We start from the raw sequence: 288,358 nt of genomic DNA on the forward strand, positions 1-288,358 counted from the left end.
TTGAATAAATTGTTTTGAATAGATTTTGTCTTTACACTTAGCATGACAGTATCACATTATTCCTCCTCCATTTATGGGGTTGAGATCATTTATTTTCCTCTCTCTCTGGCTTGCCAGTTGAGGTTGAGATCGGATGAGTACTCATTAGCGAGCTAGCCACCTCCCTCATTGATTTCGATTAATGGGGTTGTAGATTGCTTTGTCGTGGTGTACAACACGGCATTGATCGGAAATTTTGTGTCATGATTTAAGTTGTGTATGATTTTGGCAACACTGTGTTTATGAAATTATTAAACTAAATTGTGTTATTATGAGCTCTGATAGTTTGCGAAATGTGATTGAGAAATATTTAAACTGTGTTTTGATAATGAATGATTTATGTATTGCATTTCAAATTTTTATTGTGCACCACTGAGTATTTTTATACTCAGCGATAGCTATATTTGCTGTCGCAGATAAGAGTAAGGAGAAAGCAGCAGAGTGAGCTGCTATTGAATTGAGAATTACACCGGTCTTTTTGTACGGGTATTATTTTATACCTTTGTAGTTAATTTTGATGTAAATACAGTAATGTTATATGTATCAATGTAAAGTTGAGCAGTTGTAAATAAATTGTAATAATATTATTTTTGGATTTCCTTCTGTAAATTAATATTTGTACCTGTGAATTTCATATTTTATACCTTGTGAATGAAGTATTAAATATTTTGAGAAGATAAATTTTGATTTGGATTGTAGAATTTTTTGAAGTGAATTGAGTTGAGTTGATTTGAGATTTATTGGAGGTTGGGAGTTGAGAAAACTGTTGGAAGTGTTTTTTTTCAGGTATTTGAAGAACTGTTTTCTCCAAATACAAACGGAACTATGTCAAAATTTTTATAAAATTTGCAGCAAAATTAAAATGCATAAAAATTTTTACTAGTATTTAAACTTTGAATAAATGGTTTTTAATTCCTACCAAAATGCTCACCACTCCCAAAATGTAAGAAAATTGTTTTAAAATCCCTTGTAGGGTACTTAATGAGTTATCAGTAGGTGAAGTTCGGTAGTTCATTAAGTATTCTACGGGATCATATTATGCCTTACAGAGGGGTAAGGTGTGACATGTTTTAGTGGTATCAGAGCATGGTTTTACAATAAATTTTGAATATGTGTGTGAATATTTCTTTGAAAAGTACAACTGCTCAAGTGTCTTTAATTGATACATATGACGTATTTACATCATGAATATGCACTAAAAGAGGTCAACCTCCTTGTGTTTGGTCTCAAGAAGTAGAAATTTTGGGAAAAAGGAATAGAAGGAGGAGATCATTCCGAAGAACAATCTGGTGAGGCTGAGGTTCAAGGGGAAGCCCCAGCACTCCAGAACGTGAGTGGGTCAGCCACTCCAGCTCCTACTCCAGCACCGCAGTTCCCTGCTCAGTTTGTACAGCAGATGGCTGCATTTTTCCAGCAAATGGCGGGTAATGTGCCACCCCAAGCTCAAATGCAAGCACCTGTAGCACAACCACAGCCCTCAGCTCGGCAATATGAAAAATTGATGAAATTTGGGGCCACCGAGTTTAAAGGCACTGTAGATCCACTGGAGGCAGAACAGTGGTTGGAAAGAATGGAACGGGTTTTTAAAAAGCTGCAGTGTACGGAAGAAATAAAATTTGAGTATTCAGTATCTCTTCTCCAAGGGGATGCATATGAATGGTGGAAGACCATCCCCCACAGCCTGGTTGAGCCACCTGTGCTGACATGGACAGACTTCCTGAGGGAATTCAGGCAGAAATGGGTTCCTGATGCGTATGTAGATATGAAATTACAAGAATTTCTGAGTTTAAAACAAGGGGACAGAACCATAGCAGAGTATGAGAGAGACTTTTCAAGGCTAAGCCACTATGCTGGAAGCTTAGTCTCCACCCCCAGAGATAGATGTAAGAGGTTTGAGTCCGGATTAAGGCCGAATCTGAGGATGCAAATCGTGGGTTTCAGACATCAGAATTTCGCTGAATTGATCTCACAGGCCCTAGAACTGGAAAGGATAGAATCAGAAGGGGCAATGAAGAAGGGTACACAAGATAAAGAAAAGACTGAAAAGACTACGGGACAAGCATCTGAGAGTAGTTCTGGAAAGAGGAAATAGTTTGGGGGATCCAGCTCCCGTAGATCTGGCAGAGGCAGATTTTCTAGCCAAAGACCACCCCGGTCTGGTCAGCAGACCCAGCAGGCACCCCGAGGAGCTCTATCAGTACGACAGTGTGAAACTTGTGGGAGAACTCATGGTGGGGTTTGTTTCAAGGCCACCGGTGCATGTTTTAACTGTGGAGGGAGCGGACATTTCGCTAAAGATTGTACTAGTCTGCGCCGGTCTGGACCTTCTGCTACATCTGAAGGATCAGCCCAAGTCTCTGCACCTAGAGGGTCACAGTTAGCTGCTAGAGGTAGAGGCAGAGGTAGGGGTCCTGGTAACACTCCTGGAAGTCAAAGCACTATTAACCAGCCAGTACCCAGTGGCGCACCAATCAGAGTGTATACTATGCGTCAGAGGGAGGAGGCTGAAACATCAGACATTGTAGCTGGTAATTTTTTCATCCTTGACCAAGATGTACATGTGTTATTTGATCCTGGCTCCACACATACGTATGTTAGTGCCAGTGTGATGTGTTCTACTGCTATTCAGTGTGTACCAATAGACTATAATGTGCTAGTAACTAGTCCATTAGGCCAGGAGGTCAGGGTAAATAGGTTATATAGGGATTGTCCTTTGGTGATCCAAGGATACACTTTTCTGTCTGATTTAATTGAAATGCCCTTCAGAGATTATGACATTATCTTGGGCATGGATTGGTTAGCCAGGCATCACGCCATGATTGACTGTAGATTGAAGACAGTCACTTTTGGTCTTCCTCAGTATGGTGATGTAGTAATTCATGGGGAGAGGCAGCTATTGCCTTCAAACATCATTTCAGCTGCACTGGCCAGAAAAATGATTAGAAAAGGGTATGAGGTGTACTTGACACATGTGATAGACACCCAAGTGGGGAGTCCAGCATTGGAGGACATTCCTACTGTATGTGACTTTCCGGATGTATTTCCTGATGAATTACCAAGATTACCTCCAGAAAGAGAAGTGCAGTTTGAAATTGATGTTATGCCTGGCGTGGACCCAATCTCCATAACACCATACAGAATGGCACCAGCAGAACTAAAAGAATTGAAAGTACAGTTGCAAGAGCTGCTTGACAAAGGCTTCATCTGCCCTAGTGTGTCACCTTGGGGAGCGCCAGTGTTGTTTGTTAAGAAGAAAAATGGCACTCTCCGGTTATGCATTGACTATCGGCAGTTGAATAAGGTGACAATAAAGAATAGATACCCATTGCCCCTCATTGATGACTTATTTGATCAGTTGAGAGGTGCAGCTGTGTTCTCCAAAATTGACCTGAGATCAAGTTATTATCAATTGAGAGTACAAGAGCAGAGTATTCCTAAAACTACTTTCAGAACCCGCTATGGCCATTATGAGTTCTTGGTCATGCCATTCGGGTTAACTAATGCTCCGGCTGCTTTTATGGATCTGATGAACACTATCTTCATACCACACCTCGACCAGTTTGTTGTGATATTTATCGATGATATATTGGTCTATTCGAGGAATGCAGAAGAGCATGATAGACATCAGCGGATTGTACTATAGACTTTGAGGGAGAAACAGCTATATGCCAAATTATCGAAATGTGAATTTTGGCTGAAGGAGATATCTTTTTTGGGGCACATAGTATCAGCAAAGGGTATTAAGGTAGATCCTAGCAAGATTGAAGCCGCTTACTGGAAGCCACCTAAATGTCATAGAGATTCGCATTTTAAGTTAATGGATACTACCGTTGATTTGTGAAGGGATTCTCCATGTTGGCATCTCCATTAACCAAGCTACTTAGAAAGGATGTGAAATTTCAGTGGACGGACAAATGCCAGCAAAGTTTTGATGAATTGAAGAGATGTTTGACAGAGGCTCCAGTCCTGACTTTACCTATACTGGGTAAAGAATATACAGTTTACAGCGATGCTTCTCACAATGGGTTAGGCTGTGTATTGATGCAAGATCGAAATGTCATTGCCTATGCATCACGCCAGCTAAACCACATGAGAGGAATTATCCGACACATGACTTGGAGCTTGCAGCTATTGTGTTTGCTCTTAAGATCTGGAGACATTATTTGTATGGGGAGAAGTGCTACATCTACACAGATCATAAGAGTTTGAAGTATTTGGGCACCCAAAAAGAGTTGAATTTGAGACAGAGGAGATGGTTAGAGTTGATAAAAGACTATGATTGTCTGATAGACTATCAGCCAGGGAAAGCTAATGTTGTAGCTGACGCCCTAAGTCGCAAGACTATGGCAAGTCTAAGGGTTACTCCTTTGTCTTTGGTACATGAGTTGAGATCATTACATGCCAGTTTAGAGATTAATGATGAGGGCAGCGGTTGCATGGCATGTACAGCCGGTGTTGATTGATCATATCGAATGGTCGCCGTAATGATGAAATGTATCGTGTCGTTGGAAGAAGTCTGGCAGGGCAAGAAACCAGAGTTCTCAATTAGAGATGATGGTTTACTGCTACACCAGGGCAGAATGTGTGTTCCTAATGATGTTGATTTGAGGCAGATTATTTTGAAGGAAGCACATAAGTCTCCTTTTTTCATGCACCCTGGTGGTACAAAAATGTATAGAGGGCTAAAGGAGCATTACTGGTGGATGGGTATGAAGAGAGATGTGGCAGAGTTTGTATCCAAATGCCTAACTTGTCTGCAAGTAAAGGCAGAGCATCAAGTACCCATTGGGTTGTTACATCCACTACCAGTGCCAGAATGGAAATGGGAAAGAATAACGATGGATTTTGTAATGGGACTTCCGAGGACACAGAAGAGTCATGATGCAGTATGGGTCATTGTTGACAGACTGACTAAGTCTGCTCATTTTCTGCCAGTCCGAATGGACTACAGTTTAGACAGATTGGCCAGGTTGTACATCGATGAGATTGTGAGACTTCATGGAGTGCCAGTATCCATTGTATCAGACAGAGATCCTAGGTTCACTTCTAGATTCTGGGGTAGTCTTCAGAGAGCCCTAGGAACTAGATTGAACTTCAGTACTGCATTCCACCCACAGACAGATGGCCAGTCTGAGAGGGTAATTCAGATCTTGGAGGACATGCTACGGGCTTGTGTGATTGAGTTTGAGGGTAGTTGGGATACACACTTGCCTTTGATTGAGTTTGCTTATAACAACAGCTACCAATCAAGCATTGGGATGCCTCCATATGAAGCTTTGTATGGCAGACAATGTAGAACCCCGTTGCGTTGGGATGATGTGGGTGAAAGAAAAATGATTGGACTCAAAATTGTTCAACAGACTGAAGAGAAAATCATGGTGATCAGAGATTGACTTAAAACTGCATCAGACCGTCAGAAGTCCTATATTGATTTGAAAAGAAGGGATATTGAGTATGTAGTGGGTGAAAAAGTTTTCCTCAAGGTTTCTCCTTGGAAGAGGATTATGAGATTCGATAGAAAGGGGAAACTAAGTCCTCGTTTTATCGGGCCATATGAGGTTCTGGAAAAAGTGGGTCCTTTGGCATATCGGTTGGCACTACTTTCAGAGTTGGAGAAGATACATAATGTCTTTCATGTGTCCATGTTGAGGAGGTATCGATCAGACCCATCTCATGTACTATCAGTAGAGGAAATTGAAGTGAATCCAGACCTCACATACGAGGAAGAACCCATAAAGATTCTGGCTTATGAGGTGAAGCAGCTACGGAACAAGCAGATACCATTAGTAAAAGTGCTGTGGAACCATCATTCGGGCCAAGAAGCTACTTGGGAACGAGAGGAGGACATGAGGAGACAGCACCCACAGCTATTCAGAGATTGATACCAGGTAAAATTTCGAGATGAAATTTATTTTAAGGGGGGGAGAATTGTAACACCCCTATTTGTATAGCCTGGTATATATCATCGCTCTGACTGTCACCCGCATAATTAAGGGGATTAGAACCACACTTAAGACAACTAGAGAAGCCATAAACACAAATAATTAGTAATGTTCAATTAGTTAAGTATAAATAAGAAAAATGGAATATAAGAAGTTAAATGAGCCGAGAGTCACAACGATGGGTGACCTTCTCGGGAAGGACTGCGAAGTCATTTTAAACTCAAATTTTGAATCGTAAAATGTGACGCTGCAGTCCTTAGGACCCTCATGAACACAGTGGAAAAGAGAAAATCACGAAAAAGAACTGTTAAGTCAGTCAAATAATTAGGTCAGGGAGCAGAAAGAAATATTGAATTATTTGCAAACCGGGATGAACCGGCGAGGAGCAATTTGGTCAATTGACCCCGAGAGCTGACTTTTGACCTAACTGTCAAATAAAATCAGAGAAAAAAAAATTTCGGAATCGAGAATTAAATTAAAGAGTGAATAGAAAAAAAAAAGAGAAAAAAAAAGTGTAGGGAGATGACATCATGCATGATGTCATAAAAGTAATAATTAATATAGTTAATTAATAAGATTTTTTTTAGGTCTTCCATAAGTAAATTAAAGAAAAGAAAAAAAAAATTAAAAGTTATCTTCTTCTCCATATTGCCGTCCAAGTCTCTCTCCTTTCTTTCTCATTTACTCCACCATTTTTAAGTAAGAAAAGCTTGGGATTCTTTGGTTCCTTTCCATAAATCCTCTAAATCCCAACATTAAATCTTATCCTTAGACCTAGATAAACACTTTGAGAGCAAGAAGGAAAAGAAAACTTGAAGAATTGAAGAATTAGGAAATCTATAAATTGAGGTAAGTGCAATTTCAAGTTTGGATTCTTATGGAATTCATGAATTCAAGTTTATGTGTGATGAGATTGCATTAGAAAAAAAGGAAATTATGCTTAAATAAGGGAAGAAAGAATGTGGCAGCCATAGAAACCTAATGTTTTAATGGTATTTAGTTAGGGTAAACATGAAATATTGGTGAATAGATGTTATATATGTGAATTATATAATTAGATTACATGAATTGTGAAGATTGGACAAACTTAGGGTTTTGAATATTAGGATTTATGAACCAAAAATGTAAGAAATGAGTAAATGGTGTCTTTGACCTATTGTGAAGTGAAAAATGGTCATTTATGACCAAATGAGTTGTGTTGGAATGATTGGAATTAAAACTAAATTCGGAGGGAGTGTGGTCATGTTGCTAGCAGCATGACCAAGTCAACTTTGAAGGACCAAAAATGAAATTTTACAAGTCCAATTGATATGGGACCAATTGGGGATGAAAATAGACATAAAATGACACAATTTTCATTTAGGAACCATGCCCAAAAAGTGACCAAAACTTAGTGAACAAATTGACCAAAGTTGGATAAGTGCAGGCTGTCCTGTACAAACTGACCAAATGAACAGTGTTTGTTCATTTGGTCATAACTAGAGCTAGGAAGGTCCAAATGACCTGAAATTTTACCAGTGGTTAGATGAGATATAGACCTAAAACTTTCATGAAAAACACAAATCCAAATTTTTCCAGAAACCAAGTCATTTGGCCACCCCAAGTTGGTGACCCAAAACTGCCAGCACCAAAATTGCCCAGAAAATCTGGGTTGTTTCCAATCCGGCAGCCATGGTTCAAATGGCCATAACTTGAGCTACAAAACTCCAATTTGGGTGATTCAAAAATGAGAATAAACTTAAGACAATAAGGAACATTTTCTATGAAGGAAGTTTTGCCAAATTCAAACAGTAAAATTACCAATGGAACAGTGCAACTAGGAGCACCAAAACTGAAAATTTGACAATTTTGCCAAAAGGACTTAAGCTTTGAGAAAATGACCAAAACCAACAAATTTAATGACTAAAATGTGGTATGTGGGTGAAGTTGGAGTTCCCATACCGATTAAGCCTTAAAAAGTCAACAATTTGACTTGAATAGTATAGTGAATAGTAACCCGAAACACAAAAATTTCAAGAACGTCGAGTTTAGCACAATAAAGTTAGATAAAAGTGAAGTTAAATTAATTTTTGGATTTATGCTAAGATATGGTACTGAAACACTATGAAACTGTGTGTTTCAGCTGAAAAAGACTTGGAAGCTCGGAGAGATTGAGTCAAGGCCTAGAGGCGACTCACGTCAGGCCTGTGCACAGTAATTTTTGTTTAAATATATGATTCTTGAAAATTTGATTTTTTTTTAGTTAAATATGAATTGTGTTGCCATTTATGATTGTGGATATGACTTTGAAAAATTTACTAGATTTCCAATTAATTATTTGAATAAATTGTTTTGAAGATTTTGTGTTTACACTTAGCATGACAGTATCACATTATTCCTCCTCCATTTATGGGGTTGAGATCGTTTATTTTCCTCCCTCTCTGGCTTGCCAGTTGAGGTTGAGATCGGATGAGTACTCATTAGCTAGCTAGCCACCTCCCTCATTGATTTCGATTAATGGGGTTGTAGATTGCTTTGTCGTGGTGTACAACACGGCATTGATTGGAAATTTTGTGTCATGGCTTAAGTTGTGTATGATTTTGGCAACACTGTGTTTATGAAATTATTTGACTAAATTGTGTTATTATGAGCTCTGATAGTTTGCGAAATGTGATTGAGAAATATTTAAACTGTGTTTTGATAATGAATGATTTATGTATTGCATTTCAAATTTTTATTGTGCACCACTGAGTATTTTTATACTCAGCAATAGCTTATTTTGCTGTCGCAGATAAGAGTAAGGAGAAAGCAGCAGAGTGAGCTGCTATTGAATTGAGAATTACACCGGTCTTTTTGTACGGGTATTATTTTATACCTTTGTAGTTAATTTTGATGTAAATATAGTAATGTTGTATGTATCAATGTAAAGTTGAGCAATTGTAAATAAATTGTAATAATATTATTTTTGGATTTCCTTATATAAATTAATATTTGTACCTGTGAATTTCATATTTTATGCCTTGTGAATGAAGTATTAAATATTTTGAGAAGATAAATTTTGATTTGGATTGTAGAATTATTTTGAAGTGAATTGAATTGAGTTGATTTGAGATTTATTAGAGGTTGGGAGTTGAGAAAACTATTGAAAGTGTTTTTTTTCAGGTATTTGAAGAACTATTTTCTCCAAATACAAACGGAACTTTGTCAAAATTTTTATAAAATTTGCTGCAAAATTAAAATGCACAAAATTTTTTACTAGTATTTAAACTTTGAATAAATGGTTTTTAATTCCTACCAAAATACTCACCACTCCCAAAATGTAAGAAATTTGTTTTAGAATCCCTTGTAGGGTACTTAATGAGTTATCGGTAGGTGAAGTTCGGTAGTTCATTAAGTATTCTACGGGATCATGTTATGCCTTACAGAAGGGTAAGGTATGACACAAGTAGTAAGAATAGCATCTCCCCAAAAACAAAGAGGAACATTATGGTGAATGAGTAAAGTGCGGGCAGTTTCAACTAGATGATAATTTTTTCGTTCGGCAACCCCATTTTATTGAGGGGTATAAGCACATGAAGTTTGGTGAGTAATACCCTGAGAAGATAAGAAATGAGTAAAGGGAGTAGACAAATATTCTTTGGCATTGTCACCACAAAGTATTTTAATAGAAACACCGAATTGATTACGTATTTTAGTAGAGAAATTTTGAAATATAGAGAATAATTCAAAACGAGTCTTCATTAAAAATAACCAAGTGCAACGAGAATAATCATCAACAAAAGTAACAAAATAATGAAACTCTAAAGTTGTACTGACATGACTTGGAACCCAAATGTCTAAATGGATAATGTCAAACATGGACTTAGCCCTATTATTGACTCGCTTAGGAAAGGAAACACGACGTTGTTTCCCAAGTTGATATGACTCACATTCAAAAGAAGATAAACTAGAAAGACTAGGAACTAATTTTTGCAATTTGGCAAGACTTGGATGACCCAGACGATTGTGAAGAAGATCAGCGGAAGTGGTAGAGGCAAGAGCAACTAGAGAATTTGAAGTAGAAAGATGATACAACCCTTGTGACTCACGTCCTACTCCAATCATCTTCCTTGTACTTCTGTCCTGCACAACAATAGAATCAGTTGTAAAGGTGACTGAACAATTGAGATTTTTAGTCAATTTACTAATAGAGATTAAATTATATGGGCATTCTGGAGTGAACAAAATTGTGGTTAAAGGAATAGATGGAATGATTTTTACTTCTCCTATGCCCTTAACTAAAGTTTGTGAACCATTAGCTAAAGTAACTTTAGACAAAACTAGAGGAGAAACTAGAGATGAGAAAAGACTTTTGTTACCAAATATATGATTAGAAGTACCAGAGTCTAGGATCCATGGACCAGTGAGTGAAGACTGTTTTAGACAAGCAAAGGAATTACCAGAATGAGCATTGCTAAAAGATTGTTGTTTGGCTGTTTGATATTGCAAATACTCCTTGTAATTAGCTCCAGTTAATAGGATATAATCTGACACCTGATCCTTTCCATCAGGTAATGGAAGAATACCATTTTCACTGAATTGAGCCATATGAGCAGTTGATCGGCCCACATTATTTGACTGAATGGGGCGTGGTGGTCGACCATGAAGGGCCTAACAAGTGTCTCGAGTGTGATTACTCTTATCACAATAAGTGTAATGGAGCCTTTTACCCTTGCCTCTCTGATAAGTACCCTGTCTCGATTGGTTTCCACTTTATGCAGCTAAAACTGAAGATTCAATTCCAGAGAAATTATTCTTATTGAGTGAGATGAGTAGAAGCTTGGCAGACACATCCTCTAGAGTGGAAACAACCGGACTAGTTAATATCTGGTCTCTAACAGAATCAAGGTCAGGTTTTAGCCCAATCAATGCTAAAACCATGAAGAACCTGTCTCGTTGTTGCTCAGAAACATTATCAGTACACAGCATGATAAAATTAAATTCATCTTTCAGTGATTCTACATGTTCCAAATAACTAGACATATCTTGTTGATTTTGTTGCAGATAAACCATATCTGATACTACCTTATAAATACGTTGCACATCATTTGTATATAAGGTTTTCGCCTTAGTCCATACTTTGTAACAGGTTTTACAAGACTGAAAAATATTAAGTAATTTTGGGTCTAGAGAATACCATAAGAGACTACATAATTGAGCATCAATCTTAGTCCAATTAGCTCTATTTGTTAAAGCTATATCTATGGCATTTTTAACCAAGTGGTCATCATACCCCTGCCCCATAAACCATAATTCCACTGATGCAGCCCAAGACATATAATTTTGACTTCCTACTAACTTAATAGTAGTAATAACTGGTAAATTACCAATGAAAGAAAATATGGGTTTGAGAATCTCAGAACCTATGTTGGAGGTTGTATTGGAGGACTCCTTAATCTTAGACATGTTGGCAAGAGAAGCACAATGAAATTTTGCTCAGAAATACGTCAGAAAAGCCTACTATATGAAGAGACAGTGACAAGAAAGTGAGAAACAAGTGATGGGACCAGCATGGTTGAGGTCGCCTGAAGCCGGCGAGTTGACGAGAAGAAGCGTCGGTGAGAGACGGTCGCTGGAGAGGGTTCACGTGCTGGTGCATGTGACGGAGGGTTGACAGCCCGTGTACTGGAGTTTTTCATCGGCCGTCAGTGGAGAGGCCGATCCTGGGCTCGGTAATCCACTGGGCTAGGCTGTGATAGCCACGGACTCCCAAAAAGTGATCGGAAAAAGAAGGAAAGTTCCTCCCTGTGAGGACTTTGTTTCAGATTTCAAATTAGACCTACTGAGGGCTCTGATACCCTATGAAAAACAAAACAAAAGAAGAATATTGAAAATGATTGAAGAGCTTGATTATTCCTTCAAGCCAATGGTGTTAATTTATAATATGTACAGGATAGCTAAATAGGAATTACAATCCTAATTAAATACGTAATTATAGCCATGATTCTAGCACCTAAATATATTCATACAATCACTACAGATACACATATCCTAACTTTTTATAGTACATATCTTAACATCTTCAAACAAGTTTGAATTGTTGCCCATGAAAATGAGATCATCCACATATAGACAAACAATTAAAATATCACCATTAGCATAAAGCTTCACATAAAGAGCATATTCACGAAGACAACGTACAAATCCATTATCTTGAAAGTACTTGTCAATCCAGCTATTCCATGCTCTCGATGCTTGTTTTAGGCCATACAAAGCTTTTTTTAATCTCAACATTTTATCTTTATGCCCTTCAACCATGAAACCCAATGGTTGTTCTACATAAACCTCCTCTTCAAGATAGCCATTGAGAAAAGCCAACTTCATATCAAGTTGAAAGATTTTCCACTTCATTTGTGCTGAAATAGCTATGAGCAAACGAATAGTCTCTATGCGTGTAACTGGTGCAAACACCTCTTCATAATCAACTCCATGCTTTTGCTTGTATACTTTAGTGACAAGCTTTGCCTTGTATCTTTCCACCTCTCCTTGAGAATTCTTCTTTGTCTTGTACACCCATTTGACGCCAATAGCTTCATGTCCTTTAGGAAGAGTTGTTAGCTCCCACATGTTGTTTTTCTTTATGGAATTGATCTCTTCTTCCATGGCTTGTCTCCATCTTATATCTCTCATGGCTTCATCGAAATTCATAGGTTCACCATGAAGGAAAAAACAAACCAAATCATTTATATCAAAGTTAATGATCTCCTCGGTTTCGTCATAAAGTTCTTGAATGCTCTTCATCTTTTGCGGCCTTTCACTTGAACTTTCTTGAGAGGTACGTGATGTAACATGATTTGGAGAAGGAGGTGGAGTTGTCTCTTGCAAAGGCACCATGGTCTCTTGATCTTTCTCTCCAAAGTATGGAAAGAAATCATAGACACCTTCTTGTTGCTCCCATTTCCAAGCCACTTCTTCATCAAACTCTACATCTCTACTCATTACAATCTTGCCATTACTTGAGTTGTACAATTTGTAGCCTTTTGAATTTGCATCATAGCCAATGAAGACATGCTTGACACTTCGATCATTAAGCTTGGATCTCTCTTGTTGTGGAACATGAGCATATGCAATACTTCCAAAAACTCACAAATGATTGACGCAAGGCTTCTTTTTGCTCCATACTTCTTGGGGAGTCTTGTCTTTCACACTTCTTGTTAGAGATTTGTTAGACAAATATACTGCTCAAGAGATAACTTCGGCCCAAAATTCCTTGGGCATACATTTGGCTTTTAACATACATCTAGCCATGTTAAGAATTGTTATATTTTTCCTCTCCGCAACACCATTTTGTTGTGGTGATCTTGGAATTGTTAAAGGACGACGAATTCCATGAGATTCACAAAAATTATGGAATTCTTTAGAAGTGAATTTGCCTCCTCTATCGGTTCTCAAAGATTGAATCTCATAGCCACTATCTTTTTCTACAAGTGCCTTAAAAATTTTAAAAGTAACAAATGCATCCGACTTTTGCTTCAGAAAATAAACCCAAGTCTTCCTACTATAATCATCAATAAAAAGTAGGAAATATTTGTTTTTACCAAATGAAGGTGGATTGATTGGCCCACAAACATCGGCATGCACAAGTTGGAGCGGCTTGGAAGCTCTTGTAGTGGCTTCTTTTAGAAAACTCCTTCTTGAATGCTTCCCAAGTAGACATACTTCACACAGTTGATTTGGATGGTTGATCAAAGGCATCCCCTTCATAATCTTTTCTTTTCCCATCACCTTGAGTGCAACAAAGTTTAAATGGCCAAATCTCAAATGCCAACGCCATGCTTCATCTTCTACACTAGCTTTTATGCATCTTCCTTCAATAATCTTGAGATTCAACACAAACATTCTATTCTTTGACATATGCACCTTAGCAATCAAATTAGCACTTTGATCTCTAAGCCAAAGACAACAATGTTTCATATGAATCTTATACTCTTTTTCAAGAAGTGGACCCAAACTCAAAATATTACTCTTCAATTTTAGCGCATAATAAACATTGGTAATAAGTACATGCCCACCATCCTTTGAAGAAATTAGAATTGTACCTCTCCCTTGAATTTGTACTTTTGAAGAGTCTCCAAAAGAAACATTTCCATTGATCTTCTCATCAACTTCCATAAATTTTTCCTTATAGCCACACATGTGATTGCTTGCTCCATTATCCAAGTACCACAAACAATGGTCATCATGATCTCCATCTTTGAGTGCTAGCAACAAGCTTGGTTCCTCTCCATCTTATTTATCATTAACAAGATTGACTTTCTCCTCCCTATCATTTGAAGTGCCACGACATTCTCAAGAATAATGACCATAATTGTGACAATTGTAACATTCAATGTTAGACTTTTCAAACCTTCTTTCATTTGATCTATAATAGTTGCCTCTTCCTCTTCCTCTTCCACGACCTCTGCTTGATTGTTGGCTTTTACCTTCATTGTTGGCATGGTCTTGATTGCTTCTTCTTTTAGGTACTTGACCACGACCTCTTCCTCGTCCTCTACCTCTTCCTCGTCCTCTTTGGCTTCCATCATCATTCAAAGAAACCTTGGTTTTGAGGATTTGCTCTGAAGGCTCTTATTGTCTTCTCTTCATTTTGTCTTCATGAGCTTGCAAAGATTCCTCTAACTCCTCAATTGTCATGGAGTCTAAATCTTTTGATTCTTCAATGGCACATGCCACATAATCAAATTTTGGTGTCAAAGATCAAAGAATTTTCTCTACCACACGAATATCTTCTACCTTCTCACCAAATCTCTTCAATTGGCTCACTATAGACTTCACCCTTGTGCAAAAATCTGAAATGGATTCAACATCCTTCATTCGCAAAGCTTCAAATTCACCTCTTAACGTTTGGAGTCGCACCTTCTTCACTCTGTCAACTCCTTGGAGGGAATTTTTCAAAATCTCCCAAGCTTGCTTCGCATTAGTAGCATCGGCCACCTTCAAGAACATAGATTCATCCAAACCTTGATGGATGAGAGCAAGGGCTTGTTGATCCTTCTTCCTTGCTTTTGCTAAAGCATCCTTCTCATTTTGAGATAACGATGCTTCATCTTCGGTGGAGTAAAGCCTTTATCAACAATATCCCACGCATCTTGTGAGCCAAGTAAGGCTTTCATACGAATACACTAACTCTCATAATTTTCTTTTGTAAGGCGAGGGAATTGAAAAGAAAGAAGACCACTGCTAGCCATTTCTCAAATTGTTGAAGATTAAAGAAAGATGCTCTGACACCACTTTGTTGGAAAAGAAAGAGGAGAGAAAACACTATTATGTATTACACACATATTAATTTTCAAGTACAAGGAATATATATAGGAGTTTAGGCAACCCCTCAAGTTCTAATTACATAAACCTAAATTAATATCCATTCATGAACCATCCAAGAAACCAAAAAAGACACATACTTTGAACTATTACATTAATAATATTTAATCACCAAGAAAAAACAAAAATACAAATGAACTAGACATATATAGGAAATTGCAAATTATTTTTTCAACAGAGCATTTATAGTACAACAGCAACGTATGTAAAGGTTAAAATGGCTGTCCTGTCACTGAGGATTGATACATGAACACAAACACAAACACTTCAATTCAGCGTCCCTTTGGCCTTCAGATACTCCACAGTTTGGTCATAGATCTCTTCAATCCCATACTTGAAACTGAACCCCTCACTGATTAGCTTCTCTGATGAGATGATTAACTTGGCCTTGGAAGGGAAATCTCCAAACCTGTAATTGTTAATCAAAAGGAATAAAGAAACATTCACGTTTGTATTAGCACAGAAGATTTGAGTGTTTTGAGCACTCAATGTAATGAGTTGACTTACTCAGTTGGGACTTCGTACTGAGGATATCTGTCCTTGAGGAATTTGGCAAGCTCAGGAACACTGGTATTCACGCAGGAACATATATATCGACCAGAAGATGATTCTTTCTCAGCTAAAAATATATGGGCGCGACAGACATCCTCCACATGCGTTATTGATACTGAGCCTGACAGCATTTGCATGCCTTTCAAAGCATTTATGAGGAACTCATTTCCTGCAAATTGTCGATACATATAATTCAACTCAGTGGACTGTCCAAAATGGCAACCCTACATGTATATCTTCCATGGGTTTGTTCAGAGGTAATACTTGAAGTTAGGATTCCTCATTAAATGGCACATATTTTAGAATTCTGGTTGAATTAACACCTGTGATCAGTGATGTGGCCAGGTTTACACTGCTGGGAATATCCAATGTCAGAGAAGGACCAGTCATGAGTGTAGGGATAACAGAAATGAGATCAATGTTATTTTCTTGAGCAAACTTCCAAGCTGCCTTCTCAGCTAAAGTCTTGGAAAGAGGGTACCCCTGCATATTGAAACATAGGACTGAGCCTAAGATATGTTGTGCTCAAGAAATTAATAATAAAAGATTAAAACTATTTAAGTATATTGTTAATTACCCAAGTGGGTGGCTTCTCAGAAGTCAAGAACTCGGTATCAGTCCAGTTTTTCTCATCCATGACTAAACCTGTACCACTGAGCTTATTTATTGTTACAGCAGCAGCAGAGGATGTCAGGATGACCCTTTTCACTGTTTTCGCTTTCGCACAAGCTTTCAAAACATTATGAACTCCTTGGACTGCTGGCTTGATCATGTCATTCTATATATCCCCATTCCAAAAACAGAAAATGAAAAAATGAAATTAATTAGCAGTGAAAAAAAATCAGCATTAAACTAATTAATGGGTTTTAAATCAGTAATACTATATATAATGCTGCGAGAGTGAGAATTTAAAGTCAAAGATAAATCCAAAAAAAAAAACAAATCCAGCATTAAGTTTGATTGCCAATGTGAGCTCTTGAGTGATAAGAATATGTACCTCTGGATCTTGAGAAGCAAAATTCACAGGGGTTGCAACATGGAAGACAAAGTCACAACCTGCTACGGCAGCATCAAAACTTTCTTCATTGGTCAAATCAGCTCCAAATATGTTTAGCTCCCCCAATTTTTTCAGTGCTAGGAGATGAGAGGTCTTCTTCTGATTACCTGCACATAAGAAAAATAAATTAGACGACCTACCTATTAGTGGTAATATAGTATTTCCAATAATGGAGGAACTAAAGAATGAAGAAAAAAAATGGGAAAAGACGAGAAAAGAAACCAACCTGGGTCCCTGACTGTAGTATTCACAGCATAACCCTTCTCAAGCAACAACTTCACCAGCAATGAAGCAACAAAACCAGTGCCACCGATCACACAAGCTGTCTTTTTCTGGCTCAATTGGGTAGCCATGGTTGAGTCTTAAGGATTTCTGTGACAGATTAGATTTTTTGCAATTTTCAATCAGAAGAAAATTATACGAGGATCTTGACTTTCATCTGCAGGGTTTTGTGCCCTTATATGGAGGTTCCAATTTTTTCATCTAATTCACACGCGAGGAAGAAGGTAAGCACGTGACCCTTGCATGCGCACCACCAATGATTCAAAACCATTACCAATAGCTAGGGAGCATTTAATCGGTTCGGTTCCGAGCCGAATCGAACTTCAAAAATTGAAAATCGAATCACTTAAAAAAATAAATCAAACTAAATTGATTATTTAAGGATAATCAAACCAACCAAATTGAAAAATAATAATTCGATTCGATCCGTTATATTAAATCGAAAATATTTTAGGTTAATTTTTATTCTCTGAGTTGAGCTTGAATAGATAATTAGACTGGATAAGAGTCTTGAGAATTATACATTTTGGGTTGAAAAATTACTTGGGTTATTTTACTATTTGATTTAATAGATTTTATCAATTTTAACAGATAAAAAATCGAACCGAACTGAAAATCGAATATACTAATTGTTTCAAACCGAACTGCATTGATAGAATTAAAAAATCAAACCGATGAAATCAAAATGGCTTGATTGAATTTGGTTTTTCAGTTCACACATAAAACTGCTCTAGCCTACCCATAGCTGGGATATTATTCTGCTCAACATCACCTAAAACTATTGATTTTTTTTATACTCCAGACATTATATTTTATAGCTCTCAGATAACTCAAACATTACTGACAGGGGTGAAATTAGAAATTCACCTTTTAGAGAGGTTAAAAATAAATATTAAAAAATTAAATAAAATTTTATTAAAAATATAAAAAATAAATTAAAATATAAAATATTAAGGGATTAAAATTAAATAATATAAAAATATAAATAAAATTTCCGAAGGAAGTAGATTGACACGAGTCAAGAAAGGTAGATAATAATTGATGAAAGGGAAAATGATAAAAAAAAAAGTTGAATTTTTAAAAAATTTGCAATTTCAACCTTAATTAAAAAGAAAATTTCAATTCAACTCCAAATTATTAAAGATTGAGCAATTACACCTTACCATCAGGTTGCTTATAGGGTGTAATTACACAATTCTCAGTAGTTTTGAGTTCGATTAGCAATTTCTTTTTATTTCAGAGTGAAATTGTAAATTTTATAAAATTGGGTTTTTTTTTTTAATTAAAATGGCAAAGTACTTATTGGCTTAAAAAAAATTGTAATAAAGATAAGATTATGTTTAAATGTGCACAGACTCTGTTCAGAATTGTATTTTTAATATTTTTTGTTAGAGAATTATTTTAAAAAATTATTTAATTATTTTTTTAACATTTAACATTTTTTATTTTTTAATTTTTTATCAAACAAAGGAGCATATTATATCTACCCTTCTAAGTACCAGACAATTAGATGGACATATAAATGCAAGTTCCGTTGGGCCTGTGCATTGCATGCCAATCTCAACTAATCAATATAATTAATTAAAAATTTTATTATTAGTAAAATTTTATAATAAAATTTTAAAAAATATAAAATATTAAAATATTTTATTAAAATAAAATAATAAATAATTCACATAATCACACCAACAGAATGAATAATTGAAATATAATCAATAAAAAAAAATCTGAAACAACAACAATAATGACATATTTTTTTTTGGAGTGACCACATTGCTCATAAATAGGATGAGGGATGTTGAAATCATGTTTAATTAGTACTGCAAGAAGTGCCCAAGCTGAGACTAAGCCCAGGTAACATTGATTTTTTTTTTTTTTTTGGCATCAACATCTAAAATTTATAAATTTTTTAATATTATTTTCTCCACTTAAAGCTGTATAAACTTTAAAATTTTGTATAATAAAATTCTTCTAATATTAAATAGCCAATTTATAAATAACACGCTAATGTAAACAATCCAAAATGAAGATAACGTAGACAATCATTGTTATTTTTTAGAGATAAAATTTTGTACAACTGAAATTTTTTTATGGTTGATCTGTGAAAAAAATTATAGTCGATTTTGCTACTATCATAAAGAGAAGAGAGAATTGTCTATATCATTATCACTTTGGATTATATAAATTACTGTGTAAAATTTTAAATGTTAAAGGATTTGGTATTATATTTTTAAGTTCAAATACAGGTTAGAACCCTAGAATTAAGGAACAGCTATTTAAATTTATCCCTCTTTGGCTCATCATACTTTCATATTAGAGCATTAATTTAATTCTATGAGTTATATATGATCAAATCATTTTTAACGATCCTTTCTCATTTTATTTCCAATACGTGCTACATCTATCATAACATCTAAAATTAAAATTAATTACTTAAATTTTTAACTAATTAGAGTCCTTTGTACTGATTTTTTTTTTTTTTATCATTCAGCTCAGTTAGAAACTATATACGCTACATGCATCAGGACCAGTAAATAGATTATGACAATAAAAAAATAAAAAAAAGTGAAAATTGGCCTTACTGACATTCATTTCAGGGTTAGCAAATTACTACAAAACAAGGGAGGAGAGCTTTGGGATTTAATAGATACAGCTCCTCAATATTGGAATGCTGACCAACTTTCCCAGCCAATGAGTCAAAGCCTGATTGGCCTGCCATTTCTTGAAAATTCTCCAGAGGTTTATGGACCCTTCCTGCAATAACTCTGCATACCAACAAAGCCATTCTTGCAGAATGGTTGTCTTGGCTAAGTTCAATAGACTCTAAGGCTCTTCCACTAGTAGAAGCAGTGAATATACCAAAACCACCTTTAAGGTCTTTCTTAGAGAACCCATGTCTCAAAATTTGGCAAACACCACATTTCTCCAATGTACAAAGGCTAGAAGAGCCATTCGAGCCAAGAGAACAAGCAATGGTTGTGCCATGGAACCTTAAGAGCTCATTTCCATCAGCAAGGCAACGTGGGTGTCTTGTGGGTAGTTTACTAGCTTTAATCTTCACCATTTCTCTATGTTCTTCAAATTGAGCAACGGTGATTTGGATGTTATGGACCTTAAGAACCCTTTGCATGTGGATACTATTGGCCTCAGATTTTAGCCATCTTGCTCTGCAGATTATTTCTACTATCCTCCTAGATGAGTCGCCTTCTACCAGTTCAGTAACTGTGCAAGGAGAGTGACATGTGAGTAACCTCTGACCAATGTAGACTATGAAATTAAATAAAATGAACTGTTGCTTACAATTGGGAAAAAAATTTTGAATAAAAAACATTTTTAATGAACAATAAATTAAAGGAAACGACAACCCAACTGCAAAAAAATTATAACAATAGCAGTGACAATTCATAAAACAGAAATATCATGGATATAACGTACATTTTTTGGTATGAAATTTTGGCATCAAATAGCCATAAAGAAGAAATCAAAACCATTTTTTGAATCTCAAGAATTCAACCAAGTATTAGAAGACAATAAAGATGATTGAATTCGTATGTTAATTAGCATAATGACTCATGTTAATCAATTATTTACTCGTTTTTCAAATTTTCTCATTCAGTTAGATAGTGGGTTTCTGCATACAGAATACAAATGCAGGAGGGAAGTTCATGGCATTCAATCAAATTCATATCTGAAAACAGACTAATTCTTGGCTATACAAAATGAAATTAGATGAGGCATTGGATTTATGCATTTTACCAGCATGTTTGGAGAGATGATGTGCTTCAACAGTCTCCAATGTCTTTAACTTCTCACCACATTTTTTGCAAATTATTGTTGAAGAATCAGAAGATTCTGCATCAACAGAACTCCTAGGCTTCGAAGATGTACCACTGCCAGTGCCACAGCCAAAAACAGGAGAATCACCATGCATAGTCTTTCTAGAAAGGCTATTTGACCTTGTGGTGTTATAATGGGGCACCATTTCATGGCCTCCAGGGACAGGTGTACCTGGCTTAAGGGTACCCACGAAAGTTGAAGAGACACCCTTAACACCACTATTGCCTCCAAACCCAGTAATCTTTAGTTCACATGTGGAGTCACTGAGGATTACTTCATGGGTTATGGGGTTGAGGAAGTCACTGCTCTCTAGAGATCTTGGACTGCAACTTGGTGGCTTCTCTATGTGTCTCTTGCTCCCATGAATGACATCTCTTAGATTTGACATGGATCTTGAGCATCCAAACCCGCATGGCTTTCTTGTCTGAACGTTGGTCAGATTGCTCCTGGCCTTTGGATCATGCACATCAGATGGCTGTGATTTGCACTTCAATGATCTCTTCAGAGAAAACCAAAATGCAGGCATTATTTCTACTTTATTCTCTTTCGGCTCCCTTTGGTCTCTGATCTTTATATATAATACAAGAAAAGCTCTGAATGGAGCCCTGAAATTGCCCAGACAAGAAGGCTGTCAAGGAAAGCAACCATTTCTACTATCCTCAACTTCTTGTTTCTCTTTTGGTGCTCTACTCACCATTTCTGTAGCTTATTTCCTGTGTTGAACCAGCCATGATAATAGTAATAGTGGCGAGTCAAGACGAATAAATATATGTTTTTTGGGGGCCCATAACATATATGTTACTTCATGTTCATTATCATCCAATACTTGATTAAAAAGTCAAAGATTCAAACCCTGATCACCAATCTCTTTAGCAATGATTTGAGCAAGGACACAAAGGCCTTGAGATCGCCCTCCCTGGGATGATCAGAGCTTGGGTGAAAAAGAACAGGACTTGACCACAATATTAAGAGAGATTTAGATTTTCACTCTTTTAATTCTTCAACAGATGTTTATTATGTTTTTGACTATGTCACAATAATAATTATGATCTCCTGTTATTGTTTTTCTTCTTGTTGTCTTGCGTAGAGAAACTAGAATTGCTGTTTGCCAAAGCGTGACAAGCGGCACCAGTCAAGACATTGCTTACTACTTTAAGCTTTAATTTAAGTCACGTCCAAAGACATGTTCATTTCACATTCCACAATAATGTAGGATCCCACCTGCAGCAGATGTTCATTATTTACATACCCACTGAATTCCAGCAACACCCACTTGATCACGTTCCAGCAGGGATTATGCACATGCTCATGACTCTGAGAATGTGTTTAGATGTATAAGATATTCTTCTGTTGATTTGCCTGTTCCTTAATTCGAATTAAGATTTCTCAGCTCTAAAAGACGACTCTAATACTACTACTAGTATACATAGTAAGATAGATGTGCGGTACAAAAGCTGCTGCCTCGATGTATTCCTAGGAGCTTCAATCTGAAAAGGAATTGCTATTACTTAGTTGCTTGGTAATGTCCTCATTTGCAGAAATAAAACATCTACCATTCTCAGTATAAACATCACAAAATTACAAAGGCCTCACAGCCAGTTGACTTCCAGCGAGGAATAAGTATCATCACTACAAATCAACACTCCAGAACTGAGAACATGGGGGGTACATTAAGCATTATTTAATACAAACATCACGAGATTACAACAACAGTGTAACCAGTTGACTTCTGATGAGGCATAGGTATCACCACTAAACAACAATTCAGGACAGAAAATAATATGGTGAACTACGGAAAGAAGCATTATTTTTACCCAAGTTATGTCCCCGAAGGCACTCTAGACCAATTACTTGAGAATGATCCACGAAGAGATTCACCTGGGAAAACAGGCCATTAACAATGATGTGAGATGTCATATGAATGCATAGGGCAATATTACACTAATGTTAGAGCAGCGGACCTTAGGACCATAGCATTTGACAAACCACTCTGCAGTTCTAGCACTGGAAGCTTCAAACATGGTTTTCTCAAGGCCTAGTCGTCCGATCACCTTTGCAATTATGTCTGCCCTCAGAGATTCAGCATCTTTGCAGACATCATCGGCATCAATCATTATCATGTCAGCCCCAGCCTCCAAGCATCTCTCAGCCCTTCTAATCAAGAGATCTACATCTTCAATGAGTTCTATGGAACAGAGAGAAAAAGCTCCTTGTCATAAGGGCAGATGCAAATTGCAATCATCCTCCCTCACTTATATCACTACTAAGCAGTGGTAAGCTCTCAACCATGGTCAAAAGACTCATAAAATGAAGTTGACAACATAGCCATCAATTTACCAGGATATCTGCCAGCATTTCCACAAAACAGGGTTCGCTGTATGTATCATAATTTGACTTTTGGTGCTTATAGTTCATTTGCAAGGATCAGGGCAAAGTTCAAATTTTAAACTGAAATCCACTATAAATTGGAAAAACTAAACAGTTATAGCAGCAAAAGGAGCCTTTGAAAGATAGAAAAGGGGTTTCACCAACTTTAACGTAGTTATCCATTCAAATTACTGAAGGTTTAACATTCGAAGTATTAAAAACCCCCATGTAAACTAATGTTCTTTTTATGATGTATTTTCTTATTATTGAAGATCACAAAGTTTATAATAATTATCACAGAGCAAATGAGGGAATTAACACTCAAAAAATTTGAAGGGGAAAAAAATAAACTATGAATTGTGCTCCTCCACCAAACCCCCACACCAACCCAACACACACCACCAACCACCCTTCACCCCCCCGCCCCCCCCCAAAACCACCACCACCACAATCATTTCCATCAATTCCATGGTGATCTAACATAAGATAAGCTATAACTCAAATTTTGACAATTCAGGCTTACAAATTGATCAATGGTTTGCAAATTGAGGATGATCCCATAAGTGACTAAGGAATGCAGGATACTAAATGTGGCCTTGGTTACAAATTTAGTTTCAGAAGGTTACTGCATTTGAAATTGTCAACCCAATAAAAGAATAGTCTTGACACATCTTGAACTACACAGCATTTATACGTCTGATATATCAAAGTTCAAGGAAACAATGCATATGGTTTTTAATTAAGCTAATATACAGGCCAATTTCAAAATATATTATCAAGTGAACACCTAAAAAGCTGTTGAATTATCAAGAGGAATCATGCCACATATATTCCATAAGAAAGGGATGCATCATCATACTGAATTCATCAGTCCTTGTGCCTGGCTCATATTTCTATCTCTTCAACATCAGATTATCTTAGGAAACAGACACTAGCACAGTAAATATCTCAGCAGGAATAATTTTGTAAATAACTATATTCTAATAAGGCTTTAATTCTGATTCCTTACCAGAGCTTTGAGGTTTTGGAGGCAGATAAGCGCCAAATGCTCTATCGCCACCCATGGGAATATCAGATTTATTAATCTTGACTGCAAATTGAGGCTTTGCTTTCAAACCACCACTCTTAATTAAGCGCACATATCTCAAAAGTGTCTCTTCTGGAACTCCAAGTGACCCCACATTGAGCTCGATTGTGTCAAACCCCATGCTTTTACATTCCTAACAAGTACCATTACATCAAAACTAAATTAGCATCTGTACAAGACATGCTAAAACTATAGCACAAAATCTGCGTCACATTCCACACCTCAACATATTCTTTGAAACCTGATGGACCTTTATGAAGCAAGTGTTCAGCCCAGTCACCTGTACTGACATATACATCATGTTGGTGGGCCATGTCAATCACCTCTTTGATAAAAGACTTGGGCATAAGACTGTGGGAACCTCCAGAGAACTTCAGCCCATCAACAAATTGCCCCATGGACTCAAAAATATCCTGCCAAATATTATAATAGTAAGCTCATAAACTAAAAAAGATCAGGATGAATCATCTTACCCTCATAGTATATAGATTCTGATTCAATTACCTTTGTTACATAAAACTCATGTCTTCATTAAATTATAGCAAACAACTCGAACAAGTTTGCCTTACCTGCCGCAAAATCCCAATCCAGGATTGAAGAGTATTACATAGTACATACTTCAGGTGTAAATTCAGTTAGACCTCATGGGCATACAAAGAAAAATCATATTCATATAAATTTATGAATGGAAATATAAGAAATTCAAAACTACTTTCCATTCAAGTATTGAACAAATTTAAAGCTCCCACTTTTCAATATCCTAAAAACAGTTTATTCCTCATTTTCCTCATCATTGCACCCTTTTGCTAACAATTCTACTTGGGATTCATTTAAAATGCATAAATTTTAATTTACCACCTCAAATATCACAAAATATTAACTTAATTAGCACAGTTGGAGAATTTCCCAGAAGTATATTCCTATCCTATCTTTAGGAAGCAGGACATTACATGAATCAGACGGTTATTGACACTAGCAAAATAAATAAATTAAAAAAAAAAAAGAATGCTATTCCAGTAGAACATTCAAATTGCTATAAAATTTTAAATGCTCGAAAAACACACAGCGTTTCATTAACTTAATCACTCGATTATAACTAATTAGCAACATGATAAATGATAAATAATACACCTGAAGCATGTTGTGACTCAAGAGAGAATACTGTGGACCTCGCATCTCGGTGACTCCATATCGGCGAGGTTTCTCTGGTCGATCTTCGTCTTCGTCGAAGGTCTTCCAACGATAATACACCGACATCCTTTTTCCCTTTACTTTTCTGCTCTTTTTTCCTTTTCCTTTCCTCTCGGCGTGCGAAGGAAAATGTAATTCCTTCGGCTATGAGAATGATCTGTTTGTTTCTGGATGGTGCTTACAGAGGAATAGAAGAATTGAGCTGCTTCTGGAAATTCGCGATCATCTTGTTTAATCAAAATTTACATGTCCTTATGGAAGGACACGTGGAGCTGCGCATTTTAAAACCCAAAAATCTCATTTCTTAGCTCTAAAGATTAATTGGACCTCTAAAATTAGCAGTAGCTTTTAATTATATAAAAAGTTTTTTTTGAGTTAATTGGAAGAAATTTAGTAAATTAGATTTATTTAGTATAAATTTAAACCCCATTTGATTTTAAAAAAATATTTTTCATATTTTATAGTATTTAAAATATTCATAAACTAATGTCTGATAAAAAAAATTAAGTCATAATTTTCAATTTTCAAAAAAAAATTATTTTTCAAATTTTGATAATTATATTAAAATTTAAAAACTTATACATTTACCATTAATTTAAAATTACAGTCTAATAATTAAAAATATTTTTATAAAAATTATTTTTTAAAAAAATATTTTTCATTAAAAAAATTTTTATATATAAATTATTTTCTATAAAATAAATAAAAATAAATTATTGTATAAAAATCAAATAAAATATTATTGTATTTTATAATTTATTTCAAAATTTATAATAAAAATTATAATTTAATTATTCTGTTTCTATACTTTTTCTCCCCCCATAATTTTTCTTTTATCCTTTCATCTGTATGCTTTTTTAAATTTTTTATATATATAACAATAAAAAGAAATTTAATTAAAAATTAAAATAAAAATATGATTGATTTATTTTTACTCTATCATCATCTTAAAATTAAAAATCAAAATTAATAAATTGAATAAATATTCAACCATTTTAATACAAAAAGTATTTTTAAAAATTTTTTTATTAAAAATTCTTTAAAATATAAAAATTTACTTATTATTTTTACAAAAATTAAAATATAATTTATCTAAAATTATCACTCCTACTTTTCTATCCATATTTTTAATTTTGAGTCCAATTGATAATTTATCAAATTTATTGTATAATTGATTCAAAAAATACATTTTATATTTAATTAAGCCTACGTATTAGAGATAAATTGATCTTATTTTTTTTCTTTATTGTGCTTTCGTATTTATAAAATAATTGATTTTTTTCATATCTTAGTATGTGCTTTCTTTCTTTTCTTTTTAATGGCATCTTTATCTTCTTCTTTCTCCTTTTCTTTTATCTTTCTCTCTCTTATTTCTTTAATTTTCATATGAATTTTACCAATTTTAGTCAGGGTTTTGTGCATTTTTTTTTATTAGCTCCCTTTAGTCTACCTAGGGAGTTTTTTATGCTTGGTAAGAGAAAAAATGTCACATCAAATGGTGTATTGGACCGACCTACTCAATATCTAATCTACTCTCATGATGACCAACATTTTTTTGACATTAAAGTAGTTTAGATCACTAGTTTGTAAACGTTCTCAAAAGATCGATTCGGTCTCTTGGAAATTAACAAAGTTTCTATATGTCCCATCTCCTTTCATGACTCATAGGTGGCCTTAATCTGTGTTCCCACCTAATTTTAGGCAACTCTCTAGTCATGTAATAACAAAAAAAAAAAGAGGGGGGGAGGGGGGGATGTAACATGACAGTGGCGTGTAGCAGTGAGTTACATCCACTGTCTGCTACTGCTGCAGCAAATAAAAAAAAAAATTCTTTTTCTCTGTCATGACCCAACCTATGGGCCGGACCGGCACTAGGATCTGTGCCAGCCTAAAGCCCCCAAGGCCCGTAGTAAGTCTAACTATTTCTCAACCCAACTCTAAGGCCCGTTTGTGCCCAATTTCAAAAATTCAACCGGACAGAGTCCGGCCATAAAGTGAACCATTTAAAGGGGAGTTTTTGACTCGCCCGACCTGTAAACACAATATATGATAAACTGGGGAGCTCAGCTCACCCTCCACATAATAAAAAGGTGATAACTCAAATGGGAGCTCAGCTCCCTCATCTAATCCCATCATGCATACAATTAATAATCTTACAGGTCCAACATAACTTTTATAATACAGGCCCAAAATAAAATAAGTGCTTCTAACACATGCAGAGTCTAAAAATTTAACTCAATTATACAGAATACATTAATTACTATCAATGGACCTGCGAAGAAGAAGAGTAGGTTAGCCGCAACAAATAATCCTCCTGGAGCCTGGAAAAATAGATGAACAGGAGTGAGCATTTGACTCAGAGAGTAAAATATCAATTTTAATCATAATCTCTATAACTATCTAAAGCTAATGCACCCTGTGGAGTGAAATGCAACATCGTCATAATTTTCATATCATAACAGCAAAAATGCAATTTGGAGCACTTACACACCCAACACTGTCAAGCAATACATATATGGGAGCTGATCCCCTATACAGCCCTCTTAATCCAACCTTTGCCAGCGAGTATCTCTCAAGCCGGACTTTCGCTTAATAAACCAAATGCGGGGTTCTAGCAAATGTCTCTCAAGCCGTGTTTACCCCGACTTATCCAGAAAGGACCGGGTCCCAGCGAGTGTCTCACAAGCCGTGTCTACCCGTCCTGTCCATATCCAATATCATACCACATGCACGCCAACGCACGCACACTGCTCCAAATTACCACAAACAACATTCATGGCAATTCATCAATTAAGAATGCAATATAAAACGTGCTTAGTGTTTAACTACATAGATACATATTTATAAGTGATGCATGGGCATGCCTGAACATATAATAATATTGAAATTATAATTAAAATTAATATTTTCTCACAGACTTAACCGAAGTCACTGTGGCTGCTGGGCGGAGGAGGAAGGCTGTCCCGGCTCACCTGACAATTTTATTATAATTATTTAATACATTTGACTCAATACAAACTAAGAAAAGATCAAAGATGTCCTAAGTTGTGCCAAAATTCTGACAGAGTCTCCCATATACCTATGACCTACCCAATCTGCAAAAGGGCTTAAAACGCACATCTATATCCACAAACCACACACCCACAAATCAATCACATCACATAGCCCCTCCTGGGCCCATCCAAATAGTCAACAATTACAATATGAAAAATTATAGTTTAGTCCTTATAATTAACCCATTTGCAAAAACTACCAAAATGAGCTCTAAAAATTCTAAAACTTTGCCCTGCGGTCCTTAGCATTATTACTAAGCTAATGCAAAAGGAATTATAATTTTCTAAGCTACCACGAATATTTTATGGATTTTTAATCCAATTCAAGCACTAGATAATTAAGAAAAAGTAAGGTTCGGGTTTACCTATACCGATTCCAACCCCGGGAATGTGCTCGGGACGTCTGACAACGGTGGGGTAGCCAAAATCTCGACCCAATTCTAAGACTTTTTTGGTAGCTTGTCTGCCCGACCCGAAATTTATAAACCCGGGCAACCGTTGAATTTCCTTGAATTGAAGGTACCTACACAAAGCTCACAACATGGAGGTTATTATATAACTTTTACGAAATTTTCTAAGCTCATTTAGTGCTCGAAAAAATACTACGAAGTTTTGTGGGACCCACTGAAAAATGGTGTCGAAAAATTTTGAAATTGGCATTGCCGTGAAGCTCTCGACGAGTGGAGCACTCCGGTACTCTCGGTTTTCTCGTGGGGTTCACGGTTTGCGAAAAATTTAGCCCAAAAATCAAAATGGGCTAAAACTTCCCGGACAAAAATTGAGCAAACCGCTTAATAGATTTTAGTGTTCTTGGTTTCTATGGAAAGCTCTTGAGGTGTAGATGAGGTTTGACATAAGACTCGGTCCGATTGGTGGCCCGATCGGCCGAATTTTGGCCGAGAAGGTGAAACGGTGCACTGTGGAAAGGGGAGGTTTCGCGTGACTTTTTTGGCTGCCTGGAGCATCGGCCGGCGACAGGGAGGGGCTGGGGTGGCACGCCGGCGAGCTGGGAAGGCTAGGGTAGCGGCGGCGCGGCGAGAGGAGGAGAGAGGAGAGAGAAAATTGGAGAGAAAGAGGGAGTGTCATGCGCACGCACGGAGGAAGAAGAAAAGGGAAATGGCCAGTCCGATTCGACCGGTCCTATCCGATTAGGTTCGATTCGGCCGGTCCGATTTAGAATACAAAATTTTGAATTTTTACTCTGCCTTGGGACCGAAAACGAGGCCCAAAAATTTCGAAAAAATTCTAGAAAACTTAGAAAAATTCATAGAGTTCAAATATATTTTTAGTTTTGCCATGTGGTCTTTAAATTAATTTTTAAAAATCATCAAAGTTTTTTATTTTTGAAAAATCGAACCCGATTTCTAAAATTCGAAAAATTTCAAATAATTTCCTAAAATTTAAATAAAATAAAATATTTATATTTACCCACAAAATAATAAATTTAAAAATTAGGGGTATTACATTCTTCCCCCCTTACAGAAAATTCGTCCTTGAATTTTACACAAGGTAGAATAAAGTACAGAATTACACATTGAATAGATAAGGGTACTTGCTACGCATGTCCCGCTCTGACTCCCAGATGCACTCTTCCACTGACTGGCTCCTCCACAAAACCTTAACCATAGGGATCTGTTTTGATCTTAGCTGCCTCACTTGGTAGTCCACTATGGCTACACGTTGCTCCTCAAACGTCAGGTCTTCTTTCAGCTCTACTACATCCCGCTGTAGCACATCAGAAGGATCAGGTATGTATTTCCTGAGCATGGACATGTGAAATACAAGATGAACATGAGAAAGGTTGGGTGGTAACTCCAACTGATAGGCAACTGCTCCAACTCTATCAGTAACCTCAAAAGGTCTAATATATCGAGGTGCCAACTTGCCATTCTTTCCAAATCTCATGACTCTCTTCATCGGAGAAACCTTCAGGAATACGTAATCGCCTACTGCAAACTCTACATCCCTCTGTCGGGGATCTGCATAACTCTTCTACCTACTGAAAGCTATTTTTAATCGTTCCCTGATTAAATGAACTATCTCTGAAGTGTACTGCACTAGGTTTATATCATGCACCTTCGCTTCTCCAATTTTCATCCAACACAGAGGAGACCTACACTTTCTGCCATATAGTGCCTCATATGGTGCCATCCCTATGCTGGAATGATAACTGTTGTTGTAGGCAAACTCCAGCAAGGGTAGCTGATCATCCCATTGACCTCCAAAATCCAAAATACACATGCGAAGCATGTTTTCTAGTGTTTGGATTGTCCTTTCGGACTGCCCATCTGTCTGAGGGTGGAAAGCGGTACTAAAGTTCAACTGTGTGCCAAGTGCCTCCTGCAACTTCCTCTAAAACTGAGAAGTGAACTGGGGCCCTCTGTCAGATATTATGGAAGCAAGAACTCCATGCAATCTGACTATTTCTCGAATATAGAGATAGGCGTACTGTGCAACAGAATATATGGTTTTTACAGGCAAGAAATGAGTTGATTTAGTTAGATGGTTTATAATTACCCATATCGAATCATATCTCCGCGTGGTACGAGGCAACCCAGTCACAAAATCCATAATAATCATTTCCCATTCCATTCTGGGATAGGGAGCTCTTGCAGCTTCCCTGATGGCCTCTGGTGTTCAAACTTCACCTTCTAACAAGTCAAGCACTTGGACACAAAGTCTGCTATGTCTCTCTTCATGCCATTCCACCAGTAGCTATCTTTCACATCATGGTACATCTTGGTGGAGCCCGTGTGGACATTGTATAGTGTATAGTGTGCCTCTCGCATGATTTCATTTCTGAGATTGTCCACATTGGGCACACAAATCCTGAAACCTTGCATAAGGGCGCCATCATTAGCAAATCCAAACTCACCACCTTCACCCTGCTGTACTCTTTCTATTATCTTCATCAATTGCTGGTCTCTGTGCTGGGAAACTCTGACTCTATCTCGCAGGTCTGGTCTCACTGAAAAATGGGCCAACAATACCCCCTCATCAGAAAGATCTAAAATCAGACCTTGATCCATCAACTCATGTACTTCCTGAATCAATGGTCTCTTCTCCGTTGATATGTGCGCCAAGCTGCCAGAAGATTTTTTGCTCAAGGCATCTGCTACTACATTGGCCTTCCCAGGGTAGTACTGGATGGTACAATCATAGTCCTTCAGAAGCTCCATCCATCTCCTCTGTCTCAAATTTAAATCCCTCTGTTGGAAGATGTACTTCAAACTCTTGTGGTCGGTGTATATCTCGAACACTTCACCATATAGGTAGTGTCTCCAGATCTTTAGTGCAAAGACTACAGCTGCCATTTCCAAATCATAGGTGGGGTAGTTCTGCTCATGCCTCTTTAGCTTCCTTGAAGCATAAGCTACTACTTTTCCATTCTGCATCAAAACACACCCTATGCCAACTCTCAAGGCATCACAGTACATGGTATATCCTTCACCACTCATCAGTAATGTCAACACAGGTGCAGTGGTTAGACACTCCTTAAGCTTCTGGAAACTCTCCTCACAATCATCTGTCCAAATGAATGGAACATTCTTCCGAGTTAACTTAGTTAGGGGACCTGCTATCTTGGAAAAATCCTGCACAAAACGCCTATAGTAGCCAGCTAGGCCCAGAAAACTTCGCACCTCCATGACTATTGTAGGCCAATCAGTTACAGCCTCAATTTTCTTGGATTCACTTGAATGCCTGAACACCTCCATGACTAATGTGTCCCAAGAATGAGATGCTTTCTAGCCAAAATTCACACTTTGAAAATTTGACATATAGCTGGTGCTCCCTCAAAGTCTGCAACACCATCCTTAAATGCCACACATGTTCTTCCTCGGTCTGAGAGTATACCAAAATATCATCTATGAATACGATGACAAAATGGTCTAGGAATGGCCTGAACACCCTGTTCATCAAGTCCATAAAGGCCGCTGGTGCATTAGTGAGTCCAAAAGACATCACCAAGAACTCATAATGACCATATCTTGTCCTGAATGCTGTTTTGGACACATTCTCATTCCTGATTCTCAACTGATGATAGCCTGATCATAGGTCTATCTTGGAAAAGAATCTAGCCCCTTAGAGCTAATCAAATAGATCATCGATCTGAGGAAGTGGATACTTGTTCTTCACAGTCACCTTGTTCAGCTGTCTATAATCAATACACAACCCCAGGGTGAAGTGCTTGGACCTATGAAACCCTTGTCCAAAAGGTCCTGTAATTGCTCCTTTAGCTCTTTCAATTCTGCTGGTGCCATCCTGTAAGGAGGCATTGATATGGGGTTTGTACCCGGCATTACATCAATGCAGAACTATATTTCCCTTCCTGGTAGCAACCCTAAAAGCTCCTCAGGGAAGACATCCATGAATTCTCTAACAATAGGGACATTTTCCATGTTAACACCTTCTACAGATGTATCTCTCACCAATGCCAAATACCCTTGACATCCACGCCTCAACATTTTTCTAGCACTAATTGCTGACACCAAATTATATGGAGCCACGCTCCTATCACCATCAAAGCTAAACTCTTCCACACCAGGTATGTGGAAATACACCTTTTTGTTCCTGCAGTCTAAAGTGGCATAATGAGTTGCCAACCAATCCATTCCCAAAATTACATCGAAATCCATTACTGGTAGAGGAACCAAGTCTGCTGGGAGGATTCTTCCATCCACTACTACTGGACTACCCGGAAAAACCATATCTACATCTATGTTGTCACTAAGCGGGGTAGCTACAGACAAAGGGCATTCTAAAGTTGTAGGGTTCCTACCCAATCTCATGGCAAACACTGGGGAGACAAATGAGTGCGTAGCACCCGGATCTATCAAAACACGAGCCTCATAGGAACAGACTAGAAGAATACCTGCCACAACTGCATTGGAAGCCTGAGCATCCTGGTGGGTCAGGGTGAAAACCCGAGCTTGACCCCTACCCTGCATTGCAGAACCCTGATATTGACTTCTACCTCCTGATCTGCCTCCAAATCCACGTCCTCCTTGTCCTCGGCCCTGTTGGCCACTGAACTGACTGCCTGCCATGCTGGAAGCACTAGGATATTTACAACAGAACCCTGTGACCCCATCTGTGGCTCGCTGAACACTGGACATTCTCTAGCAAAGTGACCCTGTTGGCCACATCGGAAACATACTCTTGAACCCATCATACAAGCTCCTGAATGTCCTTTTCCACACTGTGTGTAAGGTGCAAAGGAGGATCCTGAACTGCACCAATCGCTATAGCTCGAATCGTGACCACCGCCGATTCGTACTCGTGCGAATCCTCGAGATTTGTGTTTAAAACCACCCTTCTTGTTGCTTCTACCTCTTCCTCTGTAGTGACTTTGGCCGCCACTATCCGTGGTACCTGTGTAGGGAACACCTGAAGAACCTTCTGCTCTATTCTTCTTTGCTCTTCCATTGTCATCTCCTGTATGGCTAATCTTAATCTGTCGGGCTCGATCAACTACCATATCAAAAGACTGATCAGACATCATGACCAGGTTTGCATATCTCCTGTCCAGCCCCTTTAGGAACCTTTTTACCTTCATACTTTCTGTAGCCACTGCTGTAGGGGCATACCTGCTCAGTTCCAGAAATTCTGTAGCATATTCATCTACAGATCTGCCATTCTGCCTTAAGGCCTCAAAGGCCCACTACTTTTAATCTCTGAAACTTTATGGCACAAACCTGTTGATAAACAATTCCACAAATTGGGTCCAAGATAATCCCTTAATACGAGGTAGTATGTAGTCTGTCATCCACTGTCTTGGCACTGGCCCCAATACATGTTGCACACACTCTATAAGCCTCCTATCAGTCAACTACAACTCCATCCCTGCCTGTTTGTAGGAATCCAAAAATCAATAGGCATCGTCTGACACATCATAAGTACCAGGCACTAACTTCTTGAAATTAATTATTTGTTTGTAAGGTTCCCCTCTTGGTGCGGTGGGCTGCTGTTGTTGGGGAGGATGGACCATATACTGTGCCATCATATCGATGGTTCTCTATAATCCGGCTAAGGTGGCTGCCATTGGGTCCATGTGACCCTGCGCCATAAAATACTGATCCTGAACTGGTGGCAGCTGCTCTTCTACTTGAACAGCTCTAGGCCTCCTACCCCACCTCCTCAGGGCAGGCGCCTCATCCTGTGCCGACACCTTGTCAGGCACATCCGGTTCTGGTGCAGTGGCAGCTCTTCTACTTCTACACATTTTCTTGAAATTCAGTAGCATTTGCCCACAAAATTTCAAAACGGCATGTTACACAACTCTATAGACTTATATTTACACACAATTATATAAAGCAAAAACTAGAAGCAAAGATGATAATGCAAGACGAATGTGGACCCTATTCTTTGCATGTGACTCCTATTAGACTCTTCCAAACACTTTAGACAAATATTCCTTATGAATCTGGAGCCTAAGCTCTGATACCACATTTGTCACGACCCAACCTATGGTCCAGACCGACACTAGGACCTGGGCCAGCCTAAAGCCCCCGAGGCCCGTAGTAAGCCTAACTATTCCTCAACCCAACTCTAAGGCCCGTTTGGGCCCAATTTCAAGAATTTAATCGGACAGAGTCCAGCCATAAAGTGGACCATTTAACGAGGAGTTTTTGACTCTCCCGACCTGTAAACACAATATATGATAAATTGGGGAGCTCAGCTCACCCTCCATATAATAAAAAGGTCATAACTCAAATGGGAGCTCAGCTCCCTCATCCAATCCCATCATGCATACAGTTAATAATCTTACAGGTCCAACATAACTTTTATAATACATGCCCAAAATAAAATAAGTGCTTCTAACACATGCGGAGTCTAAAAATTTAACTCAATTATACATAGTACATTAATTACTATCAATGGACCTGCGAAGAAGAAGAGTAGGTTAGCCACAACAAATAATCCTCCTATAGCCTAGAAAAATATATGAACAGGAGTGAGCATTCGACTCAGAGAGTAAAATATCAATTTTAATCATAATCTCTATAACTATCTAAAGCTAATGCACCCTGTGAAGTGAAATGTAATATTGTCATAATTTTTATATCGTCATAATTTTTATATCATAATAGCAAAAAGGCAATTTGGAGCACTCACACACCCAACACTGTCAAGCAATACATATATGGGAGCTGATCCCCTATACAGCCCTCTTAATCTAACCTCTGCCAGCGAGTGTCTCTCAAGCCGGACTTTCGCTTAATAAACCAAATGTGGGGTCCCAGCGAGTGTCTCTCAAGCTGTGTCTACCCCGACTTATCCATAAAGGACCGGGTCCCAACGAGTGTCTCTCAAGCCTTGTCTACCCGTCCTGTCCATATCCAATACCATACCACTTGCACGCCAACGCATGCACACTACTCCAAATTACCACAAACAACATTCATAGCAATTCATCAATTAAGAATGCAATATAAAACATGCCTAGTGTTTAACTACATAGATTCATATTTATAAGTGATGCATGGGCGTGCCTGAACATATAATAATATTGAAATTATAATTAAAATTAATATTTTACTCACAGACTTAACCGAAATCACTGTGGTGGCTGGGCGGAGGAGGAAGGTTGTCCTAGCTCACCTGATAATTTTATTACAATTATTTAATACATTTGACTCAATACAAACTAAGAAAAGACCAAAGATGTCCTAAGTTGTGCCAAAAATCTGACAGAGTCTCCCTTATACCTAGGACCTACCCAACATGCAAAAGGGCTTAAAACTCACTTCTATATCCACAAACCACACTCCCACAACTTAATCACATCACATAGCCCCTCCTGGGCCCATCCAAGCAGTCAACAATCACAATATAAAAAATTACAGTTTAGTCCTTATAATTAACCCTTTTGCAAAAACTACCCAAATGAGCTTTAAAAATTCTAAAACTTTGCCCCGCGGTCCTTAGCATTATTACTAAGCTAATGCAAAAGGAATTATAATTTTTTAAGCTACCACGAATATTTTATGAATTTTTAATCCAATTCAAGCACTAGATAATTAAGAAAAAGTAAGGTTCGGGTTTACCTATGCCGATTCTGACCCCAGAAGCGCGCTCGGGACGTCTGACAACGGTGGGGTAGCCAAAATCTCGACCCAATTCCAAGACTTTTCCGGTAGCCTGTCTGCCCGGTCTGAAATTTACAGACCCGGGCAACCATTGAATTTCCGTGAATTGAAGGTACCTACACGAAGCCCACAACATGGGGGTTTGTATATAATTTTTACGAAATTTTCTAAGCTCATTTAGTGCTCGAAAAAATACTACGAAGTTTCATGGGACCCACCCAAAAACGGTGTTTGAAAATTTTGAAATTGGTATTGCCGCGAAGCTCTCGATGAGTGGAGCACTCCAGTACTCTCGGTTTTCTCATGGGGTTCACGGTTTGAGAGAAATTTAGCCCAAAATTTGAAATGGGCTAAAACTTCCCGAATAAAAATTAGGCAAACCGCTCTATAGATTTTGGTGTTCTTGGTGTCTATGGAAAGCTCTCGAGGTGTAGATGAGGTTTAACACAAGACCCGGTCCGATTGGTGGCCAGATCAGCCGGATTTTGGCCGGGAAGGCGAAACAGTGTGCTATGCGAAGGGGAGGTTTCGTGCGACTTTTTCGACGGCCTGGAGCGTCGGCCGGAGGCAGGGAGGGGCTGGGATGGCCCGTCGACGAGCTGGGAAGGCTGGGGTGGCGGCGGCGGCGCGGCTAGAGTAGGAGAGAGGAGAGAGAAAATGGGAGAGAAAGAGGGAGTGCCAGGAGCCCGTGCGGAGGAAGAAGAAAAGGGAAATGGCTGGTCTGATTCGATCGGTCCGATCTGGTCCGGTTTGATTCGGCCAGTCCGATTCAGGATACAAAATTTTGAATTTTTACTCTGCCTTGGGATCAAAAATGAGGCCCAAAAATTCCGAAAAAATTTTAGAAAACTCAGAAAAATTCGTAGAGTCCAAATATATTTTTAATTTTATCACTTGGTCTTTAAATTAATTTTTAAAAATCATCAAAGTTTTATATTTTTGGAAAATCGAAACTGATTTCTAAAATCCGAAAAATTTCGAATAATTTCCTAAAATTTAAATAAAATAAAATATTAATATTTACCCACAAAATAATAAATTTAAAAATTAGGGGTGTTACATTCTCTCTCTCTCTTTCTCCCCCACCTTCTTCCTCTCCCTCCTGTCACTCTCCCTCTCGCTCCCTTTTTCTTCCGACCGACTAGCCTCCAGCCACCATGACCGGCCGGCAAGGGGTCTCCTGACCCTGGGCGATGCCGGCAGCTGCCCAAATGGAGGAGTTTTCCCTTCAACGCGGGCACAATGGGCAACAACTTTTCGACACGATTCTGGCTTCATCCGACATTCGATCAAGGCGATTCAGGTGGCGTTGGAAGGCTTATTCCAAGAGCTTTCCATTGATACCAATTTTGCGGCATTTGGTGGTCCGAGGAGTGAGATATGAAGGAGAGAAGTTTCGGGTTTTTCAAGCTTTTTTATCAGATCTAGGACGATCCAACCGAGACCACCCATGAACTCAAGAGGAGGAGAGGAACATTTTGATATGATATGATCGATTCAGATATTGCCGTGACGGCCAACCACCGTGTATGCGGTGGTTCGTGATAACTCGGTGAGCTTTTGGGAAGATTCAACTTCTAGAGGCTTCCTCATAAATTTTTGAAATTTTTGAGACACAGATAAACTTTGGGTAAGATTATTTTCATTATTTCTCAGTCTGTGGTGCTTAAATACAGTGTTTCTTAAACAAGAAAAATTAGAGAAAAATTCTAAGAAAAATATATGATGATAGTAAAATTATTTGGAGATGTTTTGTGGTATTTGTTGAATTTTTAAGTGCTTGTGGAATATTTTTGAAAAATATATGTGGGTTTTAGTTTGATTTTTAGGATCTCAGCATATAAGATCATCCGAATTTATGGTATTTAAATTTTATATGATTGGTTGAAGCTTGAGAATTAAGAGTTAAATATATGAATGTTGAATTGGGCTAAATTAGGAACATGTTAGCTGTTAGAAACCTATAGAATTGAGTAATATTCTTGAATAAAAAATTTATAAAATATTCATGAGTGATTAGAAAATTACAATTCCTTTTGGGGTAGCTTTATAACCTTATTAAGGACCACGGGACAAAATTTTAGAATTTTTAGAGCTTGTTTGAGTAGATTTTTATAAATTGTCAATTATAGGGACTTAAATATAATTTTTCAAGTTTATGACTATTATCTGATTTGGAGGGCCCAAGAGGGGCTATATGATATTGATGAGATGTGATTATGGAAATTGGTGAATTAGAAGCATTATTTGGATCTTTTTGTAGGTTGGGTAGGTCCTACGTATAGGAAAAACTCTGTCGAATTTTTGACATAAATTAGTACGTGTTTACCTCTTTAAATTTATTTTTAGTTGAATTAGCACTAATAAATTCACAATAAAATTATGTAGGTGATCAGGGTCAACCATCTTCCTTCACCCAACCTCTACAGTAGTCTCTGGTGTATTGTGAGTAAAATATTGATTTTACCTATAATTTCAATATTATTATATATATTCAGGTATGCCCATGCATTACTTATAAATATATATTTATGTAGTTAAATACTAGGCATGTTTTATATTGCATCTTTATTTGATAAAATGTTATGGATGTTATTTTATAGTAATTTGGAGCAGCGTGCGTGTGTTGGCATGCATGTGGTGTGTGATATTGGTTATGAATAGAATGGGTAGACGCAGCTGGAGCTTGACTCGCTGGGACCCGATCCTTTATGGATAAGTCGGGGTAAGCACTGCTTGAGATGATTTCTCTGGCCCCCGCATTTGGTCTATTAAAAGAAAGTCCGACTTGAGATGTACTCGCTGGCAGAGGTTGAATTTAAGAGAGCTGTACAGGGGATCAGCTCCCATATATATATATATATATATATTGTCTGAACAGTATATGGGTGTGTGAGTGCCCCAAATTACTTTTTGTTATTTATGATGTGATTTGTATGAAAACTATGAAGGTGTTGCATTCTACTTTTTATGATACATTAGCTTTAGATAGCTATAGAAATTGTATTTAAAATCAGTATTTCACTCTATGAGTCGAACGCTTACTCCTGTTCACCATATTTTTTCAGGCTACAGGAGGAGACTTTTTTCAGAATAGCCTGCTTTTTTCCTCACAAGTTATCAATAATTACTTAATTATATTATTATTCTCTAAATTTGTAATTTAGAACTCCGCACGTACTAACAGTAGCATTAATCTTATCAGGGACTGTATGAATTTAAGTTTTTGTATTAATAAGTGAAAATTTTTTATGATTTTTAAATAGTTTATAAATGATGTAACAGGATAGAGCTGGGCTCTCCTAATTTTAGTTTCTGATAATTATTGGGTTAAGTTGGCCTAAAATAAAATTATAATAGTTTAATTTAAATTATTTTATTTGCATGTTGGGCCTAAATTGTGGGCTTGGTCATGGGTTTGGGAACAGTAAGGCTTACTACGGGCCTCGGGGGCTTTAGACTGGCACAAGTCCTAGTGCTGGTCTGACCAATAGGTTAGGTCGTGACAAATGTGGTATCAGAGCTTAGGCTTTAGGTTCATGGGAAAGTTTGTACCTAGAGTTGTCACATGTGGAGTATAGGATTCTGTTTCATCTGTAATTCTTTGTTTCTAGATTTTGCGTTATTCCTTGAGCAATGTAAAAGTGCTTTAGATTGGTGTCTTATTTTTCGTACAGTACATGGTGATGTAAACTAGAGTTAGCATATGTGTTGATGTCTACCATGGGTATATGTATTCCATGAAGTTCTGTGTTTTTGTCAGTATAGGGCTAATTGGCATGCCTATTTAGTGCAAGGCAAGAGGACATAAAGGTGAGTTATGGCAATATAGTTGCCCTAGATGAGGACAAAGGTATCACTGCTGGCAGATGTCAGTGGATATCACAGTCAAAATAAGTTTACGAGATTGGTGGATTCGAGGGAGATGAGAGATTGAAAAACCTAGTTTGTTTAGACATACCGTAGTAACTACGCAATGTTCTTGATATTTGTATTGTAAGCTGCAGATCACAGTACCAACATGGGATTATTGTGTAGAGCTACGTACTCCCCCGTGGTGCACCAGGACGAGGATGTTTACAGACAGTCTCTATTTTGGTACAGTTATGCCAGAATAGGGCTCTATTACTGTAAAGGAGTTTGGAAATCCTAGATAGAGATTTAAAACCCTAGAGCTAGAATATCAAAGGGTCACAGTTGTAAGGTAGCTAGACTTAGTGACTCAGTTACCCTAGCATGAGCTACGGTTACATCAGGAATTACTAAAAGACTAGAGGTTTCAGTATAGTCATAAATTAAAGGTAACACCTATAGGTTGAGGCCATTTGGTCCTTGATATGGGGTCTTAGATGGTTTTGGCATTCCAATGGGCCTTTTGCCTAAAGTTTAGTGAAAAACAATATCTTCCTTGTGTAGCAGCAGGGCACAGGGTACGATTTTTCTCCCCTAAAGGAGATAGGATGCTATGGATGATGTTCATAGCCTGTGAAACAATGCTTTAAGGGGTTTGCAATATGATAAGAAAGTAGATAGCCTGACATGGTTGTGGCAAGGTGGTAGATGTAGTACCTTTTTCACAGTCAGTTATGATATAAAGTTTTTAACTTGAATTACGGGTTTGGGTGCCCAGTATCTTAAGTTTTGGCTAATTGAGTAAACATGGAAAACATAAAATTGCTACAGAATCAGTTCTCGAGGTAGTAAGGGTATTATGTAGGCTAAAGGATAAGAATAGAGATCACACAATAAATGTACGACTGCAATTTTCTGAGTTCCTTTCTAACCTCATATTGTTCAAAACAATAGTATAATCTAATTATAATAATGTTAAGAGTTATAAATTAGCGAAGATAAATCACAGAAGGCCAGTAGATAGAGAAAGTGCAGAATGAAAATTTGGATAATTGATTGCAGATGCAACATAATCTAAATGCTAGTGGAAGTACTAGCTAGAGTGGTCAAAGGACCAAATCTGAGTAGCACAGATATGTGATAACCTGGTAGAGATTCTGAAAGATGCAGTTAGCAAGAACAGTTGTCATGTTAGGAAGAAGAATGGAACTAGGGATAAAATAGTTAAGTTCTATTTTGGGTAAGACAAAGGAATAAATGAAAGGACAACCTGAAGGGCACAGAATAAAAGGAACAAAGTTAAGATATAGGGTAGGCTAAGTGTTCTTCTTGGCAAGGTGAATGATAAGGATGGAGAACCCAAAATGGGACCACATTAGTGAGAATAGTGATGGAGGTATGGAATCTAGTAATGTGACACTCATAGCATGATGTAGTTGAGGTAGTGCCAGGGGCTAGAATATAGAGCCTAGAGTTGCATGATTGGATCATATTCTATCTATTCCCTATTCCTAAAGTGAAGTGGATAGCAATGGGGCAAGATTCCTTTAACTTGTTAACAGTATCAAGAAGATTAGAAGAGGAATACAATAATAATGAGCAAAAGCTAGAAGGTGTGCAATGGTATTATGAACTGTCTTATCAAGCGAAGGAGTGAATTAATAAGTAGTAAGTTAAATCAAAGTAAACCTAATAGTTCAAATAGCCATAACGAGTAAAAGGGATGGTGGAAAATGGCATATAGGCTTAGGTCACAAATAGAGATGGTGAGATAAAAATTATAAGGTCTGTGATTAAGGGTTAAATGAACATTTTTAGTATGACCAATAGTGTGATACCCATTATCCGTCTACAGTGTAGCCGAGCAAGGTATGCCACATTCGGTACCGAAGTACCCTATCCTGTCTTGTCATGTACAATATTAACTTAATTATATTATCTTACGTGCAGAAATATTTTTTTTTTGTTTTTTTTATCACATCTTATTTTTTTGGAGACGCAGACAGAGTCTCCTTTGTTTTTATTAGCGTATGGCGGATTCCATTATTTACCTATTAAAAATAATTTCATATCATATATTACACTATCCATCTCATTCTTTGCATATGTCATGTCATATCATTTCATTATTCATAAAATTTTCAAGAAAGTAAATTTCATTTCATTCATATAAAATTTACATACAGTAATATACAAATTATATACAATCCTAAAAATTTAATTACATGTCTCAAAATAATTTACATCATTTACTTATATACAAGAATTAAAATGCAAAATCTAAATATACATGAGCCCTACCCAAAATCTTTTACATGTTTATAGAACTTTTGAAGCAATTAAGTTAATCAAGATCTTTTCTATTCATTTATTCCATATTCAGTCTTATTACTCATACCTGAAATCTCTTCGTGTACTTATTTAAATTTAAGGCTTATTACTCTTATCTATGCCCAAGTAATCTATAACAAACTATAAAGACTGGATACACAGGAGTATACTAGTTAAACATCCGTATGTCTAACATGTATACATGTGTCATGTCAGGCACAAAGCCAGCGGGCAGGCATAAAGCCAAAAATAAAATCAGGCACAATGGCCAACAGGCAGGCACAAAGCCTGTAGAACAATCATATCTGACATATATTGTCTATTAATGATCATTCCTGTGGGCATTAATGCAATCTGTAATCCCTAATTGGTATGCCAATCGATCCATGCTATATATATAAGTCTAGGTATACTTTGGGCAAATTAGTATTATTAAGTACTTGTAGTTTCATTATTTCATGTTATGTAGTAATTGTGTTTCATAACATTTTCATGTCACTTGTAATGGGAAACATAAGTCCCACATATATATTCATATCATTTTGATTAATTTCATATCATATGATAAATTATTTTATGAACCTTTCTCAAGGTCTAGATTTGGTGTCTTTACTTCACCTAGCAAATTGTTCTAGATGTGGCCACTGTTTGGCCACACTTCCTTCATGGAAGTTGTTCCCCTATGTCCTATCTTTGTTTTCCTTTTTGAATTATTTTATTTGGAGTTTTAGAACTCAAGTTATGGTCAAATTACCATAGCTGATTCATTGCCTTATTCTAGTTCCAGAACCAGACAGATTCTGGAGTCTAATTTTTTCTAATTATTTGGACATGTTACAACCTCTTTTAGGTCTAATGTTCTTCACATGAATTGTTACCTTATGTCTTAGGATCACCTAGATTTAAGAATTACAATTTTTTAAGTTTTATAGAATTAATTATAGCAAATTAACTGGCCTAGACTCAGTTGCTCTGTACCTTCAAGATTCCAGGTTTAGGTCAGTAGCTTTGTCTCTCATTTTAGGGTTCTTACACTCAAATTTGAGAAAAGTTTCTAAATCAAAGTTGGAGCCCTGTCTCTTAGGTTTCCATAACAGTTTGGCTCATCCCATTTGGGATTTTCTAGTGGGAGATATGATATAAAAACTGTTCTGGGATCAAATGGCTATTTGGTTCAATTTCAAGTATTAGCATGCTAAATTAACCTAGCCAATTGACCAAGTTCCATTTGATTCTGGGTTTTGGTCAAAATACCAAAATTGTATTTCTAAGTCTTATAGAAGTTTTAGCTTTGGTTTCACTGCATTTGCAGTTTTTTAGATCAAGTTATGGCATTTTTGCCAAACTAGTTGTATAGGTTTAAGTCCAAAATTTCTGGTCAGTTTGGTTCTGGACAGATTTAGTGATGTAACTCATGCTAGCAATTTGGTTAGGTTAGGGGCAAAATTAGGCTTTGTGTTCTTCATGAAAAATGTACTCCTATGTCTAACTTTCCTATGGTTCAAAAATCAGGTCATTCTGACTTCTCTAGAGTAAGTTATGGCCATTTGAACATTTACTATTCATTTGGTCATTTTTCTGGATCCAGATTAAGGTTACCCAGATTCAAGTAGATTTTAGGTCAAAGTAGGGACAATTTTTGGGTATGGTCTCTTCATGAAAAATTGAGCATTATGACCCTAGTTTCATCTCCAATTGGCCTCATAACAATTAGAGTAACACAACTTTACTTATAGTCTGAAAATCAGACTGGACTCATAGGTTCAAAATCCTGCAAGAAAATTCAGCGCTCCCAAATTTCAATTCCTCCAACTCCCAAACTTCAATTGGCATTCATAGCACTTCTAATATGCAACAAGTCATCTCAACATTCTCGATTTCAAGCCATAACATAAAAACTCCAATTTTGGGTCAAAACCCTAACTTTAATTTTTATAATTCATGTAAACTCAATCCATACAACTTCTAATGCATATAACCTCATCAAGCATCATCACTAAACTAATTTATATTAATTAAAAATATCAAACTCCAACTTATCCCATGGTTGCCGAAAATTGGGTCTTCCATACATACATCAACTTTATCATTTTTCATGTAATTCCATTTCAATACCACTTGAATTCAAGGGAATTACAAGAATTTGAGTTAGATATTGCACATACCTCTCTTAGCAATTTTTCTAGCTTCACAAATCCTCAATTTCTTCCTTTCTTTTTGCTACTACTAGCTTCTCCTAGGTGAGAGATGAAGATTTAATGTTAGTAAGTTATGGAAATATGGTGAGATTGGCTAGAGAAATCATGCTTGAAGCTTGAAAAATGAGGGAAGAAACTCCCATGGTGATTCGGCCATAAGAGAGAACAAGGAGGAAGAAGATAACTTTTTTTTTAATGTTAATTTGTCATCTTATGCTTATATATATCCCATGGTAAATTTATATAAAATTTTAATGATGTAATATTAGCATCATGCTTAGGTTAGCATGAGGTCATGCTTACATCATGATTAAATTTCCTTTTTCTTTTCTTTCCTTTTTCTTTCATTTCTCATTTCCATTGCATATTTCATGATTTTAATTCATTTGTGTCATGACCCAGGGATGGGGTTGGGACATGCTTGTTCAACCAGCTACGCACTGGGGTGGAAACTTCGTGTCCCACATCGGAAACGGGAAGAAAAGATTTGGGCCATATATGTGGGAGTCTTCCTCACTTGGTCAGCGCTTTTTTTTAAAAAAAAACCTCCCAAGGACAAATCAAGGCCCCCCCCCAGGCCAAAACAACAATACTAAGATGAGATGATCAATATTATTTTTTTTGGTGGACTCTCGACTCTCCTCTCTGTGTTGGTGGCGCGGGTGGGCGGCGGCGGGGCTGGGGGTGGGCTTGGGGGGGGGGGGGGGGGGGGGGATGGGTTTGTTCAACCATTCACCGCCTTGGTGGAAACTGTGTCCCACAAAAAGAAAAAAGAAAAAAAGATTTGAGTCTTCCTCACTTGGTCAATGAAACCTCCCAAGGGACAAATCAGAGGAGGCCCATGGGCCAACACATACAATACTGGAGAAGGATCCATTTTGTGTGTTTTAATCTTTCTCATTTTAATTGACATTTAGGTCAAAATTCAACATTGAGGGTGAAATGAACAAAATGCCCTCCGTTATATCTTTCGGGTTATACTTGTCTGTACCGATTGACTTAATTTTCTTTAATTTTCTTATATTTTCTTATATTTTCTTTGTCATTTAATCCTCATAAAACCTTCAATTTAATCCCAAATATTTATTTCACTGGGTTCCTCGTGAGTCTGGGGTCGGAAACTGTATTCACAGTCACTTTCCATTAAGGTCACCCATCACCGTGATCTCCTGCTCATTTAACTCATTTGCAATTTATTTCCTTTATTTTTCCTTAATTTTTCTTGATCTTTATTTAACCATCTTATGACTCCTCACTCTAGTTCAAGTGTAGCTCCAAACATCCTGGCTGTCCGAACAGACGTTAGTCGTCGAAACAGTAGAATGTACGGACTACCTAAAGTGAGGGCATTACAAATAGGGTCCTTTCATAAGGAAACATGAATGAAAATAAGTGACAGAATGACAGTAAGAGATAGAGCGGGAAGAGTATGTAAGAGTGACAGTCACAAGTCACTGAGAAGTATAAAGATGAGAGTTATGATAGTAAGCATGATTGGAATCCATTTTGAAAGAATCTATTAGTGACAGGCATCTTCTTGAATACTGTAAAACATAGGGATGCAAAAGAGTTAAGGTAGGCATAAAAAGGTGGAAATGGAATACAAGTGGAGATAAAAAAAAAAAAAAAATCTTAAGATGATATGTTAGGCAGATCAGTGGTACAACAGAAGGATTGCTGTAATTAATATCTTATAGAAAGAGATGATGAAATTTCAGGAAGAAGACCATGAGATATAAATAGTGTGCTGATATATGTAGGAGAAGATTTCTCTTTCTCTTCAAGTTTATATCGTACTTTTGGCTCTGAAAGTCTACATAAGTAAAGGAAATAATGTTAAGATGACCTAGTATTTAAGAACCTGATAGGCACCAGTCTGTACACATTCTTCTTAAAAGAAAACAACAATAAGTATGTACCTAATGTTAAGTATGAAAGGATGACCAGAGAGGTGACAGGAGTTAAATCGAGTTAGTTACCAAGGCTTACAACCCTTTTGAACTATAAGCTGGAGGAAACACTATTTGCTAATGAGTTACAGTGAATGAAATTGTTACTGATGGGAAAATTTGAGGCTGAGGTTTGGAGAGCTAGAGGCAGTATATGTGGTTATGTTGAGGAGAATGGACATGTGAAGTATCTTGTATGAAATTATGGTATAGCATACATTTCCCACAGTCATGTTAGTTCAGGTGGAACTTATAGTTTCAAGGGCTCCTATCTAACTATGATGAACGATTTCCTATAAAAGGTCGTAGGGAATGATAATATTCTAAGTTAAGTTGGGAAAGGTGACACAAAAAGAATTTTCCAGGGTCAATTATAAGTGTTACATAATGTGCAAGATGTGCTGGTAGGAGCCAATCGTAAGGTTATAATTCCAGAAGTAATGGAACTAATAATCAAGATAGGACTAAGAAATAAAAAGAAGGTTAAAGTTGATGATAGGATGAAAATCCTTGAAGGAAAAGGTATAAGGGTGAGAGAGAACAAAGGTTAAAAAATAAGTACAGTAGGTTGGAAAGATGTTAACAATAGCAAAACAGGAAAAGGAAGTGGATAAGATTCAAAAGACAGGAGAAAAGCTTGGTAAAGTTAGTTACAATGATGAGAATAAGAAGGAACAAGTATGCTAGGAACACGCTAAAAGATGTTTAAAACAAGTTATGATGAGATGATAAACTAAATAAATAATAGTGCCTCGATTTAAGTACCAATGTGTCCGAAAGCACATCAGATAGTAAGAAGTTTCAAGTAGAAGTCAAGGAACTCTTTGGTGACACACAGTAAGTTACAAGCTTGCAGTATCATGGAATTAGGAAGGTAAAAATGTTTTTAGTATGGGAGGATCTAGCTAAAGCTTCAATGGCCAATAGAATTAGCAATAATCTTGGGTAAGGTACATGCAAAAGTAGTTGTTTTAGAAGGGTGTTTCATGAGACGTTCTAAAACAAACAATATGAGTCACATCCTTACACCACAGAGATTGGTAATAAAGGGGAACAAAGGCTAGTGCTGCAGGATACCATATCAGAGTGCAGAAGAAGCATAGCTGGTGTAGGTACACTTGGCATTTCAATGTAACTCTACATGACTAGTGCATGAGATGGACAGGAGTTGGTCTAAAGACCGTAGCAATGACACAAAGGAGATTGGAAATTCGAAGTATCATGGGAGTGAGAAGATGCATAGGTATTAACCATTGAGGTCATGGAACAAGTAGAAATTTTGAATGAGATGCCTATGACATGTGCTACAGGAAAGCATCTCATAGGATACTATAGGATAAGGAACATAAGTTACATCTTTGGGGAGCAGAGATTGTTGAAACAGAGGAATAGGAACTGAAGTCACTAAGAGACGCGTTGGGGCACAATGGAAGAGTGGTAAGAACTAAAGTTGATTGAAGTTATAAGATATCAAGTTAAGCACGGTGGAGGTATAGTGAATACTTGAGATGTCATAAAAATAGTCAATAAATAGTTACGAGATAAGAGTTTCTCTAGGAAAGAATGACGATAGCTACGACACTACAGCAGAGTCAGAATGCAGTAGAATGCGATCTATGGTATATGAAGTGCTGAAAAATAAAGTGTTTTAACTATCTTTGTATAACTGGAGGAATAAATGTCCGCACTTATCCCAATAACCCTTTTTCTTTATCTTTTATTGTTTGTTCGAAAATTCAGGGACGAATTTTTTTTAAGGGGAGAAGATTGTAATAATCAAAGAAAAAACAAATAAAAATGGGGGAGTGATAGTGGCGTGTAGCAATGGGCTACACCCACTGTCAGCTACTGCTATAGCAAATAGAAAAAAAAAATTCTTTTTCTCTCTCTCCCTTTCTCCCTCACCTTCTTCCTCTCCCTCCCGTCACTCTCCCTCTCCCTCCCTTTTTCTTCCGACCGACGAGCCTCGAGCCACGATGACCGGCCGGCGAGGGGTCTCCCCACCCTAGGCGACACTAGAAAGCTGCCAGCTGGCTGGAGCAGCGCTGGTAGCGGCGCAAATGGAGGAGTTTTCCCCTTCAACACGTGCACAGTGGGCAGCAACTTTCCAATGCGATTTCGGCTTCATTTAACGTCTGATCAAGGCGATTCAGGTGGCATTGGAAAGGTAATTTCGAGAGCTTTCCATTGATACCAATTTTGCAATACTTGGTGATTGGATGAGTGAGATATGGAGGAGAGAAGTTTTGGATTTTTTAAGTTTTTTTGTTAGATCTAGGACGATCTGACCGTTTGATCGACAATCCGAGACCACCCATGAACTCAAGAGGAGGAGAGGAACATTTTGATATAACCAGTTTCGACAGATGTTGCCGGTGACCAGCGGCCGACCACCGTGCGCGGTGGTTCCGACGATGACTCCGGTGAGCTTTGGGGATGATTCAACTTCAAGAGACTTCCTCATAAATTTTTAGAATTTTTGAGACACAAATAAGCTTTGGGTAAGATTATTTTCATTATTTCTCAGTCTATGGTGCTTAAATGCAGTGTTTCTTAAACAGAAAAAATTGGAGAAAATTCTAAGAAAAATATATGATGAAAGCAAAATTATTTGGAGATGTTTAGGTATTTGTTGAATTTTTAAGTGATTGTGAAATATTTTTGAAAAATAAATGTGGGTTTTAGTTAGATTTTTAGCATTTGAGTATATAAGATCATCTGAATTTATGGTATTTAAATTTTATATGATTGGTTGAAACTTGAGAATTGAGAATTAAATATGTGAATATTGAATTGAGTTGAATTAGAAACATGTTAGCTGTTGAAAATTTATGGAATTGAGTAATATTTTTAAATAAATAATTCACAAAATATTCATGGGTGATTAGAAAATTACAATTCCTTTTGAGATAGCCTTACAACCTTATTAAGGACTGCGGGGCAAAATTTTAGAATTTTTAGAATTTGTTTGAGTGGATTTTTACAAAATATCAATTATATGGACTAAAACGTAATTTTTCAAGTTTATGACTATTGTCTGATTTGGAGGGCCCAGGAGGGGCCATATGATGTTGATAAGATGTGATTATGAAAATTGGTGAATTAGAAGCATTATTTGAATCTTTTTGCAGGTTGGGTAGGTTCTAGGTATAGAGAAAACTCTGCTAAATTTTTAGCATAAATTAGGATATTTTTGCCTCTTTAATTTTTTTTTTTTTTGAATTAGCACTAATAAATTCATAATAAAATTATGTAGGTGATCAGGGTCAACCATCTTCCTTCACCCAACCTCTACGGTAGTCTCTGGTGTACTGTGAGTAAAATATTGATTTTACCTATAATCTCAATATTATTATATATGTTCAGGCATGTCCATGCATCACTTATAAATATATATTTATGTAGTTAAACAGTAGGCATGTTTTATATTGCATCTTTATTTGATGAAATGTTATGGATGTTATTTTATAGTAATTTGGAGCAGCATGCGTGTGGTGTGCGATATTGGTTATGGATAGGACGGGTAGAAGCGGCTGGGGCTTGACTTGCTGGGATCCGATCATTTATGGATAAGTCTAGGTAGGCACTGCTCGAGATGATCTCACTGACCCCCACATTCGGTCTATTAAGAGAAAGTCTGGCTTGAGATGTACTCGCTGGCACAGGTTGGATTTAAGAGAGTTGTATAGGGGATCAGCTCTCATATATATATATTGTCTGAACACTATATGGGTGTATGAGCGCTCTAAATTACTTTTTGTTATTTATGATGTGATTTATATGAAAACTATAAAGGTGTTGCATTCCACTTTTTATTATACATTAGTTTTAGATAGCTATAGAAATTGTACTTAAAATCAGTATTTTACTCTATGAGTCGAACGCTCACTCTTGTTCACCATATTTTTTCAGGCTATAAGAGGAGACCTTTTTCAGAATAACCTGCTTCTTTCCTCACAGGTTATCAATAATTACTTAATTATATTATTATTCTCTAAATTTGTAATTTAGAACTCCGCACGTACTAACAGTAGCATTAATCTTGTCAAATACTGTATGAATTTAAGTTTTTGTATTAATAAGTGAAAATTTTTTTATGATTTTTAAATAGTTTGTAAATGATATAACAGAGTAGAGCTGGGCTCCCCTAATTTTAGTTTCTAATAATTATTGGGTTAAGTTGGCCTAATATAAAATTATAATAATTTAATTTAAATTATTTTATATGCATATTGGGCCTAAATTGTGGGCCTGATCATAGGTTTGAGAACAGTAAGGCTTACAACGGGTCTCGGGAGCTTTAGGCTGGCCCAGGTCCTAGTGCCGGTCTTGCCCATAGGTTGGGTCGTGACAAGTCATTAGTCTAATTTCTTTTTCTTTTTCAAGCTATGTAAACATTGAGTGTATTAAGAGTTAGGAATAACAACGGGTAGGATATCTGTGAAAATTACTATATCTAAACTTGTATCCGTTTAATTTTGTCAATATCCGAACCCGTTCTAAAACCGATTAAAATTTATCATCAACTATCCGAGTCATCCCAAAACCGATTATTACTACCAAAAAGATACTAGAACCCATATAATGTTATATATTTTCATTAATAATCTACATAAAAATATTTTTTATTAATAATTTGTATTTTAAAAATTTAATAATTATAATAAATATTTAAATTCTATTTATTTAAAATATAATATATAAAATTTATAAATATTATTATAAAAATATATTTTTTATATTTAATTAATATTATTATTTTTATTGGCATTTGCATGTTAGAAATTTAAATTTTTTTTTATTCTAGTAAAATAACATAAAAATATCTTAATTTTAAGTGTAAGAATTGAAATTCAAATTAAAATTGAAATCAAAATGTAATTTAAATTGAAATCAAAATTATACTTGTAACACCCCAAAATTTTAAATTTTATTATTTTATGAGCATTTTTGATATTCTAATTTTATTTAAATTTTAAGAAATTATTTGAGATTTTTCGGATTTTAAAAATCGGGTTCGATTTTCCGAAAATATAAACTTTGATGATTTTTAAAAATTAATTTAAAGACCACGTGGCAAAACTAAAAATATATTTGGAGTCTACAAATTTTTCTGAGTTTTCTGAAATTTTTTCGGAATTTTTGGACCTCGTTTTCAGTCCCGAGACAGAGTAAAAATTCAAAATTTTGTATGCTGAATCGAACCGGTCGAATCGAACCGGATCGGACCGGTCGAATCGGACCGGCCTTCTTCTTCCTTTTGCTTCCTCTCCCGCGCGCGTTTCTCCTCTTCCCTTTCTCTCTCCTCCCTCCTCCCCTTGCCGCTGCCACCTCCCCTGCCACACTCACGGCGCGCCTCACCCCTCCCCACGGCCACGCCACGGAATGCCTGAAACGGCTCTGGCGACGCGCACGCGAGCGCGACTCTTCGACTTCCCGGCCAAAATTCTGTCGATCCGGCCACCAATCGGACCGGGTCTTGTGTCTAAACTCATCTACTCATCGAGAGCTTTCCATAGACACCAAGAACACCGAAATCCATCGAGCGGTTTGTCCAATTTTTGCCCGAGAAATTTTAGCCCATTTTGACTTTTGGGCTAGATTTCTCACAAACCGTGAACCCCAAGAGAAAACCGAGAGTACCAGCGTGCTCCACTCGTCGAGAGCTTCGCGGTGACATAAATTTTGAATTTTTCCGACACCGTTTTTCGGTGGGTCTCACGGAACTTCACTGTGTTTTTCCGAGCAGTAAATGGGCTTAGAAAATTCTGAAAAATATATGTACTAACCCCCTTGTTATGGGCTTCGTGTAGGTATTTTCAATTCGTGAAAATTCGACAGTTGTCCGGGTCTGTGAATTTCCAGCCAGACAGACCCGTTACCGGAAAAGTCTCCAAATTGGATCGAGGTTTTGGCTACCTCACCATTTTCAGACATCCCGAGCGCGTTCCCGAAGTCGAAATCGGCAAAGGTAAACCCGAACCTTGCTTTTTCGTAATTTCCTAGTGTTTAAATAGGATTAAAAATCCATAAAATATTCGTGATAGCTCAAAAAATTATGATTCTTTTTGCAATAGTCTAGTAATATTGCTAGGGACCGCGGGGCAAATTTTTAGAATTTTTGGAGCTTGTTTGGGTAGTTATTGAAAAAATGATCAATTATAAGGATTAAATTGAAATTTTACATATTGTGATGGATGATTGATTTGATGGGCCCAGGAGGGGCTGTGTGATGTGATTGAGTTGTGGATATATGGGTTGCGAATATAGAAGTGTGTTTTGAGCCCTTTTGCAGGTTGGGTAGGTCCTAGGTATAGGGGAGACTCTGCCGGATTTTCGGCACGACTTAGGACGTATTTGGTCTTTTCTTGATTTGTATTGAGTCATTTGTAATAAATAATTGTAATGTAATTGTCAGGTGAGCCGACCTTCTTCCTCTCACCCGCCACAAAGGACGTTGTCAAGTCTGTGAGTAAAATATTAATTTTAATTGTAATTTCGATATTATTATATATTCAAGCATGCCCATGAATCACTTATATGCATATAATTATGTAGTTAAATTCTAGGCACGATTTATGTTGCATTCATAACTGTTAAAGTGCCATGGATGTTGTTGTGGTAATTTGGAGCAGTGTGCGTGCGTTGGCGTGCGTGTGATGTGGTGTGGACTATGGATAGGACGGGTAGTCACGGCTTGAGTTCTTCGCTGGGACCCGATCCTTCGGGGTAGTCACGGCTTGAGTTCTTCGCTGGGAGCCCCGATTTGGTTTATTAAGCGAAAGTCCGGCTTGAGTTCTTCGCTAGCACCAAAGTTGGATTTAAGAGAGTCAGATAGGATCAGCTCCCATATAGTATGATTGATATTACTGGGTGTGTGAGTGCTCCAAATTACCTTTTTGATGTTATGATGTGAAAATATTGTTGATGTTGCATTTCACTCTACAGGGTGCATTAGTTTTAGATAGTTATAGAGATTATGGTTAAAATTGATATTTTACTCTCTGAGTCGAACGCTCACTCCTGTTCAATATTTTTCCAGGCCACAGGAGGATAATTTTTGAGGTTAACCTGCTTTTCTCCCTCGCAGGTCATCTATTTATGTTTGTGTAATTCTATAAACTTCTAGAATTTTCGCATGTGATAGAAATATTATTTGAATTGGGTCTGTAAACTAAATTGTTATTTTGGACCTGTAAACTTAATATTCTATGCATGTTTGATGGATTGGATGAGGGAGCTGAGCTCCCATTTATTTTTATGCTGATATGAGTATGTGGAGGGTGAGCTGAGCTCCCCAATTGAGTATTTATTTTGTTTACAGGTCGGGTGAGTCAAAAACTCCCCGTTGGAAGGTCCATTTTATGGCCGGACTCTGTCCGGTTGTTTTCTTGAAATTGGGCCCAAATGGGCCTTAGAGTTGGGTTAAGGAATAGTTAGGCTTACTACGGGCCTCGGGGGCTTTAGGCTGGCCCAGGTCCTAGTGCCGGTCCGGCCCATAGGTTGGGTCGTGACAATACTGAAATGGTTTACAATCAAATCAGAATCCAAATCAAAATTTAATTTCAATTATGATCCTTAAAAATAAAAAATTCAAACGTTGAGTTCCAATTCCAGTTCTTAAGAAAAATCAGACTCAAAATCGGAATTTTAACTCCCCAACTTTCTAAGTATGACAATAGCATTGGCTAAGAAAAATCACATGGCATTGCCTTCTCCGAATCCTTTTACCTTGCTTAGCTAGAATCTAACACTTCTTTTAGCAAAGTATTATTAATTTACATTTTTTTTTAATTCAAGATTCATGTGGTTTTGATGACCAAAAATTTAGGTTAATTTCACTAATAATCGCTCAACTTAAGTGGTTATATCAATATCGTCCCTCAACTTCAATTTGTATTATAAAAATTTCTGAACTTCAATTTAAGTATCACTAAAATCCCTGTAAATCTGATATTACAGGTTTTCAGGTTAATTTACAGCTAAGTCTTACTAATCATCTTTCAATTTAAATAGGTTATCATAGTCGTCCCCTAACTTTATAGTCATTTTAAAATTTTAAATCTTTATTTATTTTCGATTTATTTAAAATAAAATCATACTTTTATAAATAGTTTAATATTTTTATAAATATTTATAGTTAATTAATTATTTAATTTATCATATAAAAATATTATTTTTACATATATTATTTTTTAATTTATTTTAGATTAATATCTAAAAGATTTATGTCTAATTTATCTAAATTTCTTTAGTTTTATTTTAATGTAAAGAAAAAAAATAGTAACATATAATTATTTTAATTTATTTTGAAAATATTTAAACCCTAATTAAGTATTAACGATTTTTTCTACACATAGGTTGATATTGTATATATTTTTATATTTATTTCTTAAATTAGCAAAACAATATATCAATCTTAATTATTATTTAGTACATTATGTATTAAAATTATTTATATACTGTAGGCCCCGTAAGCTATAATGAGCTTGGTTTTGATAATAACAAAACTTAATGAAATATACATTAACCCTTTGTGCATAAGTATTTGAAGTGATTTTATAGGTCATGATATGCAAAGACATTGATAGAAGGATTATTCTATTGAAATGGCTGATATAAAATAAGATTATTATCTTGTATAATACAAGACGAATCAAAGTCCATGAAGAATTAGAATAGAAATTAAGCTCTTAGGTCCATTATACAAGATTGGAGAGATTATGCCATTTACGACCTAAAATCAATTTTTTTTTTTTTTATATTCAAGAGTTTAAAAAGTGTTTTTACATCATTTTTAAGGTTTTTGAATAGTCAAAATAATTTTTACAACTTTCTTTCAAAAACTCAAAGTTTCAAAATTTAAGTCAGACAGTAGCGAAATTAATTAACCCATTGCGAAAATTAGTTAACTAGTTTTATTGTCTAAAATTTTCTATCTTACGAAACTAGTTAACCAGTGAAAATTTTAGTTAACTATTTTTATACTCTGACCTGACACAACTCTGCTACACGACTTTCAAAGAAGTAATGTCTAGTTTGTTGAAAATTAAAGAGTCGTTAGACACACTCTCCAACATACGTTTTTAGCAATGAAAAGCACCTATAAAAGGCATCATTTACTACAATTTTACCTAATGAAAGTGCTCCTATTCATTGAGAATTTATTGTGCTATTTTTAAAGCTTTCATTCAAATACTCTTGAGCTTGAGTGGCAAATCTTCTCTCTTAATATTTTAGCATTAAATTCTGTATCTGAGAGTTATTGAGAGTGATTTCTTCTACACCAAAACCTATTTAAGGTTGTGTAAGTGTGAGGATACACTTGTGGAAGGTTTTCAAGCACCTTGTGAAGCTTGTGGAAGGTTTTCAAACACCTTATGAAGCTTGTGGTCTTTTGTGGAAAGTAAAGGCATTGTAAAGGTTCTCAAGCACCTGGGAAGCTTGCTGAGATTATAAAGGCTTTGAATCTTACCTGTTGAAAATATCAAATGGTGGAGTGAATCTCAAAGTGGGACTTTGGGAAGAGTGGATGTAGGCTAAGAGAGTCGAACCACTATAAACATTGTGTTTAATTCTCTTCTTCCCTTAACTTTTTAATTTTCAGCACTTTGATTCTCTGTTTATATATTGAATGTGTTGAGAATTTGTTTTATTGAGTTAATACTAAGCTTGAATAATTAAACCTGCAAACTCTTATTTTTATGTGAAAAGATACACTTGATATTAAATAATTATTTTGTGTATGAGCTGCTATTTGTGCATAATTTGTTTGATTACTTGAATTACATCTTAGAAACAGAGTTATACACTTACATAGAAGTGTAAAGCCATAATTTTTCATTAAGTCTTGAGCAAGGACTGAAAAATTGCCTAAAGTGTCCAATTTACCCCCCCCCCCCCCCTCTTTGTCACTTTCTTTGGGACAACAAATGGTATCAGAGCTTGTCTCTCTTGCTTGAGGTTTAAACACCTTAGAGAGATCCTACAATGGCTGGCACATCTAACACAGTTGGTATCCCTGCACCTTTAGCTTAAGGACACTCTATCACTAGACCACCTTTTTTTAATGGTTCTAATTATTCTTTCTAGAAAGTTAGGATGAGAAACTTTATTCAATCTATTGATATTGAAGCTTGGCAAAGAATTGTTAAAGGTCCTGAAATTCCATTAGAATTGCATGCTAATGGTTATAGAGAAAAACTAGAAGATGAATATAATGAACTTGATTAGAAGAAAGTTTCTTCAAATGCTAAAGCTTTAAACATTCTTCATTGTGCACTTGATGCAACTGAGTATAATTGTATTTTAGGTTGTACATCTGCAAAAGAAGTGTGGGATAAACTTGAAGTCACATATGAAGGGACTAATCAAGTGAAGGAATCAAAAGCCAATAGGCTTGTTCGGGAATATGAACTATTTGAGATGAAACCTGGAGAAACCATTTCAGAAATGAGCACAAGGTTTACTGATCTGGTGAATGTTCTCAAAGCTCTTGAAAAGAATTCACGAAAGAAGAGTTAGTCAAGAAAGTCTTGAGGTCACTACCTAAATCATGAGAAACAAAAGTGACAGTGATCTTTGACACCAAAGACTTCTCCAAATTCACTTATGATGAGCTAATTGGTTCTCTTATTTCTCATGAAATACTTTATGACAAGAGCAAGAGCAATGTAGATGATGAAAAGAAAAAAAGAGAAATTGCCTTGAAGTCAAGCCAAGAGGATGAATTAAGGAAAACTATTGCTTTTAAGGCTGCCTCAAGTGACAGCTCCAATAGTTCAAGTGATGAAGATGATCTTGCCATGATTATAAGAAGATTCAAGAAAGCATTCAAAAAGGGAGGTTCGAAATATAAGAAATTCCTAAAGAAGTATTCTCTCAAAGGTGAAACAAGCAAGGATCAAAGTGAGATTAAATGCTTTGAATGCAACAAACTTGGCCATATCAAGCCAAATTGTTCTAAACTAAAAAAGAAGAATTCAAAGGACAAGAGCAAGAAAGCTCCAGTTGCTGGCTGGATGGATAGTGATGACTCCTCAAGTGATAACTCTAGTGACAAGGAGGTTGCACACATTTGTCTCATGGCTCTAGAAGAGGATAAACCAGAAAGCTCTCAACAAAGAGAAATCAACACTGAGGTAAATAATTCTGACTCTCTTAGTGTTGAAGATTATGAAGATGCATTTGCCAAATTGTATGAAGAATACAAAGTTTATAAGAAAAAAATGTTCTGTTTTAAACAAAGAAATTGCTTCCTTAAGATCAGAAAATAATTCTATGAGTATTATTGTGCAAGAAAATAAGTTTTATAAAAATCAAATGCTCTTGTTTAATGAGTTAAATAAGGAGTTGGAAGATTCAAAAACTGCTTGTGAAAAACTCATTTAGAAAAATAGGATTCTAGAAACTAAGGTGGAATCTTTGACAAATGATTTAGCTAAATTTACCAATGGCACACAAATTCTTGATACTTTACTTGGTTCTCAAAGATTGTCAAATTAAAAATCTGGTCTTGGTTATGATGGATTCATGCACTATGGAAAATACAAAAATTTCTTTGTGAAAGCTTCCTCTTATTCATTATCAAATGTTATTTGCTTCTATTGTAACCAAAATGGTCATATGGTTAGTCATTGTCCTATAAGGAAAGGTTCCTCAAAGGTAAAAAAGATTTGGGTACCTAAAGGAACAATTCCTCATGTCTCTAACCCCCAAGGACCCAAATTTTCTTGGGTACCTAAGAGATAGTCAATTAATTTTAGGTATGTCTTAGAACTAAGCAAGAATGTGAACAATGGTGTGTTGATAGTGCTTGCTCAAGACACATGATTGGAGACAAAGAAAAATTCTCAAACCTTACCTTGAAAAGTGGTGGACATGTGAGATTTGGTGACAAAGGCAAAGCATACATCATTGGAAGTGGCTCTGTTGGGAAAAATCCCAGCATAAAGGATGTTGCATTAGTTGAAGGTTTGAAATTTAATCTTCTTAGTGTAACTCAACTATGTGATAAAGGTTATAAAGTTATTTTTAATTCTACACATTGTGAGATTAGAAGTTTGCATGATGATCATACATTATTCATTACACCTAAAAGTGAAAATGTATATTTGCTTAATTTGAATGTTATTGAAAATGGAAATGAAAAATGTCTTGTATCTCTTAAAGAAGATAGTTGGTTGTGGCATAGAAGACTTGGTCATACTAGTATGCATGTAATTTCAAAACTTTTAAGATATGACCTTGTTAAATGTTTGCCAAAAATTAACTTTGAAAAAGATCATGTTTGCAAGCCTTGTTCTCTTGGGAAATAAACCAAGTTTCTTTCAAATCAAAAAATGTGGTTTCAACATCTAGACCTCTTAAGTTATTACATCTTGATTTGTTTGGTCCTATTACACCTATAAGTTTTGGAGGTAAAGCATATACTTTGGTCATAGTAGATGATTACACTAGGTATACATGGACATATTTTCTCGCACATAAGGATGAAACTTTTAGTGTATTTACATCTTTTAGTAAGAAAGTACAAAGTGAAAAAGGCTTGCCCATTTCCTTCATTAGAAGGGATAATGGGAGAGAGTTTGAAAACCAATCTTTTGATGAATTTTGTTCAAATAATGGCATTTTTCATAACTTTTCAACTCTTAGAACCCCACAATAAAATGGAGTTATAGAGAGGAAAAATAAAACTTTACAAGAAATGGCAAGAACAATACTTAGTGAACATAATCTTCCAAAATATTTTTGGGCAGAAGCCATAAATACTGCTTGCTATACCTTGAATAGAGCAATGATTAGGCCAATCTTAAAGAAAACCTCTTATGAGTTGTAGAAAGGGAGAAAGCCTAACATTTCTTACTTTCGTGCATTTGGTTGTAAGTGTTACATTTTGAATAACAAGAAGGATAACCTCAAAAAGTTTCATGTAAAATCAGATGAAGGTATTTTTCTAGCATATTCAATGCATAGCAAAGCTTATAAAGTCTTTAATAGGAGAACTTTGTTAGTTGAGGAAACCATTCATGTTGTATTTGATGAAATTAACAACTTCTTAGAAAGAAAGATTGTTTGTGATGATGATGAACTAGGTAAATTTTTTTGAAGAAAAAGGGATGAGACTCAAAAGCAACAAAGCCAACCTATTGAGCCCCAAAGTGTAATTGGGAATGATGTTGTCAATGAAAATGCTAATGAGAAAGATAAAGAAGGTGATCAAGAAGTATTACCCAATATTGAAGAACTCCAAATTGATGAACCACATCATAATGACCTACCTCAAGAATGGAGATATCATAGAGATCATCTAAAGGAGGACATAATTGATAGCCCTTCACAAAAAATGATGACAAGAGCTCAACTATGAAAATACTTTGGTAAGGTTGCATTTGTTTCTCAACTTGAACCAAAGTTTTATGATGAAGCTCAAAGTGATAAGAGTTGGATTCTTGCTATGCAAGAAGAACTCAATCAATTTGAGAGAAATAAAGTATAGAAACTTGTTCCTAGGCCTAAAAATCATTCTATCATTGGTACTAAGTGGGTTTTTAGGAACAAAATGGATGATAAAGGGCATGTTATTAGAAATAAGGCTAGATTAGTAGCTCAAGGATATAATCAAGAAGAAGGTATTGATTTTCATGAGACTTTTGCTCTGGTTACTGGAATTGAAGCTATTAGAATGTTGTGTGCATTTGCATGCTATAAAAATTTTATTTTATTTCAAATGGATGTTAAGAGTGCATTCTTGAATGGTTATATTGATGAAGAAGTTTATGTTGAACAACCACCAGGTTTTGAAAACTATGAATTTCCTAATCATGTTTATAAACTCACTAAGGCCTTATATGGATTGAAGCAAGCCCCTAGAGCTTAGTGTGTCTTTGTGTGCTCGGTTTCAATCATGTCCTAAGGAATCTCATATAACTGCTGTAAAAAGGATTTTCAAATACCTCATTGGCACACATTCAATTAGTTTATGGTATCCTAAATGCGACACATTTGATCTAGTTGGATATAGTGATTCTGACTTTGCTAAAAGTAGATTGGATAGAAAGAGTACTTCGAGTACTTGCCAATTCCTAGGTCATGCCTTAGTGTCTTGGCATAGTAAGAAATAAACTTCTATAGCTCTTTCTACTACTGAAGCAGAATACATTGCTGCAGGAAGTTGTGTTGCTCAAATTCTATGGATGAAGCAACAATTAGAGGATTTTGGTATAAAGGTTGATCATGTTTCTATAAGGTGTGATAACACTAGTGCCATCAACCTAACTAAAAATCCAGTCCAACACTCTAGATCAAAGCACATAGAAATTAAACATCACTTTATTAGAGATCATGTTCAAAACGGTGACATTGAGTTAGAGTTTGTTCCTACAGAACAACAACTTGCAGACATTTTTACAAACTGCTAAATGAGGAAAACTTTTGTAGGATTAGAAGGGAACTTGGCATGAGTGAAGCTATTGAATGATATTTGTTGCATTTGATATGAATTTGGTGCATAATTTGTTTAAATATGTTACTAGTGCTATATTCTGCGTATATGTGTTTTTAGTTAACTGCTTTCTCGCTGCAGTTGTCTAGTTTTATACCTGTATAATATTTAGCCGACTGGGTTTCAAAATTAGTTAACTAATTTTGCTTCTGTGTACATTTGAGAAAACACACCTGTTTTAAAATTACTTTCTTTCTAATGGGTATTTTCGCTCTCTTTACAATTTATTTTGACAAATATACCCCTTAGCACAGTTAAGCACTTTTTATGCCTTTAAAGGGTAAAATTGGGTTTTGGAAAAAAGGAATTCCCAGTTCTCTATGAAAAACTATACACAGTTTCAAAATTTGAAATTTTTTTTAGCAACTGCTACATATCATTTCAATCAATCTCTCAAAAACTCCCTTATTTCTCTGCTGCAAGTTGATTCTCCACTCTCTTAGAAACCTAAACTTCTCTCAAAAACAAAAACCCCCAATTCTTCTTCTCAAAATCCCTAAATGGGAAAATCCCATTCTTCCTTAAGCTGCTACCCCTCTCTCTGAATTTTTCCAAGAATCGATGGCAAGGGTAAAACAAGTGGCTACCAAACCTCGAAAATTTATGGGCGATGTTATGAAAGCCGCTGGCAGATCCGAAAAGAAAAGAGAAGAAGAAACTAAAGTTGAGAACAGTGATAAAGAAACAGAGACAGTGGCAGAACGAGCAAGAAAAAGAAAAGAAAAGGGTATTGTTGGGTCAGAGCCTTCCGAGAAAAAGAAGAAAATGGAGAAGGCCCCTACTTCGAAACCCTTTGTGCAACAGAATATTTTCGAGCCAAGGTATATTAAATGGGATTCATTTTCTGATTTGCCTTATGAATTTGAAGATTTATTTACTTTTCAAGGCTGGATGGAATTTTCTGAGTTGAATGAATATTATTATCCTTATTTAATTAAAGAATTTTATGGAAGTATGAAAGAAGTTGTTAAAGGAGAAAGTTTTAGTGTGAAAGTTAAGAGGAAAAGTTAGATTGTTAATGTTGATTTCTTAGCCTCTGTTTTGAACCTACCGAATGATGGAAATAGGATTGGAACCTTCAAAGATACTAGGAAGCTTGAAGGATATAATGAGAAGACATTTCAATTGTCAATTTTTCCAGAGGGTACACCCGAAAATGAAATGACCAATATCAGTTTAGTGCCTCAAAATTTTAGGATTCTATAATCCTTCATTCGATATTTGCTCAATCCTAGAAGTGGTAGTTATTCATATGCAAATAGCCTTGATTTATGCATTATATGGCACTTGGTTAATAAAATCATATTCAATTTGCCATTTTTTATTTTCAAAGTGATTGCTAAGTCTAATAAGCATAGAAGATTGCTATATGCTATGCCTTTGACTCTTGCATTTCAAGCTATGGGAGTTGATCTAACCAAAGAAAAGAAGTTTAGCAATCCTATCCCCATTAAGGAGATATTCAAGGCTGATGATGGTAGGAAAAGGAGTAAGAAAGAAGAGAAAAGGTAAGAAAAAGAGACTGAGATTGAGATTGAATCTAAATCAGAATCAAATTCTGAAACAAAATCAGACATCCCAATAAGCAAGTTGAAAGAGAGAAGTTCTAAGATAAATGAAGGGGAAGGCTCTAAAAAGAAAGAGAAAATGAAGCTAAAAATGTCAGATTTTGTGAAAATAAGTAAAGCAAATCTGGAAATGATGAAGGAAATCAAGGAAATGAGTGGACTGAGCTTGAGCATTTTAGAAAAATCTCATGAATTGCAGAAAGGAATTATGGCTGATCAAAATGCCAAGATGGATATGTTGATTAATAGATTGGATAGACAGGAATGGTTTATGAAAAAGATGGCTCAAATGTTGTTTGGTGAATCTTTTAGGAAGTTTGGAGATTTTGGAAGCTACCCACATAATACTGATGGTCCTAGCAATGCAAAGGCTGCTGGACCAAGTGGAGTAAAAATTTCTAAAGTGGAAGAAGAAGAAGAAAAGGAGCATGTGGAAACTGCTGAAAAGGAAAAAGAAAAAAGTAAGCTAGCTGAGGTTGAAGAAGTAGAGAAAAATGATGAGTACAAAGAAACTGTAGAAGAGAAATCAGAAGCAGAATAAGGAAAGGAAAAAAGAAAAATCAAGAGAATCCTCCTCATCTCATACTAAAAGCAACAGCAGCAGTGAGAATGGGAAAAGTGGAAGTAGAAATGGTTCACGACAAGAAGAGGAGAAGGAAGATGCTGGCAATAAGGAAGAAGAGCAGTCACAAGACCCATCCTGTAATCAACCAAACCTTACTCCTACTACCTCTCAACCAGTACCTGAATCATCCATCTCTTTACCCATGCAATATGGCCCTAGAAGAACCAAAGCACAAGCCAGAAAATCAGTTCTACCCATTCCTCCAAAAATCCAAGTAATCATATCTGAAAAAGAACCCCCGAAGAAGAAGAAACAAGCCAAAGTTGTTGATCCTACTAACCTTAGGAGAAGTGGCAGGATCCTTGGCAGCAAAGCTAAACCTTGAGATTTTTGAAATATGCTTTATGACTTTCAAAGTTGTGTCTTTTTGTTTTTATTTCAAAAAGGGGAGAAAATAGGAGAAAGTATATCTTTTTGTTGATGTCAAAAAGGGGGAGAAATTAGGAGAAGATAAGAAAATATTTTCACTGACAGAATGTTTTTAGTTAACTGGGTACATTTTTAGTTAACTAATTTTGTTCAGTGGTTGTATGGTTCATTTTCTGATATCAATATTTTGGACTTATTTTGAAAAGTTATCAAAGATATGATGATGATCAAGATATGATGGTGATCTTTTATGATTGTCTTATGGTTGATATATCTTATATATGATGATTGAATTGATCTTGGATGAATTGATCTTGGAAATTGTTTAACATGTTACTTATATTGTTATCTTCAAAATGCTTTGAATATCAGATTTAGGGGGAGCTATTTTGTAGCTTCTCAACTTTATTACATTTTGAATGATCATGTGCATACATATAGGGGGAGCTTATCTCAAAGCAAGTTCTTACATACATGACATATGTAAATAGTTATTCAATTGAATTTTTATGATCTTCATAGATTCATTAAGTTTTGACATCATCAAAAAGGGAGAGATTGTAGGCCCCGCAAGCTATAATGAGCTTGGTTTTCATGATAATAAAACTTAATGAAATATACATTAACCCTTTGTGCATAAGTATTTGAAGTGATTTTATAGGTCATGATATGCAAAGACATTGATGGAAGGACTATTCTATTGAAATGGCTGATATAAAAATGAGATTATTATCTTGTATAACACAAAACGAATCAAAGTCCATGAAGAATTAGAATAGAAATTAAGCTCTTAGGTCCATTGTATAAGATTGGAGAGATTATGTTATTTAAGACCTAAAATCAATTTTGTTTTTAGATTCAAGAGTTTAAAAAGTGTTTTTACATCATTTCTAAGGTTTTTGAATTGTCAAAATAATTTTTACAATTTTCCTTCAAAAATTCAAATTTTCAAAATTTAAGTTAGATAGTAGCGAAATTAATTAACCCGTTGTGAAAATTAGTTAACTATTTTTGTTTTATAAAATTTTCTGTCTTACGAAACTAGTTAACCAATGAAAATTTTAGTTAACTATTATCATACTCTGACCTGACACAACTCTGCTGCACGACTTTCAAAGAAGTAACGGCTAGTTTTTTGAAAATTAAAGAGCCATTAAACACACTCTCCAGCAGACGTTTTCAGCAATGAAAAGCACCTATAAAAGGCATCATTTACTACGATTTTAACTAATGAAAGTGTTCCTATTCATTGAGAATTTATTGAGCTATTTTTAAAGCTTTCATTCAAATACTCTTGAGCTTAAGTGGCAAATCTTCTCTCTCAATCTTTTAGCATTAAATTATGTATCTGAGAGTTATTGAGAGTGATTTCTTCTACACCAAAACCTATTTAAGGTTGTGTAAGTGTGAGGACACACTTGTGAAAGGTTTTCAAGCACCTTGTGAAGTTTGTGGAAGGTTTTCAAGCACCTTGTGAAGCTTGTGGTCTTTTGTGGAAAGCAAAAACATTGTAAAGGTTCTCAAGCACCTGGAAAGCTTACTGAGATTGTAAAGACTTTGAATCTTGCCTATTGAAAAGATCAAATAGTGGAGTGACTCTCAAAATGAGACTTTGGGAAGAGTGGATAGAGGCTAAGAGAGCTGAACCACTATAAACATTGTGTTTGATTCTCTTCTTCCCTTAACTCTTTAATTTTCAGCACTTTCATTCTCTGATTATATATTGAATGTGTTGAGAATTTGTTTTATTAAGTTAATACTGAGCTTGAATAATTAAACCTACAAACTCTGATTTTTATGTGAAAAGATACACTTGATATTAAGTAATTATTTTGTGTATGAGCTGCTATTTGTGCATAATTTGTTTGATCACTTGAATTACATCTTAGAAACAGAGTTGTACACTTACATAGAAGTGCAAAGCCACAATTTTTCATTAAGTCTTGAGCAAAGACTGAAAATTTTCCTAAAGTGTCCAATTCAACCCCCCTCTTGATCACTTTCTTTGGGACAACATTTACCAATTAAAGTTTAAAGATTTTTGTGAGATAAATTGAAAATGAGGGATGTGTGTAGTATGTTTATTGAAATTGAGAGATGATGAGTGAAATTTAGTTAATAGTAGGTAACAAGGAGTTTAGTGTTACTCATATTGAAGGTCAAGGATACAAATTAAAGTTGAAAGACATTACTAATACAACCAACTAAATTAAGGTGCTACTAATAAAATTAAACCCAAAAACTTAGTATGTAAATTTGGAAAATAATATATGAATATTTAGCTTGTGGAGGAATAATTCAAATATGAACTTTGCTTCGGTGTCCAATTACATCACTGTATCTATCGTGCTAGTGAGACTCTACTTTTCTTGTATCCCATGAAAGGAATCCGAATTTTGAAAGGAAAGAAGTATAAAAGAAAGAATAAAGGAAATTGCAAGAAGAAAGAAGCTTTTTACTCGTAATTCACAGCTAATCCTTCTCATAACCAGTAATAATCTGCATGCCATGTTCCACTTTATTCGTATTCTCCTCCTAACGCGATCATAAAGCTTCTCTAGTTAAAAAGTGAAGTTCCCCATAAGACTTCCTCTGCCTTCTCCTTCTCCTCCAGTCTTTTCTAGCACTGTACCTGCCCTCTGCATTCAGATAACCAAAAGAATGGCAAAAAACACTGGGGTTTTGATTTGTCTGTTGATAATGGCCATGGACATTGTAGCTGGCATACTTGGCATTGAAGCTGAAATAGCCCAGAACAAGGTAAGTTAAGAGTTGAACTAAAATTGCGTATTGCTACAGATTTGCGTTGATGATGTTGGTCTTTGATGAACAGGTGAAGCATTTAAAGATGTGGATTTTTGACTGTAGAGACCCAAGCTATCAAGCTTTCAAGCTTGCGTTGTCAGCAGCAATCCTTATGGCCCTTGCTCAGGTTATTGCTAATTTGTTTGGCAGGTGCATTTGCATGTGGTCTAGGGAAGATTTTGCCAAGGCATCTGCTAACAAGCAATTAGCCGCAGCCTCCCACATCTTCTCATGGTAAATATGGAATCCCCACCTCTCTTGCATATCAGAACCCATCATGTGCTTCCACTGCCAGTATGATGAAAAAAAAAAATGAAAATTATTTTCAGAAACCACCTTAGTGAATAATGATTTCAGTTTCCAGGATGGCATCATAAATTTATAATCAACCTGAAAATGATATTTTTCATGTTTAGCACCTTCAAGGCATATAGATGCTGTAGGGAATACATTCTGATGTATATTGTGGCAACTCAGGATTATATTGGCAGTTGGATTCTCCATGTTGATTATAGGGGCAATGTCAAACTCAAAATCCAGGAAGTCTTGCGGGTTATCCCACCATCGAGTGCTCTCTATAGGAGGTATTCTATGTTTCATTCATGGACTTTTCATAGTTGCCTATCATGTATCTGCCACTGCTGCAGCCAAAGAAGAAAGGACACCTCCGCAAGGATCTAATGCTTAAGCAAGTTCTAATTCATTTCCCCCATTTCTTTTCCATTTGTTCTGATGTTGCCAGATTTGTTTTGTAACACTAAAATCATTGTGTAGAAAGGCAGTATGCCTCAGACACATTTGCTAATTAAATCAGCCAGTAGAGTATTTTATGAAAGATAAAAACATGGCACGGGCAAATGTGAATGAAATCCCTATTCATTTCTGAATTTGTCGAAGAACATCAAATCAGGAAACGGTGAGCACTAAAAAATGGGTTCTGAAAAAACTAATACAAAGAGGAAAAGAGTAACCAGAAACCTACTATTTGCTAAAGGTATGAGACTGCTTCTTCAAAGAGAAAAAAAGGGTACATGAAAATCTTTAGTTGTCATCATCAGCAGGGCCGTTGGGGGCCAGGACCAGTTCTCTTAGGCAATAACATGTTGTGAATGTTAGGCAACACACCGCCATTAGCAATGGTAACAGAACCAAGCAGCTTGCTCACTTCTTCATCATTCCTAATCGCCAACTGAATATGTCTCGGCACAACTCGGTTCTTTTTGTTGTCCCTTGCTGCGTTCCCAGCCAACTCCAACACCTGCACCCGCCAATTAATTCCGAATTCACAATACCATATATCAGTACAACAGTGCCCAAAAGAAAACCCTAATCCCTGCTAATCTTCATACAAGATGTGAGGTGAAATACAAATTGATACATGATCTCAAAATCCTGAAACCAGAAATCAAGAGAACTTCTTATTGATGGTAATTTAATCCAATCAAGAGAGCTGGAAAAAAAAAAACGTAAGGTTAAGAATATACCTCAGCAGCGAGATACTCGAGCACAGCGGCCAGATACACAGGGGCTCCAGCTCCGACACGCTCGGCGTACTTGCCAGCTTTCAAGAACCGAGCAATACGACCAACGGGAAACTGCAGACCGGCCTTGCTGCTCCTCGATGCGCTCTTCTTGGCCGCCGCAGAACCCAACGATTTCCCCCTTCCGGCCATCTTCAACGGAGATAGAGAAAAAGACGGTGGAACTTTCGAGAGAATTCTGAAAGAATTTGAGAAGGGACGAAGTGCCTTGTCACTGCGTTGAACAGTTGTTTTCTGAGACACGAGACCGCGACGGCGATCTATGACGGCATATTATGTCGGCTGAGAGCCATTTTTTTTTTCTTATTTTTTTTAAGTTGATTAACAGCTGATTATTGTGAACCAATCAGTGGGGATCACACGGATCGAGATCTCTAGCCGTTAATTTGTCTGTTCTTGAACGGTCGGATGTCAATGTAGCATATGGTTCCTCTCTTTTAGCTGACCAGCGGCGGAAAATTTGGAATATTATTGGATCAATCATTCATAGTCTATCAATTTATATGATTGCATGGTATCTCAATTTTAGTTTATATTATAAAAATTTTAAATTTTAATTTAAATATCATTAAAATAAAATTTTTGTGATCTATTATTACAAAATTTTAAATTAACTTATCTATTATTACAAAATTTTAAATTAACTTCTAATTAAATATATTTTATTGTCTCTCAATTAAAATAAATTTATTATAATTATCTTTCAATTTTATAATTCATTTAAAATTTTATTTTCAATTTATTTAAAATAAAATTATAGAAATAGTCTAATATTTTTATAAATATTTATAATCAATTAATTATTTAATTTATCAATAAAAATATTAATTTACATATATTATTTTTTAATATAAGTTTAGGTTAATATCTAAAAGATTGTGTCCAATTTCTTTTAATTCCTTTAATTTTATTTTAATGTAAGAAAAATTAATATTATATAATTATTTTATTTTATTTTGAAAATATTTAAATCCTAATTAAGTATAAGTGGTTTTTTTTAATAAGTCAATATTGTATATAGTTTTTGTCTTTATTTCTTAAATTAGTAAAATAATAAAATAAAATTTTTGTGATCTATTATTACAAAATTTTAAATTAACTTATCTATTATTACAAAATTTTAAATTAACTTCTAATTAAATATATTTTATTGTCTCTCAATTAAAATAAATTTATCATAATTATCTTTCAATTTTATAATTCATTTAAAATTTTATTTTCAATTTATTTAAAATAAAATTATAGAAATAGTCTGATATTTTTATAAATATTTATAATCAATTAATTATTTAATTTATCAATAAAAATATTAATTTACATATATTATTTTTTAATATAAGTTTAGGTTAATATCTAAAAGAGTTATGTCTAATTTCTTTTAATTCCTTTAATTTTTTTAATGTAAGAAAAATTAATATTATATAATTATTTTATTTTATTTTGAAAATATTTAAATCCTAATTAAGTACAAGTGGTTTTTTTTACCAAGTCGATATTGTATATAGTTTTTGTCTTTATTTCTTAAATTAGTAAAATAATAAATTCAATCTTAATTATTATTTAATATATTTTGTACTAAAATTATTTATATATTAAATTAAAGTTTAAAATTTTTTGATTTAAATTAAAATTGAGGGATGTTTATCAAAGTTAAGGAACGATAAATGAAATTTAACTATAAGTTGACTTGAAAATTTGTAATAACATATCATAAGTATTTCAATGATATTTAAATTAAAGTTCAAAGAATTTTATGATATAAATTAAAGTTAAGAGATATTATTGATATAATTATAAGTAAAATTAATCCAACTTTTTAGCAAATAAAATGATGAAACTCTCTTTTGAAAAATTTTGGTTTTAAGTTCTTATGCACTTTTTCTTTTTAAAAGAAAAACTTATACACTTATTTTTTTAATAAGTAATAATTAAATCAGGAGAACGAATCCATTTTTCATAGCTTAGGTTTGTGTCCCTTTGCTCTTCGTTTTTGGGAGGCAACAAAGGTTGGGTTCATATTGGGCATGCATCATCGATCATCTTTTATTGAATGGACAAAAGCTTCTTGTTGGACGAACATCATTGTTGAATCTGACTCCCTTTTAGTTGTTTCTGCTGTGCAAAAAGGAATTGTTTGATCTTCTCCTTTTGATGTTGTTATTGCATATTGTTTTTCTCTTTCTTGCATCAAAGATTGATTTACAGATTGTTTGGATATAATAATTTTGATGGTAAAATAAAATAAAGTAAAATTTTAAGAGATTTTTAGACTATTTGAAATGAAAGTATGTAAAAATGATGATTTTTTTTAGTGGTTATTTGGGGTTGAAAGTCCTCCAAATCTTTTAACTTTATTTCTTAAGCCTGCGAACATGGTTATCCATTTATTGGCTAGAGAAATTCGTTCCTATAGGATATATTAGGAGCTGGGGTGCTCTCCTCCTTTGTTCTTAGAATTTTTATTTAATGCAATTGTTATTAATTATAATTATTGATAATAATAAAATTTACGTTAGACTCATCATAATCATAGTTATAATAAAATTATTGTACATATATTAGTTTCATTGTATAATTTTCGTCCTCTTATTATAGATTTTTTTTTTTTTTAATGTGTGGCAATAGTTTGTGGTTTCCTTAAAAAAAAAGTAATAGTTAAAATTCAATTAAATGGAGAATTTAAGAAGTAATTTTCAGAAAATTTTTATAAGAGAATTATAAAATAAAAGTATCATGTTTACGTGTACTAATTTTTTAAATAAAAAATTAAAAAAATTAAATTTTCAATTTTTAAAAATTTAATTAAAATTTAAAAAACGTTTTTAATTGTTTAAACAAAGTTTTTGTTTTCTAACCATTTTCTTAAAAACAATGGCTTTTTTCATAATAAAAATTATACTATTTTTTATAATGTTTAAAAAAATTATACTATCTTTTATAATGTTTAAAAAAACTATTTACAATGATAAAAAAAATAATTATATTATTATAAAATAAATAAATAACATATATTATAAATTTTAAAAGTAAAATAAAATTTTAAACATATTTTATAATAATTTATTTTTAAATTATGAAAGATATGAATATTTTTCTTTAATTTTTTTGAATTAGGAAACTATTTTTTATTATTGACATGGAAATGCGTTTTCTATGTTTTTCATTATTTTTTATGAAAAATAAAAATTATAATTTTTGAAAAAATAAAAAATAAAAACTATAGAACTATTTTTGTCAAGACCCAAATTCTGGGCCGGACCAGCACTAGGACTTGGGTCAGTCTAAGGCTCCCAAAATCCGTAGTAAGCCTAATTATTCTCTAGCCCAACCTTGAAGCCCATTTTCAAGAAATCAACCAGAAAAAGTCTAGCTATAAAGTGGACTATCCAACGGAGAGTTTTTTTTAACTTGCCCAACCTGTGATCACAATATATATATATATATATATATGAAGGAACGGAAGCGTGAAAAACACAAGTTTATACCATTGAATTCAAAAATTTTCACCTAGGGTCACATGCATCATGCAAGATTTATTTTTATCTATTTGATTTCAATGATAAACAACATATTAAAACTCTTTTAATATGTTTATTGGATCTATATTTGCCATTTAAGATTTTATAATTAATCAAATTAATTTTAGAACCCTAGATTAAATCAAGAACGATTACACTAACCTCTTGATGGGACACGGATGTTGTCCCTCTAACTTGTCCACACCAAGAACACCTATGGCAGCCCTTGAACAGCTTCTAAAGCCTTTTCTATTAATTAGAAATTCAAGTTCTGCCTTTTAAGAGATTAGTGATGTAAACAGGACACTAGAAACAATTTCTAGTGTTCTTAATCCAAGAGATTGATGGCTAATCTCTTTGAATTGATGAGAGATGAAGAAGAATAGAGGGAGGGCTGCAAAATGGCGTGACCAAGGAGTGTGGCTGCTGGTTGTATTTTATTTTCTCATAACAACACTTAAATAGCTAGGTTAACACATTAAACCCTTGCCACATGTCACCCTTTGATTAGCTCTAGGTTTAAGTGACTCAATCACATTGTGCCAAGTGTCAAACCTATATGTAATCTTGATTTTAATCATCTTACATGATTAAAAAACATTTGGCAAGCTTATGTGTTATGCCATGTGTCACCATCTCATGGTGCCACGTGTCAAATGACCAAAATGCCCTGTGTCTTAATTTTGAGTTCTCAACCCAAAATAATTATTTTTCTTCTTCTAATCAATTTATATCAAATATAAATTAATTAATTAATCTCTATTAATTAATTTCTCATTAATTAAATTCATATTTAAACACTTTAAATATAAATTTAACTTATATTATACATCCAATAATCTAGATTTGGTTTCAAGTCATGCTAGGGACTTTGCAAACTAATTGCAAACCAAACATATTTAATTAATCAATTAAACTCTTTAATTAATTAATTAAATCATATTTAATTAGGTGATAACTTGTGTATGTGTGTGACTTACTAGGCTCATCACTAATTGACAATGAGACATGATATCAACTCTTAATATCATCAAAACTCTTTTATCCATTAATGATTTCTCTAAATCATTTTATAAACCTCATAGACCATGGTTAACACCTAGCATAGCATGTCATGGCCACCCAATTAGTAATAAGGTTTACCTTAAATGAACCTATAATCATATGTTACCATGCACTAGAATCTCTAAAATCCCAACTCGAGTCATGGTTTATGTCAAACTCCATTTGCTATGAATATTATGTTCTCTTTTAATTCCAGTTCTTGATTAAAAGATTTTCTCATCGAAACTCTTTTAATAAATCTATCAAAACATCAAGACCAATTAAATGAACATAGGATTTTATCTCTATTTACTTAGAGGAACAGATTCCATCTTGATCAATACCTACCTCCATATATAACTAGTAGGAGCCAATACATACCCATATACCCATACACAAGTATGAAAGCAGATCAAACTCAAACTACCTATATACAAGATAAATCTCGTGTCTAAAGATTATATGCATCGATATGATTTATGACAAAACATTGATAAGAGTAAACTCCATGTGCTTGTCATAAGTGTCACCTACTTATCATTTATAAGTGCCTATCATGTTTGTTATATGGCATGAGACTCACCGTTCCATCTTATTTATATCTCATATAAATAACTTGGGAACAAACATGAATACAATCTTTCTGGATAAGTCATGTCCTTATTATGAAGTATCCTCGATTGTGAACCTATTTATGATACTGTCACTCATATTGAAATACTGTCACTCATATTCTTAACAACTTAAGAATATAATTTCTAACAAAATATCAATGGACCTTTTCTATTACACATAAATATATTATGTAAACGAAAAAGTGGAAATGCCTTTTATTAATAAAAATATGTACAAGATACATACTAAATGATATGCTATAGGGCATACTACTAACAATATATATATATATATGGAAGCTCAGTTCACCCTCACAACCCACAATTAATCAGTTTAATCAAATGAGAGTTCAACCCCCTCATCCAAAATATATGTCCATCCCATTCAACCATACATGCATAATATTAAGTTTACAACCTCATTAAGAATCTTTTACAGCCCCAAATCAATAAAATATTTATAGCACACGTAGAGTTTCTAGAATTTAAATCAATAACATAGCATAAATATAAATACAGCGACTAGTAGACCTACGAGGAAGAAAGCAGGTAAGTTATAAAGAAAAGCCCTCCTGTAGCCTAAAAAAATGATAAACAAGAGTAAGTGTTCAACTCATAAAGTAAAATATTGATTTTACATACAACTTCTATAATTATCTAGGTCTAGTCCATCCCTAAAAATGAAATGCAACATCTTTATACAAGTTCAAACAAGTCAAGTCATAATCATACCAAAGGCAATTTGGAGCACTCACACTCGTATGTCAAATCCATACTCACACACATATATATGGGAGCTAATCCCCTATACATCTCTTTTAGTTTCAACCTCTGTTAGCGAGATCAATTCAAAGCCAGACTTTCTCTTAATATTCAAATGCGATGGCCAAGGAGATCAACTCAAGCCGTACCTACCCTGATTTATCCGTAATAAGGATTGGGTCCCAGTGAGTCAAGCTCCAGTCGCGTCTACCTATCCTACTCATATACATATACACATCACATGCACACCAACTCACACATGCGGCTCCATATCGCCATAAAGCAATAACTACAGTAATGTCATCAAATATAAATGCAATATAAGGCATGCCTAGCGAACAACTATGTACATATATCTATAAGTGATGCATGAGCATGCCTTGAATATATAATAATATTGAAATTATAAGTAAAATCAATATTTACTCACAGTACTTCACAAGTTACTGCGACGGCTGGACTGAGGAGAAAGGCTGGCCCGGCTTACCTAAACAATTACATTACAAATTGATCAATATTTACTTAAAATAAAACTTTAAAAGAGTCAAAAACAGCCTAGATTTTGCCGAAAATTCGACAGAGTTTTCTCTGTAACTAGGACCTACCCAACTTGCAAAATGGCTCAAATAATACTTCTAAATCATACATCTCAATCCATATTCCATCAACATCATATGGGCCTATTGGGCCCTCCAAAATAGGCAATACTCACAAAATTAAATAATTACGTTTTAGTCTCTAAAACTAATATTTTATAAAAATCATTCAAACAAGCTCTAAAATTTCTAAAATTTTGTCTCGCTGTCCTTAACAATATTATAAAGCTAATGAAAAAGTAATTATAATTTTCTAGCTACCCATAAATATTTTTATGGATTTTTATTCTAAACTCGGCACTAGTTAAATGAAGAAACATAAGGTTCGGGTTTACCTACCCCAATTCCAATGCTTGGAACGCGTCTGGGGGGTCTACAAATGGTGGGGAGGACTACAATTCCAATTCGATTCTGAAACTGTCTAGCAGCCTATCAGTCCGATCCGAAATTGTAGATCCGAGCGCCAGTCGAATTTCTACAAAACAAAGGTACCTATGCAAAGCCCATACTACCAGGGGTTAGAATATAATTTTTACAAAATTAAATAAACTCGTTTAAAGCCCGAAAAAATACTGCGAAGTTCATGGGGCCCATTAAATTTTCGATGTAGGAAAATTTTGAAATTTATATTACCGTGAAGCTCTCGTCGAGTGGAGCACATCGGTACTCTCGAAATTTTCGTGGGGTCCCTGGTTTGGGAGAAATTTAGCCAAAAGTCAAAATAGGCTAAAACTTCCAAAGCTAAAATTGGACAATCCGCTTGATGAAAATTTGTGATCTTGGTGTCTATGGAAGCTCTCAAGGAGTAAAAGGTATTTGGGACAAGAATCGATCTAATTGGTGGCCGGATCAACCGAATTTAGCCTGGGAAGTTGAAGCATCGCGTGGTGAAGGGGGAGGATTTTGGCGAGTTTTCCAGTGATCTGGAGGGTGGCCGGCGGCGAGGAAGGAGGTTGGGAGGTCGCCGGCGGGCTGGGGAGGGGAGGGTAGGCGGTGGCCGGCAAGGAGGAGGGAGGAGGAGAGAGAGCGGAGGGACGTCGGGAGTGGGGGAGAAGGAGGAAGAAAAAGAAGAGGAACAGGTATGATTCGATCGGTCTGATTCGATTTGGCCAGTTCTATTCAAAATACCTAAAATTAAATTTTTTTTACTCTGCCCTATGACCAAAAAAGATATCTAAAAATTCTGAAAAAATTACAGAAAATTCAGAAAAATTTATAGAGTTCAAATATATTTTTTAAATTTGCTACGTGATCTTTAAATTAATTTCTAAAAAATTAATGAAATTTATTATTTTAAGAAAATCAAATCTGATTTTTAAAATTCAGAAAATTTCATAATATTTAATATAATAAAATATTAATATTTATATATAAAATAATTATTTAAAAATTAAGAGTATTACAATTTTCTGAAAGTAAATAAAACATGTTTAATTGACAATATTTAAAGGCTAAAACCTATTTAACTATTAGGCAAATTTTAAAGACTAATTAAGGTCTTAGAATAAAAAGTTTAGAATGGAAATTCTTGAAGTTGGATCCTACATTTAGATTGAGTCATGGGCCAATTTTTAGAATTAAAATCAAACTAGTCATTTTATCTACTCGCTGCGCTATTTATTTATTTTCTAATTTAGTAACATAATTAATATGTATTTCTTTTTTATATTTTTTATCTTCATAATCATATTATAAAACTTTTAATTAATTTTAATTTTATTTCAATAGTTACTAAACAAAAATAAATGGATTAATAATTATTATTTTTTAAACTATTATATATATATATATATAAACATAATTAATTATTTTTTTAGTATGATTGAAATTTATAAAAATATATAAAAACAATTATTATTATATTATTTTGCGAAATAAGATTTCAAAATTGCAATTTGAAAGTATTTGAATAAAATATTATATTTAATATGATAAGATAATTTTTTATATAATAAATCATAAAAAATAAAATATGATATAAATTATGCTAAGCACTCTTTTAAATCAGGTGATACACTTTCATAAAGTCATATATATATATATATATATATATATATATATATATATTGAAATCAAAACATGATGAAAATTAGTATTACGTTGGAATAAAATGGGCTAATTTGGTTTTGGACCGTATCAATATTTTCATTTAAAAAAAAATTGGTCCATCACTAAATTTGATCAAAATTTGAACGAAACTAAATTAAAATCAAAACTAAAACTGAAATCCAATTAAAACCAAATAAACCCTTAAAAATCAATTTCAATTTCCCAAAATTTTAAATCGAAACTAAAGTTTAAGTATGACATATAAATGTATTTATTATATAAATTAATTTATTAAAGAGTAAATTTACACTTAAATTTCAAAAAATAATAATGCACATAATATAATTTTAAGTATAATAAATTAAAGAACTATATTTATTTAGAGGGACATAATAAATTATTTATTTTGAAAAAAAAAATACATCTACTTTCTAAAAATTTAGTTTAATAATACAAACCTCTCAAGATAATCTTTTAAACTTTATACATAGTTTTACTTTTTCAGTTTATGTCACGACTCGAAAGTTGGATTGGCACTAGAATTTGGGTTAGCATAAAGCCTCTGAAATCTGTAGTAAGCCTAATCATTCTAACCCAATCATAAAGCCCATTAAGGTAGCCCAATTTTCAAGAAAACAAACGAACAGAGTCCGACCATAAATTAGACTATCCAACGAGGAGCATTAACTCACTCGATCTGTAAACAAATAAAAATAATAATATGGGAAGCTAAGTTCACCCTCACAATCTTCAAATCATATATAGCAACACTGGAAGCTCAGCTCCCTCCATCATCAATAATAAACACTCACATGATTAGTTTTACAACTCCAGAATTAAGTTATTACAATTTAAATAAAATAAAAATATAACTATTGGTCCATGCAAAGTTCTAAATTTAAATAAAAAATAATAAAGGTCAAATAAAATATTTTCTGCTTAAACCTGCGGAGAAAAAAAGCAAGTTAATTTCAATAAAGCTACCTGTCACTTGAGAAAAAATAGTTAAATAGGGGTGAGCGTTCAACTCAGAGAATAAGATATTGATTTTAAATATAATTTCTATAATTATCTAAAACTAATGTATTCTTATGTATAAAATGCAACACATTCACATAGTTCAAAAAAAATCAATCAATATTCGCACAAAAGATAATTTGGGGCACGCATACACCTATATGTTACATTAATACATATATGAAACCGGATCCTCTATACAGCTCTCTTAATCCAATCCTTGTCAGTGGGGTCAACTCAAGCCGAACTTTCACTTAATGATCCAAATATGGAGGCCAGTGAGATCAACTCAAAGTCGTACTGATCCCGACTTATCCATATGTAAAGATCAAGTCCCAGCAAGGCAAGTTTCATCTGCGACTACCTATCCTACCCATATCCATATCCACACCATACTCACGTCAATACACATATACACAGAGCTCCAAGTTATCTTAAGGCGACATCCAAACACAATTTCAATAACAATTGCAGCAAAAGAGCGTGCCTAGTATTTAATTAATTATATACATACATATAAGTAAATGCATGAACATGCCTTGAGTATAAATTAATAATATTAGAATTATAAATAAAATCAATATCAAACTCATAGATTATCCAAATGTCACTAGGGTGGCTAAGAATATGAAGAAGGTTGACTTTGATCACCTAAATAATCATATTCAAGAAATTTATCAATATTAACTTCAATTAAAGAATTAAAGAGTCTAAGACACCCTAGTTTTATGTTAGAAATCTGGTAGAGTTTTTTCTGTATCTAGGACCTGCCCAACCTACAAAACAACTCAACAAATACTCCTCAATCCAAAAGTCCTTAGGCTCACAACATATCAATAACATAATGCCTCTCCTGGACCTGCCAAACCAGTCAAATCTCACATAACTACATAGTTCAACTATTTAGCTTAAAACTAACATTTTGCAAAAACTATCCAAATTAACCCTAAAAATGCTATAATTATTTTCTGCAATCCTTAACAATATCATTCTACTATTGCAATTGGAATTATAATTTTTTTACTATCTACGAATATTTTATGAATTTTTATTTTAAAATTAACATTAAGTAAAAAAGAGAATTTAGAGTTCGAGTTTACCTACACTAATTCTGACACCTGGAACGCATCTGGGGCATCTGAAAATAATGAGAAGTATTATAATATTGACCCAATTCCAAGTGAGTCCGGCAGCTCACGTGCTTGGCCTGAAATTGTAGTCTCAGTCACTGGTAGAATTTCTTTCAAACGAAAACACTTACATAAAACCCACAACACCAAGAGTTAGAATATAATTTTTATTTAATTAAAAAGACTCATTAAAGACCTAAAAAATAGCTGGCAAGCTCATGGGAATCATTAAATTTTATGTGTTGAAAAAATTCAAAATTGGTGTCATTACAAAGCTCTCGATGTGTAGGACACGCTAGTAGTCTCAGATTTTTGGTAGGATTTACAGTTTAGGAGAAATCTAGCCTAAAAGTCAAAAAGGTTAAAACTTCTCAAGCTCAATTCGCACAAACTGCCTAATGAAAATCCATGAAATTGGTGTTCATAGAAAGCTTACGAGGTGTAGAACAAAAATGGGATAAGACCAGATCCTATTGGTGGCCGAAATCGCCAGAAACGGCAAGGGAAGGTGAAACAGCATGCGTGAAAAAGAGGGGAAGTTGGGGCTCATTTTCTGACCAGAAAAAGGGGCGGCAGCGGCGAGGGAAAGGCGTCGGTTATGCACTAGTGAGGGAGGAAGGCGGGCGAGACGGTGGCCGATGGTGGGGGAAAGGGAGGAGAGAGAAAAGGAAGAGAGAAGGAGGGGTGGTTGGGCGCGCGAAAAAGAGGGAAGAAAGAAAAAGAAAAAGCTGGTTCAATTTGACAGGTCTGATCCGAATCGATTTGATTCAGCCAATTCGATTTAAAACACGTAAAATTTAATTTTTGCTTTGCTTTGGGACCCAAAACGAGGTTCGAAAATTTCAAAAAAATTACAAAAACTCAGAAAAATTTATAAAATCCAAAAATATTTTTAAACTAGCCATGTGGTCTATTAATTTTTAAAAATTATTTAAATTAATTACTTTGAAAAATAAAAACCTAATTTTAAAACTAAAAAAGTTCAAATTAATATACCACAATATTTAATATATTAAAATATCAAGATTTACACATAAAATAATTATTTAAAAAAATTAAAGTATTACATTATTTACCTCCAATCAATCAACTTTTACATTTTATCCTAGGTAAAATTTGGCTTTTAAAATACGAGCAAATATTTATATAAATCTTTAAAATGTTTTGACTCCAAATAAGTTGTTTAAATTTAAAAATAAATCAAACTTTGTACTTTTGAAAATAAATCAAATATTTTTTTTTTAGTATTTAGAAGCAAATAAGTCCTTAAAAAGATTAAATTATGATTTAATTCTAAAATAAATTTAGTTAATGTTATGCACAAAAATTTTCTAGTGGACGGGATTCTTATTAGCAATTTTGCATATCTAATGTATAACATTCATGTAAATATACCGCAAATTGATAAGTTATTTCTTTAGTGAATTCAAATTAAATAAGTTGGGAACAAATAATCACTTCAACTTTTAAAAATTGGTGAAAAAAATTTTATTTGATCTATTTTCAACTTATTGAATACCAAAATCTTTAAAGAACTTATAGGGCTAAAATATGCCATTTACCTTTATTCTATTTTTATCCATGTTTGGTTGATTCAGAAAATGTTTAAAAGAATATAAATGTAGTCAATGTTTGATTGTTTTAAAAAATTCATTAACGAATGCAGTTTAGTAAAATTTTAATTTTTTATTACTTCCCATATTTAAATAACTTCAACATATATTTCTAAATTTAATATTTAGAATTATCATTTTTTATGTAGAAAATATTTAAAATTATCATTAAATAAGAGTATATGGTAAAATGGAACAAAAAGACATCAAAAGAATCCTTGGCTTCTTCATGATTTCATTTAGGGCTGTGCAAAATTTAATTAATTGACTATAATTAAATATTTAAATTTTTTTATATTATCCACAATTTAGACAGTACATCAGACACAATATATAAAATAATAATAATTTGTCCAATAAGCCATAATTGTAATAAACCTTTTAAATTAGATTGCAATTGCCAAAAATATTAAACAATCCTCAAAACATCAAACACAAATTGCTCCAACCAGGCTGATATCACTCCATCATTAGCCACTTAAAGCCAGAACAGCTCTGGGTCTAAAATTTAACTGGGGCAATTCATTTAGCATTGCAAAGGGGCCAATCTTAATACTAATGACAACTGTTATCTTAAAAGAAACCCAAGTAAAGATCGAACTCTTTCCAAGAGACCAAACATACAAGCAAGCAGGAACCATGAGGAGAGGTTCATGGGGCCTGTAATCCAAGCACTATAAAAACCTAGAAAGTAAACTGATGAGCTTCATATCTCCAGTTTTTATGAACTCAGTTCCACAGTGATACATTTACTCATCTTGCCATTAGAACCGCCTTCTTTTGAATAAAGTTAACATTACAAAAGCTTCTAACATGAACAGGTGTCTGTACAACAAACAGGGTTTATTCGAGCTGCTGTTAAAAAAATACCATTTTAAAAATGTTGATTAAAGACCTTAAAATTTTGGCTATAATTTAAATTTAATATATTTTAGCTATAAAAACTTCAAAACAATAAATCATCTTTTTCAAACTGCTTTTTTTCAACATCTAAAACCAATATGACACAATCAACACAAACAATCAAGTCACAGCAAACAATTATGGCTCAAAGCAATCGAACAAATATTCACCACCTCAAGGTAATACATGGCCAAACACATTGCTATCTTCAAACAATTGATGACACAAATGCTAAAGTCCAAAGAAAAAACAAATAATAGGAGATAAGAAATTCTCAAATCTGGAAAGACCATCTAAGGTAATTTAAAACAAGGATTAAAATAAATTCCTCCAACCTATAATGGCAAAATCCTGAGTTTGGTGTTATGCAAACATTTAGAATGGAGAGAGAAGGAAAGTAAATAGTTCATAACATAGTTTAGCTAACTCTAGAGCACATAACCTTTTAAGATGTGGCCACCTTGTCACCTAACTAACTTAGCAACCTATACAAAATTATAAGTTCCATTACATATGGTAAAAGATATGGCAGCTATCAATTCTCTAATATATATGAAAATAGCTTGGATACAATAAAACTCTTTATTTCATTAGATATGACAACTTAAACACATGAGTTTTTAATTCAGAAATACACTTGAAGCAAAGATTGACAAGAAACAAAGTATTCCACTTCGTTAAGATCTATGCCACATAAATACTCAAATTGCCATAAACAGAACATTGCAATAGAAAATACTCTCCAGCATAAGATTGCTGAAGATGTAGAATCAGCTGATATTAAAAGTTTCAGAGTCACCAAATCATAAAAACAGAAATAAATAATAACCTAGCAAAAACCTAGCTACTATGATATAAACCCGACCAAGAAAGCCACAATTTATACCTTCACAAAGCCTAATCCTACTCAGTTTTATATGCCGCCAACATCAGCTTTGCCTGCTCCCTTATCAACTCATTCCTCTTCAGAAACAGCTCCAACTCAGCAACATGCAACTCCCTCCATTTCTCTTCCATCTCAGCCTTTTTAGCACCCTCCAACATATCCAGTCCCCTCTTTACCACATACTCCTGCATTCCTCCTACACTCACGCTCTTATCAAACTGTACAATCTGTTTCAGACCAGAATGGCCATCCAACTCAACCTCCATCTTATCAACCTTCTCAGTCTCCTTCTCCACATCCACACCTAGTTCTGCCTTCAATGTAGCCAAACTCTTACCTCTCAGACTATTAATGGCACTTTTCTTTGCTTTGCCATTCGACTTAACACCCAAATCCACTCCTCCCCCGCTAGTTGCTTCACTACCCCATATCTTTTTTGACAAATCGAAGGATTTCTGGTCATGAGCTTTCGAAAATGTCTTATCTTCACCCTTTTTCCCTTTGCTCACATGGTTCTCAAACTTCTTCTTTAACCTCCAAACCTTATCCTTTAACTGGTTTAAAGAGACATCAAAGTGAAGCGATTTCTTAATGAAATCATAAAACGAGGCCATATCCTTTGCAGGGTCAACTCCTTTCTTTTCCGTGAAATCCATGATGCCTTTTAACACAGCGATCTCGTCATCCTCGCTCCAAAGCCGTTGGAACAGCTGTTTCTTTGTATCCTCAGACTTTTCAACAACTCCATCGGATTCCGAATCTTTATTCTTGCCTCGCTTTGAGTCTTTCGGGTCGCGATCTGTTTCACTGGCCCTCTTCACAGCTGCCGCAGATTTCATAGTAGCTGGAGAGGATGCCGAGGGTTTGGATCTAGGCTTCGTGGTTTTGGGAGGAGTCTCCTCCATGGGCTTAGAAGCGATGGGCTTGACAGTGGCATCACGGGAATGATTAGGTCGATCATCATCGGAGTCGGATTCAGAGTCAGACTCATCAGAGTCAGACTCGGACCCAGCTTGCTTAGTGGTGGAATCAGGCTTCTTGGAGACTGATTTAACAGTTTGAGTCTGTGGCGGTGGTTTAGAAGATGGATTTCGTGGGTTCCCCTGAGTTTGTTCTTCTTCAGATGAAGATCCCTCTTCCTCTTCTCCATCTTCTTCCTCCCCACTGGAGCTTTCCTCTTCTTGAGAAGACGAAGCCGCCGGTGGATCTTCCAAGGGAGTTGATCGTTTAGGTCCCATTGATTTCAACGGAGTCGGATAAAGCTAGGGTTTTAAGGGAATTAGGGTCGGAACAAGAACAATAACTCGAGTAAGACGATGAATAGAGAGAGGGAGAGTGAAAAAAGAGCAAGAAAATCGTCCGGATTCTAAAAAGTAAGAAAACGGCCAAAATCTGTAGGGCTTTCTAACCGTTGGATTCGTAAGTGCTGTGGGATCTAGCTTTTCGATTTGAACAACAAACCCTATATAATTTTTAGGTAATTTTTATAGGCCGTCAAAAATATTATATCATGTTTTATTTTTATTTTTTAATTTTAATTTATTACAAAAAAATTTTAAATTTTAATTTTATTAAAAAAAAATAATTTGCATTAACAGTTTTTTAAATTAAAAAATCCTTGTGATGTCTATAAATATAAATTTAGTGTTTTCTGATAAATGATAAATTTATCTCTATTGTTGAATGTATAGCATTGATATTTTGTGTGATATATGTTTATATAGTAATTAAAATTATTAATTTTTTAATATGAGATGAAATAAAATAATAAGGTAATTTAATATTTTTTTTAACTTTAAAACCTATTATAAGAAAATTTTTGTGAAATAAAATTAAAATTTATAAATTTTTAATAATAAATAAAAAGTAAAAAAATAAAAATAAAATATAAGATAAACTATAAAAATGAGCTTTAGTTTCTATATTGCGCCACTTCGGTTAAGTTAAAATTTTGATATAACTTTAGTTTTAGTTTGGTTTTTTAATATTTTAATTTAATTTTTAATAATTTAACTATTTAATTTTAATTTTTATATTTAAAAATAATTATATATAATTAATATGCGAAAGCTAATGTATTTAAAATAATATATATTTTTAATTATATAATTTTTTATAACAAGATATATATATATATAAAATTAAATATTAGATATATTATATAATATATTAATATACATATAATTAAAAATTGTTCAGTAATTTAACATATTTATTATTAAAATTATTTAAAAAATAAAGTAATAAAATGATGCAGTATAAAAAAATTTTAAAACATATGTCTAAACTTAATTAATTTATTTATTTTCAGTTCAATTTTTATTGAATAATCAAAATCAATAGAAAAATAAATTTAAGTGTTGGTTTATTTTATCTTTGAATTTTGACAATCACATAAAAAAAATTTTCTAACTTTTGATTCCTTCTATTAAGGAGTTCCTTCGTCTAAATATAAATATTTTTTACTGTTGATCCTCTCTCTCTCTCTCTCTCTCTCTCTCTCTCTTCCTTGCTGAAAGCACAAGAGAGATATGATTGGAATAGATGAACATGGCTTGGAAGTGGCATGGGAATTGCAAAGGATTAGATTCAATTTCTTTTGAAAGTGTATCCATATCTTCAAATGGGAGCGGAAGAGAGAGAAAAGGAATGAGAACTAAAAGGAAGGATAGAATGAGTTAAAGAGCGAGGATGACGTGTTTCAATCCAGATTTTGTGGTATGCAGCGATGAGGGAGAGTGATGAGGGAGAGGGAGATGAATAGAAACAGAGATGAGGAAGGAGAGAGATGGTAGAAGCATGAGAGAGGAGAAGAGAAAATTTAAAATTAGTAATTTAGTTTTTTTATAATGAACTACCTATAAAAATTTTTAAATTTTGATGGAATAATTACTTAATAGATAAAAGTAAAAGATGGAAAATGGTGAATAAGTAATTCACCCAATAAAAAAAAAATCAATGGAACAGCTCCAAAGAGAACCCTAGCCCTACAATCGACTTGCAAAGGAAAACCTAAACAGAGGCGAAGGCTAAAAGTAGAAGAGACACTGCTGTCCGAACTCCCACGAGTAAAGCCAACTAAGGAAATTTCCCATAAAGTGAAACATAAAGGAACCAGAATTCGCCATAGCCTATCAAAAAGAAGTTACCCCATTAACGTATTCCTCAGTTGTTAAGCTAACCCGTAAGAACCATGAACAAAGAAGAAAACTCAGCACCATGGAAAAATAGAGTCACGTCGAAGAGCAATGGTAGCTAAGGGGTGAGAGGTGATCCACTCTTTAGCATCTCTCTTGGCCTTTAGGTTGGGTTGATTTCTCAAATCTTATGAGTTGCCACCCCCCAAGCAAATCTCTTCAACCTCCTAGAAGTGTCAGGGACCCAAGCATAAAACCAACCAGAAACCACCAAGCCGCTATAGATTAGTATGCCTACAGGCCTTGGAACCTTAGGCAAACGGGACGAAAGAGAGGAAATTTCTCTCTATCGCTAGAGAGAGATATGCAACTGTAATACAGTGAATACAACATCATAATAATCATAAAAAGTAAATAAATAAATGTAAAAAATAAATAAATCGTTAAAAAGATCATTACAGTTGATGGATTAAAAAATATAACTATAAAAATTTATAAATTGAATACATAAATGGAGTATATGAAAATCATGGTTCTGGTCAGAGCTCTTGCACAATACTATACCTGTTGAGGTTCACGTCTTATGCTAAGTTGGACACATCTAAAAGTGAGATATAACAAATTAAGCATTCCTTCCATTTCTATGGACCTGTAATAAAGTTTATTACTCACACCACAATGTCACAATATCACAATAATTTCTTGATTATAATATCATAATATCACACAATAACATTCGTGTATAATGTTTATGTTTAATGTTCCCATATTATTGACCATTCCTAGTGTTATAATTGGGTTATATAATTTTGATAATATGTTTAGATATCTAATCAATATAATCATTAAGATTTTATGTAACGTGAAATTTTAGGCTTTTACCTTTAACGTGAAACCGGGGAAAATCACCCACCAGGTACCAATCCCCTGCAACCAAGATAAAAAGTGCTGTCATATGATTCCACCCAGCTTGATAACTCTTAGCAGTATGCTACCAGAATAGGTCTGCAGGACCATTGATGCAGCTGCTAAAGGCAGAGCAGCTCTTAAGGAACTAGCTTCTTGCATCTTTTTCTTCTTTCCGCTTAGGCCTTAGCATAAACACAATTTCTTCCGCCTGACTTGAGATGGCCTTGGAATAACATTTTAGTCTATTGGCTTTGTTTATTTATTTTTAAAATTTTAATTATGTAATGTGAAGACTTCTCTAAGTTCAGAATAGCAGTTGAATTCTGGATTAAGTGCTTGTGGTTGCGCTGGTGCCAAGTTTAGTTGTCAATATGTTCTATGTTTGGATGACTGAACTTGTGAAAGAAAACATCCCCAGGAATTAATTACCCTTGTAATTCTTCCCCCGGAATTGGGATTCTGTGCAGAATTTTCATATTTATATACTATAGAAATGCATTTTTGTTGAATTCTGGCTACCATTACTGATTATCATAATGATACAGACCCTAAATTCTTGCGGGAAATTAAACTTCTTCAGTAACAATTGTTTTGAAGGAAGAATGGACCATTGATTTTGAGAATTATGAGCAAGATCAATTTTGGATGTTCAATCTCCAGGCTTTCTCTGCTTAGACTAGCTTAAATTATGGACCTCTCAGGTCAATATTCACCAACAGAAATGTCTTAATGGTTAATTATTTCAATAAATTTATTTTTCTTACTTTGGCAATTAAATTATCCTAATTAATTAGTATGCACAATCTGCTGAATAGAAACAAAAGCAAGAAGTCAATTATTTTCTCCTCCAACTACACTCCTTTCAAATAGCATTCAAAAGAAAGTGATTGACAAAGCTTGCAATAAAATACATGAATTCACTTAGCCAAGCTTAGCAAGAACATCATTCAGAGTAGATAAAGTCTGGGCATAGTACTTCTCTGCCTCTGGAGTGCTCTTAATCTTGGCTGCATGGTCCAGCTGAACGGTAAAAACAGGGGGAAAAAATCCATAAGGAGCACATTCTTTACACAATCAAAGTATATATTTAACAGAAAAATGAAGGAAAACAGTTTCGAATGTTACGTCGCTGATGGATTGAAAGAGCTTTCCAGTGAGTTCCTTGAGAAATTTCTTCTCCTCTTTGGATTTAGCAGAGATAACAGTGTTGAGGTCATAGCGGAGCAATTCAGCCTTAAGGCGAAGATCATTCTGGACATAGGGCCAAGCCTTCTTGTCTATGAGAGGCTTCACACTCACAATGTCCTTAGCTGATTCCTTGGCCCTTGCTGCTGCCTGAGCTGGTTCAAGTGGTTGAATGAAAAATCTCTCCTTCAGTGGAAGATCCAAGTCTCTTGGCTGATCAGAATTTAGAGTCCCAGCTGCCAATGCACAAATTCAAATCTTGGCCATTATAGTTGGAAATGTCACATACCAGTTACTGGAAATTAATGCAAAACGAGGAAAGAATGATGAACTTACGCAGTCCACCGGAGGGAGGGGGAGGTGGGCCCACCTTAATAGGCAGGACTTCAGCAAGCACAGCTTGAACGAAAGACCCAGAAGCCAAACCAGCGGCAACAAGACCCAGTACGGCCCTGCGGCTAGGTTCAGGCTCAGCAGAAGAAGGTACCTGTTGGTGGGCTCTAATAGTGAGACCGGGCCTGGAAATAGCTACCCGTGCGTTGTTGCTAGGCACGTTCAAGCGGGTTGAGCCACTGAATTGGAGACTGCCTTCAAGAACAGCCATGGAAGCCATTGCTTGAGCCATTTTCCTGCACCGAGTTTCAGATTTCTTGTTTAGTATTCAAGTGGTGGAATAAAGGAGATTATGTGGAATTATATTTTTGGGATTGGATTGTTGTTTTGACAAGTTGGCTTTGCGTTTTTGTGATTTAGATTGGCTCAGGGCAAGCACCTTATCTGCCATTTTCTCCCTGGATAAGCTGGATATGATTTTTGCCAATCTTAGTTTAACACGTGTTCATCCATTTGACATGTTGGCTTGTGCTCTTCCATGGCCTTTTAGAATCATGACACGTGGACCTCATGAAGATTGGTGAATGGGCCCTGCCCACATCAGTTTTCAGCAAAACAAATTATACAAATATTATTTTAACTATATATATATTAATTAATTTTATATAAATTTTAATATAAATAATAATTTTATTATTACATAAGATAAAATTTATACTAATTGAACCTTATATATTAAAAAAAATAAATAAATTTTACAGTTACTATATTTCCTTGATATATTCAGAAATTCTTTTTTGCTTTATAAAAATATATGGAATTTGCAAATAAAATTTTATGATTCAATTTTGAGCACCTGAAAAATAATAATTGGCTTTTGACGCTCATTTTGTCTAAGTTAATCTAGAAAAAAAAGGCATCAATTAACAATAAGCCAGTAATTTCGATGGGTAACTTTTATTAGTGGTCCATCAAGTTTAAGAATTATTTTACTTCTTTTTCTTAATTTTAGTTTATTATTTAAAAAATTTGTCTATTTTAATTTTATTTAAAAAAAATTAATTTCATTTACAATAAAAAAAAAATTACCTTTTTATTCTGTTCTCTCTTTTCTTTTTTCTCTTGTTTCTTCTTCTTTTATCCTTCTTTCTCGGATAAATTGCTAAGCCTATTATTTAACTTATATTATTATTTCATTTTAACAACTCAATTTTAATTTATTAAAATAAACTTTTTAATTTAAATTTTATTAAAAAAAAATCTTCTTCACATGCAATAATTAGTTTCTAAATTAAAAAAAATAAAATTATCTTTTTTACTATTATTTTCTTTCTTCTACTCTTTCTCGTCTTTATAATTAAATTAATTATTAATAATTATTATCAATAAAATTATTTTATTTTAACTAAAATTATTAATAAAATTATTAATTATATATAAATTATTATTATTGATTAAAATTTAATTTTTAACAACGGTAAAAAATAATATAATAATCAAATTTAATTTTAAAATAATATTTTATTAATATATTATATTTTATTAATATTTTAGTTTTTATATAAAAATAAAAAAATAATAATTATAAATTTAATTTAATTAAATATTAATTTTATTTTATTATAAAAAAAATCTGAAAACCTTCCATTCTAAGTAAGTATTTTTTTTAAATAAAATTAAAATTGCCAGATTTTATTTTAATATATTCAAGTTAAAATGAAATAATTATTATTTTATCTTTATATGATTTTTCAATTAAATTTACCAATAAAATATTTGTTAGTTTTTATTTTACATGGGACTACAGTTCACACAATCAACACCCCTTTGGTTGTTCGAGATGTGGATGCGGGCAGGGGGATTCAACATATAATTTTAGTGGGGGCAAATATGCACATCATACGATAAAAAAAAATATATATATATATATATATATATATTGGGATAGTGGGACAAGATTGCCCTTTTTATAGAGACTCTAATAAAAATAAGATATATATTTATTCAATTTTTTGTGGGGCAGTGAAGGCTAGTGCCCCCATTGCCCCCAATGTACGTGTGCCCCTGAATGCGAGTACACTGTGGAGGATGGTCGGTGTGAGCATACACCGGCGTGGGGCAACGCAAGATGAGAGACTTTTGGGAGTTGATCTGTCCTAGGCATTCAACTAATATCTCCTACGGTAATCTGAAGGAAATGAAGCATTGATTTAAGTGCGTTAAAGTATTGAATTTTAAAATTTTTTATAGAGTAACATGTAATATTCAAATGAGCTATAAACCTATATAACTTCTAATGCCTTCTAACATATTAAAACACACTTTTAACATACATTAGGAGTTCATTTTTCATTTCAGATTGAAAATTAATAATTAATTTATTAAATCATAGCTAATAGAATAAATTAATTTAACTAACCTCTAAGACACTGAATCAAACTTTCTTATTTCCTTTGAGTACTTTAGAACTCCAAATATTATCCCTCTAGCTTGTCCACTACAAGCACACCAATGATAGTCCCAAAATTGATTTTAAAATCTTGCCAACAACTTAAACTTTCTAACAATTTTTCATTCAAAGGAAATCATGATTTTTCCTGTTGAATTAATTGAGAAAAGAAGAGGGGAGAAAAAAAGCCATTGTTGCCGCCCAAATGGAAGAGGAGGGAGAAGATGCAATTTCTTCTTCTTTCTTCATTTATATACATAAGATAAAATTTACTTACTTGCTTGCCACATGTCATGCTAGGATTGAATATTACTTTTAGAAGACTTAATCATATTAAGCTACTTGTCAAGGGCTAGATTTAATCTTCATTTTATCATCTTTCATGAATGAAAGACAAATGGTAAATTTGTATGGTGCCAGGTGTCACCATGTGAAAATACCAATTTGCCCTTATACATATCATTGAGTTCTCAACCCAAAATTATTATTTATCTTCTTCAAATTAATTCATATTATATATAAATTAATTAATTAATCTCTATTAATTGATTTTACAATTAATTTTATATTTAAATATTTTAAATATAAATTTAATTATATTATACATCCAATGACCTAGATTTGGTTTCAAATTATACTAGGGACTTTGTAATCTTATTATAAACCAACCCTAATTAATTAATTAATTAATTAAACTATTTAATTAATCAATTAAATCATAATACAATTGGTGAATTGCTTGTGTAAATGTGTGACTTACTAGGTTCATTACTTATTGACAATAATAAATGATATTAACTCTTTATATCATTAGAACTCTTTTTTACAATAAATAATTTTTCTAAATCATTATAAGTATCTCATAGTCTATAGTTGACATCTAACATAGCATACAATGGTCAACCAATCAGTAATAAGGAATACCTTAAATGAACCTTTTAATCATATGTTACCATGCACTAAAAACTCTCCGTTCTAAAATTTCAGTTTTAGCTGGAGTCATGGTTAATGTCAAACTTTATATGCTATGAATATTATGTTCTTTTTTATTTATAATTATTGATTAATCATACTTTATTGTCAAAAACTCTTTTCCGACTAAGTTCATCTGTCATGGCCAGGAACTTGAATCATCAAGAATAATTAAATGAAAATAGGATTTTATCCATATTTACTTAGGGTAACGGATCCCATCTTGATCAACACCTATCTACATATATAATTAGTACGAGCCAACACATACTCATATATCCACACATAGTATGAGTATGAAAGCAGTATAAAACTCAAACCGCTTATATACAAGATAACTATGTTATCTGAGGTCCAAAGATTATATGCACTGATATGATATATGACAATGCACTAATAAGAGTAAACTCCACGTGATTGTTATAAGTGTCACTGGTTCGGCATACTTATCATATATAAGCGTCTATCATGTTTGTTATGTGGCATGAGACTCACCACTTCAACTTATTAATATCTCATTTTAATACTTTGGAAACAAACATGATTATAATATTTATAGATAAGTCATATCTTTTGTGAAGTATCTTCGATTGTGAATCAATTTATGATAATTTATACTAGAAATACTGTCACTCATATTTTTAATAACTTAATAATAGAATTTTTAATAAATTAATAATAGAATTTTTAATAAAATATTAATGAACCTTTTCAATTACATATAAATAAATTATTTAAATAAAAAAAGTATAATTATTTTTTATTAATAAAAATATTTACAAAATATATATAAAATAATATATTTTAGGACATACTATTAACATAATCAACAACTGAAATCTATTGTACTAGCTCTTGGTGAGTTTCATCGTCTCAACTCGCAGTACTTGTTACCTTTCTCCAAGCCACAATCAATGTTGACGGCTTCAAGTTGATTGGCTTGAAGCCTCTGCCTAGGTGGGGGAGGAGGCTCACCGACTTTGATTTGGGTTGTTAATAGAAAAGAAAGGAACGAGGGGAGAAGTTAAGGTGGTGGGTTGTCGGTGAAGAAAGGGAAGAAAGGAAGGGTTTGATGGGGAAGGAGAATGACTGGAGACGAGAAAGACGAACTTAGACGCTGGTGGAACTCTGCGTCGTTCTTCAAGGATTCCTATCAAGAATAGGAAGTATATGAACTAAGTCTTGCTCTTGGACCAAGTCTTGTCATTCTTTGTCATAAACTTATTTTTTTTTGTTGAACTTATTTTTATTTGTTCTTTTTTATTTGAATATGTCAAATGTCTTTGTTAAGATTTATCAAAACAAATATTTCCTATTTTTGCTCATTGTGCCGTTTGTGGCCTTAAGTGTAGGATTTGTCAGTTGTTCCTTCTGCTATTTATTCATTTGTATTGGCAGCAGTAAGGAGAAGAAAAAAAATACACCAAAATTCTCATTTTGAGAACCAAATTCTTTAAAGCTTTGACTGGGACCCATCAGTGGTATCAGAGCTTGCAATCCTAATTCTTTTTTTCCTCTTTTCATGGCAACAAACAAAGAGCGAATTGAAAATTTGGAGGTTGGCCTTGGCCAGCTCCAAGAGGATCTATCAAAGATGGAACGGGGACTTAGCGATGAACTGCAACAAATCAAGGCAGCCATCACTAAATTCTCTGAACTTTCACTTACAAGCAAAGATGCATCTAGCAGCATAAGCAATCGAATCAGTCAAAATCTCACCAACCAAGAAGAATCCAGAGATGGAGGAAGGCCGCTGGTTTCTGCGAAATTGGCAAAATTGGATTTTCCAAAATACTCCGGTGATGATCCAACGAATGGTTCACAAGGGTGGATCAGTTCTTTGAATACCAGGGAACCCCAGAATCAGAAAAGGTGTCTTTGGCCTCTTATCATCTTCGGGGAGAGGCAAACGAATGGTGGCAGTGGCTTCGCAGGACTCACACCGAAGTAGGGACGGCAGTAACATGGGCAATCTTCTCTGAGGAATTATGGTCCCGATTTGGGCCTACTGACTGTGAAGATTTCGATGAGTCCTTATCAAAAATTCGCCAAACTGGACTCTTGCGAGATTATCAACGGGAGTTCGAAAGATTGGGTAACAGGGTAAAAGGGTGGACACAAAAGGCACTTGTTGGGACGTTTATGGGAGGTCTTAAACCAGAGATTGCTGAGGGAATCAGAATGTTTAAACCGAAAACTCTGAAAGAAGCCATCAGCCTAGCTCGAATGAGGGATGAGCGATTCTTTGCGACAAAAGAAGGCAATTCGTCCGTCTTATCAGACGAGTTTTTTGTCCCCGACAACGAGCAAAACATCTACACCAATAAAACGACTTTTGTGGGAAGAGATGCAAAATCGGCGGGCGAAAGGACTGTGCTTTAATTGTGATGAGAAGTTTGTTCCTGGACACAGGTGTACTAAACCCCAACTTCTTCTTCTTGATGGCGGATTTGACATTGACGACGATGATGAAGATGGTGAACCTGAAATTTCTCTACACGCACTTACTGGGTGGTCTTCATCAGGTACCATGCGGGTTGTTATTCAAATCAAATCCTTAGAACTGATTTGCGTCATTAATAGTGGGTCCACGCACAATTTCATCAACGAAAAAGTGGCCGGATCACTCAAATTGTTGGTCGAACCAACCAGACCCTTCAACGTGAAAGTAGCAAATGGGGATCCTCTTCAATGCAGTGGAAAATTCAGAAATACTCCAGCTCTCTTGCAAGGTATACCCTTCTCAATTACGTTTTATTCCTTGCCAATCATGGGTTTGGATGTGGTATTAGGGGTACAGTGGCTGCGGCAATTGGGGACAGTCCAATGCAATTGGGACAGGTTGACTATGGATTTTATTTGGAATGGGGAGCAGCGACACCTGCAAGGTTTAACAGAACAGCAAATTAAATCTTCCTCCTTGAAGGCGATGGCTAAAGAGCTGCGACACCATAGCTCATTTTTTGCCATTTGCGTTGAAACTTCATCAATAGATTTACCCGAAGGAATTCATCCAGAGATGCGGAAATTGCTGGATAAATTTTCAGATGTTTATCATCGGCCAAATCAGCTCCCTCCTGAGCGCACTATCAGCCACCATATCAACCTCAAGGAAGGAACGAATCCAGTTAATCTCCGACCATACAGGTACGCCTACTTCCAGAAGGCGGAAATTGAAAAGCAAGTCCAAGATATGCTGAATTCTGGGTTAATTCAGGCCAGTACCAGTCCCTTTTCTTCCCCTGTTCTGCTAGTTAAGAAAAAGGATGGTTCTTGGTGTTTTTGTACAGATTACAGAGCCCTCAACGCAGTGACAATCCGGGATAGATTTCCAATTCCAACCGTTGAAGATATGTTGGACGAACTTCATGGAGCTGCCTACTTTACAAAACTGGATTTCATCGCAGGATTCCATCAAGTTCGAGTTCACCCCGCTGATGTCCACAAAACAGCCTTTCGCACACATAATGGCCACTACGAATATTTGGTAATGCCCTTCGGCTTGTGTAATGCTCCCTCAACTTTCCAAGCTTTGATGAACACAATTTTTCGTCCATATTTACGAAAATTTATGTTAGTTTTCTTTGATGATGTCTTAATCTATAGTCTGAATTGGGGTGTGCATCTGCAACATGTACAATTGGCTCTTGAGTTGTTGCGACAACATAAATTTTACATCAAGCTTAGCAAATGTGCTTTTGGTCAGCAACAAATAGAATATTTGGGGCATATTGTCTCTTGTGATGGTGTACAGGTGGACCAAGGAAAGATTAAAGTTATACTTGAATGGCCTAAACCCACTAACGTGTCTGAATTACGTGGTTTTTTAGGCTTAACAGGTTATTACAGGAAGTTCGTGCAAGATTATGGAGTCATAGCTCGACCTATAACTAATTTGTTGAAGAAAGGACAATTTTCTTGGAATGAAGAAGCAGCTAAAGCCTTTACAGACTTGAAAAAGGCTATGGCAGCTACTCCAACACTTGCCATGCCTAATTTTGACGAGCCTTTTGTCGTCACCACCGATGCCTCCAATAACGGCATAGGCGCTGTGTTATCCCAGAATGACAAACCAATTACTTTCATGAGTCGAGCATTGGGAGCCTCCAAACAGTCCTGGTCCACATATGCCAAGGAAATGCTAGCTATTCTACAAGCTATTCGGACATGGCGTCCATACTTACTTGGCCGCAAGTTCTTCATTCAAAGCACCAACGAAGCCTCAAATATTTGGTGGAGCAGAATTGTCACTCTGAGCAGAAATGGGTTTCTAAGCTACCGGGCTTCGACTACGAAATCATTTATAAACCAGTGCAAAAACACGGTTCTTGATGCCTTATCACGGTTAGAGGTAGTCCAAGTTTAAATGCATTTTTTCTCGCCTCATACTTCACTTTGGGATCGATTCGGCTTCAATCACCACTCATCCTTACATGATTAATATCGATAAATTGGCTTCCAACAATCAGGCTCTCCTTACTTTTGGCGAAATGGGTTGATATTTTATAAAAATCGGGTTGTGGTTCCCCAAATTACGATTTAACTTGTCGATTCTCTGAGAATTCCATGATTCCCTAGTGGTGGACACTCAGCGTTTACGCACCTACAAAAGAATTGCTCCTCAATTTCTTGGCCCTTTATGCAAAAGCAGATCCAGAATATGTTCTGCTCATTACATTTGTCGGAAAAATAAAGTCTCCACCTCTTCTCACGTGGGCTTCTTCAACCACTATCCATTCCACATCAAGTTTGGGATGACATTGCAATGGATTTTGTTGTGAGCTCCCAACTTCAGTGGAAAGAATTCAATTTTGGTGGTTGTCGAGACTTAGTAAATATGCACACTTCTTGCCCCTAGCTCACCCTTACTCTGCTAAAGTAATTGCTGAAAAATTCGTGGATGGGATTGTCAAATACCATGGAATGCCTAAGTCCATAATCAGTGACAGAGATCCAATCTTTATAAGCAATTTTTGGCGTGAATTTTTCAAGCTGTCCGGAACTAAGCTGAATATGAGTTCCTCATATCATCCTGAAACCGATGGCCAATCGGTCACAAATCAATGTCCGGAGCAAGACTTCGCCGCCGCTGCGTCTCAACAGCCACGCAAATGGTGCTCATTCCTACCATGGGCAGAATATTGGTATAACACTTCCTTTCACCGAACGATTGGTATGACTCCTTTCTTTGCTTTATATGGTAGACATCCACCGGGGGTGCCTCGGTATGAAGGCGGACATTCTCCTATTCATGAAGTCGATCAGACCTTGCAGACAAGAGATGAAATCTTGCGGGAACTGAAATCTCATTTGTCGCGTGCTGCTAATCAAATGAAGCAATATGTCGATTTGAAGCGCAGAGATGTTGAATTTCAAGTCGGAGATCATGTCTACCTTAAGCTACAGCCTTACCGCCAACAATCGGTGTCAAAGAGGGCTTCTCAAAAACTTGTAAGTCGTTATTTTGGGCCCTATCGAGTGTTGGAACGTGTTGGAAAATTGGCTTATAAATTGGAGCTCCCTGCTGGTTCTAAGGTCCATCCAGTGTTTCATGTCTCACTTCTTAAACAACATATTGGTGACACTTTTCCTGTCTCTGATGTTTTGCCCCTACTGTCGGATGATGGTGAAGCCATTTTGGAACCAGCAACAATATTGGATACAAGGTGGATTCGTAGAGGGTCTAGAACCATTCAAGAAAGTCTGGTTTTATGGAAACATTTGCCACAGGAGGATGCTACCTGGGAAAATTCAGTTGAATTACAGTCCGATTAGAATCAACCTTGAGGACAAGGTTCCTTTTAAAGGGGGGAGTAATGATGGAACTCTGCGTCATTCTTCAAGGATTCCTATCAAGAATAGGAAGTATATGAACTAAGTCTTGCTCTTGGACCAAGTCTTCTTTATTCTTTGTCATAAACTTATTTTTATTTGTTGCACTTATTTTTAATTTTTCATTTTTATTTGAATAAGTCAAATGTGCTGTTAAGATTTACTGCAGCAAATATTTTCTATTTTTGCTCATTGTGCCGTTTGTGGCCTTAAGTGTGGGATTTGTCAGTTGTTCCTTCTGCTATTTATTCATTTGTTTTGGCAGCAGTAAGGAGAAGAAAAAAAATACACCAAAATTCTCATTTTGAGAATCAAATTCTTTAAAGCTTTGATAGGGACCCATCAGACGCATTTGTTTTTAGGTTCATTTATTTCTTTTAATTAATGTTAAAATTATAAAATTTAAAAAATTATTATAAATAAAAATAAAATATTAATAAAACTAAAATATACTAATAAAATAATATTTTATAATAATATTAATTTTATTAATAAATAATTATTAATTAATTTAATTATAAAGATAAAAGAAATAAAGAGAACAAAGAGAGAATAAAATGGAGAAATGAATAATAGAGTAAGTTAATTATTCTTAATCCAGAAAATAATTAAAGATTTTTTTTAAAATAAAATTAAAATTTTTTTACAATAAATTAAAGAGGGGAGATGAAAGTGAAAATGCCCTTAACTTATCCTTGTTTCCATGGCCATTACAATATTAGAACTTTTGCCAAAGGTGAGATATTCCTACATTGTTTTTCTTCTACAAGCATCACTTTGAAAGAATAATTGTTTCTAAGTTTGAAAAAAATAATTATTAATCCGTTTGATATCAATTTTATTTTATGTTCTTTTTTATATTATTTAATTTTAAAATTTAAACTTTAAAAAAATAAAGTTGATGTAGTAATTTTTTAAAAATATGTTTTCTGTATTATAATTTCATTCCTTTTTTTTTAATTAACGTTGAAATAATAAATATTTAATTTATTATTATAAATATAAAAATAATTATCCATAATTAAATTAAATATTTACATATAAATTTATATATTCTATAGATAAATTTTAATTAATTATATCTATATATATTTTAATATAAAAATTTAATTTAATAATTATTAAATTCATTTTTATATGAATTTGAGTTTATATTAAATTTATCCTACAAATAAAAATAAAATATTATAAACTAAGTTAGATTAATAAAATAATATTTTAAATTTAAATTTTGAGTTGTTATATATATTAATAATATTTAATAATAAAAAATATAAATAATTAATAAATAAGTAAAATGATTTTATTAATAAATAATTAACAATTAATTAAAATCAAAATGAGATAAAAAGTTAATTTTATTTTTAGACAAAAAGCCAAAAATATAATTGAAAAATTTATTATAATATGTTAAAGAAATTTTTTAAAATAAAATTAAAGTTAAAAAAATTAATAATAAATTAAAGATGAAGTGCGAAAATGACACATACCTATTTTGTTTTTCTTTTTACAAGCATCACTTTTAAAGGATAATTTTTTTTTTATTATGAAAGAATAATTGTTTGTAAGGTTAAAAAACTAATTATTAAGGCGTTTGATATCAATTTTATTTTATGTTTTTGTTTTGTATTATTTACTTTTAAAATAATTTTTTGAAAAAATAAATTGATAAAATAATTTTTTTAAATATTTTTCAATATTATAATAATGAAATTTTTTTAAGTGATTCAGAGCACATACTCATTCTTACATAATGAGATAAATTTATATCTTATAATTTATGAGATAATTAAATTTTTATAAGTATATGGTGCACTAAAAATTAATACACCAAGAATATCTTATAATTTTTTGTATTTTTCTTATTGTACACTAAAATATATTTATTTTAATTAATTTTATTTTATAATAGGTAGCATCAAAATTAAAAACAAAAAACATAATGTATATAAGAGGTCTTTTTGTAATTATTTCATTTTTCAATATTTTATTTTTATCATATTATTTTATTTTCCGGATATAGCGGTTGAATTTATTGATTTTTTTAAGAAAAAAATGATTTTCTCTCTAAATTGGATGATAAATTCCAATCCAATTTAAGATTGATTTTAATTAATAAAGGTTTGATGTTTTGATTTGATTTTTAATTCTGGATTGTATTAATTTAGTTTCCATTTTGAACAAAATCATGACTACTTTTAGACAATTTTTTTAGGAAAATTTTTTTAAATATTAAAAATGATTTTAAGAAAATATTTAACTATATAAAATTTTTATAATTAAAAATATATTAAAATAATTTTCAATTAATATATATATATATATATATATATATATATATATATATATATATATATATATATATATATATATATATATATATATATATATCAATTCTTCTCGGCCTCTAGAATTGGGCTGAATCGGTTCAAAGTTTGAATTTATAACCCGATCCACTTGGGCCCAGCGTTGGTGTAACGTTCACATAATTTGAGGGGCCCAAATTGAAAAATACTAGCGCCGGATCTACTCATTTCAAATCCATTCAAATTTCACTCGCCGCCCAAAGCAGCGCTCCCCCCCTCCCCTCTCCCTCTCTCTCTGCCTCCAGATTCCTACTCTACTGATTTCGAACTCTTCCTTTCATCAGGGAAATCAACGGCTCCAATTGAATCTTGACCTCCTTGAATGCACCACATAGGAATCTGTTGAAACCTTCTGCTTTGAGTTCGGCTTAGTTTTCTTAGAGTTCAGAAAAAATACACCAAAATTCTCATTTTGAGAACCAAATTCTTTAAAGCTTTGATAGGGACCCATCAGACGCATTTGTTTTTAGGTTCATTTATTTCTTTTAATTAATGTTAAAATTATAAAATTTAAATAATTATTATAAATAAAAATAAAATATTAATAAAACTAAAATATACTAATAAAATAATATTTTATAATAATATTAATTTTATTAATAAATAATTATTAATTAATTTAATTATAAAGATAAAAGAAATAAAGAGAACAAAGAGAGAATAAAATGGAGAAATGAATAATAGAGTAAGTTAATTATTCTTAATCCAGAAAATAATTAAAGATTTTTTTTAAAATAAAATTAAAATTTTTTTACAATAAATTAAAGAGGGGAGATGAAAGTGAAAATGCCCTTAACTTATCCTTGTTTCCATGGCCATTACAATATTAGAACTTTTGCCAAAGGTGAGATATTCCTACATTGTTTTTCTTCTACAAGCATCACTTTGAAAGAATAATTGTTTCTAAGTTTGAAAAAAATAATTATTAATCCGTTTGATATCAATTTTGTTTTATGTTCTTTTTTATATTATTTTATTTTAAAATTTAAACTTTAAAAAAATAAAGTTGATGTAGTAATTTTTAAAAAATATGTTTTCTGTATTATAACAATGGGATTTCCTGGGGAAGAAGAATGATAGCAAGAGGAGACACGTTTGCATTTAATTTCATTCCTTTTTTTTATTAATGTTGAAATAATAAATATTTAATTTGTTATTATAAATATAAAAATAATTATCCATAATTAAATTAAATATCAACATATAAATTTATATATTCTATAGATAAATTTTAATTAATTATATCTATATATATATTTTAATATAAATATTTAATTTAATAATTATTAAATTCATTTTTATATGAATTTGAATTTATATTAAATTTATCCTACAAATAAAAATAAAATATTATAAACTAAGTTAGATTAATAAAATAATATTTTAAATTTAAATTTTGAGTTGTTATAAATATTAATAATATTAAATAATAAAAAATATAAATAATTAATAAATAAGTAAAATGATTTTATTAATAAATAATTAATAATTAATTAAAATCAAAATGAGATGAAAAGTTAATTTTATTTTTAGACAAAAAGCCAAAAATATAATTGAAAAATTTATTATAATATGTTAAAGAAATTTTTTAAAAATAAAATTAAAGTTAAAAAAATTAATAATAAATTAAAGATGAAGCGCGAAAATGACACATACCTATTTTGTTTTTCTTTTTACAAGCATCACTTTTAAAGGATAATTTTTTTTTTTATTATGAAAGAATAATTGTTTGTAAGGTTAAAAAACTAATTATTAAGGCGTTTGATATCAATTTCATTTTATGTTTTTGTTTTGTATTATTTATTTTTAAAATAATTTTTTAAAAAATAAATAATTTTTTAAAAATTAAATTAATAAAATAATTTTTTTAAATATTTTTCAATATTATAACAATGAAATTTTATTAAGTGATTTAGAGCACATACTCATTCTTACATAATGAGATAAATTTATATCTTATAATTTATGAGATAATTAAATTTTTATAAGTATATGGTGCACTAAAAATTAATACACCAAGAATATCTTATAATTTTTTGTATTTTTCTTATTGTACACTAAAATATATTTATTTTAATTAATTTTATTTTATAATAGGTAGCATCAAAATTAAAAATAAAAAACATAATGTATATGAGGGGTCTTTTTGTAATTATTATTTTTCAATATTTTATTTTTATTATATTATTTTATTTTCTGGATATAGCAGTTGAATTTATTGATTTTTTTAAGAAAAAAATGATTTTCTCTCTAAATTGGATGATAAATTCCAATCCAATTTAAGATTGATTTTAATTAATTAAGGTTTGATGTTTTGATTTGATTTTTAATTCTGGATTGTATTAATTTAGTTTCCATTTTGAACAAAATCATGACTACTTTTAGACAATTTTTTTAGGAAAAATTTTTTAAATATTAAAAATGATTTTAAGAAAATATTTAACTATATATTAAAATATATTAAAATAATTTTCAATTAATATATATATATATATATATATATATATATATATATATATATATATATATATATATATATATATATATATATATATATATATATATATATCAATTCTTCTCGGCCTCTAGAATTGGGCTGAATCGGTTCAAAGTTTGAATTTATAACCCGATCCACTTGGGCCCAGCGTTGGTGTAACGTTCACATAATTTGAGGGGCCCAAATTGAAAAATACTAGCGCCGGATCTACTCATTTCAAATCCATTCAAATTTCACTCGCCGCCCAAAGCAGCGCTCCCCCCCTCCCCTCTCCCTCTCTCTCTGCCTCCAGATTTCTACTCTACTGATTTCGAACTCTTCCTTTCATCAGGGAAATCAACGGCTCCAATTGAATCTTGACCTCCTTGAATGCACCACATAGGAATCTGTTGAAACCTTCTGCTTTGAGTTCGGCTTAGTTTTCTTAGAGTTCAGATTATGGCTTCTCGGAACCAGAACAGACCTCCTCGAAGCCCTTCAGCTGTAAGCCCTAATTTTATTTATTTATTTTTTTTTATGTTCATTTCTTTCATTTGTAGAGTTGTTTGGTTGCTGAGAAAAGAAAATAAATGTAGAATAAGGTTTTAGATCTGAAAAGTTGTTTTTGAACAGTTGGTATTTTGGTTTGATTTGTTCACTGCTTTGGCATTTGCTTATTCTATGAATTTTCGGTTTGTAGAAGGATGGTGTTGGCGGTGGAGGAGGTGGTGGTGGTGTCCCATTAGACAAGCGTAGGAGGATTGGTGCAGGAAGAATTGGGGGACCAACCAGTACTGACCGCAAGCCGTTTGGGTCAGTTAACAAAAGGCAGGATGTTACTGCATCTGGTGATGTAGGCAGCACTGAGGGTTCGGAGAGTGAGAACATCGAGTTCACAAAAGAAGAAGTTGAAGCATTGGTGAATGAGAAGCCCAAAATGAAGAAGTTTGATCACAAGGTTCTGCTCACAATCTTTATACTGCAATCTGGCTTAATCAAAATTGTTTGTTTGGTCAACTTTTAAGAATTTTGGTACTCTTTTGGTGTTTTTATTTGGCAGGGCAACTTGGAACTAGTGAATGAGCTTAATAACAGGCTCAAGCTTTGCATCAAATGGTTCCAGAAAAGAGATGAAGCCCACGTTGATGAGCAGGGGAAGCTTCGAAATGCTTTGCAGTCTTCCGAGAAAAGATGTGCTGATTCGGGTAATACTGCATATCTGAAATAATGATCTTCACTAAGATATAGATTCAAAATTGAGAAATTCATACATTGTTGTGGTCATGGAGAACGATAATTAAGACTACCACACTGATTCATAATTGATTTTGCCCTTTTTTCTTGCGGAGTTTCTGTTTAAATAAATATGTTTTTCCCCTTTGCCACTACATTGTCATGATTTTCCTCCATTTGGATTGCTACACAGTTTATTATTTGCCAGAGATAGAATCTTGTAAAAATGAATAAATAATATTGATTTATTTATTTATTTATTGCTAAAGTATTAATTTAGACTCATATATGCGATTTTAGAGGTTGAGATGAAAAACAAGGAAGAGAACTTTAATGAAGTTATTTCCCAATTAAGGAAGGATAATACTTCTTTACAGGAGAAACTCACAAAAGAAGAATCAGAAAAATTGGTAAGGATGAATTCAATGCATTGTGTTATCCAATGTAATTCTTCTTCTTCTTTTTTTTTTTCAAAGGAATTCTTCTGTTTTTGCTCCCTTTTGATTTTTATTTTGTGATTTGACAACTAGGATGCAATTGATTGTCATACAAGAGAAAAAGAAGCTCGGATTGCTGTAGAAACTTTGCAGGCTTCTCTCTCAAAAGAGCTTGAAAAAGCTCAGCAAGATATATTGGCAGCTAATCAGAGGGTAACATATAATTTGTTCCTAATCTAGGTTGTTTGAATCTTCATTTTGAGTTGCCACTCCTATCTACTTGGGCGAATTTTCCCATGACTTTGGTGGATTCCATGCGCCCTGCTTAGCGAATTTACTTTTCTCTAGTTGACTGTACTGTACTTTGCATGTTTCTCCACTTTATGACCCGTAAATTTGGTAAAATCTGCAGGCTACATCACTTGATGATATGTATAAGCGATTGCAAGAGTACAACCTAAGTCTACAGCAGTACAATAGCAAACTGCATGCTGAACTTGAAACTGCTCGCGAGTCTCTCAAACGAGTGGAAAAAGAGAAAGCAACTATAGTGGAGAACCTTAGTACTTTAAGGGGTCACTACAGTTCATTACAAGATCAATTAACTTTATCCAGAGTAAGTTTCTTTGATTAGGTATTCAGCTAGTAGCTGCATTTATGCTTGTTTGGCACTTGAGGCGTTTTAACTGGTTTCTTTCTCCTCATTATTGCTTTTCAGGCTTCCCAAGATGAGGCTATGAATCAGAAAGAATCATTAGTTAATGAAGTCAAATGCCTTCGAGGGGAACTGCAGCAAGTCAGAGATGATCGTGATCGCCAAACAGCACAGGTGCAAGCTTTAACAGCTGAAGTTTTGAAGTATAAAGAAAGCACAGGCAAATCTTTTGCCGAGATAGATAATTTGATGGCAAAAACAAAATCCTTGGAGGTTTGCTCAGACCACTTCCTAAGTTCTACACATACAGATTCCCAATTTCTGAGACTAGGTTTTCTGGTGCAGGAGACATGTTCTACTCAAAGAGAGCGTATACATTTATTAGAGCACCAGTTAACTGCTGCTAATGAGAAGTTAAAGGTAATTTTTAATTTAATAGTTCAAGTTAAAGATGTAATTAATTTCCCTCTCACGTCACTATCCCAAGGTGCATCATCTAAAGTTTCTTGAATTGTGCGGTTAAGTTTCTGAGTTTTGCTAATAAATCATTAGTGACTATTTGTTTTCTTTAGATGGCTGATCTATCAACAGAAGAAGCAAGGACAGAATTTGAAGAACAAAGAAGAACTACACGAGACCTGCAAGAGCGCCTTATGGAAGCAGAACATCAATTAATCGAAGGAGAAAAATTAAGGAAAAAGCTGCATAACACTATCTTGGTAACACTCCTTTTCCTTATTATTTATGAACTTCATGAAATTCCCTGGATGGTTGTAAACATTAGGCCGTAATGCACTCCTTTTCCTTATTATTTATGAACTTCATGAAATTCCCTGGATGGTTGTAAACATTAGGCCGTAATGGGTAATGAAATGTCTTGTATCACAGGAATTAAAGGGGAATATTCGAGTGTTCTGTAGAGTGCGACCTTCGTTACCAGATGATAGTGTTGGAACAGAAGCGCCTGTTATTTCTTATCCTACGTCAGTAGAAACTCTTGGTCGGGGAATTGACTTGATACAAAGTGGTATGAACAGTTTTTTTTCTGTGACTAATTTTTGATCAGTTAATAATTGCATTGGCAGATTTAAGTTTGTTGCAAAAGTTTATCATTTGCTAATCAAATGCTATTTTTTTTTTGTAAGCAGGGCAGAAATATCCTTTCACATTTGACAAGGTGTTTAGTCATGATGCTTCTCAGCAAGATGTTTTTGTAGAAATATCTCAACTGATACAGAGTGCGCTTGATGGTTACAAGGTAAGTCCATGTTACGTGCAGCTCATCCTTTCTTCTTAGTTGATTTGACTCTATATAATATAAATTCAAGTTTACTTGATTACTTTTTTTAGAACTTCTACCTCATCCAATCTAGCTGTTGTCTTTGTAAAGGCGCTATTTGTGTTCCCTAGCAATAACTTTAATCAGAAAATGTACTGATAGAAATGTGATGTATTATTGTCCAGATTATCAAATGTGTATATGTTAAAATAATAGTTTGGTTCAGTTGTTTTGTACTTAAAGCGTCATGGTCTCTTGGCTTTTTGGCAAAAGTGCATGTTGATGGTGCTCATTATGTTTGCCTTAGTAGCTTTGTGTATTTATGGGTGCTATTTTGCTGCCTTCTGTAGGTATGCATTTTTGCTTACGGTCAAACTGGTTCTGGAAAAACTTATACAATGATGGGTAAGACAGAGGCTCCAGATCAAAAAGGGCTGATACCTCGATCTCTAGAACAAATATTTCAAGCTAGCCAGTCCCTTTTAGCACAGGGTTGGAAGTACAAAATGCAGGTAATCCAAAGAACATTTGATTTTTTTAACATATTAACTTGACTGAAAATTCTAATAATTATACTTTTCAAATGGTCATAGGCTTCAATGTTGGAGATATACAACGAAAACATTCGTGATTTATTGACAAATAGATCAAGTGCTACAGAAAATACTGGGAAGCAGTATACTATAAAACATGATGCAAATGGCAACACACAAGTCACTGACCTCACCATTGTTGATGTTTGTAGTATCCAGGAGATTTCCTCTCTTCTACGGCAAGCTGCCCAAAGCAGGTAATACCATACTGCATTGCTCATTGTGTGTGTTGCGTTTTATAGCCGACTGCATGTAGTTTTACATTATAAATGTATTTTTTTCATTATTTTTTTGTATTTGATAAATTTCTGAGATGAAAAATGTCAGTGTTGTTGCATTTATAATGAAAAGTATGTTGAACATATACAATGTTGTGAATCTAGTTCAGCTGTTCATATATTGGGATTAATTAGTTCAGTTATGTATTAATTGGTGCTATGATTTTCTAGATCTGTAGGAAAGACACAAATGAATGAGCAGTCATCAAGAAGCCATTTTGTGTTCACATTAAGAATATCTGGGGTGAATGAGGTCCGTAATCTCCTAAATGATACTTGTGTTTTTTCTATTATTTCTCTATTTATTTGGTTTTCTTTCTTACAATGCTAGAACACTGAACAACAAGTACAAGGTGTATTAAACCTCATTGACCTTGCTGGAAGCGAGCGACTCTCAAGGAGCGGGGCAACTGGGGATAGGTTGAAGGAAACTCAGGTATTTTCTTTTCAAGTTCTTTAGTAAGTTTGTTTCATTTTTTTCCTTGATCCAGTTGTCCTAACTTCCCATATAAAACAGGCCATCAATAAAAGTTTGTCATGTTTAAGTGACGTAATATTTGCCCTTGCAAAGAAGGAAGATCATGTTCCTTTCAGGAATTCAAAATTGACATATCTTCTCCAGGTAAAGCCATTTCTTGCAACTATATTCCTTCAACAAGAACTATCAAGGAAAAGAAAACAAGAGCAGCTTCTTTGCCCTTTTTAACCAGGCCGGTTTACTTTAGATTATCAAATTTCTAATTTTGATTGATTCTGTCAACAGCCTTGTCTAGGTGGGGATTCAAAAACCTTGATGTTTGTCAATATTTCACCAGAGCCCACTTCAGTTGGTGAATCACTGTGTTCTCTTCGATTTGCTGCTAGAGTTAATGCTTGTGAAATTGGAATTCCTCGACGTCAGACAACTGTACGACCTGTTGATTCACGCTTGAGCTATGGCTGACTCTGATTTATTTTGTCGTGCATCTTGACATAAATAATTTGTTTCAGAGTAACTGATATCTATAAGAAGGGTCGTTATGCCTCGAGTTTGTATGATGAACACTTGTTTGTAGATGTATTATCTGAACAACTAATTTGTATTCTTGGAATGCTTAGTTTAGGATCATGTTTTTCGCTCCACATGGGACGAGAGTTCACATTGTTGGCTTAGCAACGTGACCCCTGAATGTTAAAAATACCAAAAAGAGCTGTGCTGTTCTATTAGCTTGACTTCATAATCTGTGGGTGTAATTTCACATCGGCAATTGATTTATATATGAGATTTGGAAGCAAAAAGTATTGGAAGTGCTTTGATTAAGTTCATTCTCATGCTATTCAGCCTATTGATTATGCTTACTTTTCTAACCCTCCTAAATCCACTGTCTAGTGCCCATTGTTTTCATCTGGACTAACCCATGGAAGTAAAGGAAGAAAGGGATAATGATAAATATGTTTTTTTGCTTGAGGAAATATGATAATTGCTAGTTTGATAGACAATTTGAGTATTTTTTGCAGTGTTATTAAACTCGGTTCAGAGGTTGACTTAATATAGAGATTGAGTAAATGATAAGTGATTCAACTAGTGAATCAATGATTTAATCAGCGAGTTATTAAAAATTAATTAAATATATAAATTAATTAAATATAATACTTATTAATATAAATAAATATTAAATTAAATTTTAATTATTTAAAATAAAAATTTAACATTTATTAACTTATATTTAATAAATTTTAATAGTATTTTAAAATTTTACATAAAAGTATTCAAGTAATACAATACATAATTTCTCTAAATATATATTTTTTTAATATTTATGAAATATTAAGTATATATTAAAAAATAAATATATTAAAATGAAAAACACATTTTTTAATATTTATGAAATATTAAGTATATATTAAAAAATAAATATATTAAAATGAAAAACACATTGCTACCAAGCTAATTCAATTAATTTTAATTTTAAAAACTTTTTTATGAAGTTTTAAATTTAATTTTCTATGCCAAAAATAAAAAAAGATTTTATTAAATAATTCAATTGCTCGGGTTAATTAGGTCACACCAATTTATCAATTCAATCGCAGAGTCTACCGGGTCACGTCGGATTACTTCTTTGTCTGGTTCAATTATAAATTTAGATCAGTTTGAGAACCAATTCATCGATTCATTGATTAAATCAATTGGTTCGATTTAAATTTAATAACTATGATTTTTTTGAGTATTTGATTTGCTTGACTTCTTTTGAGATGAGCTTATTAAGTACTCCAATAATTGAATTTGATATGTATTCAAATTTAAGAAATAATACTTAGTGAGTTTGAATTTTACATTAATTAAATATAGAATATATTTTTTACAACAAATTTTATAAATAAAATTTAAATATTTTAGAGAATTATTAAAATTATAAAATATAAATTATTAATTAGAATATATAAAGTTAGAGAAATTATTGTCTAGACTAAAAATTATGTATTTAATAGATGAAACTCATCATGTATTTTACATTTTAAATTTATAATTGATATAAAATTAATTTATATGAAATTCATCTAATTATAATTAGATTTAAAATAAAAAAATAATTTAAAATAAATTTTCATTAAATTTCAAAAGGATTTAAATATTAAAATTATTATTTAAATTTAAAAAACTTATATTATATATACACGCGAGAAATAGGAGAGTTGAATCTAAAGACTTCTACAGTCAACATATATACCGCTACTATCGGCTATATCTGCCACTGCTAACGGCTACATCTACCACTGCTAAATTCAAATATTTTAATTCAAATAATTTTTATGAATATTGTAACTCAGTCGATCAAGTTGTTAATTATTTTAATAATATTTATAAAATATTTATATTTTTATTCCTTTGAAAAAAATAGATAAATATTTTTATTATTCTTGTTTCTTAGCGGACCATCTGAGCTCTAGAATGTTCAGATTGTTCAAGATAATGACCAATCCACTCCTGCAATAAAATGAAAACCCGCAACTTTCCGTTCTCAGCATCGGTCGCCGTCACATCATATTTTGAACATCAGGCCTAACTTTTTTTTTTTTTTTATGAAGATTGTTAATCTGTTGGCTTTTACATATACTGCCTTGTGAATTGTGATGCGTGCTGATGCTCCTTCCATTTTAAGAAATTTTAATATATTTAAAAAATATATCTGTATTCCTTATTCCTCCAATTAAGGGGACCCTACCCTTGATACCAATGGCAATTCTATCTATGGAGAAAAGGTGGGTCATGGGTTCATGGGTCTTGGCACAGAGAAGCAACGCTGGCCTCAGGGTGCTGTGTAGTGGGGTACCTCTTCTTGTTCTAAAGTTTTTACCTTGACAAGTGACAAATTGGCTGTACTCGCCAATAAGGCTTAGATAGATTAGAGGATATAAGTGGGTCCCAACAGGGAACCTTTCATATTTTGCTAATCTGGTAGCAATGGAAGCATGAAAGAAATGGTAGTGTCTACTCTAGTCTAGAACAAGAATCAAAAGCTCCAGGGAAGGAGGTAAAGAAGAGAAACCAAGACAAGAAGAAGAAGAAGAAGAAAGGAGACGAGATGGAGACCCAAGAGCAGCAAGCTAAGTCACGAGTTGTGAAGGTGGATTCGGTGGAGTCTTGGGATTTCTATGTTACCCAAGCCAATAATCAAGGCTGCCCTGTAAGTTATTTTTCTGTGTTTCTACAATTTTCGTACTGGGAATCTTGTGTTAGCCCCTTCTTCCCATCTTTTATTTTTAGAAAGAATTAAATTTCAATCACCCAAAAAATTCGGGGCATTGAATATTGATAGCCATCTCAACCTGGAAGTTGTCTGTAATGTAACATAGTTGATTCTTGCTATATGGTTCCTATTTAAAATCTTCTTTAATTTAGCCTAAAGCCTCAGACCACCGCCTTTGATTCCATGAAGTGGCAATCTAATATGTGTCTTCCATAATCCATACACATTAATTGATTACCAATCAAAAGGTTTGTTTGATTTTGGAGATGAGTTGGAGGATTTGTAATAAAGAAATCTCTTTTGGCAAATCATTTGGTTCATTGATGTTCATTTTTTAGTTTGACTTGTTGTAGATTGTTGTACACTTTACTGCTTCATGGTGTATCCCCTCTGTGGCCATGAACCCTTTTTTCGAGGAATTAGCCTCGGCTTATCCAGATGTCCTGTTTCTAGCTGTTGATGTCGATGAAGTCAAGGTAATATATTAATTTTTCAGTGAACACCTGTCTGTATACTTAAATTTCTTGTTTCTGCATTCTGACAAGCTGCGGAATAATTGATATATTGATGGAATACAACAGAAACAGCAGTATTAGAATCCTTGACTTCAATATCGAATGCATTAGAGGTTGAATCTTGTGATATTGTTTGTTTTCAACTTCTTGTGGTGGATATTTCTAAGAAATATCTTTACAAGGGTATGAATTAGCTTGTCCTTCACGTATTTGCCAACTAGATTACCTTTTATGAGGTCAGGGATGTATTGTATATGTATTTTGGTTGTTATGTCATATAGAAGCTCATCAATGGATTATGATTTATAACACCAGGAATATTATACTAGGTAATTTTTTATCAATTTTCATATGATTCTGGGTATTAGTATTTTAATATCATGTACTCTGTTTGTATGTTTTAGTCTTTTGATGTGTAGAAATTTCAAAAGATGCTCTGGTGTTTGATAAGGTTCAAACTAACTGTTATTTTCTTCTTACAAAATCACAGATATTGATTAATGTATTGCATTATATTAAGCTTACTGTTGGAGTTGATGAGATTTAGTATATACAAGTAAAGAAAAAGTCATATCCAAGCATGGTGCAAGTATGGGCTATGTTGACTAAAGAAGCAATCTTTCCCTATAAAAGGAAGAGGTTACTGCTACTGGATATAGATAGAATTGCTACTGGAAAGAGAGAGAGCAGAGAGAATTTGAGAGAGCTGGAAAGAGAGTTTGAGAGAGTTAAGAAAATGAGGAAGAAAAGGAAGGAAAAATATCTTTGAATTTGTATATGTAAATCCTCTGTTTTAGTAATGAATTTATGGTTTTCTTTCTCCTACTTGTTCTAGCATAAACCTCTCTTAAATTTCTTAGTTTTTTCTTCCTTTAAACCCAACACTTACATCTCATGAACACTCAGCAGCTACAGCTACAAGGGTTGTGAATGGACTTATGTTCATTTGATGATCATCCCAATTTTGGCATCTTATTTGTCAAAGGTGATGATGATTGAATGATCATTTGTTGAGCAAACAGTTTAGGAAGGTGTTCAAGCTAAACTATAGCTTTTTCCATCAAACCTGTAACTGACACTACAAGAGTAGTGGCCATCTTGTGGAAACTTCTCAGTTGAGCAATTAACTTCAGGTTCTGCAGTGGGATGTTCCAGTGTCCACTTCTGATGAATTTTTGGTGTCTTGGGTGTTTTAGTTCACTAACCTTTGTTCTTCTAGATGTGTGACTTTTGCAGTGCTTGCATGGTTTCTTAATATTCTTATGTTCTGGTAGAATGATTAGCAGATTTTTTGCAACATATATTTCAACATATACATCATTTCAAATGTTTTCACGGACATGGTTGTTATGAATTAGCTAATTTGCATTCATTGGGATAGTTATACCTTATACCAATGACAATCTTTTTGTTTAAGATCAGGAGATAAACAACTATGAGTTTAATGTTTATTTAATCAAGATAATTAATTAGGCAATTAGAAATGTCTAATGGCTGCTCTTCTATGATATTTTTGTGAGCGTTCATGTGCATATAGATAATCATCTCACTATCAAAATGACAAGCTAATTTAAAAGCCGTGTTTCAATAGATTGTCATAATCACTTGATGAAGACAAGGCTTGCAGATTGATATTGGATAAATTTTGACAACTGTCCTTGAACTTATCTAGTTGTAATATTACAGTCCTTCAACTTAAAAATGTAATATAAAACCCCATCAACTTTCAAATTTTGCATAGTAAAATTTCTCTAACCTCCAATTACCAGTTTTTCAGTTAGACGCTGACCTGAACAGTTTCAGCATGGAGTATAGTTAGTATTTCTTTTTTCTCTCTTAAGCTATGTGTAAATTGAATCATTTTTCTCTCTATAGACAGAATAATTTTACACTTTGCACAAGAGAGGAGAGAGAAATGTTGACTAAGCACCATGCGGGAGTTATTCACATCAGTTTCTAACTAAAAAATCAGTAATTGAAAGTTATAGAGATTTTATTGTGTAAAATTTGAAAGTTTTAGGAGGTTTTATGTTACATTTTAAAGTTAAAGAACTGTAGTCTTATAACTATATAAATTCAGGGACACTTGTTGAAATTTATCCGATTGATATTTCTCGTGTTAAGCTTGGTTGGATTATGATATGCTTACAAATGCATTTTTGTGTGTGTGGTTTGGCTAGGAGGTGGCTTCTAAACTGGAGGTAAAGGCCATGCCTACATTTGTGCTGATGAAGGATGGTGCACAAATTGACAGGCTGGTGGGTGCCAATCCAGAGGAGATAAGGAAAAGGATTGGTGGGTTTGCTCAGTCCATTCGTGTGGCTGTAGCCTAGTTACTGTGTGTGTGTGTGTGTGGCGTTGTGTGAGAGTGGAGAGAGATCTTGTATATTATGAACAGGTAAAATATGTGGTTATGGTGGACGGTGGAGCAGCACTTTAAACAGAAACGATGTTGATGATTGTGGTTTGTATATGTTGATTACTGTCGCAAATCATGTAGTTAGAAAGTGTTTTACTTTGTGGCCTTACCATTTAACTCCATTGGCTTTTGGGTCCCATATTTGTCATTTGCCTGATTGGCTTTAGACTTAAAAGTGGAAAATTTCAAGAATATTTATTGATTTTTTTTTTAATTTTGATTTTTAATTTTATAGTGAGATTGATTGAGAGAATAAAAAATGAATTGGGAATTAGAGAGTAAAAAAAAATGAATAAATGGTATTTTTTTTACTTTAATTTTCAATTAAAATTTATTTTTTCATTATTTTTATAATTTTTTAGAAAAATTTATAATTTAATCTTTAAGTTTTGTTACTAATTACTATTTGATCTTTATATTTTAAAAATAATAATTTAATCCTTTTATTTTGCTTTCATCAAATCGAAATCTTCGTCTATTTTAATTCAAGTTGTTTAATATTGAGTAAAGTGATAAAAATACCCTTCATTAAAATAAGATTCTAATTAATTTGTTGAATTAACAAAAAAAAAAAAAAAAAGCACTACACAAATTCTCTCTCCCAATTTTCTATTAAACATTAGACCTATCATTCTCATAATTTTTCTCTCATCAAGTTCCCAATCCATTTTCCACTCTAATCTCACACAACCCAAAAACCCATCTCGTTACCCATCACCATTGGTGACTAAGAAAGAAGGAGGGACCATCGAAATTGATGGTAAGGGAATAGAGGAAAGGCAGCGCGCAGGAGAAAAGAAGATCGATGGCAAGGAGGAGAAGGAAAGGAGAATGATTATGGATGTCGTTTACACTGATATTTTGATGGGTTTTGCAGTCTCTTTTTCTCCTTCACCGCAACCCCACAAGAGTTCATTTCTTGTAATCATTCTTGGTGGATTATAGTTTAGGTTTGTAGTTTTGGAAATCAAGTCAAGGGATACAATTAGATGGATTTTGTTGAGATTGCTTGACTTTTTATAAATGGAGTGTATTTGGGACTTGAGATTTAAGCATATTTGACTTTTACAAAGTAATTCCAATGATTTTTGTTGTGGGTTTTGGTGATCTTAGTCACTTATTGTCTTCCTCTGCTTTCTTGGTTTGGACTTTGGATGAGGTCGAGGGTCACTGGGTAAGGGAAATAAACTTCATTGTTGGAGAAATCTTGCTGGAATTCAATAGTAAATTGTTGTACCATTGATGATTATCTGTTTATCATAATTTTCCTTTGCATTTTAAATCAGTAAATGATGAAATTGTAATTGTATAATTGATGAATTGGATAATTGTGGTTGTTGACAGGAATTAGAGAAGTAAGAAATTGCCAAAAATGGGGTGGCATTTTCATTTTCAACAGGTTGTTTAATTGCTATAGGATGTAGTTGTAGTGGCAAGAGTGGTGGAGATAGTGATAATGGAGTTTCCAGTGGCTATAACCAAACGGCCATGACAAAGATATACGAGGGAGGTGAGTTTGAGTGTGTATGTGAATAAAGGGATGAATGTTGTGGATTCCAAGTGAAAAAAGCAATTTGCAATCCCAATTGTTTGAGGAGGATTTGAGAACAGTGAGCTTTTATAGTTACAAGTTTGATTTGATTCAATAAAAATGTTTTTATGGGTCAAGTTCTGATAGGGAGAAATAGGGGGAGAGGAGATATAAGGATGAGGCATCGAAAAGCAGGAGAGGAGAAGAGAGAGAGAGAGAGAGAGAATCTACATGGAGAGAGGAAAAAAAAAAGAGATAATAGAGAGGTTAATATAGTCATTTTAAATTTTTCTCTCTCTTAAAATAATTAAAATTAGAAAGACTCATGGTAAAATGGATGGAGGGAGACTCGTAGTAAAATGAATGGAAGGACTTGCATTTTTTAACCAAAGCAGAAATTAGAGACTAAAATGTTTAATTTTTAAAATTCAAGGATCAAATCATTATTAGTGATAAAATTCAAAGCCAAATTATAAATTTCTCAATTTGTTAAGAGAAAAAGCATGAAAATAGATAGGTTAAGGGAGAAAGAATTAAAAGATAAAGAGTACAAAAACTAGAAAGAATACTAAATTTAAAAATAAATTTTGATTGAGTTTAAACGTTGATTATAAAAAATATTTTAATTGGACTTTAAAATAATAGAGACTGAGTAATTACAAGGACTTTAATAATAAGTTACCCTTGTTCTTAAGCTCATCTTGAACGGACCAGGACAGTTGAAGGCTGGTTGGAACTTGGAAAGTCCAAAGGTTCAACCTGAAGGCCGAAAAGCCCAATTATAAATTCTGCAGTTTCTCTCCAGTTTTCCTTTTCGTTTTGTTATGCCTTTTCTTGTTTGTGGTGGTGGAGGAATGCGATGAGAGTCTCCTATTTGTTCTCAAATCCCTTTTCTTTCTGTGCTTTTTTCCCATTCATATCTTAACCAACCTAACCTATATCATTGGCTTCGCTGTCGTCGTTTTCGCACCTGGCGAGAGAAACAAGTCGGAAGTCTTGAAATTCCAGAGAACAAACGGAGGAGATGGGGTCACCAAATGATAATGCCAATTGGGTATTTGATTATGGATTGATATAGGATATTACTGTCCCTGGAGGTGACCTCGTGTCTATTGACCCCTCCGGAGGACTCCGGTCTTCTCCTTCCTTCATTGATAATGCCTCTTTAAGGTGTTTACACGTTTTCTTTTTTCTAGCTCCTTTAATTGCCAACATTCGGTTCTACAATGTTGGTGGGAGTTGTATTTGTTGTAATGCAATGCTTTTGTGAAGTTTCATTGATATTATTTGATGGGTTGTAGGCAACTTGATACATTATTGGTTCTAGGAATTGTTACCATGCTTTATTGTTTTCACAATATTTATTTCACTTTTTTTCCTCTGTTTATCGAATCTGAAATGGTATACTATATAAAGACACTTGAATGTTGGTTAGGAACCATCTGACTGCATGCCCGTATGGTCAAATGGTTCACTCAAATATTCCTTCTTGAACTGAGAGATGCTAAATTGCTAATTCAATCCTCTGTAGTTGACTAAAAATGGACATTGAAATATCTAGCTAGTAAGGTCTTTAAGCAATATAATTGTACTCCAGCAATATGGGTCATGTTTTCTTTGAGATTGTGAAACACTCCAATCATTGGACCATTTCTGTCAAGTTTGACAGACATGCTTATTCCTGTTTACTTTATATATATATTTTTAGCATGAAGTTTGATGGCTTGTTTGGGAACTCTGATGGTCTTAAGGAAAGTAGATCTCGAAAAAGTACTAGTCAGTATTATCCTTCTGCACTTGGCAGATGAAAACAATAGCTTTTATTTATTTTCTTTGAGTTCATGTTTTCGAGGGTTACTTAATTTTCTTGTCACACTAATTTTGCATCATAGGGTGAGGCCTCGATCTAGCTGTGCAATTGGTTCGAAAGCATGTAGAGAGAAAATGCGGAGGGATAGGCTGAATGACAGGCATGCTCAAGTGCTTTAATTCTATCTCTCTCTCTCTCTCTCTCTCTCTCATGTTGAGTTTGACATTGTCTCCAGGTTTATGGAATTGGGTGCTCTTCTGGATTCTGGGAGGCCTCCTACAATGGAGAAATCTGCCATGTTGACTGATGCTTTGAAAGTGGTGAATCAGCTACAGGATGAAGCTCAGAAGCTGATGGATTCAAATGATTCTGCAGGATAAGATCAATGAATTAAAGGTATCTCTGGGAGTAAAGTTATGTATATAAAAAAAAAAACTGAAGAATTTCATAATATATTTTAGATCATATTTAATCTGTGAATTTTGCCGATTATTCTGAGGAAATTGGGCCAAAGTGCTTGTCAGTATGTTGAGTAGCTTTGCATGTGTAGGCTAAGAAGAGTGAACTTCGTGATGAGAAGCACAGGCTAAAGACAGAGAAAGAGAACCTTGAGCAGCAAGTAAAAACCTTTGAGTTCTGGAGCAAGATTTTTTGCTCATCCTCCTGCCATCCCATCTCCATTTTCTTCCCCCCGTCAAGTTGTTGGTAGCAAGTTGTTACCTTTTGTTGGCTATCCTGGAGCTCTGATGTGGCGGCTTATGCCTCCTGCTAGTGTTGATACCTCAAAGGATCCTGTTTTACGCTCTCCAGCTGCTTAAGTGGCATGAGTTTTGGTTCTGCATTCCTTCAACAGGCGGAAGAATTTTTGGCCTACGTTGATATTAATTCCTATCAGTTGTCATGTATTGTAGTGGTTCCATTTTTTCTTCTTTTAGTCTTATGTTGAGGTTTATTTTTGTTTCTCTCCTTTTTCGTTTATTTTAGTATATCTTTTGTTCAATTTCAAGTCCTAAGATCTTTATAATTGCATGAATATTAGATTGTTCAAGTAAAATGAAACTTAGATAATTATTTGTTGTATGTTTACGTTCACTGAAGTGCAAAACTTGCAAAACATCTTTAAAATCAGTTATGATATCTCTGCCTACCTGAAATTATACTTCTTATATATCCCCTAGCCATTTCCCTTTGTCAAATAGATCTGTGGAAAAACAGCTGACTGGAGAAACTCGACATTGCATATTAGAACTCAAATCAAAAGCCTAAATTACATCATTATGCTTGATAAAGGGAATAAGGGAAGTTCCAACAGCTAAGTGTCTGCTTTTATCTATTATCTACTATTTTCGTATAGAGCTAGCCACTCAAAAACGTAGTTCTTTCCATTTTTTCAACAGGGGAATTTGAAGCCCATGTTGTTGCCAGATTATATACCGCTTCAAATATGAGAGGTAATTCTACTATTTTCATATAGAGCTAGCCACTCAAAAACTTAGTTCTTTCCTTTTTTTTTAACAGGGGAATTTGAAGCCCATGTTGTTGCCAGATTTATAATCTCTCAACACATCAATAGCTCCAAAGCTGGTTATTAGAATTGTACTCAATGCCATCACAATACCAACTGAGAAGACAATTATAGAAGCCCTGCCATATTCTTGTATGGTTCTTTGTACTACCAGCAATCCAAGGAGTGAAGCAACGAAACATATAGCTGCGAAGATAAGGGCGGTGTCTGTGTGCTCCATTCCGAATAATAGGTACTGAAACGAAGACATGGTAGATGAAAAGAAGACCATAAAGGAACAAGTTGCTGCAGTTACCTGGAAAATGAGGTAAAGTAATTGTTTAGAACTATATGGTGACTAACAAATCTTAGAACCTGTTTATTATTGCCGTTGAAACTGCTGTTGAAAAATATTTTTTTAATATGTTAGTTAGAGGATATTAAAAATTAATTTAAAATTAAATTTGATATGTTGTAGTTATAAGAACTTTAAAATAACAAAAAATTTTTTTCCACATTGCTTTCTTCAGCAGCATGTAAAATGGTATTTTTTTAAAAAGCATTTATTTATATAGAATCTCAATGCCAAATGGGGCCTTAATTGAGAAATAGTAGTGTAGTACCATAACTCACCTCTGGTGGTATTCCTACGTGAAGAAGAAGTGGACTGATAAGCATTCCACCTCCAATACCAAAAACTCCACCCAGTATTCCTGCAAGTAGTGCCATTATTGGGAAAACGAACCTGTTTGGCATTCTGTTTCTTGTTGAGTCTTCCATGTCCTTAAAGCAAGAATTTGAAGTTTGAGAAAAATCTTAGTGTCCATTAAACACAATTAACTAATTAATTATGCATATATCTTAGACTAAAATGGTAAGTAGAGGAGGCTAATTTTCTTCAATTGGTTACGTTGGGCACCTGTTGGTTTGCAGTTTGATTTTGCCAGTTCTGTTTTCTCAATAGGATCCATGCTGTGAAAATTATTGCCAGAGGAATTTGAAGTGATGAAATAATCCAATATTTTACTCCACATGGCTTCATTCGTGCAATGCCCTGCGCATAGTTTGAGATGTGAATGAAAATGACCAGGTGAGTTCTATTTCTTCATTTTTTTTTTCTTTTTGGAACCTGAAATTTTTTCGTTATATTGCTAAGCATTGTGAATGAAAATGACAGTAATAAATAAATTAAAAAAAAAGAAAATGACTAATAAAATGTATTGATAAGACCGATTTTATTTGTCTGTTATGATTGATACTCTAGCATTTTGCAAGAACCATATATGTGCTTCACCTATGCCTTTGAGAAGTCCAAATCCAAGTATATTTCATTTATTCCAATTTTGCATAGAGAGGGACATTTGTCACTTTGATTTTTCCTGGACTTATCTAGACCCCAGCATCAAGGTCCTCAGTTCCTTGCATAATGAATAATAACAGGAGCCTGACAACAAATGGATGGACTACCACCTGGTATATGCAAAGTTCTTTGAACTATCTTACAAAAGTTGGAATCTTTAAGTAGTGGCTGCAGAATATGGCCAAATGCCGTCTGCTTTACCATTTTTCTTACCCACAACTCTTTCTTGGTGCTACCAGTGGTCCTAAACAGGGGCAAGTAGACACATCACAATAAAGAGGGACCATATCTGGTAGATATTCTCTGGCTAGAGGACTGAGGTTAGGAATTCCACAACTAAAACTCTATACCATGGTTGCTTACGTTTAAGTTTTTCTAATCTTGAGCTTTCCTACTGGTATGAGAACATGACAGCTTTATTATTTGCAGTAATTAACCAAAAGACCTTCTTGTTAACAACATCTCGGTCATAAATCTGAACGAGGCGTAACAATCTAAATCACTGATCTCAACATTTTTAATTTAAAAAGAGGAATAGCATTTAATGAGGAGAATTCTAGAAGGAATAAATCAGTGCATACCTCTCCATAACGATTGCCACGAAGAAGATAAAGGAAAAAGAAAGAGAACCAGACCAACAGTAAGAGCCCCAATTTCTGCCATGGAAAACCCAACTTGTTTTCCATTTCTATACCCACAAGAGGCTTTTTGTTGCTCTTGATCACTTCACTTGTAAAACTAAACCCATCTTTAACCAACAAACTTTCCAAATTTTCATTACCATTTCTCATCATCTCTTCTGATTCCATTCTCCAGTGCAGAACCCCATTCTTGCAAGTCTTGCAAGTAGACCAAACAAGGAAAATAACAAACAAAATTGTGATAAGCCACTCTGGGAAAATTAAATTACAAATTACCCCAACACTAACTCCTAGCAACATGCAGGGCTCTGATAAAAGTGCAATATCGTAGTCAATCAAAGCTTTACCACCAAATTTGGGACTACAGAGGTTACACATGACATTAGCAATAGACCCTCCAGTAACCATAAAAGCTGAGAAGCTTGAAGCTGTTTTGAGGTCTAGACCTGCCACTATAATCAGTATGGGAATAAACAAACCTCCACCCCCAATGCCACCTGCACTAGATATAGAAGCAGCTATGAAGCATAAAATTCCTGCTAGCAGTGTAGGGGGTGCTAGTTTCAGTGTTGGTTCTTGGGGTTGAATCTGCTGATGAACCCAGTGAGCAACTTTGTTAAGAAACTGGTCAGTTTTGAGAACAGTGGAAAGCGGTTGTCTTTGTTCTGCATTAGATTGGCAAAAAGTGATTAAAATGGCAAGGGAGAGAGTGAGACCTGCTAAGGTATTGATAGTCTTCATTTGGTTAAAGCTTTTGGTGGTGTGTTGTGGTGTGTCAACAATGAGTTGCAAAGGTGTCTTTATATGAGGAAGAAGGATCTGGTGTTGCGTGGCATTAGTGAAGAAAAGACAAGAGAAGGCTACAACAATATGATAAAAAAAATTATTTTAAACAAACTTTTGTGCTGCTACCTTCTTCCACCGGGCACTAATCTAGTGGTAACATACTTACTGCTGCAATTTACAATGTAGCTTATTTGGAAGCTAGGATCAGAAACCAGTGGATGAGCACCATTCATGGATGTGGACGTTAAATTATTTTTAATATGTTTAAGACAAATAAAAGGGCCTTTTCTTAATAATAATAATTATTATTTTGAAAAAATATTGAAAGATACTCATAATACTGATTAAAATACCTGCTTCAGATAGATTAAAATATATCAAACAGAAGATTTCTTTTATTTCTTTTGGTTTTAAATAATATAATTACACATAACAAATTAACAAGTACATGAACTCTGCTTTCAGACAAGTGACAAATACATCCTCAAAACATTTAAATAATTAGTGAATATTTTTTTTTTCTTACATATAAACTCTGCTTGCCAGAATGCATCCATGTCTGATTATACAAAGAATAATCTGTTTTAATGTCTCAAATATGTCATCTTGTCCCTTGAGCTGTACGCAAGAATGGATCATGTCTAGTAGTTTTGTTATGGATATCCAGATTAGGGTAGAGCTGAAGGAGCTAGCCTTTTAATTAATTAGTCACCTTTAGCCACTCTTTGGTCTTTCTTTCTTTTCTTTTTCTTTTTATCCCCTTAATTTTTTTTTCTTGGAAATTTGAATTTCAGCAAATGACCAAATTGGCAAGTCAGACATCGTTCCTTCAAGATCAGAAATCTCATTGGAGGATCTCATTTAACCATATATACATAGTTGTTAAAGGCTCAAGGCGCACTAAAGCGCCAAGGAGTCCTAGAGCCTAGCGCCAGGGTGCAAGCTCAGCGCCGCACGCCCCGAGCGAGCGTAAAAAAAAAAAAAAAAAAAAAAAAAAAAAAAAAAAAAAAAAATGTTTTTTATTTTTTTTTTTTTTTATATATATATATTGGGTTTGCTTTGTTTGAGTTGTGTTGTTTTTTTTTTCCTTGAAAATGCTCAATAAAAAAGAAAAAAAAAAAAATAAAGCTTAGAATCTTGTTAGAATCTTGAACAACACACACAACACAACGCTAGGCTTAGGGGCGAGAGGGTTGAGCCCCTGAGAGAGAGAGAGAGCGAGGGCGCGCTAATAACTATGCATATATACCATCTCATCTAGGTCTGTTCCATCGTAACTTCAAGACACAATATGTATGATAAAATCGATATGTAAAATAAATGAGACATGGATTTGTGTTTTGAATTTATCATGAATCCAAATCTTGATAAGTTTTTCTTGTCATTCCATCACTTCGCCTTGAAGCACAACACTTATATTGCTCTCCTATAATCCCATTTTCACAATTTAGGCTGCTCTCATTTTGCTTGCCACCACTATGAGAATTGTTTTTGCTTTCTTTTTCTCTGATTATTAAGATGTTTCAGTTCGATAGGTGTTCTATTGCCTGCTCATGGATTCAGCAACAATTTGAAAGGTTAACTTATCAGAAATTTTCGGATATACTCTTATTTTCAACTTCTCAAAGCATTTCATTACTTATTACGCCCTTCCTCGTCTGTGGGTGCTTTGGTATCCATTGTAAGCCTTTCCTCCTTTGGATCTCACCCTTAACTTTAAGGCTATGTCATCTTAAGTTTGAGTGCCCATCTTATAAACTATAGCACTCCATTTTATTTTATGAAGCTAGAAATAATTACATCTTTAATCTCAAACTGTTTAGAATCGATTATATTGATTTTTTTTGACATTCAACTCTATTAAATATTAAGTTAGAAAGATATTACATATATATAAAATCAGGAGTCCCATTTGAACCATGTTCAAATAATTTTCTTTCTGTTAAAAGGACAAGCTTATATGCACGTGACATGAAGGTGCAGGGTCTGTCTCATTCGTATCTTACCAATGGGAAGAGAATATGGTATACTCACCTGGTACATAACAAAATCCATGGTATTTGGGAAACCAAAAGAAACAGGAAACTCTCTGGAAGTTTCATTTCTGAACAATCTGTTGGAGAAAAGGAAAGAAAAGGAGGACAAAGACAACTGAAGTGGGGTTGGTTCTCTCTGTATACAGTGAAACACTAGACATGTAATTTCCATCAAAATTATAATGCTGCCTCCACCGCACAAAACAGCTAATATCCTCTTGGTTTATTATTATTATTATTATTATTTTTACCTGCATTTCGGTTGGGTACGGCTACCCACTTCCTTTCTTTTAACAAATAAGGTTTCTCAAAGTATTTTGTGTTCAATCGCAATTCAATAATAGACAACTTCAATAATTTTTTTTTATGGGAATTTGTTGGCCTACAAAATTGACTCCAGGTATACTACTTGGTTTAAAGTTATATTTGTGGTTTACAACGGAGGACTATAGATGACAATAATTAGGGTACATTGAAAATCACTGTATTCGGATTTGAATTTGATAAGTATTTTTAATATTTAAATTGTGTCACGTTGATCGTATCGCCAATTTTGTTTCACTGCGGAAAAAAGTTTCAAAGTTGTCTGATAAAATGGAGAATTAGTTACCGTTTGATGTTGAGATTGAAAAATTCAAAAAAAAAAATGCTTTTTAGAAAATTAATCATAAAAGAATTAATCTTATGTGAATTGTACGGCACATAAAATAATACCTAATAATTATTTCTATACCTAATTCAATCCAACTCTAATATTATGTGATGTGGGGATGGGAAAATATATCAACTCTTGAATAACAATAATATATTATTTATTTTTTATTAAAAAATAATTTATTTTTATATATTTATGTATTTAAATATTATAATTTTAAAAAATAAATATATTATTAAAATTATATTTAAAATTTATATTTTTAATTTAAATAAAAAATTTAAAAAAAAACATAAAAGAAAAAAGTTTTCATAAAGAAATCCGCCCTCCCTTGACCTCGAACTTTTATAGGCGGGGAAGAGAGTCATCCCTTTCCCCAACTCGCCCGCTTACATTTTTAAATACTCTAATAAATTTAAAAAATAAAAAAATTAATTCAAAATATTTTAAATATCAACATTTTCACTCCTTTAATCATCTATTTAAAAAAAAATGATGAATATTAAAAAGCAATAGAAATAATATCAATCAGATTATGAATTGTAAAAGATTGATCAATGTGATCTTGACATAGTTGTTTTTTTACCTTTAAATATAATTCTAAAGCATCCCATCATTATTTGTAAGCAAGTGGGGAAAAATATAAAAGTAGGTCTTGAAAGCAAGATCCACAAAATCGCAGTACTCAGATAATAAATGACTTAATTTCAATATCATTGTCACACACGTAATCAATTTAATTTTTGATAAGAAGTGTGATCTCCCACTCACTTGATTTATGTCAATTTTATAAATTGATTTAAAATTCCTTTCTTTTTTTCACTGAGTAATTTTTATTCCATCTAAATTTAATTATTGTTGCCAAAATTATAAATTTTTTATTCAATTTTTTTTAAAAAAATTATAACAACACAGAAAAATTAGATCCCAAAAGTAGCAGGCCTGTTGCGTACTTGTAATTATTTTATATTTATATGCGTGGCCCATCCTCAGGCTAATAATTTTCATCGACATCCATCAACTAAAAGAAGATTGGTTTGGATGAAAGGCAAGAGTTGCATCCTTGTCACAACCCATGAACATTCACTTTTCAATCTAACTTATCTTCATCATTCCTTCCCCTACTCTTTGTTTTCATTTTTTTTTATCAACTTATATCATGGTTTTCAAACTTGATTTAGTCTAAAAATCAGTGAACATAGATGATTAATGATTTAAGGTTCAATTGACATTAAACCAGAGTTGAATCGGACTATAACATAAAATTTTATATAATAATATTATCAATTTAACACAAAATCAATATATTTAGTGTAAATGTTCATAAGTCGTGTTTTACATTATAATTAATTAAAAAAAATAAATACAACGTAATTATCTGTATAAATTATATAAAAATTATTTATTTTCTTTTTTATTCTATCAGTAAACAATAATTCTATTAATGAATAATCCCAACCAATTTTTTTATATATGTCAAGCAAAAATCCCAACTATTTTTTTTTGTTTTTTTTTAAATTCATTTTTAATAAGTGATTATATAGGATAAGTGTATATATAGACCCAAAAACATATTCTTTACCGTTTAAGATTCAAGCCACGATTGTTATAATTTTTTTTTAAATCAGCCCAAATTCAATTATATAACCCTAAATTCCCTAAAATAAATTAATTTTTATCAAATCAAGTAAATAAAAAATATTAACAAAGACTAGCTCGAACCATTAAACTCGTAACATGTCGAATGGGTGATTTGAGTATCTGGCCGGGTGGTTGGGTGTTTACCAGTTTTGATGTCACACAAGTTTTAAGGGTGAATTAAACTCTTTAAATGTCTGGTTCATAGATTTTACGGCATGACTAACCGAGTCGGACCAGATTTCAAAACCGTGACTTATATAAAAAAAAAAAAAAATTTAAAGGGAATTATAAAAAAAAAAAAAAAGAAATAGAACACTTGATTTTGGAAAAGGCCTTAAATCACTATGGGCCATCAAAGTGTCTTTGTGATCTTGCTGGCTCTTAATAGCCCATTCTCTACTGTTATGGGCAGTTGGTCTAGTAAAGTAATGACTTTGCAACTACAACTTTTTTTTTTTTTCTTAAATTATATTCTTCTAGTTGGTCGCATTCAAGAAAAAAAAAATTGAGATGATTACTTGGGAATTATAATATAGCAAGATGAGTTGCAACTTGAAATAAAAGCTCATAATAATAAAATTATTATTAGACCATAGGTTAGCGAATCTTATATTACACTTTAATTTTTGAGTTTTAGGAAATTAATTATTTAGCCTTTGAGTTTTATATTATATATATTTTAGTTTTTAAATTTTGATAAATAAATTATTTAATTTTTTAATTTTAATATATTGAATGATTTAGTTTATGTAATTTTAATATTTACAATAATAAGTATTAAATTTTTTTATATATTAAAATTATAGAATTAAAATATAATATAATATAAAATTTAGAGATTAAATAATTTATTTTTTAAAATTTAAAAGTTAAAGTATATATAGTGAAAAATTTAAAAATTAAATAATTAATATTATATTTAAGTGGAACTACATGAATTTCAACATTATATTTAATATTTAAATGATTGATTTGGCACATCAACACTTTTTATTGTATTTATTTTGATAATATGAGATAAATTTGGTACACTAATATAAAATCAATAATTGATTCTCTGTACTTGCACTTATCCATAACTTGGGTAACTGGGGCATTTAACTAAAAGCAACTAGTTTCAAGTGGAGTCATCATTTGATTTCCTAACCCATTTGAGAAACATAACTTGAGGAGTTGGTTTCAATTAACTACAATTTTACCTTCCTATTGCTTAGCATATCCTTCCAATGGCATGACTAAGACAAGGTAGATTAATTTTGTTGACTTCAATTTTATAGTGCTCATATATATTCATCCTAGGAATAATTGCAATCCCAGCATAGCAAGTTGACTTTACCATACAAAAGGCAAAATGCCAGGATTTGATAGTTTTTTTTTTAATGATGAAACTAAAGCACTTGCTTCATTCATGACCTCTGTATTTTTCCTTTTTCCTTGGATTCAAAGAGAAATGGAGATTTTCATTTTGTTATCTACCTTGCTGTTGTTATCCAGACCTTCTCTTGCTGATACTAATGAGATTCTTGGTTTGCAATGTTCAGGCTCTGATAATGCTACCCTGGAGAATCAATACCAAATCAATCTCAACAATCTCCAGGATTCACTTGCAGCAAATGGGCCTGTTCACAATGGATTCTACACTGCCACAGCCGGGAAAGATGCCTACATGATTTTTGGCCTTACCCAATGTAGAGGCGATATTTCTCCCACAGACTGTGCAACTTGCATCAGGAACTCTACCATGGTGCGTGGCTGCTCAACTAGTAAGAACGTTACTATATGGCTTAAATGGTGTCTTCTTCGGTATTCAAACATTAGCTTTTTTGGTGTATGGGATCAATCTGCAATGGCTTTAACCAACGATACTAATTTCGAAGATTCAAACGTGGTTTCTAAAGGGCTTAACTTCATGAATGAGCTTGCTGCTACTGCTCCAGAGCCACCTTTGATGTTCCAGACTGCGGTATTGGATGTGGGACCAAGTGGGAAGAGGTATGGGATGGCTCAGTGCAGCAGAGATATCAGCAGGAGTGACTGTGGCAAGTGCTTTAGTTACCTGTTGGTGACTTTTAGAACCACAATTGGGAACAAAAGAGGATGGGAGATTTATGGGGCTAGTTGTAGCATGTGGTATCATGATTACCAATTCTATTTCAACTTCTCAATCCCCGTAAATGAAGGTTAGTTATCTGAATTCCCTGAACTATATTGCTTTTCTTTGTCAAGCAAATTTTGGGTTAATTCCATTGATTCAATATCAGAATGCCTAGTCCATAATATGGGAGATCAGAACTTCAAATCCTGATATTCCTTTCCTCATCCTTCAATTTGAAACGAGGAAAAATAAAAAAGAATCTTGGGCTAATTGCTGGTTTGTGCTTGGCAATACAGGAGCTGTGCAAATCTCAAATGAACGAGTTGCAATTGGATTGATGATCCCAGTTCTAGTGTTCCTGTTATCTAGCCTTTGAATGGTTTTCTTTTGGTCAGCGAAAAGACGAGGGCTGCAGTCAGCCGCACGTAAAGGAAATTTTTTTTTTACAGGTTTCTTGCATTTTCCATTAGGATATTTACAATTTGTTCTTTAAATTTTACCCTATATTACACTTTAGTCCTTGAATTATAGGAAATTAATTATTTAATTCTTAAATTTTATACTATATTACACTTTAATCTCTAATTTTTTAAAAATTATTTATTTAGTTTCTGAGTTTTATACTATATCACACTTTAGTCCCTATAATTTTAATATATAGAATAATTTATTTTTTTTTGTCAATAGAAGAAATTATTATAAACATTAAAATTATAGGGGCTAAATTATTTTATATATTAAAATTAAATAGATTAAATAATTATTTTTTAAAATTCAGATATTGAAATGTAATATAGTGTAAGATTCAGAAATTAAATAATTAATTTTTTAAAATTTAAAAATTAAAATATAATATAAGGCAAAATATAAATTTTCATTTTTCCTTTTCCATTTTTGTTTGTAGAAGGGAAGTTATGGGCTATAACTTGTAGAGGATGGGAGATGAGATTGTAGCTTAATTAATTTTGTTAGTTGGGAATTTGTTGAAATTGTTGCTGAGTTGACCTTGGGAGGATGGAAGTTAAAAACTTAAATTGATGTGAAATTGAAATCAAACTTCATTTTTTAGATGTGGCTTAAATCAATACTTAGAACATTCCATTTGGGATTGAATTGCATCGCAACCGGCAATTTCATTTTAAAGTTCAGGAGATCATGATTGAAAATGCAGGTGCACTTTAATTCTAATTTAATTAAAAAAAATATTTTTTAATTTTTATTAATTATTTAATTTATATATTTTAAAAAATATATTATTTAATCTGTATATATTATTTTCACTAAACTATTTATTTTTCTTATCAAATACTTTTGTTAATAATACCAGTCAAATTATTATTTAATTATTTTATTTTAATAAAATTAATTAATTAATTTCTGTATTTAAAAAATTACTATTTAATTCTCTATTTTAGTAAAACTAATTAGTTATTTTTATATTTTTAAAAATATATTGTTATTTGAAAAATGAAAATTTTATTTTGTGAAAAATAAATATAAATTTATATATTTTTTAAATTATTTAAGAATAATTTATTCAATTCCCTTGGTATCGTGTTTTCCTGTTGAAAATTAATTTTTTTAGACTTTCGCATTGATTATTTGGAGATATCTAGGGCTGAGCAGAGTTCAGTTCAGACTGAAAAATCGAACCGAACCGAGTCAATTTGGTTCAATCGGTTCGGTTTTAAAATATAAATATTTCGGTTATTTCAGTTCGATTTGGTTTTGAAGAAAAAAAAATCGATTAAACCGAACCGAACCGAATAGTAATTTATATAGTCAAATCAAACTAAATCGAACCGAATCGATTTTTGAATTGATTTATTTTTATGAAAAATTTATGAATTATATTTAATTATATATATATTAATTGTTTAATTTTATTGATTAATGGTTATTAGGTTCAAACCAAAGTTAAAATTAGACCAAATAACTTGAAAATCAAGTCTAAATTAAAAAATCAATAAAAAATCAAATCGATCGGTTTAAACCAAATCGAACCGAAATAAATTGATTTGGTTCGATTCAATTTTTCACCCATTTCAGTTCGGTTCGGTTTCTAAAATTTGCGGTTCAGTTTTTATAATTTAATTCGGTTCGGTTCGGTTCGATTTGAATCGAATGCTCACCCCTAGAGATATCAAGTAATACTTGACAAGTACTATTTTCTAATAAACAAAAAATGTAACAACCTGATATATATATATATAGGAAATATTTTAAATTTTTTATTTTAATTTATTACTATTTTATTTAAGGTATAATATTTTACTTCATGAATGTTATTTTGACATGTATTATTATTATAATTATTTTAAATTGTTAGTTGTAATAAAATAAATTAAAGTTAATTTATTAAATTAACATAAAAATAATTTTATTTCTCTAGACAACATTTAATTTTATTATTGTTACTAAAGTTCATTAAATTTAAAATAAAGTAAAAGAATTTTTGGACTTGATTGAAAAACATGAAAAAAATTTAAGGACTGGTTATGTAATTAAAAGATAAAAAAAAAACAGAGTTTTAAAATTTTGCAAACAGGCTACCCCCCTCCCGTCTCTCTCTCTCTCTCTCTTCCTTCCCGTCTCTCTCCCTCTCTCTCTCTGTTCACTGCATTTCCGGCCAACCCAGTGGCGGGCAATGGCCGTTAAAGGTCCGACGGGCTTCCAGCGGTCCTCAGCTGCATCGGTAACCCCCTATTGACGATGAATGGCGTCGAAAGGAGGCCTTAACGCGGACGAAGCCGCATCCTTTGAGGTGCGATTTCGGCGGCGTTTCGGCCAGTGGAGGGCGGCACTTAACTCTTGGGACCACAGGCTTCCCATCCCAACTGGCGGTGTCCCATTCCATGGTGGTTTCCGGCGGTTTTTAAAAGAGAGAGAAAGAGGAGAGAGAAAATGATGGCAGCCACTTTCTGGCCAGTTTTTCGGCGATCCAACCGTTGTATCGGAAATTCGAGACCAACGATAGATTCAGGGCAACGAAATCTTTGAAATGGGATTGGCCCCGCTCTGATCAGACACCGTGTGAAAAAGGCGATTATTAGATGGTTCAGATCGCTTGATGAGAATTTTGAGCTTTTTCGATTCCCAAAATTAAAATTAATTTCATGAAAATTGTTAATAATTTTTTAGCATAATTTAGGTGCAATCGGATTGAAGATAGCTCACCACAGCTGAGACTGTATTTTAGGCCAGAACCAGCTGTCTGCTCGGCCTGTCTCCGAACGTGATCGATATTATAGTGAATCATAGCGTTTTCAGACATTCTGGATGAGTTCTAGGTGTCAGATTTGCCATAGGTAAACCCAAACTGTAAGTTGCTCAATTTTTACCTCTACTGGGTTTAGAATAAAATTCATAAAATATTCGTGAATAATCAAAAAATTATTATTCCTTTTGCAATAGCCTTATAATATTGTTAGGACCGCGGGGCAAGTTTATAGAATTTTTAAAGTTAGTTTGAATAATTTTTGAAAAATATTAGTTTTAAAGTCTTATAATTGAATTGTCTGATGTTGTGATTATTGCTTGGTTTGAAGGGCCCAGGAGGGGCCATATAATGATGATGAGATATGGGTTTATTTAGAAGTGTTATTTAAATCATTTTGCAGGTTGAGTAGGTCCTAGGTATAGAGAAAACTCTGTTAGATTTTCGGCATGTATTAGACTGTCTGTTGTCTTTTTATAGTCTTCTTTTGAGTTAGTACTAATAAATTTATAATATAATTAATTAGGTGATCGAGGTCAGCTATTTTTCCTCCACCCAGCAGCCACAATAGTCCCCGGTGTATAGTGAGTAGATATTAATTTTATTTATAATTTCAATATTATTATTTATTTAAGGCATGCTCATGTATCACTTATACATATATGTATAGAGTTAAATATTAGACACAACTTTTATTGCATTTGTACTTGTTTACATTGCTGTTGTTGTTATTTTATGGTGATCTGGAGATGTGTGTGTGAGTTGATGTGTATGTGGATAAGGTAGGAAGGGTAGACGAGGCAGAAACTTGACTCGCTGGGACCCGATCCTTACTATGGATAAGTCGGGGTAGGCATGGCTTTGAGTTGATCTCGCTGGCCCCCGCATTTAGATATTAAGAGAAAATCTGGCTTTGAGTTCTTCTCACTGATAGAGGTCGGAACTAAGAGAGCTAGGTAGAGGGATCAGCTCCCCATATATATATGTGTGAGTGCTCCAGATTGACTTGGGTGTGATTTGACTTGTTTTGCTTGGTTTGTATTAAGATGATGCATTTCATTTCTAAGCACGTGTTAGAATTAGATAGTTATAGAAATTGTATACAAAATTAGTATCTTACTCTATGAGTCGAACACCATATTTTTTTCAGACTACAAGAGGAATTCATTTTTAGAGTAATCTACTTTCTTTCTTACAGGTTTAACATCAGTTATTTATTTGTTTTATTATTTTCTAAATTTGAAATCTAGAACTTTGCATGTATTAGCTGTAGCATGGGTCTTGTTGGAGACTATGTTAACTTAAGTTTTTGACATCAATAAATGAAAATTTTTATGATATTTATATAGTTTATAATTGATTGATTTAGAGTTGAGCTGGACTCTCATGACTTTAGATTTTAATGGTTATTGGGTTGGGTTAACTCGAATAAAAATATAATATAATATTTTATTTTCTATTATTTGCATGATGGGCCTCAGTTTGGGCCCTGATTATGGATTTGGACTAATGAGGCTTACTACGGGTCTCGGGGGCTTTATGTCGGCATAGATCCTAGTGCTGGTTTGGCTCATGGGTTCGGGTCGTGACAAAAAATACAAAAGTGATAGCTAGAGAATTAAATAAAAATACTTGTACAATTTGAAAAATATAAATTCAAATTCAATCTTCACACAATAAAATTTATATTATTCATTTAGGTATAAATTTTTCAAAATATAAGGATGAACTAATTAATTTTACTAAAATAGAGAGACTAAATAGTAGCATTTTTTAAAATACAATAATTAATTGATTAATTTCACTACAATAGATTGACTAAATAGTAGTTTGACCTGATTAAAATTTATTGACTAACTAAAAATTGACGGAGGGATTAAATAATTTAACATAAGTAAAATATATGGACGAAATAATGTATTTTTAAAATATGGAGACTAATAATTAATTTCTTTAAAATCCATAGACTAAATAGTAATTTTTCCTTAAATAAATATAAGAGTTGATTTTTTTGAATTTTTTTTATTTTTTAAATAAAAAAAAATCTGATTTGATTTAAATCTAGATTTAATTTTAATTTAATTCAAAATCAATTTTAATCAAAATGTTTTTATCCATATCGATTTTAAAATTAACCAATTTGATTTTGATCTGATTCTAATTTTGAATCGACTCCTGGCCAACTCTAAGTTAGCTTGAGTCTGGTCTTGTCTAAAAGGTCGAGTTTGCTTCAATTAAGCTCAGTAAAAATATTTAAAAGTAAATAAGACTTATAAATTTGTTCACGTGAGTTAAATAGTTTTATTTTATTTTTTTTATAGATTATTTGCTTGTGTAAAATAATTTTTTATTTTTTAAGAAATTTAAATTTTTATTTTTTATAAAATAAAATGAGAAATAAAAAAATATATTTACCAATAAATAATAAAATTATTTTTTTAATTTAATATCTTTCATAATTTAGAAAATAAATTATGATAAAATATATTTTAAAATGTATTTTGTTTCAAAACTTTTAATTTATATTATTAGAAAAAATTTTATTTCTATTAAAAATTAGTTTCTTTTTTTTTTTCAAAAAACCATGCCCTATCGTACAACCTCTAAAAACCGGCTAATTTTTACAGCACCTGAACATCCTTGCATATTTTATTTTTGTCCCTTAATCTCAAATAGTTATTAAAAAATTTAAAAATTTTAATTTTATTTTAAAAATATTCTTCTAATTTATAATAATAAGTTTTTGGATTATAAATGTAAACTCAATACTATTGAGTGATAAATTTTTCTCCTTTTCAAATGAATTATTGTGTGTAACAAATTTAAATGATGATTAAAATCTCTTATTTTTTTGGGTTTAAGAGGAAATAAGGTTAATTTAAAATTTTTTTAATAATAAATTAAAATCTATATTTATATATAAAGCTACGAGGTATTTTCAAGAAAATAATTTGTAGAGTTTTTTTTAAAAGGTTTGTCATGTGTCATATTTCATAAATTCTCTCATTTATATGAATTATTATTTAATTTTTTATTTTTTTAATTATGATTATTTTTTATAATATTACCTTAACGTTTATGATTTAAATTATTATTTCTTTTAAAATTTAATTTTTAAAAATTAAGAAAATGTAATAGTTAAAAATTATTTATATTATTTTATAAATACTAGTTATTATTTAATTTTTTTATTTATCTTTTAATTATCATTATTATTTACAATATTAAATTAATATTTATGATTTAAATTATTATTTTCTTTAAAATTTAATTTTTAAAAATTAAGACCATTAAATATAATATTTAAAAATTATTTATAATAAATTTATTTGTGCAAAAATATTATTTACCATTTGTTACCCTCAATAATAATAATAATAATAATAATAATAATAATAATAATAATAATAATAATAATAATAAAAGGTCATTGGTGACTATTAGTTTAAAGAAAATTGACTATTAATTTATAATCTCATAATTAATTATGAATACTCTCTTTTATACTAATTATTATTTATTTTTTTTATTTTTTTAATTATCATTATTATTTACAATACTACCTTAACATTTATGATTTAAATTTTTACTTTTATAAAATTTAATTTTTAAAAATTAAGACTTTTTATAATTAAATGTAATATTTAAAAATTATTTATATTATTTTTATAAATTCATTTATGGAAAAATCTTATTTGCCACATGTTATCCTCCATAATAATAATAATAATAATAATAATAATAATAATAATAATAATAATAAAAGGTCTTTGATGGTCATTAATTTAAAGAAAATTGATCATTAATTTACGATCTCATAATCAACTATCATATAATTTAATCAACCTTAAATTATTTTATATATTTAATAAATATTTTTATTACATTGTTATATTTTCTATTATTTTTATTATGAAATTTTTGCTAAAAAATTTAAGAAACAAAAGGTGTAGTTTACATAAAATGTTATAAAAATAAAATATAGAGATTTAATTTATTTATAATTAGTATATATTATTTTTTATGTTAATAATTTAATATTCTTTTTATTTTATTTTTCTAAGATTTATTAATTAATTATTATTATTATTATTATCATTATGACTAACTTATGACTATTTAATTGAAATGATTAAGGGGGTGCTTGGTTTACCTGTTGTGTGCAGCTGATAGTTGATAGACACCTAAATAGGTGAACTAGAGTGTTTGATAGGTTAAAAAAAATAAAACTGATAGTTGATGGGTAGCTGATATGGTACCCATCAACTACAGTTTATATTAACTCTATTTTTAAAGCTGTTTCTCATTAGCTGTTATTCTTTTTTTATTTAACTCGAAAATTAATATTATTAATACTTTTATATTTTTCATTCATAATTTTAACATTTTAATTAACGGATTTCAACTTTGTTAAAATAATTTTTATTAATAACATAAAATATAAAATACTTATTTATATCTAAAAACTTAAAATTAATTATAAGTTTTTTCTTTATCAACAATAATAATTACTTTATTATTTTATCTATATTTTTAAAGTTATTTAATTATTTTTTAAAAAATTTAATTATTTTCTTATTTTAATAATAAAATAAATGATATAATATAATATATTAATAATTTTATATTTATTTTAATAATATAATAAATGATATAATATATTAATTTAATAATTGTATATTTAATTTAATAATAAAATAAATAATATAATATAATAAATTTATAATTTTATATTTATTTCAATAATAAAATAAATTATATAATATATACCCTTATTAGTCATTTTACATATCAACAGCAACAGCTAAATATAATTTTACCAAACACTTAATATAAATCAGCTATCATCAGCTACCAGCTATCAGCTATCAGTTTATCAGCTAATAGTTATCAGTTGTATTCAACAGTTAAACCAAACAGACCATAAGTAAATATGAAATATTTTATTATTATAAAAATTACATTTGAATGCTTTAATTACCGTTTTTCAATTAAATAATATTTAATTATAAATTAATTTTTTATTTAAATAATTTTTATTTATTTATCTATATATAACATGTCATAGGAGACATGTAATATACATTAAACACTCATCTCTCATCAAATATTTTCATTTTACCTAAATATTTTTAAATCTTTTTTTATTTGTGCCATATTCTTATTATTTCTTTTAAAGTTATTAGTTATCATTTTTAAAATTTATTTTATTTAAATATATTTAATTAATGTGTATTTAATTATTAATTTTTTTTATAAATTTCTTATTTAATATTTCTTAAACTTTTGAATATTTTATTTCATTATAATTATATATATCTAATACAATTATAACTAATATTTTGATTATCTATATTTTATTATCATTAATTTTTAATAGAATTATTTTTAAATTTTAATTAAATTATTTTTTAACTATATTTTTATATAGAAATAGAATTTTAAAGATAAATTACAAATATGATTGTATTGAAAATTTAACTATAAATAAAAATGATAAAAAAAATTAAAGTTACAATATTAAAATTATAGAATTTATCTTTTTAAAAATAGTATATATTTTTAATAATTATTATATTAATAAAAAATAATGATATTTTAAAATTTTAATTTTTATGAAATGTATTTATTTTATATTATAGATTTATATTAAGTGATATTATTTTTGTCTAAAAATTATTTTATAAAAAATATATCAGAAATTTACACTTAGATATAGTTTTTTAAAAAAAATAATATAATAGAATGTTATTTTTAATTAATAATAATATTATATATTTTCATTATTATTAAAATTAAATAATTTAATTCATTATTAATAATTTAATATTTTTTTATTATATTAAAAATAAAAAATATCTTATTTATATATTTTTAAAATAATATTATTTTTTTATTAATCTAATGTATTTTTTTATAATTTATAAAAAATAAATATCAATTTAATATTAAAATTTTATTAAATTTAAATTATTTTTTAAATAAAGTACTTTTATTATATTTTAAATAAAATAATCATTAAAATTACTATTAGTATATGTATAAAAAAATTAAATGAATGTTTTAATTAATAACACTATAAATTAACTAAAAATTTATTATTATAATAGATAAAAATTATTTAAAATAAATTAAATAAAAAAATTTTAATTTAAAATTAATTTAATAATAATAAATTTTAATTTAAAATTAATTTAATAATAATAATTTATCTTACTTAAAATATAATTAAAAATTAAATTAAATTAAATTAAAAAATTATAAATTACCAATGGATAACATTGACATTATACTGGCTAAGGCATAAAAACAAAACGGAATAAAGTTCAAAGTTCAGAACGAGGTATAAAAATTGGCTAAAGGAGTGATCGTACGGTAGACAGTGACTAAAGGACAACGAAGAGTATCCGGACCGGAGGAAGCACTAGCGAAAGAAACCAGTATCCCTAGAGGGATAATGATTGATCTGTATTGCGTCCATATCAATGGCGTTGTGACTCTCATCTCTAACATCGCTCCATCTACAAACCGCAGAGAGAGATGAAGAGAATCCCTTGCTTAAAATTGACGCGAATGCCACAAATCCTCTGGCCTCTCCTTTCTTCTCTTTGATCTCTGCTTAATCTTTGATTTGAAACTTGTGATATCCATTTAACCGTGTTAGTTTAAAGGCCGCTCTGCTCTAAATTTAAATCTCGTTATATTTACGAACGGCTTGACGTTTCGTCGTCCACGACCATAGTGTCAAATCAGTGGCGCGTAGCCGATTCTAAATTGTATTTTATCAAACGACTTGTCATTTTACGGTTAATGAATGACTCCCTGTCTCTGTTAATGAGAGTTCCTCCTTGAAGAAGAAGAAGAAGTAGAAGTAGGATTTATTTAAGTATTAATCATGCTTCGCAAATCCATTACAATAATCCATCTCAATTTTTTTTTGGGTATGTCAGAAAAATCATCAATGCTATTTTTTTTAATATTTATTTAAAAAAGGAATCGTTTCTACCCATAATACATACGTACAAGTAAAAAATTGTCAGGGTGGTAGAAAAAGAATGTATCTAATCAGTCTCTCAACTATCTAGAAACACTGGCTGTTGATCGATCTGATGTAAGGAAGCCAGTTCCTGTCCCAGATATTGAAGATTGATCAGACATTGTAGTAAATATACCCATAGAGTATGGAGCTGTTGATGGTTGAGGAAGATTTACAGATTTGCTCCCCAGCATGAGAACAACTGATGACATTGTGGGTCTTTGTGCAGGGTCATCTTGAACACACAACAAAGCGATATGGATCCATCTCAAGGCTTCACTTCTGGGACAAGAATGAACTATGTTCGGGTCTATCAAATTCTCACCTTTGCCTTCATTCCAGAGCTTCCAGGCCTGTTCAGGGTCATATTTACTGAGTTAACTTTTACAGGAAGAAAAAAAAAAAAAGCTATTGAGCTGAAGTCAAAAAAAAAAAAAAAAAGTAAGGTGAGGTATGAAGGTATTCCTACATGTAACAGAAGGCTAGGGTCATGCTCTGGGTTGTAGAAGCCCCTGTTCTTTTTACCACTTATGATCTCTAGCATTAGGATTCCAAAGCTGTAGACATCTGACTTGATTGAAATAACTCCTTCTAGTGCATATTCTGGAGCCATGTATCCACTGTTTAAGAAAAGAAAATACTTTATCATGAATGGACAATGGAGATGAAGGAAAATGGAAATACATGATGATTCTATCAGTGCTACTCTGTTCACAATTTATAGAGAGTGGATATGAAGGAAAGGACTTACTATGTGCCAACAACTCTGTCAGTGTTGGCTTCTAGTTGATTGCCACCAAAAATTCTTGCAGTGCCAAAATCGGATATTTTTGGGTTCATCTCATCATCCAACAAAACATTGCTTGCTTTCATATCCCGATGGATGATTTTGAGCCGAGAGTCTTCATGTAGATATAAAAGGCCCCTTGCAGTTCCAGTTATAATGTTTGCACGCTTTGCCCAATCAAGCTCTCTACTTCTTTTTGGATCTGGCTTCATAAAAGCAAGGAAGCATCAAGTTACTCCATCAGTGGAAATTTCCCTTGATGTATTGTTATGCAAGAAACAGAACTATTGGAATGAAGCATAAGGAAAAATTAGAATCGTCCACCAAAAACAGAAGCATAGAGAGCTAACCAAACAGGAAGGCATCAAGGCTAGTGTTGGCCAGGTACTCGTAGATGAGAAGCTTTTCATCTCCTTCCATGCAATATCCTAATAGCCTCACAAGATTCTTATGTTGAAGTTTGACAATTACCATCACTTCATTCCTAAACTCATCAAGACCTTGCTTTGAAGTCATTGAAAGCCTTTTAACAGCTATTTCTTGTCCATCAGGCAGCTTCCCCTGAATGCATCTCAAACCTTGTCAATCAAAGCAAGTACATCTTAATTTTAATAATGGGGAAATCATTTTTTTTTTTAATCCTATTAGAATAGTTTGATTTGAAGTAGATGAACCCTAAATTCCACAAAAATTTTTGTTTCTCATAGCTTCTAAGTTCTAACCTTGTAAACTGGGCCAAAACCTCCTTCTCCAAGCTTATTTGCAAGAGAGAAATTGTTTGTAACTGCTTTAATGGTGCTCAAATTGAAGTAATGCACTTCTCCGTTGTGGTCATCGTTGCTTATATGCATCTCCCCATCCATCAATTGCTTGCGATTTGAGCCTTCTAAATTTCCTAGTAGAATTACTTGGCTTGTTTCACCCTCTATGTGAAAGTAACAAGTTAATTAAAAACTTAGCGGCAATTTAACAATGGAAATTCTACTTTGTGCTGGTTCGTGTATGCCAACCTGAATGTCTTCTCCTCTTGCGGTAGCATGAATAGTACCAGAAACCCAAGAGAGCTCCAAGTACCACAACTGAAGATACAGCAATGACGATTGCAACTATGGTTGTATTGCTTCCTCCCTTGCCTTCTTTTATTACATTAAAGAGTCATTAATTACTAATAACACATAATAAGAATATTTTTCTATTAAAAGAGCAGAAAAAACTGACTAGGGATGCCTGAGTTGATGCACTAGAAAATAAATCCCTAAAATTTCTCTAAATTCATCTTTTGTAAGACAAAAATGTCATGCCCTTTTTGAAGAAGTTCGTTAATTTCATTAACATGGGATTAGTGGAGTTGTGGACTTTATGAATAGAGAAGAGGAATTGTATGCGATTCCCCAGCCAAATATTCATGTTTGACTCACCATTATTAGGCACTGGTTGTGGAGCTGCAGGCAACGGTGTTTGTGGTGGTGGTGATTGCTGTTCAAAGAATGGGGTCTGCTCATACCTTAAGTTGCAACTTGGGGCTAGAATACGCCAACCTATCTTCCCTTGGCAACATGTCGTGACAGCATCGCTCAATTGCCCCAAACATGAAGTACAGGAACTACTATTGATATCTCTAGTACACTGCACCAAAGCATATCTTTTCTGTGTCCCTTTTGCTGTTCCTGATTCATCTGTTCCAAACATATTTTCTGTAGATGGAACGGAATCAATTAAACTGTATATTAGTCCTAGAGCACCATAGTTTGTTTCATCAGGTGAGGTAGTGTTCTGGACATTCCACATGAGCACCCTAGGAAAGGTTTGTGCTACCCCAAAGAAGTTTGTATCAGAGTAGCGCAACATGCACTGATCGTACCATATGATTGCAGATTTATTGGAAGGGCAGTGCTGCTGGATTTCTTGAACAGCAGTATCAACGCAGAATTGGCAGGTACTACTTGAAACATCGCCGCGACAGAGATAGAGGTTGTAGATTCCATTAGATGAATCATTGTAGAAGCTGTTGAGGGTGGCCTTGGAAGATAGGGAATTCAGGAGGGCAGAAAGGTTTGATCTGAAATTAGCACTGGCGGTGTCATTAGCTGCACCTAGACAGATATGAGAGTTGTAAGTTGCCTGGCAATCTATGGAGCTAATAAGTGCAGAGATGATGATTAAGAGGAAAGGGAAGGCTCTGGATTTGTGAAGAAGAAACATGATTGTCTTGCCCTTAGGCTTTGATGGAAATGAGGTCAAATGAAGATCTATGCTTATAAGCCTGATAAAAATGAAAACAAAATCTTGACAATGAAGTTTCATATAATTTTTTATTAGCATTCATGGAAGACTGGCACTGTAGCCTAGCGTAGTTGCAGCAACTCTTGACTGGGTCATTTTCTTTTAAATTTACAATGGCGAAAACTAAAATTTTCAAACTTTGTAGGCTTCTTATAAGACAAGTTAGTTTCTTCTCTGCTATAATGCCATTTAGACATCCTTTTGGAGAAGAAGTAGCCAAGAATGCTGATGCAATTGCATATTGAAAATTATGCCCCGTTAACTTAAGCCTGTTGTCCCTGGGTGGTGTATGGCTTCCACATCATGTGGATTGGCGCTCCAGTCATGTCATAAAACTTGCGACTCCTGTATTGGTCAACCTCGTAGGGCTGTGCATATGAGTTCCAAGCTGAATTGAATATATACATATATATATATATATATATATATATATATATATATATATATATATATATATATATATTTATACAATAATTATAATTATAAAATATATATAATTAAATATTATCTTTATTTTACTTTCTTCTCTTAATAATTTTAGTCATAAATGAATTAAACTACCTCTTAATCATCAATTATAATTGTGTTATTGTATTATATAGCATACCTTTTAATTCTTAATTATATATACCTTCTATTTAAAGAATATATATAGCTCTCATTTCTTTATTTATATAATAATAATTGCAAATTAATAAATTTGAATTGATCAAAATTAAGTTTGATTATAATTAATTTCTTATTCTAAAAGTTGAGATTAGATAGGGGTTAATGCTAGTATTTGAATTTATTTATTACGGATTCGACTCTTAATAATAGTAATTGCATGAAGCCTAAATTAAAACTATATAAAATTGAAGTTAAACTATTGAAGAATCAAACTGAAATCAAAATTTTGATTATATTCAATTCAGTTGGTTCGATTTTAATTCTTGATAAGAACCAGAACCGAGTCAAACTTGTATACGTTACTTACCAGAACTGGGTCTAGGCAAAAATGACTAAAAAAATATGAGCTTTTCTACTGATCAAATCGTTAAAATAAAGTTCTCACAATAAAGTTCACAAATGCAAGAGTCTCAAGGAATGAATGATGTTTAGTTTTGTATAATTAATCTGATAAATATATGCCCCTCAAAATGAATGTTAGCAAATGACATCTGGGGCACTGAATGTCTCAGGCATGCCTGTGAATATCACCAACAGGATTGGGCACTACCTAGGATATGGCTCAGTAATTGAAGCCTTATTAGCAGATAAGGGGGTGACTTCGCATTTTTCTTTACTGGATTCTGAGTAATAGCCCTGAGAAAATAAGTTTTCTGATCCAGAACTGCTGTCCATAAAGAAAGCTGGTGGTGAGGGTACTGGGAGAGTGAGAGAATAGCTATTAAGCATGAGAACAACTGAAGCCATGGTTGGTCTATCAGCTACATTTTCTTGAACACATAACAACCCAATGTGGATGCATCTCATCATTTCATTTCTGGATCCATCTCTTAAGTTAGGGTCTATAAGATTTAAAAATGTTCCTTCCCTCCAGTTTCTCCAAGCCTACAAGAAATAGTAAATACAGACATGCGATTAGTGAAAAGAAATTCTTTGGTTCTGCATTCCAAGGAAAAAAAAAAGGAAATATTCTTGTGAAAATTCAACACTCACATAGCTTAGAAGGTCCTCTACATTCTCCCCATTACGAAAGCAATTGTTTCTTTGACCACTCAAAATTTCAAGAAGTAGAACCCCAAAACTATACACATCTGATTTAACTGAAAAATGTCCATGCATTGCATACTCTGGAGCCATGTAGCCACTGCATTTGACCACCAATAAAATCAATTCATTTTAAATGGTATCAGATCAAGTAGTGTAAGCATGTGAAATCATGAAAATTGAGTTTAATTTTGGGATACTTACTATGTGCCCACAATTCTGCTTGTATTGCCTTGGGTTTGATCTAGTATAAATAATCTTGCCATGCCAAAATCTGAAATTTTAGGGTTCATCTATGCGTCTAACAAAATATTGCTAGCTTTGAGATTTCGATGAATTATTCGTAAGCGAGAATCTTCATGAAGTTAAAGAAGTCCTCGAGCGATGCCTCCTATTATTTTATATCGCCTTTCCCAGTCCAAATGACTCCGATTGTTAGGACCTACATATTACATGTGAATCAAGTTCTTGGAGAAATAGCAATTGCATTAAGTTCCCAACAATTATTTGTTTAAGTTGTTAAATGTTTGCTTTAAGTTTTGCACGTGACTTCTATGTTTATTTTTCTTGTTTTTTTTTTAAATAATAATGATAATAAAATTCTAGTCAATATGTAATCCTGTTCTAAAGGGGATTGTTATTTGTTATGTGAATTTTAGGAATCACGATTAGGCTTGCTGATTTTTCTGAACTTCTGTTAGCTTTCTGTTTGTAACTCAGCTATTTAAACCAAAAACTGATATGGAATAAAGTGTGAGTCTTTACAGTTTCGTACTTCTTTCTCTTAGTTTTTTAACCTGCCTATCAATTCCTTTCCTCTGTATTTTGTCTTTCAATACCAACATCTGGTATCAGAGCTTATTTCTTAAAGGACTTGTGTGTATGATGGAGAGTATTATCAACTATGGTCTGTGAGAATGATGGCTTACCTTGAGGCTATGGATCTTTGGGAGGCTGTGGAAGAAGATTATGAAGTTGATCCTTTGCCAAATAATCCTACTGTGGCCCAAATGAAAAATCACAAGGAAAAGAAGACCAGGAAGTCCAAGGCAAAAGCAACACTTTTTGCTGCTGTTTCAGAAACGATCTTCACAAGGATCATGTCTCTTAAATCTGCAAAAGAGATTTGGGATTATCTCAAAGAAGAATAAGAAGGAGATGAAAGGATTCGAGGCATGCAGGTGCTAAATTTATTAAGGGAGTTTGAATTGCAGAGGATGAAAGATTCTGAGTCAATCAAAGAATACTCAGACAAATTATTGGGGATTGCAAACAAGGTACGATTGCTTGGCACTCAATTTTTAGATTCAAGAATTGTTCAAAAAATTCTTGTAACTGTGCCAGAGAGATACGAAGCTGCCATTACCACCTTGGAAACTACAAAGGAACTGTCTAATATCACTTTGGCAGAGCTGTTAAACGCCTTACAGGCTCAAGATCAGAGGAGGCTAATAAGGAAAGAATGTGTTGTCGAAGGAGCTCTGCCAGCCAAACACCAGGTAGCTGAAAAAATCAAGAAAAATAATCAAAATCACAGCTATGGTAGAAATTCAAAAAAGAACTATCCACCTTGTCAGCACTGCAGCAAAATCGGTCATCCACCTTCCAAATGTTGGAGAAGGCCAGATGCAAAGTGTAGCAAATGTAATCAGCTTGGACATGAAGCTGTGATTTGCCATAATGAGGTCCAAAGCCAAGATGAAGCTGCTCAAGTTGCTGATGAAGAAGAAGAAGATCGGATGTTTGTAGCAACGTGTTTTTCAACTAGAAGTTCTTCAGAAAGTTGGTTGATTGATAGTGGTTGTACAAACCACATGACTTTCGATAACACTCTCTTTAAAGATTTGAGGCCTTCCAAAGTCAAGAAGATCAGAATTGGCAACGGAGGCTATCTACCTGCAAAAGGAATTGGAACTGTTGCAATTACAACCAGCTCAGGTACAAAAACAATTTCTGATGTTCTTTATGTACCTGAAATTGATCAAAATCTATTGAGTGTTGGCCAACTGTTAGTGTGACAGCAAGATATGCCACACACCATATTTTATTTCAATTATTTTTATCCTCCCTTATTTTTTTTGTTTTCATAGTTATGAAGTACAATTGGTGAAGTATAATTTATTTAAGTCATTTATGGAAAACATCAATTTATTTGAGGTTCCACAAATTTTATAGAAAATCAAAATGATGGAAAACACTTTCAAAATTTTCAATTAATCCCAAACTCCATTTCATCAACAAAATCTCAATATTTTTCATCAACAATTCCATTTCTCAATCATTCATTTCATATGATATTCATGTACAAGCCATAAATAAATATTCGCTTTTTCATTCATAAACACAATTTTCACTATTTACATCAATATCAAAATACATTACATAAGTCTTAATTACACAAGAGAAAATAAAAGTTAATTATAAAATATCAAAATAAAACCTAGTGTCCTACCAATGGAGGTGACACGGATACTATTGGTCTCACCAAACAATAATGCTTAGTGGTGCCAATAATAAAATAAAAAGAAATAACATGAAATAAATATGTAGTGAATGCATCGATGTCTCATTGTAGACAAATTTTTGATATTTATTTGTAGTCTTATTTATTTTGTACTTGTTATATTCATTATTTCATTAAATTTATCCACTTCCATTTTTAGTTGCCCAAGTAACCTATATTGGATGATATCAAGTACCTCCCACACCATCGGTCACATATGTATCTGCACAAGGCCAAGTATCAACACAATGTCGAATGGCTAAAAGCCATGAAATCCTATTAGCATGCCAACCTATCCAAACCAATATTGCTAGGTGTACTAGGGCATGTTACACTTTTAAAATTTTCAATTCTTGAAATTTAAGTTTAGGTGTTACTATTCATTTCATTAGTCAACTAAAATATTGACTTTTGCATAGACAATAGGTACATTGGTTCTAATACTCCCAACATACCACATTTTGCATTCTAGAATTGTTGGTATTGATTGCCAATACTATTTCTAAGCTTAATGTTAGTTATTCAAAATTTTCATAGATTTCAAGCATTATGTTTACTGTTCCATTAGTCATTTGTACAGTAGGAATTTGGCAAAGTTGTCTTCATGAAAGTTGTTCCTTATTGTGTCTAGTTACATTTATTTTTTTGAATCACTCCATTTGAAGTTTTGTAGCTCAAGTTATGGCCTAAACACCATAACTGGCAGGATTGCAATTTTTCAGATTTTTCTGGGCAGAACCAATTCTGCAAGTTTTGTATACTAATTACAGGTTAGTTTTTGAACATGTTATGATCAAAATTTGGGTTTTGTTTCTTCATGAAAGTTGTAGGTCTATGTCTCAGCTTTCTGCTGGTAAAATTTCAGGTCAATTGGACCTTTTTACACTGAGTTATGACCAAATGAATAAACACTGTTCATTTGGTCATTATGCCTAGGCAGAATGCAAGTCACCCGGATTAGGGCAATTTTTAGGTCAACTTAGTTTGGTTTTCTGGGCAGGGTTTCTTCACCAAAGTGGTGCTATTATGTGTCTAGTTTCATGTTCAATTGGCCTTGTACCAATTGAACCTCTACAACTCCATTTATAGCTGCCTAAACCTACTGGACTCACACTCACCCAAACTCAAATACCAAGCCACAACTCACTTCATTTCCTCCTCACACACATTCAAATGGTCACTAATTGACCATTACAAGGTTAATAAATCATCACATGAGCAAACCCTAGAATTGTTCAAGTGTCCAATTTTTTCATTTCATACATGCACAATTCTTGCATTTCATTTACTTAATTATGTTCAATCCCTCATCCACTACCAAAGGCTGCTCATAACTATTTTTTTACCAAGAAAAATCATCAAACCCTAGCTAACTCTAGCTACCAAAATTTGTAAGGTACACACACACTTATTTGTTTTATTTTCTTATATTTCCTACACAATTCATACCATTGAATATGAATTAAAGCAAAAGGAACAAGAATTGGACACTAACCTTGTTGGAGCAGAATTTCAAGCCAACTAAACTCTCTTTTTTTCTTCCTCTTTTGGTTGCCTAGAGGATGTTCAAGTTGCTAGGTTAATTTTTTGTGAAGCTAGGTAAGGGTTTCAAGGTAGGATAAGGTGAGTTATGAAGCTTTCATTAAGCTTCCATGGAGGTTGGGGTTTGGGATAAGGGAGACGGCTGGCTGGGTTTGAGAAGAAGATGGCTGATGTCTTTTGGTTATTTTTATCTCTTTTTATTGTTTTAAGTGAGCTTGATTAATTGTAATTGGTGGTAAATGTTTAATGACATTATGGTGATGTCATAATTAGCCTTTTATCTCATTTTCTTTCCTTTTCTTCTCTACTCATTTTCTATTTAATTTTTAGCAATATTTATTCATATTTTATGTCATAATAATTATTTACTTAATTGGACAAGTAGGCCAAAAATCACATTTGAAGGCGAAATGACCAAAATGCCCTCTTAAAATTATTTGAAAAATTTTTCTAAGCATTTTTTGGCATTCTAATGCCTTAGAAACCTCAATGACCCTTCTAGTCCCAAAAATTAATTTATGAATTTTCCACTCCCTGGTCAGGCTCCTAGTTGTGAGGGATTACCCATCACTATTAACTTGGTTGTATTTTATTTCTAAAATTTTTTCTAAATTTTTCTTATTAATATTCGAGTTAATTATGGTTCCTCACTTTAGTTTAAATATTTTTTCAGACGTTCTAGTTGTCTGGACCAACACGGGTCACCGGAACAGTAGAATGTACGGAATTGCTACAGGGAGGGAGTTACAGTTAGAAAAAGGATTTAAAGTATCTTTGAAAATTTCCATTGTCTCATTTTTGACGCATCTGGAAAAGAAATTTTAAAGGTTAAAATGAGGGGAAAAAGCTTTGCATATGATCCTACAGAGGTGCAGATAGCTTATTTCACCAAATCCAGCAACACGAAAATTTGGCATAAGAGGCTTGGGCATTGTCATCTTCAAAGGATGTTAAAATTACAGAAAAGTGACATGGCAAGGGGACTATCGGAGCTTGATGACTATTTGCCAGATTGTATTTCCTGTCAATTTGGTAAGCAAAATAGGTTGCCATTTGCAAAATCAACTTGGAGAGCTTCCAAAAAATTACAACTTATTCATACAGATGTTGCTGGACCTCAAAGAACGCCATCATTACAAGGTAGTCTTTACTACATTCTTTTTATTGATGATTTCACAAGAATGTGCTGGATTTTTTTCTTGAAATTCAAATCAGAAGTTGCTAGAGTATTTTGGAAATTCAAGAAAATGGTAGAAAATCAAAGTGGTTGTAAGATTCAAGTGTTGCGGTCTGATAACGAAAAAGAATATGCTTCAGCAGAGTTTAATTTGTTTTGTGAAGAAGCTGGCATTGAACATTAGCTTATTGCCCCATACACTCCAGAACAGAATGGAGTTAGTGAACGAAGGAACAGATCTATAATGGAGATGGCTAGATGCATGTTGCATGAGAAAGATTTACCCAAAAAGTTTTGGGCAGAGGCAGCCAACACAGCAGTATTTTTGCAGAATCGACTTCCGACCAAGGCTTTGGAAGATAAAACTCCGTTTGAAGCTTGGTATGGGTATAAACCTTCACTAAGTTTCCTTAAAATATTTGGCTGTGTATGTTTTGTTCATGTGCCACAAGCTAAACCTGACAAGCTTGACAAGAAAGCAATTCCAGGTATCTTTATAGGCTATAGTTCAGTATCTAAAGCCTACAAAGTGTATCATCCTCAAACAGAAAAAATGACAATCAACAGGGATGTACACTTTAATGAGGACGAACAATGGGACTGGAATAATTTGCAGAAGAAGGATACTACTTCAAAGGAACCAAAAGGTGTTACTGAAGAGAAACTAGCAGATCCATGGCAAGACAAATTGGAAGATGATCCTCCAATTAGAGGTACAAGGTCACTTTTAGACATCTATGCAGAATGTAATGTGGTATTCTGTGAACCTGGTGGTCCTGAAGAAGCATTACAGGATTCAAAATGGAAGAAAATAATGGAGGAAGAGCTGTTTATGATTGAAAAAAATAAAACTTGGGAGTTGGTTAAGAGACCTGAAGGAAGAAAAGTCATTGGTGTCAAATGGGTGTTCAGAACAAAGCTGAATACAAATAGCTCTATCAAAAAACATAAGGCTAGACTCGTCGTTAAAGGGTATGCTCAAATATATGGCATTGATTATTCTGACACTTTTGCCCCTGTTGCAAGACTAGATACAATAAGGTTGTTGCTTGCATTATCATCACAAATGGGATGGAAAGTGTTTCAGCTGGATGTCAAATCAGCTTTTTTAAATGGCATCTTACAAGAGGAAATATATGTAGAGCAGCCCGAAGGATTTGTGAAGCAAGGTGAAGAAGACAAGGTCTACCTGCTAAAAAAGGCTCTATATGGCTTGAAGCAAGTTCCAAGAGCTTGGTATAGTAGGATAGATGCACATTTGTTAGACCTTGGTTTTGTTAAAAGCTTGTCTGAAGCCACTCTTTATGTGAAACATAAAGATAATGACACTCTCATCGTGTCTCTTTATGTTGATGATCTTTTGGTGACAGGAAATGATGCAAAGTTGGTTGAAGAGTTTAAAAAGGAAATGATGCAGGTTTTTGAAATGACAGATCTTAGTCTCATGACCTATTTTCTTGGAATGGAGATCAGGCAAGGAGAAAATGAAGTGTTCATCTATCAGAAAAAATATGCGAAGGAAATCCTGAAAAAATTTCAGATGGAAGAATGTAAGGCGGTAAGCACACCAATGAATCAAAAGGAGAAGCTAAGTAAGGAAGATGGAGCTGATAAAGTTGATGAAGGTCATTACAGGAGCTTGATTGGATGCCTGATGTATCTCACAGCAACAAGGCCTGACATTCTATTTGCTGTAAGTCTCTTATCTCGATTCATGCATTGTCCTAGTGAAATGCATTTAATTGCAGCAAAAAGAATATTAAGGTATGTCAAAGGTACTGTTGATTATGGAGTTAAGTTTAAAAGGTGTGAAAATTTCAAGCTATGTGGTTTTTCGGATAGTGACTGGGCTGGATCAGTTGATGATATGAAAAGCACCTCAGGATATTGTTTCAATCTAGGCTCAGGAGTTTTCTCATGGTGTTCCAAGAAACAGGAAATTGTAGCACAATTTACTGCAGAAGCAGAATTTATAGCAGCAACAGCAGCTGCAAATCAAGTTTTATGGCTGAAGAAGATCTTGTGTGATTTACACATGGACTAGAAAGAAAGCACTAAAATTTTTGTTGACAATCAAGCCGCTATTGCAATTTCAAACAATCCAGTGTTTCACGGGAAGACCAAGCATTTCAATATTAAGCTCTATTGCTTGAGGGAAGTCCAGCAAGATGGAGAACTTACCTTGGTTTATTGCATTTCTGAAGACCAGCTAGCAGACCTGTTCACGATGCCACTTCCAGTTAGCAAGTTTGAGATTCTACGACAAAGAATTGGGGTCTGCAATTCTTAAAGCAAGGAGGAGTGTTAAATGTTTGCTTTAAGTTTTGCACGTGACTTCTATGTTTATTTTTCTTGTTTTTTTTTTTAAATAATAATGATAATAAAATCCTAGTCAATATGTAATCCTGTTCTAAAGGGGATTGTTATTTGTTATGTGATTTTTAAGAATCACGATTAGGCTTGCTGATTTTTCTGAACTTCTGTTAGCTTTCTGTTTGTAACTCAGCTATTTAAACTAAAAATTGATATGGAATAAAGTGTGAGTCTTTACGGTTTCGTACTTCTTTCTCTTAGTTTTTTTACCTGCCTATCAATTCCTTTCCTCTGTATTTTGTCTTTCAATACCAACATAAGTAAACGTGTGTATGCAATCTGAATAAAGTGATCATAAATATGATCTTAATTGGAAGGGGAACGAAAGCCATACCAAATAGGAAGTAATCAAGACTTCTATTGGGCACAAACTCATATATGAGAAGCCTTTCATTTCCTTCCAAGCAGAAACCCTGGAGCCTAACCAAGTTTCGATGTTGAAGTTTAGCCAATAAAAGTACTTCATTCTTGAATTCTAATTCTCCTTGTCCAGAACCCATGGATAGCCTTTTTACTGCTATATCTTGTCCATTTGAAAGCTTCCCCTGTAAATAAAGAGAACTCAATTTCAGATTCGAAGTTTTAGGTGACCAACTAATAATATTCTTCTCTATGTGATCATGTTTCATTATTACCTTGTAGACAGCACCAAATCCACCTTGTCCAAGCTTATTTGCATCAGAAAAATTGTCTGTTGCCACTCTAATGGTGCCAAAGTCAAATTGCAGGGATTCTGCACTTTTAATTTCATCCATGGCTTCAAGAAAAAGGAAAAACAATTTAATTCAGAGGTGAATAAATTGTTTGTATTTGTTAAATCGAAACAGGAGCAGGGAATTTTTAAGACCATTAATGGTCTATATAAGCTTAAACTTGTTTAATTACTCAATGATCCATCAAAAGGTTGATGAGGTTAGGATGACACAAAATTTTACAAAATTCTCAGCTGCAGAAAATGCAACATTTTATATAAAAAAGCAGATGAAAATTAAATAAAGGAAACATACAAGAGAACTTGTATGCAGCAATCAACTCTGGACTGATTTTAACTTACATTCAGATTCTTGTGTTGTCCTCCTCCTCAGTCTTAGGAAGATGCAGAAACAGATGATAAATATCACAACACTAACAATTGGCACAACAATTATGACAACAGTTCGAGCTGTGTTGCTTTCCTTTCCTGCAAAATCAGAAGTTGAGGTCATACTAAAGAACACTGATTGCTCATGTCGAAGTGGAGAGGCTCCCTTGGCAAGCACAGATGCAAATGAAGATAAAAAAGAAGAAAGATGGTTCACTTTGTTTTAATGCTTCATCCAGCAAATTTAATATTCAATTAGAAAGAAAGAAAAATAAGCTGTGAGACAACTATAGCATGGGTCCTCATTCCTTTGGGAGGAGGGGAAAATAGTGGTGGTGTTGGTTGTGGTGGCGGAGATGGCAGTGGAACTGTAGAGTTATAGAAACGGCTGATCTCATACCTTAAGTTGCAACTGGGCGTAACAACTCTTCCGCCTATCTTTCCATTACAACAGCCTGGGATATATCCAGCTGCCTGATCCAGGCAATCGTTGCATTGCTGGCCAGACAAATCAGGAGTGCATTGTGCAAGTGCGTATATTGTCAGGAAGTCTGGTCCTGGTGCCTCTCCTGTTGCGAACTTGCGAAGTGAACTGCCAGATGAAGCTTCACTTCTTAATCTGTCCATCAAGGTTCTAAGTACCTGATTGAACTGATCAATGCTTGTGACATTATTTACGTTCAGCAAAGCCAGCCTAGGCCAATCTTCCATAACGCCGAATATAGATTTATTTGAATAGCGAATCATACAATTATCATACCATCCAATTGCTTCCTTCTGGTTGGGACAATCCTGTAAGATCCTACGAGCAGAGTCATTGACACAGCTGCGGCAGTCATCTAGCAGAACATCTCCTCTGCAGAGTGCAATTGCGTAAGCTCTGTCAGGATCTTGGCCAAAAGACAGGCTGTAAAATCCATAAGTTATGTTGATGTTGGAGGAGAGGGAGGATAAAAGAATGTTTAAGTTCGACTGATAGACACTATTGCTGGTATAGTTTCTAGTGTTGTAACAAGAATGGAGAAAGAATTCTGGCTGTGCTGTGGTGAAAGCAACTAAGCCTATGAGAACGGACAAAAATAAGTATAGCAATCTTGATGATTCCATTGCCATTCTCCCACCCTATCCTTCTCAAAAGATGGTCTTTATATCAATGTGGCATATGTATTTATGGTTTGAAAACTTGAAATAAGGTGCTTTACATTGAAATGTAAGAATAAGGAACTAATAATCTTAAAAAAATTTCCAAGGAATTGTCAAACCTACTATTTACATTAATAAAATGTTGTCTAGAAAATGATTGCCATAATTTTATGAACATTTGATTAAGATAGCAGTGGTTAAGGACAGGCCGCCGTGTGGCGTGCATAATGCGGAATCATGTAAGATAATGGATGTTTCCTTTATTTAATATAATAACGTGAATAATGGAGGGCGTTCTCTAGGTAAGAGCCAGGTCAAACCCTTGAACGATTAATAATATTCTAAGCCACCCTACGGAAGGACAACTTTGAAAACAGAGGCAACTATTAGACCCGGTGGTTAGTGATTGGAAGACATATATTATATAAATGCAGTAACATAAATCATGGAGAATTTACATGTTGAACGTAAATATGCAGGTCTTCTCTCTTCATAGAATGACCTTGTATAGATTGGTAATTACTTCCTGGAATAAAGATAAAAATCAATGGATTAATTGCTGTAAACTATTTCTAAGACACAATCAAGTGAAGAGACATTGTGAAGAAAACCAAACATGGTAGTTCATTTGTTTGGAGAAAACTTTGATTATGAGTTGGTGCATCTGAACTTAACTGCAAGTGGGGGTTGTGGGTTCAACTCCCTGACCCTTTCCTAAGGAAACCAAAGAAAGAAAGAAAGAAAGAAAACACTTCGATTTCAACTTTAAACAAATGGGTGCAAAAAATGTATGAATCTTATATTGTATAATAACAACTCTTTGACATCCGAGCAACTTTGAAATATGCAGAGGTGCAAAATATATGGATGCAACCTCCTTCATAGCTAACGAGGGTATAATTCAGTAATCGAGGCTTCATTTATTGATGAAGGGAGAGTTCTGTTGCTGGCCTGTGAAGACTTGGTTGTCCTTGAAGCGCCTAATGAGGGTGAAATATCTGATTCAGTACCGCTGAGCGCAAAAAGTGCTGGTTGTGAGGGTAAAGGAAGAGTGTGAGAATGGCTGCTTAGCATGAGAACAATGGAAGCCATGGATGGCCTCTCTGATATATTTTCTTGAACGCAGAGTAACCCAATGTGTATGCATCTCATCATTTCAGTTCTCGAACCAGTACTCAAATTGGGATCTATGAGATTCAAGGATGTTCCCTCCCTCCAGTTTTTCCATGCCTGCAAAATTTATCAATAAAAATTTAAGATATTAGAGGGAAAATCTTTCGAAGAATAATAAGATTTATTGACTAAAATATGCACTTACATAGCTCAAAAGGTCCTCCAGGTTTTCCTCATTGCAGAAACAACTATTTCTTTTGCTACTCACAATCTCCAAAACTAGCACACCAAAGCTATACACATCAGACTTAAATGAGAACTGTCCATGCATTGCATACTCTGGAGCCATGTATCCACTGTGTATTAACATTTTAAGTTTAATTTCAATAGAATGACATTAACGTCTAAACATAATATGCAAATGATTGTATACACTTACAAAGTCCCCACAATTCTACTTGTATTGGCATGAGTTTGATCCATCATAAACAACCTTGCCATACCAAAATCTGAAATTTTAGGGTTCATATTTGCATCTAATAAAATGTTACTAGCTTTAAGGTCACGATGAATAATTCGAAGCCGAGAATCCTCATGAAGATAAAGAAGCCCTCTAGCAATGCCACCAATGATTTTGTAGCGCTTTTCCCAGTCCAAATGAACACACCTTAGAGGATCTACACATTAAAGTAATTAAATGGCTCAACTCACATAAGCATGATGCTCCTAATACACCCAACCCAAATGAACATAATATGTACTCAATATGAAGTCATAGCAGGTAAGTAGCCTTACCAAATATGAAATGATCAAGGCTGGCATTAGGCACAAACTCATAGATGAGAAGCTTTTCTTTTCCTTCCAAGCAGAAACCAAGAAGCCTAACCAAATTTCGGTGTTGAAGCTTGGCCAACAACAGTACTTCATTTTTAAACTCTGCATCTCCTTGTTGAGAATCCATAGAAAGCCTTTTGACCGCTATATCTTGCTCGTTGGGAAGTGAACCCTGAAAATATAATATATGATCAATTATTATGCCAGCAATATTACCCACATAATTCATGCATATAACTTAGATTTATAAATCTAATCAACCAAGAACAAAAAAAAAAAAAAACTATCCATCATTGAGTTCAAATCTCAGAATTTAAATTCCTCCCATCCAAAATTCCAAATACAAGAAGTAGAGGGATTCTAACACTGTTATCTTTTTACCTTGTAAACAGAACCAAATCCACCTACTCCAAGCTTATTTTCCTCGGAAAAATTATCTGTTGCAGCTCGAATAGTCTCAAGGTCGAATTGCAAGGATTCCACACTTATTATTTCATCCACAGCTTCAAATAAAAAAAAAAAAAAGAAGAAAAAGAGCTGTCAATACACATGAAGATTGAATATACAATGCATTTCTGATACATGATCAACAAATTTGGAAAGAGGAACTTGTAATTGTGCACATCAAATATAAAAACACAGCAGACCGCATTTTAACTTACTTTCAACTCTTTCTTTTGGCTTCCGAACTCTTAGATAAATAATTATGCAGATGATAAGTGTGACAACGCTTACAGTTAGAACGAGAACGATAATGATCCTTCTCCTCTTCTTTCCTGCAAAAAGCAAGAAAGTCTTATTAAATCAGAGTACTTCCACACACTTGATTTGGAATTGTGGATCAAAGTCAAGACTTTTAACTAAATATGTCTGAGAAACAACGCCGATTGAAAGAAAGCCTGGCGGAGCTCTGCCATCCGCAATCTTGGTGCTTTTACCCATCCAGTTGCCGGGGAAAAAATAAAAAAAGAAAAGGCTGTTTGTGATTATGGAGGTGAAAAGTATCTGCTTGTTGGAGAAATTGGTCGGCGACGCTGATTCTTTGGCAGCATAAGGAGGGGAAAGAATTGGCATTTTCAGATGACCTGCCGTCGATGGTTACTGGTTTCCGGGTCGTGCATTCTTGGGATGACAAACCCGTTTAGTATCACATCCGTTTTTGTGACCCGGTCAACCATTTGGCTTTTTGCGGTTTTTTTTTGCCAACTAGAAATGGCGCACGAACACACGGGTACGCATACGCACTAACTCGCAGACCTTAATCACTGAGTCACACCGGGACACTCGCCTTGACCCCTCAGGAGCTTACTTTTCTTTGTCAACTAAAAATGACGCGCGCACACACACATAGGTAATGCAAGATTTACTGTATAACCCTCACATTTAAAAAATTACTGATCATGAAGAGTCTTGACATTATTTATAGATTCACTCACATATTATATATAATTAATGTAAAATTTTAAAAATTTTTTTATCGATTTAACTATAATTTTTTTAGCTTTAATTAATAATAAAATTTTAAATAAATTAGGTCTTAAATCAATAAAATTATTTATGATAATATAATTATAAATAAATATATAATTTAATTTTTAATTATTTTTATGTTTATATAATTATAAATAAATATAAATTATGTGAAATGAAATTTACTTGAAATACCATTTTTGAGAAGGCTATTATACTTATTGTATATATATGGAGAATATTACAGAAAGAGAAGACTTATATTTTCAAAGAGAGAGAGAAGATATACACTAAATATATCTAATAATTTTTTAAAGAAAAAAAAATATTATTTGAGAAATAATTATATATGTATATTCTCCAGTTTTGTCCAAATCACATCTTAAATAATATTTGATAAGAAAAAACACCTAAACAGTGAAAGAAGACTAATCAAAAGTTTAGTTGAGTCAACTAATAGGATGGAAGACATTGAGGGGAAGATAGAAAATTTAATTTTCTTTTTAAATAAAAAATTGAAAGATGCAAACTCGAATATGAATTGAAGGGTAATTCTTACTTACATCTAAACATATTACCCAGCGAATCAACAATAAATATTTTAATTAAAGTTATGGTATATTTTATATAAAAATAGTGAATCAGATATATGAATAAAAATACATGTATTTTCTTTGGTTAGAAATAAATATACGTGGATTTTATATTAATTGAATATTTATATATCTTGATATAGGTAAGAAATGCATGATTGTAATTATGGGGCCAAATCAGACTGGGCAAAATAGAAGATTGAACTTCATTTGCCAGTGATGATCTTTAATTCAATAGGCAATAATTGCAAAAAAAAAACGAAAACAAGAGTAGGCGGGGCAGGTGGTAGTACCTTCTGAAGGCGGAGGAGACACCTGTGGAGGCGGGGCTGCTGGTGCTGATGGTTGAGTGGCAGCATCATCATCAGGACTAACTTGGTAAAAACGATAGTTCTCAAACCTCAAATTGCAGCTGGGTTTGATCACTCTCCCTCCTAGCTTTCCGTCACAACAATATGGAATATCCCGAACAGCTGCAACTATGCAGTCGTTACAATCCTGCTCAGATATATCAGGAGTACACTGCACAAGTCCAAATATGGTCTCAAATCCTGCGCTCTCATTTCCTGTCGCAAACTTTCGTGTAGAGTTTCCTGATGCAGCTTTGCTTCGAAGTCTGCTCAATAACCCTTGCAGTGCCTGATTGAACTGATTGACATCTGATGCATTTTGTGTGTTCCACATGTGAACAGTAGGCTGTGTTTCCTGGACACTGAAAATTGATCTGTTTGAGTATCGTAACATGCAGGAATCATAAAACCCGATTACCTCCTTTTGGTTGGGACAAGCTTGAAGGATTTGACGAGTAGAGTTTCTGATACAGCCTCGACATTCATCCAGCGAAACATCTCCTCTACAAAGTGCGATTGCATTTACCTGATCTGGGTTTTCGCCAACAGAGAGATTGTAAAAACCATAGTGGCTTTCGTTGTTGGAGACGATAGAGGAAAGGAGACTGTTGAGGTTTCTTTTGTAGGTGCTGTTAGTTGTGTAATTTCCTATGCTATTCATACAAAACTGAGCTCTGGTTAGAATAACAACGTGCAAGAAAAAGAAATAAAAGCAAAGCAGCAATCTTAAAGATTGCATAGGCAGTCTGCTCATTTTTTAATTTTCCTGATGAGATCAGTCTTCTTGATGAAGCTTTTCTATAGAGAGAATGATCTCCTCATGGGTGTCTATATATGTAAAGAGAGTTGTATTTATACCTGCAACGCATAGAAGTAAATGATTTGGAAATTGCAGTGTTGAATTTAGCTACCTATGCTATATTACTATGGAGAAGAAATGCTTGTCTTGTGGATGTGGAAGGTGCCCACAGCGCACTTACTTGACTTGCTGCCTTTACGTTTGGAGACATGAGAAGATTTCTGGTAGACATTAAGTGCATGAATACAAATGATGCGCTCTGTTTTTCTCTAGAGAAAGATAGTGCAGGCACACGGGATTGAATACAAGAATTGCCGTGTTTACATTGGCCTCAAATCAAAATTGTCCATGAAACTATTGCAGAGACGACTAACATTTTATCACCGACCTCATAATAACATGACATATATACGTCAAAATTGTCTTATCTATAAAAATAATTTAATTTTTAATTTTGATATTAATATGAATAGACCTGTTTAAATATATGTGAATAAAAAAAAAAAGAAAAGAAAAAACCTATGGAATATATAAACAGCCTATCTGTATAGTGCTTTTCCGCGTTTCAATGAAAAAAGTAAGCAGAGTTTACCATTGAAGATGATAGTTTATCAGTTAGCCGAGTGAATAATAGGCTTCTAACTATTGAATAAAAAATTACTCTAACTTGTAACAAACCAAATTTTTAAAAATTTATAAATTATAAATAAATAAATAAATATTATATTATTAATATTATAAAATTTATTTAAATTAATTTTAAACTAGAGGAAGATAATTAGAATAAATAAATTAAAAATTAAAATTTTTCAAGAATAAATCTGGACAACATGTCTGTCCAGATTCGTTCCCAGAAATTAAAAAAAAAAAAAGCCCAACAGCCATCCCCCTCCCATAAAACTCTCTCTCCTGTCAGTCTCTCTCTCACTCCCTTTTTCTTTCGATTGGTGAGTCTTCAGCAACCATTGTTGGCTGACGAGGCGTCACCTCACCCTCAGCGACCCCTGCGAGCTGCCAGCTTGCCAGAGTAGTGTTGACAGCGGCGCAAATGGAGGAGTTTTCCCCATCAATGCGAGTAAAGTGGGTAGCAACTTTTCGACGTGATTCTGACTTCATCCAACGTTCGATCGAGGCGATTCAGGTGGCGTTGAAAAGCTTGTTCCGAGAGCTTTCTTTTGATACCCATTTTGCAACATTTGGTTGTTGGATGAATGAGATATGGAGGAGAGAAATTTCGAGTTTTTCAAACTTTTTAGTCAGATCTAGGACGATCCGAGACCACCTATGGACTGAGGAAGAGGAGAGGAACATTATGGTATGATCAGATCAGACAGATGTCACTGGTGAACGACGGCCTGCCACCGTGTGTGGTGGTTCCGACGGTGGCTTCGGTGAGTTTTGGGGATGATTCAACTTCCAGAGGCTTCCTCATAAATTTTTGGAATTGTTGAGACACAGATAAGCTTTGGGTAAGATTATTTTCATTATTTCTCGGTCTATGGTGCTTAAATGTAGTGTTTCTTAAACAGGAAAAATTAGAGAAAAATTCTAAGAAAAATATATGATGAAAGTAAAATTATTTGGAGATATTCTATGGTGTTTGTTGAATTTTTGAGTGATTGTAGAATATTTTTGAAAAATATAGATAGATTTTAGTTAGATTTTTGGCATATGGACATATAAGATTATCTGAAGTTATGATATTTAAATTTTATATGATTGGTTGAAGCTTGAGAATAGAGGTTTAAATATGTGAATATTGAATTGGGTTGAATTAAGAATATGTTAGCTGTTGGAAACTTATGGAATTGAGTAATATTCTTAAATAAAATATTCATGGGTGATTAGAAAATTACAATTCCTTTTGCGACAGCTTTATAACTTTATTAAGGATCGCGGGGAAAAATTTTAGAATTTTTAGAGTTTGTTTGATTGGATTTTTACAAAATGTCAATTATAAGGACTAAAATATAATTTTTCAAGTTTATTACTATTGTTTGATTTGGACCCAGGAGGAGCCATATGATGTTGATGAGATGTGATTGTGGAAATTGAGATTTAGAAGTGTTATTTGAATCTTTTTGCATGTTGGGTAGGTCCTAGGTATGGGGGAAACTCTACAGAATTTTCGGCATAAATTAGGATGTGTTTGCCTCTTTAAATTTATTTTTATTTGAATTAGCACTAATAAATTCACAATAAAATTATGTAGGTGATCAAGGTCAACCGTCTTCCTTCACCCAACCTGTACAGTAGTCTCTGATGTACTGTGAGTAAAATATTAATTTTAATTATAATTTCAATATTATTATATGTTCAGGCATATCTATGCTTCACTTATAAATATGTATCTATATAGTTAAATACTAGGCACATTTTATATTGCATTCTTAATTAATGAAGTGCCATGGATGTTGTTTATGGTAATTTGGAGCAATGTGTATGCGTTGGCGTACGTGTGGTGTGTGGTATTGGATATGGATAGGACGGGTAGACGCGGCTTGAGAGATACTCGTTGGGACCTGGTCCTTTATGGATAAGTCGAGGTAGGCATTGCTCAAGATAATCTCGCTGGCCCTGCATTTGGTTTATCAAACGAAAGTTCGGCTTGAGATACACTCGCTGGTAGAGGTTGGATTAAAAGAGCTGTATAGGGGATCAGCTCCCATATTGCCTTTTTGCTGTAATGATGTGATGTGTATGAAAATTTCAATGGTATTGCATTCCACTCCTTAGGATGCATTAGTTCTAGGTAGCTATAGAAATTGTAGTTAAAATTAGTATTTTACTCTCTGAGTCGAACGCTCACTCCTGTTCACCTTATTTTTCTAGGCTACAAGAGGATTACTTGTTGTGACTAACCTGCTCCTCTTCTTCGCAGGTCAATTAGTAATATCTAATGTATTTTATACAATTTAGCTAAAATTTTAGACTTCGCATGTGTTAGGAGTATTTTAATCAATTTGGGACTATAATATAATATTATATTGAATTTGTAAGAACATTAAATGCATGTATGTGTGAGTGTGATTGGATTGGATGAGGGAACTGAGCTCCCATTTGATTTATGACATGATGAGTATGTGAAGGGTGAGCTGAGCTCCCCAAATTATCATATATTGTGTTTACAGGTTTGGCGAGTCAAAAACTCCCTGTTGTATGGTCCATATTATGGAATAATTAGGCTTAAAATGGGCCTTAGGATTAGATTAAGGAATAGTTAGGCTTACTACGGGCCTCGGGGGCTTTAAACTGGCCCAGGTCCTAGTGCCGGTCCAGCCCATAGGTTGGGTTGTGACAAATGTGGTATCAAAGCTTAGGCTTTAGATTCATGGGAAAGTGTACACCTAGAGTTGTCACATGCGGAGTATAGGATTCTATTTTGTCTTCTTCTGTAATTCCTTGCTTCTAGATTCTACGTTATTCCTCGGTTAATATAAGAGTGCTTCAGTTTAGCACCTCAGTTTTGTGAAGTACATGGTGATGTGAAATAGATTTAGCAGACATATTGAGGTCTTCCATGGAAATACGTACTCCAAGAAACACTATGTTTCTATCAGTATGGGTCCAAGTGGCGTACCTATCTAGTGCAAGGCACGAGGACCTAAAGGTGATTTTTGGCAATATAGCTACCCTAAATGGGAGTGAGGATATCGTTGCTGGCAGTCATTAGTGAATAGCCAGTCAAAGTAAGTTCATGGTTTCAGTGGATTCAGGATAGATAAAAGAGTGGGAAACTTAGTCTGTTGGGACGTACCGTAGTAACTATGCAATGTTCTTGATATTTGTTATGTAAGCTGTAGATTATAGTATCGATATGGGATTATTGTGTAGAGCTGCATGCTTCCCCGTGGGGTTCATGACGAGGATGTTTGCAGACAGTCTCTGCTTTGGTACAGTTATGCCAGAACAGGATTCTATTACTACAAAAGAGTTTGGAAATCCTAGGTAGAGATTTAAAAACCTAGAGCTAGAATATCGAAGGGTCACAGTTGTAAGGGAGCTAAAGTCAGTGACTCAGTTACCCTAGAATGAGCTACAGTTACATCAGGAATTGTTGAAAGACTAAAGGTTTCAGTATAGTCATAAATTAAAGGTAACACCTATAGGGTGAGGCCATTGGTCTTTATATGGGGTCTTAGATAGTTTTGGCATTGTAATGGGCCTTTTGCCTAAAGTTTAGTGAAAAACAGTATCTTCGTTGTGTGGCAGCAGGGCGCAGGGTACGATTTTTCTCCCCTAAAGGAGACAGGATGCTATGGATGATGTTTATAGCCTGTAAAATGATGCTTTAAGGGGTTTTCAGTATGATAAGAGAGCAGATAACCAAACGTGGTTGTGGCAAAGTGGTAGATGTGGTACCTTTTTCGCAGTCAATCATGACGTAAAGCGGTCTTATTCTTTTTAGAGAGATAGGGGTTTATTACTAATGATGGTGACCAATAAAATAGTGCCCCAGATGGGACTGTAGAGTGTGGTAGAGAATAGTTAGCTCGGGTATCCTGGAGAGGATACAAGTTCCATTATATGAACCATAAATGATCAGATTATGATGGATGTAAAGCCTTTAAATTCAATGACGGGTTTGAGTGCTCAGTATCTTAAGTTTTGGCTAATTGAGTAAACATGAAAAAATAAAATAAAATAAAATAAAATTGCTGCAGAATCAGTTCTCGAGGTAGTAAGTGTGTTATGGAGGCTAAAGGATAAGAATAGAGATCACACAATAAATATATGACTATAATTTCTTGAGTTCCTTTCTAACTTTATATTATTTAAAACAATAGTATAATCCAATTATAATAGTGTTAAGAGTAATAAATTAGAGAAAATAAATCACAGAAGGCCAGTGGATAGAGAAAGTGCAGAATAAAAATTTAGACAATTGATTGCAGATACAACATAATCTAAATGGTAGTAAAAGTACTAGCTAGAGTGATCGAAGGACCAAATCTGAATAGCACAGATATGTGATAACCTATTAGAGACTTTGAAAGATACAGTTAATAAGTACAACTGTCATGTTAGGAAGAAGAATGGAACCAGGGATAGAATAGTCAAGTTCTATTTTGGTAGATAAAAAAAATAAATGAAAGGACAACTTAAAGGGCGCAGAATAAAAGGAACAAAGTTAAGATATAGGGTAGGCTAAGTGTTATTCTTGGCAAGGTGAATGAAAAGGATGGAGAACCCAAAATGGGACCACATTAGTGAGAATAGTGATGGAAGTATGAAATCTAGTAATGTGATACTCATAGCATGATATAGTTGAGATAGTGCCAGAGGCTAGAATATAGAGCTTGGAGTTGCATGATTGGATCATACTTTATCTATTCCCTATTCTTAAAGTGAAGTGGATAGTAATGGAGCATGATTTCTTTAACTTGTTAACAGTATCAAGAAGATTATGTGAGGAATACAATAATAATGAGCAAAAGCTAGAAGGTGTACAATGGTATTATGAATTATCTAATCAGGTAGAAAAAAAGAAGTTAGTAAGTAGTAAGTTGAATAAAAGTCAATCTAATGAATCAAATAGGTATGATGAGAGGAAAGAATTATAGATAATAACACATAGGCTTTAGGTTAGACTTTTGAGATAGTGAGAAGGTAGTTAAAGGTTTGTTATGAATGTCAGGCAAACATCTTTAGTGTGATCGACAAAATCACTTTGCAGTGAAGCAATAATGACAGAACAACAATAGTGGTAGAACGAAAAGTGACAAGTGTAGGTGGTTATAAACCATTAGAAAGTTCAAGGATCAAATTAATGACCATAGGTAAAGGTGGAATTAGTACTGAAAGAATCTATTAGTGAGACAAATCTTTCAGGATTCAACAAAAGTTAAGGGCACAATATAAATGATGATAAGTATGAATCATAGATTGAGTATAAGTAAAGTTAATAAATTATAAAATATTATGTCAGAAGGACAATGGTACGGTAAAGGGTTCATGCTCATGATACCTTATAGGTAGAGCACAATTGTGCTAGGAGATGATGAAATTTGAAGAGAAAGACCAAGAAACATAGGTTAAATATTATTATATGGACAATCGGGCGTAGTTGACTGTAAGAGGATATTTTTCCTTCTCTTAAAGTTTAGCTCGTGCTTTTGGTTCTAGAGAGTTATTTAAGGAACAGAGACTGAGTTAAGGAGACCTAGTTATTTGAGAGTTTGGTAGGCACCAATTCATACACAATCTCCTGATATGAGAATAACGGTAAGTGCATACCTAATGTTAAGTATGAAAAGACGATCAGAGTAGTGATAGGAGTTAAATTGAGTTATCTACTAAGGTTTGCAACCGTTTTAAACTATGAGCTGGAGGAAGTACTATTTGTGGATGAGTTTCAATAGATGAAATTGTTGCTAAAAAGTTGAGGCTAAAGTTTGGAAAGCTGTGGGCAGTATATGTGATTATATTAAGGAGAATGAACACGTGAAGTATCTTGTTTGGAATTAAGGCATGACACACATTTCCCACAGTTGTAATAGTTCAGATGGAACTTATAGTTTTTAGGGCTCCTATCCATCCAGGATGAGCAATTTCCTACTAAGGAAGGTAGGGACTGATAATGTTTTGATGGTTAAATTGGGAAAGGGGATGCAAAAAGAATTTTCTGCGGTTAATTACAAGTGTTACATAATGTGAAGGATGTGCTAGTAGGAGTCAATCATAAGATTAGAATTCTAGAAGTAATGGAACTAGTAATCAAGATAGGACTAAGAAATAAAAGGAAGGCTAAAATTAATGATGGGATGGACATCCTTAAAGGAAAAAGTATAAGAATGAGAGAGGACAAAGGTTAAAGAATAAGTATAGTAGGTTAAAAGGATATCAACAATAGCAGAAACAAAAGTGGATAAGATCCAAAGGACAGGAGAAGAGCTCAATAGATTTTGTTACAATGATGAGAATAAGAAGGAATAAGCCTGCTAGGTACACACCAAGGGATGTTTAAAATAAGTTATGTTGAGGTAATAGATTCAAGGAGTAGTGGAACCTCAACCTAAGTGTCAATGTGTCAGAAAGTACGTCACATAATAAGAAGCTTTAGGAAGAAGTCAGGATATTCCAATTCTAGAGGAGGAGTGAGAAATGATAAAGTCGCATAGACTGGGTTTTCAGGGAATATAAACACTTTTTTTTTATATAAGAGAAGAGACTCGGTTCACTTTCCAATGTTGATAAAAGTACACTTAGTCCTTGGAGGGAACTCTACCTAACTAGTTACATAAGATGGACAAAGGTTGGTCCAAGTACCTTAGTAATGACACAAAGAGGTAGGAAATTTGAAGTATCATGAAAATAAGAAGATGCATAGATGCTAACCGTTGACGTTAAAAGACAAGTAAGGATTTAGAATAAGATGCTTATGATAGGTGCTACAGAAAACATCTTATAGAACATTATAGGATAAGGAACATAAGTCATGTCCTTGGGAAGTAGAAGGTTGAGGGGTAAGCGCCAAGGTTGATTGAAGTTATGAGACATCAAGTCAAGTATAGAGAGGTATAGTAAATACTTGAAATGTCAGAAAAATGGTCAATGAATTGTTAAGAGATAAGAGCATCTCTAGTAAAAGATGATGACAGTTGGGGCACTACGATAAAAATTAGAGAGCAGAGGAATGCGATCTATACTGCATGAAGAGTTTTGAGAATAGAGCATTTTAACCATCTTTGATTAGCTGGAGGAGTAGATGCTCGCACCTATCTCAGTAGCCCTCTTTTCTTATCCCTTGTTTATTTGAAAATTCGAGGACAAATTTTTCTTAAGGGGGGAAGAATGTAACAACCCAAATTTTTAAAAAATTATAAAGTATAAATAAAATAAAAAGAAAATATTATGTTATTAATATTATATGATTTATTTGAATTGATTTTAAAATAAAGGAAGATAATTAGAATAAATTAAAAATTAAAAATTAAAAATAAAATTTTCCAAGAATGAATCTAGACATGTCTGTCCAGGTTCATTCCCAGAAATTCAAAAAAAAAAAAAAAAACCCAATAGCGCCCCCCCTTCCCCCAATAAAACTCTCTCTCCCATCACTCTCCCTCTCACTCCCTTTTTCTTCCGACCGGTGAGCCTCCAGCCATCATGGCTGGCCGCGCGAGGTGTCCCCCCCACCTTGGGTGACTCATGGCGGTCGTCGGCTAAGCGGGCGATCTTGCAATTTGCGTAAATGGAGGAGTTTTCCCCATCAATGCGCACACAATGGGCAGCAACTTTCTGACTCGATTTTGGCTTCATCCAACGTCCGATCGAGGCGATTCAGGTGGCGTTGGAAAGCTTGTTCCGAGAGCTTTCTTTTGATACCCATTTTGCAACATTTGGTGGTTGGATTAGTGAGATATGGAGGAGAGAAGTTTCGAGTTTTTTAAGCTTTTTGGTCAGATCTAGGACGATCTGACCGTTGGATCGACGATCTGAGACCACCTATGGACTGAGGAAGAGGAGAGAAACATTATGGTATGATCAGATCCTGCAGATGTTGCCGGCGACCAGTGGCCTGCCATCGTGCGCGGTGGTTCCGATGGTGGCTTCGACAAGCTTTAGGGATGATTCAACTTTCAGAGGCTTTCTCATAAAATTTTGGAATTTTTGAGACACAGATAAGCTTTAGATAAAATTATTTTCATTATTTTTCAGTCTATGGTGCTTAAATGCAGTATTTATTAAACAGGAAAAATTGGAGAAAAATTCTAAGAAAAATATATGATGAAAGTAAAATTATTTGGAGATATTCTATGGTACTTGTTAAATTTTTGAGTGATTGTAGAATATTTTTAAAAAATATAGATGGATTTTAGTTAGATTTTTAGCATATGGGCATATAAGATTATATGAAATTATGATATTTAAATTTTATATGATTGGTTGAAGCTTGAGAATAGAGGTTTAAATATATGAATATTGAATTGAGTTAAATTAAGAATATGTTAGCTGTTGGAAACTTATGGAATTGAGTGATATTCTTGAATAAAATATTTATGGGTGATTAGAAAATTACAATTCCTTTTGCGATATCTTTATAACTTTATTAAGGATGGCAAGGTAAAATTTTAGAGCTTGTTTGAGTGGATTTTTGCAATATGTCAATATAGGGACTAAAATATAATATATTTCAAGTTTATGACTATTGTTTGATTTGGAGGGCCCAGAAGGGGTCATATGATGTTGATGAGATGTGATTGTGGAAATTAAGATTTGGAAGTGCTATTTGAATCTTTTTGCAGGTTGGGTAGGTCCTAGGTATAAGAGAAATTTTGCCAAATTTTCGGCATAAATTATAATGTATTTACCTCTTTAAATTTATTTTTATCTGAATTAACACTAATAAATTCATAATAAAATTATGTAGGTGATCAGGGTCAACCATCTTCCTTCACCCAATCTCTACAGCAGTCTCTGGTGTACTGTGAGTAAAATATTAATTTTAATTATAATTTCAATATTATTATATGTTCAGGTATGTCTATGCATCACTTATGAATATGTATCTGTGTAGTTAAATACTATGCACATTTTATATTACATTCTTAATTGATGAAGTGCCATGGATGTTATTTATGATAATTTGAAGCAGTGTGCGTGCGTTGGCATGTGTGTGGTATTGGATATGGATAGGACGGGTAGACGCGGCTTGAGAGACACTCGCTAGGACCTGGTCATTTATGGATAAGTCGGGGTAGGCATGGCTCGAGGTGATCTCGTTAGCCCCCGCATTTGATTTATTAAGCGAAAGTCCGGCTTGAGAGACTCTCGCTTGCAGAGGTTGGATTAAGAGAGCTGTATAGGGGATCAGCTCCCATGTATATACTATTTGAACATTATTGGATGTGTGAGTGCTCCAAATTGCCTTTTTGCTGTGATGTTGATGAGATGTGATTGTGGAAATTAAGATTTACAAGTGCTATTTGAATCTTTTTGCAGGTTGGGTAGGTCCTAGGTATAAGAGAAATTTTGCCAAATTTTCAGCATAAATTATAATGTATTTACCTCTTTAAATTTATTTTTATCTGAATTAACACTAATAAATTCATAATAAAATTATGTAGGTGATCAGGGTCAACCATCTTCCTTCACCCAATCTCTACAGCAGTCTCTGGTGTACTGTGAGTAAAATATTAATTTTAATTATAATTTTAATATTATTATATGTTCAGGTATGCCTATGCATCACTTATGAATATGTATCTGTGTAGTTAAATACTATGCACATTTTATATTACATTCTTAATTGATGAAGTGCCATGGATGTTATTTATGATAATTTGAAGCAGTGTGCGTGCGTTGGCATGTGTGTGGTATTGGATATGGATAGGACGGGTAGACGCGGCTTGAGAGACACTCGCTAGGACCTGGTCATTTATGGATAAGTCGGGGTAGGCATGGCTCGAGGTGATCTCGTTAGCCCCCGCATTTGATTTATTAAGCGAAAGTCCAGCTTGAGAGACTCTCGCTGGCAGAGGTTGGATTAAGAGAGCTGTATAGGGGATCAGCTCCCATGTATATACTATTTGAACATTATTGGATGTGTGAGTGCTCCAAATTGCCTTTTTGCTGTTATGATGTGATGTGTATGAAAATTTTGATGGTGTTGCATTCCACTCCTTAGGATGCATTAGTTCTAGGTAGCTATAGAAATTGTAGTTAAAATTGATATTTTACTCTCTGAGTCAAACACTCACTACTGTTTACCTTATTAAGGCTATAGGAGGATTACTTGTTGTGACTAACTTGCTCATCTTCTTCGTAGTTTAATTAGTAATATCTAATGTATTTTGCACAATTTAGCCAAAATTTTAGACTCCGCATGTGTTAGAAGTATTTTAATCAATTTGGGACTGTAATATAATATTATGTTAAATTTGTAAGAACATTAAATGCATGTATGTGTGAGTGTGATTGGATTTGATGAGGAAGCTGAGCTCCCATTTGATTTATGACATGATGAGTGTGTGGAAGGTGAGCTGAGCTCCACAAATTGTTATATATTGTGTTTACAGGTTAGACGAGTCAAAAAATTCCCGTTGTATGGTCCATATTATGGTCGGACTCTGTCCAGTTGAATTCTTGAAATTGGGCTTAAAATGGGCCTTAGGATTGGGTTAAGGAATAGTTAGGCTTACTATGGGCCTCGGGGGCTTTAGGCTGGCCCAGGTCCTAGTACCGGTCCGGCCCATAGATTGGGTCGTGACATAACTACACAACCTGTAGCATCAAGGCTATTACCTTCTTCTTTGCTCCAAGAAAAAAGAGAAGCAAAGAGACCTGACAAAAATCGATGGATCCTCCTGATTCTCCTCCTCAGATGACTATATAATCAACCCAAGACGATTCGGATTCTTCTTCTAAAACATACATATCTGACTTAGAGGCATAGTTAGCAGATATTACAAAATCTGCTTATGATGGATTTCACAAGATTTGGTCCACCTGGATCAACCCAAGCGTCCAATCAGCCATTTACTCAGCCATCTACTTTTAAAACATCGCAACCTACTATTTCAGTAGATGATTCTAAAGCAGTTGAAGTTGAATTTGTCCATTCCTGAGGAGGTCCATGGTTTACCTTAGATGATATTCCTCCTTTTCAATAGAGAAATAGGATAATCCAATTTGTCATATGGATTGACACACAAAGAACAAAAGAGGGAACTACCATGCCTGCTATTCTCGGAGAATTCACATCAAGATTGATAGGAGCTCTTGGTTCCTAGTGGGTATCATTGAGAGAATATAGGCAGGCTTACTTCTACGCCATAGATAATACAACAGATGTTCTTGGTATCATTCACAAGGAATTTCTTAGAGATGCAGGAAACATTCTTACTGATTGTCAAAGAGAATTCCATGAAAGGAAGCATTGCTCATTAAAGCAAAAAGACACTGAGCATTATTTAAAATTTATAAAGATAATATATTACTTTTAAAAAATTAATTATGAAATTTTAATAATTTTTCCATTTAATTATTAAAAATATTAACTTTAATGACTATTTTTATTAATTTATCTCTAAAAATTTCGCTTTAAATTTAAAAATAATAACTTTATCAAATTTAGTATTTAAAATTAGCTTTACTAACAAGTATGAAAATAGATTAAATATTGAAGGAAAAAAAATTTCTTGTGACATAAAATTTTATCTTTATAGAATCAAAATTTTTAGTTATTATTTATTATAATTATAAATTATTGTTTTAAAACATTAATTAGCATACTTGAACGCTCAAAATTAAATTTATTTTTTATGATACTTTAAAATTTAACTTTCAAACCAAATTAAATTCTTTAAAATTAATCTTAAAAAAATATTGCAATTAATATTACTCATGATTTATGTTTTTTTTTTTGTTAAGTTTTCCTAATTATTTAAATTTAATAAAATATATAAATTATAAAAAAATATTAAGTATTGTTTAATAAAAATGTCGTTTATAAATTTTTATTAATTAAAATAATCAAATAACTATTTAAATTTGAAACTCTCTATTTTTACTTTTTGCTTCCGTATCCCTACATAAAATTACGCCATAATTATTTTTAACCAGAGCGAATTTTGGCGTGGTTGAATAATCTTGTTTCTCAATTGATAGATCGAAAGCTCCATTTCCATAATGTTTGTTCATCGCAATATTATATATATATAGCTTCATATCATAGCCAGGAAATTGAGAAAGAAAATTAAAAACTCTATTAAAATTACCATGATTTTAACGTAGTTCATTCCTGTCACTAATCGTGTATGTGTGTATTTTATCTTTAATAAAACAAAAAATTAAAAAGATAGCTCTATAAACCCTACAATTGGAATTTTCCAATTTGCTACGAAATAGCCAGGTTGACTCTTACTTTCCTAAAGATTGAAGTCGTCGTCGTCGCTGCCCATCCCACCACCACATTTTCATTGAAAAAGACTAGTCTTTAATTAGACCCACAAGGTTTGGTTCGTCGCAGCAAATTTATAATTTTAAACTATTGGACAAAACAGATTGAAAAAGCAACATCCATGGACTTGTACTAGCAAATCTTAACCGAAAATGATGAAAGAATTGTATAAACCAACCAAAATCCATATTAAGAAAACTAAGTAATACATTATTGGAATCATTCTTAAAACTGTAAAATTTCAAATTCTATGCAGAGCTAAATGAAAAAGAAAAAAAAAAATCTGTGTAATACACTTCCAATTGAAGTAAAACCTTTAACCATTTTATCGAGGATATAATTCGGTAATTGAGGCCTCATTGACTGACAAGGGGAGAGCTTCAATCCTGGATCTTGACAACTCTGAATTATACCCCAATGAAGACGAGATATCTAATTCAGTAGTGTGCATAAAAAATGCTGGATGTGAGGGTATTGGTAGAGTGAGGGAATAGCTGTTTAGCATGAGAACTACTGAAGCCATTGTTGGCCTATCACCCACATTTTCTTGAACGCATAGCAGCCCAATGTGTATGCACCTAATCATTTCACTTGTTGAACCTGCTGCTCTCAAAGCTGGATTTATAATATTCATACATGTCCCTTCTCTCCAATTTTTCCATGCCTGCAAAGTTTATCAAGGTGCAATTAGATTGAGGCAACCATTTTAAAAAATTCTATTATGTAGAAGGGAAAATGTTTCCTTAATACTTACATAGCTCAAAAGATCCTCGACATTCTCTCCATTGCGGAAAGAATTATTCTTTTGCCCACTTACAATCTCTAGTAACAACACACCATAACTAAATACGTCTGATTTAATCGAAAATTGACCATGCATTGCATACTCTGGAGCCATATAGCCACTATATATATACAAATTTGCAAAGTCCAATGATCAATTGATAATTCTATGGAATGATAATATTGAATGATTAGTGATTACTTACTAAGTTCCCACAATTCTACTTGTATTGCCTTGAGTTTCATCCATTATAAATAATCTTGCCATGCCAAAATCTGAAATTTTAGGATTCATATCGACATCTAGCAAAATATTGCTTGCTTTCATATCACGATGAATTATTCGAAGTCGAGAATCCTCGTGAAGGTAAAGAAGTCCTCTGGCAATACCTCCAATAATCTTGTAACGCTTCTCCCAATCCAGATGTGCCCCCTTGATTGGATCTACACATTCATATATGAAATCATTTTTATAATTTATCTAATGAGATATTAATGAATTATTCAAACTAATAGTTGAGAATATTGAAATTCATTAAAAAAAAAAAAAAAACAACTAAGCAAAATTGTATCCTTACCAAATATGAAATGATCAAGGCTAGTGTTAGGCACAAACTCATAGATAAGGAGCCTCTCATTTCTTTCCAAGCAAAAACCCAAAAGCCTAACTAAATTCCTGTGCTGGAGCTTGGCTACCAATAGGACTTCGTTTTTAAATTCCAGATCTCCTTGTCCTGAATCTTTAGAAAGTCTTTTGACTGCTATGTCTTGTCCATTTGAAAGTGTACCCTATATAATATCCATTATATGTAATATTATTAGTAACAAATTTCAACTAAGATCATCTAGCTAGAGTTGCCATTTTTTACCTTGTAAACAGCACCAAATCCACCCTGCCCAAGCTTATTTTCCTCACAGAAGTTCTTTGTTGCAACGCTAATAGTCCCAAAATCGAATTGCAGTGACTCCACGCTTTCTATTTTATCCACAGCTACATAATATATAGGAACAAGTTAACACAAACGAGAAGCCCAAATCCATATTCGTGTTCAAAAATCACAATAGCAAGCAACAGAAATTAGGCCAGTGTTTGCTTACTTTCAACATTTTCCTTTGGCTTCCGAAGCTTTAAAAAGAAGCAGATGCAGATGACAAATATCACAACGCTAACGGTTGGAACAACGATAATAACGACAGTCCTAGCTTTGTTGCTCTTTTTCCCTGCAAAATCCGTGGTGGGCTTATTAATTTAACCATATTAGGTGGAAGACATCCATTCAGGTCATATATTGCATTAAAATTGTTTAACCATTACCTGCTTGCGGTGGAGGAGATACCGGAGCGGGTGGTGCTTGTTGTGGTGATGTCGGAGGAGTTGAGCCAAAAGTTTCATCGTAAAAACGATAAGTCTCAAACCTAAGGTTGCAGCTGGGTTTTATTACCCTCCCTCCTAGCTTGCCACTGCTATATATTGGAATCTCCGCAGTAGCTCCAACAAGGCAATCATCGCACTCCTGTTGAGATAAATCAGGAGTGCACTGCATAAGTGCATAAATCGTATAAAATCCTGATCTTCCATTTCCTGTTGCAAATTTCCGAGTCGAATTCCCAGATGCAGCTTCGTTTCTAAGTGTGGTCAATAACGCTTGTAGTACCTGATTGAACTGACTCAATTCTGAGCTCGATACGTTGTTTGAATTCCTCATATAGAAAGTAGGATTTCGTTCAACTACACCGAATATGGATTTGTTAGAGAATCGAAGCATGCAGAAATCGTAAAATCCAATCGCTTCCTTCTGATTGGGACAAACCTGCAAGATCTTAATAGTAGAGTTCCTGATACAACTTCGACAGTCCTCTAACACAACATCTCCTCTACAAAGCGCAATTGCATTTACTTGGTTTTGTGATTGACCAACAGAGAGATTGTAAAATCCATAGTCAATTACGGTGTTGGAGGCAATGGAGGATAGGAGGCTGTTGAGGTTTATCTGGTAGGTACTGTTTGCTGTGTAGTTTCCTATTTCAGAGCAGGACCGGAGAAGGAAGTTTGGCTGAGCAATTGTAAAAGCTGCAAGGTGCAGAACTATGAAACAGAAGGAAAACAGAAGTTTTGCTGAAGAATCCATTCGCTGGTTTTCAGGCAAAGAAAGCGGTAACTCGTATTATGGGCTTCTCATGGTTATACATCCTTAATTTGACGTATTGGGATTTTAAAAAAGAAAAGAAGAAAATTTTTAACGATTTTGAAATTTCTAGTGGTATTTGTCGTATTGGGCTTTTGAGCTTATCCATGCCTTAATTTTCCAAATGGTGGCGATTGATTAACATAGTCAAAGATTTATAGAGCTTTAAAAAGCAAGGAAATCAAAGAGTAATCATATTAATTAAAAAGCATTGATTGAGCTGGAAGTGATATGGCCGGCAGCCATGTGCTCCCCCGCCAAACGCTGAATTTTCTATCCATTTTAATATTTTTAATACTCTGTACAATATGGAATTTTCTATCCATTTTAATATTTTTAATACTCTGTACAATATGGAATTTCCAAAGGTTACTAATCAAATCAAACTTTATAGTAATATAATAAAAATTTTGATTTTGATGGAAGTAGTGTGTTTCATATAAAAAGTATAATTAATTATATTTTATTATAATTAATCTAAAGTAAAATACTCCATATGAAGACTCCATATTCTATCAGGCAACAGTGATGAATTCGTCATGCTTTTGTGTAGGTTGAAGATTCCACCAAGGCCCAATCTATGCATTCACATCAAATGGTTTCTAAAACCCATCAAGGCGTTTAGGCCTAAGGAAACTGAAACAAATAGGCCATGGGCCCTCTGCTCTCTATACCAAAATATGAATTTAAATTGAATTAATATTGATAAAATGAATTAAGTTTAACTTCACCTCAAAAAAACATTAATGTGAGAGATGATCGTCAATATTTGCCCACTTAACCTATCAATGTGAAATCTTAACATATTCAATAGTTATAATTGAGTCTGGTCAACACAAATGATGTAAGCTTTGAAATATGAGTTTCAGCTAAAACTAAAATTTCAACTAAGCTGGAAACATTTTAATAGGACTTTTTTCAAACGTTTACCCCCTTTTTGGATGATGGTTTGTCATAATGTATGGAATGATTTCTCTTGTTGTTTTGAGAAATTGTTCTTGAAAAATATTAGTTTTGGATTGTAACCATCATTTTACTTTATATTTTCAAACTGCCAATTTAATGAATTCGGATGATTTAAAGATTTTGTATTATGTATTTTCATTTTATCTTTTCACAATTTATAGACATACATTATCTATTATAGAGTATTATTTTTATTAATTAAAATAAATTAATGACCTATACATACGCTGCACTCAATCAAATCAAGGCATTAATTATTGTTCACCTTGCAATGTTAGCGAGGATATAACTCGCTAATTGAAACATCATTAATTGACATTTCCGAAGATCCGCACTGATCTGATGACCTATTCACCATCCAATTTATCTCCATTGCCATGTTTGAGTCAATGGTGGCTGGTGGCGGATATGCAGGTGGTGAGGGCATTTGGAGATGGCAAGAAGAACTATGAATCATGATAATAACTGAAGCCATGGTTGGTCTCTGGGTTATATTTTTTTGAATGCATAATAAACCTATATGGATTAATCTCTGAATTTTACTTGTTGAGCCATCTTTCAAGTAGGGATCTATGAGATTTGCGATTGTCCCCTCCTCCCAGTTCCTCCAAGCCTACAAAAATAATCAACATTCACATTTATTATCCAAGACAATATTTTTAAATCTTTTCATTTCATCTTTTGGCGTTTTGGGCTAAAGGTGAAATGAAATGCACCTATATATGTGAATAGTGATCAGACTTACAAAGCTCATAAGATTCTCTACTTGTTTTCCATTGCGGAAATAAATATTTTTCCGATCACTTATGATCTCTAAGAGTAATACACCAAAGCTAAAATCATTTGATTTAATTGAGAAGTGCCCATGCATTGCATACTCTGGAGCCATGTATGCACTGCTCATCAACAAGAAGCACATAAATTTTAGTTTGAATAAATTCAAAATCTAGAAAGAGTTATTTTTTTTATCCTTTATATAATGTTTTGGTTTCAAACACTTACTAGGTTCCTATAATGGTACTTGTCTCCCCCTGCGTTTGATCCATAGCAAACAACCTTGCCATGCCGAAATCTGAAATTTTAGGACTCATCTCTTCATCTAATAAAATATTGCTAGCTTTGAGATCACGATGAATAATTCGGAGTTGAGAATCTTCATGGAGGTAAAGAAAACCTCGAGCAATGCCTCTTATAATTTTGTATCGTGTTTCCCAATCCAATTGTGCACGCTTGATAGGATCTATGCATTTACATAAATTATATGTCAATAGAACTAAAAGAAAAATTAATTTGCATCCATACCAAGTATGTATCTGAAGCAATCTGCATCCATACCAAATATGAAATGGTCAAGGCTTCCATTGGGCACAAACTCATAGATTAGATTCCTTCCAAGCAGAAACCTAGTAGCCTAACTAAATTCCTATGTTGAAGTTTAGCTACTAGTAGAATCTCATTCTCAAATTCTCTGTTACCTTGTCCAGAATCTCTAGATAACCTTTTTACAGCTACGTCTTGTCCATTGAAAAGTCTACCCTGAAAATGTATCAAAACAAAGTATATGTTTAACTTAGCTTCAAAAATACAAGAATTGTAACACCCCTATTTGCATAGCCTGGTATATTTCACTATTCCGGTGACCGGTGTCGATCCGGATAATTAAGGAAATTAGAACCATGCCTAAGACAACTAGATAAGCCCTGAACACAAATAATTAGTAATTGTCAATTAGTTAAGTATAAATAAGAAAAACAGAACACAAGAAGTTAAATGAGCCGAGAGTTACAGCGATGGGTGACCTTCTCGGGAAGGACTGCGAGGTCGATTTAAACTCGAATTTCGAACCGTAAAATGTGATTCCGCGATCCTTAGGACTATTGCGAACACAGTGAAAAAGAGAAAATCATTAAAAAAAATTGTTAAGCTGGTCAAATAATTAGGTCAGAGATCTGGAAGAAATATTGAATTATCTGCAAACCGGATCGAACCGGAGAGGGGCAATTTGATCAATTGACCCCTGGAGCTGACTCTTGACCTGACTGTCCAATAAAATTAGAGAAGAAGAATTTCGGGATCAAGAATTAAATTAAAGAAGTAAATGGAAAAGAAATGAAAAATAAAAAAAAAATCAAAAAGTTTATGACATCATGCATGACATAAGCATGATGCAATAAATTCTAATATTTAAAAATTGAAATTTTGGGATAATTATGAATTAATAAAGTTGAAAATTCAAAAGAAATAAATTTATTTCCTTTCTTCTTCCTTTGGACGTCCACCTTCACCTTCTCTCCCTTCACTCACTAAACCTCCATGGAAGCTTGATTAAAGCTTCTCAAAACCCTCACTTTGGCCATAATTTTCCCAATCCATTAAACTAAACCTTGTTCTAGCACTTTAGTTCAACTATTGAGCAAGAAAGAAAGAAGGAAAAAGAGAAGAAATTGGAGGAGTGAACTTCAAAGTGGAGGTAAGCAATCTAGTTTGAAAATTTTAGTTTATTAGTTGTGTTTGTAGATTAACTAACCTAGAACTCAACTTAAAAATCAAAAGAAAACATCTTTTGAGGACCAAGTAGAAATTTAGCCAGTTAGGGTTTAGGTTTGAGAATGGATGATTTTGATGCAAATTATGAATTGGTTAAGTGTGATTGAGTGTATGAGAACTAAATATGCATTTAGAATTCAACAAATGTAACAAATTGGTGAATTAGGGTTTTGGACCTAGGGTTTTGGAAGCCAAAAATTGGAGAATTGGTCAAATGGTGTGTTTGAGTTGAAAAATGGTCATTTGTGACCAATTGAGGTATGTTGGAAGTGTTAGAATTAGGTTCAAATTCGGATTGATTAGGGACATGCTGCAGGTAGCATGATCAAGGTTCCTTTCAGGGACCAAAACTGAAAATTTAGAAGCTCAATTGGTGTGAGGCCAATTGGGAATGAAACTAGACACAAAATGACACATTTTTCATTTAGGAATCATGCCCAAAAAGTGACTAAAACCTAGTGAACAAATTGGCCAAATCAGGATTAGGCAAACTGACCTGTATAAAAATGACCAAATGAAACAGTGTTTATTCATTTGGCCATAACTTGGGCTATGCAGATCCAAATGACCTGAAATTTTACCAGTAGAAAGTTGAGACATAGCCCTACAACTCTCAGGAAGAACACAAGTCCAAATTATGCCCTTAACCAAGTCATTTAGCCACCCAAATTTAGTGACCTAAAACTGCCAGAACCAAATTAAGTGTCCAGAAAATCTAGGTTAGACCAATCCGGCCAGCCATGTTCAAATTACTATAACTTGGGCTACAAAACTCCAAATGGAGTGATTCAAAAAGGGAAATAAAGTTAAGACAATAAGAAACAATTTATATGAAGAAAACTTAACCAAATTCTAACAGCAACATGACCAATGGAACAGTGCAAAACAGGACATAAAAACTAAAAATTTGAAATTTGTGCCTAAAAGACTTAAGATTTAAGAAAATAACAAAAACCAACAAATTAGGTAACCAAAATGTGGTATGTGGGTGAAATTAGAATTCCCATACCTATTAAGCATTAGAAAGTCAACAAATTGACTTGAATATTGTAACACCCTCCCCGTAGCAACTCCGTACATTCTACTGTTCCGGTGACCGGTGTCGGTTCGGATAGCTAGAACGTCCGGAAAAATATTTAAACTAAAGTCAGGAACCATAATTAACTCAAATATTAATAAGAAAAATTTAGTAAAAATTTTAAAAATAAAATACAACCAAGTAAAACGAGCTGGTGCCCAAGCGATGGGTAACCGGAGGGAAGTTGCTGTTCTCGCAACGAGGAGCCCTAGACCTGGGGGAAAAATTGTAAAATAATTTTTGGGACTCCAGAGAAGGGTTACTGAGGTTCCCATGGCATTAGAATGCCAAGAAAATACCTAGAAAAATTTTTCAATCGGTACAGCCAATTTTGACCCGTTAAGCCAAACGGAGGGCATTTTGGTCATTTCGCCTTCAGAGACGATTTTTGGCCGACTTGTCCAGTTAAGTAAATAAATCATATGACATAAAATATAAATAAATATTGGTAAAAATTTAATTAGAAATGAGTTAAAGAAAGAAGAAAGGAAAAGAAGAAAAGAAAATAGAAATTAATTGGATTTATGACATAGGATGACCTAATTAAAAAGCTTCCCACCAATTTGAATTTGACAAGTCAATTTATAAGAGATAAAAGGGACAAAAATAAACTAAAAATCAGCTCATCTTCCTTTTTCTTCATGTTGGCCGAACCTCCTCCCCTAGCCATCTTCCATTGATGAGCTTAGCAAGCTCATGAAGCCCTAAATTCCCACCATCTTTCCTCAAGTTCTCAACACAAAAATTTATTCTAGAAGTTTGCTAAGGTGTTTGGGAGCAAAAGGGAAAAGAGAAATCAAAGTTGGCAAGCTTGGAAATTCTTAAAGTTGAGGTTAGTGCTACACTTTTATTCTCACTCTTTTAATCTTAGTTAGAACATCATTTTGAGCTAAGAGATTTTAAGAAATTGAAGTAAATTACTTGTGTTAAGGGTACCTTCAATTTTCGGCAGCCCTATGGAAGATTGAGTTTGATTGTTTAATAAACTTAGAGTGGCTGGAAATGAGGGTTAAGGTATTAATATGCATGGATATTGAACTAAGTATGCTAATTAAGGTTTATGAGGAAATTGATTTGGACATTAGGGTTTGGAAAGGTGAAAATGTAACTTAGCTTAAGAAATTGTTAAAGTACTTTTTAATGATCAATTAGTGACCATTTTAGGTAATTTGACTAACAAATGGACTGAAAAATGAGGTTGCAAAGTGAGGTTGCAGGCTGCCCTAGGACAGCAGCATAGGGACTGAAAATTCAGTCCCTTTGCACTGCCACAACTTGGGATGTGTTAGTCCAATTGGTGTTTGGCCAATTGGACATGAAACTAGGCTTATAATGGCACATTTTTGCTGAAGAAACCATGCCCAAAAGACCAAAGCAAGAGGACCAAAACTTGGCCCCAATCCGGATACCCTGAAACTGCCTCTGCAGAATTGACCAAATGAACAGTAACTGTTCATTTGGCCATAACTCACTGTAGATTTGGTCCATTGACCTGAAATTTTTACAGCAACAAGTTAAGACATAGACAAACAACTTTCATGAAGGAACCTACCCAAAATTATGGCCAGAACCTAACCCAAATGGCTATGGCAGTAACTGTTCATGCTACTGTAGATATGGTATTTTCTGCAGAATGCAAATCCGGCCAGCTTGGGTTTTTGGACCATATATAGAGCTACAAAACTCCAAATGGAGTGATTCAAAAAATGAAATTCAACTAGACAAAATAAGGAACAACTTTCATGTTTTGCATTTTTTCAAATTCCCACAGTAACCGTGTCCAATGGAACAGTGAAGTTGACTCACAAAAACTGAAAAATCTGCTCCTTTGGTTTAATACTTAGAAATGGTATTAACACTTAATGCCAATAAGTTTTGAATGCCAAATGTGGTAAATTGGGAGTGCCAAAGTCAATGTACATATTTTCTATTCAAAAGTCAACATTTTTGTTGACCAATGAGGTGAATAGTGACACCAAAACCAAAAATTGGCAATTTTGCCAAAATGACCTAAGCTTTGAGAAAGTGACCAAAACTAACAAGTTTTAAACACAAAATGTGGTATGTTGGGAGTGCCAAAGTCAATGTGCATATTTTTATTCTAAAAGTCAACATTTTTGTTGACCAATAAGATGAATAGTGACACCAAAAATTTGAAATTTACAAATTGAAGAATTTAAAAGTTTCAAATGCCCTAGTAGACCTAATGTGATTGGTTTGGATAGGTTGGCATGCCAATAGGGTTCTGATAGCAGTACTGCGTATGATATATGGCTTCATTGCCATTCTGTGATGTGATAGCCTATGGCTATACTGATTATGATGTTTTACTTGGCTTTATGCCTTATTGCTTATATGGCTTATTAGCCATTTTGTTTGCACACCGGGAGACACATTGTGACCGATGGTGTGACGGCCCGAGGTACCTGGTACCCAGTGCTAGTTTACCTGTTTATCCAGTCCGGTCAATTTGTATAGGTTACTTGGGTATGGAAAAGTATAACTGTAATTGAACTGATTGTTAAAGAAAATACGAAAACTAAATATCAGGAATGATTACGATAGAATACAAAGAAACTTAAAAATTCATGAAGAAGTTAATATCATAAAACGTAATTAGCCCTCGACTAAACACTAAGTTGGTAATTATTCAGTTCTTATGAACACAATGGCTAAGAAATTATGATTTTTATATTGCATATTATTTCTTTCTATTATATTATTTGCACCACTAAGCTTTATGCTTAGCGTCGCTTTTACGCGTAGTGCGAAAGATTGACAGAGCGCCTTGAGACCACAGTTCGGTAAGGCGGTTCACGCTTTGCATAGTGTCCATGTCACCTCACATCGTGATGCATTGGTAGGACGCTAGATGTCATTTTGGTATTTTGTAATTGATTTTATTTTCTCATATGTATTTGAACTTATGTAATATATTTTGATATTCATGTAAATAATGAAAAGTGTGGTTGTAAATGGAAAAGTGAATGTTTATCTATCATATATGCATGGTATCATATGAGATGGATGAATGATTGAGAAATGAATGGTTGACAAATGTTGAGAACTGAAATTGAGAAATATTGATGAGATTTTGATATTGGAGTTTGGAAATGATTGAATGTGAATATTGGAAGTGTTTTTCACAGGTTCCGAAGAACTGTTTTCTCCATTTTTAGCCGGTACTCTGCCGGATTTTCCATAAAATTTTCGGAACCTCAAATAAATAAAAATTTTGCTAAATGGCTTAAATAAAGTATGTTTCATAAATTATATTCAAAAAGCATGATATAAATTAATTAAGGTATATTAGAGTGTGCCGGTACACCGTGTGGCATTACTTACTCGGGTATACTGTACACGGGTAAGGGGTGTCACAAATAGTATCGTGAATAGTAACCCCGAAATACAAATTTTAAAGAACGTCAAGTTTAGCATATTAAAGCTAGGTATAAGTAGATTTGAATTTATTTTCAGATTTATGATAAGTTGTGATACTGAAACACTGTGAAACTGTGTGTTTCAGTGGAAAAGAATACCGGGAAAGAACCCGAGGCATCGAGTCAAGGCCAAGAGTCGACTTGTAGAAGGTTTGTGCACAACATCAATATGCTTTAAAATTCATTTACAAAGTGCATGAAATGTGTATTATGCTTTTGCTTTGAATTGTTGAAAGTTTATTTATGTATGTTTGAAATGGCAATAAATGTTTAGTAAATTGTTAAGATCAGTTTTGAAACCACAGTGTCATGACCATATATTTGAACACCTCACTAGCATGACTAGTGGGGGAAATCAGTTTCGAATTTTAATTCCTTCTCTGGCTGAAGTGTTGAGGTGTGTGCCAGAAGAAGAAGAAAAAGAATGGGTTCCCATATATTTGAGCTAGCTAGCCTTGTGATGTGACTTCTCCTTAGCCTCTGGCTATTGAGATTATATTTGTTTCGAATAGCATGATATAACTGTGTGTTTTTATGAAATTTGTTTTGAGACTTTTACAATGAAATTATTTGGATTAAAATCTTATAAATCATGTTTTAAATTTATATTTCATGTTCAGTTTAATTTTTGAATAAATATGATTTAAATTTGATATAAAAATTATTTTAGTATGTTGTGCACCACTGAGTCCTAGTACTCAGCGATGGCTGTTATTGCTGTCGCAGATATAGAGAATAAAAGAGCAGCAGAGTAAGCTACTGAAGATTGAGGAGCTACCTGCCTTGAAGTCTATCGGGTATATTTTATACCCTGATTGTAAAAATTATTTTGATGTAGGTAAATGTATGTAACTATATGGACATGTAAAATTGATTATGAGCAGTTGTATAAAGTGGTATAAAGTTGTATAAAGCTTGTGATAAGTTTTAGTTTGGATTTCTCTTAATGTAAATTTTTGGAATGTTGTATATAAATTGTTTTATCTTTAATGAAATATGATTGAAAATATTTTGTTTTAATTTGAATGAAATTAATTGGTAGTATTTTGATGATTTTTGAATTTTGAAAATTGAGAAATGATATTGAAATTGGTTGGATGGTTGTGAAATTGATGAAGTTGTTGAGATAAATCTTTGGAAGTGCTTTTTACAGGTATTTGAAGAACTGTTTTCTCAAAATACAGATGGCACTCTGCCGAAATTTTTATAAAATTTGAGGAAAAATAAAATGAGACAAAAATTTTTACTAGTTTTAAATCTTCGAATAAATGATTTTAATACCTATTAGAAAATGCTTACCACTTATAAAAGTAAGAAAATTGTTTTAAAATCCCTTGTAGGGTATTTAATGAGTTATCAGTAGGTAAAGTTCGGTAGTTCATTAGGTATTCTACGAGATCATGTTATGCCTTACAGAGGGGTAAGGTGTGACAATTTCCTACTAAGGAAGGTAGGGAATGATAATGTTCTGATAGTGGAGTTGGGAAAGGGGACACAAAAAGAATTTTCTGCGGTTAATTACAAGTGTTACATAATGTGAAGGATGTGCTGGTAGGAGTCAATCGTAAGATTAAAATTTTAGAAGTAATGGAACTAGTAATCAAGATAGGACTAAGAAATATAAGGAAGGCTAAAATTAATGATGGGATGGACATCCTTGAAGGAAAAAGTATAAGAATGAGAGAGGACAAAGGTTAAAGAATAAGTATAGTAGGTTAAAAGGATATCAATAATAGCAGAAACAAAAAAAGGAAGTGGATAAGATCCAAAGGACAAGAGAAGAGCTCAATAGATTTAGTTACAATGATGAGAATAAGAAGGAATAAGCCTGCTAGGCACACACTAAGGGATGTTTAAAATAAGTTATGTTGAGGTAATAGATTCAAGGAGTAGTGGAACCTCAACCTAAGTGTCAATGTGTCAGAAAGTATGTCACATAATAAGAAGCTTTAGGAAGAAGTCATGATATTCCCATTCCAGAGGAGGAGTGAGAAATGATAAAGTCGCATAGATTGGGTTTTCAGGGAATATAAACACTTTTTTTTATATAAGAGAAGAGACCCAGTTCACTTTCCAATGTTGATAAATGGTACACTTAGCCCCTGGAGGGAACTCTACCTAACTAGTTACATAAGATGGACAAAGGTTGGTCCAAGTACCTTAGTAATGACACAAATAGGTAGGAAATTTGAAGTATCATGAAAATAAGAAGATGCATAGATGCTAACCGTTGAGGTCAAAAGACAAGTAAGGATTTAGAATAAGATGCCTATGATAGGTGCTATAAAAAACATCTTATAGAACATTATAGGATAAGGAACATAAGTTATGTCCTTGGGAAGCAGAAGGTTGAGGGGTAAACGCTAAGGTTGATTGAAGTTATGAGACATCAAGTCAAGTACAGAGAGGTATAGTGAATACTTGAGATGTTAGAAAAATGGTCAATGAATTGTTAAGAGATAAGAACATCTCTAGTAAAAGATGATGACAGTTGGGGTACTACGGTAAAAATTAGAGAGCAGAGGGATGCGATCTATACTGCACGAAGAGTTTTGAGAATAGAGCATTTTAACCATCTTTGTTTAGTTGGAGGAGTAAATGCTCGCACCTATCCCAGTAGCCCTATTTCCTTATCCCTTGTTTATTTGAAAATTTGAGGACAAATTTTTCTTAAGTGGGGAAGAATGTAACAACCCAAATTTTTAAAAAATAATAAATTATAAATAAAATAAAAAGAAAATATTATGTTATTAATATTATATGATTTATCTGAATTGATTTTAAAATAAAGGAAGATAATTAGAATAAATAAATTAAAAATTAAAAATTAAAATTTTCCAAGAATGAATCTGGACATGTTTGTCGTGTTCATTCCTTAAATTCAAAAAAAAAAAGAACCCAATAGCCCCAAATAAAACTCTCTCTCCTGTCACTCTCCCTTTCACTCCTTTTTTCTTCCGACCGGTGAGCCTCCAACCATCATGGCTGGCTGGCGAGGTGTCCCCCCCACCCTGGGTGACTCTGGCGAGCTGCCAGCTAGCCGGAGCAGTGCCGGCAGCGGCGCAAATGGAGGAGTTTTCCCCATCAATGCTCGCACAGTGGGTAGCAACTTTCCTACTCGATTTTGGCTTCATCCGAAGTCTGATCGAAGTGATTCAGGTGGCGTTGGAAAGCTTGTTCAGAGAGCTTTCTTTTGATACCCATTTTGCAACATTTGGTGGTCGGATTTGTGAGATATGGAGGAGAGAAGTTTTGAGTTTTTTAAGCTTTTTGGTCAGATCTAGGATGATCCGAGACCACTTATGGACTGAGGAAGAGGAGAGAAACATTATGGTATGATCAGATCGGACAAATATCACCGGCGACCGACGGCCTGCCACCGTGCGTGGTGGTTTCGACGATGGCTTCGGCAAGCTTTGGGGATGATTCAACTTTCAGAGGCTTTCTCATAAAATTTTGGAATTTTTGAGGTACAGATAAGCTTTGGATAAGATTATTTTCATTATTTCTCAGTCTATAGTGCTTAAATGTAGTATTTCTTAAATAGAAAAAATTGGAGAAAAATTCTAAGAAAAATATATGATAAAAGTAAAATTATTTGAAGATATTCTATAGTATTTGTTGAATTTTGAGTGATTGTAGAATATTTTTGAAAAATATAGATGGATTTTAGTTAGATTTTTAGCATATGAGCATATAAAATTATATAGAATTATGATATTTAAATTTTATATGATTGGTTGAAGCTTGAAAATAGAGGTTTAAATATGTGAATATTGAATTGGGTTGAATTAAGAATATGTTAGCTGTTGGAAACTTATGGAATTGAGCAATATTCTTGAATAAAATATTCATGGGTGATTAGAAAATTACAATTCCTTTTGCGATATTTTTATAACTTTATTAAGGACCGTGGGGCAAAATTTTAGAATTTTTAGAGCTTGTTTGAGTGAATTTTTACAATATGTCAATTATAGGGACTAAAATATAATATTTCAAGTTTATGACTATTGTCTGATTTGGAGGGCCCAGAAGGGGCCATATGATGTTGATGAGATGTGATTGTGGAAATTGAGATTTAGAAGTATTATTTGAATCTTTTTGCAGGTTGGGTAGGTCCTAGGTATAGGAAGGTATAGGAAAAATCCTGTCAAATTTTCGACATAAATTAGGATGTGTTTATCTTTTTAAATTTATTTTTATCTCAATTAACACTAATAAATTCACAATAAAATTATGTAGGTGATCAGGGTCAACCATCTTGCTTCCTGAACCTCTATAATAGTCTCTGGTGTACTGTGAGTAAAATATTAATTTTAATTATAATTTTAATATTATTATATGTTCAGGCATATCCATGCATCACTTATAAATATGTATCTATGTAGTTAAATACTATGCATGTTTTATATTGCATTCTTAATTAATGAAGTGTTATGGATGTTGTTTATGATAATTTGAAGCAGTGTGCGTGCATTGACGTGCGTGTGATGTGTGGTATTGGATATGGATAGGACGGGTAGACGTGGCTTTTGAGACACTCGCTAGGACCCGGTCCTTTATGGATAAGTTGGGGTAGGCATGGCTCTAGATGATCTCATTGGCCCCCACTGTCACAAGGAATTTTGCGATCGCCTAGATAAATTCTCACCGAAGTGGAAAAAATGAGGAGTCGCCACTTTAATTTTGAGGGAAATTAAAGAAAACCATTTTTTTTAAATTGAAATCCACTTTGGAAACAGAGATTCTAGGTTCGGGGTCCATATTTGGGTGGGGAAGGTGTTAGGCATCCCACCTCGTCCCTCAACGAGGGTAAGCAGATTTAATGTTATGCTCTTTACAAATCAAAATTGATAATTAGGGGGTTGGACTCGTGATGTTAATCCTTTGGATGGATAAATGGAATATTTGATATTTCACTATTTTGGGTTGCCCAAGAACATGAGTACATGAGATGATCCTTTGTGAGTAGGTGATGTATAAGGGATTTTTGTTAGGGGTTAATTTGAGTATTGAGGTTGTAATTTGAGTATTGAGGTTGTAATTTGAGTATTGAGGTTGTAATTTGTTCATACATAGCATTTGTTCAAACAATGACATCTTTTGAGGTACTCATAGAGTCTTTCTTCTTGTCTGGAAAGAATGAATGTCTTCAAGGCGTACTCAGATTCTGGCAGGAGCTCTTGTTTCCCTTGTGCTATCATTCTTTCTAGTTGGTCAACCTTTTCTCTCAGCTCTTGATGAACAGTTGCTTGCCTTTCTTTTTCTTTCCTTTCTTTAGCACATTCTTTCAAAATGTCATTGATAAGCTGTGCCTGCTCCTTCAATTCAAGCTTCTTCTTTTTGCTTTCCTGTTTATATTCTTCCATGAGTATTTCCTGATATTCCAGTTTCTCTTGCAATTCGCCATTCTGAATTCCTGCCTCTCTTACTGCACCTTGAAGCGAGGTCTTTTCTTTCTCCCACCATGTTTCTTATTCCTAAAATTTTTCTTTTTCTGCCATCGCTTCTTCCCTGAGCCTTTTTACCTCCTTTTTCAGGATTTACTGTCGGTCTTCCAACTGCCTTATACGTTCTTGCAATTGCTGGTTCTCGACGCTCGAACTCTATAGAGAGCTGACCAACTTGGCATTAACTTCTTTTGAAAGAACTTCCTGGTGAGGCGTGCTTCCCTCAGGCTCTGCTAGTTCAAAAACTTGATACCCTTGGCCTCTGCTTGTTCTCCATTTGAGGTAATCTTCTGTGGTGCTTGGCCCTTTAGGCAACCGTTCAATCATGGTGACCTTTTCCCAAGATTTGAGAAATGCTTTCAGTTCTTCCTCTCCACTGGGTTCATGATAGAAATGAGCTTGATGAAGTCCTTCAACATTGGGTGCGAACTGGGTTGAACTGAATTACCTCATTACCAAAGCTGGAATGTAACTTGTGTATCTGGTCAATCTAATCAAAGGTACCAAATGATTATCCCCTGTACTGAACAAGATAGGCTGGCCCATTGTCCACAACTTCTTGCAGTAATAGTTGTCACTATTGAAGCTTAGAATCTGCTCTTGCCATTGTAGTTCATTCTTCGGACTTACCGCCAATCTATCCATTTTTTCTATGAGAGGCTGGTTGGGATACTAGGTTGATCCCTTGGTTTCCAAAGGGCACATGTGACTGAGGATCCAAAGATGTAGCAGTTGGGAACAGCACTTGATAGTTCCCTTACCCTGTCGTCGGTAATACGTCAGAGTCAAAAAGGTCTCTGCGAGGATGGCAAGTATTGGGTTGACATTCTTTTTCTCTACCGCCTAAAACATTTCCGTGACGCCGAAAGTTACAACTCTCAAAGGCCCGGGAAATAAGATCAGGCCGTAAATCCCCAAAGCTAGTGCCAACGAAGCCTGTTCCCATTGCTTGTTTTGAATATGCAGATCCAAATGCTTTTTGACGTAAGTCCAATACCACCCATGTGTGCTTCCCTTGATGGTCTCCTTTGCCTTTGCTTCCCCTGCAGAGATTCTCGAACCGTTTTTAGGTCTGCCTATGCTCAACGTGTAGATAAATCTGATTCTGCACCACATAAGGGATTTCTAGCAGCACCTGATATTCTTCTATGGTGGGAGTCGTATCAATATCGTTGAAGGAGAACACCCCATACTTGGGAATTCAAGTTGATAGCATGGCTTTTAATGCGGGAACTTGTACTCTGACCCGTATCAAAGTTGCTTTTTTCCTGTACTTTTCCTCAAACTTTGCTTTGACATGATCGGAAAGTGATTTCCAATTGCTGGATAAATCCTCAAGACTGGTCATTTTAACCTCAACCTTGCTTAGATCCAATGGAGGTAATGGGCCAGTATCTGCCCCTATGTCATCAATCTGTGGGGACTTTAAACTATGAAGCGATTTGGACCATTGTCTAGCATTCTGTTCTTGCCTTGGAACTCCTTCAGTTGATTGACTCGAGGATGCCATATTAAAGTTCCCGTTTATCCTTTACAGACTCTAATTTATAATGCCTGTGGAGAAAATATGTTAGCAGAATAAATTTAGGTATTCTTGAATTATACTGCTGGCGTGGCAACATCTATACACCTATCGAAGTAGGAAGGTGTTTAGATCATCTTAATAGTATGATTCAAAATTACCCTCACGTTATTTAAAAATTCAAAAATATAAATAGAGTAAGGTGAAAGCAAGTATGTCCCTTTTGTCCTAAAACAGGGAGAGTCCTAATACCGGGTAGGTACTATCTAATTAGATAGTTCTATCTTACGAGGTAGTTTGCTATGGTTTTCAGTTACTGTGATAGTTTAGCTCAAGGTATAATTTTCTAAAGCCACAGGTTCCCAAATTGTCCCTACTGTAAATAGTAGAGCCCCATTCCACCACCATGATACTAACGGGAGAATTCCACGGGTATCACAGTAGATGGAACAAGTTCCAATCTAAGCAGAAGTCTTCACAGATACTAACGGGGCAAAACCCACGGGTACCGCTACATGACTCTCTCCTATTTCTTAAAAGGGTAAGAAAGCACGGGTATAGGGCTGAAGTGTGTGAGGACATCATGTAAGTAATCAGTGTGTGAAGGGACATATTTACCTCTTCCCTGTACGGGGGAAATTTAAACGAAAATTGCTGTAACAAATAAGATAACCAAAACAAGCAAAATGATTAGGAAAGATAACAATAATCAATATATTAAGACTTCCGAATTTTGTAAGTTACGCTCCCCCTAATCATGGTTTTGATTTACATGAGCATAAAATTAAATCTACTTTTGGACCTCTAAACCAGGGTTAAGATCGTTCAAAATTCCTCAGTGGAGTCGCTAAGCTGTCGCAAGGAGTTTTGTGGTCGCCTGGACGAATTCTCATCGAAGTGGGAAAAGTGAGGAGTCACTACTTTAATTTTGAGGGAAATTAAAGAAAACCAATTTTTTTTTAAATTAAAATCCACTTTGAAAACAGAGATTCTAGGTTCGGGGTCCGTATACGGGTGGGGAAGGTGTTAGGCACCTCACCTCATCCCTCAATGAGAGTAAGCAGATTTAATGTTATGCTCTTTACAAATCAAAATTGATAATTAGGGGGTTGGACTGGTGATGTTAATCCGTTGGATGAATAAAAGGAATATTTGATATTTCACTATTTGAGTTGCCCAAGAACATGAGTACATGAGATGACCCTTAGTGAGTAGGTGATATATAAGGGATTTTTGTTAGGGGTTAATTTGAGTATTGAGGTTGTAATTTTTTTTAGTTTGGATCTAAGCTAAGAGAATTTAGGTAAGAACACTGTCCCGATCTCTTGATGCATTTTGTTAAGAATTTAAGCGGAAGATTTCGGATAAGAACTCTCCTCCGATCTCCACATATTTTATTAAGATGTTGGCCGAGAATTCGGGTAAAAACTTTTCCTTGATCTCTTAGTATATTTTGTTTAAAATTTAAGCGGGAGATTTCGGACAAGAACTCTCTTCCAATCTCCACATATTTTACTAAGATTTAAGCTAAGAGAATTCGGGTAAGAACTCTCTCCCGATCTCTTGATGTATTTGGTTTAAAATTTAAGCGGGAGATTTCGGATAAGAGTTCTCTTCTGATCTCCACGTATTTTACTAAGATTTAAGCTAAGAGAATTCGGGTAAAAACTCTCCCTCGATCTTTTAGTGTATTTGGTTTAAAATTTAAGCGGGAGATTTCGGATAAGAACTCTCCTCCAATCTCCATATATTTTACTAAGATTTAAGCTAAGAGAATTCGGGTAATAACTCTCCCCCGATCTCTTAGTGTATTTGGTTTAAAATTTAGACTGAGTTCGAGTAAGAACTCTCCCCTGAACTCTTAGTATGTTACATTAATGATTAAGCTGAGTTCGGGTAAGAAGTCTTCGCCAAACTCTTAATGCGTTTATGTTAAAAATTAAACTGGGTTCGGGTAAGAACTCTCCCCTGAACTCTTAATGTGTTTATTAAAATGTCGCTTGGTAAGAACTTGGAACTAAGGATTTTGGTAAAGGGTCCTTCTTGACCCCTCTTTGTGGGAATGAAATACAGAGGACACAAGAGACCTGTGTAAAGCTTTTCCTAGCCTACGGGAACTTATAACTAGATGGTGGATGCAAGACCAAACTACTTGTCGATCTTCTATGTGATTGCCTTATCAAAATTCTTTGATCCGATCTCTTTTGCTGCTTACCCAGGATCCAAACTTATTATAACTCCCGATCTATTGTCTTATCGACTGGGCTCGCTTCGAGGCCCAATCTCATAAAGTATTTGCCCGACCTAGTTTTGTTTCCAACTTATCTGACCTTTGCTACATTTATCTTCCATTATCATTTTTGTTTATTCAGACCAAAACTCTCATTTTAAAGTACCCCTGCCTATATATATATATATATATATATATATATATATTGAGTATTTATGAGTCGTTGATGACTCGAACATCTATTTTTGAAAAGAATGAAAACTAAGAGATGATAAATGGAGTTTATGAATGAATAAAAAGAAGGCACAGGAAATAACTTCGGGCTTAGATAACCTATTCTGAAACTTAATGTGATTGGATATTAAAGAAACTTTAAAAGAAAACTGGGGAAAACAAACCAAAGATATTCAGCAAAATAACAGTTTAGGTGTTTACCTGTGGAAAATTGAGGAGACAGGCGAGTTGACTCCGGTATCCACAACTCTTGGAGAGGTGAAAGCTGGCGTCCAAAGGACTTGAACTTACCCGAGATAAGGGAGATGGATAGGAACAAAGTTGGACTGGAGGGGGGGTAATGCACAGACACTTGAGCGGTGGAAATGATGTGGAGTGAAGATGGTTTCACAGGGTAATATGCAGGCACTGAAAATGAAAATCTTCAGGTTTAGAGCCCCTTTGTGATGAAACACTTCAGAGAATTGGTTTCTAAAGTTTCCCAACACTTCGAAACTTTAGGATTTAGAGATCTTTGTGATGAAACACTTCAGAAAATTAGTTTCCAAAGCTTCCCAACACTTCGAAAGCTCAAAATGGCAAGCAACAAGACTGAATCAAAGTTCAGAGTCTTTTCGCAATAATTACCACCTTCTTCTCTTTTTTTCCATCCCTTTTACAGTGCTGCATGCAGGTATTTATAGGGAACGTGTGTCCAGAATGAAGGGTTAGGATCTTGCCAGGGGGAGACGGAGGGTTTAGATTCAAAAGGACATAATCTGATGTCTTAGAATTAAAGAGAATCAAAATGGAGGGTCGGGATTCCGTTCAGAATATCCGTCCTTTCTTCTCTTAATCCAATGGCTTAGGGTCTTGCCTTACAAAATGGATCCAAAGGCTGGGAATAAAAAGCGTCGAACATGTCATCTACTTTTTGATCCGAGGGCTCCGGATCCATCCTTACGATTATGATCAACGGTGGAGATCGAGATGTACAGGACTGCTTAACTGTTTTGGCGTCTGGCGGCTAAGAGGGCGTCTTTGCAAACGAGATGTGTGGTGAGGATCTGATCATGCCTGCAAAAGTTTTAACTAACTCAGATCTGAAGATGAAAAGAGTTAATTGAAAGTTCTAACCGAAAGTTGTTTAACCCCTCTGCGCTCTCCGATCTCTATAGGTCGTCTCCATTTTCTTCTGATCTTCCCATTATGACCATCCCATTTTAGGGTTATTATTTCGATCTCTATCTCTTGCATCGGGTCCCCTCTTATTTCTCGTTCTCTCTCATTCCTGATCTTTCCTCTCTATCTAACTTGCATTGGTCAAAGCAATAAATTCTTCAGTTACCAATGCGTTCGCTTCGGGTTCTGTATGCAATAAATGCCAGGGCCTTATATATATGCAATAATAGGAAACCACCTTCACACTTCACTTTTCCTTTTTTAGTTTGTTCTCAATGCACCATTTCTCCAATTCTAGCTTATCCGGTGATAATTCTGATTATGATGGCCATTTTGATCTTTTTCCGACTGTTTCTTTTGCCCTTTGCCTGAAAATTTATAACCCTGGCGATCGAAGAGCTATGAATGAAGGAACGGAAGCGTGAAAAACACAAGTTTATACCATTGAATTCAAAAATTTTCACCTAGGGTCACATGCATCATACAAGATTTATTTTTATCTATTTGATTTCAATGATAAACAACATATTAAAACTCTTTTAATATGTTTTTGGATCTGTATTTGCCATTTAAGATTTTAAAATTAATCAGATTAATTTTAGAACCCTAGATTAAATCAAGAATGATTACACTAACCTCTTGATGCACTGCAACGTGTCTGCGCCTTTGAGATTCGTCTTCAGGACACCAGATGTTGTCCCTCTAGCTTGTCCACACCAAGAACACCTATGGCAGCCCTTGAACAGCTTCTAAAGCTTTTTCTATTAATTAGAAATTCAAGTTCTGCCTTTTAAGAGATTAGAGATATAAACAGGACACTAGAAACAATTTCTAGCGTTCTTAATTCAAGATATTGATGGCTAATTTCTTTGAATTGATGAGAGATGAAGAAGAATAGATGAAAACCCTCAAAGTGGCGTGACAAAGGAGAGGAGTGGCTGCTGGTTATTTTTTCTTTTCATAGCCACACTTAAATAGCTAGGTTAACACATTAAACCCTTGCCACATATCACCCTTTGATTAGCTCTAGGTTTAAATGACCCAATCACATTGTGCCAAGTGTCAAACCTATATTTAATCTTGATTTTAATCATCTTACATGATTAAAAAACATTTGGCAAGCTTATGTATAATCCCATGTGTCACCATCTCATGGTGCCACGTGTCACCGTGAAATGACCAAAATGCCTCGTGTCTTAATTTTGAGTTCTTAACCCAAAATAATTATTTTCTTCTTTTAATTAATTTATATCAAATATAAATTAATTAATTAATCTCTATTAATTAATTTCTCATCAATTAAATTCATATTTAAACACTTTAAATATAAATTTAATTTATACTACACATCCAATAATCTAGATTTGGTTTCAAGTCATGCTAGGGACTTTGCAATTTAATTGCAAACCAAACCTATTTAATTAATCAATTAAACTCTTTAATTAATTAATTAAATCATATTTAAATAGGTGATAACTTGTGTATGTGTGTGACTTATTAGGCTCATCACTAATTGGCAATGAGACATGATATCAACTCTTAATATCATCAGAACTCTTTCTTACCATAAATGATTTCTCTAAATCATTTTATGCACCTCATAGATCATGGTTAACACCTAGCATAGCATGCCATGGCCACCCAATTAGTAATAAGGTTTACCTTAAATGAACCTATAATCATATGTTACCATGCACTAGAATCTCTCTGTTACAAAATCCCAACTCAAGCGTGAGTCATGGTTTATGTCAAACTCCATTTGCTATGAATATTATGTTCTCATTTTATTCCATTTATTGATTAATAAGATTTTCTCATCGAAACTCTTTTACGAATAACTCTATCTGTCCGGGCCAGGAACTTGAAACATTAAGAACAATTAAATGAACATAGGATTTTATCTCTATTTACTTAGAGGAACAGATTCCATCTTGATCAACACCTACCTTCATATATAACTAGTAGGAGCCAACAGATGCCCATATACCCATACACAGTACAAGTATGAAAACAGTATCAAACTCAAACTACCTATATACAAGATAACTGTGCTATCTCAAGTCTAAAGATTATATGCACTGATATGATTTATGACAAAACATTGACAAGAGTAAACTCCATGTGCTTGTCATAAGTGTCACTGGTTTGGCCTACTTATCATTTATAAGTGCCTATCATGTTTGTTATATGGCATGAGACTCACCATTCCATCTTATTTATATCTCATATAAATAACTTGGGAACAAACATGAATACAATCTTTCTGGATAAGTCATGTCCTTATTATGAAGTATCCTCGATTGTGAACCTATTTATGATACTTCGTGCTAGAAATATTGTCACTCATATTCTTAACAACTTAAGAATAATATTTCTAACAAAATATCAATGGACCTTTTCTATTACACATAAATATATTATGTAAACGAAAAAGTGGAAATGCCTTTTATTAATAAAAATATGTACAAGATACATACTAAATGATATGCTCTAGGGCATACTACTAACAATGAAGACATCATCTAATGACAGTGAGGGAACCAGACTAATTTACCAATCAAGATTGAAAGTGACAGCCATACCGATCTCGAATTGGTCTATCGGTATAATCGGTAGACCGATCTCGGATAAGAGGACTGCTAATTTCAATCTTAATATCGGTGACCGCCTCTTGAAGTTCATTTGGCTTCCAACCATATCGGGCATCCCGACTGCAGCTCGGTTCTGGTCAATGACATCGGCGATGACTCCGCTCAATACCATGAGAGTCACAGTCACCCTATCTGAACTGTACATCTATCCAATATTTGTGGCTGGCCTTCTGATCAAACACATCTTTTGATTCAGCCACAAGACTAGGCTTTAACATAGGCCAACATTCCGGGCTTCGGAGTAGTCTTAAGCTAGGTAGATCGTAGTGCTGATTTTGAGAGATCGCCCAAATGATGTAATCAGATCTTTTGAGATCGCCCAAATGATGTAATTAGATCTTTTGAGATCGCCCAAATGATGTAATCTGATCTTTTGGAAATGAAATGATTTTTATTTGAATATTTTTGTTTAGTCATCGCATTGATTTATTTCCCGATCTTTGATAAGTGTACCGATCTGATCCCTAAACGAATCGCCATTCACCGATCCGTGGGTTTGAAAATTTGTTCAATCTGATGCCCTCAGTCGACCAATCTCATTCATTTGATTTTTATTATGTTTTTGGAACCTTCTTGCGACTTGTCAAAGAAGCAGCTCGGTTGCGCTAACCGATACGTCACTTGGGACTTCGTGAGCATTTAATGCTCAGACGGGTATAAATAGGGGAAAGGTGAGCCATTTGTTTCCTTATGTCATTTTCGGACCTTCCCCTAGCAATCTCAGCACTTCCTCTCGCTTTCTAAAGTTTTCAGCCACCGATTACACTCCGGTAAAGGTTTTGATTCTTTTCTTGGTTAATTTTCCTTTTTGTTTTGTAAAATTGAGTGGTACTGAGGGTTAGAGAGTTGCGAGCCTGCCTTCCGTCCATATTTTGTGGACCTCAGAAGAAGGCAACGCGACTGGACTGAGCGGATGACCTAGCACAACCATCATTCCGGTTACTGGTCTGGCTACCAGACCGAAGAGAGGAATGTCTTCAAGAAGGGAAAACCTGCCAGTTGATGAGCTGCTGTCCGTCCTGAGAGAAACCGATCTCCAATCCATAAGTCAAGAGTACAATCTGCGGATCGACTCTTTTGAGCTGATCCGATGCCATGGCGATCTTCGGGCCGATCACTTCTTTGAAGAAGGCGATTTCATCATAGTGTACGAGGAGCAGTTGAAGGCTAGGCTCCGTTTTCCCCTGGATGGATTTTATAAGGCTGTTTTAAAGTTCCACCATGTCTCGGTGGCTCAAGTGCATCCGAACTCCTGGCGAACTTTAGTAGCCTTCAGAGGCCTTTGCTGAGCCAAGAGACTAGAGCCCACGGCTAAGGCCTTTGCCGAGCTGCATAGACTTTCCCAAAGAAAGGACGATGAATTCTGGTTCTTTCAGGCAAAGCTGAACTACGCACTTTTTACTGATCTCCCTTTTTCGCTGAAGAACTGGAAGGATCGATTTTTCATCCTTAGGACTAAGGATCGAAACAGCTTTGAAGGGATCCTATGTAATTGGAATTATTTAGTTCTCTAACTCCCTAAGAAGCTCATCTTAAATAAGGATGAAAACGCCATGGTGAAGGAGTTAAAGACTCAGGCGTCCACCCATAAATTCTCGTGCTTAGATGTGGTCATGGCCGAACTGAAGTGGTGGATAATGTGGCTGATCACCGACGAAGACTATGAGCTTTAGCTCTCTGACCTCGGTCTTGGTACCGGTACATTCCTGATCTTTAGTCTCTCAATCTTAGCGAACTCACTGACTTCTTCTTTGTGCAGCTATGGCGAGTGGTGAGGCTTCTAAAGAAAGCCGTAAGCGAAAGAGGGAGGTGTCCCGAAAGGAGCAAGCGATGAAGGAGGCCATTGCCACCACTGCTTAGACACCTCGCCATGATTTAGTAGAAGTACCAAGCTCCCCTCCCCGACCTCAGGAGCAACCAGTCTCAGAAGTAGAGGTCATCATTCCTCCTTCTCAACAGATCGAATGTCCGCCTCCTCTGATCTCTTCCAATGTGGAAGGGGAGTCTTCTGGCCCTACTGTTAGGACGCTTTCCCGAGGAGCTCAACTCCTCATCCAATCACTAGAAAGGAACCGTTCCACCCGAGGGAACCCTGGCCTAGCCAAATTCATGGGCGCCTCCATCTGCTTCCAAGAAGATCGGAACAGATTGGCAGAGGAGAGTATCGACGATATTTTAACTCAAACAATGAGTTTAGGCTTAGAGGCTATTGCAAATCAACATGTGATCAGGGAAAAAGCCTACGCTTTAAGGAGGGAGATTCTTAAGGCGGTTCAGGATGCCTCAGCTGCATAGGCTCAACTCTCCTCTATCAATGATTACATCGCCAAACTAGTAGATCAGGTGAAATATTGCGAAGAAAGGATAGCCGAAGTGGAGCGAAAACTTGAAGTCTCCCTAACTGATCGATCTACCAATCTCGCTCATTTTTCTGAAGAACTTTGGGCGAAGGAGGAGAAGGTTTGTGCAAAGGAAGATGAGAGCACTACCAAAGAGGCTGGGGCATATGTGAACGCCCATAACGACCTCTTGGCCGAACTGAAGAAGCGTTATCCTGAGGAGGACTTCTCCTGGATGGATAATCTCATCCTAGAGGTCAAAGAGGACAGCGATGAAGAGCCAAAGGGTGAGGGGAGAGAGGGGAATGTAACCGGGGAGCAGGGCGGAGAGGATCCCCCTTGCTAATTGCTTTGTATATTTTATTTTCTGGAATGAATTAAAGTCTTTTTATATTCAATTTCTTGATGAGATCAGAAAGCATCCAAACCAAACTGTCTGAGTATTTAATTGATTGAATGTAGTTGAACATTAAACTTGAAAGCGACTATTAATCAGAAGATAAGAGATCGGAAAAACATTATACATGAACATGAGATTGGACTAAGTCATGACCAAATACCGGATGAAACTTTAAAATATTAGAATTGCTGAGATTTGACATTGACTTGAACTTTTAAGATTGGAACCATTATTATACCGGATAGAAACCTTAACTTCATTTTAAGGAATATCTGGGGCATTCGAGCGAGAAGCTAGATCACAACATTAGTCAAGTGAAGCTCTGCGATATTTGTACACAGAGATCAGAAAACATTGGTAGGCAAGATTGGATGATCCGGAGACCCGATATTGTTTCGAACTCATCTGACAAAGACCAAGAGATCAGAAAATAATCTAACTTGAGCGTGAGATCGATTCATTCCAGGGACAAGCAATCGGTAAGTTCGGAAAGGCTACCTAGTGATCGAGACATCGGTCGAGAACGAATAATAAAGTTTTAATTTAAAAAGATCCTTGCGTTTGAAGGTCGGCCAAAATATGGTGTCTACACCCGCATTTGATTTATCAAGCGAAAGTCCGACTTGAGAGACTCTCGCTGGTAGAGGTTGGATTAAGAGAGCTGTATAGGGGATCAACTCCCATATATATACTGTTTGAACATTATTGACCGTGTGAGTGCTCCAAATTGCCTTTTTGCTATTATGATGTGATGTGTATGAAAATTTCGATGGTGTTGCATTCCACTCCTTAGGATGCATTAGTTATAGATAGCTATAGAAATTGTAGTTAAAATTGATATTTTACTCTCTGAGTCAAACGCTCACTCCTGTTCACCTTATTTTTCCAGGCTACAGGAGGATTACTTATTGTGACTAACTTGCTCATCTTCTTCGCAGGTTAATTAGTAATATCTAATGTATTTTGTACAATTTAGCCAAAATTTTAGACTCCGCCTGTGTTAGGAGTATTTTAATCAATTTGGGACTGTAATATAATATTATGTTGAATTTGTAAGAACATTAAATGCATGTATGTGTGAGTGTGATTGGATTGGATGAGGAAGCTGAGCTCCCATTTGATTTATGACATGATGAGTGTGTGGAGGGTGAGTTGAGCTCTCCAAATTGTTATATATTGTGTTTACAGGTCAGGCGAGTCAAAAAATCCCCGTTGTATAGTCCATATTATGGCCGGACTTTGTCCGGTTGAATTCTTGAAATTGGGCTTAAAATGGGTCTTAGGATTGAGTTAAGGAATAGTTAGGCTTACTTTGGGCCTCAGGGGCTTTAGGCTGGCCCAGGTCTTAGTGCCTGTCCGGCCCATAGATTGGCTCATGACATAAAACATCGCAACCTACTATTTCAGTAGATGATTCTAAAGCAGTTGAAGTTGAATTTGTCCTTTCTTGAGGAGGTCCATGGTTTACCTTAGATGATATTCCTCCTTCTCAATAGAGAAATAGGATAATCCAGTTTGTCATATGGATTGACACACAAAGAACAAAAGAGGGAACTACCATGCCTGCTATTCTCCGAGAATTCGCATCAAGATTGATAGGAGCTCTTGGTTCCTAGTGGGTATCATTGAGAGGATACAAACAAGCTTACTTCTACGCCATAGATAATACAACAGAGGTTCTTGGTATCATTCACAAGGAATTTCTTAGAGATGCTGGAAACATTTTTACTGATTGTCAAAGAGAATTCCATGAAAGGAAGCGCTGCTCATTAAAGCAAAAAGATACTGAGCATTATTTAAAATTTATAAAGATAATATATTACTTTTAAAAAATTAATTATGAAATTTTAATAATTTTTACATTTAATTATTAAAAATATTAACTTTAACGACTATTTTTATTAATTTATCTCTAAAAATTTCGCTCTAAATTTAAAAATAATAACTTTATCAAATTTAGTATTTAAAATTAGCTTTACTAACAAGTATGAAAATAGATTAAATATTGAAGGAAAAAAAATTTTCTTGTGACATAAAACTTTATCTTTGTAGAATCAAAATTTTTAGTTATTATTTATTATAATTATAAATTATTGTTTTAAAACATTAATCAGCATACTTGAACGCTCAAAATTAAATTTATTTTTTATGATACTTTAAAATTTAACTTTCAAATTAAATTAAATTCTTTAAAATTAATCTTAAAAAAATATTGCAATTAATGTTACTCATGATTTATGATTTTTTTTGTTAAGTTTTCCTAATTATTTAAATTTAATAAAATATATAAATTATAAAAAAATATTAAGTATTGTTTAATAAAAATGTCGTTTATAAATTTTTATTAATTAAAATAATCAAATAACTATTTAAATTTGAAACTCTCTATTTTTATTTTTTGCTTCCGTATCCCTACATAAAATTACGCCATAATTATTTTTAACTAGAGCGAGTTTTGGCGTGGTTGAATAATCTTGTTTCTCAATCGATAGATCGAAAGCTCCATTTCCATAATGTTTGTTCATCGCAATATTACATATATATAGCTTCATATCATAGCCAGGAAATTTTGAAAGAAAATTAAAAAATTCTGTTAAAATTATCAAAATTTTAATGTAATTTATTTCTTTCACTAATCGTGTGTGTAAGTATTTTATCTTTAATGAAACAAAAAATTAAAAAGATAGCTCTATACTCCCTAGAATTAGAATTTTCCAATTTGCTACGAAATAGCCAGGTTGACTCTTACTTTCCTAAAGATTGAAGTCGTCGTCGTCGCTGCCCATCCCACCACCACATTTTCATTGAAAAAGACTGGTCTTTAATTAGACCCACAAGGTTTGGTTCGTCAAAGCAAATTTAGAATTTTAAACTATTGGACAAAACAGAAAATGATGAAAGAATTGTACAAACCAACCAAAATCCATATTAAGAAAACTAAGTAATACATTATTGGAATCATTCTTAAAACTGTAAAATTTCAAATTCTATGCAGAGCTAAATGAAAAAAAAAAAAAAAAAATCTGTGTAATACACATCCAATTGAAGTAAAACCTTTAACCATTTTATCGAGGATATAATTCGGTAATTGAGGCCTCATTGACTGACAAGGGGAGAGCTTCAATCCTGGATCTTGACAACTCTGAATTATACCCCAATGAAGACGAGATATCTGATTCAGTAGTGTGCATAAAAAATGCTGGATGTGAGGGTATTGGTAGAGTGAGGGAATAGCTGTTTAGCATGAGAACTACTGAAGCCATTGTTGGCCTATCACCCACATTTTCTTGAACGCATAGCAGTCCAATGTGTATGCACCTAATCATTTCACTTGTTGAACCTGCTGCTCTCAAAGCTGGATTTATAATATTCATACATGTCCCTTCTCTCCAATTTTTCCATGCCTGCAAAGTTTATCAAGGTGCAATTAAATTGAGGCAACCATTTTAAAAAATTCTATTATGTAGAAGGGAAAATGTTTCCTTAAAACTTACATAGCTCAAAAGATCCTCGATATTCTCTCCATTGCAGAAAGAATTATTCTTTTGCCCACTTACAATCTCTAGTAACAACACACCATAACTAAATACGTCTGATTTAATCGAAAATTGACCATGCATTGCATACTCTGGAGCCATATAGCCACTATATATATACAAATTTGCAAAGTCCAATGATCAATTGATAATTCTATGGAATGATAATATTGAATGATTAGTGATTACTTACTAAGTTCCCACAATTCTACTTGTATTGCCTTGAGTTTCATCCATTACAAATAATCTTGCCATGCCAAAATCTGAAATTTTAGGATTCATATCGACATCTAGCAAAATATTGCTTGCTTTCATATCACGATGAATTATTCGAAGTCGAGAATCCTCGTGAAGGTAAAGAAGTCCTCTAGCAATACCTCCAATAATCTTGTAACGCCTCTCCCAATCTAGATGTACCCCCTTGATTGGATCTATTCATATATGAAATTATTTTTATAATTTATCCAATGAGATATTAATGAATTATTCAAACTAGTAGTTGAGAATATTGAAATTCATTAAAAAAAAAAAAAAAACAACTAAGCAAAATTGTATCCTTACCAAATATGAAATGATCAAGGCTAGTGTTAGGCACAAACTCATAGATAAGGAGCCTCTCATTTCTTTCCAAGCAAAAACCCAAAAGCCTAACTAAATTCCTGTGCTGGAGCTTGGCTACCAATAGGACTTCGTTTTTAAATTCCAGATCTCCTTGTCCTGAATTTTTAGAAAGTCTTTTGACTGCTATGTCTTGTCCATTTGAAAGTGTACCCTATATAATATCCATTATATGTAATATTATTAGTAACAAATTTCAACTAAGATCATCTAGCTAGAGTTGCCTTTTTTTACCTTGTAAACAGCACCAAATCCACCCTGCCCAAGCTTATTTTCCTCACAGAAGTTCTTTGTTGCAACGCTAACAGTCCCAAAATCGAATTGCAGTGACTCCACGCTTTCTATTTTATCCACAGCTACATAATATATAGGAACAAGTTAACACAAACGAGAAGCCCAAATCCATATTCGTGTTCAAAAATCACAATGGCAAGCAACAGAAATTAGGCCAGTGTTTGCTTACTTTCAACATTTTCCTTTGGCTTCCGAAGCTTTAAAAAGAAGCAGATACAGATGACAAATATCACAACGCTAACGGTTGGAACAACGATAATAACGACAGTCCTTGCTTTGTTGCTCTTTTTCCCTGCAAAATCCGTGGTGGGCTTATTAATTTAACCATATTAAGTGGAAGAAATCCACTCAGGTCATATATTGCATTAAAATTGTTTAACCATTACCTGCTTGCGCTGGAGGAGATACCGGAGCGGGTGGTGCTTGTTGTGGTGATGTTGGAGGAGTTGAGCCAAAAGTTTCATCGTAAAAACGATAAGTCTCAAACCTAAGGTTGCAACTGGGTTTTATTACCCTCCCCCCTAGCTTGCCGCTGCTAGATATTGGAATCTCCGCAGTAGCTCCAACAAGGCAATCATCGCACTCCTGTTGAGATAAATCAGGAGTGCATTGCATAAGTGCATAAATTGTATAAAACCCTGATCTTTCATTTCCTGTTGCAAATTTCCGAGTCCAATTCCCAGATGCAGCTTCGGTTCTAAGTGTGGTCAATAACGCTTGTAGTACCCGATTGAACTGACTCAATTCTGAGCTCGATACGTTGTTTGAATTCCTCATATAGAAAGTAGGATATCGTTCAACTACACCGAATATGGATTTGTTAGAGAATCGAAGCATGCAGAAATCGTAAAATCCAATCGCTTCCTTCTGATTGGGACAAACCTGCAAGATCTTAACAGTAGAGTTCCTGATACAACTTCGACAGTCCTCTAACACAACATCTCCTCTACAAAGTGCAATTGCATTTACTTGGTTTTGTGATTGACCAACAGAGAGATTGTAAAATCCATAGTCAATTACGGTGTTGGAGGCAATGGAGGATAGGAGGCTGTTGAGGTTTATCTGGTAGGTACTGTTTGCTGTGTAGTTTCCTATTTCAGAGCAGGACCGGCGAAGGAAGTTTGGCTGAGCAATTGTAAAAGCTGCCAGGTGCAGAACTATGAAACAGAAGGAAAACAGAAGTTTTGCTGAAGAATCCATTCGCTGGTTTTCAGGCAAAGAAAGCGGTAACTCGTATTATGGGCTTCTCATGGTTATACATTCATAATTTGACGTATTGGGATTTAAAAAAAGAAAAGAAGAAAATTTTTAACGATTTTGAAATTTCTAGTGGTATTTGTCGTATTGGGCTTTTGAGCTTATCTATGCCTTAATTTTCCAAATGGTGGCGATTGATTAACATAGTCAAAGATTTATAGAGCTTTGAAAAGCAAGGAAATCAAAGAGTAATCATATTAATTAAAAAGCATTGATTGAGATGGAAGTGATATGGCCCCCAGCAATGTCCTCCCCCGCTAAACGCTGAATTTTCTATCCATTTTAATATTTTTAATACTCTGTACAATATGGAATTTTCTATCCATTTTAATATTTTTAATACTCTGTACAATATGGAATTTCCAAAGGTTACTAATCAAATCAAACTTTATAGTAATATAATAAAAATTTGATTTTGATGGAAGTAGTGTGTTTCATATAAAAAGTATAATTAATTATATTTTATTATAATTAATCTAAAGTAAAATACTCCATATGAAGACTCCATATTCTATCAGGCGACAGTGATGAAGTCGTCATGCTTTTGTGTAGGTTGAAGATTCCACCAAGGCCCAATCTATGCATTCACATCAAATGGTTTCCAAAACCCATCAAGGCGTTTAGGCCTAAGGAAACTGAAACAAATAGGCCATGGGCCCTCAGCTCTCCATACCAAAATATGAATTTAAATTGAATTAATATTGATAAAATGAATTAAATTTATACTTCACCTCAAAAATACATTAATGTGACAGATGATCGTCAATATTTGCCCACTTAACCTATCAATGTGAGATCTTAACATATTCAATAGTTATAATTGAGTCTGGTCAACACAAATGATGTAAGCTTTGAAATATGAGTTTAAGCTAAAACTAAAATTTCAACTAAGCTGGAAACATTTTAATAGGACTTTTTTCAAACGTTTACCCCCTTTTTGGATGATGGTTTGTCATAATGTATGGAATGATTTCTCTTGTTGTTTTGAGAAATTGTTCTTGAAAAATATTAGTTTTGAATTGTAACCATCATTTTACTTTATATTTTCAAACTGCTAATTTAATGAATTCGGATGATTTAAAGATTTTGTATTATGTATTTTCATTTTATCTCTTCACAATTTATAGACATACATTATCTATTATAGAGTATTATTTTTATTAATTAAAATAAATTAATGACCTATACATACGCTGCACTCAATCAAATCAAGGCATTAATTATTGTTCACCTTGCAATGTTAGCGAGGATATAACTCACTAATTGAAACATCATTAATTGACATTTCCGAAGATCCGCACTGATCTGATGACCTATTCACTATCCAATTTATCTCCGTTGCCATGTTTGAGTCAATGGTGGCCGGTGGCGGATATGCAGGTGGTGAGGGCATTTGGAGATGGCGAGAAGAACTATGAAGCATGATAATAACTGAAGCCATGGTTGGTCTCTGGGTTATATTTTTTTGAATGCATAATAAACCTATATGGATTAATCTCTGAATTTTACTTGTTGAGCCATCTTTCAAGTAGGGATCTATGAGATTTGCGATTGTCCCCTCCTCCCAGTTCCTCCAAGCCTGCAAAAATAATCGACATTCACATTTATTATCCAAGACAATATTTTTAAATCTTTTCATTTCATCTTTTGGCGTTTTGGGCTAAAGGTGAAATGAAATTTATATGTGAATAGTGATCAGACTTACAAAGCTCATAAGATTCTCTACTTGTTTTCCATTACGGAAACAAATATTTTTCCGACCACTTATGATCTCTAAGAGTAATACACCAAAGCTAAAAACATCTGATTTAATTGAGAAGTGCCCATGCATTGCATACTCTGGAGCCATGTATCCACTGCTCATCAACAAGAAGCACATAAATTTTAGTTTGAATAAATTCAAAATCTAGAAAGAGTTATTTTTTTATCCTTTATATAATGTTCTAGTTTCAAACACTTACTAGGTTCCTATAATGGTACTTGTCTCCCCCTGCGTTTGATCCATAGCAAACAACCTTGCCATGCCGAAATCTGAAATTTTAGGACTCATCTCTTCATCTAATAAAATATTGCTAGCTTTGAGATCACGATGAATAATTCGGAGTTGAGAATCTTCATGGAGGTAAAGAATACCTCGAGCAATGCCTCTTGTAATTTTGTATCGTGTTTCCCAATCCAATTGTGCACGCTTGATAGGATCTATGCATTCACATAAATTATATGTCAATAGAACTAAAAGAAAAACTAATTTGCATCCATACCAAATATGTATCTGAAGCAATCTGCATCCATACCAAATATGAAATGGTCAAGGCTTCCATTGGGCACAAACTCATAGATTAGAAGCCTCTCGTTTCCTTCCAAGCAGAAACCTAGTAGCCTGACTAAATTCCTATGTTGAAGTTTAGCTACTAGTAGAATCTCATTCTCAAATTCTCTATTTCCTTGTCCAGAATCTCTAGATAACCTTTTTACAGCTACGTCTTGTCCATTGAAAAGTCTACCCTGAAAATGTATCAAAACAAATTATATGTTTAACTTAGCTTCAGAAATACAAGATTTTGGATTAGTAATTTTTCCTTTCCTACCTTGTAAACAACTCCAAATCCCCCTTGTCCAAGCTTGTTCGCATCAGAAAAGTCATCTGTTGCAATTCTAATGATGCCCAAATCGAATTGCAAGGATTCAGCAAGTCTAATTTCATTCACATCTTCACAAAACCAACACATCAGAGCAGTGGCTAGTGAAATAACAATTAAAAAATAAAAAAACAAACTATAATTTTTGTATTAACAATCTACAATATGCAAAAATTTGCCTACTTTTAGGTTTTCGCCTTGTTTTCCTTGCTCTTAAAAAGATGCAACTGGAAATTATTAATATGGTAGTAATTACTACTGAAATGACAATGATGACAGCAGATTTCTTATGATGCTTTCCTGCAAAAACAAGAACCATTAGTTCTTAAACTGATTATTTAAATTGGTCTGATCTGGTGTAGAATTCTCCACCTAAACAGTGAGCCTAAGGCTCTGCTTATTGCCTAATAATGAGATACTGGTAAGTGAAGGTAAAATATGGTGCTTGCAAGTTAAATTCTCTTGGGCTAATTAATGCGGCATCTCACACATGGGCCCCTTACCTTCTCTCGGCGGAGGAGATACTGGCGGTGGGGATGATTCCGGTGGTAGTGTGTCAGCAGTAGGTGTATAGAACATATATGGGTTAAACCTGAAATTGCAGCTGGGTCTAAGCACTGTTCCTCCTATATTCCCTAAGCAACAATTTCGAATCTCTCCAATGGCCATAGCCAAACAGTCATCGCATTGCTGCTTGGACAAACCAGGAGAGCACTGGGTAAGCGCATATATTGTTTGAGAGTTCACAGTTGCCTTTCCTGTTGCAAACTTACTGTCCGCAGAGGCAGCTCTTATCCTCAGTCTTTTGAGTAATCTTTCCACTTCCGAGTTGAACTGAATTCCATCTGATGATGAGACAAATTGTGGGTGGGTATAATATACAGTAGGTTCATTTTCAACCACACCGAATAACGTTTTGTTAGAATATCGTAGCTGACAATCATCCACATATTCAAATGCTTCCTTTTCCCGTGGACAGACCTCTGAAATATTGTGTGCAGATGCACGGACACAGCTTCGACAGGCATCTGCTGCAATATCTCCTCTACAAAACGCAATCACATTAACCTTATCCTGGAATTGGCCGAAAGAGAGATAGTAAAACCTGAAATTATCTTCGTTGGGCTGAGAAGGGAGGATGGATAAGAGGGTTCTGAGATTTGTTTGGTAGGTACTATTGGTGGTGTAGTTACCGATATCCGAGCAGTCATAAAAAGGGATGGATCCTTGCAGGGCACTGGGGACGACTTTGAACAGTGAGAAGAAGCAAGAAAAGAAGAAATGCAATCTTAAAGAATCTATTGCCATAATCTGGCCTCTCGCCCTGCAATTCATGGAATAGTTAACATTGTGGTGAACTAAGGTGCTCCAAAAAAAAACACTAATAAAAAAATCTAAAAATTTCCCCAAGTTGCCATTAATTTTAATAAAAAAAATTAAAATTAAAATAAAAATTAACAATTTATTTTTTTTAAAAAATATTTTTTATTTATTTTCTCTTTCTTTGCTCTCGTCAAGTCTATTAGCACCAATCCGCATAACCTCAACAATATTCGCAAAGTAAACAGCAAGCGTAATGCCATGGGCAGCAGCAGACGGTCAACAATCAGAACAACCAAACAACTTTGGAAAATTATTGTATGGTCAAGAATCAATCAAACAATCAAAAATTTTCATTTTGGTTTTCGACTTGGAAAAAGCTAAAGAGAAAAAAAAAAGGGGGCGAAGTGAAGAAAGGCTGCAGACGGAATTATCTTCAAAACAAGCATTATAACGATCTCACTTTAGGTAGTCTGTACATTCTACTGTTTCGACGATTAATGTCTGTTCGGACAGTTAGGATGTCTTGAACTACATTCAAACTAGAGTGAGGAGGCATAAATTGACTGAATAAAGACTAAGAAAAATCAAGGAAAAATAAAAGAAGTAAATTGCAAATGAGTTAAATAAGCCGGGGTCACAGCGATGGGTGACCGTACGGGAAAGCGACTGTGAAGACAGTTATTGACCCCAAGCCCATGAGGAATCCTAGGAAATAAATATTTAGGGCTAAATTAAAGGTTTATTGAAGTATAAATGATATTAAAAATGTCAAAGAAAATTCAGGAAAATTTATTAATCGGTACAGACAAAAATAACCCGGTAAGTCTAACGAATGGCATTTTGATCATTGCAACCTTAGAGTTGAATTTTGACCTAAATGTCAATTAAAATGAGAGAGATTAAAATATATAAAATAAATTAAAATGATGAATGATTGTAGAAAAAGTAAAAGAAAAAAAAAAGAAAAGAAAAGAAATAAGCTCATCATATATATATATATATGATGTCATAATGACATCATTTAAAATTTATCAACCTATGGGAAATTAACAAGTTTTGTTAAGAGATAAGGGAGATAATAAATAAGACCAAATAATTAAAAAAAAAAGTGTTATCTTCTTCATTTGTTCCCTATGGCCGGCACACTCCAAGCAACTCCTTCCTCCATTGTTGTCCAAATTTGAGCTTAATTTCTCTCTAAATCCCACCATAAAATCCTAATATCCTTTTACTAAATTTCATCCCCACATCACAAGACAACTCTAGGCAACCACAAGAAGTAGAAAACTTAAAGTTTTAACAAGCCAAGAAAGTGATTAAAGAGGTTAGTGCACTAAACATCCTTCCTTTCTTCCTTAACTAGTTGAAGCATGCTAAATTAAGTATAATTTTTATGAAATTAAAAGAAAATTTTGAGTAGGTGGGAGTTTAAATTTTCGGCAATCTTGGTGACCATAAAATCTTGATTATTTTGATTTACTTTACTTTGTTTAGTGATGATGATTAATGATATTAAGTGTATTAGAAGTTGAATGAAGTGTGTTGCATAAGTTGGACAATTGAGTTAGGGTTTGACCTAGCTATTAGGGCTTTCATGTTATGTGCTTGAAATTGATCAAATTGAGACTGATTGTTGCTTAATTGAAGTGCTATAAAAGACAAATTGTAGTTTGGGGCTAAGGAGGAATGAATATAGAGAGTGCATGTTCTTTGTAGGAAATTCAGACCTATGAGTTCAATGTTTTGTTTGAGCTATAACTGAAATTGTGTGACTCCAATTGGTATGAAGCCAATTGAAGGTGAAACTAGACTCAAAATACCCTATTTTTCATGAAGAAACTATGCCCAAATTCTGTCCATAAGTTGACCAATTTACTGTCCCAATTTGGATATCCATACACTGAACCCAGAAAAATGACCAAATGAACTGGCCATAACTCTCTTTAGACAGGTCCAAATGACCTAAATTTTATATCGTTGGAAAGCTTAGACATAGGACTACAACTTTCATTAAGAACACCAAGCTCAGAAATGCCTCTAACCAAATGAAATTACTGACCCAAATTAGGTCACCAAACTGACCAGAATCAAATCTGCCCAGAATTTCCTGGACATAGACTACCCGACCAGTTTTGGCAAGAAGGCCATAACTTGGTCTACAAAAACCCAAATTTAATGAAACTAGTGGCAAAATTTTCATAAGACATATATCTACAATATTGGTCTTTTGACCAAAATCCATAAACCTAGGGAACTAGGTCAATTGACTAGGTTAATTCAGTGTGTGAATTCTGGAAATTTTCTAAGGGACCATTTGACCCCAGAATACTCATTTAGCCATATCTCCCACTAGAAAACTCCAATTAGGATGAGCCATACTGATCTGAAACCCTAAGAAATAGGGTTCCAACTTTGTTTTAGACATGGTCCTCAAATTATGAACATAAGAACCCTAAAATATGAGTCAAATTTTCTGACCTGAACATGAATCCTGGTAGAACAGGGCACATGAGTCCAGGCCAGTGATTTGACCATAATTAATTTTACAAAACTAGGAAAATTGTAATTAAAATTTTTGAGTGACCCTAAGACATAGGGCAATAAATTATATGGAGAACACTAAGCCTAAAAGTGTCTACAACATGTTCAATTAATTAGGTAAAGATTAAGCCCAAAAGCTGCCTAATTAAGGAACCAGAATTAGGAAATGAACTAGTTATTGTTATTTAACCATAACTTGAGTTCTAAAAGCACAATTAACATGATTCAAAAAGAAAAATAAAGACAAGACATAGAAGAACAACTTCCTTGAAGGAAGTGTAGCCAAATAATGGCCCCATTTTGGCCAATTGGTTAGATGAATTGAAGACACTAAATCTGGACCTTGAGAAAGGTTCATAAAAATGACTTGTTATATGATATGGAGTTAATCAAAATGATTTGTTAAACATAAAGTGACATGAATATGCATGTGGGACATATGTTTCCCATCATAAGTAACATGAAAATGTTAATAAATACTTAATAATATTAATTTGCCCAAAGTGTACCTGGACTTACTTATATAGCATGGATCGATTGGTATACCAATTAGGGACTATAGATATCAGTACTGCCCACAGGAATAATCATTGATGGATGATGCGTCCCTACCGCAAGTGCACGGGTCGTACAAGTAGTATAGAAAAAGATATCGTTCCCACGAGGAGTTGTGTTAATGATTGAATTTTTGATATAAAAAGTTGACTAAATTGAACTAATTTCAAAATTAAAATAATATATTGAATGGGTATTGGAGTATGAAATCTATATGTGCAAAATTAATAATCTATCTAACAATGTATTAATTAAACTAAAATTGCATCAAATTGAAATGAGCAAGTTCAAATATGGCAAGATTTAAAATGGCAAGCAATTAAATTCAATTGAAAATTAGCAATAATAAAAAGGCGATTCCGGAGTTTGGGATTTCATATTCGAGCTATTTTGGGATTTTAAATTGGTTATCCAATTTTATGAAACTTATGGGTTTTAAGGAGATTAATTCTTAAATCCTTTGAATTCCTTTCGAGTGAGACAAAGAGTGCCTTAATCAATCTAATCCTACTTTCGTGGACTTAGAATTAATTAAGACCCATTAAGTTCTTTAATTAATCTGTGAATCCTCTTAATCCTTAGCCTATTTCTAGGTCTAAGTTAATTAAGTCCAATTTCTTGATTATCTATCACAAGGCCTTCTCCTTTCGGTGCTTCAACCATGGATTAAGAACATTACTTAATGGGATCCTACACTAAGCATGTCATTAAGCACACAAGAAATGAATAAAACTCATTAAGACCACAAAATATGGATTACCCAATCAAAATCCACAAAATATCTCAAATATTACAACCCTTACTCCAGAATCAAAGGTAAACTACTCACTATCCATAATGCTTACAAGATATTATGAGTTTATAAGGAAATAAAGCTTTAATCTAAGCTAAGAAATAAGAAATTAAACACTAGAAATGTAGAAAAATGTAAGGAAAGAAAGAAATCTGCAAATCTTGGTTGAAAATGGTGTGGAAGGTGAAAGTGACTCTTCAAATTCTGCCTCTCCTCTTCCTTTCCTTTTCTGCTCCTTGTCTTCTCTCTAAAATGGGAAAATGAGACTATTTATAGCATTTTTCTGACATGGAGCCCTAAAATGGTGTGTTCTAGGAGGAATTATCTGAGGGAATCTTCTGCCAGCTCATTAATGAACTCTTTATGGGACTGCATAAGTTATGCACCTTATGCGCTTTTAGTTCTAGTTCATTTATGCGAAACTGCATGACTTGGTGCATAGGTTATGCACAATTCCGTGAGAGTGCATAAGGGAGGTGTGAATGTGCATAAGCTATGCAGTCTCCTTATGCACATTTCGGTTGGTTCTGGAACAGTGATTTTTCTCCTTATGCAGATCTGCATAGCTTATGCGGCAAGTTATGCACAATTTGGTCAATGCATATTTCAGCTTGAAAACTTATTTTTGACATCTTTGGCTGTAGAAGTCACTCCTCAATAGCAAAATTTCTCTTCAGTCCTTCAAAAACACCATTTTTCCTACAAAACAAAGTAAAAATTACAAATTAATCCAAAATCGATAATTATAAAAACTAACTAATTAACTAATGAAATTAGCTAAAAATGACTAATAATCAAATAAAATGGACAATATATGTCTAAGATGGTTGTTCTACTGGCTTTATGCCTGCCCATTGGCCATTGTGCCTGATTTTATTACTGGCTTCATGCCTGCCCGCTGGCCTTGTGCCTGATATGACCGTTGTATACATGTTAGACATACGGCTGTCTAACTAGTGTACTCCCATGTATCTAGTCTTTATAGTCTGTCATAGGTTACTCGGGCACAGATATGAGTAACACATCTTAAATTTAAATAAGTACATAAAGAGATCACTGTCATGGATTTAATAAGACTGAATATGAAATATATGAATAAAAAGATCCCGATAATCTGTTGCTTCCAAAGTTTCATAAATATGTAACTAATTCAAAAATTTTAGTAAATTTTATATGGACAATTATTTCAATTATTTTATTATTTTTATTTTAAATTATTGCACCACTAAGCAGAAATGCTTAGCGCGTTAGTTTTTCCATCGCGTAGGTACAAGAGAGCACCAGCAGCCGCAGCAGTAGTAGGAGAGTACAGATAGAGAGGATCAGATCTCCTACAGGGTCGGTGTCACCTCACCAGTTCATTTTGGGTAGGGCTCATGTGTATTTAAATTTTGCATTTTGGATCACTGTACATAAGTAAATGGTGTAAATTATTTTAAGACATGTAATTAAATTTTTGGATTGTATATAAATTGTAAATATTATACTTAATTTTATATGAATGAAATGTATTATTTTATTTACTTGAAATGAGTATAAGCATTATAATGACATGACATGATTTATGGAAAATAATATGAATATGGGATTTGAATAGGTAAATCATAGAACCCGCCATGCACTAATAAAACAAACGAGACTCTGTCTGAGTCTCCACAAAAATAAGATGTGATAAAAAAAAAATTTCTTGCTCGGCTAGGGTGCTCTGGCACCGAATATAGCATACCTTGCTCGGCTACACTGTAAACGGGTGAGGGGTGTTACAAGCATGATTACTAAGCACCCCATTGGCATTCAGTTTTTCCTGACCTGCATCTTTTGAACCAAAATCATTGGTTTCGATCTTCCAGATAAGGATCTGCTGATTGAGTTTGATCTATACTAGCAAGTAAAGCACCTAAAGATCCTACCTATAGGATTAAAATATAAAAGGCAATTTCAGTCTAGGGATGGCAACGGGTAGGGTACCCGTGAAAATCACCCTATGTTTCGCTGGTTTTACAACCCCGCAAGTACACGGATCGCTAACAAGTAATAAAGTGATGAGTAAAGTATCATTCCCACGAGGAATTTGATTAGTAAGTACCAATCTACACAGTAATTTTGACTGTCTAGCCTATCGAATACTTAGGGGATGAAGTTTGTTAACCTTAAACACTAGAATGATAAACTTAAAACAAAATAATTTATTTGAAACAATTCCGGAATTAAGATTTCACACTTGAATCTTGCTAAGGATGTTACCTCATTTATTTACTAGATTGAGGATCATTTGCCTTGATGGAAATCAGTCCTAAGTTATCCTAAGTCCTCTCTCAAGGTACCTAGGGTGTATTCTAATTAACTTAAACTCGACTTTCCTGGCGATCAAATTAATTAAAATCCTTTAAGGTCTTTGACCAATTTTGAAATTCCACAAAGGTATCAGCCTATGTCTAGGTCAGAATTCCTAGGTTCAAGATCTTGATTTTCTAATATTAATCTTCACCTTTCAGTCCTTCAATTAATATCTACAATCAATACTAAGTGGGTACCAGCACATAGCATGCATTAAGATCACAAGAAATTAAATCAAGGAACAAATCTCAAACCCAATAAATAAACTTAAAGTTTATCCATAACAATGATTACAAGCATTACTCTCTCAATTCCAGAATATGAAAACTACTCACTCATGGTGAGTTCAGCAAACATCATGATGAAAAGGTAAAGACAGTAAAAAAAGAATCATTTAGAAGAAATAAAACAATAAAAAAAATCCATTTAAGGAGATAGAATGAAGGAACCGAGGAGAGTTTGCAGCTTTAATCTTGTGAAGCTTTAGCTAGAAAACTCCTCTTGATACTGATATTCTTCTCCTCAAGATGGCTGGAGAGAGTGCAGAATGTGAGTGTCTTTAAAACTCCTCAAAAGTGTTGTCAAAAAGATCGATCCCTCTTTGGATGTTTTCTCTTTCTATTTATAATAGCTGTTCTAGGGTTAGGTCATTTTGAGTCCCAAAAGCCTTAGGAGTCTGATTTGAATGTGTAAACAAGAGCGGGAATTCAGGTTTGAAAACTGGCTGCCGCATGGTACATGGCCCGTGTGTCACTACACGGCCCAAGGCTGTGTAACTTACTGGAGTAGAATTGCGGAGTCTTACATTGGCACAGAGACTTACACGGGTCTGCGCTGGCTACACGGGCCGTGTACTTTTGTTCTCAGGAAGTTCTTCAAGCTTGTGCCTAGCAGAGACTTACACGGGTCCCTACAGATTATACAGGTCCAATTACACGACCCATGTACTTGTGTTTCTCCATTGGTTCTCTGGCTTTCTCATGGCAGAGAGTTACACAGGTTTGTGGCTTTGCTTACACGACTCATGTAATTTGTATCAGCAACAATTCTCAGTCTCTTGACCTCTCCAAGCTTCCCTTTGCACTCCTATACTTTGGGGCTTCACCCAAACACTTGAAATGATGCAGAAAACATGAAATTAAGGGCTTGACAATAGAAATTATAAAAACTAATGAAATCAACTACTATGCATGAGATTACTTACCTAAATGCTATGAGATAGTATACAAATGTGCTTAAAAACATCTATACAATTCAAGTGTATCAAATACCCCTAAACTCAAACTTTTGCTTGTCCTCAAGCAAAACAAAACTCTGTTTTAAAACACATTTTAAGGGATACTTAGGAATATAACCAATAATTTTATAAGCACAAAACTGAACTCCTCCAACCTTCGTACCAATTACCCTCTTTCAAGGCATAAGGGTTCTAATAGCTGCTTGTTTGGAACTTCACCTCCTTTCATGGTGTTTCAACTAATTATTCCTCTATACAAGGCCATTAATAAGTCATAAATAACCTGTTTTATTAGGATAGATTTGAGAAACACTTACTCCCCCAACTTTGCCTCTATTGTGGATAATTATGATGAAGTAACTCAATTCCAACTCCATAGGCATATCTCAATTTTCTATCTCCACTAATGTAGCATACACTTTTCAAAAGATCAAAAGGTCTTTAAAATGGTTGTAATGGGGCTAAAGGGATAATGACTTGGTTGCCAATGAAAGGTTTATAGGGAATGCAAATATGAGGATAGCATTTATGCATAAAATATCAAGTATACTAAGTTTATTCTATTGATTTTGTATGGAGAGGAGGGGCTTTTAATTTTTTATAGTGCCAAGCATGCTTCCATGATACTTATCTTGGGACTTCCTTTTTTTTTTTTTTATGTCCCTTTTGTCCTCTCCCCCCCAAACTCATTGCTTTTGCTGGGTTGGAAAGGCAAATTTTTCTTTGATTTCAACTGCACACTTGCACTCTTTCTTGAGTTCTACATCCTCTCTCCATTTTCTTTTTGCACTTTAATATACTCTTTACTTATGCATTTAGCTTCCTCAAAAGTGTAGGTATGTGTTTAGGCTAGGGGCTAGGTAAATAATATGGGTAAACAAGGAAAAAAAAATCTAAGGGATAAATATAGGCTTCAAGTTGGCTACAAGGGATATACATTTTAATTAGGGGTGGCTAAGGCTTAGTGAGGCTATAGCAAAGAATGCCTTAATCATTTTTTCATCAAGCATATGCTAGGATTTCACCTTGATAGGTCCAAGAGACATGTTCTAGAGCTGGTGAGGCATTTTTAGGTTTGCTTGTATTTCAAAAGTTTTCTCCTAATTTTATAAGTTCGATGTGACAAATTAATAGTTATGAAGGGTTTTAACTAGTCTAGTTCTACTAAAGAGATTAGGTTCTTCACAAACAACATGTTAGAATCCCTTTTTGCCTATCTAGATACGTTCATTCCTCTATCCAGCGGAGTCCAATTATCAACTTACTAGAAATTGGTTATAGTGCTAAGTTTCACAATTCAAAGTCCAAAATTTTCAAAAATTTTCAATATTTTTCTGGAATTTTGATACACAAGAATAATATAGCTGAATTTAAACAATGTAATGATATGCATGTAATGATCCCCCCCCCCCCCCCACCCCCCAAACTCAAACTAGACATTGTCCTTAATGTTAATATAATATACAAATTAGAGAAAACGTACAAAGATTATAAGAAAGCATATTATTTATTAAGCATTGAAAATTTTGGACATAAAGCAAATAAAAGAGACCTATGATTACAATCTAGGACTAAGGTATGCAAGATTTTACAATAAAGAACCTATCCTATAATCCTAAGTCTAAAAGGTCTTTGATGGTGATGATGGCGATGTTGGCTCCTCTTCATCGAGCCTCTCCATTAACATGTCCAACTTGTTGTGGGCTTTCTACAGGCTGTCCTCGATTGCTTGCATCCTGTTATTGGTTGTGGTCTCCATGCATTGTAGGTATGCGAGTACCAGATCTGTGGGTGGTGGTGTGTATGGAGGCACTAGAGCGGGGGACTCCTGAAACATAAGCTCTTGGGCTTCCACCTGTGGCTGTGAAGTCTCGTCAGGTCCTTCTTATGCTTCGTCTCTCTAAGGGATGGTATTCCCTTCGGCATCCAGCAAGTAGCAGGTGTTGCCCACCTTCTTACATATCCCCATGGATATACAAATGGTTTGATCTATTCTTGATGTTCCACTGACAGAGCGCAGCCTGTGATGTCCTGGAACAAATCCGAAGTGGAGGGCAATGGTTGTGACAAGGCCACCAACCATGATGTGCCCGGTAGGCTGATGACAAAGGCGGCAGAGGTGGTTGCATAGAAAGAAGCCGGTGCTGCAGCGCTATTCGGTGACCATACACCACAAGAAGAATAGTTCACTGGCGTTTACCACGCCAAGGCTGTCACCATGGCCCATGATGGTGTGGGCAGCTAACCGATGCATGTAACGCAGGGCTGGACTTGTGATACCCATGGATTTGGACTTGCTGGAGTTATACGGCTCCGTGTTCGGGGCAATAGAATTCTAGAAGTTGATGCTGTTGTAGAGCATGAGGTTCCTAGGGATCTCTTGGTGGCTGGCACTGTCAAAGCCGAAAATGGCATTGAACTCATCTATGTTCATCACCCGATCAACACCAAGTAAGCGAAATTCAATTGTGCCTCTGTGTTCCCTTTCGGTAGGCCATAAGGTGGCCTTGAAACTGCCCAAAAACTCCAATGTGGTGTCCTGGTATGCTGGGAACTGGATTTGGGCAAACCTTGTCCACCCGATGCTATCGAGTAGCCCGTTGATCTCATTCTGCAGCCCAATTTGCTCCAGCAGTGCAAAATCCATGTATTTTGTGGAGCTAATTTTTTGGGTGTGAAATTGGGTGCACATTGCCTTATGGGCATCATCACGGAATCCCCAAGGAATGGAGATTTCGGGTTGTAGAGCGTCTTGTGGTTGGGATTACGGTGGTGGAGGGGCTGGTTGAGAGGGTTGAGGAGAGGCTGCCCTTGTTCTTGGGCATTGGGGTGTCGACTGAGGGGGAGAAGGTGAGAATTCTGCTCTTTGCCTCGAGGAAGAGCCCATTCTTTGCGCAGATCACTTTGCAGGAGCCATTGATGAGTTTTTGGGAAGGAGAAGAGTAGGGTTTGGTGAAGGGAGAAGAGATTTGAGGGATTTTTATAGACTAGAAGGGGTGGAGATGAATGGTTTTGCCTTTATGAATGGGTTTAATGTAAGGGGTGCATTTAAAAAGCCATTAGGACTCTTCGTTTCGAGTGTTTCGCGCCCCAGGAGTCGCGTCTGTGACATGATACACGGGTCATGTAGCACTACACGGGTCCCGACATGTAGGGCCGTGTAAATTTTTGCCTGAAAATTTCAAATTCTGTCATAGTACATGGCCTGTGTAATTGAGCTCTGGGACCCGTGTAACTTTCTGTCTCTCGAGTTGCTTTGCTGGACATGTTACATGCCCCGTGTCAAATACAAAGAGGGCCCGTGTAACTTTTTATCCTCAAGTTATTCTGCTAGCAACATTACACGGTCTGTGTAAGTTGGGCTGTGGACCCGTGTAACTTTTTGTCTCTCTAAGAGTTAAAATTGCAAGAAATTTATGGATTTCTAGAAAGTTACACGGGGCGTGTGAAACCAGTACACGACCCATGTACTTTTCTGATTTTCCAAATTTTTTCCAAATGAAAATTTTTATTATCACAACACAAGAAATGGATGCAAAGGTTAGCAATAGAGCTACTTCCCTGGTTTTGTCCAATCTTCTCTTTTGTGGTTCTGACTTGGTGATTCCTCTCCTCTCTTGTTATCTACTCCCTCTTGCTTTTCTGGAAGGTCTTACAAAATGAAATACTAATGAGTATGAAACAAAAATTAATATGAAAAAGAAAAAGAAGAAAAGTTCAGAAAAATTTTGGGTTGCCTCCCAAAAAGTGCTTGTTTATAGTCTTTAGCCGGACTTTGCTTATTTATGGTCTGTCAGTAGGATGGTCGAGGGTGTAATTGACTCCATTCTCTATGGGTTCCCCTTGAAAGTAAGGCTTCAGTCTCTGCCTATTGACCTTAAATGCTTCTGAGGTGTTGCTCCATACTTCTACTATTCCATGTGAGAAGACTTAGGTGACCTTAAAAGGTCCAGACCATCTTAATTTTAGCTTCCCTGGAAAGAGTTTTAATCTAGAGTTGAATAACAGGACAAGGTCTCCTTTTTTTATTTCTTTCCTTGCTATGCGTCTATCATGCCATCTTTTGGTTTTATCTTTGAAGATTTTGGCATTTTCGTATGCATCCTGTCGGATTTCTTCTAACTCATTCAGTTGTAGGAGCCTTTTTTCACCAGCAGCTTTGAGGACAAAGTTTAGGATCTGAATTGCCTAGTAAGCTTTATGCTCAAGTTCAACAGGGAGATGGTGTAACGCCCTCACTATAGGTAGTCCGTACATTCTACTGTTCTGGGGACTAACGTCTGTCCGGACAGCTAGGATGACTGGAACTACACTCCAACTAGAGTGAGGAGGCATAAATTGACTGAATCAAGACCAAATAAAATTAAGGTAAAATACAAGAAATGAATTACAAATGAGTTAAATGAGCCGGAGTCATAACAATGGGTGACCTCACGGGAAAGCAACTGCGAAGACAGTTGCCCACCCCAGACCAGCGAGGAACCCTGTGAAATAATTTTTGGGACTCCAGTGAATAGTTATTAAGGTTTAAAAGACATTAAAAATGTCAAAGAAAATTTAGAAAATATTTATTTATCGATATAGACCAAAAATAACCCGGTGAGCCTAAAGAAGGGCATTTTGGTAATTTCAACTCTAGAGTTGAATTTTGACATAAATGTCATTTAAAATAAGAGAGATTAAAATATATAAAATGAATTAAAAACATGAAATTGTGTAAGAAAATAAGAAAAGAAAAGAAAAGAATATTATTACTTTATATTTATGATGTCATATGACATCATTAAAAAAAATTAAGGACCAATAGGAAATTAACAACCAATTAAAGGGATAAGAAGAGAGTTTAAAAAGAGACAAAAATTCATAAAAATCATCTTTTTCCTCTTTGAGCTCCCTTTGGCCGAACCCTTTGAGTTTTCTTTCACCATTGATTTTCTTTTTCTAAGCTTCATTTTCCTTGAATTCTTACCATAATTTCCATAGTCTCCAACATAAAACTTTGCTATTTGACCTAGCTTGAGTGATTAGGAGCAAAAGAATTGAAGAATATTGAAGTTTTGTCAAAGTCAAGAAGTGATTAAAGAGGTTAGTGCACTAATACACTTCTATTTCTTTTCTAAGCATGACAAGCTTGCTAAAATGAGTTAGATTGATATGAAATTAAAAGAAATTCATAGGGATAGGAACTTATTAAATTTCGGCAGCCATGATAAGAGTTGTGGTTTGATGGTTTTGATGAAATTAGTTGTGTTTATTAGGAATATTGATGAGTAATTGTGATGAACAATTTGATTGGCATGTGTTTATATGAATTGAGGAATGAGAGTTAGGGTCTGAGTTAATTTTGTTACCTTGGTGATATGGCTTGAGATTGATTTTGTTGAGATTGTTTGCTGATTATTTGAAGTGTTATGAGTGATAAATTGTAGTTGAGAGTAAGAAGGATGGAATATTGGAAGTGATGTTTCATGTGCATGAATTCTGGACCTATGAGTCTAGCAAGATTAAACAGTCATAAGTAGAGTTATGTTGCTCCAATTGGTGTGAAGCCAATTGGAGATGAAATCTAGGACATTTTATCAGATTTTTCATGAAGGAACCATGCCCAAAAATTGTCTCTAACCTAGCATAAAATTTGCTTGAATCTGGGTAACCCTATTCTGGACTTAGAAAAAATGACCAAATGAACAGCAAATGTTCAAATGGCCATAACTCCCTCTAGACAGGTCCAAATGACCTGAATTTTATACCATTGGAAAGATTAGACCTAGGACTACAATTTTCATTGAGAACACCAAGCCCAGAAATGCCTCAAACAAAATGAAATTGTTCCTTCAAGTTAGAATACCAAACTGACCTGCACCATTCTGTCCAAAATTTCCTGGACTAAAGCTCACCTGACCAGTTTTGGCAAAATAGCCATAACTTGGTCTATAAAAACTCAAATTCAATGAAACTAGTGGCAAAATTTCTATAAGACATAGATCTACAAAATTGGTCTTTTGACCCAACCCTAGAAACCAACGGAAATAGGTCAATTGACTAGGTTAAGTTAACATATAAATTCTGGAAATTTTCAAAAGAACCATTTGACCTCAGAACACTCATTTAGCTATATCTCCTACTAGAAAACTCCAATTAGGTTGAGCCATAATGATCTGGAACTTAAGAAACAGGGTTCCAACTTTGTTTTAGACTTGGTCCTCAAATTATGAACATAAGAACCCTAAAATGGGAGTTAAAGTTTCTGATCTAAACATGAGTCCTGGTAGAACAGGGTACATGAGTCCAGGCCAGTGATTTAGCCATAATTAATTCTACAAAACTTGAAAAATTGTAATAAAAATTTCTGAGTGACTATAAGACATAGAGAAACAAATTTTATGAAGGGAGTGTGGCCAAACAGTGGCCACATCCTGGTCAATCTGCTATGTAAAGACAGTGCACTAAATCTGGACCTAAAGAAAAGTCCATAAAACAACTAGGCATATAAGATGAAATGAATTAGAATAAATTTTTAAGCATAAAAATAACATGAATTAATGAAATTATAAATACTTAATAATACTATTCTGCCCAAGGTACTCCTAGACTCATTTATATAGCTTGGATCTATTGGTATACTAATTAGGGACTACATATTGCAGTACTGCCCACAGGGATAATCATTGACAGACAACATATGTCTAAGATGATTGTTCTACTGACTTTATGCCTGCCCAATGGCCATAGTGCCAATTTTTATTATTACTAGCTTATGCCTGCCCACTGGCCTTGTGCCTGATATGACATGTTGTATACATGTTAGACATAGGGCTGTCTAACTAGTATACTCCCGTGTATCCAGTTTTCATAGTCTGTCATAGGTTACTTGGGCACAGATAAACATAATAGGACTGAGAATGGAACAAATGAATCAAAAAGACCCTGATTAAGTAATTACTCCCAAAGTTTTAGAAATATGTAAAAGATTTTAATTTCATGAAATCCTACACATCTTTATAAGATTATATATGAGATAATTATTTCAATTCTTAGTTATTTTATTTCAAATTATTGCACCACTAAGCAGAAATGCTTAGCACGTTAGTTTTTCCATCGCGTAGGTATAGGAGAGCACCCGCAACCGCAGCAGTAGTAGGAGAGGATCAAATCTGCTACAGGGTCGGTGTCACCTCACCAGTTCATTTTGGGTAGGGCTCATGTGTATTTAAATTTTACATTTTGGATCACTGTACATAAGTAAATGATGTAAATAATTTTGGATTGTATATAAATTGTAAATTATTGTATATGTAAACTTTATATGAATGAAATGTAATTTATTTTCTTGAAATTGATATGAGCATGAGAAGTGACATGATGAAATGGATATAAATTGTTTTAACAGGTAACATGAAACCCACAATGCACTAATAGAATAGAGGAGACTCTGTCTGGGTCTCCATAAAGAAAAAAATTAAAAAAAAATGAAATGGGATAAAAAAAAATTCTACAAGTAAGATAATAAAATTAAATGGACATTAAATTAATATTGTAATGATAAGACAGGATAGGGTGCTCCGGCACCGAATGTAGCACACCTTACTCGACTACACTGTAGATGGGAGAGGGGTGTTACATTTATTGGTATCAGAGCAAAGGTTTAGGCATTCCTAGGCATAGATAGATAGAAAGATATAGTGTGCATAACATGCATGAGCCCTTATTTAGGAGTCGAGGTAACACTAATGCAGATCTATTCTTTATTTGTTTTATAGGATTGATGGAGTCCGATCCTTCAGAGGAAGGGTCTTACAGACCAGTGGAGGAGGAGGAGATTGGTAGTCATGCACCTGTCCATAGTCAGGGGCGAGACAGGAGAGAGGAGTCATCCCGGGGTAGAGCGGGTAGAACACAGCAGGCGTTTTTGGAGCAAATGACTCAGATGCTCCGCTAGTTTACCGGAGCCACCCCACAGCCTACACAACGGTCCCCACTAGAGAAGTTAAGAAAGTATGGGGCCGTTGACTTTATGGAAAAGAAGGAAGATGACCCATCCGCTGCTGAGCATTGGCTAGAGCAGACTAAGAGAGTGCTAAGGCAGTTACATTGCATGCCAGAGCAGCAACTAGAGTACGCTCTATCGTCACTACAGGAGGAGGCCTACCAGTGGTGGGATACAGTGTCTAGAACAGTACAGCCGACGGAGTTACTTGGGATTTCTTTCAGACTGAGTTCAGAAAGAAGTATATTAATCATATATACTTAGAGGCCTAAAGGAGAGAGTTTCTGACCTTGAGGCAGAAACAGTTAATGGTCTCTGAGTATGAGAGAGAGTTTGTGAGGCTGGGTAGATATGCACGAGAGGTAATGCCTACAGAGGCAGAGAGGTGCCGTAGGTTTGAGGATGGGCTGAACAATAATATCAGAATTATAGTGACGGTACATGGATATACGAATTTCTCCCGGCTAGTGGCTGCATCACTTAATGTAGAGAGAGTACGGAATGAGGAGTAGTCTAGGAGAGATAGACAACGAAAGAGGAGTTCTAGACAAGGTCAGTCCAGTACACCAGTTTCTGAAGGTAAGAGGCCCAAGGTTTCCCAGGGCCAGGGCTAGAGACAGGGGTCTCAGTTTACTCGGAGAGGAGGACAGTCCAGAGCATCAGTGGGGAGTTCTCCAGGCATCGCAGCAAAAGGATTTACCTCCATACCATTATGCACCTACTGTGAGAGGAGGCACCTAGGAGAGTGCCGATTGCTGACCAGGGGATGCTTCCGATGCGGAGCTACTGATCATTTCCTACAGGATTGTCCCCACCGGAGCGTTCCCATTGCCCCACCACCGACTGAGAGATCTGCCCCTACAGCTCAGAGGGGTAGACAACCTGTGAGGCCAAAGGCGACGGGTATATCACAGAGACTAGCTTTTGAGACCATTGAGCGACCCGAGGCCCAAGTAGCACCCCGTGTATATGCTATGAGGGCACAGGAGGAGCCAGAGCCGGCAGATGTTGTTCGAGGTATATTTCTCTTTATAATACTTTAGTATATGTAATGATAGACCCTGTAGACGAGATGAAAGAGGATAGGTGCAGTTCCTCGACTATTTACACTGAGTAAATTTTGAGGATGAAATTTTTATTAGAAGGGAAGAATTGTAACGCCCTCACTTTAGGTAGTCTGTACATTCTACTGTTTCGGTGACTAACGTCTATCCGGACAGCTAGGATGATTGAAAATACACTCCAACTAGAGTGAGGAGGCATAAATTAACTGAATCAAGACCAAATAAAATTAAGGTAAAATACAAGAAATGAATTGCAAATGAGTTAAATGAGCCGGAGTCATAGTGATGGGTGACCTCACGGGGAAGTGATTGCGAAGACAGTTGTCGACCCCAGACCTGCGAGGAATCCTGTGAAATAATTTTTAGGACTCCAGTGAATAGTTATTGAGGTTTAAAAGACATTAAAAATGTCAAAGAAAATTCAAAAAAAATTTATTTATCGATACAAACCAAAAATAACCCAGTGAGCTTAAAGAAGGGCATTTTGGTCATTTCAACTCTAGAGTTGAATTTTGACATAAATGTCATTTAAAATAAGAGAGATTAAAATATATAAAATGAATTAAAAACATGAAATTGTGTAAGAAAATAAGAAAAGAAAAGAAAAGAAAAGAAAAGAAAAGAATATTATTACTTTATATGTTTGATGTCATATGAAATCATTAAAAAAAATTGTGGACCAATAGGAAATTAACAACCAATTAAAGGGATAAGAAGAGAGTTTAAAAAGAGACAAAAATTCATAAAAATCATCTTCTTCCTCTTTGAGCTCCCTTTGGCCAAACCCTTTGAGTTTTCTTCCACCATTGATTTTCTTTTTCTAAGCTTCATTTTCCTTGAATTCTTACCATAATTTCCATAGTCTCCAACATAAAACTTTGATATTTGACCTAGCTTGAGTGATTAGGAGCAAAAGAATTGAAGAATATTGAAGTTTTGTCAAAGTCAAGAAGTGATTAAAGAGGTTAGTGCACTAATACACTTCTATTTCTTTTCTAAGCATGACAAGCTTGCTAAAATGAGTTAGATTGATATGAAATTAAAAGAAATTCATAGGGATAGGAACTTATTAAATTTTGGCAGCCATGATAAGAGTTGTGGTTTGATGGTTTTGATGAAATTAGTTGTGTTTATTAGGAATATTGATGAGTAATTGTGATGAACAATTTGATTGGCATGTGTTTATATGAATTGAGGAATGAGAGTTAGGGTCTGAGTTAATTTTGTTACCTTGGTGATATGGCTTGAGATTGATTTTGTTGAGATTGTTTGCTGATCATTTGAAGTGTTATGAGTGATAAATTGTAGTTGGGAGTAAGGAGGATGGAATATTGGAAGTGATGTTTCATGTGCATGAATTCTGGACCTATGAGTCCAGCAAGATTAAACAGTCATAAGTAGAGTTATGTTGCTCCAATTGGTGTGAGGCCAATTGCAGATGAAACCTAGGACATTTTGTCACATTTTTTATGAAGGAACCATGCCCAAAAATTGTCCCTAACCTGGCCTAAAATTTGCTTGAATCTGGGTAACCCTATTCTGGACCTGGAAAAAATGACCAAATGAACAGTAAATGTTTAAATGGCCATAACTCCCTCTAGACAGGTCCAAATGACCTGAATTTTATACCATTGGAAAGATTAGACCTAGGACTACAACTTTCATTGAGAACACTAAGCCTAGAAATGTCTCAAACAAAATGAAATTGTTCCCTCAAGTTAGAACACAAAACTGACCTGCACCATTCTGCCCAGAATTTCCTGGACTAGAGCTCACCCGACCAGTTTTGGCAAAATAGCCACAACTTGATCTAAAAAAACTCAAATTCAATGAAACTAGTGGCAAAATTTCTATAAGACATAGATCTACAAAATTGGTCTTTTGAACCAACCCCAGAAACTAATGGAAATAGGTCAATTGACTAGGTTAATTTAATATATAAATTCTGGAAATTTTCAAAAGAACCATTTGACCTCAGAACACTCATTTAGCTATATCTCCTACTAGAAAACTCCAATTAGGTTGAGCCATACTGATCTGGAACCCTAAGAAATAGGGCTCCAACTTTGTTTCAGACTTGGTCCTCAAATTATGAACATAAGAACCCTAAAATGGGAGTCAAAATTTCTGATCTGAACATGAGTCCTGGTAGAACAGGGTACATGAGTCCAGGCCAGTGATTTGGCCATAATTAATTCTACAAAACTTGAAAAATTGTAATAAAAATTTCTGAGTGACTATAAGACATAGAGAAACAAATTCTAGGAAGGGAGTGTGGCCAAACAATGGCCACATCCTAGTCAATCTGCTATGTAAAGACAGTGCACCAAATCTGGACCTAAAGAAAAGTCCATAAAACAACTAGGCATATAATATGAAATGAATTAGAATAAATTGTTAAGCATAAAAATAACATGAATTAATGAAATTATAAATACTTAATAATACTATTCTGCCCAAGGTACACCTAGACTCATTTATATAGCTTGGATCTATTGGTATACCAATTAGGGACTATATATTGCAGTACCGCCCACAGGGATAATCATTGACAGATAACATATGTTTAAGATGATTGTTCTACTGGCTTTATGTCTGCCCGATGGCAATAGTGCCAATTTTTATTATTTCTGGCTTATGCCTGCCCGCTGGCCTTGTGCTTGATATGATCGTTGCATACATGTTAGACATACGGCTGTCTAACTAGTATACTCCTGTGTATCCAGTCTTTGTAGTCTGTCATAGGTTACTTGGGCATAGATAAATATAATAGGACTGAGAATGGAACAAATGAATAAAAAAGACCCTGATTAAGTAATTGCTCCCAAAGTTTTAGAAATATGTAAAAAATTTTAATTTTATGAAATCTTACACATCTTTATAAGATTATATATGAGATAATTATTTCAATTCTTAGTTATTTTATTTCAAATTATTGCACCACTAAGCAGAAATATTTAGCGCATTGGTTTTTCCATCGCGTAGGTACAGGAGAGCACCGGCAACCGCAGTAGTAGTAGGAGAGGATCAGATCTGCTACAGGGTCGGTGTCACCTCACCAGTTCATTTTGGGTAGGGCACATGTGTATTTAAATTTTGCATTTTGGATCACTGTACATAAGTAAATGATGTAAATAATTTTGGATTGTATATAAATTGTAAATTATTGTATATGTAAACTTTATATGAATGAAATATAATTTATTTTCTTGAAATTGATATGAGCATGAGAAGTGACATGATGAAATGGATATAAATTGTTTTAACAGGTAATATGAAACCCATAATGCACTAATAGAATAGAGGGGACTCTGTCTGGGTCTCCATAAAGAAAAAAATTTAAAAAAAAAATGAAATGGGATAAAAAAAAAATTTCTACAAGTGAGATAATAAAATTAAATGGATATTAAATTAATATTGTAATGATAAGACAGGATAGGGTGCTCCGGCACCGAATGTAGCACACCTTATCCGGCTACACTGTAGACGGGAGAGGGGTGTTACAGATGGCATGATTTTCCATAAACCAGTCGAAAGGGTGTTGTGCCAATAGGGGATTTATATGCAGTGCGGTATGCCCATAGTGCATCATCTAACTTCATGCACCAATCCTTTCTGGATTTATTTACAGTTTTCTCTAGAATTCGCTTCAGTTCCCTGTTTGAAATTTCTACTTGGCTGCTAGTTTGAGGATGATAATGTGTGGCCACCTTGTGAGTCACTCCATACTTTTTCAGTAGTGTTTCGAATTATTGGTTGCAGAAGTGACTTCCTCCATCGCTAATTATTGCTCATGGTGTGCCAAATCTTGTGAAGATATTCTTCTTAAGGAACCTTGTGACCACTCTAGCATCGTTGGTTGGTGTGGCTATTGCTTCTACCCATTTCGACACATAATCAACACCAACCAGAATATACTTGTTTCCATGGGAAGAGGGGAATGGGCCTATGAAGTCTATCCCCCATACATCAAACAATTCTACCTCAAGTATACCATGCAGTGGCATTTCATTCCTTCTTGAAGTGTTACCTGTTCTTTGGCATTGGTCACAAGCTAACACAAAGGATCTTACATCCTTAAACAAATGTGGCCAGTAAAATCCAGCTTGTAAAATTTTTGCTGTTGTTGTTGTGGTGCCAAAGTGTCCTCCATATAGTGATAAATGGCAGTGCTGGAGGATGCTTTCCATATCTTCCTCTGGTATGCATCTTTTTATCAGCCCATCATTACATCTCTTGTATAGTAGAGGTTCCTCCCATGTGTAATATCTCACATCATGTAGGAATTTCTTCCTTTGCTGATGAGTCATGTTTGGAGGTAATACCCTGCATATAAGAAAATTAACAAAGTCAGCATACTATGGAGTCTGGGAGAATGCTAGTTATTGCTCATCAGGAAATGAGTCATCAATTGGCAAATCCTCGAAGTCTCTTATGTACTCAAATTTTAGCCTAAAAAGATGGTCAGCTACTACATTTTCGGATCCCTTTTTGTCATTGATTTCAAGGTCAAATTCTTGTAGGAGTAAAATCCATCGAATCAGCCTTGGTTTTGCTTTCTTCTTGTTCAAAAGGTATCAGATGGCAGCATGATCTGTGAATACGATGACTTTTGACCTAATTAGGTAAGATCTGAATTTGTCCATTGCAAACACAATTGCTAGGAATTCCTTCTCTGTGGTAGCATAATTGATTTGCGCGTCATCGAGTGTCTTGCTAGCATAATAAATGGCATGGAGCTTTTTATCTTTTCTTTGCCCGAGCACCGCTCTAACTGCAAAGTCACTTGCATCACACATCACCTCGAATGGTAGCTCCCAATTTGGTGGCTGCATTATTGGCGCTGATATCAGGGCTTCTTTGATCTTGTTAAAGGAGACAAGGCAATTTTCATCAAAATTAAAGGGAACATCTTGACTTAACAGGTTGGTAAGTGGCTTAGCTATTTTGGAAAAGTCTTTAATGAATCTTCTGTAGAACCCTGCATGTCCCAAAAAGCTTCGTACTCCCTTGACTGATGTTGGTGGTGGCATATTTTCAATGATCTCAATTTTTGCCTTATCAACCTCAATTCCTCTTTCTGATATCAAATGTCCCAAAACTATACCTTCCCTTACCATAAAGTGGCATTTTTCCTAATTTAGGACCAGGTATGATTCTTCACATCCTTGCAACACCTTAGATAAATTAGCTAGGCAATCATCAAAAGTAGTTCTGTAGACAGAAAAATCATCCATAAAAACTTCCATGATATTTTCAATATAATAAAAAAAATAGCCATCATGCATCTTTGAAAGGTAGCAGGGGCATTACAAAAACCAAAAGGCATTCTCCTATATGCAAATGTTCCATAGGGGCAAGTGAATGTTGTCTTTTCTTGGTCTTCTGGGTGAATAGGAATTTCAAAGAACCCTGAATACCCATCTAGATAACAGAAATAAGAGTGTTTTGCTAACCTTTCTAACATTTGGTCGATGAAAGGGAGAGGAAAATGGTCTTTTCTGGTAGCACTATTCAATTTCCTATAATCTATGCACATTCGCCAACCAGTGACTACCCTAGTAGGGATTAGTTCATTGTTTGCATTTTGGATAATAGTTGTCCCACCCTTCTTAAGAACTACATGTATTGGACTAACTCATTTACTATCAGAAATTAGGTATATGATACCTTCATCTAATAGTTTTAAAATTTCTTTCTTGACTACTTCTTTCATGTTTGGGTTAAGTCTTCTTTGGTACTCAATAGTGGGTTTACTGTTTTCTTTCATGGCTATTCTATGTATGCAAATCGAGGGGTTGATTCCTTTCAGGTCTTCTATTTTATACCCTATGGCCTTGTTATGGATCCTAAGTTCTCTTAACAATTTTTCCTCTTCTAACTTAGACAGGCTAGCATTAATTATAACAGGATATTTAGAGTTTGAGTCCAGAAATGTGTACCTTAGTGAGGAGGGGAGAGGTTTAAGCTCTACCTGTTTGGTGTTTTCCTGGAGTTTGTCCTTGGGCTGTTCCTCCTTTAACTCCTCCATCTCAGAGGCTTGAGCTAGGGGTGGTAGGGGTGGATGAGCTGCTAACTATTGTACACAGGCTGCTATTTCTGTATTTTCATCATCCACTATGTGGCTGTGCACAATACATGCTTTAAGAGGATCTTCAGTATGTGTCTTATGAAATTCCTCTTCAACTTATTTGTCAATTATGTCAACCTTGAAGCATTCATCAGGTTCAAATTTGTGTTTCATTGTGTCAAACAAGTTGAATTCCACTTCTTCTTCTCCTACCTTGAGGGTTAGTCACCCATTTTTGACGTCTATGATGGCTCCGGCGGTTGCCAAGAATGGTCTTCCCAAGATGATAGGGATTTGAACATCTTCTTCCATCTCAAGGACAACAAAGTCTACTAGAATGAAGAATTTACCCACTTTGATAGGGATGTTCTCAACTATGCCCACTGGATATTTAACAGATCGATCAGCCAATTGCAATGAGATTGTCGTGGGCCTCAGTTCTTCGATCTCCAGCTTTTTACATATTGATAGAGGCATTAAACTCATGCTTGCCCCAAGATCGCAGAGGGCCTTGTCTATTTTCTTATCACCAATGAGGCATGGTACGGAGAAGCTTCTTGGATCTTTCAACTTTGGAGGTAGTTTATTTTGCAGTATGGCACTGCATCCCTCTATTAGAGCTACTGTCCCATAGTCTTCCAGCTTTCTTTTCTTTGACAGAATTTCTTTAAGAAACTTGGCATAGGATGGCATCTCTGAGAGTGCTTCAGTGAAGGGGATGTTGATATAAAGTTTCTGTAAAACTTCTAAAAACTTCCCAAACTGCTTGTCCAATTTGGCTTTTTGAAATCTCTGAGGAAAAGGTAGGGGGGTTGGCATGGCTCTGGTAACTTCTTTTTCTTCCCTGCTTCCTCTTCTTGATCTTTCTTGGCTTCTTCCTCCTTTTCCTCTGCTTGGCTTTTAGATTTTTCTAGGGTCTCATCTGTTGGTTATTTCTCTGATTGTACTAGAGTTCTCCCACTCCTCAATGTAACTGGCTTACAATGCTCCCTTGGGTTCATCTCTGGTTGACTAGGCAGTTTACCAGCAGCCTTACTTGAAGAACTTGCTTGCTGAGCAATTTGATTTTCCAGCATCTTGTTATGGGTAGCAAGTTAGTCCATTCTGGAAGTCAGTTGTTTAATCAATTCATTATGTTGTTGCTGAGCTGCTAGGAATCCTTCCATCATGGATTCCATGGTCATCTTTGGTTCAGGTTGCTGAGGTTGAGGAGGCGGTGGTAGCTGTGCAAAGTTTTGGCCTCTGTTCTAAAATACAGGGGATGCCAGTGGTTTGTACCCCTGTTGCTTGTTTATTGGCTGATTTGCTGATTAGAAATTTGGGTGGTTCCTCCATCCAGGGTTGTAAGTATTTGAATATGGATTGTTGGACTGCCTCTGGTTGAAGTTTTCTCCATTATTCACATAGTTCATCTATTCTGCGGGAGGTTCATTGAAGTTGTTATATTCTGAATTCATGTATCCTCCTCCATAGCTGTCCTCATATTGACTGTTTGTACCAACTATGTTGGCTTGCATTCTATCGAATCTCTTTGTGAGTTGATCAAATTGAGCATTTATCATGCTTAGGGCGTCCACTTCTAGGACCCCTGCTATTTTCCTTACATTTCCTCTTTCATTTGACCACTCATAATTATGGTATGCAACCCTCTCTAGAAGTTCAAGTGCTTGTGTCACTGTTTTCTCCATTAAGTCACCTTCTGCAGCTGAATCAACTGTGCTCCTTGTAGAGGTAGTAACCCATTATAGAAGTTTTGCACTAGTAGCCAATCCTCTATGCCATGGTGTGGACATTCCCTCTGCAGGTCTTTATATCTTTCCCATGCATTATAGAGTGATTCACCTTCTTTTTGTCTGAAGGTGTTGAGCTTAAGCCTCAGTTTTGCAGACTTTGCGGTGGAAAATACCTTGCTAGAAAAGCTTGTGAGAGGTTTTTCCAAGTGGTGAATGTTCTAGCTGGTTGAGAAAGTAACCACTTCCTTGCCCTGTCTCGAAGGGAGAATGGGAATGCTCTGAGTCTTATGGCTTGATCAGAAACTCCATACATCTTAAATGTGTCACATAGGGTAAGAAAGCACTGGAGGTGATAGTGTGGATCTTCTGTTGGTGAACCTCCGAACTGGGTTTGCTGAATCATTTGAAGCCACACTAGTTTTAATTCAAAGTTGTTGGCTTCCACTGTGGGTCTAGTGACACTGGGCTGAAATTCTTGGATAGATGGAGCTCCATAGTCTCTCAAAAGTCTTGGTCTGTCATTATTATCGGCCATGGTTGGAATTTCAGTATCTTCTTGATCGTGCTCTTGATGTTTCCTTTCCCTCCTGATGGCTCTCAGAGTTCTGTCTATCTCTGGATCACAGTCCAAAATTTCTTCTTTTGGCCTTATTCTGGTCATATACAAGATCGGGCACCTGAGAGAAAAGAAGAGAAATAAAACCAGTAAAATAAAATTAGATAATAAATATAATTACCTAAATCAGCTAAATTGCCTATCGCTTGATATTACTAAAGCCAAAATCCCCGGCAACGGCACCAAAAACTTATTTTGCTGGTTTTACAACCCCGCAAGTGCATGGATCACTAACAAGTAATGAAGTGATGAGTAAAGTATCGTTCCCACGAGGAATTTGATTAGTAAGTACCAATCTACATAGTAAATTTTTTTTTTGCTAGTTTTACAACCCCGCAAGTGCACGGATCGCTAACAAATAATAAAGTGATGAGTAGCGTATTGTTCCCACAAGGACTTTGATTAGCAAGTACCAATCTACACAGTAATTTTGACTATCTAGGCTATCGAATACTTAGGGAATGAAGTTTTTTAACCTTAAACACTGGAATGGTAAACTTAAAATGAAATAATGTATTTAAAACAATTCTGGAATTAAGATTTCACACTTGAATCTTACTAGGGATGTTACCTCGTTTATTTACTGGATTAAGGATCATTTACCTTGATGGAAATCAGTCCTAAGTTATCTTAAGTTCTCTCTCAAGGCACCTAGGGTGTATTCTAATTAACTCAAACCCGACTTTCATGGCGATCAAATTAATTAAAATCCTTTAAGGTCTTTGACCAATTTTGAAATTCCATAAAGGTATCAGCCTATGTCTAGGTCAAAATTCCTAGGTTCAAGATCTTGATTTTCTAATATTAATCTTCACCTTTTAGTCCTTTAATTAATATCTACAATCAATACTAAGTGGGTAACAACACAAAGCATGTATTAAGATTCCAAGAAATTAAATCAAGGAACGAATCTCAAATCCCATAAATAAAACTTAGTGTTCATCCATAATAATAATTACAAGCATTACTCTCCTAAATCCAGAATAAGAAAACTACTCACTCATGGTGAGTTCAGCAAACATCATGATAAAATGGTAAAACAGTAAAAAGAAAATCATGTAGAAGAAATAAAATAATAAAAATCTGTTTAGGGAGATGAAATGAAGAAACCGAAGAGAGTTTGCAGCTTTGATCTTGTGGAGCTTCAACTGGAAAACTCTTTTTCGTACTGATGTTTCTCTCCTCGAGACGGCTGGAGAGAGTGCAGAGTGTGGATTTCTCTCCTTCAAAACTCCTCCAAAGTATTGTCAAAAGATAAAAGAGAGAGCCCCCTTTTTCTGATGTTTTCTCTTCTATTTATAATGGTTGCTCTAGGGTTAGGTCATTTTGAGTCCAAAAGGCTTTAGGAGTCTCATTTGAATAAGAAAACAAGAGCAAGAATTCGAGTTATAAAACTAGCTGCCGCATAGTACACGGCCCGTGTGTCACTACACGGGTCCTGACATGTAGGGTCGTGCAACTTGCTAGAGTGGAATTGCAGAGTCTTGCATTGGCACAGAGAGTTACACGGGTTTTTGCCAACAATACGGGCCTAGTTACACGGGCCGTGTGCTATTGTTCCCATAAGGTTCTTCAAGCTTGCGCCTGGCAGAGACTTACATGGGTCCCTGCAGATTGCACAGGTCTAATTACACGACCCGTGTACATTTGTTTCTCCATTGACTCTCTGGCTTTCTTACACGGCGGGCTTAAAGCTTACGACCCTTGTACTTTGTATCAGCAGCAATACTCAGTCTCTTGACCTCTCCAAGCTTCCTTTTGCACTCCTATACTATGGGGCTTCACCCAAACACTTAAAACGATGCAGAAAATATGGAATTAAGGGCTTGACAGTAAAAATTACAAAAACTAATGAAATCAACTCTATGCATGAAAATACTTGCCTAAATGCTATGAGATAGTGTACAAATGTGCTTAAAAATATCTATACAATTCAAGTGTATCAATTTTGACTGTCTAGGCTATCAAATACTTAGGGGATAAAGTTTGTTAACCTTAAATACTAGAATGATAAACTTAAAATGAAATAATTTATTTGAAACAATTCCAGAATTAAGATTTCACACTTGAATCTTACTAGGGATGTTACCTCATTTATTTACTGGATTGAGGATCGTTTGCCTTGATGGAAATCAGTCCTAAGTTATTCTAAGTTTTCTCTCAAGGCACCTAGGGTGTATTCTAATTAACTTAAACTCGACTTTCGTGGAGATCAAATTAATTAAAATCCTTTAAGGTCTTTGAACAATTTTGAAATTCCACAAAGGTATCAGCCTATGTCTAGATCAGAATTCCTAGGTTCAAGATCTTGATTTTCCAATATTAATCTTCACCTTTCAGTCCTTCAATTAATATCTACAATCAATACTAAGTGGGTACCAGCACATAGCATGCATTAAGATCACAAGAAATTAAATTAAGGAACAAATCTCAAACCCAATAAATAAACTTAATGTTTATCCATAACAATGATTACAAGCATTACTCTCCCAATTCCAGAATATGAAAGTAATTACTCAATAGGAAATGAATCATCAATTGGCAAATCTTCGAAGTCCTCTGTGTACTCCAATTTTAGTCTGGAAATATGGTCAGCTACTACATTTTCGGATCCTTTTTTTGTCCTTGATTTCAAGGTCAAATTCTTGCAGGAGTAGAATCCATCGAATCAGCCTTGGTTTTGCTTCCTTCTTGTTCAAAAGATACCGGATTGCTGCATGATCTGTGAATACAATGACTTTTAACCCAATGAGGTAAGATCTGAACTTGTCCATTGCAAACACCACTGCTAGGAATTCCTTCTCTGTGGTGGCATAATTGATTTGCGCATCATCGAATGTCTTGCTAGCATAATAAATAGCATGGAGCTTTTTATCTTTTCTTTGCTCGAGCACTGCTCCAACTGCAAAGTCACTCGCGTCGCACATTACCTCGAATGGTAGCTCCCAATTTGGTGACTGCATTATTGGTGCTGATATCAGGGCCTCTTTGATCCTGTTAAAGGAGATAAGGCAATTTTTATCAAAATCAAAGGGAACATCTTGACTTAACAAGTTGGTAAGTGGCTTAGCTATTTTGGAAAAGTCCTTGATGAATCTTCTGTAGAATCCTGCATGTCCCAAAAAGCTTCACACTCCCTTGACTGATGTTAGGGGTGGCATGTTTTCAATGATCTCAATTTTACCTTATCAACTTCAATTCCTCTTTCTGATATCAAATGTCCCAGAACTATGCCTTCCTTTACCATGAAGTGGCATTTTTCCCAATTTAGGACCAGGTTTGATTCTTCACATCTTTGCAACACCTTAGATAAATTAGCTAGGCAATCATCAAAAGTAGTTCCATAGACAGAAAAATCATCCATAAAGACTTCTATGATATCTTCAATATAATCAGAAAATATAGCCATCATGCATCTTTGAAAGGTAGCAGGGGCATTACAAAGACCAAAAGGCATTCTCCTATATGCAAATGTTCCATAGGGACAAGTGAATGTTGTCTTTTCTTGGTCTTCTGGGTGAATAGGAATTTGAAAGAATCCCAAATACCCATCTAGAAAGCAGAAATAAGAGTGTTTCGCTAATCTTTCTAACATTTGGTCGATGAAGGGGAGAGGGAAATGGTCTTTTCTGGTAGTACTGTTCAATTTTCTATAATCTATGCACATTCGCCAACCAGTGACTACTCTAGTGGGGATTAGTTCATTGTTTGCATTTTGGATAACAGTTGTCCCACCTTTCTTAGGAACTACATGTACTAGACTAACTCATTTACTATCAGAAATTGGGTATATGATACCTGCATCTAATAGTTTTAAAGTTTCTTTCTTGACTACTTCTTTCATGTTTGGGTTAAGTCTTCTTTGGTGTTCGATCGTGGGTTTACTATTTTCTTCCATGGGTATCCTATGCATGCAAATCGAAGGGTTGATTCCCTTCAGGTCTTCTATTTTATACCCTATGGCTTTGCTATGGATCCTAAGTTCTCTTAACAATTTTTCCTTTTCTAACTTAGATAGGCTAGCATTGATTATAACAGGATATTTAGAATTTAAGTCCAAAAATGTGTACCTTAGCGAGGAGGGGAGAGGTTTAAGCTTTACCTGTTTTGCGTTTTCCTGGAGCTTACCTTTGGTTTGTTCCTCCTTCAACTTCTCCATCTCGAAAGCTTTAGCTAAGGGTAGGGGTGGATGAGCTGCTAACTGTTGTGCATAGGCTGCTATTTCTGTATTTTCATCATCCACTGTGTGGCTGTGCACAATACATGTTTCAAGAGGATCTTTAGAATGTGTCTTATAAAATTCCTTTTCAACTTGTTCGTCAATTATGTCAACCTTGAAGCATTCATCAGGTTTAAATTTGTGTTTCATTATGTCGAACAAGTTGAACTCCACTTCTTCTTCTTCTACCTTGAGGGTTAGTCGCCCATTTTTGACGTCTATGATGGCTCCGGCGGTTGCCAAGAATGGTCTTCCCAAGATGATGGGAATTTGAACATCTTCTTCCATCTCAAGGACAACAAAGCCCACTGGAATGAAGAATTTATCCACTTTGATAGGAATGTTCTCAAGTATTTCCACAGGATATTTAACAGATCGATCAGCCAATTGCAATGAGATTATTGTGGGCTTTAGTTCTCCGATCTCTAGCTTTATGCATATTGATAGAGGCATTAAACTGACGCTTGCCCCAAGATCACAGAGGGCCTTGTCTATTTTCTTGTTACCAATGAGGCAGGGTATGGAGAAGCTTCCTAGATCCTTCAACTTTGGAGGCAGTTTGTTTTGCAGTAAGGCACTGCATTCCTCTGTTAGAGCTACTGTTCCATAGTCTTTTAGCTTTCCTTTCTTTGACAGAATTTCCTTAAGATATTTGGCATAGGATGGCATTTGAGAAAGTGCTTCAGTGAAGGGGATGTTGATGTAAAGTTTCTGTAAAACCTCCAAAAACTTCCCAAACTGCTTGTCCAATTTGGATTTCTGAAATCTCTGAGGAAAAGATAGGGGAGGCTGGTATGGCTCCGGTAATTTCTTTGTCTTCCTTGCTTCCTCTTCCTGATCTTTCTTAGCTTCTTCCTCCTTTTTCTCTGCTTGGCCTTTAGATTTTTCTATGGTTTACTCTATCAGTTCTACCTCTGGTTGTACTAGAGTTCTCCCACTCCTCAATGTAACTGCCTTACAATGCTCCCTTGGGTTCATTTCTGGTTGGCTAGGCAGTTTGCCAGTAACCTTACTTGAAGAACTTGCTTGCTGAGCGATTTGATTCTCTAGCATCTTGTTATGAGTAGCAAGTTGGTCCACTCTGGAAGTCAGTTGTTTAATCAATTCATTTTGTTATTGTTGAGCTGCTAGGAATCCTTCCATCATGGTTTCCATGGTCATTTTCAGTTCAGGTTATTGAGGTTGGAGAGGTAGTGATGGCTGTGCAAAGTTTTGACCTCTGTTCTGAAATCCAGGGGGTGCTGGTGGTTTGTACCCTTGTTGCTTGTTTATTAACTGGTTCTGCTGATTGGACCATGACAAATTTGGGTGGTTCCTCCATCCAAGGTTCTAAGGATTTGAATATGAATTGTTGGACTGCCTCTGGTTGAAGTTTCCTCCATTATTCACATAGTTCATCTATTCTGTGGAGGGTTCATTGAAATTGCTATATTCTGAACTCATGTATCCTTCTCCATAGCTGTCCTCATGTTGACTGTTTGTACCAACTGTGTTGGCTTGCATTCTTTCGAGTCTCTTTGTGAGCTAATCAAATTGAGCATTTATCATGCTTAGGGCATCTACTAACAAGACCCCCCTGCAGTTCTCTTTGCATTTCTTCTTTCATTTGACCACTCATAATTATGGTATGCAACCCTTTCTAGAAGTTCAAGTGCTTGTGTCACTGTTTTCTCCATTAGATCACCCTCTGCAGCTGAATCAACTATGCTCTTTGTAGAGGGTAGTAATCGATTATAGAAATTTTGCACTAATAGCCAATCTTCTATACCATGGTGTGGACATTCCCTCTGCAGGTCTTTATATCTTTCCCATGTGTCATAGAGTGATTCTGCTTCCTTTTGTCTGAAGGTATTGAGCTCAAGCCTTAGTTTTGCAGTCTTTGCAGGTGGAAAATACCTTGCTAGAAAAGCTTGAGAGAGGTTTTTCCAAGTGGTGAATGTTCCAGCCGGTTAAGAAAGTAACCACTTCCTTGCTCTGTCCCGAAGGGAGAATGGGAATGCTCTGAGTCTTATTACTTGATCAGACACTCTATTCATCTTGAATGTGTCACACAGGGCAAGAAAGCACTGGAGGTGATAGTGTGGGTCTTCTGTTGGTGAACCTACAAACTGGGTTTGTTGAATCATTTGGAGCCATGCTGGTTTTAATTCAAAGTTGTTGGCTTCCACTGTGGGTCTAGTGACACTGGGCTGAAATCCTTGGACAGATGGAGCTCCGTAATCTCTTAAGAGTCTTGGTCTGTCATTATTATCGGCCATGGTTGGAATTTTAGGATCTCCTTGATCGTGCTCTTGATGTTTCCTTTCCCTCCTGATGGCTCTCAAAGTTCTATCTATCTCCAGATCACAGTCCAAAATTTCTTCTTTTGGCCTTATTCTGGTCATATACCAAATTGGCGCCTGCGAGAAAAGAAGAGAAATACAACCAGTAAAATAAAATTAGATAATAAATATAATTGCCTAAATCAACTAAATTTCCTATCGCTTGATATTACTAAAACCAAAAAAATCCCCGGCAACGATGCCAAAAACTTGTTTCGCTGGTTTTATAATCCCGCAAGTGCATGGATCGCTAACAAGTAATAAAGTGATGAGTAGAGTATCGTTCCCACGAGGACTTTGATTAGCAAGTACCAATCTATACAGTAATTTTGACTATCTAGGCTATCAAATACTTAGGGAATGAAGTTTGTTAACCTTAAACACTAGAATGGTAAACTTAAAACGAAATAATGTATTTAAAACAATTCCGGAATTAAGATTTCACACTTGAATCTTACTAGGGGTGTTACCTCGTTTATTTATTGGATTGAGGATCGTTTGCCTTGATGGAAATCAGTCCTAAGTTATCCTAAGTCCTCTCTCAAAGCACCTAGGGTGTATTCTAATTAACTCAAACCCGACTTTCGTGGCAATCAAATTAATTAAAATCCTTTAAAGTCTTTGACCAATTTTGAAATTTCACAAAGGTATCAGCCTATGTCTAGGTCGGAATTCCTAGGTTCAAGATCTTGATTTTCTAATATTAATCTTCACCTTTCTATCCTTCAATTAATATCTACAATCAATACTAAGTGGGTACCAACACAAAGCATGCATTAAGATTCCAAGAAATTAAATCAAGGAACGAATCTCCAATCCCATAAATAAAACTTAGTGTTCATCCATAATAATAATTACAAGCATTACTCTCCTAAATCCAGAATAAGAAAACTACTCACTCATGCTGAGTTCAGTAAACATCATGATAAAAGGGTAAAACAGTAAAAAGAAAATCATGTAGAAGAAATAAAATAATAAAAATCTGTCTAGGGAGATGAAATGAAGGAACCGAAGAGAGTTTGCAGCTTTGATCTTGTGGAGCTTTAGCTGGAAAACTCCTTTTGGTACTGATGTTTCTCTCCTCGAGACTACTGGAGAGAGAGCAGAGTGTGGATTTCTCTCCTTCAAAACTCCTCCAAAGTGCTGTCAAAAGATAAAAGAGAGAGCCCCCTTTTTTCTGATGTTTTCTCTTCTATTTATGATACATGCATTTTGCATAGTCATTTAGGTTTTATTTCATGGCCATTTTATTTATTTGTTAGTCACTTTTAGCTAATTTTTCTAGTTATTTAGATAGTTTTTCATGATTGTCAATTTTTGGATTAAATTGTAATTTTTGCTTTATTTTGTAGGTAAAATGGTGTTTTTGAGGGACTAAAAAGAAATTATGCCAGTGAGGAGTGATTCCTATAGCCAAAAATGACAAAAACAAAGCTTGAAAGTTGAAGAATACAGTGGCCAAATTGTGCATAACTTGCCGCATAAGTTGTGCAGTTCAGCACAGAGAGAAGAAGCAATTTTTCATTCTTATCGAAATCTGCATAAGTCACTGCATGACTTATGCAGACTTACTCCTTGCTTATGCAGACTTACTCCTTGCTTATGCAGCTTCACACAGAGGGCCCAAAACCTGCCGAAAACTGCATAAGGGCCTACATAACTTATGCAGTCTACTTATGCAGTTTCATAGAGTCTTCATAATGAGCTGGCAGAAGATTCAAACACACCATTTTAGGGCTACTTGTCAGAAAAAGATATAAATAGGCCCTTATCTCATTTTAGAGAGAGGGGAGGAGGAGACAAAAGGGCAGCAGTAGGGGAAAGGTCAAAAAATAGAGCAAAAATGTCACCTCTCCATTTCTAACCCATATTTGGAGTTTTCTTCCTTTCTTCCCTATTTCCTACCTTTCTTGTATTGGGTTTCTTAGTTCTTAGCTTAGATTTAAGATTTATTTCCATATTGACTCAGAATTTCTAGTAAATATTATGGTTAGTGAGTAGTTTTCATTAGATTCTGAAGTTGGGATGTAATATTTGAGATATTTTATGGATTTTGATCGGGTAATCTATATTTTGTGGTTTTAATGAGTTTTATTCGTTTCTTGTGTGCTCAATGACATGGTTAGTGTGGGATCCCATTAAGTATTGTTCTTAATCCATTGTTGAAGCACCGAAAGAAGAAAACCTTGTGATAGATAATCAAGAAATTGAACTTAATTAACTTAGATCTAGAAATAGACTAAGGATTAAGAGGATTTACAGATTAATTAAGGAACTTAATGGGTCTTGATTAATTTTAACTCCACGAAAGTAGGATTAGATTGATTAAGGCACTCTTTGTCCCACTCGAAAAAGTATTCAAGGGATTTAAGAATTAATCTCCTTAAAACTCGTAAATTCCATAAGATTGGGTAACCAATTTAAAAATTCCAAAATAGCTTGAATATGAACTCCCGAACTTCGAAATCGCTCTTTTATCATTGTTAATTTATAATCGAATTTAATTACTTGCCATTTTAAATCTTGCCATATTTCAATTTGCTTATTTTAATTTGATGCAAATTTAGTTAAATCTTTACATTGTTGAATAGATTATTAATTTTACACATATAGATTTCATACTTTAATATCTATCAATTTATTACTTTAATTTCAAAAATAGTTCAAATTAGTTAATTTTTATATCAAAAATTCAATCGTTAACACAACTCCTCGTGGGAACAATATATTTTCTATATTACTTGTACGACCCGTGCACTTGCGGTTGGGCCACATCAAGTTTTTGGCGCCGTTGCCGAGGAGTTGTTTGTTTAAGATTGAATTCTTGATTATTTTAGTTGTTTATAGTTTTTTACTTTTGTTATCTTTTCATTTTTTTTTATATTTGTTTGTTCTTTTTAGGTACTCTTAATCTTTTATGAGAAGAGCTAGAAGCACAAGTGACACATCCTTATTGTTTAATCCTGAAATTAAGAAATTTTGTAGAGCCAACAAGAAAGAAACTAGAAAAAGGAAAGAAGCCTTGAGAGCAACTAAAATTCAAGTAGAAATGGCTGATGAAAGAATTAGAATTGGTGGTGGTAATGCTGGAAATGATCGAAACAATGAAAATGCAGCCCAAGGTGAAGAAGTTGTAAATGCTAATATGCCTAGGGGAAGTATGATGGATCATGCATTTCCTCGTTTTGATGACTTGAGGGAGAGTATAGCAAGACCAAGAATTGATTCAAATAGCTATAAGATGGATTTTGAGGTTCTTCAAATAATTCAAAATTCCCAATTTGGTGGACATCCTTCCAAAAATCCACACACACATCTTAAGAAGTTTGTTATGATCTGTGACATGCAAAAACAACTTGGAGTATCTGATGATGCAGCAAGATTGAAGCTATTCCCATTCTCTTTGAAGGATAGAGCATTGGATTGGCTTGATTCTTTACCTTACAACTCCATTACAAATTGGGAGCAACTCACTGATGCATTTCTTACACAATATTTTTCACCTGGAAAAACTCAAGAATTGAGGAATCAAATGACAGCTTTCAAACCAAGAGAAGATGAAACTCTCTATGAATCATGGATGAGATGGAAGGAATTAGAGAGACAATGTCCACATCATGCCATTCCAAAATGGATGATAAATCAGAATTTTTACACTAATGTTACTCCTACAATTAGAGGGATTATTAATGCTCAAACAGGAGGAGAATTTATTATGAAGCATGAAGATGAAGCTTATGAGCTATTGGAGAAAATTGCAAAGAATACTCATCTTTGGAGTAGTCCAAGAGGACCAGCTCCAACTCAAAAGAGGCAAGCTGCTGGAATGTATGACCTTGATCCATTCAACATGATTAATGCAAAGTTTGATGCACTTACAAATGTTTTGGCTAAGAAGATGGAAGATTTAAGTATGTTGGTGAGTTCATCATCATCATCTGGAAGTTCACAACAAGTTGCTTATGCAGAAGGAACTACCAGCTGTGGAATAGACTATGGAGAGCAAGCTGCATATGTTGGTAATTATAGAAACAAACAAATGGGGAATCCTTACTCTCAAACTTATAATCCAGCTTGGAGGAATCATCCCAACTTTTCATGGGAAAATCAGCAAAATCAAGTCCCAAATCAGAATCTTCAACCACAACAGCAACAAGGAATTCCATATTAGCAAAATAGGCAACCATTGCCTAATTTTCAGTAGAGAAACATTAATCCTCCACCAAAATAGCAAGAACAAAGTTCTACCACAGAAGCTTTATTACAACAGATTCTTGCTAACCAAACTAAGCATGATGAAGAGATGAGAGAGATGAAAGCAAGGCTGGAACAGATGCAAACACATAACAGAATGTTGGAAAATCAGATTGCACAACAAGCATCTTCCTCAGGTACTAAGTCTTTTGGAAAACTTTCAAGTCAACCGGAAAACCCAAGAGAGCAGTGTCAAGCTATTTCTTTAAGAAGTGGGAAGGTTGTAAACAATGAGAAAAGTGAAAAAAATGAGAAAAGAGAAAAAATTGAGAAGAGAGAAAATGAGAAAGAAATTGATGAGAGTGAAAAACAAGAAAGTGAGAAAGAAAGTGCAGAAAAAGGTAAAGAGAAAATTGAAGAGAAGGAAGAGAAGTATATACCTCCAGAGCCTTACAAACCACAACTTCCCTTTCCACAAAGATTTCAAAAGGCTAAGCTTGATAAGCAATTTGGGAAGTTCTTAGAGGTTTTGAAGAAGCTATACATAAAAGTGCCTTTCATTGATGCTCTTTCACAAATGCCTTCTTATGCTAAGTTTCTGAAAGAAATTCTCTCAAATAAGAGGAGACTTGAAGATTATGAGACTGTAGCCTTAACTGAGGAATGCAGTGCTATCCTCCAAAGAAAACTTCCTCCAAAGCTCAAGGATCTAGGGAGTTTTTTAATTCCAGACCACATTGGGGAATCATGTTCTATAAAAGCTTTATGTGATTTAGGGGCTAGTGTAAGCCTTATGCCCCTCTCCATCTATGAGAAGATCACTATGAGAGATCTTAAGCCAACCCACATTTCTCTTCAGTTAGCTGACAGATCAATTAAGTATCCAGAAGGGATCTTGGAGAATGTACCACTGAAGGTTGGAAAATTCTACATCCCAATTGACTTTGTCATTTTGGACATGGAAGAGGATTCTAATATCCCAATTATCTTGGGGAGGCCTTTCCTAGCTACAGCTGGTGCTTTGATTAACGTGAAAGGTGAAAAGCTTACTCTCAGAGTCAGAGAGGATCATTTAGTCTTCAACATTGGCAATGATAAGAAGAAGCAACATGAAGATGTAGACTCTTGTTTGAGAATTGATATAGTTGATGAGTTAGTAAAAGAGCACTTTAGAAAGAGCTATCCGAAGGCTTCTCTTGGAAGTTGTCTTATCCATGAAGGGAGTATCAATGATGAAAAACCAAAAGAGGCTGCATTTGCACAACATTTGAATAGTAATCCACCTTGTCCTATGGCACCAATCTTTCAAGTTGAGCAAGTGGAGAAAAGTGAAGTAAAGCAATCATCTCTCAAAGAAAAAGATGCACCAAAGGTTGTCAAGAAAGAAATGGCCGGATTTTTAGACAAAGCAACAAGGATCTTCTCATGTGATGGAAAGAAAATGAAGTATAGATTCATTGAAGCACCTATTGGAAATAGAGGCAATAAATTCCAATTCCAGCCACCATGAAACATGCATGAAGAGTCCAGCTAAGGACTATAAATTAGCGCTCTTGGAAGGCACCCCAAGTTCTTTTATTTTGCTTTTGTTGATTTACTTTTATTTGCGTTATTTTTGTTTTTGTCTTAAATCTCCCCAAATTCAATTTTTGACATTGTTGAATTTTGTCTTTTGTAGATGTATTTCAATGGATGAAGGTTGTTGCACTGCTGGGGAATAACTCTTAATCTGAAATTTTATCCATTAACTCTCCCAAGATTGGTTTAACTTCATTGCTTCCTGTGCATGACTCTTTCTTGGCTTATGCAGAAAAATTTTTCAACAAAAAGGGTCTGCAGTATATGCTATTTGCTTCTTTATTGAGGTTGGGTGTGTATCTTTTATGTATTTGTGCTTATCATGTTAATATGATGGTAAGTCGGTCATCTTAGTGGTTTTGAACTTAATTGGGTTGTGTGATTCAATGTGCACATGTTGCATTTTATTGGCATAACTTGGAGAGCCTATTTTCTTTTGTGGATAAGTGCGACTTTGTGAAGATTTTTATTGAGCTTTAATGTGCTAGAATGTTAATTTGCAGGGTTTGAGTTGAAATGGCATAATTCACAAATGTCTCTTATGCAGAACTTACTTCTGCAAGCTTATATGGTGCAATTGTGATGGATTCTGCATATATTGATGTGTTTTTTATGATAGTTTCTCATGATTTATGCTTCACAGGGTTATATTTCTTCATTCTCGTGTATTTTTCAATTTTACAAAGCATTTTTATTGTAATCTGAATCTTGTTGAAATGTGCATAAGTAACTGCATAACTTATGCAGCTTTCGGGTCTCAATTTTTGCCATTTTTCTTTTCCACCGAAAACTGCATAAGCTCTTACATAACTTATGCAATTCTGCATAACCAAATTTTTGCCATCTCATTTCTTGCTGAAAACTGCATAAGAGAGTGCATAACTTATGCAATTCTGCACCGCCATAATTTTTATCATTTTTCATTTCTGTCGAAACTTACATAAGTGTGTGCATAACTTATGCACTCTTGCATAACTTCAAATCCTGCATTTTCATTCTTGCCAAATTCCGTATAACCAAGTGCACAGCTTATGCACTATTGCATAACCGAATTTTCTGGGATTTCCATTTCTGTCGAAACTTGCATAAGAGAGTGTATAAGTTATGCACTTTTGCACGACTAACTTTCCAGACTCCCCATTCTTGCCGAAACTTGCATAAGAACCTGCATAACTTATGCACACCCATTTTCCCCTTATGCAGAAAATCGCACGTCCTGTGCAAATCAAAATTTTTGGCACACCCTATTTTCCCACCTCCCACTTCCCGTTATTACTATTCACAACCACCCCCTTCTCATTTTTCTCGGCACCAATCCCTTACCCCCTACCTTTTTGCTGACCGATACCCTAACTTCCCCTCTATCTCTTTTATTTTCTTCTTCCCTCCTCCATTCCCACCATCGTCGACCACCACCATGGAAATCCCTCCCCCTTCCCCTCAAGGCTCTCCTCTCCAAGTCATGCCCCTAGCAATGCAAGCCCCCAATCCCGATTCTCCTCCACAACAAACCCCTCCACCTCCTCCTACATCCACCTATAAAAGGAGAATCCGATCTAAATCAACCCGACCCATAGCATCTGCACCACCTCCCGCAAAATGCATGGACCCTCTTCCTCCACAGCACTTCCTCCCTTCAACACTAAAGCCTTATTCACCTATCTTGAGAGGCTTAGTGATGATGTATATTTTGTGGATAAGAAGCTTGAATCTGGTCTTGATACCCTTAAGAATCATCATGATCAACTCTTTGATCTTGTTATGGAAACCAGAGACAAGCAGAAAGAGTTAAAAGAGATGATGAAGCAGTTCATGGCTTTTTTGGGTATGCCACCTCCACCTCCATCACCTCCAACTTCCAGAACCACCCCTTCAGCAGCAGCCAGCTCCATCCAGTCCTCTAGTAGCACTTTTGTACAAGGGCAAGACTATAGAAATAGATTAGGTTTTATCTTGCTCTTGTTCAACTTCTAGGAGCTTTTCTTTTTAAATGTGCTAGAATAATTTTAGTCTGTCTTGAATTCTGTTTTCTTGAAATACAATTGGATGGCTATTCCATTGTTTTTTTCATTGCTTCTCATTTCCTTTGCTGCCCCTTTATGCATACTTGTCAATACATTGTATATATATTTACATACCTCTGCAAGTATTTTCAAGTTTTTCCTTGATATATCATTATGTTACAGCTTTTCAATATACTGCACAGGCTGTGAAACTCCTTATGCAAATGTTCTGCATAGCCTGTGCAGTCCCTTATGCAACTCATGTCATACTGCACAGCTTATGCACTCTCCTTATGCACCTGTTCTGCAAAGCATTTATTCTGCATAACTTATGCAGCTTTCTTATACATCACCATCATCTTTTGAATTCACATTTTAGATGCTAAAACATTGCCTTATACCAGGTAACTCTTTCTTTTTGCTTTTAAATTTAACTATTCCTGGTTATACCTCTTTGCTTTGAGTTTTCATGCTGCACTGCCTTAGACATTGAGGACAATGTCCAATTTTGAGTTTGGGGGTGTGCATTTTGATTTTTGCTACATTTTTCACATTTTGAGTATAGGAACATCTCATCCCATTCCATTTATATATATATTGTAAATATTTTACATACACATCCATACATACATATACATAACACATTCACATACACATTATACATCACTTAGAAATTGTACACATTGCACACAAATAGATTTCCTCCATTTAGTTAATACATTGCTCATTTTTAGGAATCATGCATCATGAAATAAAATCTTTTGCCAAATCCCTTGAGTAATGAAAGGTTGCCTATGAGAGTGATTTGACTTACCTTAAGTTGGGTTTGTGGATTGAAAGTTTCCTAAGAGGTGCAAAGTTTTGAAGTGTTTATCCCTTGCCTACATCTTCTTAGCCAAAAACCCACCCAACTAGTCCTTTAGAGATTGGAGTGTTTAGAGGGAGTTATTGGATAAAAGGTAGTCAAGTGATGTCTCACCAATCCTAGAACAAATTTTCTAAACCTTTCAAGGCGAAATACTAGCTTGTACTTAAAAAGAGAGATGATTAGGCATTCTTTGATTTAAACCTTCTCATTTTAAACCTTTGGCCTTTTTCCTAATTAAAATTAACCCTTGCAAACCCCTTTGAGCCTTTATATTTCTAATTTTTCTTGAAACCCTTATTGTTACCTAGCCAATGAACCAAACACTCCAACCCTTTTCATGAGAATAATTATTTATAATATTAGGTACACTATTCAAAAAAAATAAAAAAACAAAGAAAAGGAAAAAAATAATAATAAAAGGGAGAAGAAATGCTTATCATGATGTAAAAGTGCTAGTATATGTGCTTTTCACTATTGTCATTCAAATTGAAAGAAATCCACCCAATGTAATTAAAGGAAATGAGTTTGGGGGTGGTATTTTTAGGGACAATCATCAAGAGAAGATACAAGCTTAAAGTATCAAAGTGTCCCTTCATTTTATGTATTTTGTAAAATATGCTAGCAATTGAAAATTCTCATTGTTTATTTCTCTCCTCTTTATATATTCAAAAGAAAAAAAAAAGGGTGTACCTTATGTTTTCAAGATTGAAAATATTCTCATGCTTTTGAATCCTTTTTACCCTTTTTCTTCTTAGCCTCATTTTGAACCCCATAGCCCCATTGCATTCCTAAAAAGACCTTTGATCTCTTAATAGTACTTGCTACATTAGTGGAGATAGGAGTAGGGAGTTTGCCTATGGGATTGGAAATTCATTCATTAAATTCCATCATTCTATATAGAGACACTTTGGCTGTTGATTGTTCTAAGATTCTTTTTGAGCATGAATTTCTCTTTTGATTGGTTGGTTTGGGAATTTTGGATGATAATTGACTTGATGGCTAAGCGGTGAAAGCTTGGATAAGCATTATATTCTTTGTATCTTAAAGGATGGGTATATGGATTGTTGGTATGGCTAAAGGTATGTTAAGCTACTTTAATAGGTGATTTTCATAGCTCTTTGGACAAGGCACCCCTAAAAATTGCATTATATTTTAAAGTTTGCTTGAGGACAAGCAAAGAATTGAGTTTGGGGGTATTTGATACATGCATTTTGCATAATCATTTAGGTTTAATTTCATGGCCATTTTATTTATTTGTTAGTCACTTTTAGCTAATTTTTATTAGTCATTTAGATAGTTTTTCATGATTGTTAATTTTTGGATTAAATTGTAATTTTTGCTTTGTTTTGTGGGTAAAATGGTATTTTTGAGGGACTAAAAAGAAATTATGCCAGTGAGGAGTGATTCCTATAACCAAAGATGACAAAAACAAAGCTTGAAAGTTGAAGAATACAGTGGCCAAATTGCGCATAACTTGCCACATAAGTTGTGCAGTTCTGCACAGGAGAAGAAGCAATTTTTCATTCCTGCCGAAATCTGCATAAGTCACTGCATGACTTATGCAGACTTACTCTTTGCTTATGCAGCTTCACACAAAGGGCCCAAAACCTGCCGAAAACTGCATAAGGGCCTGCATAACTTATGCATTCCACTTATGCAGTTTCATAGAGTCTTCATAATGAGCTGACAGAAGATTCAAAGACACCATTTTAGGACTACTTGTCAGAAAAAGATATAAATAGGCCCTTATCTCATTTTAGAGAGAGGGGAGGAGGAGACAAAAGGGCAGCAGCAGGGGAAGGGTTAGAAAACAGAGCAAAAACATCACCTCTCCATTTCTAACCCAGATTTGGAGTTTTCTTCCTTTCTTCCCTATTTCCTACCTTTCTTGTATTGGGTTTCTTAGTTCTTAGATTAGATTTAAGATTTATTTCCATATTAACTCAGAATTTCTTATAAATATTATGGGTAGTGAGTAGTTTTCATTAGATTCTGGAGTTGGGATGTAATATTTGAGATATTTTATAGATTTTGATTGGGTAATCCATATTTTGTGGTTTTAATGAGTTTTATTCATTTCTTGTGTGCTCAATGACATGCTTAGTGTAGGATCCCATTAAGTATTGTTCTTAATCCATGGTTGAAGTACCGAAAGGAGAAAACCTTGTGATAGATAATCAAGAAACCGAACTTAATTAACTTAGATCTAGAAATAGACTAAGGATTAAGAGGATTTACAGATTAATTAAGGAACTTAATGGGGTCTTGATTAATTTTAACTCCACGAAAGTAGGATTAGATTGATTAAGGTACTCTTTGTCCCACTCGAAAGAGTATTCAAGGGATTTAAGAATTAATCTCCTTAAAACCCGTAAATTCCATAAGATTGGGTAACCAATTTAAAAATCCCAAAATAGCTTGAATATGAACTCCCGAACTCCGGAATCGCTCTTTTATCATTGTCAATTTCTAATCGAATTTAATTACTTGCCATTTTAAATCTTGCCATATTTCAATTTGCTTATTTTAATTTGATACAAATTTAGTTAAATCTTTACATTGTTGAATAGATTATTAATTTTACACATATAGATTTCATACTTCAATATCAATCAATTTATTGCTTTAATTTCAAAAATAGTTCAAATTAGTCAATTTTTATATCAAAAATTCAATTGTTAACACAACTCCTCGTGGGAACGATCTCTTTTCTATATTACTTGTATGACCCATGCACTTGCGATTGGGCCACATCAATTTATAATGGTTGCTCTAGGGTTAGGTCATTTTGAGTCCAAAAGGCTTTAGAAGTCTCATTTGAATAAGAAAACAAGAGCGGGAATTCGAGTTATAAAACTGGCTGCCACATAATACATGGCCCGTGTATCACTACACGGGTCCCAACATGTAGGGTCGTGTAACTTGCTGGAGTGGAATTGCGGAGTCTTGCATTGGCACAGAGAGTTACACAGGTCTGCGCCAACTACACGGGCCTGGTTACATGAGCTGTGTACTGTTGTTCCCATAAGGTTCTTCATGCTTGTGCCCGGCAGAGACTTACACGGGTCCCTGCAGATTACACGGGTCTAATTACACGATCCGTATACTTTTGTTTCTCCATTGGCTCTCTGGCTTTCTTCTGGCAGAAAGTTACACGGGTCTGGGGCTTGGCTTACACGACCCGTGTACTTTGTATCAACAGCAATACTCAGTCTCTTGAACTCTCCAAGCTTCCTTTTGCACTCCTATACTGTGGGGCTTCACCCAAACGCCTAAAACGATGCAGAAAACATGGAATTAAGGGCTTGACAGTAGAAATTACAAAAACTAATGAAATCAACTGCTATGCATGAAAATACTTGCCTAAATGCTATGAGATAGTATATAAATGTGCTTAAAAACATCTATACAATTCAAGTGTATCAATTTTGACTGTCTAGGCTATCAAATACTTAGGGGATGAAGTTTGTTAACCTTAAACACTAGAATGATAAACTTAAAACAAAATAATTTATTTGAAACAATTCAGGAATTAAGATTTCACACTTGAATCTTACTAGGGATGTTACCTCGTTTATTTACTGGATTGAGGATCATTTGCCTTGATGGAAATCAGTCCTAAGTTATTCTAAGTTTTCTCTCAAGGCACCTAGGGTGTATTCTAATTAACTTAAACCTGACTTTCATGGCGATCAAATTAATTAAAATCCTTTAAGGTCTTTGAACAATTTTGAAATTCCACAAAGGTATCAGCCTATGTCTAGGTCAGAATTCCTAGGTTCAAGATCTTGATTTTCTAATATTAATCTTCACCTTTCAGTCCTTCAATTAATATCTACAATCAATACTAAATGGGTACCAGCACATAGCATGCTTTAAGATCACAAGAAATTAAATCAAGGAACAAATCTCAAACCCAATAAATAAACTTAATGTTTATCCATAACAATGATTACAAGCATTACCCTCCCAATTCCAGAATATGAATACACTCACTCATGGTGAGTTCAGCAAACATCATGATGAAAAGGTAAAGACAGTAAAAAGAGAATCATATAGAAGAAATAAAACAATAAAAAAAAATCCGTTTAAGGAGATGGACTGAAGGAACCGAAGAGAGTTTGCGCTTTTGATCTTGTGGAGCTTTAGCTGGAAAACTCCTCTTGATACTGATATTCTTCTCCTCAAGACGGCTGGAGAGAGTGCAGAATGCGAGTCTCTTTAAAACTCCTCAAAAGTGCTGTCAAAAAGATCGATCCCTCTTTAGATGTTTTCTCTTTCTATTTATAATAGCTGTTCTAGGGTTATGTCATTTTGAGTTCCAAAAGCCTTAGGAGTCTAATTTGAATGTGTAAACAAGAGCGGGAATTCAATTTTGAAAACTGGCTGCCGCATGGTACACGGCCCGTGTGTCACTACACAGCCCAGGGATGTGTAACTTACTGGAGTGGAATTGCGAAGTCTTGCATTGGCACAGAGATTTACACGGGTCTGCGCTGGCTACACGGGCCTGGTTACACGGGCCGTGTACTTTTGTTCTCAGGAAGTTCTTCAAGCTTGTGCCCGACAGAGACTTGCATGGGTCCCTACAGATTACACGGGTCCAATTACACGACCCGTGTACTTGTGTTTCTCCATTGGTTCTCTGGCTTTCTCATGGCAGAGAGTAACACGAGTCTGTGGCTTTGCTTACATGACCCGTATACTTTGTATTAGCAGTAATTTTCAGTCTCTTGACCTCTCCAAGCTTCCCTTTGCACTCCTATACTTTGGGGCTTCACCCAAACACCTGAAATGATGCAGAAAACATAGAATTAAGGGCTTGACAATAGAAATTACAAAAACTAATGAAATCAATTACTATGCATGAGATTACTTACCTAAATGCTATGAGATAGTATATAAATGTGCTTAAAAACATCTATACAATTCAAGTGTATCACCCTACCCGAACCTGAACCCGATTAACATTATCAAAACCCGAACCCATCCCAAACTCGATTAAAATTTATTCTCAACTAGCCGAACCCGTCCCAAATCTGATTATTATTACCCGAAAAAAACTCAAACCCGTTTAATTTTATATATTTTAATTAATATTTTGCATAAAAAATTATTTTGATTAATAATTTATATTTTAAAAATTTAATAATTTCATAAAATATTTAAATTCCATTTTACATAAAATAAAATATATAAAAATTTAAAAATATTATTACAAAAATATATATTTTATATTTAATTAAGTATTTATATAAATGGGTTCGGGTAACGGATACTCAATATGCAAAACCCGAATCCGACCCAAACCCATCACGGGTATTATTTTTCAAACCCAAACCCTTCCCAACCCGATTATATAACACTCATAGCCGTCCTATTAGGGTTCGGTCAGATCAGGTACCCGCAAAAACCCAACTCGTTGCCATCTCTATTCCAGCCTTTTACCACCATTCCTAAATTGTACTCCTTGACAGATGCCTTATCAGATTTTCAAGAGCACAAAGAACTCCTTCTCAAATCCTGTGCTGATTCACATTCACAATTCCATCATCCTCTCCCTTTGTGGAAGAACTCAGAATTCTTTGTCCATCTGCCGTTTAAGTTAAATGAAGATGTGAATCCTACTAAGGCCACTCATCCGGGAATGAATCCCACAGATTTGGTTCTAGCCCAAGAAGAATGCAAACAACTTCTCCAACAAGACTTAATTGAGCCTACAACTTCACCATGGGCTTGCCAGGCCTTCTACGTTGAGAAAAGATCTGAAAAGTTAAGAGGCAAGAAGAGGCTCGTGATTGACTATAAGCCTCTCAATCACTTCTTACAAGATAACAAATTCCCTTTACCAAAGCTTGAAGCCTTATTTACTCAACTTCATGAAGCCCACATATTTTCAAAGTTTGACCTCAAAGCAGGTTTCTGACAATTGGGTATCCAGCCTGCAGAAAGGCCCAAAACTGCATTCTGCATACCTACGGCTCAATACCAGTGGACTGTTCTTCCTTTCAATCTCAAAACGGCCCCATCCATTCTCCAAAAGGCCATGACCAGGATATTGGAGCCCATACTCCACAGTGCCCTCATATATATTGATGACATTCTTTTTTTTCCAAAGATATCACAGCCCATAAAGAATTACTGATAAAATTCCAATCCATAATGGAATCTTATGGGATAATGTTATCAGAAAAGAAGAGCTCGCTAGCCCAGATTGACATCGACTTTCTTGGAATGCACTTCAAAGAAGAAAAATATCAACTGGGTCCACATATAGCTGAGGAATTATTGAAATTCCCTAACAAAAACTTAACGACAAAGCAGCTACAACAATTCTTGGGAATTGTCAATTATGTCAGAAAGTTTATTTCTTATATCGTTATTCATGTTATACGCCACCTTTCAAAGATGCTAAAGAAGACCGCACCACCTTGGGGTCCGGACCAGACCAGAGCAGTAAAAGCTCTAAAAGAAGTGGCTCAAACTCTGCCACCACTTAAGATTCCTAGCTCGGGACAACACATTATCTAGACAGATGCTAGTGACACCTATTGGGGGGCTATTCTCATTGAAGACATCCAGGGGGAAAAGCATATTTGTGGCCATGCAAATGGTGAGTTCCCAGATGCTCAAAAACATTATCACTCTGTTTACAAAGAGATCTTAGCCGTCAAAAATGGGATCAGACAGTTTGAGTTTCACCTTATCGGGCATCACTTCACTATTGTCATGGATAACTCATCATTTCCTAGAATTCTGGACTTTCAGAACAAGACTCTTCCTGAACCACAGATGTTAAGGCTTAAAGACTGGTTCACAAAATATAAATTCACAGTCCAGCACATTAAAGGGAAACACAACCTAATTCCAGACCTGTTATCTAGACCCAAAGACCTTCATCTTGTGAACTCTCACTCCATCTTCCCCTTTATACTAATGGCTTCATCTTCTTCAGCCAACACCCCTGAATTCCTTATCCCAACACCTGATAGCTTCCCCCCAGGCTGTTTTCCTAACATGCCTATCCCAGAAATTGTCAGGTTCGCTAGAGATCACTTATTTCACTACCAGAGTGCTAGAAATACCCTTAGAGGTTTAATCCCCTCTACTTCTCATTTCCTGTCAGACAATCCTTTCTTAACCTGTTTCAGTATCCATCCTGAAAGGGATCTCATTCTTAAAGAACTAGGGTTCCTCTAGTGTATGGTAACCCTGTATTCTATAGCTACGGAATTTCCTCTATTAGTTATTTATCAGTGCACCCTCAATATCGACAGAAGGACTCTCTTATCAATGTTCCTTAAATGGTTCAAGCCCATAACCGCATGGCAATACAGTCTCTGAAGGCTCATAGATACCCATGGTATTGATGAAAGGCCCATAAGAACTCAACCCTCGATCAGGTCCATGTTTATCATGCACAGGCCCTTCTTTAGAAGGCCCGATGGACTCTTATGATCGCAAAATTCAACTTATGAGTGGAGGACATATGATGGTACTATAACAGATAAAAATGTTATAGGACCCCTCAGAAGACAGTTGGCAAATTACCTCTATGAAATCAATAATTACCTGCCTCCTGTACCTCCACATGTGACATGTACTTCTCTTGGACCCATCCACTCTCTGGAGCATGAGCCCATTGATTGGACCAATCCACTTTGGCAGGACTCACAAGACCCCATGGATATCGAAGCACGTGAAGCTTTCCAAAGTGCTGCACCACCATCTCCTGAAGAACGTGGGCCATGGTGCCAACCTTTTTTATGGAGACATCGACTCTGATGATTCTGACTACAGGAATTACAACCTGTCAAGGTCCCCATAAAAAGAAAAGAATGTCGGCCACTTATAATAACAATTGTATCTTTTACTTTAGTCAGTGTGATCTTTTGCTATAATTATTGTAAGTGTCGGTAGCCAGTTGCCTATCCGGTTTCTTGTAAAAGAGATGGACTCCTCCTCTATATAAGGAGCCTCATTCTCAGTTTGTAATCAAGATTTCCTTCCATAATAAAAATCCTTATTTCTCTCACATGGCTTTCTAAGTTTCTCTCTTTTTCTCCTGAAAACCTCTGAAGGTATATTATACATGTATAGCCAGTGATACGTATACTCTACACTTGCCTCTACTGAGGATCTTGTGTATTAGAAATGTCTCTATTATGATAATAGTCGCAATGGTCCCTTTGTTATACACACATACTTAATACAAAAGGGCTTCCAGCCTGAGAGTACCCATGGAGAGGGAAGCGGCAAAAGAGGAAATGTTGATGGAAATATTCAAAATAAGTTTTCATTTTTTAATTATTATAATTTCTTTTTCTAAAATCAATTTTGATAAACTTGATTGATTACAAAAAAAGTTTCAACAAAATGCTTTAATTTGATCTAAATTAGTAAAATTCGAAAACTAAATTAAATTGTAATTTGGTGAAAAATTTTAATTTTTTTTTTATATATATAATTATGCCAAAAAAGAAAGTGCTCTCAAATTGATGTAAACCTAAACCGATAATGTCTATCCATTGAGGGAATTTGAAGTTGATATTTTTGGAAGGATACCAAACCTTCTCTGTAGACAAATTAATTTTTCTACATTCGGCATAAATGAGCATGGAGACTAATTTATTTGGTTTAAGGAAGCTTCTGAGTAATTTCCCTTTTTTTTTAATAAAATTATTTTATTATAAAGCCGATGGGTATAATTTTAAAAATATAACAGCATTAAATTATGATAAATAGTGGTAAAATTAGAACAAAATGGTAATCAGATTGGAAGGAAAAACAGAGGTGGAATGCATTTTCGAGAAGAAATGGTAATCATATTCTGTAGCTGGGTTGAATTTTCTTTATGAGGATGAAGATAGTGGGAAAGAATTTGAAGGTATATCATTTTGGCCATAAATTAGTCTTCCACATAGCTTACTTCTGATTGGCCTTGGTCTTGTTCGTGTACAATGGTTTGATAGAAACATTTCAGCACCATTGGAGAACGCCACGATAATATTATTATTATTTTTTTTTTTTTTTACAAAGACGATAATGTTACCTTCAAAAGTAAAATTCAGTGAAGTCCTTTCCAACACTAATTTGTGGAAAACTAGGTAAGATCATCAGACAGCTGAGCTGACCATAAAAGTCGGGAGGGTTCTTTGCTTGCACTTGGACATTCATTTTAATAGAAGTTTTTTTTTTTTTTTTCATCATATATTGTGTGATTATTATTATTATTATTATTATTATTATTATTATTATTATTATTATTAATGCTGTTATGAGTCATCTGATTTGGTCTTTAAATCCTACAAAGAGAAGATGAGGTCGACAATCTAAAGCAGTCATTTAGATGCTCAAATTAATTAATGACTGTAGAAAGTTTTAAAGTAGAGGATTTAAGTAGTTGATGAAGCAGCGTAAGCGTACTTGAAGATTGAGAGTGTGCCCACTTATATAGAAGGGTGTAAGTAGGTTTTAACAACATTCAAACGATCCCCTTCATATAGGGAACGTTGGGGGATTGCATCCTACGATTCTTGGCCCTTGTGTTTCCAGGGGCCTACAATATTTTTTCGAATCTTGAGGATGTCGAACATTTTTTCCGGATATGATTTGTTTTCATTCAAATTTCCTGCATGTATCCGAATTAGATTTGGGTCCGAATCTAGCATTAGGAACTAGTTCAGGCTTGAATTTGGTTATGTTCGCCAAATATTTGTTTTATATATATATGACATATTATATTATAATTTGTTTTAATATGAGTTTATATAAGCAATTGAGCTATTTAGATATCAAAATAACTAATTAATTTAATATTACAACTTAACCGTTTACATTGTGCCCTTTGTCCCTTTTTCCCTCTCTCTCTCTTTGCAACCCCCCATTCCCTTTTCCCTTTGTCTGAACCACCAGGTTTATTGCTCAATGGAGGTCCAGATTAGTATGTTGACTTCGTCAGTCTCTTTATGGTTTGAAATAATCCCCGAAAGCATTGTTGGTCGGTTTAATATTGTTGTTCAATAATTTGGATTGCATCAAAGTGAAGTAGACCATTATGTTTTCTATCGACATTCTTCTCATGGCAAGCATGTTTATTTGTTAGTTTATATTGATGTTATTGTTATAACAAGTGATAATCATAAAAGACATTGTCCAACTCAAACAATGTAATCAGTCATTTCCAAATCAAAAGACTTGGGAAAACTAAAATATTTCCCAGGCATTGAGGTGGCTCAATCTAGCAATGGTATTGTTATTTCACAAAGAAAATATACATTGGATATATTGAAATAAACTAGCATGTTGGACTGTAAACTTATTGATATTCCCATGGACTTGAATGTTAAGCTTGTCCTTGGGCAAGGAGAGCCTCTAAAGACCCTAGTTAGTATCCAAGACTTGTTGGTAAGTTAAATTACTTCATAATCACATGACCAAATATCTCTTTTGTAGTAAGTGTGGCTAGCCAGTTCCTACAAACTCCTTGTGATAGTCATTGGAATGCAGTCATTCTGATTCTTAAATATATCAAAGAAGCCCTGAAATAGGGTTTGTTATATGAAGATAGAGGACATATATAAATTGTAGGGTATTCTAATGCAGGCTGGGCAGGATCTCCTTTAAATAGATAATCTACTTTGGGTATTGCATTCTAATTGGAGGAAATTTGATATCTTTAAAAAGTAACAAGCAAGATGTAGTGGCTAGATCAAGTGCAAAAGTAGAGTATCAAGCTATAACATTGGCTACATGTGACCTTATATGATTAAAATAGTTTATTCATGAGTTAAAATGTGGAGGTTATGAACAGATGACGCTGATTTGTGGCAATCAAGTTGCACTACATATCACTTCTAATCCTATTTTTCATGAGAGGAAAACGCACAAAGATATTGATTGTCACTTTATTAAACAAAAAATCGAGTTTGGATGTATTGCTAGTAGTTTTGTTAGTTCAAATAACCAGTTAGCAAACATTTTTACCAAAACTCTCTGAGGGGCTATAATTAAGTATATTTGCAACAAGTTAGGAGCAAATGATATGTACGTTCTAGCTTGAGGGCAAGTGTTAAAATAGGATTGTGTGTATCCTATAAATTAATGGATTAACTTAATCCCTATAATCAATGGATTCCTTGATTATGTATATCTTCCTATTTAGGTTCTTGTATATATATATATATATATATATATATATAGATATGTAGACACCCATACATACATACTATTCCTAGCTTGAGAAATATAATCAAGCAATTATTTCACAAATTTTCTATTTCTCTTCTATTTTCACACAATTGTTCCCCAAAAACGAAAAGAGAAAAAAAGAAATTATCTAACTTACTAGGTTCCAACAACTCTATTTGTATTAGCCTCATTATGCTTCCACCAAAAATCCTTGCCATTCCAAAATCAAATATCTTTGGGTTCATCTCATGGTCAAGCAAAATATTAACTATTTGGAGGTCCCTATGAATAACTTTCAGATGAGAACCTTCATGCAAATAAGAGGACACGAGCAATTCCATTGAAAATTCTAAGTCATCTTTACCAATCAAGTTGCACACTATTGCTTGAATCTGAAAGATAAAGATCAATAAAAAAAATGATATATATATATGTGTGTGTGTGTGTGTGTGTGTGTGTGTGTGTATTTGGTAAAAGGGAGCCAACTCAATCTATCGAGTTTAGTATAGAGAAAGGGGTGACTTGAGATTTAAGAGCCCATCACTAATGGACAAAAATTCTTTTCTTTTAAATTCTATGCCATTTCTCCACCTTAGGCCAAAACTTCTATTCTTCCATGGGATTGCAATCTACAATGGGCGAAAGCCAAAAAAACGTCTTAACAATACTCCTATTTATAGTGTTAGCTCTCTCAATTTTAATCTAATTAAGAATATAACTCAATTTAGGAATTGTCATGACCCAAATTATGAGCCGAACTAGCACTAGGATTTGGGTCAGCATAAGGCCCCCAAAGCCTGTAGTAAGCCTAACTATTCTCTAGCCTAACCTTAAAGCCTATATCTAAAGCCCATTTTCAAGAAATCAATCGGACAGAGTCCAGCCATAAACTGAACCACCCAACAGGGAGTTTTTAGCTCACCCTCACAATCCTCAATCAATCAATTTAATCAAATGGGAGCTCAGCTCCCTTATCCAAAATATATATTCATCCCATTTAACCATACATGCATAATATTAAGTTTACAATTTCATATAATAATCTTTTATAGTTCCCAAACCAAATAAAATACTCTTAGTATATACGGAGTTCTAGATTTGAAATAATAATATAAATTATAGATACTGCAACTCTAGACCTGCGAAGAAGAAAACAGGTTAATCACAAGAGAAAAAATCCTCCTGTAACCTGGAAAAATAAGTGAACAGGAGTGAGCGTTCAACTCATAGAGTATGATATTGATTTTAGTTATAATTTCTATAACTATCTAGCACTAATGCATCCCTAAGAAATGAAATGCAACACAGATCAACATATTCAACCAAATTCAGATAATATTGGCACAAAGAATAATTTGGAGCACTTATACACTCATGTGTCACATCAATATATATAATATGGGAGCTGATCTCCTATACAGCTCTCTTAATCTAATGCTTGCCAGCGAGATTAACTCGAGCTGGACTTTGTCTTAGTGCTTAGAGATTTAATTGCATACTTAATTATAGTTTCCTTATTTTTCTCAATTTAATTTGCTACATCTCTTACTTTACTTTTTGGCACACATTATTGATAACCCAAATAATCGTAACTTTTATAGTTTGGTACTCAAACAATAAATCCTTGTGGGATGATATCTTTTCTTTACTACTTGAACGACCCATATACTTGCAGATTATGCATCAGCGTCGGCGAGTGGGGAAGGGCTAGTGGTGGTTGGCCAGCGTGGGGGAGGGGAGAGGAGAGAGAAAATTTGGAGAGAAGGGAGAGGGTGCATGATGCGAGAGAAGGGGAGGAGAAAAAGGAAAGGGTCGGTCAAATTCAGTTTGGTTTGATTCGGTTGGTCTGATTCAGGGTACTTAAAATTAAATTTTTACTTTACCATTGGACTCAAAACAAGGCCCGAAAATTTCAAAAAAATTTTAGAAAACTCAAAAAAATTTTTGGAGTACAAATATATTTTTAGTTTTATTATGTGATCTTTAAATTAATTTTTAAAAACTGATGAAATTTATTATCTCTGAAAAATCAAACCCGATTCTAAAAATTTTGAAAATTTTAAAATTTTCAAAATATTTAATAAATAAAATATTAATATTTACATATAAAATAATTATATTAAAAATTCGAGGTGTTACATGAATAATGCTATAAGAGGAAATCTGCTTTATCTAGGAAATACTCATACATCTTATTAAGGAATATTTTTTCCACTCATATTAAGAAAAAAATCTCTCTAAATTATACTTGGAGTACTAGTCACTCTTGCATACAATAATGTGATAGAAACATTTCAGCATCTTAGGTGAAATGTCATTATAATGTACAATCAATATCAAGCAAGTCAAGCCAAGTCTATGCTAATGTATAAAGAAAATTTAGATAAGTCCTTGTCTTGGCCTTTAGGGGTGGCCACTGACTAATTTCAATTTCTGAAATTCAGTCTCTTCTAGGCAGTAGCGGATTTAGATTTTTTTTTTTTCCTGAGGTAAATATATCAAAAATAAATCATAATACACTACTAAAAATATAAAAAATATATATAATATCAATATCTTAATTATAATTATAATTAGATTGACCCTAAAAGAAATCAAGAATTACAATATTATTAAAACTATTAAATAAATCTCTCTCTATAAGTGACAAAATAGTCATTTATCAGTTGATCACACATGCGATTATGTAATTTTATCTTGATAAAATATCATTTGGTTTTGAATTTAATCAAAAGATGGTTCAATAATTAAATTTACTAGGGATCAACTTAAATAATACATAAAAGGGGGGTCGATTTATTTACATGGATCCGCCAAGGCTTCTGGCCTGTAGGATTCAATCTCAATGTAGATTTAAAATCTGTTTAAAATGAAAAAATAAATCAAACTACTAAGTTTAAATCCAATTTAAAAAGAGAGAAAAAAATGGTCTGATTTTAATTTTAAGTTAAATTGAATTGATTTCAATCAGATTCTAAATATGAACTACATCATGACTGCACCTATTGGCCCCTGCCTATGGGGTGGCTTAAAGTAAGTCAAGCTAATAAGTCTGGGGTGGCTTAAAGTAAGTCAAGCTAATAAGTCTATGTCCCATGTTATCGTGTAAAGTAATGTTCAGAGAAGTCGTTGCCAACATTAATTTTTGGAGAACTCTTCAGATAGTTGGATGTTGATTGTTTGAAGGTTAGGTGATAGAGATAAGAAGAATAAAAAAAAGTTTAATTGAAGGTTTTTTGTTTTATTAAATCCATCATTTTTTGCGCAATTTTTTTTTAACTGGTAAAATTATTTCATTTGATGAAATAAGCTTCCAAGGTCCAAATTCACTTGAATTAAAATGCTACAAACATCTCCCACCCAAACCCAGCGAAAGAGGATCCAAATCCTAACAAATATGGAGCCCTTGACTAACTAGGTAAGAACCGATTTCCATCTTCAGTAGCAGCCGGTGAGCTTCCTCCATCACTAACAACACTCCACTGGCCTCGATAGGGGAAAGCTTGGCAGAAACTCAAGCCATACAGGGGAGACTAATGATCAACATTAGAAAGGAGCATAATCACCCCAAACAAACCAAAAATCTCCCCTGCTTCCAACGCTTATAAACCCAGATGGGCAGGAGATTTGTAGCAAACACCGACTTAGAACAGAGACTTGGACCAGTGCCGGATGGACCGGGAAAAGGTTTGGCATATCCAGGACCTTGCATGCGAAGCACTGACAGCAAAGGTGACTCCATCGGTACCGAAGCTCTGCTACTGCCAACCAAACTACTCCCATGAGTATCATACCCACTTCAAAGGGAGAACTCCTGCAACACTAGGAATAACCACAGAGACCCAACTAAAGCCTCATTCAAGAGGGGTACTAAGGCTCCAAAAAAGGAGACACAGAAAACTAGACAACTCAAAAGGAAGAAACTGATAAAAAAAAAAAAAAAAAAGAAAAAAATAACGGCAAACTGAACAAAATTTTTTTTTTTTTTGGTGGGGGGGGGGGGGGGGGGGAGGTTGTGGAGAGATGACGGCCAAGGAACGCTAACAATTCTTTTAAGAATCCAACACATGAAAAAAAATGCATTTTTTCCACCATTTTTTTAATTAAATACATGCTGAGATTGTGTACATCAACTTTCTCCAAAACCTGTAAGTGTGGAATGTTTTGTGTACTGGGTTGCTTTTTTTTATTTTATTAATTAAAATGTGTTTCGATTGTGTATTATCATATTTGTGTGTCAATTACTAAAAAATTCAAGCCAAAAAGCTTTTGGAGAAATTAAACAATGATGTTAATAATAAGATCACCAACAGAAGTTATCCAAATTATTTAAACTTGGCTCCAACAAGTTTAGTACTTAAATATATGCTAGATTACAAGAAATACACGACAATTCACCGCGGTAACATATCTGAAACAGTCATCTCATTGACAGAAAAAGCTTCATAATTTGATGATGATTCCTTACTTTCGACAACTGTTTTAACAGAAAATGTATGTTTTGTGGGCTGAGGAAGTGTCATGGTATCATTTCCTAACATTAAAACGACCGAAGACATAGTTGGTCTGTCTGCTGGGTCATCTTGCACACACAACAACCCAATTTGGATGCATTTCAGTACCTCAGCTTCCACGCATGAGTTTACAAGTAACGGATCCATCAACTCTAATCCTTGATTTTCAAACCACAGATTCCATGCCTGTAATACAAAATTAATATTACAAGACTTTTAATAATTTTTTTTTGCTACAGAACAAGTTGAGATAGTTAAGAATAGGAACTTACAAATATGAGGAGACTCTCTCCATTATTTGAAAAAAATCCACTGTTCTTTTTCCCGCTTATTATCTCTAATAAGAGAACACCAAAACTAAAAATATCGGATTTTAGTGATAATAATCCTCGCATCGCATACTCTGGTGCCATGTATCCACTATTCAAAAATTAAATAAAAAAAAATATCATATGTTAAAATTTTTTAATCTTTTAATCACTATTGAATGATTTTATGGGTTATATATATATATATATAGCTCTAATTAGAATTCAAACTTTGAAATTTTGTAGTTTGGGAGATGACTCCAGCAACTAAAACTCATTAATAACATTTAAATGTGTTGATCATATTTCTTATCATTTGTAATTTTGGATTCTTGAGATTGTTAAATTGATTCCAAATTCAGAAGGTGCAATAATCCCCCAAAAATGAGAAGGGAAAAAAAGAAATTATCTAACTTACTAGGTTCCTACGACTGTATTTGTATTAGCCTCACTTTGCTTTCCACCAAAAATCCTTGCCATTCCAAAATCAGATATCTTTGGGTTCATCTCGCTGTCAAGCAATATATTACCAGCCTTGAGGTCTCTGTGAATAACTCTGAGACGAGAATCTTCATGCAGATATAATAGGCCACGAGCAATTCCATTGATAATGCTAAGCCGTCTTTGCCAATCAAGTTGCATACGCTTGCTTGAATCTGAAAGATAAAGATTAACAAATAAAATAGTTTTTTTTTGGTCAATAGTTTAGTATAGAGAATGAGGTGAATTTTGAGGTTTAAAAGTCAAACCAAAGAGAAAGAAATCAAGGCTTTTATTAGGCATGAACTCATATATGAGCAATTTTTCCTCTCCCTCTATGGTACATCCCAGGAGCCTCACAAGGTTCCGGTGTTGGAGTTTTGCAATTAGTATGATTTCATTCTTCAACTCCAGCAACCCATGAAATGACTTCTTTGACAACCTTTTAACAGCTATTTCCTTCCCGTCTGCTAACACACCCTGAAAATGGATCTGTGATTAATCAAGGCCAATGCATAGCTATTTAACTAAGTGATATAAAAGCAAATGAGATATGATATATGGTACCTTGTAAACAGTGCCAAACCCGCCACGCCCAAGTTTATTTGAATCCGAAAAGTTGTCTGTTGCTTCTCTTATAGTAGTTAGATCCATAACAGGAAGCTCCACGGAATTCGGCAAATTACCTTCTTCTGTCATACTAGGGCTTGCCAAGTCCTGTAACAATTCGGGCAGGTCTTTTCCTTTTTCTGCAAATAAGAAGGAAAATTAAAGGGAACCAAAGGGATTCTAGTTCTTAGTATTTCTGAAATCAATTTGTCCTACATAGATCGCTAAACCAGTAATCACTCAGTTGAATTACCCTGTTCTTTTCCTCTTTTCCGCTGCAAATAGACAAGACCAGACCCAACGAGAATTGCTATTAGCACCGTTGGTATTCCCACAACAAGCAGGATCATCTTCCGGTTATCTCCTGCGTATCGTTCCATATCAAGATTCAAGATCCTTTCCCCAAGAAAAAAAAAAGATCAATTGCATCACTACCTGTTGTAGATGGCGGTGGGGCTTGAATATCCTCAACACGATAAAATGGGTACAACTCATATCTAGCATTACAACTAGGATATATAATTCTGCCCCCTTTTCTTCCATAACAGCAGTAGGGTAAGGCACCAATAGCTTCTCGAAGGCACTTGCTGCAGTCGGCAACAGATAAATCTTGGGTGCACTGCACAAGTGTATACACTGTTTGAGAACTCGTGAAATTCACTTCTTCGGTGCCGAATCTTTTACCAGACCGATCATTTGCAGCCCGTGCTGCCACATCGCGCATCGTTGTTGTCGCTAACTCCGTCAAGCGCTCTGATTCGTTTACTGGTGGTTCGGGGTTCCACTGTGCGTACGCAGGGTCTTCTCCCACTTGAGAGAAGAAAGATTCATTGGAATAACGTAGCATGCATTCATCATACCAAATGATCGACACCTTCTCTTTAGGGCAATATTGAACAATATCTTTGCTAGCAGCCAGGACACATTCTTGGCAGACACCTTTCAAGAGGACAATATCCCCCCGACAAAGGAAAAGGCCGTAGGCCATGTTGGAAGGGTCTTGACCGGCGGTGGTGTAGTAGAATCCCTTCTCTTGTGTTGCATTAGAAGAAAGAAAAAAGAGCAAGGAATTAAGATTCTGCTGATAGATACCATTTGGTGTGAAGCTAGTGCCATTTTTGCAATAGCTATAGAGCCGGACGATTCCTCCAACGCCAGGGAGATTAAACAAATCAAGTATGAATGATAGTATTAAAACCAGGGTTACAAAGACATTGAAAGGAAACATTTTCCCCTGATTTGGAAATTAAGTCTTGGTTCCCCTGTTTTTTTTTTTTTTTGTATCTCCTTGATTTAAGATCAGCTTTTGATTGTAACACACACAAACAAGAAGAGAATAACTTTTGATGAGTGATGACTGGCGGTGTTATGCAAGGATGCTAAAAAGATTTTCAGGCCTTTGCTTGACAGAGTGAAGAGCCTTTTTTCTTTTTTTTTTTTTTTGGGGGGGGTGTGTTGGGGGTTAGGGGTGTGGGGAAGATATTTGGAAATTTCTCTGCGCGTTTGAAGATAATTTGGGAGATGCTTATCATTCACTTACAAGGACATTCCTTTTGGATACAAAGGAGCTCTTAGGCCGTTTTAGACACTCGTTAGGCTACAAGAACACCTTTCTAGGTCACCTCGCTGTCCATACCTTATAAAAGAGATTGTAATTTTGCTTGTAACAGAGAGCCGTTCATGAATAAAAAATAGCGTTGTTTAATCGATGAGCTTTTTAGCTAAACGGAACTGAAATCGATTTCAGGATTTTGAAAAAAAAAATAATAATTCTAAAAAATTATACTTATTTTTATTTATTTTAAAATAAAAATTTTATAAGTTAAAAAGAATTAAATTCTTTCATTTTAAATATAAAAATTAACAAAAATAATTAATTGAATTGACAATCTCAATTAGAATCAACTAAGAAAAATAATTAAAAAAAAAATTAGTTAGGAATGAATTTTCAGGTGTAACTTTCTTCTAAATCATTATCAGAGACACTATATTGATTGAATCAATTTTGCTTGTAATTTATGAAACAGGTTTTAAACTCATACTCTCTGCCTTGGATTAGCAGGGATACAAGGATTGAACGGATCTTGGATTATGAAATTGTGACATTTTACAATCTATTATCTCACAAAATTTGATTACAGCATGTTGGGCTTTAGACCCACCCCAAGGCCTAGCCTGTTTGTTATATCTTGATTACTGAAGTTAACTTCTGTTATAAAAAAAAAGTCTAAAAAACCCAATTAAACTTTACAATTCTGATAAAAAAAAAATCCAACTTTACAATAATGTAATAAAAATTTTGATTATGATGGAAGTGGTTGAAGACAAGACAACACTCCATGAAAATATTCTTTAAAGTATAATTAATTATACAATATAATATTTTTTATTATAAAATTAAATATAATAAATAAAATATTTATTATAATTTTGATTACGTCCTAATCTAGCTTAGACATTCACATCAAATAATTTCTAAAACCCATCTAGGCGGCTAGGCCTAAGGAAACTGAAACAAATAGTCTGTAGGCCCATAGTTCTCTATACCATACAAAGCCCAAAAGATTGATTTATCAACGATCTCGTCTAATGTCCATGTTGAAATGAGATCTTCGCTTTGAGTTGGTTCTCTCTCCAAGCTTGAAGTTCTTTAGATTTTAGGGATAAATTATGTAATAGTAAAGTAATTAAATTTTAATTTATAATATAAAATCTTATGATGTTTAGTATAAAATTTATAATCTTTAATTTAAGTAACATGAAATCCCTCTTATGACTTTTAGTACACGATTTTTAAGTTGTTTTTATTAACATGCACTTGATGAATTACAAAATTATATTTTTTATCTATTAATTTGATACTCATCTGAAAAATTTTAATTATTCTTTCTCTACTCATAGTTTGGACCAACTAAATTACACAAATTAACATTTAAATAACCTAGAACATATTTAACCAAAGTTAACAATTCATGAAAATGTAAACTCACATATTGCAAAAAAGAAAATGAAAAAAAATATATTGCAAGAAAAGAATTGCCCATGTTATATAAAAAGCACTCTATTCACTTAGCTGGCCAATCTAAGATCTTAACATATCTAATTAATGTGTGTGTGTGAAGAAAGAGAAGAACATTAGCTTTACCCAAATGGTCCTTCATTATTTATAGCATTTACAATTAAATTTTTTCTTATTTAATTTAATTTTAGAGTTTATATAAATTTAAAATTCTTATGACTTAAAATTTATTTATATAATTTTGAAGTTTATAAAAATCTAAAATTTTTAATCTTACTTGTATTTAAATTCTACTTAATTAAATTTTTATTATAACATAATTTAAAATAAAATTTTATAAAAATATTTTCATGATTTATATTATTTACTGAAATAAAAAGTATTTTATTTGTATAAATAACTTTTTTTAATGAATCTTAATGGATTTTTATCTCTATCTTAATTATAATTATTTATGAAAAAATATTTTAATACAATAATATTTAAATTTACATAAAAAATAAGAAAAAATAATTTTTATCAGTCAAATATATAATTTTTTTATTAATTTTTTGAAGTTTTTCTTTAATTTAATTTCTTATAAGTTTATTAAAAAATATTTCATATAAAATAATTTATATTTTTAATTATAATATATTTCTAAAATTTTTAATTATTGCATTAATATGTAAGTTAGTACATTTATTGACAAGCTATATATATATATATATATAGCAACAAAAAATATTATAAAAAAATTAATACTTGTTGATTTATAAAAAATTAATTATAATATGTAATATAATAAACTCTATGATTCTAAAATTTTTAAATAATATATAATTACGCATATAAAATAAATTATATATATGAGAAAAAATTTAAATAGATAAATACATATTATTTAAAAAATTGAGTTTAATTGTAAAACTAATATAATTAATAAGATGACTAGAATTTATAATATTAATTTTGTATCTTAAAATGGTACATTATTAAAAATTTCAAAATATTAATATGTGTATATATAAAAAATATAATAAATTTTTAATTCTATAATCTTTCCCTAAAGAATTAAGAATCATATTTTGAATACGAAATTATTATTTAAATTTAATAAATTTATATTTTAATATAAATTTAAATTGATATTTGATATAAAAAAATTGATTTTTGTATAAATATAAGCATTACATCATTTAATAGAATTTTTATTTTTTTATTTAACAAATTTATTTAATTAAATTTGATGTTTAATTTTAGAAAAATAATTATAAAAATTTTAATTTAAAAATACATTATAAGTTAGTTGATAAAATATTTTACTATAAACTGAATAATTGTTTATATATTTTTTACTATAATAATTCCACTTAAAATAATAATAATATACTAACATCGGTATTTTTATTCTATTAATATAGATTTTTTATTTTTTATAAAAAATTTTAGTTATTAATTTATTAGTTTTAACATATTTGTCAATCTTATTTTAAAGTTTTTCTCCATATTATAAAAAAAATATGAAATTATGTAAAATATTATATATCAAATAAAAATTAATAATTTCGATATTTATTGATATGGGTATTCACAATTAATTTTAGCAAACAAAATTAAAAATCGAATTGAAAATAACTAGAAATAAAAATTGTCGATATTATATGAAACTATACCAAATTTAATTTATTTTATTATTACATTCATAAATTATTAAATAGGATTGCATAAAGTTTAAATTTTTTTTATGCTAATTATATATTTTTTATAAAAATTATAAAATATTAAAAGTTAATTAGTTTTGATAAATTCAATATTTAATTATTAAGAAATTTAACATAAAAATATAAAATTCAATAAAATAACAAACGGTTAAATTTATATATTTATTAAATAATAATTATAAAATTATATTATTATATTAAAATTTTCATAATAAATTTCACTTTTATAATTTTTTTTATTTTCATTGATTTATTTTTATTTTCATCAATTTAATCTAAAAATTATATATAATGAAAAATAAAAAATTATTATATTATCATAATAATAATTGATATATTATATTTTTTATATTAATAAACAATTTTATATAAAAATATTAAAATTATGGACAACGAGTGCATAAAACGTATAAAAATGTATAAATGCACGTTTTGAAAAAAAAAAAAAAACATTAGTATACATAAAAACTAAAAACTAAAAAATAGTTAACAAAAACTTGACACTTGATGCATAATTAAGTGACACTTAGCATAATTAAAAATAACAATTTTATTTAAAAATTATAAAATATTTGAAATTTACAAATTATCTTAAAAAATATAATATACATATAATTATATAATTTCAGTTCATATATATATATAAGAAATTAATAATTTATTCTATAGATTATACATATAAATTATAATTAATATGAATACAAATTATATTTATTTTATATTTCAAAATTTTTCGACTTGTAACATTTTTTATATTTATTTTTGTAATTCACAAGTGTGCACCCCATAGTTAAAAGATGCATATTTGGTGTCCCTTTACAGTGTAAACTCACATGAATCTCCATGAACATCCTTAGCAAGAATGATTTGCACCAGTGGATCTGTTGACTAATTCAATGGCAGAAAAATGAGTTTGAACAGTAACTTGGCACAACCTTCAGTATTGTTTTTGCACACCAAGTTTAAGACCCAATTGCATGTGTAAATGTGCACCAGCTCCATAATTAAAAGATGCACCTTTGGCGTCCCTATATATATATATATATATATACACACACACACGCTTAAAATCTCATGAATTTCCATGAACAACCTTAGCAACAATGGTCTGCACTGGTGGATTCATCAAGTAATCCAATGGTGGAAAAATGATTTTTTGTGGTGGAAAAATGATTTTTGTGCAATATCTTGGCACAGAAAAACCTTAACCATTGTTTCTGCCACCAAGTTCAAGACCCAATTGCATATTGTAGCTATCTATCTCTCTTCATTCTTTGCTTTTTTTTTTTTTTTTTCTTTCCAATCTATATGAAGTTTTTATATTTTGTTATTAAAAAAGAGTGTGTGTATATATATATTATTGGTATTATTAATTTTCTCTTTCGGTATCTATGGGTCTAATTATATCCCAATTCCAATGGTGATTCAATTATTTAAAGGTTGAAATATTGATCAATAATTATTTGAATATATTTATTATTATATTTGCTATTATGGATATATTTTTTGAAATTATACATATCTTTTTTTTAATTTCATTTATGTTGTAATATATTATATTATTACATTACAATAAAATAATATTTTGATAAAAATAATTAATAATCATTGAAAGAATAAAATTTAATTTGACTTAGATAGATACATATAAATATTTAAAATTGCATTTACTATATTTAGTAAGATAGTATGATTTTGAAATTATAAAATAAAAAAATATTATAATATATCATTAAAATAAAATAATAAATAATTTGCATATTGCGTGAATAAATAACTAGTTTACAATCGAGTCTGACACAAATGGTGTCATATTTGAGATGTCAGTTTCGGCCAAAACTCAACTAAGATTTCAACTATGCTAGAAACATGCATTTTAGTGGGATTTTTTTTTTGGACCTTTAATTGTTTTCCGTGTTGCAATATTAGCGAGGATATAACTCGCTAATTGAAATATCATTAATTGACGTTTGCAAAGATCCGCACTGACCTGATGATGTATTTACCATCCAATTTATCTTCATTGCCATGTTTGAGTCAGTGGTGGTCGGTGCTAGATATGCAGGTGGTGAGGGCATTTGGAGATGGCAAGAAGAACTATTAAGCATGATAATAACTGAAGCCATGGTTGGTCTCTGGGTTATATCTTTTTGAATGCATAATAAACCTATGTGGATTAATCTCTGAATTTTACTAGCTGAGCCATCTTTCAAGTAGGGATCTATGAGATTTGCTATTGTCCCCTCCTCCCAGTTCCTCCAAGCCTGCAAAAATAATCAACATTCGCATTTAATGTCTAGGACAAAATTTTTAAATATTTTAATTTCAACTTTTGGTGTTTTGGGCTATAGATGAAAAAGAAATGCATATATATATATATATATATATATATATATATATATATATATATATGAGAATATTCAGACTTACGAAGCTCATAAGATTCTCTACTTGCTTTCCATTGCGGAAACAAACATTTTTTCGACCACTTGTGATCTCTAAGACTAATACACCAAAGCTAAAGACGTCTGATTTAATTGAAAAATGTCCATGCATTGCATACTCTGGAGCCATGTATCCGCTGTACATCAACAAAAAGCAGAGTTATGTTTTCTTTTTTTTTTTTCCCTTTTTATAATGTTTTGGTTCCCAAACACTTACTAGGTTCCTACAATTGTACTTGTCTCTCCTTGAGTTTGATCCATTGCAAACAATCTTGCCATGCCGAAATCTGAAATTTTAGGATTCATCTCTTCATCTAATAAAATGTTGCTGGCTTTGAGATCACGATGAATAATTCGGAGTTGAGAATCCTCGTGGAGGTAAAGAATACCTCGAGCAATGCCTCTTATAATTTCGTATCGTGTTTCCCAATTGAATTGCGTACGCTTAATAGGATCTATGCATTCACAGAAGTTAAGTGTCAATAAAACTAAAGGGAAAATTAATCTGCATCCATACCAAATATGTATCTAAAGCAATCTGTATCCATACCAAATATGAAATGGTCAAGGCTTCCATTGGGCACAAACTCATAGATTAGAAGCCTCTCGTTTCCTTCCAAGCAGAAACCTAGTAGCCTGACTAAATTCCTATGTTGAAGTTTGGCTACTAGTAGAATCTCATTCTCAAATTCACTATTACCTTGTCCAGAATCTCTAGATAACCTTTTTACAGCTATATCTTGTCCACTGAAAAGTCTACCCTGAAAATGTGTTACAACATATTATATGTTTATTTTAACTTTTAAGAAATTCAAGATTTTTGGATTTGTAATTTTTCCTTTCCTACCTTGTAGACAACTCCAAAGCCTCCTTGTCCAAGCTTGTTCACATCAGAAAAATCATCTGTTGCAATTCTAATGATGCCCAAATCGAATTGCAAGGATTCAGCAAGTCTAATTTCATCCACAACTTCACAAAACCAACACATCAGAGCAGCGGCTATTGAAATAAGCACGCTTTATAAAGGAACTTATCCGAATGTATACAATATCAAAAAACCAAAATTACTATATCTATGAGCTTGATATGCATAATTGCATATGCATTTTGTTATAATGCCTTAGCAATGTAGACATTGTCTATGTGCTAGCTAGACCTAGTCATGGTCCGGTCAAGGCCAGAACTGGCAGCTCAGCTTCAATGGTTTAGGGTACTAGGACTGGACCATAGAGTTCCCCGCTTTCAGTTACGTCAAGTTTTAATCAAATCTAATTGCTGATTTTTCTTTACAATTATTTTTTTTTAAGAAATAATCCAGTTTTAATCCTGAGCCAAATGGCTCCATTCTGCTCAAGATTGATTCACATGAAGCCAATTTCGATTCGATTCTATGATTTTGGGTTAGACTGGTTTAGCTCTCTAAATCCCAGACAAACGGTGGCTAGGTCTAGTGGCTATAATTTTTTTTTTCCAAAAATGTATTCACTGAAATGTTGACTAAAATAACAATAAATAAAATGACAAATTATAATTTTTGTAATAACAAGCTACAACGTGCAAAAATTTACTTACTGTTAGGTTTTCCCCTTTGTTTCCTTGCTCTTAAAAAGATGGAACAGGAAATTATTAATGTCGTAGTAATAACCACTGAAATGACAATGATGATAGTAAAATTAGCAGATTTCTTATCGTCCTTTCCTGCAAAAACCAGAACCATTGTATAGTTCTTGAAAGATATATATAGGCAGATTAATTTAAATTGGTCTGATCTGGTGCAGATGTTCTCCAGCCAAACACTATGCTCGTGTTTTAAGACTCTGATCATTGCCTAATAATGAGATATTTGTAAATAAATGTAAAATATGGTGCTTGCAAGTTAAATTATCTTGGGCTAATTAATGCGGCATCTCACACATTATCACCTTACCTTCTCTAGGCGGAGGAGATACTGGCTGTGGGGATGATTCCGGTGGTAGTGTGTCAGCAGTAGGTGTATAGAACATATATGGGTCAAACCTGAAATTGCAGCTGGGTCTAACCACACTTCCTCCTACATTCCCTAAGCAACAATTTTGAATCTCTCCAATGGCCGTAACCAGACAGTCATCGCATTGCTGCATGGACAAGCCAGGAGAGCACTGGGTAAGCGCATATATTGTTTGAGAGTTCACAATTGCTTTTCCTGTCGCAAACTTACTGTCCACAGAGGCAGCTCTTATCCTCAGTCTTTTGAGTAATCTTTCCACTTCCGATTTGAATTGAATTCCATCTGATGATGAAACAAATTCTGGGTTGGTATAACATACATTAGGTTCATTTTCAACTACACCAAATATAGTTCTGTTAGAATATCGCAGCTGACAATCATCCAAATATGCAAATGCCTCCTTTTTCTGTGGACAGATCTCTGAAATATTGTGTGCAGAGGAACGGACACAGCTTCGACAGGTATCTGCTGCAATATCTCCTCTACAAAACGCAATCACATTAACTTTATCCGGGACTTGGCCGAAAGAGAGATTGCAAAACCTGAAATTTTCTTGGTTGGGCTGAGAGGGTAGGATGGATAAGAGGGTTCTGAGGTTTGTTTGGTAGGTACTGTTGGTGGTGTAGTTACCGATATCTGAGCAGTCATAAAAAGGGTTGTCTCCTGGCCGGGAACTGGAGGGAAGTCCTGGCCGGGCACTGGAGACGACAATGAAGAGTGAGAAGAAGCAAGAAAATAAGAAAGGCAATCTTAAAGATCCTATTGCCATATCCGGCCTGTCGCCCTGCAAGTCATGGAATAGTTAATAATTCTCAAATTTCCACTAAAAAAACACCTAATTAAAAAAAATCTAAATATTTCCACAAATTGCAATTTAATTTAATTCAATTTCGCATTTTATGCCAAATTGAAATATTTTATTACAATTTTATCCAGTTAACAAAAAATTATTTTTTATTTATTTTATCTCTCTTCTCCCTCGCCAAGTCTATTAGGACCAATCCGTATAACCTTAACAATATTCGCAAAGTAAACAAGAAGCGCAATACCATGGGCAGCAGCAAGAAAGTCAATCAACCATGAAACCCCAGTCAAGCCAATTAATCAGAACAACCAAACAACGTTGGAAAACTATTGTATAGTCAAGAATCAATCTCTCATATAATAGTTGGAAAATATTATAATGAACATGATGATTTCACTATATATATGGCATTTATTTATTTGTCATCATATTTAATATTTATTTTATTCATTATTATGGTAAAGTCTTGATTAAATTTAAAAATTTAACATCATGATTGAAATCACGGTAATGAGAGTCAAGTCTTAATTATTTAATATAAAATGTTCTTAATTACCAGGATTTTTAAGATTTGGATATTAACGATCCAGTTAGATCAATATATATGTGATGTTCTCTACAAAATAGAGATTAGTCTATTTCATTTACTAGATAACATATATAGATAATGTACATGGAGATATGATCATTAAACTGATTCAATCCATAATACCTATGATGAATGATATTACCATTAATCTGTCAATCGGGCATTGTTATGAGAATCATAGCGTAAAAAATTTCTTTGACATGAATTCGTAATATAATTAATAAAATATTTATTATGCTTTGATTTTGGGACACCTAAAGCCCTATGATGCTAGTTGAAAGGATATTTGGTATATGATTAAATACTTGTGGAATTAGTGATTAATCAAGAAAGAATCCTTCAACTATGATGATGTATTTGAGCTCCATATTGTCATTAATTATAACGACTAAATCAAGGCCTTGGTCAGGGCAATTGAATAAATGAAGAAGTGAGTTTCTTAAGTCATTCACTACTCGATTATGATTGACATGAAACATGATTATGTCAATGGTAAACTACTGAGGTCTGAAAATTAAACCACAGCGTTAGCCCAAAGCTATAACGATGGAAGTAATTATTTCATTATTCTTCTAATGGTTTTTATAGTAAATAATGTTACTTCATACTGTGAAGTTGTTGAAGAGTGTTGCTAGAAACCACCATTGATTAATAAATTAAAAGTGTTTCCTATAGGGTCACATATTATCCTCAGGCTCTTCTATCTCCTCCTCTAATTTTATCTAAATTAGTAAAATTTAAAAAATAAATTAAATTGTAATTTGGTGAAGAAAAAAGATCTGCATTGGAATGCATTTTCGAGGAGATATAGGGTAGATTCAGTAGCTGGATTGAATTTTCTTCATGAAGATAGGAGGAAAGAATTTGAAGCTATATCATTTTTTGGCCATAAATTAGTGTTCCACGTAGCTTACTTTTATTGGTCTTGCTCTCGTTCTTGTATACATTAGTTTGATAGAAACATTTCAGTGCCGTTGGAGAATGCCACGGCTATGTTACCTCGAAAGTAAAATTCAGACAAGTCCTTTCAACGTCGTTATCATGTACTAAAGTTATGTAAGATCATCCATCAGCTGATCATAAAAGTCAAGAGGGTTCGTTATTTCCACTGCTGAGGTTAAGGTGACGTTTATGACGTAATATAATGGAATAAATTATATATAATATACTAAATAATAAATTATTATTGTATTTTTATATTTAATTTTAAAATAAAATGTAAATAATATAATTTAATAATATTTTTTATTTTAATATTATATTTATTTAAATATTAATAAAAAATAATAATGATTATAATAATTAGTGATCGATGATAATTAAAATTAAATAATAATAATGATCATAATTTAATTTAAAATTTTTTTTATTTTTTTTAAATTAAATTATTTATCACACAAATCATGAAATATTTAATAAATAAATCAATTATATATATATATATTAAATTTAAAGTGAGTATTTAATATATTATATTATAATTTATTTAAATATAAATTTATATATAATTAAGTTATTTATATATTAAATTAATTAATTAATTTAATATTATAACTCAACCACCCTTTTATTATTTATACTAGATTCTTTTTACCCTAGCTCATTTCCCAACGTATAATCAACCTAAAAGTCCCTTTCCCCTCTCTATATCTGCAAGCTCCCACTTCTCCCCAGCTCCAACCACTTCTCCCCAGCTCCAACGGCAGATTCCAGCCTTTCTTCAGTCGACAAATGGCCCTTAATTTGTCCTTTTTTTTCTATTTTTTAGCTATTATGTTTTTATATTTATGGGATTTTTTTATGAATTTATTTATTTTTCTCTCTTTGGTGAAGATAGTCTTATATGGCTTTTGTTTCTGTCCTCTTAATGAAATTTTATAGATTGTAAAAAGAGTTATCTCCATAATTTCTTAAAAATACTTGCCTCAACTTATCTGGTAAACAAAATAATTTTTAAACAATTATATCTATTAAGGTTCTTGAAAATTTTTGCCTCAATGACAAGCTAACTAATTTTTAAACAACCATGAATATTAAGATGAGTTTACATAATGCCACTAGCTTTAATATATATATATATATATATATATATATATATATATATATATATATATATATATATATAATAGAGAACCAGGAGTGGATCTAACCTTTGCCTCCCCTCTCCAAAATTTATTTTTTCTTAAAAAGAAAATTATGATTTTTAACCCGTTAATCTAGTTTTAGGGGCATGTAAGTGGAGGTTGGCCCTCCTCATTTTTTTTAAATTAAATATATTGTAAATATAGCATGTTGAATAATAATAATAATAATAATAATAATAATAATAATAATAATAATAATACATTTATGATGCTAAAACAATCTAGAAGTAAATAAATTACAAATAAGTTTTATAACAAGATTGAAGATGAATTTCTCTTTTGACTGCCAACTGCTATATATATATATATATTTTGAAAAAAAAATTGAAGTTGTTGAAAATTTTATTATAAATTTACTTACAGATGATTTTTGTGAATTTAAAAAAGTGACATTATATGTATATATTTGGTTGTGTATTTTCATATTTGTGTGCCAATCTATAAAAAATTAAAGCTAAAAAATTTTCCGACAAATTAAACCATGATCTTAATAATATTTTTTAAATAATCAAAGAGATGGTCTTAATAATATAATATCCTACAAGAACTTGTCCATATTTTTTCAACTCTTACATGTTGAAGCAAGTCTTGGCTCCAACAAGTTTAGTACTTAAATATATGCTAGATTACAAGAAATACACGACAATTCACCGCGGTGATACATCTGAAACAGTCAGCTCATTGGCAGAAAAAACCTCATGGTTTAAGGATGATTCCTTACTCACGGCAACTGTTTTAGCAGCAAATGTATGTTTTGTGGGCTGAGGAAGTGTCATGGGATCACTTCTTAACATTAAAACAACCAAAGACATAGTTGGTCTGTCTGCTGGGTCATCTTGCACGCACAACAATCCAATTTGGATGCATTTCAGTACCTCAGCTTCCACGCATGAGTTTACAAGTAACGGATCCATCAACTCTAATCATTGATTTTTAGACCACAGATTCCATGCCTGAAATATAAAATTAATATTACGGGACTTTTAATAATATTCTTTCACTTCAGAACAAGTTGAGATCGTTAGGAATAGGAACTTACAAATATAAGGAGGCTCTCTCCATCGTCTGAAAAAAAGCCACTATTTTTTTTCCCGCTTATTATCTCTAATAAGAGAACTCCAAAACTGAAAATATCTGATTTTACTGATAATAATCCTTGCATTGCATACTCTGGTGCCATGTATCCACTATTCAAAAATTAAATGGAAAAGGAAAATATCATATGTTAAAATTGTTAAGTCTTTTAATTACCACTGAATGATTATATGGATCGAGGTTTATATATTGATTTGGCTGTTATTAGAATTTAAATTTTCAGACTTCACAACTTTAGAAATGAATCCAAAAGTTTAAATTCATTAATATAGAATATTAAAATATGTCGACAATGCTTGTTTGCATTCCTAATTTTCAATTCTTGAGATTGTTAAATTAATTTTCAAATTCAGAATGAAGGTGCAATCACTCACAAAAAAGGAGAAGGGAAAAGAAGAAATTATCTAACTTACAAGGTTCCAACAACTCTCTTTGTATTAGCCTCACTTTGCTTTCCACCAAAAATCCTTGCCATTCCAAAATCAGATATCTTTGGATTCATCTCATGGTCAAGCAAAATATTACCAGCCTTGAGGTCCCTGTGAATAACTCTAAGACGAGAATCTTCATGTAGATACAAGAGGCCACGAGCAATTCCATTGATAATGCTAAGCCGTCTTTGCCAATCAAGTTGGACGCCCTTGCTTGAATCTGAAAGCAACAAATAAAATCATTTTCAATTAAAATCTTTTTTATTTTTTGGGTAAAAGGGATCAACCCAATCTATCAGGTTTAGTATAGAGAATGGGGTGAATTTGAGTTTTTGGAGTCAAACCAAAGAGAAAGAAATCAAGGCTTTTATTCGGCATGAACTCATATATGAGCAATTTTTCCTCCCCCTCTATGCTACATCCCAGAAGCCTCACAAGGTTTCGGTGTTGGAGTTTCGCAATTAGTATGATTTCATTCTTCAACTCCACCAACCCTTGACATGACTTCTTTGACAACCTTTTAACAGCTATTTCCTTCCCGTCTGTTAACACACCCTAAAAATGGATTTGCGGTTAATCAAGGCATCGCTATTTATCTAAGTAATATAAATGCAAACGAGATATGATATATGATACCTTGTAAACAGTGCCGAACCCGCCACGCCCAAGTTTGTTTGAATCCGAAAAGTTGTCTGTTGCTTCTCTTATAGTGGTTAGATCCATAACAGGAAGCTCCGCGGAATTCGGCAAATTACCTTCTTCTGTCATTCTAGGGCTTGCCATGTCTTGTAATAATTCGGGCAGGTCTTTTCCATTTTCTGCAAATAAACATGAAAATTAAAGGGAAAACAAGGGATTCTAGTTCTTAGTAATTCTGAAATTAATTTGGGGTATATAGAATCGCTAAAACACCAACCGCTCACTTGAATTACCCTTCGCTTTTCTTCTTTTCCGCAGCAGATAGACAAGACAAGAGCCAACGAGAATCGCGATTAGCACTGTTGGTATTCCCACAGCAAGCAGGATCATCCGAATCTTCCGTTTATCTCCTGCTTATTGAACACAAGTTCGAGCATCCTTATGGTTTCCATATCAAGATTCAAGACCCTTTCTCCAGAAGAGGGAAAAAATAAATAAATAAAATCAATTCTATCACTACCTGTTGTGGCTGATGGTGGTGGGGCTGGAATATCCTCAACCCGATAAAATGGATGCAATTCATATCTAACAATACAGCTAGGATATATAATTCTGCCCCCTATTCTCCCATAACAGCACTGGGGCAATGAACCAATAGCTTCTCGAAGGCACTTGCTGCAATCGGCAACCGATAAATCTTGGGTGCACTGCACAAGCGTATACAGTGTTTGAGAGCTCGTGAAGTTCACTTCTTCTGTGTCGAATCTTTTACCAGACGGATCATTTGCAGCCCGTGCTGCCACATCGGTCATCGTTGTTGCCACTAACCCCATCAAGCGCTCTGATTCGTTTACTGGTGGTGCGGCGTTCACCATTTTGAATGCAGGGTCTTCTTCCACTCGATAGAAGAAAGATTCATTGGAGTAGCGTAGCATGCATTCATCATACCAAATGATGGACGCCTTCTCTTTAGGGCAATATTGAACAATATCTTTGGTAGCAGTCAAGACACATTCTTGGCAGACACCTTTCAACGGGACAATATCACCTCTGCAAAGGAAGAGGCCGTAGGCCACGTTGGAAGGGTCTTGACCTGCTGTGGCGTAGTAGAATCCCTTCCCCTGGGTTGCATTGGAAGAAAGAAAAGAGAGCAAGGAATGGAGATTCTGCTGATAGATACCATTTGATGTGAAGTTAGTGCCATTTTTAATCTGCTGAAGGATACCATTTCGTGTGAAGATAGTGCCGTTTTTGCAATAGCTATAAAGCCAGACGACACCTGCAACGCCAGGGAGGTTAAGCAAGCTAAGCATGAATGATAGTACTAATACAAGGGTTACAAAGACATTGAAATGAATCATTTTCCCCCTAAATTGGGAATTAAGTCTTGGTTCCCCTGTTATCAACTTTTGATTGTAACATACACAAAAAGGAAAAATCAAATTTTGATGAGCGACTGACTGGTTGTGTTAAGTAATAAGAATGCTAACGAGACTATCTGGCCCTTCGCTTGACCGAGAGGAGACTTGAAGCTTCCGAAACCTGCAAAATGTAAACTACAAAACAAAGCAGAAAATAAATGAACAAGAAAGGGCAATAATGTAATTCTAGTATCTTCTTGAATCATTAAGAGGGAGACTTGGGACCCGTCTGACGCTGCCGTTGAACCCCTGAAAGTTGAGTTAGATAAAATAAGTACTTTTTTCAAGTGTTTTGGTTAAATTTTCAAAAGAGTGTTTCTAAGTGTCAAAACCCAGGTTTAAAAAAAAAAAAAAAAAAAGCATATGAAGTGATGTTTTTTTTGAAAATCAGGTCTATGAATTTGATGACAGTTTTTTTTTTTTAATAACTTTTGAGGGTATAAAAATGTCCTTCACAATCTAATTGCTTTATATGTGCATCAAATGAAAAAAAATATATAATATTTTGATATATAAAATTTATTATTATAAATATACTATATATTCTATGCATTTAATTACATAAAAAAGTGTATGATGCTATATAAATTACTGAGCTCTTCAAAGAATGACGCGTGTATGCATATAAATGGGTAGCATGCGCACTAACGAAAAGAATAGTCAACCTTTGGTAGGAGCACATACGCCTAGACAAACCGTCGAATATTTTTAGAGTATGGCTACGCGAGTCCTTGGGTAGAATACACATGCGCTCAGAAGAAGTCAAGTGTCTCTCGTACTCGGCAGGATAGGAACTCATTTAATAATATATGGGAGGGTCATGTGGCATGAAGCAAAAGATTATATGCTAGGATCACATAAAGCGCATTAGGTAATGATCAGAAAATATAGCGTAGTTACATTAGTCCACTTAAGTATTATCTATTTAGATAGAATTTTTTAAATATAAAATTTATACAATCTTAATATAATCGAGTTTATTGATAAGTATTATCTTTTCATAATACTATCACGATACTAAAAATTTATATTACAAAAGTATAGATAGACAAGAGTCACTATTCGGATAATAATCGGGAAATATTTATTATTTCTTCTAAGGGATATCTGATTGAGACACTAATTTTCGAAAGAACTTGATTGATGCACTCAATTTTTCAATAAATTCGTGGATGAAAACTTACTCCTTGTAGAGGTTCCACAATTGTCATTATCATAACTCAATGTCTAGGTTTGAGATAGTGGATACATAAGGAGAAGGTATTAAGCACCTCTTACGCCTGATCTAATTCCGTTAATTTGAGTGTCAGTCCCTTACTAATATTTTTAAAACTCTTATTTGTTATTCCTTTATCAAACTCTTAACCTAAAAATGCAATTTATAAACTTACACACGCAAGTAATTCAAACAGGAGTTGTTATTTATAAGCAATTTTTATACATGACTACTTAAATTAAGTGAAATTTACTGAATGATTAAAATTAATCTATTATTGACAATTTGATTTTCTTACAAATTCAATTTATAAACAATCATAAGTTTCTAATTAACCTATTTTATTTATTTACCAAGTTACGCTAGAGGTTATTAAACTAAATAAATTATGTACATGTGTCCTTTTATTCTAATAAACACCTAAAGGTCTCAAACAATTACAACCTAAAAAATTGTTTCTAATATGCTAATTTATTTTGCAATTTACTAAGTATATAATTAAATTTAATTTACATTTCAAACATGGGTTAAAATACAAACAAATTTGATTTTAGTATTTACTGAATAAATTCCTATTATTACTATACATTATGTACAAAATTATTATTTTAAGACGATTTAAGGGATACGTTCCTTTTAATTATTGCAATTATTATTGGGGTAAGCCACCCTTAAATAAGAGCCTTTTGCTTCTAATATGGCAAGTTAATTCATGTCTTATTCCCATTAAGCTTAATGTAAACTCTATGCAACTATTTTTTTTTTTTGTACTTACCTTAGGGCTACTTATCAATTTTATTTAAAATAAAATAAAAAATGCAATTAAAATTTTAAACACTTATAATCTAAGTAACAAGGCTTCTAATGGGCCAAAACTATACAATGGCCATGATTCCATCTAATTTAATTCTAATACTTCATAATATCCTATTACATCATATAAAACATTAAATTAACATTCAAATATAAATTTCTATAGAAGAATATCAAATTACAAACATACATGATAATTTTAGATTTTGACAAATTCATAGCGTTTTTGTATGTGAATTTCTAAAATTAGTTAAATATGTACAAAAATTATACAAACATTCCAAAAGCATTCTAAGACATCATATTAAATTAAAAAAATTATTAGCTAGTATAAAATCTCTAAAAAATATTTTATAAAAATTATAGTTCATCACTGTTATGCACTAAAGATAGATTTGCATTAACTTTTTAAAATCATTGTATCTCACAAACCATAAAATATATTTATACGAAATCAATGGAAAAATGTTAGACAAGATCTTAAACTTATTTTTAGAATCAAGAATCGAAGAAAAACATGAAAAATTGAAGGAGATATTAGCTCTGAAAGTCAGTTGTCCTACAAATCCTTTTTTCATGATTCTTGAAGCTAAAATTATTAGAATTTCATGAAAAATATAAATATAATTTTTATACAATTTTTAAAGTAACAGAAATACATGAAAAATAATACATAATGTGAAAACAAAAAATCAACATGTGCAGAGTTGTAAATTTCTCTCAAATTTATTATATGAATATGAATGTTATGAATATATGAGACCATCTAAAGGCATATGAACATAAAAGAACAGATATATGATATATTTCCTAAATATTCATAATTTAAAACACATACTTTGAAGAGTTTTTGAAGAAAAAGGAAGAAAGAAAAAAGAAGAAAGAAGGAGGGAGATGCGGAAAGCTTACCGAATTTGAGAGATAGAGTAAGAGTTCTTTTTTTGTCTTGTGCTATGTTATTCTCTACTCTCCCCTGTGTCTTCTTTTTTTCTTTTTTTTTGTCCTCCCTCTATCAGGTATTTATAAGGTTCTGGTTTAGAGTTCTAGGAAGATAGATAATCCTATTCCTAAAGAGGGTTTAGAAGTGCTAATGAGATAGGGATAGCAATAAAGATATGAATAAATAGAGATAAATATGGATAAAAAAATAAGAGAAATAAAAAATAGTGAGCTTTTATTCATTTAATTAAAATCCTCTACTGAACCTTAGTAGCCTTAGAGAGCCTAATTAGGTCCAATTAAGTTTTTTTTTAATAAAATAAATTTCCAAAATTAAATTTAAACAAAAATAAATTTCATTTAAATTTAATTAAACTTTTAATTTTTGCTATTGTCAATTATTTTCTTCAAGAGACATGTTATACATATGGCTATCCATTTTTAATACCTCTAAATATATCTCACAGTCATATAATTTTTTCATTATCAGGTTTTTCATGGCCTCAATACACATGCTCACAAGGTTACAAAAATAGGGTCTATAATTTGCCCCTAACTTTGGTAAGATTCGAAATTAATGCGAAGGTATTGCTCAAATTTCATCAAAGTGACAATACAAATCTTTGAAAACTTGTTTGAAAGCAAGTCAAATATTAGCTCTGAGGGTCAAGTATGTCTTGCTCTATCAATACTCTCTGCCTGAGTTAAGTTCAGGACTTTGAGTTATGATACTAGCTACAGTCTCAAAATAGTGAAAATCGAGTGTATCATGCTTTGTCAATACTCTCTGTGTCATGGGATTAGCTACAGTCTCACAACAATGCAAATAAAATGTATCTTGCTTTGTTAATACACCCTATATGTCATGGGACTTGCTACAGCCCCATAACAGTAACGACTATGTAATTTGAAATTTTGAGTGTATTTTGCTCTATCGATACCTTATATGTCATGGGACTAGCTACGGTCCCACAATAGTGCAAATCGAGTGTATCTAATGGGACTAGCTATGGTCCCACAATAGTGCTAATCAAGTATATCTTGTCAATACACCCTACACATCATAGGACTAGCTACGGTCCTACAATAGAGACAACTGTGTGATTTAAAATTTTATAGATTTGTATTTAGGATTGCAGTCCCAAACTGCCAATGTATCCCCTTTTTTGAAGAGGAATCAAAACCACACGTAGTTTAATACTTAATTCTACGCTTTACACACCTACAAGTGTATATTGATGTATGATCTTTTACGGCTTATAAAATTATGCCATGCACCCTAGACAAAGTCTAAGAACTTACAAAAAAAAAAACTAATCTGTGATTTGAAAACTATGGTGATGTATGATCTTATACGCCTTATACACCTATAGGTAATATGTTGATGTATGATTTTTTACGCCTTATATAACTATGTCGTGACTTACCAAAAAAACTAATATGTGATTTGAAAACTTAGATAAGTGGATCTCAAAACTATCTGTGATTTATGTGTTTTTTATTCTTCATATATGCATACTTATTTCCACTGGGAAATATGTTTGAAAACTTCAATAGGGATGAATATGATTGGGGATTTTTCTAAAAATTCAAAGCTTTAATGGTGGTATTATGGAAAACTCACTAGAGATGTAAGAATCTTTCAAAACTTTCCATAAAAAAAAATGCACATTAAGATATTAGCTCTAGGTTAAAATATAATTTCTCTCTTATTTTTCTTTAAAGTCCCTTTTCTTTCTTACTATGGCTTATCATTCTAAGATCATGTTTAAGCTCATGCCTTGTTTTGCTCCTTCTCTTCTGTATATTCTAATCTTTGTGCTCTAATTTTTGCCTTAAATGCCTCTTTAGGTTTTTATCTCAGCGGACTTGCTTTAACTTTTATCTAAGCCGCCCTTTCAATTTTAACTTAATGAGTTTTATTTTTACCTAAACCACCTTTTTATGTTTTCAATTTAACTTTTTTTTAACTCAAACTGTTATTAGGGAATTTCGCATTGCTTATTCTATCATGATTAGAAAACTCAAGTTGAACTAAGAAATGCAGTCGTACTACTTAGCTATTTGATATATCCTATTTGATATATCCTTCTAAAACACAAGCATTTGCAATCATATCTAAATAGAGTCAATTCCTTGTCATACAATTAAAAACTTGTTTATTGATTTAGGTACACCAATATCCTTTTTCTATTTAATTTTGCCAAATTTCTAATCATTCAAAATTAGAAACAAAATTATTGTCACACCTTACCCCTCTGAAAGGCATAACATGATCCCGTAGAATACATAATGAACTACCAAACTTTACCTACCGATAACTCATTAAGTATCCTACAAGGGTTTTTAAAACTATTTTCTTACTTTTTGGAAGTGGTGAGCATTTTAGTAGGAAGTAAAATCATTTAATTGAAGTTTGAAAACTAATTAAGATTTTTGTCCTATTTTATTTTTCCGCAAATTTTATAAAAATTTCAGCAGAGTACCGTCTGTATTTTGAGAAAACAGTTCTTCAAATACCTAAAAAAAAAAAACACTTCCAATAATTGTTTCACAACTCCCAACTCAAATCAACATAGTTTAATTTAATTCCACAATTCAACCAAAAATTTGTCATCTCAAAATACTTCACAAATTCATTCACATTGCATATAGTAATTAATTTACAAATACAGATCTTAATTTATAAAAAAAGAAATTCAAAATAACAATATTACAATTTACTGTACAACTGCTCAACTTTACATTAATACATATAACATTACAATATTTACATCAAATAACTACAAGGGTATAAATAAATACCCGTACAAAAAGATCAATGAAGTCCCAACAATCAGTAGCTCAATCTACTGCTTTTTCCTTGTCTCTATCTGCGACAGCAAAGAAAGCTATCGCTGAGTATAAAAATACTCAGTGGTGCATAATAAAATATAAAATGCGTAATATAAAATATTTATGAACAATTCATAATTCAAAAATCTCACAATCATATTTCATAATTTTTCAAATCACATTTATAACAAATCATAATTTTCAAAGCTTAATATAACACAAATTTGATTAAACAATTTAATAATCATAGTATTGCCAATCAATAACACAACTTAGGCCATGACACAAAATTTCCAAACATGCAGTTGTAACACCCCCGTTTGCATAGCCTGGTAGATTTCACTGTTTCGGTGACCGGTGTTGGTCCGGACAATTAAGGGGATTAGAACCACACTCAAGACAACTAGAGAAGCTATAAACACAAATAATTAGTAATGTCCAATTAGTTAAGTATAAACAAGAAAAATAGAACATAAGAAGTTAAACGAGCCGAGAGTCACAGCGATGGGTGACCTTCTCGGGAACGACTGCGAAGTCATTTTAAACTCAAATTTCAAACCGTAAAAAGTGACGCTGCGGTCCTTAGGACCCTTATGAACACAGTGGAAAAGAGAAAATCATGAAAAATAATTGTTAAGCCAGTCAAATAATTAGGTCAGGGAGCCAGAAGAAATATGGAATTACTTGCAAACCGGGATGAACCGGCGAGGGGCAATTTGGTCAATTGACCCCGAGTGACTCTGACCTAATCCAAATAAAATCGGAGAAAAGAAAATTTCGGGATCAAGAATTAAATTAAAGAACTATTGAAGAATTAAAGAAAAAGAAAAAGAATAAAAATGATACTTATTACATCATGATGATGACATCATATAAGATGTCAAAATTAATTTTAATTTTCCAACCTTTTTTGACCAAGACAATTATGGGCATAAAAACAAAAATTCAAAAAGATTTTTTTTCACTTCTTCTTTTGCTTATTCCCGTAGCTCTCTCCTCTCCCTCTCTTCTTATTTTGTTCCACCATTTTTAAGCAAGAAAAGCTTGAAATTCTTTGGTTCCTTTCCATAAATCCTCTAAATCCCAACATTAAATCTTATCCCTAGACCTAGAAAAACACTTTGGGAGCAAGAAGGAAAAGAAAACTTGGAGAAGTGAAGAATTAGGAAATCTACAAATTGAGGTAATTGCAATTTCAAGTTTGGATTCTTATGGAATTCATGAATTTGAGTTTATGTGTGATGAAATTGCATTTGAAATAAAGGAAATCATGCTTAAATAAGGGAAGAAAGAATGTGGCAGCCATAGAACCCTAAGGTTTTAATGGTATTTAGTTATGTTAAACATGAAATATTGGTGAATAGATGTTATGTATGTGATTGTATAATTAGATTACATGAATTGTGAAGATTGGACAAAGTTAGGGTTTTGGGACTTAGGGTTTATGAACCAAAAATGTAAGAAATGCATAAATGATGACTTTGACCTATTGTGAAGAGAAAAATGGTCATTAATGACCAAAGGAGATGTGTGGGAATTGTTAGAATAGAAGTCAAATTCGTAGGGTAAATGGTCATGTTGCTGGCAGCATGACCAAGCCAACTTTGAAGGACCAAAACGAAAATTTTACAAGTCCAATTGATATGCCACCAATTGGGGATGAAAATAGACATAAAATGACACAATTTTCATTAAGGAACAATGCCCAAAAACTGACCAAAACCTAGTGAACCAATTGACCAAAGTTGGTTAAGAGCAGTCTGTCACTACACAAACTGACCAAATGAACAGTATGGTCATAACTCGAGCTAGGAAGGTCAAAATGACCTGAAATTCTACCAGTAATTAGATAAAATATAGATCTAAAACTTTCATGAAGAACACCAACCCAAATTATGTCATTAACCTAATCAAATTATTGAGCA

The 288,358-nt window shown here is 34.1% G+C and overlaps 18 protein-coding genes, 3 non-coding genes and 4 pseudogenes across 29 annotated transcripts; 7 read left to right on the forward strand and 18 right to left on the reverse strand.

Moving 5' to 3' along the window:
* Positions 1-15,248: 15,248 nt before the first annotated feature.
* On the reverse strand, positions 15,249-17,455 carry LOC110658083 (anthocyanidin reductase ((2S)-flavan-3-ol-forming)). Its single transcript, XM_021815564.2, has 6 exons — positions 17,156-17,455; positions 16,870-17,036; positions 16,450-16,650; positions 16,196-16,355; positions 15,828-16,041; positions 15,249-15,729 (listed from the first exon to the last, which is right to left on the reverse strand). The coding sequence occupies exons 1-6, from the start codon at positions 17,280-17,282 to the stop codon at positions 15,588-15,590; spliced, it is 1,011 nt and encodes a 336-aa protein (XP_021671256.1). The 5' UTR covers positions 17,283-17,455; the 3' UTR covers positions 15,249-15,587.
* Positions 17,456-19,771: 2,316 nt separating this feature from the next.
* LOC110658084 (uncharacterized) lies at positions 19,772-22,429 on the reverse strand. The gene is made up of 2 exons (XM_021815565.2): positions 20,968-22,429; positions 19,772-20,433 (listed from the first exon to the last, which is right to left on the reverse strand). The coding sequence occupies exons 1-2, from the start codon at positions 21,572-21,574 to the stop codon at positions 19,811-19,813; spliced, it is 1,230 nt and encodes a 409-aa protein (XP_021671257.2). The 5' UTR covers positions 21,575-22,429; the 3' UTR covers positions 19,772-19,810.
* Positions 22,430-22,579: 150 nt separating this feature from the next.
* Positions 22,580-26,030, reverse strand: LOC110658085 (protein HEAT-STRESS-ASSOCIATED 32). Its single transcript, XM_021815566.2, has 5 exons — positions 25,634-26,030; positions 24,724-24,915; positions 24,425-24,635; positions 23,010-23,233; positions 22,580-22,926 (listed from the first exon to the last, which is right to left on the reverse strand). Exons 1-5 carry the CDS (start codon positions 25,757-25,759, stop codon positions 22,813-22,815), a joined length of 867 nt encoding a protein of 288 aa, XP_021671258.2. The 5' UTR covers positions 25,760-26,030; the 3' UTR covers positions 22,580-22,812.
* Positions 26,031-66,656: 40,626 nt separating this feature from the next.
* On the forward strand, positions 66,657-67,881 carry LOC110658086 (protein DESIGUAL 2). Its single transcript, XM_021815567.2, has 3 exons — positions 66,657-66,991; positions 67,065-67,270; positions 67,514-67,881. The coding sequence occupies exons 1-3, from the start codon at positions 66,893-66,895 to the stop codon at positions 67,722-67,724; spliced, it is 516 nt and encodes a 171-aa protein (XP_021671259.2). The 5' UTR covers positions 66,657-66,892; the 3' UTR covers positions 67,725-67,881.
* Positions 67,882-67,896: 15 nt separating this feature from the next.
* Positions 67,897-68,981, reverse strand: LOC110658087 (probable histone H2A.3; annotated as a pseudogene).
* Positions 68,982-82,546: 13,565 nt separating this feature from the next.
* Positions 82,547-84,161, reverse strand: LOC110634751 (probable transcription factor At1g11510). The gene has a single exon (XM_021783891.2). It carries the CDS (start codon positions 83,945-83,947, stop codon positions 82,727-82,729), a length of 1,221 nt encoding a protein of 406 aa, XP_021639583.2. The 5' UTR covers positions 83,948-84,161; the 3' UTR covers positions 82,547-82,726.
* Positions 84,162-87,563: 3,402 nt separating this feature from the next.
* LOC110634771 (oxygen-evolving enhancer protein 3-2, chloroplastic) lies at positions 87,564-88,681 on the reverse strand. The gene is made up of 3 exons (XM_021783913.1): positions 88,277-88,681; positions 87,881-88,176; positions 87,564-87,775 (listed from the first exon to the last, which is right to left on the reverse strand). Exons 1-3 carry the CDS (start codon positions 88,563-88,565, stop codon positions 87,677-87,679), a joined length of 684 nt encoding a protein of 227 aa, XP_021639605.1. The 5' UTR covers positions 88,566-88,681; the 3' UTR covers positions 87,564-87,676.
* Positions 88,682-102,630: 13,949 nt separating this feature from the next.
* On the forward strand, positions 102,631-108,143 carry LOC110634773 (kinesin-like protein KIN-14C). Its single transcript, XM_058130382.1, has 17 exons — positions 102,631-102,872; positions 103,069-103,326; positions 103,429-103,573; positions 103,902-104,011; positions 104,132-104,251; positions 104,451-104,654; positions 104,757-104,966; positions 105,039-105,113; positions 105,266-105,412; positions 105,582-105,720; positions 105,842-105,951; positions 106,323-106,484; positions 106,566-106,762; positions 107,015-107,096; positions 107,175-107,279; positions 107,361-107,465; positions 107,607-108,143. The coding sequence occupies exons 1-17, from the start codon at positions 102,828-102,830 to the stop codon at positions 107,784-107,786; spliced, it is 2,394 nt and encodes a 797-aa protein (XP_057986365.1). The 5' UTR covers positions 102,631-102,827; the 3' UTR covers positions 107,787-108,143.
* Positions 108,144-110,184: 2,041 nt separating this feature from the next.
* On the forward strand, positions 110,185-113,614 carry LOC110634757 (thioredoxin-like protein CXXS1). The gene is made up of 3 exons (XM_021783897.2): positions 110,185-110,508; positions 110,925-111,047; positions 113,267-113,614. Exons 1-3 carry the CDS (start codon positions 110,407-110,409, stop codon positions 113,417-113,419), a joined length of 378 nt encoding a protein of 125 aa, XP_021639589.2. The 5' UTR covers positions 110,185-110,406; the 3' UTR covers positions 113,420-113,614.
* A 972-nt stretch (positions 113,615-114,586) lies between these two features.
* Positions 114,587-117,926, forward strand: LOC131170363 (transcription factor ILR3-like; annotated as a pseudogene).
* Positions 117,927-118,066: 140 nt separating this feature from the next.
* On the reverse strand, positions 118,067-121,244 carry LOC110634755 (sulfite exporter TauE/SafE family protein 5). The gene is made up of 4 exons (XM_021783895.2): positions 120,292-121,244; positions 119,270-119,404; positions 118,984-119,133; positions 118,067-118,666 (listed from the first exon to the last, which is right to left on the reverse strand). The coding sequence occupies exons 1-4, from the start codon at positions 121,090-121,092 to the stop codon at positions 118,358-118,360; spliced, it is 1,395 nt and encodes a 464-aa protein (XP_021639587.2). The 5' UTR covers positions 121,093-121,244; the 3' UTR covers positions 118,067-118,357.
* A 5,512-nt stretch (positions 121,245-126,756) lies between these two features.
* Positions 126,757-128,072, forward strand: LOC110634759 (cysteine-rich repeat secretory protein 38). Of its 2 annotated transcripts, XM_058130384.1 has the most exons (3): positions 126,757-127,232; positions 127,368-127,649; positions 127,861-128,072. In XM_058130384.1, exons 1-3 carry the CDS (start codon positions 126,821-126,823, stop codon positions 127,938-127,940), a joined length of 774 nt encoding a protein of 257 aa, XP_057986367.1. In that variant the 5' UTR covers positions 126,757-126,820; the 3' UTR covers positions 127,941-128,072. The 2 variants fall into 2 exon arrangements, with proteins under 2 accessions (XP_057986367.1, XP_057986366.1); XM_058130383.1 differs by having other exon boundaries at positions 126,758-127,649.
* A 9,653-nt stretch (positions 128,073-137,725) lies between these two features.
* On the reverse strand, positions 137,726-140,923 carry LOC110661922 (cysteine-rich receptor-like protein kinase 10). 3 transcript variants are annotated; one of them, XM_021820757.2, is made up of 7 exons: positions 140,023-140,923; positions 139,615-139,737; positions 139,327-139,529; positions 138,955-139,165; positions 138,569-138,806; positions 138,287-138,437; positions 137,726-138,170 (listed from the first exon to the last, which is right to left on the reverse strand). In XM_021820757.2, the coding sequence occupies exons 1-7, from the start codon at positions 140,906-140,908 to the stop codon at positions 137,859-137,861; spliced, it is 2,124 nt and encodes a 707-aa protein (XP_021676449.2). In that variant the 5' UTR covers positions 140,909-140,923; the 3' UTR covers positions 137,726-137,858. The 3 variants fall into 3 exon arrangements, with proteins under 3 accessions (XP_021676449.2, XP_021676447.2, XP_057986368.1); XM_021820755.2 differs by having other exon boundaries at positions 139,615-139,740; XM_058130385.1 differs by lacking the exons at positions 139,615-139,737; positions 140,023-140,923 and having other exon boundaries at positions 138,955-139,182; positions 139,327-139,465.
* A 1,048-nt stretch (positions 140,924-141,971) lies between these two features.
* Positions 141,972-152,841, reverse strand: LOC110661925 (cysteine-rich receptor-like protein kinase 10; annotated as a pseudogene).
* Positions 152,842-153,151: 310 nt separating this feature from the next.
* Positions 153,152-157,848, reverse strand: LOC110661924 (cysteine-rich receptor-like protein kinase 10). Of its 2 annotated transcripts, none has more exons than XM_021820759.2 (7): positions 156,723-157,848; positions 155,029-155,142; positions 154,748-154,869; positions 154,328-154,538; positions 153,972-154,209; positions 153,738-153,888; positions 153,152-153,649 (listed from the first exon to the last, which is right to left on the reverse strand). In XM_021820759.2, exons 1-7 carry the CDS (start codon positions 157,531-157,533, stop codon positions 153,305-153,307), a joined length of 1,992 nt encoding a protein of 663 aa, XP_021676451.2. In that variant the 5' UTR covers positions 157,534-157,848; the 3' UTR covers positions 153,152-153,304. The 2 variants fall into 2 exon arrangements, with proteins under 2 accessions (XP_021676451.2, XP_021676452.2); XM_021820760.2 differs by lacking the exon at positions 156,723-157,848 and adding an exon at positions 155,228-155,655.
* A 12,756-nt stretch (positions 157,849-170,604) lies between these two features.
* On the reverse strand, positions 170,605-173,486 carry LOC110653017 (cysteine-rich receptor-like protein kinase 44). Of its 2 annotated transcripts, XM_058130388.1 has the most exons (8): positions 173,077-173,216; positions 172,581-172,994; positions 172,364-172,486; positions 172,135-172,256; positions 171,844-172,054; positions 171,472-171,709; positions 171,237-171,387; positions 170,605-171,146 (listed from the first exon to the last, which is right to left on the reverse strand). In XM_058130388.1, the coding sequence occupies exons 2-8, from the start codon at positions 172,969-172,971 to the stop codon at positions 170,808-170,810; spliced, it is 1,575 nt and encodes a 524-aa protein (XP_057986371.1). In that variant the 5' UTR covers positions 172,972-172,994; positions 173,077-173,216; the 3' UTR covers positions 170,605-170,807. The 2 variants fall into 2 exon arrangements, with proteins under 2 accessions (XP_057986371.1, XP_021664331.2); XM_021808639.2 differs by having other exon boundaries at positions 172,581-173,486.
* A 1,154-nt stretch (positions 173,487-174,640) lies between these two features.
* On the reverse strand, positions 174,641-188,442 carry LOC131170364 (cysteine-rich receptor-like protein kinase 44; annotated as a pseudogene).
* An 11,930-nt stretch (positions 188,443-200,372) lies between these two features.
* Positions 200,373-203,192, reverse strand: LOC110661930 (cysteine-rich receptor-like protein kinase 44). 2 transcript variants are annotated; one of them, XM_058130387.1, is made up of 8 exons: positions 202,800-202,940; positions 202,304-202,717; positions 202,087-202,209; positions 201,858-201,979; positions 201,567-201,777; positions 201,199-201,436; positions 200,964-201,114; positions 200,373-200,873 (listed from the first exon to the last, which is right to left on the reverse strand). In XM_058130387.1, exons 2-8 carry the CDS (start codon positions 202,692-202,694, stop codon positions 200,535-200,537), a joined length of 1,575 nt encoding a protein of 524 aa, XP_057986370.1. In that variant the 5' UTR covers positions 202,695-202,717; positions 202,800-202,940; the 3' UTR covers positions 200,373-200,534. The 2 variants fall into 2 exon arrangements, with proteins under 2 accessions (XP_057986370.1, XP_021676461.2); XM_021820769.2 differs by having other exon boundaries at positions 202,304-203,192.
* A 1,181-nt stretch (positions 203,193-204,373) lies between these two features.
* Positions 204,374-207,192, reverse strand: LOC110661931 (cysteine-rich receptor-like protein kinase 44). Its single transcript, XM_058130386.1, has 7 exons — positions 206,317-207,192; positions 205,997-206,113; positions 205,763-205,884; positions 205,469-205,679; positions 205,136-205,373; positions 204,880-205,030; positions 204,374-204,753 (listed from the first exon to the last, which is right to left on the reverse strand). Exons 1-7 carry the CDS (start codon positions 207,146-207,148, stop codon positions 204,415-204,417), a joined length of 2,010 nt encoding a protein of 669 aa, XP_057986369.1. The 5' UTR covers positions 207,149-207,192; the 3' UTR covers positions 204,374-204,414.
* Positions 207,193-231,495: 24,303 nt separating this feature from the next.
* On the forward strand, positions 231,496-231,602 carry LOC131170932 (small nucleolar RNA R71). The gene has a single exon (XR_009141696.1). It is a non-coding gene; the product is annotated as a small nucleolar RNA R71 (small nucleolar RNA).
* Positions 231,603-238,052: 6,450 nt separating this feature from the next.
* On the forward strand, positions 238,053-238,159 carry LOC131170985 (small nucleolar RNA R71). The gene has a single exon (XR_009141745.1). It is a non-coding gene; the product is annotated as a small nucleolar RNA R71 (small nucleolar RNA).
* A 3,967-nt stretch (positions 238,160-242,126) lies between these two features.
* LOC131170765 (small nucleolar RNA R71) lies at positions 242,127-242,233 on the reverse strand. Its single transcript, XR_009141533.1, has one exon. It is a non-coding gene; the product is annotated as a small nucleolar RNA R71 (small nucleolar RNA).
* Positions 242,234-262,733: 20,500 nt separating this feature from the next.
* LOC110664441 (cysteine-rich receptor-like protein kinase 25) lies at positions 262,734-265,801 on the reverse strand. 3 transcript variants are annotated; one of them, XM_058130391.1, is made up of 7 exons: positions 264,789-265,801; positions 264,607-264,717; positions 264,312-264,493; positions 264,014-264,224; positions 263,683-263,920; positions 263,229-263,313; positions 262,734-263,142 (listed from the first exon to the last, which is right to left on the reverse strand). In XM_058130391.1, exons 1-7 carry the CDS (start codon positions 265,579-265,581, stop codon positions 262,837-262,839), a joined length of 1,926 nt encoding a protein of 641 aa, XP_057986374.1. In that variant the 5' UTR covers positions 265,582-265,801; the 3' UTR covers positions 262,734-262,836. The 3 variants fall into 3 exon arrangements, with proteins under 3 accessions (XP_057986374.1, XP_057986373.1, XP_057986375.1); XM_058130390.1 differs by having other exon boundaries at positions 263,229-263,376; XM_058130392.1 differs by lacking the exon at positions 263,229-263,313 and having other exon boundaries at positions 262,949-263,142.
* A 5,012-nt stretch (positions 265,802-270,813) lies between these two features.
* LOC131170694 (cysteine-rich receptor-like protein kinase 44) lies at positions 270,814-274,309 on the reverse strand. The gene is made up of 7 exons (XM_058130389.1): positions 273,447-274,309; positions 273,092-273,217; positions 272,367-272,488; positions 272,070-272,280; positions 271,737-271,974; positions 271,506-271,656; positions 270,814-271,339 (listed from the first exon to the last, which is right to left on the reverse strand). The coding sequence occupies exons 1-7, from the start codon at positions 274,273-274,275 to the stop codon at positions 271,001-271,003; spliced, it is 2,016 nt and encodes a 671-aa protein (XP_057986372.1). The 5' UTR covers positions 274,276-274,309; the 3' UTR covers positions 270,814-271,000.
* A 3,217-nt stretch (positions 274,310-277,526) lies between these two features.
* Positions 277,527-280,867, reverse strand: LOC110652553 (cysteine-rich receptor-like protein kinase 25). Its single transcript, XM_058130394.1, has 8 exons — positions 280,671-280,867; positions 279,730-280,488; positions 279,494-279,619; positions 279,207-279,388; positions 278,915-279,125; positions 278,553-278,790; positions 278,084-278,231; positions 277,527-277,997 (listed from the first exon to the last, which is right to left on the reverse strand). The coding sequence occupies exons 1-8, from the start codon at positions 280,834-280,836 to the stop codon at positions 277,968-277,970; spliced, it is 1,860 nt and encodes a 619-aa protein (XP_057986377.1). The 5' UTR covers positions 280,837-280,867; the 3' UTR covers positions 277,527-277,967.
* Positions 280,868-288,358: the final 7,491 nt, after the last annotated feature.

This window comes from Hevea brasiliensis, chromosome 11 (assembly GCF_030052815.1).
Source record: "Hevea brasiliensis isolate MT/VB/25A 57/8 chromosome 11, ASM3005281v1, whole genome shotgun sequence".
In the NCBI taxonomy this organism is placed as follows: domain Eukaryota; kingdom Viridiplantae; phylum Streptophyta; class Magnoliopsida; order Malpighiales; family Euphorbiaceae; genus Hevea; species Hevea brasiliensis.

Coding starts and splice junctions, on each gene's coding strand:
- LOC110658083 (XM_021815564.2), bottom strand. CDS start 17,282: ATGGCTACCCAATTGAGCCAGAAAAAGACAGCTTGTGTGATCGGTGGC. Junction 16,356..16,449: donor CTGAGAAGCCACCCACTTGG/GTAATTAACAAT, acceptor TTCAATATGCAG/GGGTACCCTCTTTCCAAGAC. Junction 16,042..16,195: donor GGCCACATCACTGATCACAG/GTGTTAATTCAA, acceptor GACAATTTGCAG/GAAATGAGTTCCTCATAAAT.
- LOC110658084 (XM_021815565.2), bottom strand. CDS start 21,574: ATGCCTGCATTTTGGTTTTCTCTGAAGAGATCATTGAAGTGCAAATCA. Junction 20,434..20,967: donor TCATCTCTCCAAACATGCTG/GTAAAATGCATA, acceptor CTCCTTGCACAG/TTACTGAACTGGTAGAAGGC.
- LOC110658085 (XM_021815566.2), bottom strand. CDS start 25,759: ATGTCGGTGTATTATCGTTGGAAGACCTTCGACGAAGACGAAGATCGA. Junction 23,234..24,424: donor TCCAAAACCTCAAAGCTCTG/GTAAGGAATCAG, acceptor TCTGTTCCATAG/AACTCATTGAAGATGTAGAT. Junction 22,927..23,009: donor TCAAATGCTATGGTCCTAAG/GTCCGCTGCTCT, acceptor CTGTTTTCCCAG/GTGAATCTCTTCGTGGATCA.
- LOC110658086 (XM_021815567.2), top strand. CDS start 66,893: ATGGCAAAAAACACTGGGGTTTTGATTTGTCTGTTGATAATGGCCATG. Junction 66,992..67,064: donor CTGAAATAGCCCAGAACAAG/GTAAGTTAAGAG, acceptor TTTGATGAACAG/GTGAAGCATTTAAAGATGTG. Junction 67,271..67,513: donor GCCTCCCACATCTTCTCATG/GTAAATATGGAA, acceptor GTGGCAACTCAG/GATTATATTGGCAGTTGGAT.
- LOC110634751 (XM_021783891.2), bottom strand. CDS start 83,947: ATGGGACCTAAACGATCAACTCCCTTGGAAGATCCACCGGCGGCTTCG.
- LOC110634771 (XM_021783913.1), bottom strand. CDS start 88,565: ATGGCTCAAGCAATGGCTTCCATGGCTGTTCTTGAAGGCAGTCTCCAA. Junction 88,177..88,276: donor CCCTCCCTCCGGTGGACTGC/GTAAGTTCATCA, acceptor GTGCATTGGCAG/CTGGGACTCTAAATTCTGAT. Junction 87,776..87,880: donor TCTTTCAATCCATCAGCGAC/GTAACATTCGAA, acceptor TTTACCGTTCAG/CTGGACCATGCAGCCAAGAT.
- LOC110634773 (XM_058130382.1), top strand. CDS start 102,828: ATGGCTTCTCGGAACCAGAACAGACCTCCTCGAAGCCCTTCAGCT. Junction 106,485..106,565: donor GTTGGAAGTACAAAATGCAG/GTAATCCAAAGA, acceptor AAATGGTCATAG/GCTTCAATGTTGGAGATATA. Junction 107,097..107,174: donor GAATATCTGGGGTGAATGAG/GTCCGTAATCTC, acceptor TTACAATGCTAG/AACACTGAACAACAAGTACA.
- LOC110634757 (XM_021783897.2), top strand. CDS start 110,407: ATGGAGACCCAAGAGCAGCAAGCTAAGTCACGAGTTGTGAAGGTGGAT. Junction 110,509..110,924: donor CCAATAATCAAGGCTGCCCT/GTAAGTTATTTT, acceptor GACTTGTTGTAG/ATTGTTGTACACTTTACTGC. Junction 111,048..113,266: donor TTGATGTCGATGAAGTCAAG/GTAATATATTAA, acceptor TGGTTTGGCTAG/GAGGTGGCTTCTAAACTGGA.
- LOC110634755 (XM_021783895.2), bottom strand. CDS start 121,092: ATGAAGACTATCAATACCTTAGCAGGTCTCACTCTCTCCCTTGCCATT. Junction 119,405..120,291: donor GTGGCAATCGTTATGGAGAG/GTATGCACTGAT, acceptor AACTATGCGCAG/GGCATTGCACGAATGAAGCC. Junction 118,667..118,983: donor ACGTAGGAATACCACCAGAG/GTGAGTTATGGT, acceptor CTCATTTTCCAG/GTAACTGCAGCAACTTGTTC.
- LOC110634759 (XM_058130383.1), top strand. CDS start 126,821: ATGCCAGGATTTGATAGTTTTTTTTTTAATGATGAAACTAAAGCACTT. Junction 127,650..127,860: donor CTCAATCCCCGTAAATGAAG/GTTAGTTATCTG, acceptor TTGGCAATACAG/GAGCTGTGCAAATCTCAAAT.
- LOC110661922 (XM_021820755.2), bottom strand. CDS start 140,908: ATGAAACTTCATTGTCAAGATTTTGTTTTCATTTTTATCAGGCTTATA. Junction 139,166..139,326: donor GTTTTGGCCCAGTTTACAAG/GTTAGAACTTAG, acceptor AGATGCATTCAG/GGGAAGCTGCCTGATGGACA. Junction 138,171..138,286: donor ACCCTAGCCTTCTGTTACAT/GTAGGAATACCT, acceptor GACCCTGAACAG/GCCTGGAAGCTCTGGAATGA.
- LOC110661924 (XM_021820759.2), bottom strand. CDS start 157,533: ATGAGCAGACTGCCTATGCAATCTTTAAGATTGCTGCTTTGCTTTTAT. Junction 155,143..156,722: donor GTCTCCTCCGCCTTCAGAAG/GTACTACCACCT, acceptor TGCTTTTTGCAG/GAAAGAAGAGGAGAAGGATC. Junction 153,889..153,971: donor AGTAGAATTGTGGGGACTTT/GTAAGTGTATAC, acceptor GTTAATACACAG/TGGATACATGGCTCCAGAGT.
- LOC110653017 (XM_021808639.2), bottom strand. CDS start 173,394: ATGGATTCTTCAGCAAAACTTCTGTTTTCCTTCTGTTTCATAGTTCTG. Junction 172,257..172,363: donor GCCAAAGGAAAATGTTGAAA/GTAAGCAAACAC, acceptor TATATTATGTAG/CTGTGGATAAAATAGAAAGC. Junction 172,055..172,134: donor GATTTGGTGCTGTTTACAAG/GTAAAAAATGGC, acceptor GATATTATATAG/GGTACACTTTCAAATGGACA.
- LOC110661930 (XM_021820769.2), bottom strand. CDS start 203,117: ATGGATTCTTCAGCAAAACTTCTGTTTTCCTTCTGTTTCATAGTTCTG. Junction 201,778..201,857: donor GATTTGGTGCTGTTTACAAG/GTAAAAAAAGGC, acceptor GATATTATATAG/GGTACACTTTCAAATGGACA. Junction 201,115..201,198: donor AGTAGAATTGTGGGAACTTA/GTAAGTAATCAC, acceptor GTATATATATAG/TGGCTATATGGCTCCAGAGT.
- LOC110661931 (XM_058130386.1), bottom strand. CDS start 207,148: ATGAATTGCAGGGCGAGAGGCCAGATTATGGCAATAGATTCTTTAAGA. Junction 205,031..205,135: donor AGTACCATTATAGGAACCTA/GTAAGTGTTTGA, acceptor GTTGATGAGCAG/TGGATACATGGCTCCAGAGT. Junction 204,754..204,879: donor TAGAGAATCTTATGAGCTTT/GTAAGTCTGATC, acceptor TTATTTTTGCAG/GCTTGGAGGAACTGGGAGGA.
- LOC110664441 (XM_058130390.1), bottom strand. CDS start 265,581: ATGTTTCCTTTCAATGTCTTTGTAACCCTGGTTTTAATACTATCATTC. Junction 264,225..264,311: donor GGTTTGGCACTGTTTACAAG/GTACCATATATC, acceptor ATCCATTTTCAG/GGTGTGTTAGCAGACGGGAA. Junction 263,921..264,013: donor CCTTGATTTCTTTCTCTTTG/GTTTGACTTTTA, acceptor TTTATCTTTCAG/ATTCAAGCAAGCGTATGCAA.
- LOC131170694 (XM_058130389.1), bottom strand. CDS start 274,275: ATGGCAATAGGATCTTTAAGATTGCCTTTCTTATTTTCTTGCTTCTTC. Junction 272,281..272,366: donor GCTTTGGAGTTGTCTACAAG/GTAGGAAAGGAA, acceptor ACACATTTTCAG/GGTAGACTTTTCAGTGGACA. Junction 271,340..271,505: donor TAGAGAATCTTATGAGCTTC/GTAAGTCTGAAT, acceptor TTATTTTTGCAG/GCTTGGAGGAACTGGGAGGA.
- LOC110652553 (XM_058130394.1), bottom strand. CDS start 280,836: ATGATTCAAGAAGATACTAGAATTACATTATTGCCCTTTCTTGTTCAT. Junction 279,126..279,206: donor GGTTCGGCACTGTTTACAAG/GTATCATATATC, acceptor ATCCATTTTTAG/GGTGTGTTAACAGACGGGAA. Junction 278,232..278,552: donor AAGAGAGTTGTTGGAACCTT/GTAAGTTAGATA, acceptor ATTTTTGAATAG/TGGATACATGGCACCAGAGT.